The sequence below is a fragment of the Anopheles stephensi genome, chromosome 3 (genome assembly GCF_013141755.1).
Source record: "Anopheles stephensi strain Indian chromosome 3, UCI_ANSTEP_V1.0, whole genome shotgun sequence".
Lineage (NCBI taxonomy): Eukaryota > Metazoa > Arthropoda > Insecta > Diptera > Culicidae > Anopheles > Anopheles stephensi.
The window spans coordinates 41464275-41731566 of NC_050203.1; the positions used below are offsets into that span (position 1 = coordinate 41464275).

Consider the following 267292-nt stretch of genomic DNA (forward strand, 5'->3'; position numbering starts at 1 on the left):
TTCAAATGCAGCTGGGAATTCCGCGCTCACTCTCACTCTCTGTCTCACGTTCGTTCGCGTTTCACAAACGTTGCAGACTATTGCACAGGTATTGCTTCGTTCCAGCAGATCGTTGCGTCATGCAGCATGACTCCTTTTCAGCCGCTGGCTTTTTTTTTCTCGAATCGGGACAGAGCATTGATGGGTAGACCTAACACGATCATTTACAATGAATCACACACACACACACACACTTATCGTATGAGTGGAATCCTCTCAATACCTCATTGATGGCTATCGAATTTATCTTGTTCATCGTTACATGTTTTATTTGGATAAAAAATGCCTCAACTAGTGATGTTTAAACCTTTATTTGTTTCGTAATAAATCCCCGATATTGCTGCCTGTAATGGGGTATTTTTAAAATAGACAATCCCTGCAAACACGTGGCGATAGGTAGCCATCAGACATTCAAACACAAAACTCTCCCAAACGCCGCATGTTTGGCATAACCCACCACAAATGCGTCTACAAACAGCTGACGCACCAATACGCACAGCTACATCAGCTTGCTCCATACATCCGCTTCATCATCATCAAATAAACACACGGAATTCATTCGGTCGTGCCGGGTGCGCCTGTGTGTATGAGGCGTGCGTGAAAAGGAACCAACACCCTCCATTGTCCACGCTCCTGCGCTCCTCGCTCCGGCACACGCGATGGTATCGTCCGTACTGAGCGATGGGATGCTCGGTAGGAGAGCCGATACCAAAGGTCACCTTCAAAAACGCACCAACACGACGCACTGCTCGGGTTCGGATATCGGTTGGATCGCGTCGAGGTCAGTACAAATATTCCATCGCCAGCCGCTTTACGGTGCACACGCGACTCGTGACTCTCTGCGTCTTTTTCCCACGGCGGGACATTCCGGACAGTGACAAAAAGACCGTCAGTTTACACCTATCTTCCAAAGTGAGTGCAGTGACATCCCTGCTACCGTTTGCGGTAGTGTTCTAATCGTTTGAGCCAATTTTTGCTAACTACTGACAACCGTGTCCATCGTGTTCCGTTTCGCAGGCCAGACGTACATCAATTAAGTCGTCCAAAATGTCTGAAGTCAAAGCTAAGCTGCTTACCCAGATTGCCGAACCGATGACCTCGTCTGGCAACAAGGTCACCGTGGTCGGTATCGGCCAGGTCGGTATGGCCTGTGCCTTCAGCATTCTGACCCAGGTATGATTCCAGCCGCCGGTCGCCAGCTCCAGTGCTCGTTAGAAAAACTCGATCGTCTAATACATTCGCTTTCCGTTGCTTCCCGTTTTCGACAGAATGTGTCCAGTGAGGTGGCCCTCATTGACGTCAACGCGGACAAGCTGCAGGGTGAAATGTTGGATCTGCAGCACGGTTCTGCATTCATGAAGAATGCTCACATCAACGCAGGCACCGGTAAGTTGTATGTGCAAAGTGCGCCACGTTCGCTGTCCCAATATAGTGACTCGTGTTATAGCAATTGGATCATTCCAGACTGACCTGGCCGTCCGTCCGTCTGGTTGAATGACATTTCAAGAACACTTTTACTATCATTCGGGTCGTGCTATCTTCGCTCGGTCGGTCAATTGAAACGGCTGTGAGCGACCGTTAGATAAATTGAGCGGGAGAGAATTTTGGCAAACAAGGGTTGCAAGGGGCAAACAAGGGAGCGCTCCAAACGCCCTTACTGCCCTAATTTAATTTCTTGCTCCGGCGATGCTGATGAAATCGAAAGCTGCTTGTGAAAACTGTGGACAAACTCGACAAACCTATCGGCCAGCAAGGTACCGGCCAGCTAAATTTGACACACACTCTCTTTGTACAATAGTGCAAGAGATGAAAGTATCAAAGAAATTACACCATCCTAAAATAAAAGATGTTTGCTCCACGGATGTGTTCATCACTGGGGGGAAACACGCCACAGCGCATGCCCTAACGTTCGATACAAACATCGACTTCAGCTTGACCTCCCAATGAACTTTGTCTCGCCTTCGAGGTAGCAGGCGAGCTTCGCTTCATTATTCTTCAGTATAAGGGGAGTATCCACCACAACGGTGAGTCTCCTGAAAGTGGGTCGCGAGTACGGTTTGAAAAAATGCATAAGATGCAGTTTTGCAATGCAAGTGAAGAACTTCAGTGCATTGCCCTCCGGACAATGGAGCGATAAAGCTCTGCCTCATTCCATCGTAGATGGACAGAAGAAAGCGAAAAGGGGTCATTAATTTGATTTAAGCTTTTCAAATTCACCTTCCATGCAACTTTATTGCAAAGAAAGTTACTGAAACTAAGGTGTTTTAACTTGTGCATCGTCAGTGGATTTTAAATTTAGCAATTTTTTAAATAAACAAATCATCCTTATCATTACTCTTCAATAGACTGGTTCGTGATAACTTTGGCTAACACCCATGTACCGCTCATTGTCGAGATTAGTGAAGAAGCGACAAAAGAATAACGATCCACCACAGCCCTTTACTGTTATCACGCTTCAGAATGAGTCGTCTTTCCTCCATTCAGCTTAAAGTGTCCTTATCTCTGTGTCATAACTCTTTATTATTGCCTATTGCCGGATACTGCAAAACGGTTATGCCATTTTACGCACACAGCCCAACCCATTGTGTCTATCAGTTTCAACAACAAAACACATTGATTAAACACGTTAATGGACAATTTAGCTAGCTAGCTAATCCATCGCCCAGAATAGACAATGTTGAAGTCCATGTTGTATTAATCGTTAGCAGAACACATCATTAGGCCGATGATAATAGCGCCCAAACCTGTATGGTTAATAATCTTTTTGTTGATGTACATAATAATGTTGGGCCACACATTCCACAAGTGGTTGGATCGAATCTAGACGTGTAAAACATACGCATTCCTCATGGCGTAAATGACATGGCTTCGGTAAATAACGGTCAATTTTGAATTATAAATGTAAAAATATGGAAATAGTACTATATATATATCGAGTCCACGAATGTGAGCTAACCTATCTATAAATATTTATGCAGAAACGTTTGGGAAAATGGTGTTTCCTCATGTTTTTGTTACACCGGCGCCTTTAGCGCGCCAAAAATAATGCGTGAGATGACCCGGTGAGAGAGTGAGAAAGAGAGTGAAAATTTTGCTCACACTTCACCTCGCTACTCACCGTGCAGCTGTAGGTCACTCTTACTCTCACACCTAGATGGCGCTCTGCCGAACATTTCAAATTCAAACTCACGCCATTACCGTTCACCTTCCTGTAATCGCTTATCGACTCGGAAAGTAACAAAAACTCACACTTTTTCTACCCATTTCCATTTCAGATTTCTCAGTGTCGGCAGGCTCGCGGTTGATCGTCATTACGGCCGGTGTACGACAGAAGGAGGGTGAAAGCCGATTGGACCTTGTCCAGCGTAACACCGACATTCTGAAGGGCATCATCCCGAAGCTGGTTGCACAAAGCCCCGACTGCATCCTGCTGGTGGTTTCCAACCCGGTCGATATTCTCACCTACGTAGCGTGGAAGCTTAGCGGTCTGCCCAAGAACCGTGTCATCGGTTCCGGCACCAATCTCGACTCGTCCCGCTTCCGCTTCCTGATGTCGCAGAAGCTGGGCGTTGCCCCTACCTCCTGCCACGGTTGGATCATCGGTGAGCACGGTGACAGCAGCGTGCCCGTGTGGTCCGGTGTAAACGTAGCCGGTGTTCGGTTGGCCGAAATTAACCCCAGCATCGGTACGGAAGCGGACACGGAAAAGTGGGGCGATCTGCATCAGCAGGTTGTCAACAGCGCATACGAAGTCATTCGCCTGAAGGGCTACACCTCGTGGGCTATCGGGTTGAGTGTAGCCTCGCTGGCTTCGGCTATCCTGCGCAACACGTACAATGTCCATGCAGTTTCCACCCTGGTCAAGGTGAGTGTTACAAGAAAGCGGAAAGTAATATGACAATCACAACATGCTAATCGGTTTAATCAACTTCCAGGGCGAACATGGAGTGGATGATGAAGTCTATCTTTCGCTGCCTTGCGTGCTGGGTCGCAATGGCGTGAGCCACGTGGTGAAACAAATTCTTACTCCAGAGGAAACGAAGAAACTGCAGGCATCCGCCACTCTGATGGCGCAGGTGCAGTCTGGAATTAAATTCTAAGCACCTCTGCCAGCCATACCTAATCTTCACACGTTATTTATTATCAGAGCAAAATGTATGTTAAGCTAGCTAAGAACAAGCACCCAACAACCCGAACCGGGCGATACCTTAGAACCAACCCCAAACAACCTAACCCAACCTTTTGAAGGAATCTGCTGAAAGCTTAAAACAAGCACCCAAGAACCTTAGAGAGTAATTCGATCGCATGATTCGTAAATGTCCCTTAATGTCTGAAAAACGTATGCTTCACAGCAAATAAAATGATAGAGATATTATGCAGTGCATTCGATTTTCAATTGGAAGAAACGGCATCAGGATTAAGCTGATCGGGAAAGCAACAACTGATGATAGTAGCCCTCAAACATTGACTAGCTGAAGGATCGAACACTTGAAACTCACATTGCCCCACAGCAATGTTGCGGACATTGTGAATGCGTGCAGTAGAAAAGTAATGTTTAGGTAACCATTTAGCAAATGATGTAAACTAACGATGCAAGCGATTGCATGCAAAAATACAAAACACACACCACCCTACCTCGATTAGTGTTTAGGAGTCTCACAACAATATGGTAATTTCGGTTATACACATCAATTGGAAGCGAGCGAATTGGCCACACATTCGAACACTCCCCGATCGGACATTGCACTTCGTTGCGACCCGAGATTACGAAATTGTTGAGCTCATGCAATTCAAAAATTTGAAACTGATAAACCACAAATACAAAAAATATACTCTCGTACTAGACAAAACTTTTGGAATCGACATAAGAAACAAATTGACAAATTTACTACTCTAAACTACAATCTCTTTTGGAAAAAAAAAAACAAGTAAAAGTAACGTCATAATTCTACACTTGCCGTGCGCTTTGAGGAAAAGCCTTTAAACTAATCGAATACTCAATAAATTGCACCTTCCTACAGTAAATAGCTGCGATTCGGAGATTTATTAACCAGTCCGAAACGATGGTTTCAACGAGGATATTGGATGTTTTACCATTGATTCGCTTTTCTGGGCGGTAGCGGCGTAAGATCTAGATTTATCAAATTCTTTTCTATATAAATCTTTATAATAATATAATCTCATTTATCTATTATAGGTATTCTTTTTTGGAAAAGCAATGTTCCGAGACCAGAAGAGGGTCTCGTCGCTGAAATCGATCGAACTCACCGTTTGATTTAAAAATCTGCAGTACTTGAATCAATAGGGTATTGATTCGGTGCAGATCTTGTAGTTTATCTTCTTCTGAGTTCGTCCTACAACCTCGAAAGGTGTCGAACCTGTCACTGCTGGCTCTCTGTGACTTGATTATACCTGTGATTATAGATCTGATATATGAAGACCGACACCGCTACCGTTTTCGTTATCATGCCCCGAACCTACAACAGCAGTAAATCTAGCATAAAATCACAGCGTTGCTAAATAACACTAAATTTGCAGCCAGGGTGGCTCAGTAGTAGATGCGACAGGGGCGCGGGTCTTCACACGGTATGACCGGAATTCAAGTCCCACCCGGACCGTTCCCCCATAGCGACGACTGACTGTCCAACTATGCGGTATCTTTAAGTTTAGTACGCCAGAAACGGAAGGCATGAACTTAAGAAGTCGTTAGGCCAAGAGAGAAGCAAAAGAACACTAAATTTAATGTATAAAATGTCTTAAAGTCATAAGACATATTGACGATGGTGAAAAGTTCAATTGTTTTTTTTTTGTGATTTTTTTCAGGGGTTATTTTTTTGAGTTGGTCGTAAACGAAACCAAATTTCACTTCAACTAAAACGATGTTGTCATCTCAGCAGTCCACAGATGGACTACTATTTATTATTGTCAAAATAGCCAAACATTTCATCAAGCCTCTTATTGGCTTGCTATACCGACCGACACCACAATACACAGAAGAAGGATATTTAAAAATTGATGTTGATTCAAATCCCGAAAATTAACTAATTAAACCTTCAAAAACTGTATCAAATTATTTAGCCTTTAATTTCCGCATGTTCAATTTGTACTGCCAATCTACGGATTCTTTTTTTGCACAGAATTATTTAAAATTTTATGCATATGAATCACACTGTCCTTTGCAGACCCATAGTGCCAGCGCAAACACACACCAACACCAGCGCACGAGCCCGCGATCGCGCAGCTAGCACACAAAGAGATGAACGCCGAGCGAACCAGTCGAAAATTAGTTGCGCGAGCGTAGCCTGCAACCTGCGCACAAACTCTGTCCGTGCGTTCGAGTCACTGTGGTAGACACATTACGCGAACTCGTTGCCGCCGCTGCCATCGTCAGCACTGTGTAATTAGTTGCCTAAATGTTTTATAGATTGAAAAATGTATCAACAGTGCCTGTGCGTGTTGTGTGTGTGTGTGTGTGGGCTTGAGCCATTAGTAGAGTTTTGTGCATTAATTGATAAATCAGTGGAGCCCCCCGAAAAAAAACGGGGGGCCATAATTTGTGTTGTGAAATTTCATCGCACAGCCCGCGGAGTTTAAATATCGCCTGATCGAAGCCTTTTCACAATAGATGTTTGGTTGATTTTATTTGTATTCCACATGTGCCACCCTTTCTCTAACTCGGGCCACACACACGCGAACCCACCCCGCGTCACTCGGTATCTCGGTGACAGTTTTATCCGCCGTTCTCCACAGCCCAAATATCACTGTGGACGTGTGCAATCTCGCCAGTCCAGTCGCGCCTCGTTCCAGTGAAATCTTTCGCCGGACTGTGGGGAAGGTCCCCCATGGCACATTCGCGCAGCAGAACGATGGTAGTGGTGCACTTGAACGGCTGCCAGCCTGATACCTATGACAAGTACCATTTCCGGCTGACTCCACCGACCACTCCACGGTGTAGATCGCTAGAAGTATAACAACGCGAGCACAGGTTGAGAGAGCGCGTGTGCGCGCGTGACGGTATTCCGGCCATTTAAACTGTGTGGCTTTTATGCGTGTGTCGTGTGTGCAGTTGAGTGTGGTTGTGTGTGTGTGTGTGCGCGCGATCGTGCGATCTCATTGTAGAGTGTTCTGGCCTCCTGTGATAAGTCGCCTATCGAGTGCGATGTGATGTGATCGAACGATTGTAAGGAGATCGCCGACTACGGTGCAGCTATCATTGCCGAACAGTGAATGAGCTGACGGATAGCAGTTGTTTGGGAACGGATCGAACACATTAGCAGCAGCAGCAGCAGCAGCAGCATTTGAACAGAGTTCCGCTTTGATGCGATGAAGCACATCTTTTAACCTCGCAGCTGTGCCTTGTACAATACAACCCAGCCAATGCTATAATAGCAGCGAGGAGGTTGTCTCACCTATACAGCGCGAACGAACCGAACCAGCAGCAGTTTCGTGTCCGATGATGTAGGACGCAGGTTTCGATCCGCCAAGCCCGAAAGTGGCACAATCCGTGTGTCCAATGTGACTTCTACAATTGTCGGATCTTCAATTCTTTACTAGCTTATCAAACGGAAATGTGAACATAATTTTCGGTTGTCAACGTCGGTACTACAATGCGCGCTACAACAACTTTCTTGAGCACTTTCACCGTGCAGTACGATCGTACCGAAAATCGTTCAACTACCACAGCAAGGCTACAGCGCTAATGGGCACACCAAATGCAGCGCGCGGCCGGCCACCAACGTTTGCCACAATTTGCGGATCGGATTTGCAAATGGGCACGTGCGCATGCCTTTGCCGGTGTGTTGCGCCCATTCGTTTCGTTGCCCGTGTGTGCGTGTGTTTTCCGATCCCGATGCGATGCACTGACCAAACCCCGTGCCATTGTCATTCCATCCTGGCCTGTAATCGATGCGCTGTTCCTCGCAACAACAAAAAGTGCGCCATCGGTCTCCCATCGCTATCCTATCTTGTAAATCCGAGAGTTGGACATTTTTTGTTGCACCATAACAGTTTTGCTTTTGGAATTTGCATAAACTTTAATGAATGCACAATCTGCTCCGGCCGACGGATCGACCCGATCCATAAACTAGTCAACAAAAATCATGTGAACCTGTTTTGGTTTGGTTTGGCGGAAAACAGTCGGCGACTGCGAGAGCCGATTGCGAAATTCATGCTCCACTCGAAGGGGATTCAGATGAAGCGCGCGCGTATTGACATTGATGAACCAAGTGCCGTGTTCAGTGCTTTTGATCAGGGCATAACACTACCATGCGTACGGAAAACGGAAGGTCATCTATCAGAAGGCTCTTCAAGCCTTTACTAAACCATCGTGCAAGTGAATCGCCAAAAGCGGATCTTGAAAAGCCGTCCGTCTGTTCCGCCGTCGCTTCGGCTCGACATCAGCAAAACAAACAAACCGACTAACAAACAACCAAAACGGCCCTGGGTGAAGGAACGCTACCACGAACACACACTCACAGCCAGCACCGTGAACGTTGCAATTTTGGTGTAATCAAGCCACGGCTGGCGTGAGCGACGAAGAAATCGAAAGCGAATCGCCGCCGACCAAGAAGCGCCTGTTGCAACGTTGATGGTGAAGATTGCAATGCTACCTCAAGCGGGAAGCCCCCATCAATTTGGGGAAGTCCGCCATCATCGCTACCAGTGTAAAGGGGGGAGGGAGCGCAGGTGATGATGTTGGCAAATGCTGGTTAATCAGCCGTGCCAGCAACCCCTTCCATCCTTCATCATTTTTTTGTACTTACGCAAGAAAAGCCTTTTTTTGTTGGTGGCTTTTGCTTCCGGTGCGCTCCGGTCGCTAGCAAAGACACCAGAAGAATGAAACATTTCCCATTGGAGACTGACTGTAGCTTTTCACCTGACAGTCAGTGGAGCTGTTTTAGGCGATAGCCTAATGATGGACTATCGTTTTGTTTTTTTTTTTTTTTTTTGCGCAGGGCGCTTGAAGGCAATTCGCTTCGGAAGTTCGGAAATTGCGACTGATTGAACAAACCAAAAATGAGTGCTCTTACGTGTGTGGGGAAGGTTGGATGCCCCCGGGGCCAATATTCCTTTCACCTAAATCCCAACGAGAAACTGCTTTATCCAGCAAGACTCCCTCTCTCTGCTTAGGGGGCCGAGGATTAAGCCTCAAAAGACATAAAATATCTTCCTATGGCCCAACGCATCAGGAAGAACTCCAACCGTAGCATCTATGTGTATTAAATCACAAAGGAGATGGAATTCCGCTGGAAACATCTCAACCACCCATTATTGATGGCTATGTCTCGATTAGATGCTAATATTCTGGGGCTGTATGAATGTCCCTAATTCATTCCCGGTATGCTACATTACACTAAACGTATGCAAATTGTATGGTAATATGTTGACACCTGCCAGCACAACACCCGTAGCATGGCACAGAACTCACAACATCCAGCAAGTGACGTCCCGCACCAGGAGGGAGCGTCTCGAACGTTCACAATTTATTCTCCCTTTTTTGTCGTTGTTGGTCCACCTTACTTCCAACATTCCTTCTGCGTATTGACGTAACGACGTATCGTCGATAATCCTTCCGCACGAAAGAGCAACACGCAAAAAAACACTATTTCGGTGCGAAAGGTCAACACGATCGCGAACTGTGCCTTTGGTTGAGGCTTTGGTGAGCCCCGTTCAAAATCGCTCACTCACTCAAGTGTATAATAAAAATCCACCACGCCTCACGGTACACAACAGGGCTCGTTCAAGCGTGCAATCGATGATGAAGAACGAGTTGGGGGATTTTTCGTTCGACAAAACGAAGAATTCCCCAAAGCCTGGGATATTATACCCCTCGGGGCACAGGGGACGTTATCACGCCTCCCGCTTTTCTCTAACATCGAACGACCAGGCAGCATCTAGAAGACGAGACACAGGCCTCGATATCTCTTCCAAATGCTCCGGACTCTTGGTGCGCCTGACTCCACCTCCCGCCTGCCTGCGGGGCATTTTCTTTCCCTGCCCTTCTCTCGCGACCTCGGAAGGCCATTCTCGGCGCGGGCTGACCTCGCGCCCCAGCGATGATGCTGCCACATGCGATGTTAGTGAACCGTTTCAAGGTTCACAGCACAACGCCGAGCGCGCGCCGGAATGTGCTCCGCTCGGCTTCTAAATTGGTTGCCACTTTCGGAAGGTTGCCGGCAACCGGTTCAGGGTATAATTTTCGAATACAAATATACACTACCGCGCGAGCTTAATTTGGTCGTTGCTGGCGCATTCGTTTGGTCGGTTGTTGGCAAACAAGTCGTTTCCAAACGGCTCCGAGTGTAAAAGTCGAACCTGATCCTCCACCTGCTGACGTTTGCTCCGAAACTTCTGCGGCGCGGGGTCATGAACACTGAATGCCAAATGAATTTAAATAGATACACAACTTTTTGAGTTCTCTCCTTTAGAAGCATTCAGGACCAGGTAACTCATTTATTGTGCCACGCAGACACATCGGTTCAAGGTGTAACTGGAGCACAACACTTGTCACACAAAGCAATTCTTTCCCCGTGATGACTTCAAACGCATCCATCATGATGATTTAGACTGACTACCTTGTCACCACGGCCCCGTTTTCGCGAGTGGTGCCTTATGTCGCTTCGGAGAAAACGAAACACACCAAACAACCGCCACCCATTGCCAACTGTCTGGTGTCTCCCCCCGTCGTTTGTTTGCCCCCCGGCTTATATCAATAGTAACGCCAAACAGTTCCATAATTCATACCTTAAGATAGCTCACCTCACGCAGTTAGTTTGGGTAAGAGCTCGGAACACGGGTGAAGAAATGAAAATAGCTCCAAATGCAGGTCACGATCGAGGGGTGCCAGCAGGCGGACCTGGCGCTAGGCTGCATGTAACCGGCCGAGAAGTGTTAAGTGCTGATGGCACGCTTCAATACACACATTTTGGGCGTCATGCGTTATGATTCATCGATCATTCATTTTCCTCTAGTCCAATAGCCATATCGTCTGCGAACACGATACGATCGTCGGAACGGTCTAGAAAGATCGCTACGTTCTACCATCAGCTAACGCATCCGGCAGCTTTTGCAAACTATCTACGGGGTTCGAGAAAGTTTCACCAGTATAAACTGCATCCTACCGGCATAATGTACTCGCCGAAATAATGCAAGAAGCATCGACGTCGACGGTTCAGTGACATGCAACGTACACCGCCAGCATCCGGGCAACGTTTTGCAACGCTCCGATGGTTGTACGCGATATACAAATAGTTTATTTTATTGCGCATTTTTTTGTTTTGTTTTGTTTCCCTCACTGCGCGTTACGCACCAATGTGTGGGCTCTTCCGGCTTGCTGTCACACTGCTGATCGTCGTCGTTGATTCGTGCGCTGCTGGGTGCGATTGTGCGTGTATTTGCGGTAGTTGTGGTAGCTACACTTTTCCAACTCTAACGACGTTGAACGATCATTTCAATCGAAAGGAACGATTCGATCAGCTATCGGGCAGTGGTACAAAGTGACGGTTGCCTGACAGAGTTCACCCTTCACCCGTTTACAGCCATATTGGCAACTTGTTTGTGAACAGAACAGAAACACCTGTTCCAATCGACAGGCAGAATTGTAAGTGGAATGTGCGTTCCTATACTTCCTATGTGTTAACACTTGGAACCACGATAGGAAAGTAAGTTCAAATAAGACGTAACTTATTTTTGGCAGTAGTACGTTGGTCTGATTCTATCGATGGAGCGGACACAGAGCGGTCCGTTAATCAAACGCCGTCAACCGACCGTCCCTCGGTACATGGGACTAACTTATCCAGCTATGTGAGTAAATTGAGCCACAAAATGGTACGCCAGTAACTCTGGAGGTTATAGGGGCAAAAACGAAGATAAAGCTGTGTGCTCCAAAACGAGGGCCTCCACATTGCACCGCGCAGAAATCTTCAAGACGGTTTAGACGAAGAGGACCTTCTAGTGTAACCACGATTTAGCGACAACATGCTGTGAGTTTTGTATCAACCCGATCTCAAAAACCGGCAAATATTTAGCATTTGACAGCATTTGACGGAAACCCAACTTTAAGCTGTCGTCTAGGTCAGCTTTAAGAGGCCTTTATAGCTCTCTCAATCTTCTGGATTCTGCTTCTTCTTTCTTGGCTTAACGACCTCTAAGGTCATGCCTGCCATTTCTGGTTTAATAGACTTGTTGGTCAAGTATTGTTTTAGCCGGATTTGACATCTGTACATTATGCAAAAAACAGGTGGTCGCGCGCGGTGAAAATGGGGTACCACCGCACGTGCCGAAAGATATGAATCCGCCGAACTGCTCTAATGCCTGGTCAATCAAAATATGCTGAACGTTGTCCTAGGCGCTCTTTGCAAATTTGCAGAAGACTCTAAAAACGTGTTCAAGATCGCTGTGGGGCCAACTCTGTGTCAAGCCTGATGAAAAGCGTTAGGGACGAGCGTGCAGTCGTTGGCGTAGGATTGAAAGGATTAAACATTTTCATTGATAATAACAAAGAACACGATACAGAAACGAACAATTAAATACAGCTTCTACAAAAACCAAACTTGGTGCTTTTCGTCCTATTTTTTATACTTTCTGGTGCATCCCGTATACATACTTCTTGCTGGTTTTTCGCAGATTGCAAAAAACGTAGAGCGTATAAAGTTTAACTAAAACCTATAAACTGTTCCGGGCTGTCCACTCACACAAATCTTATTAGGATTTGAAACAATGAGATACGTACATAGACTCATTTATTGTTCATACATATTGCTCAAAGAAACGGGGATAGCAGAAACCCAAGGAACTGGCCATGCGAATGTTTTGACTTCTTTTTATTGTAAGCGCTCAGCTATGAAATCGGAGTTAGTCCAGCGGTCATTGCACAATAAAGTTTAAAAACCCCAAATCTAACAAATAAAATTGGTCTGTGCGAGAAACTCCAATACCGAAACGAGACCGACGCTGATCTTGTTGAAACGTTTCCTTAAAACAAATAAGTGTGCTGAAGTATGTACAGCATACGTACCAGAATTGCAAACCATTTCAAACAATTTCTGCCATCCACACCAAGCTGTGCAATTGTTGTTCTATCCACCGCAAACGTGAAAAAGAGAACGGCAGAAACTGCATTGTTCCGATGCGCCAAGACCGAGACCCCATTCACAGAGCTGACCCAACATCAGAGCGCCAGCATCCGATTCATTAAAATCGAAGCTGGCGAAACAAAGCAAAACAAGTGCATCCGACGACCCCGGACGCCTTTTTTTTCGCGTGCTCACATTTAACCCAAGACCACAAATCAATTGTGCGCACGCAACACAGTAACAGCCGTTGGTGTTTTTTTTCTGAGCTGCCCAATAATATACCTTTGCCCCAGCACAAACGATGACTCTACCTGCTGATTAATTCCATCTTTGATCGTGCCTGGTTTGTTTGAGCCCCGTTCTCCACTAGATCCGGTGCCGGGCCACCCTATCGTCCCGCTCCGGCGTAGCGATGAGCTTGACGTTTGACGTTTGAAACGTCGGGCCCTTCCTATCGCTAGCGGACGCAATACAATGGGCCCCCATTTTAATTTCAGCTCCTCCAGCATTGCTAATACCAATTCATTGTATGATCGATTGCACCCATACACACACACACACACACACACACTGATCAACAACAGATCGCAGCCAGTGAAACGTGAGATTAAATGTTTTCTTCACTTCACCCGCTTTGCTTGGCGAGTTGATTTGACATTCATCCGTGCCCGTCGTCGTCATCGTAGTCATCGTCGTCGTCGTCGTCGTACGCAACACGCTGCTGACAGGTGTGTGTTTCGGTGGTGTGCCCAGCTACATCATGGTGAAGCGTAAAACAAAATCAAGAACACACCGCTCGATAATAAGAAACCGATAGGCTAACACGAATAATGGGCTTTATTTGTTTCCTAATTAACCGGTTATTGGTCGGCCATTTTTAAGACGCTTTCGGTGGGACTGATATCGGACGGAGCGACGTCGTCACTCATCGTCCCGGGCAGGGGATGCTGCTGGTAATGGTGGTGGTGGTGTGAAATTCTTCACCCGGTTCTGGGTGCCAAGCTGTTTGCGTGTCGTGGCCCGTGCGTTCGGGAAGCTTCGAAGCTGGTTCGGTGGATCCGCAAGGTTGGGCTAGAACATTTTCACGCCCTCATCACAAACGAACCATCCATCGTGCCATTGCTGGCTCGTACGGTAGGCTAGAATGAGGTTTGGGCAAGATGCTTATCACAGCTAATTACTCACGTCTCACGACAGTGGCCCCACCGGATAGTCTGTGGCCGGTGGCCCTAGCTCCAGATGGAACAGACTCTGGCGATTGTATAATTGCGACAGGGTTATTAATGACCCAAACAGCACTCGCGGCTATAAAGCCTCGCTGTAAAGGCATTGCAATAGTGCTTGCTTTGTTTCTGTCTAATCCCCGGCAAATCACCTACAATACACGAGCCGTGAAATGATTTGTGGCGCTTGTGCAATCCGGCAACGGAAGTGCTGTAATGCATTCCCCGCATGCTGCGGTAACGGTGAGCAAATATGATAAGTTCAGTGTAAATTATATCGCACGTTTGTGACAATTATTTACTTACTTACTTGTGAGCTTATCAGGCGCAACGACCGCTGGTATTGATAGGTCCGGCCCGGTGGTTCGGTTCGCCCGTTCTCATGACATGACTCGGCTAAGAGCGACTTAGAGCTCGTCTCTCCAATTCTACGTGGACTCCTTTTCTCGTTGGAATTTCGCACACCTGGTTGACCTGTGTCCCACTAAATCGTCTCTTTCTACCGTACTCATCAGCATATCCTTTAAAACTATTGCCTCAACTCTGTCCAGTGTTTCCGTGTTCTCCCGCTCCGTGTTGCAACCACTTTGAAGGTGTTGTTTCTAGCGTTGGAAGATCAGGGACTCGAAAGAGTCGAAGGTCCAATCCCTTGGAAGATTTGAATCGAATTGAATTCTCTCCAACAGGAAAAATACTTTCTCACCGGGAGGGATTCGAATTCTGATTCTGAAGTTCGGATCCCAATATACATGGAGATTTGCAGATTCGAATCCTCACTGGGATTCATTTTTCCTATCACCAGGAACGTTTTATCGTTCCTATCACAAGGATCGCGCTTTCAGGAGTTTGTTGGGTCGTCGTAATCACCCGGTTCCCTTCTTACAAAGTTCAATGCCAGATGCTTGGTTTAAAAACCTTAGAAAGTAGATAGGGTCGTGTCCAGGTCCTATTGAGTGGAATTTAAAGCGTTCCTTACTTATGCCGCTTTCCGATGTCTTTGACTTCGTACTGTCCTTGCTGATTTTCCTAAACGCACTAATCATGGCACACAAATGACCCCTTTTCCTTCCCTGTCCCATGACCTGACAATTTCCTTTAATTCAAAGATACAGGTTTTTTATTGTTGTTTGCCATTTCTGTGGGTCCGGCCAACGGTCCGAATGGGATTTGAGCCCCGGTCCTGCCGTTTGAAGACCGGCGCCGTTATCGCTTCTACCACCGAGCCGCCGACAGAAATTGTGAGGGCTTGTATAATTCGCATTGGTGAGATCAGCATACAGCTCTTTGTCCTGGTCACTCATGCGACTCCTCCATTGACGTTCCACACATACAGCGCCAAATACAGGTGCCAAAAGATTAAACAAATGATTTAAATAAGAAAACAACATAACAATCAATTCAATTCAACGCCCGGTCGATTTTAATCCCACAACTTACACTTCACTTCACCCACTGCAAGACGCACCGATAGAACCGCCTTAGACAATCTGTCGCCTTGGCCGTTATGACCGTTACAGTCGTCTGGCCCTCCCACCAGACTCCAGTCCAGTTCAACGACCGTGCACAATCGAATTGTCACGAAAACGAAATCCACGTCTCCATCAGCTAGCTTCCCACACATCTTTTCACGCCACCATCCGCTGCTTGCCGAATAAGGAAATGGTTGGACTCGATCTTGTCCACCCGGGATTTGCGGTACATGCTTTATGTGTGTCTACCGTAACCCCATCCGGTGACATACCCGCTCATGTTTATCTCGCCCAAATGGCAACATTCTCTTTCCACCTTTCCATTAACATTCAGTCTCTGTCTTTCAGTCTTCTTCTCATGTCCATGTACGGAAACTAACATCTCACAGCACCCCGGAGTCGATTTTTGGCGGTAGTGCAAACTCAGAAAATCGGTGCAAAAATTATACAACCAACCGGATGAGTGCGGCCATAAGTGTTTCGCACGTACCGTACAAAGTAACACATTTTAAACGAAAACTCCGGGCTGCTAGTGAAACGACCGAAGGGGAAACAGTGAAATAATAGCCCAAATTATGAGTGCGAGTGAAACCATGGAATGAACAAAAGCGAAAGTTTGAGTAGTTTCCAACCGCTAACCCGACGCTAGAAGCAACTATGCTCGTTTGTGACACAGTGTTTGCACAGTATAAGTGATCATCCGTTTTTGGTCCGTTTTGCTCTATCATTCGGTGATCATCGCCGCACGTTACGATGCGTAATCCTGTGATCCTGTGACAACGTGACAGCTGACGGGTGAAATGTGCCGATTTGCGTAAGCCTCGACAAGTGCGTGAGCAGAGTTGAACAGAGCGCGGATAGATATTTGCCATTTCAAGTGTGATCGCTCACTCGATCAACCGATCAAGGTGCTGTGGGAGGTGCTGTGTAAAGTGTGAATGTGCCATCGCATCTGGGAGCCGCGGCGCGTCGAAGAATAACGCTCGTGCTAGTCAAACACGTGCAGGTGCCGCCCGAATGAATTAATAAAACCCTCGCCGACCCGAAACTGCTTCAGCCGTACAGTGGACGCGTGCCGTAAACAAACATGACTGTTTCGTATTCAGCGGAGGTGCCGAATGGAAGCAATTTTGGCGTATTTTGGCGCATCCTATGGAAGTAAGTATTGTACGGCGTGCATTTGGTTCCATCTTCGTCCATCCGTCCCGCTACTCACTGCTGCCTACGACTATTCAATTCCCTGACAGCTTTACCAGCGGAAAACGATATTTAAATATTAATCAATCGATTACATTCAATGGCACATGCATTCCTTCGGCCTTAGCTTCTGTGGTGCGTGTCTAAATTTTTGTCATTAGTTTGAAGTCGAAGAGTAGTGCGATCTCGAGTACGAGATCACCATGTAAATCAGTGTAGAAAGTAAATATTTGAAAATTGGGTAATTTGTCCACTGGTCAAGGTTGACTAATATGTATAAAAAGTGAATCTATCGTATAATCACCGCAAAATAATTTAAGGAGATCTTTAATATTTTGCTTATGAACGTTCAATGAAGCGATTCACGTATGTCAAATGAATAGTTGATCCTAATGTCATTTATGCACAGACAAATCAGTTATCGGTTGATATAAAGCCATTTTGACCAAAGCAGCCCAGGAACTGCAATAGAAGATTTGTTCGCATCATGAGTTGCTTTCCATTGGTGATGATCGAGAGGTGGTTCGGTGACCGAGGCGATAACGACGCCGATCTTCACACCAAAGGACCGAGGCCGCGAAATCACATCCAAGCCGCAGTTCCCCGTACGCAGAAATAACTATCCAATTATGGGCAAATCAAGTCACCAAAAACCAGAAATTGCAGATCGAGACCTCTCGAGCTTGTAGTGCCAAAGAAGAAGCGATGATCTTGGGAATAATGTTGTTTGCTCATGCTCTGACGATGAGTTGTAATTGCTTTGAGTTTTACGACATTTCATTTCATTTGCTGGAGAAAGGTGAAAACTGATTCTAGCCCTATTACAGTGTTGAGTGGTCCGAAGATCTATCAGCTAGTGGTTTAATCGCTGGAAAAATACATTGATCCAGTAGTCAGAGCAAGAAATAGGTTAGAAATACCCCGAACAAAAAGGGATGTCCCTTTTGCAGTAATCTAAGACTAAAAGCCGAAGTTTACATACGATTTACATAGTCGACATGGAAGACAATTATTCAGAATGAGTAAGCGCGTCGTCGATCGAAGAGAGGCATCAGCAGCGATCAATGGGCTTTGTTGAGCCTATCGGGGAACCTATAACCTCTCTCGGGGGAACTTATCCAACGATAACGAACCGTCAAGAACTCAGAAAGAGCTACAAAAAGCGAACTGCCATCTGCCAAAGGATCGGTTTTGAAGGGGCGGCAATATTTTTGTAGAATGCTTGGTTGATGAAGAAATCGAAATAATTTTGAGTGAAAACAATGATGCTTAACCCTAAGCAGGTGAAACACTCAATGCCCTAATCATAGTGCGAAGATGTTAAGTTTGGCCATCCTGCTCCTGTCCTGACGGTTCGAGCATCTCTTGGAAATACAAGTCTTGAAATATTCGTCCCGTTCACCAAGAACATCAAACAATTACCTTTACTTTAAGATTAATTTAAACTTCCAACCCACACAAAAACAAAGGAAACCCTAGCGTAAGTAGCGAATATCCCACATGCTGTTCGATCCCTTCGCGAATCGCATGATATCGAGATGCATTTGCATGGCTGCTGCATTCATCTTTGCAAAATGTCAAACACAATGGCATCGTTAAACGGTTTACAGTCATGCAAATTGTACGGGCTACAGGCAAAGATCGCAACACCCATCGACAGGCGCAACTGGGTAATGCTTCCCTTAACGATCGCTCCCAGACAACTCACGTTTTATTAATTTCATTTGGTTTTTTTTCTAACGATCATTTCATTTTTTTAGTGCTTTACCCTCCGTGTGCCCCCGCTCCCCCCTCTCAGTACGTTTTGATAATGTGTTTTTTCCCCAAGGTTAGGTGGGCGGGATAATCGATGCACCGGGCGCAAGATTTAACACCCAAACCTGCTAGTGTTCGATCGATAAGCTAAGACAGGGCTGAAACAGCCCTCTTTTGTCCCACTAGAAGAGCGCCCGCAGTTTGTCATTGTGTTTAATTCCGGCGATCGAGGCTTTCCGGAAGTGTTCCACAAACAGCACCCGTTCGCCCGGTTCGCGCACTAGCCAAGCGACGGGACCTGTTTCCTTCAACTGTGCCAACCCATCGATATCCTTGACTCTGCACGACGACGCACTTCCACGCTTTCGGAAGCCTCCCAAGCTCGATTGGCAGACTGACCGACCTGTCCATCAGTAGCCAGGGTAGCATTTCTTCAAGGTCACGCTGAAGAGCAAGCTCGTAGCTGCATGCGATGCAGCACATCGAGCAAACAGCCCCCGGTCGCCGTTTTTGTCGCCCATGAACGATCAGGTGATAATTACGAACGTTCACATGTGGCTCGGACGAGGGAAACGATCAGCCGCTGACAATATCAACCAACCGGTTATTTACCAACTGACTGTGCGATCGAGTGGAGTGGAGTGATCTTCACTGCGAACCATCGTCACCATCATAAATGGCTTTTGTTCGTGCGAATAGTTTATTTGCCTTAGCCGGACCAACAACAGCACAGCTTACACTTTTTAAATAAGCGTTTTTGAGGTCCTTTATGGGCCATGCGAGTTATTGTTTTTTTAAACCGTTTGAGAGGCAATTTTAAATAGTAAAGCAACTGTTGGCTAACTAACTTCAGCCCCTAACTAAAGTTCCGTTTAACTACTTCATGGGCAACATTGGCGAAACCCGATCCGACGCTCTAGCACTCAACCCTCCTGACCGATGAGGAAAATTATACCTATTTTAATGGCTCTGATTATTGCTAATTTTATGCTGAATTACACAATACCCCGTCACTAGATCAGCTCGGAAACCACCAACCAACTAACCCTGGCGCAACGAAACAATGTACTCGGTAGCTCCTTGATAGGTGGTGGTGAACCGGTTATTTTCGGATTATGTACATTCGAGTTAGCGATGCTCTCCTTTACCGACGGTCGTTCGGTTCTGTATCCGCTCTATGCTTACAGAACAAGCAATTAATTGTCGCCTTCGTTTCGAGGCTTGCGGGGGATTGTCTATCGATCAACATCGGTGGACAACACTTCCGCCCGAGTGCCCTGCTAACCTCCTCTTTTTATACGCAATTGATTGATGTTTGATGAAGACAGGTGTCTGAGAAATTTTGGAACTGAGTCCTGTTATATATATCAATAGCATTACTATTCCTTGGTTTAGCTGTATAATACTTCAACAATCGTGATAAGATTTCTTCCTGCTAGGTGAAACAATGTAGTCAAACAACTTGCCAGACTGATGTCACAGGACCTGCCCTGATCATTGTCTAACTTCCTTGGCAATTTTTTTTCAGCAATGGTAGTTTAATGACCTACTTGCTATAGAGAATTAAACGGTCGGTCCTCACTAAGGAGAATCCCTCCGAAAGGGATTTGAACCCCGGCCCTGTTGTGTAAAGATTGGTCCCGTTGTCACCTCTACCACAGCTCCACTCCAACTCGGAGCTACAAGCATTTACAGAGGGACATCCAGTCGTGGAACAGTTGTCCCGCTCTGGAAGTCTTCAATGTCTTCCAGTCGATTCCAGAAAATTAAGATAATGGTTTGAATTGAAAACCAACATTCGAGAGTTTCACAAACTGAAAGATTTCACAATACGATTCATAGGATTCTAATTCTAATTAAATAGGCATGAAACGTTTCGCTGCTCGACTCATCACAGGTGACGGAAGATATGCTTCGGCAAGTAAGGTCTAGCCAACAACACATTTGGCTGGGTCTTTTACAGAAACTGAAGTTGCCACTGCACCTGCAGGCGATCACTTTAAACGCATACCATAAAAAAATCTGCGATGACTCGAAAAAGTTTATGTTTGTGTATTGCTTCAAATAGGGTCCATTTTGAAGGCGTTCGTTCGATTATTGAACAACTATTTCCTTGTGTGACAGAATGTATATATGGTACAGTCAACGACTCAACGACAGAGACCTTAATACGTGCCGAAATTACACTCCTTATGAGGGAAGTAAGCTTCCGTACAGTTTAGTTTTAGTGCTTACAATTACAGTTGCAATTTTACTCGTAGTGCCACAGGTTAACCTGAATGGCTCTGTTTTCTGTTTTCTGTTGTGTTTACAAATTTATATCTGTACATTTGTTTCCTGCTGAGATTTCAGTACTACTTTAGATATGTGTGTTTAAAATTTTAGGATCATATATTCTAAAATTCTCTATACCATCGCTGATTGAATGTTTAATGCTTGTTGGATATGTCGGATAGAGAAATTCTTCTTTTTTCTTGGCCTAACGACCCCTTAAAGTCATATGCCTGCCTTACTAGACTTATTGATACCGCATTAGTTGGATAGTCAATCCTCACCATGGCGGAACGGCCCAGATGGTATTTGAACCGCGGACCTGCCGTGTGAAGTCCGGCGCCACTATCACATCTACCAGCGGACCGCCCCGGACTGTTTTTAGTTAATTAGCCAGCGCAAGTGTCAGCATAATTATTGACGACCCGCATCGCCTTTGCACTGTAAAGGATTTTATGGAAAAGAAGCACTTAAACACTAACCAGACAATGGTTTCTTGTTCCCCTGCATTTCTGATTCTCGCATTGTGATCTAGCTCAAATGCCCCTTCCCCGGCCTACACAAATTCTTCGGGATATTCGATTCATCCAAAATCCTTTCCAAGATTGCCCACAACCAACGGGTGACTGCCGTCCCCTTGTACTAAGACTCTTGATGAAAAGTCCATCAGTTTTCCCTACCTACGGTACGTGGTATGGGATGTTGCTCCAAGTCATGCTAGTCTAGTCTGATAAGTTGCTAGGCAAACAGAGTAAAGCTACGCGGTTAAACAGGCCATTAAATCAAGCAGTAGCAGGTGAGAAGTGATATCGTCGCTCGCAACCTACAATACACAATGACGGTAAAGCAAATGGACCTTCTCGCAATGCGTTAGTCATTAAATACATATTTTTAGTTTGCTTCTTTAACTAAAGCACTGCTCTAATGCACGAGGTTAGTAAACAAGAAGCACTGATTCATATAATTAATAGCTACTTGCTAATCCATCTTAGAGTAAATAAAAGAAGTTTAGGAAAACAATATTACAGGAACACATTACAATAAACAGCAAAATAATGAAAAAGGACAAGATAAAGATCATACCACACATTTTCCATACATAAAATAAATAGGAATGACGCTCCACGAGCAGTTTCGAAAGTACCAGCCAGCCAGCTTTAAAAACGCGAAGCTTCCAGTAAACATCTTCCTCTCGCGAGGATTTACAAACACCGCAGTTGATTATATTTAATTGCTTATTCGTGCTAATCCAACTGTATGCACACAGACATTCCATCGTGCATTGGGGTTTTTTTGTTGTGTTGCTGTAGCTGCAAGCCTCGCCGTGCTGCTCTACTTCAGTTGGTCAACCCACCGTCAACAATAACAATAGCCATTGCTTTGCTGGGCAAACGTTCTAAGCTAATTTCGTACAGCAAACTGTCAACTAAACTTCAACTAGGTAGCGTCACCGCTTAGCAAGCAATGCGGATCGCTCGTTGTACGGATGCTAATGAAGCGTGAAATTTGAAGCAGAAATAAGTCGGATGGATGGACCATGGATTTAAAATTATAATTGATAAAATATAAAATCTGATGTAATCTCAACACAATTCTCTCTTTGTCCACAGATGGCGTGGTAGTGTGTACAAAGCTGTTTGGCGAGAACTGTTAGCATATCTGCTAGTCTACTATACTCTTAACTTCACCTACCGTTACGGACTCAGCGAAGATGGTAAAAGGTAAGTCAACGCATCGACACTGCTATATACGATGGGAGGCATTTCATTTAATGCTCCTACTGCATGGTTTTACAGAGTCTTCGAAAGAATCCGTACGTACTTTGGCCAACAGAGGGAAACGGTGCCACTTTCGTTCGTGCTCGGCTTCTACGTTAGCTTGGTGGTGAAACGTTGGTGGGAACAGTACCGGATGCTGCCATGGCCCGACACTCTAGCACTGTTTGTAAGCGCCGCCATTCAGGGTAATGTAAGTGATCGAATGAGCTCTTTCAACCTAACAAATTGTGCCCGTTTAATCACCTCTACTCTGTCTCTCTCTCTCCCTCTCTCGCTCTCTATCTCACAGGACGAAACTGGACGACTGATGCGGCGAAACATAATGCGCTACATGGTGCTGTCGTACGTCATAACGCTGCAGAAGATTTCCCTCCGAGTGAAGCGTCGGTTCCCCGGCTGGCAGCATCTGGTCGATGCGGGCCTGATGTTGGAAAGTGAGCGCAAAATTTTCGAGATTATGGACGCCAAAAGCCCCATGTCCAAGTACTGGATGCCCCTGGTTTGGGCTACCAACATCATCAACCGGGCCCGCAAGGATCAGCTGATCCCGTCCGATCATATCGTGCAAACGCTGCTGATGGAGCTGTCCGATATCCGGCGCCGGCTCGGTGGCCTAATCGGGTACGATACGGTGTGTGTGCCGCTCGTGTACACGCAGGTGGTGACGCTTGTGCTGTACTCATACTTTACCGCAGCCATTATGGGTAGCCAGATGATCCCGACGTACGATGCGGCGACCGGCACGTACCAGGAGCTGGACGTGTTTTTCCCACTGTTTACCGTGCTCCAGTTTGTGTTCTACGTGGGCTGGCTGAAGGTGGCCGAGGTGCTGATCAACCCGTTCGGCGAGGACGACGACGACATCGAGCTGAACTGGCTGATCGATCGACACATCAAGGCGTCGTACATGATCGTGGACGAGATGCATGACGAGCATCCGGAGCTGCTGAAGGATCAATACTGGGAGGAGGTCGTACCGAAAGACCTGCCGTACACCGTCGCGTCCGAGCACTACCGGCGGGAGGAACCGAAGGGTTCGGCGGAACATTACAAGGTGAAGGAGGCGGACGCGGTCTACGCCAACATCGGTGCCGTCGGTGGCAAACGCATGATGAACGACGAGATGTACGCCGACTATGTACGTGTCATTTGGCCAACGTAACATACCGTTTATGGGTGCGTTTTCAACTCACAACTTGCTTCACGTTCTCCACAGGAAAGTGTGGACACTCCGATGGCGGAACGACGCAAAGGATGGCTTGGAAAGGTTAGCCGAATGGGATCAGGACGAAGCTCTTCCACCGCCTACTCGTCCGGCGGCCTTTTTGCGCGCAATCGGCACAACTCCGTGTACTCCAGCCCAGAGGCAGGCCTCGGACAACCGATCGTCACGGGGGCTCCGGCTCCCAAGGTGAGCCTGTACGATCGGTTCGTAAATCGAAAGTCGGGCCGGCATGCGAGGCAAATTATTAAGCAAAGTAAGTTCCATCTTGTCACTTGTTCGTGGAAAGCAATCACTCACATGCACAATTCGCATACACAGATTCGAAGCTCAGCCTCAACGGATCAGTCATATCGAACGTACCGCAAAAGGCACGCCCACGGATACCCACACCGGACGTGACGAAAGAAAGCCGTGTCCCACCGCTCGGTACAATGACGACCAGCACCGCAAACATTGCGTCCGGTGTTGCACTGATGGCAACGCAGGTAAGGAACGCTCCCGCTCCGCACCCTCCTCCATAAGACAGACTAACAGAACTCTGCTCCATTCTGCTTCTAGCTGGCAAACAATCCCTCCATTTATCCGGCATCCGCGGCCACGCTCAACAACAACGAAGTGCCGGTGGTCGGAACGCTGCTGCTGGCACCGATCAAAGAGCTCGATTCAAGCTCAACGACCAACACCCTACACTCTGGCCAGTCCGCTACGGCTTCGCTGGCTAAATCCATTCTGCCAACGGCACTGAAGAGCTCCGGTAGGTTTCCTTCGTTATGCTCGCCAAATGTCCAAACGTTACTAATAGCCTGCCTAACCCCTTACTCTAGAGCAAACGTTTACACGTTCTCGTCCCTACTTTGCAGTGTCCCCGTTCGGCAAGGATGGCACCAACCTGGAGCTCACGCTCACCAACTCGTCGTCCCTCGGTGGACCACCGAATCCGCTCGGTGCCAACACCGTCATCGTCCTACCGGCGACCACCACCACCGTGGCCGTATCCGCCAACGGTAGCGCCACCGTAACGGGAACGATCCCGATCACGGCCGGACCGGGACGATCGCTAGACACCACCGACACTTCCAACGGCATTCGAAGTTCGTCGCTGGCAGCGGGTGGAATGCTAGTGCCGAAAACGGACGCACTGCTGCCCATTTCACTCACCTCCCTGCCGCTGTCCTTCACCGTGACCCCGGTGACGAACACGAGCAGTAACAGCACCTCCACCAGCACCACTACCACCGGCGGCACGATCATCACCGAGCTGCCGTGTGACGATGGCGAGGTCAGCACCAGCGTAACGCTGAGCAATGAGAAAGGCCAGCGGGCAGCGACCGGCAGCAACGCGGACAGTTCTTCCTCAGCCGCATCGACGCTTAGCAAGCGTAAGCCAAAGCATGGCGAGGTTTACGTCTAGGTCTAGGGCGCCACAACCCTTTCGAAGGAGGCATTGTACGATAACACAAAGCATAGTAGCGTGTCATTGAACCACGCGAGATGAGACATGTTCAGCATAGCAGCGTAGCATAACCACACGTGAAGAGATGTGCCAATTACCCATTTTCCTATCTCCCAATCACTCTTACCGCGAACGACCGACCGAGCTGGACGGGAGGACAACCACAATTCCACGTAGCGCTGTGCATAAGTTCTAGTAATCATTGATACAAAGTATTGTTTGTTTTGTAAGAGAGGAAAAGCGAGAGTAGCGAGTGCAAAGCCGACGACGACCATGATAGTAATCCGTTTTTATTACTCGTTAATCGAGACACTTGTGAACCACGAGCACGAGCTCCGGCATGGAAGCGAACGGCATGCAAAGTTCACACAAACCTTTTCCGTCCATGTTTAATCTAGAGATCAATTTGCATTTCTTGTGAATTTTAAACGAAACCGTTATGCGTGCTGGACCATGAAACACGGTCCAACGGTGGTCAAGCCGATTTGTTTTTAGCTCAGTTTCAACGCTAGTTAATGTTTGCCGCGTTTTACTCCAACGTCCTTTTATCGAACATTCCTTGCCAAGGCGAAGGGAATGGGGAAGCTAGTTTCGATAGTGTGTAGCATTTTAAAACAAAAAACCGACCGAGTACCAACCGAAAACTCTGAATGGATATTGTGTAGGGATAAACAATTTTTAAATAAACGTGATCATGATATTTTAGCAGCTAGTTTCCATTTTGCTTCGCGCTACAGAACCCAACGGTGGCCCGATCCGACCTTTGAATGGTTTGTCGCCATGCGATTTAGTTCATAATGGATCAAGCACCTTGGAGGCTTTGGATGCCCACCGTTTGATTGCAGGCTGTGGGCCTTCACCTCAACGCCTTCACGTGGCTGAAAAAGGAATCGATGCAACTACCCTCATTACCAGAGGCAACACCGACCTGCAACAAATCACCAACCACCAGCTCTCTCCGATTATCCAATCCGGAAAAAGCGGCCAATTCGCCAATAGTTCCTTCACCTACCTGATCCGAACTAAATACCAGCACGATCACCACATCTACACTGACGGCTCCGTTAATCGGGTGTCAGCCGGCTGTGGGATCCATTTCAGCCTCGACAACAGCGCCAACAAGCTCCCTAATCACACATCTATCTTTTCAGCCAAAGCCATACTACTTGCCGTCGACGAAGGACTACGGACCGACATTCCGAACGTCAGCTTCACCGACAGTGCCAGTGTTCTGACCGACCTCGAACACGGCCTCTCTAAAGACCCTTGACGTACAGTTCCTAGACGGCATCCGCTCATCACCTCCAATAATCCGGGTAATGCTGGAATCGACGGAAACGAGAAGGCAGATCGACTGGCCAACGAAGGTCGTCTCCGGCCAGCTCCATTAACGCAATAGTCACCTCAACTCTGTAACACCACCTGGCCCAGTCCAGACCCTTCCACGAATCTCCGCTCCATCAAGTACAACCCTGGGACGATCGCGACTCCAGACACATCCAACGACGATGTGGCCACCATCCAACTCCCCTGGACAGTAACCAAGCGAATTTTGCAGGAAACCCTCAATTAAAGCTTCTTATTTAAGATTTTTTAAGGGTGTCTAACAAAAGAGCACAACAAATATGCTTGGTGATGAATTTGCTTCCAACCTTATACACTTGGTATCTATCAGCAAATTTTGTAGGTACGTTCAGGGTGGTTATCGAACATAACGATGTTCGATTAACCGAGTATCATCATTGCGAAACCCCTGCTTTCGAATGCGTTTCTGGAGCGATAAGTGCATTCATATCGCTTGTCAACTGCGTGAGCACATAGGAGAGAGTTTCCGGCGTGGATCCTCTCTCCGATCCTGCGATAGGATTTTTGTGAACGGCTGCGTGCGTACGATCGACGGATCGATCGCTCTCCTTATCATCAGCCTCCGAGACCAACGGACGTACATATACCCATACTACTTAGAAAAAACGCTTCATCTCTTCCGCAAGATAGGATCATTTTTAGACGCTGCATCTGAAAGAAGATTTCTACTTTAACGCTCCTTTACTTCGTGCCTTGTTCGCTTCGTGAAACTACGTGACGGCTGCGAGTCGACACACAGAGTATAAGTATATTAAGAGGATCTCTAAGAGGAACAATTTAAAAGTTGTTTACTTACTTTTCTGTCGCTTTTCACTTACTTTTTTCGCTTTCTTTTCAGTCCAGGCCAGGTTACTGAAGTCATCTAAACCGGTTGAGCACAGGCGTCTGCCAAAGCGTAATTCTGAAGGTGAGCCTTCCAAAGGATGAGTACTCTGCACATACATTTTTGAATCAGTGGAAGCTGCCAGGATCTTTCGCGAACTCCATTTTAAAGAATCTGGACAGCTAGAAATATTTTGTGTGGCTTCTTCGAGCAGTTGTATATCCTTACTGATCGAGCCCATCGTCGGCTGCATCTTGCTTCCCATTCTCCCTTTTCCGTTCCACTGTTTGGTGACTCCTTCCACTAATAACCATTCTGCAGTGAATCCAAATGCACCGCCTTTCTTTCACTCATCAATTCAACGCCGAAGTCTTGCTTTGCCACTTTGGTTTACGGAGGATTCACCCTTCCTATCGATACTCATGCTCAGTTCTATTTTCAGTAAGCTATGTAATCCTCTGGTTCAAAATAAAAACAAAAGCATAATTTTACATACTGCGATACTGGAACGTAGCAAACTTCATTGCAGGTGGTAAGAGAAGGTGTTATGGTTTGTATTCGTTTAGCTCGTACAACATCACCCCGTGGCCTTCTTCTCTCGCGCTCTCTCTCTCTCTCTCGCTCTCTGTCCGACGACGATCGGTTTAATACACAGTCCAAGTAAGCTGATTGTTAACCAAAGGATTAGATTGAATAAGGCAACATAGAATGCGCGCCATTCGCGGGCTTAGAACAGAACGAATCAGCACTTACGGTACGGCCAGTCACGTCTTCACCACTATCCCTGTGCCCTGTATGACTATAAATAAGAAGTGCGCTTGATTCTGCAGCGCCAAGTGCACCGCAATCAAGTGCAAAGAGTTCAGTACAGTCACCGCCAGCTCCTCCGCCCAGCGCGCAGTACAACACCGATAGCCGCTTTCGAACTAAACATACGCTACGCAACTGATTGCTGTTCAATAAAGGTTACATATACGTTCACCGTATCCCGCCGGCGATCTGTCCGCATGACACACCTTAGCACGAAATTACGGTTACACACACATCCTGTTACAAATGCTGCCTTGCTCCGTCCGGCGCGTTTCTAACACCGGACACTTTAACCTCATACAAAAAGCTCGACTCTTTGTCATATTGCGATTCGAATCAGCTCAGTCAGCTACTAACACACCTGGTTTTGCACAATACACATACATATATTCCTTCCAGTTCCACCTGCCATCATCGTACATCGTCGGGACAGGCTGATTAGATATTAGATGGTAGAACGTTAAACTAAAGCACGAACTGCGGAAGGTTTTCAAGGTGTTAAGTTTATAACGCTCATCGCGCCGCTTTTAAATAAGAAGTGTCATCAGCAAAAAAATACGGTTCGCTAATGCCAATCCTTACGACGCGCTCTCAAGGATGCCGATTATCGGCCGGTGTGTGCGTGTGTGTGTGTGTTGATACACCGATGAGAAGTGGGAAAGGAGTTGCTTAGTCAATCTTTACATTGGAATATATCTTTCGCACAAAGAGATTTGTACCGAAGTACCCTACTGTCCCGCAGATGATACCGAGCGCACCGGAAAACAGGGCCATATAGCCGAAATAGAACGCCGTCTGGAACAGACCGTACATCCTGGAAAGGGATACAGAAAAAAAAGCAGGGGTTAGCAATTTTAGCATCCGAACCCCGGAGGAAACATCTTCAAAAGGACACTTACTTCGTTTTGAAGAAAAAGTAGTAGAATGAATACATATACACATAGATGGACGTGGACGCCGCTGACATGAAGCTGGTCCACTGCCATCGATAATCTTCCGCGTTCAGCAGGAAGTAGGTGCACACAATCGTGACGCACACGGTCACGATGATGAGGATCAGGAATACCAGCAGCATGAAACCGTACACGTAGTAGATTTTGTACGCCCAAAAGGAGGTGAATATGAAGTACCTGCAAGGAGCAATGGCAGAATGGTTCACGTGGCAATGGGGAATGTGCAGGCGTTCACTTACATCTCGATAAATATCGACCCGAACGGTAACACTCCTCCCAGAAGAATAATCACAGCCGGCTCCATAAACCACTTCTTTTCGGGGATAGGGCGCGGAACCGCATTCACCCGACACGGATAGTCCGGTTGCCCGTCCAAGTTCCGGCCAACGATTGTTCCGATGAGTGTCAAGGGTAGAATGACGAATATACAGATGCATGTTACAGCAACCTGCAAGAATTGAAAACACACGCAGGATGGTGTTAAACTGGAAATTGTCTCTTAGACAGCAAAGGCTTTCCCCCCCCCCCCCCCCCCCCCCCCACATTACCATCGTTCCGAAGGGAATGGCTCGCGAGGCATGGTAGTAGATTGCAATGAAGTTGATAAAGAAAGCGGTGCCGCAGACAAGCGCTGGCACGATGAAGGCGGACATCAGCATTTGCTTTATCCATTGCTTGCCTCCCATTCGCGCGTACAGCGATCCTCCAAAGTATCCGTTTATGGGTGACGTTGCTGCGTACACAAAAATTGTCGTCGACAGCATCGATCCACGCCTGTTTGAAGAAGTATCGTCAAATAATTAGGGGGAAAACAGCCTCAAGCCTTGCTCCACACAATACTTACTCCGTGTAAAGTTCGCCCAAGATTGCGAATGTAATCACACACAGCACGACCGATGTTAGTTGATAGCCGGCACCGATTAAGGCAGAAAAGAGCATCACATTCGACGCTGGCCGGAACACGTCCCCGTGTATCTGTTTCCACCCGTACTCATCGCCAAGATCACGTTCCTGCGCATCGCAAAACACACAAAAAAAACACCACAATGAATAAGATTTATCGGGCGATAACCTCACCAGTTTTCGAAACTCACCATATCATCCGCTTCCTCGTCCTTGCTGTAGCGAGCGTAGTCCTTGCGCAGCGTACGCATCAGTATCATGGACACCAGCCCGACCAGGAATATCACCATCATGAAGCTGTTGAAGATGCTAAACCAATGGATGCGGTGCTGGAAAAAGTTTGGATCAAGATACTTGTCGAACCGATCCTCAAACTTGACCAAGCTCGGCTTCCAGTTCACCTCGTACGTGAACTTGATCTTTGCCCCAACCCGCAGCAGCTCCTTGCGCTCCGGCGTAAGCGTGACGTCCACGATCTGCTTGCCATTGTAGCTAATGTCAAACTTTTTGTGGGTGTAGATGTAGTACTTCTTGTCTTCCTCCTTTCCTACCACGCCCCAGATGGGCAGATCGTCGATGTACATCTGGTACCAGTACTGGTTCTTCACGGCGTATACAAACGCTTTGTGCTTCTCCTCGGACAGATCCACCATACAGATCTCCGTTGGGCTTATGTCATCTGGAGAAAAAACCCAACAGACGTTACATTTAAATTGTTAAAGTAATATTATAGGAGATAATTTGCACTGCACGTGCTAGGCTATTAAGAGACGATTTGAAGCACACGACCATGAATACATTAGAAGCGCGAGACAATTATTAGTATTCGTTCCCCCTAGCCTAATTGTTACCCCATTTCCAATTGGGCATCCGAGAAATGTCTTCAAAAGAGATTGACGGACTCAGAAAATGGGAAGTCTCTGTTAGGCCGCTCATCTATCTAGCTGCGGTTCGGTTCATTCCCAAAGCGATGGGTTCTTACTCAACAGCTGCCTTTGTGTTACAAGTTTTGCTAGCGCTGGTTCCAACCATCACAGCACTGGAGGAATGTACGTCCCCGGGAAAACTAGATAAAAAAAACCAAACTGAAACACCTCTTCCCTGTTCCAGCACACGCTTCATCAGGATCGCAGGCCACGAACGCTCCCGTCCAGTGTAACGTTTGCTGGAGCCTCGTAAGTGCTGCCCAGTGTCAAAACAGTTCGAAATCCGAACCATGCTCTCCCGAGCAGCTTGATTCGACCGTGAGCAAGCTGCGCATGATTCATCCGCAAACACCGGACGGAAGCTTACCGGCAGCGGGTCAAGTGCCGTACCGTTGCTTTACACTTTCCGCCACGGCGGGAAACGGTGAAGCGAAGCAAGTGTTCTACGCGAAAGGATGCACAACGACCACGGCAGACCTGTGTGCTGGGTGGGCAAAAGCAAAGAGTGAAAGAGCTGCCTGTACGCTTTGCACCGGGAACAACTGCAACACTGCGGCACCGATGGAGGTTAGTCATAGCGCCGCAATTAAATTAAACAACAAAAACTGTTCTTCCTCAAATAGCAACCGAGCTGGTGCAGTAGATGGTTCGTTCAACTGGATGGTAGCAATGACATTGCTGGGAAGTTTGTGCACTGCAATCTTTAAACAATGATCTAGAAGAGCAGCTATGTGAATCCCATAGCCTATTCACTAAAGAAAAAATGGTGAACGTTTTCGGGTGTATGTTTGTACTGAAACCCATTTGAAACTAAATTAGTCTATCTAGAAGAGATAGTTCTAGATCAACGTCTACTGTTACGTGCGTGTTATGATACATTTTTGGATGTTCACACTAGGGTGAGATGACATACGCCTCAACATACGGCCAAATTTGTGTAATCCTTCTGCTAAAGTTAAGGAATGCTGGAGAGTCAGAAATATTTGGACAAAATCTTCCTTGTCAGCAATAATGACGTGTGGCTGACGAGCGATCCTTGGGAAAGAAGTTGGTCCTCCAAAGTCCCATTAAACATTACGGAATCCATTTTAAGGCCAGCTTTCAAACTGCTGCACGCCAATCATCGTAAAATTTGGTTGAACCATGAGACATATTCAACTTTGTCTAGCAAAATGCAGCTATCTTTGTAGTTATTAAGATAGCATCCCATCAACACTTAACAGCGTTTTCTTAAAGAACAGTTTCATCTTTCGCTTTCCTTCCTTAACAAAGTACGTAAATTTAACCAATGAGTCAAGCATAGTTCCCTTAAACAAGTGATGTAAAACTCAAACTTTGATTTGCCTGGCTGGATTCAACGGAGAATAAAAATCGCATCCCGATTGGACAAATACAATTAAGTATAAAAGCCATATCAAACGGCATTAAGCACGAAAACGTTATTACGAATAAACGAGAGAATGATTTCGGTTGGTGGCGTCCGGTTGAGAGGCCAAACTTTTCATGTCTCATAAATCACATATTAATCGCACATAGATCGAGTTGTATCTCTATGGTGGACATGACCGACGAGGGGAGTGATAGACCACAAGATAGACAACCAAAACAAATGGCTTTCTGATGAGACCTAGCGTCTTGATCGTGCGGGGATCGATCTTGTGCATTCGGCAGTATTCTTCTTCTTCTTCTTCCTTGGCACTACAATCTCGAGAGGTCTCGGCCTGACATTTCTGGCTTTCTGTGGCTTGATTTTACCCGTATCAAAGTTGTCAGCCCTGCGCACGGGGAGGCGGTCTGGATGGGATTTGAACTCCGGTCCTGCCGTGTGAAGACCGGCGCCGTTATCGCATCGGCCACCGGACCGCAGTATTACTTTGCCAGTAAGAATTTTGCCATCCAGAATCCTCGGTCGCGCAAATTTGGAATCTGTTCCACCCATCTGGCGGACCATATCAGGTTCAGATAAGCTTCGCCAGGGACCCCGGTTATGCAAGACCTCTTGAGAGTGCAGAGTCAAAGAAGAAGAAGGAGAAACATTTGAAATAAAACGCGCAGTTTAATTTAATATGCCACTTGCAACCAACTGTAAAAATGGAGGTGTCTGAAATGTCTTCAGGTAAGCGGATTTGTAAAGTTCCCATATATTTACGGATTAACCTATATATTTTACCGATTAACCTGGAGTCGAGTTCGTCCCGTAGGTGCAACGATTTACGAGCGACCCATGGATTAGATCTAACTCGTAGAATTCACAGGGTCGATCCGAACTCGCTGCGCCCCCTGATCGACCCGGACTCTTTACACCCACGAGTCGACCGAACGATTCCGGATCGCTTACGGATGGCTCCGACCCGATAGGCCCATCACTATTACAACGCTTCCTGATAGAGCATGGCGGTAGGAAAGCGATCACCCTTCATACGGATCGATTTTTAAATGTTTGGCGCATCCGTGTTCTCAGGATCTTTTCTCCAGAGAGATTGTAGGTTACTTAAGACCAGATCCCAATACTGCGCACCCTGTATTACATAGAATCATGATTTAAAATTCAGGTTTGAAACCGAATTCATTGTCGTTTCAAACCATTTTCCAGCTGATTTAGCCAAAGGAATGCACTGTACATCCATCCGTAACATGCTGCACATACAACACACCTTACAACAAATGTTGCACATTTTATCTGCGCACTCTATCGACCACTTGAACTAGTTAAAAACAACACACGTGTGCTAATATACTTCAAACCGCACAATGTATATGATTCACGTGTCTTGGAAAGTTAATCGATTGAAAATGAGTTCCCCGGCCTGATCCGTCCATCAAATGATAGTGTTAAGCAGAAGAGACACATTTGTCAATGAAACGGTTGCGGAAGTAGTTGTGCTATGATTTTGAATAAATGTAACGGCTGCCACAGTATTTAAGAAAATGAGGATATGAGGCGTCATAAGCAACAGGACATAAGCGTCCGATGCATCGCTTCACACCCGTAGCACAGTTTAAACTGCATGAGTCACGGCGCAAATCTAACCTTCAACAGTATCCAAGAGTGTCGGCCAATTCAAACACGCTCCCTATCAAAGCCAGTCGGATCCTGTACCGCGGAGAGCTGCTGTATTAGCTCGTCTGATGATAAGCACCCGTACGATGGCAAAGATATAAATAGTGCCACGCTAGCGCCCAGCTCGGTGCAGTTGCATTTACAATTGCAAACGATCTGGTGGGTGTCCCATAAAGTTGAGTTCCAGACAGAAAATGGAGTCCTACACGGTGGTTGCGTTCATTTTCGTGCTAGTGGTGGGAAACGGTTAGTTGGACGCAGAATATGGTTTTTTGTGCACGATTTCTATGAGTGATCTTTAACGTCTCCCCATGTTTGGCTTCGTTCCAGGTGCGGCGCTAAAATGTCGAAACTGTTTCAGCTCGAAAAGCTTCGACGAGTGTGAAAAGATGGGTGAAATACAGGAGTGCAATGCTACTATCGTCAACGCAAACCATGAAGCGTTCAAGGGCGACAATCCGACCCTAACGCAGGGCAACGGGACGGAATTTAAGTGCTATCGGTTTGAAGCTGCACGGCTCAATCCGAACAATACGGACACGGGATTGCGCGGCTACGGTCGGGGATGCACCTTTCTCAACACCACCTTCTGCAGTGGTTGGGTCAGCAGCGTGAATCTTACCAGCTGCTCGACCTGCACAACCGACAATTGTGAGCAAAATCCGCCGGTTCCCAACACAACTACACAGCAACCGGGGCAGGTAACTTCCACCACCAAGAAACCTTCCAATGGAGCAGGTGCAGTGACGTTTAGCAGTTGCCTGAGCATCCTGTTTGCCTTAGCAGCGGCGGCGGCGGCGGCTCGATGAGCTCTGTTCTCTCAATCTCGATTGTTTAATAAAACTGTAAACAACTCATGTTTTCACAGATCGCACCGGTGCGATCAACTTTCTTTAAATAAATAAATTGTACGATAGCGAACATTGCTGGGGAACACGATTCAAGCATGTGTAGGGCCGATTCTTATCGCCAGTCAACACATTGTATCGGTATTTGCGAATGACAACTGTGACTGTTTGCATGTTTGTACCGAGATCTGTACCGGTGCCGGTTCAATGCCGGCTTGCGCCAAACACTTCTGCAAGAGTTGAATGTTCTTGTGAATAATAAGAGATTTAATGTTCTTTGCCAATTAAAATAGATAAACTGTGCTTATAGCTCGGCAAATAAGAGATTTCTGTAGGATTGGGCAAAATCCAAATTAATCGAACATAAATTGTAAATGAAAACCATTCAAACAATGCTTGCAAGTTTTGTAGCTTGCAACAACACAATTTATTCTACTATATAGCTCAAAAAAAATGAACCGAATTTCCTGTTTTCTTAAGATAAGAAGATCCATCGAGAATCGCTCACTCATGTTCAACAGTTCCTTCTTTCTTTGTAGATAGAGGAAAGCTTTGACTGCCTTTGAACTTTAACCCGAATTCAGGCAAAGGCAAAGGGCAAACCGGGTACCAAACTCGATAAAAAATTCTCTCAGAATTCTAGAATTGTGATTCGCCTTCTTTTTCTTCTGTCGAGGTATTTCACTTGTACATCGCAACCTCTAGTTTAGTGAGCCGAAAGCTGAGAGCCATATGTCGAATGTCAATCTGATTGTCTTGATTTCTCCTTTTTAGCAAACTGCCAGGATCTTTCATTGAAAAATATTTTCGATTTTTTCAATGAATTGGTTAAACCCTTCAAAACGATTGTTACCACAACAAACCACGGGAGAGAAACAAGTATTCAACAAGTATTCGTACTCAATTATACTGCTATGAGTATAAATCAATCAACAATTAGTCGAATCATCCAGGGAAATATGTTTTGTTGGCTCAACGACCTGAGTTTAGAAGGGATTTAATCCCCGGTCCGACCGTGTGGAAGAATGAACAGAAAGAGTTAGTTATCGGGCGCTACAACCGCTTCGCGATCTTGGCCTGCTGCAACAGTCATCGATATCGCTCACGGTCTAGCGGCGTCGTCTTCCAATTGATTATCCCGGCCGTTGTGGCAGCTCAATTTGGGTCTGCCATGCCTCCTCTATCTTAAGAGAGGACTTTACGGGCCGAGCTGTCCGGTGTCATTTTCATGACGTGATCAGCCCACCGGAGCCGGGTAAGTCTAATTCGCTGCACAATGGTGAGATCATCGTACACCTCGTAGAGCACGTCGTTGTAGCTACTCCTCCATTGTCCACACATACGGGGCCAAAAATTCCGTCTGAGCATTTTCTTTTCGAAAGCGGCTTTCGTCAGTTTTGGACTGAGTCTATGTCTCAGGGGCGTATATGAGTAAGAGGGTTATGAATGTTCTACACAGTCCCAGCTTCGTCCGTCGCGGCAGGTATTTTGAGTGGAGAAGTTTCCTTGGGCTGTAGCATGACCGGTTGGCACAGAACAGAATTAACCCAGTGGAATAATGAACATTCGATATTCTTAAATATCCTCGATATCACTCGACATGTCCATGTCCAAAAAATAAAATTTTGGTTAAAATGTGTGTCACACTTATCAATAAATAAATAAATAAATAAATGTGTGTCACACAACGTGAATATGTTTTACTTTTTCACTACTAATTTTAACCTAAGCATAAGATGTCGAAAAATGTGAGTCAACGCATAGCCAAGTAAAAGCAACGACAGCACACAGCATCTCTACGTCCTATGGCGGTGAATGTTATTCTAGAAATATTTTTCGCTTCATTCTTTCCGTTTCGTACAGGAATTTTTTTTTTTTTTTTCATTTTAGCCTCGTTGCGCATGAATTTATAACTCAGGACCGCATGACATTGAACCGGAGCGCAACACGATGGAATTTTAAGTGACCAATTACGAAATTAAAAAGAGACTGCGCACCAACATTACTAGCCTAGCAGTAGTGCTAAAGTTGTTCATTGAAATGGACAAAATGCAACCCCGAAACCATTTTGTCATCGGGTTACATTCCCTTACAAAGAGATCAGCTCAAGAGTTAGAATTCAAGTGTAATGGGCAGAAACCATCAATTGTTCCTTCAGTGTGATTGAACACTCGGGAGCTTAGAGGAGTTTGATTTCCATCTCTTAGAATGGCCGAATGAATTTAATTACTCCTTACCTTTAAAATCGATGTCATACCCACTAAATTCCAGCTCAACTCCCTGGAGAGCCTCACTCATGGTCTCGTGGTAATGATTGATCGATTGTTTGGCACCGACACAGAATGGGAGCGAGAAATAAGCGTACGTCTCCTGCCGGTTGTGGTACGGGCCGACAGTATTCATCCATAGCACAACTTCCTCATGGTCTTCGTACTAAAAACAAAAACATATGCGAATCGGAAAACGTATAACGCGGATGTCCTGCGACAACGAAAGGTCCAGGCCAGCATTCTTACCATATGATTATGCTCGTCTGCCGCGACGTAGGTGACAATAAGCGAGGCAACGACCGCTACGACATACCACCAACCACCACCGACCGCTCGATAGGACGACTTCATCTTTTAGCTTTTCTACGTACGATCTGCTGCTTACTGCCCCGAATGGCCAAAGCTGGGTTTCTGTGCTCTAACCAGTGATAGTGATGCACCGCCCGACATAGGCTAGCTATTGCCGCTGGAACCGGAACAACCACGACGGAAAGTTTTGTTTTGGTAGCATCAGTAGGCGGCCCAGCGCGACGAAGAACCCCAGATTGCTACTGACACATCGCATCCGTCCGAGTCGGCCAGCAAGCGATATGTGGGGTTCCGGCAATGTTTTCGGAAGGCTGTGAGATGACGATGGAATGCCGCTCGCACGGGCGCACCAACAGCTTAGCAGCACTATCCCTAATCGATGCAATACGCAGATACGCTCGGAAAGTGGCGGAAAACGTTTCTATTTACTTTGCTCGCTGAATAAAACCACTCGCAAACTTTTACTAGCCCGTCGCAAAACATCGGGGCGAAAAACACGTACACAGAAACCGATGTGTGAAACCAAGGTGTGTAGGGACGGATCGTCAAGCGATGACATTTTGATTTCTCCTTTTGACAGCTGCACCATCACCAAGGTGTGCACAGTGACGATTTGAATGTTGCGAAGGTATCCACACTATCGCTACCGTTTTTTTCGTATTTCCTTTTGATTTTATATTATTGATTCTTTTGAGAAATTCTGCTGCTATTTATATGCTTGTTCGACGCTCTTATTGTTTTGCAGTGCTATACCGTGCTAAACCGTAGACAGTTGCACATCACCGACTGCCAAACCGTTATCTTCGGTCTTACCATTCTTCTTCCTATCACTGCGCCTCTGTCCATGTAGACGGCCTGAACGAACTTTAATGCACTGGATTGTCCGTTTTCATGCATGGCCGGCCTACCGGCAATCATTACACTCGCTCGCTCATCATTGAGTTCACTTCTCAACTTCCGTTTCCTTCGGTATTTCAAGTCAGTTTTATTTTACACATTCAGACAAAAAAAAAATCATGGAGTAAACAAACGTTATAACAATTCACTTTTTCATTGCGCGTCACAATAGTAAATCTTCGATTTTCGAGAAGCATTGTAAAATCTAGCATAAAGAGGCGCGCTTAACATTTGAAAGAAAAATCTCATCCATTCACATTTCGAGAGTAGAGCAAAGTTTTAAAGATGGGCCACAATTACACACAATGATCCGGTCACAAAAAAGAAACAAAAATACAACACGTTAAAGCGTACGAATATGTTTTGAAAAACACTAAAAATCCATGCTCCTTGTGCTTTAGCCCGCAAATATTTGTCCCGTGTTATGGTGGTTGTCTAAAACTGAATTTTGTGAAACAAATTAACATTCCCCTGACACAATAATAATTTCACGCTCGGCACGAACTTTCTCCTTTTGTTTTTTGTTACCCGCAGGACTACTATTATATCACATGACGACGATCGACAGCAGTATTAACGATTCAAGACGGGAGAATGTTGGTGACGCATGCAGACATACTGGCAGTGTCCTCCCGAAATATCATACAATACGCCTGCGGTGCTGTGTTGGGGCAATGTGCACTAACCCCTGCCCAAAGGGGCAAGCACAGCATCTATGCCTGGGCTGAAAGCGTTCCTACAGCAGCACAAAGTCGCTAATATTTTTCTTCGGCTGACACAGTGATTCTGGCATCAGATCAACCAGCTTGTTAAACAGCAAGCATCGCCGTATCTTCATCTCAAACTGTTGATCTACGACTCGATTGCGTGTCGAGCCACTGCCGGCACCGCCAGTTGAGCGGGAGGTTGACGGTGTTGCTGCTGCGTTGGACAGCTCCCTGCTGTCGTTGCTGCCCGCTTTATGTGGCCCAGTGATGGCAGCCTCGGAAGACACTGCTTCTTCAGGTTTGTCCGCGGTGGCCGGTACCGTACCGGGTTGTCCTCCTACCTGCCCTGCGGGGGGCTGTGTTTGCGAGTTCGAACAATCGCTGCTGCTCATCGAACTAATGCTGGAAGTATCGGCTTCTTCGATGCTTTTCGGTGATTCAACGCGCATCACCTTTGCCATATTTTCCTCCTCCTTGTGGCCATCGTCGTCGGCCCGCTGCTGCTTGTGCTTGTTTCCACCGATCGGTGCGTTCGCGCCGGTCGCAGCACCAAGCGGACAGGTGAGCAAACTCGTCGGTTCGGTTTCGCCGTCGACCGTGTCGGACTTGAACAGCAGCGAGGCGAGCTTGTGGAATTCCTTCAGCTGCACCGGATCGCTATGGTCGATGATGTCGTACAGCTTCGTTTGCAGGTACAGAATAGCCGACAGGGGATCATTTTTCGTGATCTCCTCGTACTCTTGCTTTCGCAGCAGGTATTTACAGTAGCGCAGTATGTTGCCACGGTTCGGTTTCTCCAGCCGCAGCACCCAAAAATCGTCCAACCGAACGTTCGAGTTCGTGCCAGGGTTGCCACCGAACAGGAAATGCATCTGGTTAATGCTGTCGTACACGATCTGGTGTGCGTACCGGGGGCACGGCTCGTGGCAGGTGGTTTGGCTTTTCTGGTAGCAGTTTTCCCCGTTCGAGTGTTCGCTCTTGTACACGCAGTACCACTCTTTCCTCGTCAGCGAAAACAACCAGAACGAATTGATGTTCAGATCGCGCCGTTCCTTTTCCTTGCTCAGGCTCTGCAAATGGTAAACGGCGCGAGAGTTAAATTGGCAAACCACCATCCTTCCTTCCTTCCTTCCCATCTTACCGTTAACACATAAATCTCATCCTTGTCGCAATCAATCGTCGCCCGCTGCGTGAAACCCGACTGGGGAACATTCTTCGTGTCCGTATTGTTATTCTCCGGGGTCATGTTGGAAAGCTCGTTCGTGTTCAGATCGTAGATTAGAAAATCTGTCATATAGTCTTTTCCTCGCTGACCGCCGAAAATGTACAGTTTGCGATGTTTCTAGGAACGAGAAGAAAATAAAAGCAAATGCAAATAATTAAACACAGGACAGATTGAACACAGCACAACTCGCAATTTGTTGGTCCGGTCCCCGTTTTGTTTTTCGCGTGTCTTGACAAGCGGCCAAACATATTTATAGACACCAAATGGCCAAATCGATGCAGTCGATTTAGTCAAACATATTTTGGCAACATTTAGCTAGAGAGTTAAACGAACGAACGCAAGTGACGGCCACACTTACATGATGGAACAGCATGGAATGGGTAACCCGCGATCGAATGCTCTGCACGTAGGGGCTTGACGCGGTCGGATGCTCACAGTCGACGAGTATGTGCGTCCAGGTGTTGGTGCTGATGTGGTACGAAAACAGCCCCGAGTACCGGTACTGGCCCGTCGTTTCCTCCTCATTTCTAAACGACAAAGAAACTCTGTAACTTGTACGTGAAAGTACATGCAACACGAAACGCAAACGGAAGAGCGGAAAACAAAGTAAAAAACACAATTCAACGGCAAAATGGTGAACAGAACAAAAAGAAATTAATTAATGCACCGATACAGGACTTTCGAGGATGTAATTTTAAGGCTCCTTTAGATCCAAGCAACCGCCGGGGTGCTGTGAAAAGTCAAGGCAATACACGAACAGTTTCATGGCCGATGGATACTACGATAGAAAACGAGCGATGGAACAAATCATCCCGCTGCAATAGCCCATTATATCCTCGAAAACCCCTGTAAAAGCGAACGGCATGCATGCACGCACTAACTAAAACGGACATTCTCAACAGCATACCTCGGTTCCAGGATACGACCCCCAAATACGTAGATCGTCTGCTTGTCCACATCGATACACATTTGATGGTCGAACACTAACTGTGGCCCACTGACCTGGCTAGTGTCGTTACAGATCAGAAACCACGTCTTGCTGATGGTGTTGTACAGGTAAAAGTCGCTATTGATGTTCTCCTCCGTGCGTGAGGCACCGTCCAGATAGCGGCCGAGCATGAAAATTTGCGAATTTCGCGTATCGTACACCATTTTGTGGCAGGCGCGCGGTGTCGGTCCGTCCAGTAGCTCCGACCGCTCGTGGATTAACGTCCACCGGTTTGCCTTCACGTCGTACGACCACAAATCGCTCAGATCCTCGTTCCCGTCCCATCCACCGTACAGATAGATCGTGCTGGTCAAGGGATCAATGATCAGCTGATGGCCACCACGCCGCCCGGGCTTTGGTTCGTTCTCCGGCGTCAGCTGCAGATTCCACTGGGATTTGTATTCCTGCCGCTCGAGGTAGCTATCCATTAGGCCATCTGCCACAAAGAAGAGCGATTAGCAAGCGGTTCGCGAACGAAAACGCCACAAACAGGCCGCACCACGCAAACTTACTTTCAATGAACTCCATCAGCATTTCTTCAGTCTTCTTAAAATCCCCTCTATTTACAAGCATTTCGTGCAATTCCGTCATCCTTTCGTCCTCCAGCTTGACGCCCGTCTCCTCCTGCAGCGCGCTGAACGCATTCGCGTACCCCTGCTGGCGGCAATGCTTCAGGAAGAGCCGCACGATCTCCACCTCCCGCAGCATGTTGTACTTCCGCAAGTTCGACAGAATAAACATCGAATCCTCGATGCCCAACAGCTCCACGTACCAGATGCAGAAGTTAAAGCTTGGGCCCCACGACAGTAGCGGCACGATCTGTATGAACTTGATCGGCAACAGTTCGCCGGAGTTTGTGCGATGCTTTAGGTTGAATATTTCCGGCACCGAATCATTACGCAGCCCGCTGGAATGAAATCAATGCAGTGTGATAATGAATAGAGCACTGCTCCGGAATAGTGGTGAGAAGGAAGCGAATTTGAAAGTGAGAAGAAAGCGAAAGCGGCGCGTCACCTACCCCTCGAACAACAGTACCATGCGTTCCTCCTCCAGCCCGCCGAGTATTTTGAATTTGCGCAAATTGCAGACATGCGTTTTTTCGTACTTTCCAAACTTGATCTTCGTCACGATCGCTGGTCGTTCCAGTTTCAGAATCAAGAATTGTGGCGGCGTGTTCGTGTTCGACGACCAGCGCGAAGTTTGGTTCGAAGGGTTGTCCTCCCTGATATTTCTACGTAAAGAAGAAGAAGGTTTTTTTTTAGCTTGGGATTCTGTTGTTTACTTTCTGGCAGGTCAGTTAATATTGTGTCCCCCGCCAAACACAGATAGTACCAACCGTCGCTGTTGGTCGTGGGTTTTTTTTGGGGGGGCTTTGCGTGGATGTGTGGTGCCGCACGTACGCATCGTGATGCAGCAGCCCGCGGCGTTGGCCGGTATGAGACGGATGGCGATTGATAAATAAATATGCACAACAATGAGCACACCGCCGTTACGAAATTTACCAACCAACCAACCGGCCAACAACGGCAAAAACAACAACAACGATGGCAAAGAAGACAGCAGCACCACACTACATTCGTGCTATTTTTGTACCCTTCACCAATGAACCTGTCCGTTTTAATGCAAATTGTGCACCGTGCGGCGGTTCACCTTCAATCTTCCCCACACAACAAACCGAACAGAGCAACGCTGCCGTCCAAACACAACAAACCGCCGCAACGGTACACCAATACACCTGCCGCGGCATCGCCCAACCAAAATTGATGCGCCATCGCCCCGCAGAAACGCACACCAAACTTTAGCCGCGCGAATGGGGACTGTGATGATTCGAGAACCCAATTTTTTTGCGATAACGCAAGAATGACTTTTTGTCTGCGCGGTATTCGTCACCTCCACCCGCATTTCTCGCCCCTTGGCAGCCCATCACACACTCCGCCAGGATCTACCGGCGCCATTCGCTGCCATGCGGTGGCGGCGCATTCCTCCCTGTAGCCAGAATAGCTTGCGGCCGCCTGCAAATGAGCGCACTCGTTCGGCATACTTACTCCGGCAGATAGGACGACGAGTAGCTCGAATATTTGTAGATATCGTAGTCTAGCTTTTTTATGTCCGAGATTGTTCCAGCCATTTCTCTGCAGTGCTGGGGCTTTTCCGCTGCTGCTCCGGTTGGTACACGACGGGGTTTCGTTGCGGCTTTCGCTGACTACCGCGGCACCGCACGATTTCGACAACAAACGCACTGAATCCGGCGCGGCACAGATGTTTTGCTTGCGGGAGCGAACGCTCTTGGGCCGGTACGCAAATTGATGAAAAGATGGAATTTTTGCCAATCGCAAACTACACCTTCCGCTCTACGCGATTACCAACCACGGATAAATATATTGCACCAACACACACTCCCAGCACACACAGCTTTCCTATCGCACACGCTTTGACAGATCGTGCGCTCTAGTGCGCGTGTGTGTGAGTGACATCGAGCGGCTAGCTGTCATCATCTGTCACCCCTACCGGGAAACTCAATGTTTTGATCCTGCTCGGTTGCACAGGGCAGTTTTCGCCAAATCGTTGTTTTGCACTCCATCACTGCGCCCAGACAAGCATTATTCGCCATGAATGTTCTTCCGAAGGTGTGCCGTTCGCCTTGCTTTGCGGTCGTAAGTAGAGCCATCATGGCCTCCCCATGTGAAAGCAGGTCGAGCGCTATAATACGCTTTCCTTCCAGCGATCTGCTCCGATGTGTGCGGTGCTGCGTTGCTATAGCACTGCCGGCGGTGACACCAAACTACCCAAGAATGTGATCGAACATCTTAACACGGCACAGGAGCAGCAAACGAATGGCTTTGTATACGATAAAAAACCATTCCGGATGGAGCTGGAAGAAGGTACCGCGCGCCGATGATTACCTAACCCCCACACAACCCCATTCAAGCTTCAAGTTACACTATCGGGTTTTTATTTTCTTCTTCTGCCTCACAAAGGAAAGCGTTATTCCTGGTGCCTTTGCGGGCGCTCCAAAGGTCAACCGCTGTGCGATGGAACGCACAAGCTAGTGCAGTATAAAATCACGCAACGGTATGTAATGAGGGGGGGGGGGGGGGGGGCTCGTGATATTACCTCGTACTACAGTACATCATTAACCCGGTGTTTTGGGACACGTTTTCAGTCCCGTTCGATTTCAAGTGGAAAAGTCAGGGACATACTGGCTGTGCAACTGCAAACAGACGAAACACCGGCCCTTTTGCGATGGAACGCACAAATGCGAAGAGGTGCAGAAGACATCCGGCAAGTAGTGTTGCGGCACTACGCACTCGCAGCATCGAATTTCGCCCCGGATCGGAGGCTTGGTCTGTAGAATAAAAATTAGGACACACAATCATCACTGTTGCTTTTCTTACTGACCCAGTGCTCGCCGTGCGCTATCGCTGCCTCGACCAATCGACCAGCACCGCACGACGGTTCTGCGCGGAAATGTTAAATTTTGTCATCATGTGGCTAAACTCAGCTTCCACGGTCCTTGTAATTAGCAATTTTTTGTTTCTGTATTTTCAAGTAAAACAAAAGAAAGGATTGCCTTGAGAGCATATTATAAAGTGTTGTTACATTGTTTGAAACTGACTGAACTACTACCAGTCCTCCTTCGCATCCGAACGCAAGGATTTGTAAGGGAGGGATAAAGAGAAAGAGAGAGAGAAAAAAAGGATGAAAACACAATACACGAATGGTTGGATGAGTAATAATAGAAGGCAAATGCAATTGCTAACTTACATCTTGTCACATGAGAAGCGACTACATACAAGAAAAGTTGTGTACCTTTTGTTTTACAAATTGTAAATGCGTCTATATCGTTGTGACTATTATTGGTCTCTTTCGTATGTTGATAATTAGCCAAACATAAACCGACCTCAAATCAAGCCCCAGACACACCACCTGTCCCCTCAGTACACAAACTGAACACCTCCTCTCATTCAACTGCTGCTGGTGTACCGAGTGACTGGTGCGGTAGCTTTCTTTACTAATAACTTCCTCTTGTCTTGTATAATTTTGATCCAACGTTCTGTTCTGTTTCATCCATTCTCTTTGTTAGCTATGTAACAGGAGTCGCCTTTGAGCTATTATACCTATACAGTAGTAATCAATTTCTACACTCCATGTTCCACTCCGCTCGTTTGCTTCGTTTATATCTTTGCTTTGCGTTCCTTATCAAACCTTCTGCATCGGGGGCTTATGAGCTAGTGAAAAGGGTCATCCTTCCGCAACGCGACCGAAGATGCTTCAATAATCGGTTGGTGTATCATGTAGCATGATGTTTCCATCGGTGGATCGGACAAGAGCGACCCGACAAAATCAAGCATTTATTGTACCAACGTTCAACATAAAAACAGTTTGCACAAAAATAACAAATCCATCGTTCACCAAGTACCGACAGGGTCATGAATGGTGCGCGCAGTTTTACCATTTTCGCTACGCTAACGCAAGTTGTGGAAATCATTTACAGCGCGTGTCAGCGTTACATTTCAAACCGCAAAAAGAAGACAAAAGGTGGCATTTACCGCTTAAACAATAATATTCGATACACACAAATGCAATTGGCAATTCATGGGAACCCACAAACAAATGCTGAATTGTTTCATTGTCCTTCCAGTGTCTATAAGCCGCCATGTATCCGACTGCCTCCCAACATTTTTCTTACGTCAGCTTGAGTTAGTAATAGAGAGAGTAGAAAAATAAGTTCTTAATTCGAATATGCGCCAACATGATGAGTTACACAAAATGGGACAATTATGCCAGCAGTTTTTGGCCAACGAAAAAAAAGTCGACAAGAAATATGCGCGTGCACCACCATATGAGCAGTGAGTGAGCATGTGAGTCATGTCTTTTAAATCTCATTATTCTTCTCACGTCTTCGAAGTTCGAAGATCGACCGCGAAACACCAACATGCACCATGCAGCAGCATACTTACGCTTTCAGCGCGATTAAATATCTATTGCCTCTTCAACAAACGCGCGTGTATGTTTGAAGTAGTATAAATGATTAGGTTTAATAATTTACCATTACCAACTTTGTTTTTGTTTTTTTGTCGTTTACGTGAAGCCTGCTGCAGAAATCAAGTTCTCGTTTAACACAAAATCGCAACTACGCGGCTTACTTCCGTTGTCATCCTTCGTTTGCGCTTTGGGATGCACAGCACAGCACTACTGCATCTGCATGTTACGTTCATTCGTTTTTGTTCTGTTGTTGCTTATTTTTCTACGATCTTTCCGTGTCCGTGCACACTCCGCTCGTTTCAATCGAACGACCACTAAACGCGCAAATGAACTACACATTAGCGAAAGCGATCATCCCGCTCTTCTCGCCTGCGCTGGAGCACTGATTCGCAACGAGCGGCCCCCCATATCGGGCCGTTTAATATTCCTCTTCCTCCGGCGGTATTTCATCTGGTGGCGCAAAACCATCCTAAAAAAAAGAAACAGAAACGAAATATTAGACAGTGCATAGAAAGACACTCTTTGAAGCGTGTGTTTGGGTACCTCCGTCGCGTACAGAATCTCTAGAATTTTTTGCACGAAAGGACTCTGGATTTGCTCATCATCCTGACACCTGCAGACGAGGAAGCAAAACACATCTAAGTTAGCATCGGTCGGCATGCAGCAACCGGGCGTGTGGCGTAACTTACAGAATTTCGATATCCCGCAATTTGCTGAAATAGAAATCGCGCTCCTTTTCCAGACCCTCGAAGTTTAGTCTCATGTCGTTCATTTGTGCGGTAAGCTCCTCGATCTGCTGATTCGGTACACTGTTCTGGGAGGACGATTTGCTCGTATTTACATTGCCGCCACCTCCAATTCGCCCCGGCGGGCTCTGCACCATCTGTCGGGTGGGTGCAACTTTGGACACTGGATAACGTTAGATTTGTTTACGTGTTTTTTCAACGGTGTGTATGTGTGGTGTGATCAGTGTGGTTAGCGTCACGGTTGGGCCAAATATACGATGATTACGGGATAAGGGGGGAACACGGGTCGGTGTGCACGGGTTATTCGATAACATGCAGGATTCCATCGATAGTGAGCCACATTGTTAGGAAGTTCGGACGGATCACGGCAGGATGGACATTCATCACATCGTTGCCAGGCAACAGGGAACATTACAGGATTATGGTAAATGTGTGTAACATGTGATGGGTGTCCATATACGTCGTCAGTGGTGTTTTTGTGTTAGGGTGGGGGAATTGAACAACGTTCGAAAGATAAGAAGCAGAAATAAAATGAAAAAGAAGAAAAGAAAACATACAGTCAATAACATATTGCGCTACTGTTGAAATGGTGTTAAGGTGTTCCAGCTTTCCAAGAAAACTACTCTACTCCAATAGGCACGGTGAAACGAAGGAATCGAAGAGAGAATTGTAACATCTACAACACACGACGATTATGGCGATTGATTTCGTGTTTCCAGTTGTTACACAGTGCCACACACTTGTTGCTCATTGGCGCATGCTTTTATAGATGATTGTATACAATATGAATTAACCACGGGAAAGAAAGAGGATCGACTTTCAATTTATTGCCTTCGGGCATATTCTGTACACAGCTCGCAATAACCGAGAAAAACCACATTATGAAATGATGCATAATGTACTGACTCACGTATAAAACGATATTTACTAGGTTATTATAAGCGCAGCATGTTTCTAAAGCAAGCATATTATTTTTTGTTAGTCAAATAGGACCGCGAGGGCCGTATTACTAGCAAGCTGTTTTCTACGAGTTAGTTGCTCAAAAGGTGATTCTGTACAGCTCTATGTGGAATGTGACGATTGTTGCCCGATAAACAATAGTTACATTCAAATTGCAGGTGCCTGATCTGTGAGCATGTAGTCTGAGTGCTACAATCTTTATTCAATGCTCAATAATGTCCAGAAAAATAAGTTAGTGACTGTACACTATAGTTATCTTCAGATATTTACAAAGTACATATACATATACCCAGTTATCCCTGTTTTGTGTAGTTTTTCTCAAAAATTGTATGTTTTAAGTTTTATAAATTACACAAAGATGAAGTGAAATGCAATATGTTAAAACATAATCAACCAAAAGCTCGAGAACGCTTAAAAATACATAAATTTAGGGACAAAAGAAAGCATTCCTACACTTTCTAAACGTTTAGTTCCTGTTTTTTTGCATTTCTCAATTGGTAAGATAAAACATTTGAAATGGTGGATAAGCTGGTTCAAAAAGTTTGCTGAAACTTCTGCTTCTTCTTCCTCTTCCTTGGCACTACAAACTCGAGAGGTCTCGGGGCTGCCATTTCTGGCTTTCTGTGACTTAATTTTACCCGTAGCCAAGTAGTCAGCCCTGCGCGTACGGGGAGGCGGTCTGGAAGAGATTTTAACCCCGGTCCTGTCACTACGGCCACCGGACCGACCCCCTTTCTGAAACTATTTCTCCTCATTTGGAAGCATTCAATTCCCTCAATATGAAAGATTTGTTGAGTACGCATGCACTAAACATAAAGGATTACACATCAATCTTATACAAGTTGAATGCAAACATAAAATAAGCAAATTTTCACTTTGCAGCACAATCCCAAGCAGAGCAACAATATGTTTATAAAAATTTCAAATTTCCATTCACTTGTTTTGTTACTATTCGATTCTATCGATCATTCTTTTCGAAACCTCGTTTGTCTAAGAAGGAAGATTCAAGATATAGTCTCGAGTGGCTATGCTTCTCGCTGATAATTGCCAAAGCACAGGAAAGTACTACAAATTTACTAAAATGTCTATTCGATTTGATCCAACTATAATCCGGCACGATTATTGCTCGCAATGCACTCGATAGGACACAATGGATAATGCTGAGCAGCTTGATAACGCCTCCATAGCAGAGAGTGAAATAGGTGAGCGATCGAATGTGAGAGGGTTATTTTAAAATTTGTGAACATTGCATTAAGCGCCAACAATTAATGACTGAACCGACGACAGAATACGTTGCATACTGCATTAGTTATGATTAGCTTGGAAAAGGAAGGTGAGGAAATAGTAAGACGAGTTTGAGCGATGCTAGGACGTTAAGTTAGGTAGAGGAGTTATACTATGCCTGAATGTATATTATATGTACGTATAGTAGGGAAGGCAAAACATACTCGGTTTGATTCCAGCACGTGGTGCTGCCGTGGTGCCGATTGCCATTTTACGCGGCGGAGCAACGGCTGACACGCCATTACCTTTCGGTGCACCTGCACCGGAACCCAAACCCATCGGTAGGTTATCGCGCGCTAATAAAGCATCATACTCTCTACCGTCATAGTTTGCGTCGAAGAACTTTTTGAACCATTGCAAAAATTCAAAGTTATCTTGGAAGCGACCCTTAATTAGTTTATCGATTGGAATAATCTAAAAATGAAAAAAGAAAAAAATTAAATTAGAGGATGATGACAAATGAGGACGAATGTAATGCCGGGGGGGTGCGGGGGACCTGCCACCATTTGTTGAACGGAATAAGAAATGTGGTAATGATAACGTAACCGAAAAGCAATCAACAACGCGAAAACTTAATCTTTGTGCAAAATGGCTTCACATTTCCCCGCATAATATCACTAGCAGTTGACCCAATGTGCAGGCACTCTTAGCTCAGTGTAAAACAGCTTCCTTTTCTTTGATAATGGCACATAGTTTACACCACCTGGCCCTATGGATCGCTCTGTACGATCAAGCCTCAACAAATGCGTGCAATTTGCGCACACAAACCACTCTCATACCTGTGTGAACGATGATGCACGCACGACTTTGTTACACGTTGTTTGCAATGTACATTCAATTAAAGCTTGTTCCGATATGTTCTTATTGTAATCTCCTCTTTCCCTCTCGTGAAAATTGTGTACATCTGTATACACCTATATGTCGGTAGCAAACCATTAGTTGAACGAATATACAATTTTTCTACAAGTGGCCGGTAATTGTCTCAAGAAATACTTATATTCGCTCAATTGCCGGCTATTTACGCTTTTACTAACTGTTTGCACCAGCAGCGTCCTGTTTCCTTACCGATGCAAGCACCCTGGTTTCATCAGCAACGATCGCAACTGAATCAGAAACATAGGAAACATAACTGGCCACACAACTAATGATCGAACACGAATGAACAACATTTTGGAGCAGAGAAGTTTTTGAGTAAAAATTTAAGGAAATGGAAGGAATGGGGGGGTTTTGTTTTTTGTTTTCCTATGTTGCTGTTGAAATCATGTATTAGGGTTGTAGGCTACTGTACCGATCGTCCCGCGGTTGGCGGAAGCAGCTGGACGGCTGTGAATCCGGGTGGTCGGCAGTTCGCCAACACCCAGCTCGTTCTGTATCGCTCCCTGGCCGAGCATGATGCCACCGCGTGCCTCCAGCGCATCGTACTCCCGGCCGTCGTAGTTCGCATCGAAGAACTTTTTGAACCACTGTAAAAACTCGAAATTATCCTGAAAACGACCCTTGATCAGCTTGTCCACCGGGATGACCTAGGTTACAAGCACAGGGGAAAAGGGAAATGAGGAACGGATGGAATAGATGAGAGTAAGAGAAACGCTACTGCCCAAAGATTCATTCTGTCGCAAGATGTTGTTGTTCGATTGTCTTCGATGATTACGGAGTCAAAAAAAAAGAAACAAAAACTGACCAAACTAAATACCACGCTCATCAGCTTACAAACGGTTACGCATACACACACGCACACGACCTGCTGCCCTCTTACGATGGTTGTAGAGTCGCGCAGTCAGTTCCAACTACGGGATTCCTGAAGGGGTCTGCGCGAGCGTAATCCCACAGTTGCGAAATTGTAATCACAGCATATGCGATTACCAATTGTCACACTAAAGGTAAATCACACGTCATGGTGCTTTTAATCTTAAAACCCCCTATTTTTTATCTTCTCGAAATTGTTACACCGCCCTGCGCTGCTGAACGAGCTAACAATCACTGTTACACTTGAGAGTACCTTCAATACCAAATATACCGGTTGTGGTCGTCCGCTACGAAATACGGGTTCGAACTTGCACAAGATATACATACCTTATCGACGTTCATCTTCTTGAAAGCGGCCTGCAGGATTTTGAAGTTTTGGATGTATTCGTGCTCGAGGTTAGTGCGAAATTTCACACGCTTCATTGGTACGGAACCGGGAAATAGCATATCCATATACTGGCAGTAAGCTGCACCGGTGCACAGTTCCTCGATCTTGGTAAACTGGGATCGCAGACAATCGTTCACCCACGACAGCATATCATGCCGCGAGAGATTGTCTGTCGTGACGTTGGTCGAATAGACGTTGACGGCCATCGTTTAATCAGTTATCGTGTACGATTCGTTCTAAAATGAAACAAAAGAGCAAACATTAATATTGTTTATACTCTGTTTATAAGCATTATAAATCCCACATGTATGTTTTACGCCGCTATTTTACTTTTGCACGATCGATTAAAATACTCTCCGGGACAGACGACACGAGAGGTAGAGATTCGTTTGCTAACATTGCAATCAAATCACGAATCGAACCCAAACACAGTCAAGCAATGCCGATATCAAGCCTCTCTTTCTCACCTTCCGTACGATTTCAGTCTATGGTTAAGCACGATCGCGTAGATCGTCCCCTCTGTTACGGATGTAATCATCTATAACGAGCACTGAACCCACCATATCCCTGTAGTGTGCTGGTAGATAGAACCGAGCCAGCATTTATGTGTCTCGTGTCTCTTGTCTCGCATGAGCCGACCGAGGTAGAACGTTTGGAAGAATTTTCTACTTTTGCTCTTGACATTTTTAGTGCGACGCAATCCTAACGAAAGGAATGCAAAAATAAAGAACCTGCTGCATGCACAGCACGCCTTGGTCGTTCTCGGTGCTGAAGCATGCTGAAGGCGAACCACTCAACCAGAACTGCAGGGGCCGCATACATTTAGAGCAGCAAATTTAAAATAATTTTCAACGAAAGAAGCGCAAGAAGGCAATCATTACGGTACGGACAGCAACCGTTTGTAAATAATTTAGCTATGTATATATTAAATTTATAGTAAAGTAGCACAGCTAAAAACGTTTCACCTTGATTTTTCTCTATGCGATTACATATGCTTTCCGGCAACCGGTGCAAGCTATTAAATATGTGCTCCCTTATGCTGTGATCAACCGCACTTTTGCGTTAGTTTTGTTCCGTGCAGGCGGATATGAAGCTTCTGGAAATGTTAATTCAATCAATCTATCGCACCACATCTCTGATTTCGTTCTAACTCTCCCCATCTACATCTTCATTGCTTGCGTTTGTGTTCTTTAGTCGATGATAATCCGGTTTTCTTCAAGGAAAGGGAGATCTATATGGCCACCTGAACGTCCTCGGTGGGATACGCAGCGGCGCAAAGGGTAGCGAAGTGTCAGATACGGCATAAAATATTTGGAATAAATATTTACGACTGCGGCGGTTCTGTCTCGGATCCTCTCTATTGGCATTCACTAGCCTCTTTCGTTCTTCTTCTTTCGTGGGGAGGACATGTATGTCACACTGCTTGCTTTTACAATTATTTTGATTTCCTTTTGTAATCCTCGAGTAATAAATATTCAAAAGAGCAAATAATTTCTTCAAACATTTGAAACTGTTGAATCAACATTTCCATTCAATCAATTTTACAGTAGTGATGGAAAAAAACGTAAGTAAACGAAGTGGATCACATGCTTCATTGTCTCTCGTCTGTATCGGTACGATAGGGCGAATTGTTTTTTCGACTATTAGTCAATACCCTCGTAACACACCACTCTCTCAAGTACTCTATGGGTCGGTCAGCAATTCACTTTCATCTCTTGTTGTACATGTAGTAGGGCACTCCTATTCCTTTTTCGTCATCAATCCTCCTTTCATTTAACGATAATTCATTCACGACTGGTGTGGTGCACACCACTTCCTGAACACTTATATTGTTCCTGGTGTCATGACAACTTTCTACATTCCAGTTACGATTGTAAGCTCATAGCAATATGCGTAACAATTATTTGCCATGAAGTCATAAAGTGCTTACTTAGAATTCGTCCATATTGCGTTTTGATTCGTGAAACTTTACTTTCGAATAACACACAACGTGTTTGTTATTATTTTGCACTAAACACTAGCATCATTTTATCAATCAATGCAAGTATAGCTAGCGTTTATGCCATTTCTGCTCGATGATTCACGTGTCACTAGAACTATCTGTAATGAGCCGAAGCCGCACATTATGATTCCTTATATAGCCTGGGCATTCCAACAGGTACGCGGGCTGAGTGCAATCAACCAACTGTTCCATGACATTAATTTGTAAAGGCACATATTCTACAGTACAGGACGCTCCCACCTCGAAAAGCACCACATCACAACCAAAAACCGCTCCCATTTGTGCGAAACGTTTGCAATGCACAAACGAATCAATCAAAATGCTTTGTACGTTTTTGTTGCATTGGTTTTGTGCTATATAATCCTTAACAAAAAATGAGATAAAATAAAATCGAAAATAAAACACATTAACTTGCATATCTTTATGCAACAATGCGTAGGGTAGAGATTGGCGGCTGCAACACTCCTCCATCAGCCCTACCATTCCATATTGCTTCACAGGTACCCCACCACAGCACGCTGGTACGCCAAGCCCAACAGGAAATGGTACCGGTTTCAGTATTGAGTCACATGATTTCCACTGTAGGATGTATCCGCCCGCGAGTGCATCTCTCCTACGTGCGCATTAATGCAATACAGACACATGCATCTATTTTGGTGTATTTTGAATTCTTATCATAAAACTTAAAAAACAAGTTCTGTTGATAATATCACATCATCATGAAAAATTGTCGCAAAACAAAAGGGTTGTTACATTCACCTGTGCTAACGCCTCCGCCAATTTTTACACCCCTTTTTTAAGCTGTCTTATGTTCCGGTTGACCTACTCTAAATCGGAAAATCAACAAAAGGCACAATCGTTTCCGTCGCCAGTATTAGTGTGACGAGAGGTTTTGGTACAAAGGTAAAATTGCAAACAACAATCATCGGTGGCTGCCGTCTGCTGAGTTTAAACTTTTGCAAATGGAAAGCTTCTATCAACACAGTACCATTTGTGTCGGTGGTGGTTGTCTACAGGCCAAACACCCAAAGAATGTGTATAAAAAGAAAACATTATTAATTTGCCACTGCTAAAGGTAGTTTTTTTGCTGGTTCGTCGTCGATTCGTTAATTGTTATAAAATAATGTAATAAAACACAAACTTTCCATCCATAAAAAGACGCTTTTCCACCACCTCGCCTATAGTGGCTACTGCCGTAAGCGATTGACTCACGCAATGTATGTATCTGCCTTTTCATCTTCTTTACCCTTTTTCACTTTAATGCAGTTTCAATCGCTTGGAATGTTCGTATTTGATATCTCACTTGTCTTTTAATTAAAATATCGTTTCGCTTTATATACCTTTCTCTAACTCTACCACAAAGTTTGATAAAGTATGAGAAAGTCCCTTAAACTCTGCTGCTTCAAATAGTCAGAAAAATACTCTTAAATTAAACGAATATTAATTGCAGAAAGTACCAACACAGATTATGATTCATTTTTACACATAATCATCATCAGGTATGTATCCAAATCAAGTAAAACACACACCTTACATGAACGGACAAATTTTCACCGCATATGTACGCGCACGGTTCCTCCTCATGGACCGTGTATGTGAGAACGGTCGGTGGTGCCTGTCTGCCGGACGGCCGCAACAGTAGGTATGCTGCGCTGCTCACTTCCAACATCGATTGCCAAAATAGCGGGGCATTCGCATCCCGTTCTTTTGCAACTGTGTGGTGGAGGTGAAGGTGCTGGGGCTGGCTAGTGCTATTTGCTAACGGTGTGGTATACGATGTATATTGTCTATCATACCGAAGCCGAAACCAAATGCGGCACTCCAAGGGGCCGCGCGAGCCATAAGGAGGCCCCTCGCCGAAAGCGGTGAGGAGAAACGGGTTGGTGCTTGGGGTCCTGGCTTTTCAGGTCTAAATTTAAACTCAATCATTACTGCACCAGAAAGTCTTACCCCGATGGCTTTCTTACACCGATCTGGAAAAGCAGATATCCCGTTCTATTTAGATAATTAGGGAAACATGATGTGTGTGTGTGTGTTGTTGTGTTGCCAGCCATTCCACCGTTGCTCATTGGCGTTTTACAAATTTACTAAAATCTGGTTAGGGAATTGGGCTTATTTCTTGCCTCACAGAAATCAATCAAAAAACCTTCGCGGACGGTAGTGATTTTAGATTCTCCGTCTTTTCCAAAACAACACTGGAAAATAGCGATGCGAAGTGTCACAAATAATAGTGTGTCAGCCTGGCCAGTGGCTTTTCTTTGCCCGTTCATATAAGTACGACCAGTTGCCAGTTCTGGTCAATACTTCCGCTTCAAAGAGTAAGGGTTCGTTTCCTTAACGGCAGGCAACCAGTTTGGTTGACAAAATAGAATTCATTAGCCAAATCACAATCATCACCATTGGCCGCAACTATGCGACGCTCGATGGATTTCGTCCAAATTATGCATAACATACGTGCGTTAACCGTACGTTAGGTAAACAGTTATTCCGTCTTAAGATGGTAGTGAAAACTAAAAAAAAAAAACACGCGTGAAATTGTGCTTGATGAAATTACAAAAAAATCCCCAGCATAAGCAGCCAACGAACATATCAAGCTGTTTCAATCAAGGAAAGCAATTGCGTGTGTGTGCGAGTAAAATTAAACACCTATCTATTTGCTTCTGCTCGGACAAATTTAAATGATTCTACGTTTTTCATTCCATCACATACGGTAGTTTTTTTTTTTGCTTTTCCACAAATCAACAAAAACATCTAGGTGAAATGTATTTAAATAAATTCCTTTTTTTTTGCTTCTGTCCATTTCCCGAACCAAACACGCTCATTTCCCGTGCTGATGGAGCAAGTGCATACGTGGTGCACGTTTTTTATTCACAGACCGGAACTTCCGAAATATCGGCTCAGGTTCAGTGGCAGTTGATGAATCGTGTTACCTTGGGGAGTGAGCCTCGAAAAACGACACCTTGGGAGATTTGGATGGGGATGTTGATTGATACTCTCCAATAACATTTAATTCAATAGAAGCATTAAAAAAAGGTCAAGCATAGCAGTGTTTGCAAACTGTTCGCTTATCTGAGCAATTCTGCAATTCGAACGATAAGACGTTAGTTCCGGAAACGGTGTTAAGTAAATGAGTGAATCATGATGGGAGTGAAACATCGTGGGTTGCAATTGAAAATAGCAATACACAGAATAGAAAATAACAACGATGCATCAGTACAGGTTTCTCTGAAGTTTACGGTCAAGCATTTAGATTCAGATGATTTTTTTTTATAAATAAAAGAGTTCAAAATTATGTACAGTTTTTTGATATTTGTAAATATATGTATGTATATATGTATTAGTTTTTTGAGTTTTGTAAATTGAAACCCCGTAAATATGAGTTTACGATACCGTTTTTTAACGAATCAACTTAGTTTTTTGTGTAATTTAGTTGAAAACTCTAGAAAAACGATTCATTCATTAGATAGATTACGGATTCGAATCTGACTATTTTTTTGTCATTTTGATGAAAATATGGCTAACAGATATTATAAAAATTTTTGCCCTCTTTGTGCTATTTACTTTTAACACAGTTTAGCTTTAATATAGGAAGTTAAGATATTAAAGGTTTTGCTCTTAATTTTTAGGATGATTATAAAAGGAATCAATATCTAAAGCAGTAGCTAAAATCGGGTATTAAAATGGTCTTGTTGTATTGCTCACCATTTTATGATGGAATGGCAAAATATGTTGGCAAATGCTGGCATCAGTAGCTTGTTAGTAATCAACTTTTTTTTTATCTTGTTTTCTTACTTACTATTGTATGCGATACGATACAATACGATTGGCACAGTTTTAGTGTTTAGTGAAACGCATTCGTGCATAAAAAACTATGGGTTTAATGTAACCCGTTTCGTGTATTGGAGTTTGTTTCGATTGTAGAAAGGTTTATTAAAAAATGATAAGAAACTGCATGATGCATCTTGTTCATTTAATGGGGTTTCCGTTATAATGAATTGGGAATCTTTTATCCAATCACTTCTACCTGATCAAAATTAGACTCTTGACTATAGCGGACCTACATACGGGATAATGGGGAAAATGTATGAATGGATAAAGTAAAGACTAAATTCCCTAATATTTACATAAATTAATAAACCATCGAAGAAGTTCAACGTACTGGTATGTAATCAATCATAATAACACCAATGTTTACAAAGCTATAAGGAAACTTTCGTTTCAAAAGTAATTAAAAACCAAATTCGGTTAAAATTACGGTTGTATAGAAAATTAGAATGAAAATTTAGCACATTCCAATAACATGCGGTCGCCGGGAAAAAGGAAATTCATCCACGAAAAACGTTTCAATCGTGGAAACACATCAGCCAAGAGAGCGTTTACACATACGATGAGTAGCAGAAGCACTCGGTCGGCACGCATACAGTGAAGCGTGTACGCCTCTCAACCTCACTACCACACCTAGCTGTGCATGCGGAATATGCATCAACGCTTGCTATGGTTGTGTGGTGTGTTGCCATCTTACGCCCAATCCGACAAAATGCCGATGATGATGAATCATACCACAAACTTCACACTTTCCCAACCATAAAAGCGCACAACTGGCAGATTTTGCAACAAATTTGCTGTCTATAGTCTTGCAGCAGCGAAAGCCGGTTGTTTAGATGCTCCATAAAAACAAGAAAGTTAACAAAACTTTCTCTAAAAAATAGCAAACGTTCTTGCTGCAGCAGCAGCACGCCGCAAATACCGCATGTTTTTGTGCAGCTAAATTGCAACCCAACACCTGGGGCTGGTCGGATGATTGCCTGTTTGGTGGAAATTAAATTAATGTATGACAATATCACACGCGGAACCAACGTTAACCTGCTTTGAATATTAGTAGAAAGTAGATATCACACCGGAACTTTCTCTACATGTCTCTTTCTCTATGTAGTGTTTTTTTATCCTAACCAATACTATCACTATGGTAGTAAGCCACTGTAGTTCCGGGGTCCTCGAGACGTCTTACGTACGCAAATAGGCATGGACAGATTGCTGCAACAGTTTTCCACAAATATGTGAAACTTTGTTCGAATGCTTACGCTGATCTTTGACAGTATGTCTGATTAACTTCCGCTCAAGCTAAAAACAGTTTACCAAAATCCACCACCGTCACTTGCCCCGTTCGTGCAAAGGTAACAACAAGTTCATTAGGTTTGGTTCACCAATGATGCTGTTCATCTCGCGAAAAATACCTTTTTCCGTAACTTGTAAGGGCCACACTCTTCACAATTAAAATTTTAAAAACTTTTCGTTTTCGGGCGCAGAAGTACCTTTGCTTTCTTTGGACTAGCTTCTTTTCACACTGATCAGCCACTCACTCGCCCAACGCACACACGCACACATAGACACACTCTGCACTGTTTCTTTACACGCGTGGCGCTTACCCACACGCAGCTGCACAGCCTGCCTGCCAATGACCAAACCGAAGCTGGAAACACGCTAATAAAAAAAAAAACCGACCGCATTACTGCTGTGTAACCGTAACCCACTCACACACGACCATACATCGCAGAAACGGAACCACCTTTCTACGATGGTTAGGCAAGCTATCGTTAGAAAAGCTCTTTCCCAATCACGATGCCTGTGAAATGCACATGGAAGTAAAACCATCATCCGGAATCTACTTCATACGGCTCTGGAATGCACAGCAAGGCGCCATGTTCAACGAAATCCCATGCCCATTGCGCATTCCACTGGACATTTACAGCAGAGAATGCGGAATAAAGCGATACCATGAAATGAAACTAACCCGACGATGCTTCTCCACCGGCAACTTGCAACGCAGCAAACACTTTTAACACTCAACTAGCTCACTTGATTACCGTGCGAAAACTGTCGACTCGTGCAGCAAGGCGTGCTTGGGAAAACTGTGCCCGTGCACACGAAACACCGAAACAATTGATTAGAAAACTGTCTTCGTCACACTGTGGCACGCGCTGCTGCGCATTTGACAGCTATCAATATTTTCGCTCCGGAGCGCTGCACAGTGGGACGGCACTGGTCATTTCGCATTGGGTGCTGCTATACAACAGCACGCGACCACAGCTCGGAAGGTTTGGCAGCTTGGTAATAAACCTATATAATTTATATTTACCTATGTCTAATTTTACTTTGGGTAAAATGGAAGACTATGCAAACATTGCATTGCGGTGCGTAACAGTGAAACATCTAACGATCAAGATAACGCATCGTAACGCAATTTTTAAGTTCTACTCGTTTCGATAAATCCCGCGTGTAGACCGGAAAATGTGAAAAAGACGGAATAAAACATGAATACAATAGTACAATCATCATTTCATAAATAAATTCGAAAAGACGCAACAAGCTTTGCCGTATGTTTTTTTTTTCTTTTTTGTCGCAAAAGCATTATTTTAGTAAGTTTAGTTGCTTTCTTGATGTTTCGTTTCGGTTTGTTTTGCTGAGTTTGGCCATCGTTTGAGATGAGAGCTACCGGGGCTTTCGCTTGCTTACTGTAACGCTCACCGAAGTACAATGACCAGTTTAGATTCTCACTATCGTTGCTGGCCTTGAAATGGCGTGTGAAATATTTCAGTGCAAATAACCGTTGCAAATATATGAGCAAGGCGTTTTGTGAAAATCAATTGAATTTAATGAAATCACCAGGTATTAAATTGATGAATAAGTTAATCGATACAGGGGCGCTCCAATGGTACATGCCCCCACCGCTCCCCAAACGAGAGAAAAGGGTAAAAAATGTTGTGCGAACCGTCCCCCTTCACACCACTGGCTCTCTAGCTGCTGAGACTTCTCGAGATTGCAGACCGGGAAATCGAGAAATGGCCAGCCGAGACCTTTCGAGGTTGTAGTGCAAAGGAAGAAGAAGAAGAAGAAGTTATATGATCTTGTTTCTTATGAAAGCACTTTTAATTTGATTAGAATGTAATTAATAAAACCATTTCTCAGATATTATTTATCTCTATGTCTCTTGGTGTTAGCAGTCGATTACCTACTCCTCAACGCCATCTAGCGTTAGGAAGAAGAACATCCACGGATAACCGCGTCTGAACAGGTAACAACAGCATACTGCTGTCACATTAACCGCATTCGCATTCGTGTGAAACTGTACAATTGCGAGCTTCGGACAACTCATGTGCCGGAATATATTTGGGGTAATTTTGCAGTTTTTACCAGTCGCACCATCAAAGTGGAGTGATATTTTATCTCATAGACCTACTACTTACAAAAGAACATATAAAGTTCCTCCGTTCGTTTGTTTCGACCGAGTGAACCGCGTCAAGCCTTGAAGATACGTGTGTAGTGTACGCGCTGATGGCCAACGGATGGGAGGTCTTCCTTCACAATGTCCAGTCCGGTATGTAGTATGTTACCATTCTTGTTCATACGAGCATTATCCTTCTGCATTCGTTCCAGATACGCTGTCGGAAATACCCCCCGCTGTTTCCTTGAATTATTGCATAATTCCCGGTTTAGCAGCGAGCATCGATTGCTGGGGCTGAGCTGGCGGTAATCAGGCTTCGGAACATCGTACATGTAAGTGTCAATGAGGAAATGTGCCAAGGTAGTGTTGATTGTGTACCACACGATGTGTAGCAATGTTCTATTAGTAGATTGCGGAGCTATTTCATTGAATACACTAACTTACTTACTTACTTACTTATCAGGCGCTACAACCACTTGCGGTCTTGGCCTGCTGCAACAATCCTCGATACCGCTCACGGTTTAGCGCCGTCGTCTGCCAATCCGTTATATCGGCCGTTCTGACGGACGCATCAACGCCATCACTCCATCTCATTTTGGGCCTACCATGCCTCCTCTGTCCGTGTGGACGGCCTAAAAGGACTTTACGGGTTGGATCGTCCGTTTTCATTCTCATGACGCGACCAGCCCACCGGAGCCTGGCGAGTCTAATTTGCTGCACGATGATGAGATCATCGTATAACTCGTAGAGCTCGTCGTTGTAGCGGCTCCTCCATTGTCATTCCACACATACGGGGCCAAAAATCCTTTTGAGCATCTTCCTCTCGAACGCGGCTAAGAGGGCTTCGTCAGACCGGTTGGCAGCCAGCACCCTTGCGCGTAACTCAACATCAATGTTATTGTCGGTGCTTACTTTTGACCCCAGATAGGTGAAGTTTTGGACGACTTCGAAGGTGTGGTCACCTTTCTGTACATCACCCCTGTGTGAATCAGTGTTTGTTAGCAGGGTCGCTGGTGGTGCCACCATCATTTTGGTTTTCGCCTCGTTAATCTCCAATCCGAGGTTCTGTGACGCACGCTCGATCCTTTGATAAGCTTCTGCTACATAGAAGAGCCCCAAACCAATTATGTATGTCATCGGCGTATGCCGGGATTTGGATTGACTTCTAGAAGATGATCCCAGCAGTTTCCACCGATCATTCACGGATGGCTCTCTTTAGCGCTAGATTGAAAAGAAGACAGGCAAGCCCATCTCCCTGCCGAAGGCCTTTGGTGGTAGCAGAGGGCCCTGAGAGTTTTTTGCCGTTTTTTCTTGGTGAGATACATTATTTTCTCTACTCGTCTCCGCCGTGAATATTCCTCTGCGTATGCCTGCGTGTTACACCACTACTGCATTGCTCGATATTTACTCGGTTTTTACATTCGATCACTTGTCTACATTCTTCGTCAAAGATCTGGTATTACCCCGAGAGCCCGGCCACGGTGAGTTTTCTGAAAATGATATTTTTCATCTCAACAAGAAATCTATGCAAATGCTACGGATGACAGCTCAAATACCATCGAAGTTATGGTAAGAGCATGCATGAGTGACGTATAAAACAAAGGCGACATGTTTTTTTTTGTTTTTGCATCTCGTCTCGTAACTCGGTGTTTGAACGATACGAGCCGGGAGCGTAAATGACAGCACTGAACAATGAAAAATATGCATGCATCGTGTTGGATTGGCTATAGACGACGGAAGGGCGGATACCTTCTTCCTCTTCCTTGGCACTACAACCTGTAAAGGTCTCGGTCTGCCATATCTGGCTTTCTGTGACTTGATTTTAGCCGTAGCAAAGTAGTTAGCTCTGCGTACGGGGACGCGGGTCTCGATGGGATTTAAAACCGGTCCTGCCGTGTGAAGACCGGCATCGTTAACGCCTCGGCCACCGGACCGCCCGGTTGTGACGGATATCAGTGATGTACAAACTACAAGCTCATATAAACGCGCCTACGGATACATATTGACAGCTCGTTGAAACAATACAGCATTTTTTCATACTTGATTGTATTCTCAAATGCAACCAAGACCTTATATATCCTCCCAAATCACTGACAAAAAAGGGGTTTTGACAGGCACATGCAAGTTCTGTTAAAAACTTTCTTTTTTTTGGTGGTTTAGAAGATATATAAAGAGGTCTTTGCTTCCTTGGAATGATCATTGAACTGTCAATGTGCCTTCGTAGGCGCGTTTATATTTGCAATTTTGTACTTTATTTACGATGCCGTCATATCGCCAACAAGTGACGAAAAAAATCGAATGACTCTTTGAGTATAACTACCATATGTTGCTGTTGTGTTATGTGTCACACTGTTATCGTGTGTCCGAGACTGTAGCGGTGCCCGCCTCCACACGGAAGGGGACGGTATCGAATCCTGTACGAATCTTATGCAGGACTACTATCTAGCCACGCCCAAACTCATATCTCGAAAGTTAGAGATGGTATGTCGGGTCTTCACGGCGTTATAGTTCAAGAAGAATCCCTTGTCGTGTAGTCTGCGGCCACAGGGTTGTTATCCGCTGCATTTGTTTTGATTGTCGTTTGTTAACCAAGTTATTTTGAATAGAGTAACATGTTGTTTTAGTTGATAATAGGATAATTATTGGAAAAGTCAGTTACGCAAATTAAACATATTTTAGGGTGACCCATTAAGGTGTTTTTGAAATATCATGTGTAATTTTTGAAAAGTTTGCTTGTACAAAATGGTTGGGATAGCTTTTACTTCTGGAAGAGCTTTAAATCATGAGATTGATTTTTATCGACATAGGTAATTTTCCACATTGCATTTAAACGATCCACAAAACAATCCAACCGCCACGATTGGAGATTCTCATACGGTATTATTATTATTATTATTTATTTATTTTTAATCTGCAACGGGCCGTATGGTCAAATTTAGGTGTAACAATTCATTAAAAAAAAACATAACAAAACAAAATTTGCATCGCAATTCACTGCGGCCACGGCAAAAGCCGGAGACGTTCCTTGAAGCACTGAGTTGAGATGTCGAAGTCGAAGCAATCCGAAACAGTGTTGAAGACAGCCGACATGCGGAACATAAGGTCAGACCGACCAGCGCTGGAACGGGGTTGAGCGAGCCGTAGAGTTTCTCTAGCCCTAAGTGTTCGGGATGGTGCATAGATATCGACTCGATGCAACAAATGCAATGAGTCGATAGAGCCATTTAGCAATCCAGCGATAAAAGAGCACTGTGCATTACGTCTTCTAACCGAAAGATGTTCAAGGCCTAGAAGACGGCACCGCGCAGCATACGGAGGAAGATTATTGCTATCCTGCCAGGGAAGTAGGCGTAGGGCATATAGCGTGAGCTTACGTTGAATCACCTCAAATCGAGCTATTGAAGAAGCAGTAGTTGGGCTCCAGACTACGCACGAATATTCCAGAACCGAACGAACAATACAGTTGTAGACAGCTTTGATGCACATGGGGTTGCGGAGTTCATTAGTTGAAAAAGTTTAAAGTTCAAACTAGAGTCAAGCAGAACGACCAGGTCTTTGGTATGATTTTTTCGATTAACTGCAGTGCCGTCCATGAAGTAGGTACCAGTAACTGGGCTCCTGCATCGACTAAAAGACACACAGAAGCATTTCTCGATGCAGATAGTCAGTCCATTACGCTTGCACCACGAACAGAAGATTTCGATGCAGTCTTGCAGCAGGAATATACAATCACCTGTGTTGAAATTTTTTTGCATCGTCGGCAAACAGACTGACACTGTTGGGAGGTAAAGCGAGGGTAACATCGTTGATGAACAATATGAAGAGAAGCGGGCCAATATTGCTTCCTTGTGGCACACCCGAGCTGCTGACTATTTCTTTGGACATGTGCCTATCAATTTTCACGATGCATGTGCGATTAGTTAGGTAAGACTTAAGCCACTGTACGAGCAAGCAAGGAAATCCTTGCTTATCGAGTTTAGCGAGAAGAATTGCGTGCGCAAGAGAGTCGAATTTTGCTTTCAGATCTGTATAAATTGCATCGACTTGAGCTCCGGCATCAATTCAGCTAGTGCAATAGGTTTCAAATTCAACCAGGTTCGTGGTAGTCGACTTTTTTGGCACGAATCCATGTTGATACGGGCTTAAGTAGCTGCGGCATGCATATAGCAGATTTTTGTATATCACTAGTTCGAACACCTTGGCAATGGCACATAAAGATGTAATACTCCGGTAGTTGATGGCATCTGTCCTGTCGCTCTTTTTATAAATAGGAACCATCCAAGATTTCCTCCATGTTTTGGGGAAGTAGCCATTGGCTAGCGACGCATCGAACATTTTTGCCAGGATAGGTGCTACTGTCGTTTGACAGCGTTTCAGCACGGTAGAAGGAATTCCGTCGGGTCCAGGAGCGAAGGAAGGCTTTAGTTGCAAACGATCTCACTGTCGATGAAAGGAGTACTCATGTTAATTGCGCCAGCCGGAGTGTTGACGAGAGCAGCATCAATGGTATCGGTATCATTCATGGCCGGTGAAAAGCAATCTGCGAAGCGATCCGCGAAGAGATTGCACATTTCATTAGTGTTGGCACTTGTTGCTCCTTTGTACGTAATAGATTTCGGTGTATGCGTGGATTTTGTTTTGCTCTTGTAGAAGTGCCAAAACAAGTCAGGCCACCTGCAGAGGTTACGTTGAGTATTACTCAAATATGTGCCATATCGAAACCTGTTATAGCTGCAGTATAAAGAGTGCGTGTCAAAGTAGATCGAGCGAGATCAATTTGGCAGCGGCGCGTTTGGTAATGACGATAAGCAGCTCTTTTTACACGTTTGAGTCGTTTGAATGTGCGATCCGCCCAGGGGGGGGGGGTTAGGTTTAGGACGCTGAACTGGGACGCATACAATAAATGCTTGCAGCATAAAGGACGAGAATGAACATACTGCTTCGTCAAGTGAAACAAGGTTGGAACAATGAAAGCTATTGTTAAACATTGATATCATGTCGTTCAGTTTCGTATAGTCAGCTTTAGCAAAGTTACAACGGTAAAATGCGGTTGTCGTCGAGTTTTGTCGAGTCGTCGAATTGTGTCGGGTCAACGAGTTAATACGTATATTGAAGTCAAACGGCGGATGGTACGAGTCAAGAGGTACAAGCGGAACAACACTTGGAAAGACAGGCGAACACGATTTAGCTGCAGCATTATAGAGCGTAGAGCAGGTCAAGCATGCGTCCGTGCGAATTATTGATGTGAGTGTTGTTGGCCAGTGAGCGCGCAGTTGCTTCATAGTGCGTGAATGATGAGTATGCTGGCGAGGACGAAGGATCAGCTGTGGACCAGCTAATGCTAGGCTGATTGAAATCGCCAATAACAAACAGCAGATCCGAAGGCTTCAGTGTGAGAGTGAAGCCGCTGATACAATCATGTAGAGAGCGAAGAGTCGATATCTCGGAGCTAAGCTTTCACAGTTGGTATCACATATGCATCTAAACTGAACACAGTTGCGATGGCTATATGATCGCAGACCTGAGTACCGCTTCTTTAATAACCATAATCTTGGCAGAACGTTTTGTGTTTTTGCACTAATACTTATTTTTATTGACGTAAAACACAAATAATCTAACATTAAAAACAAACGTAAAATACGAGGCCGCGCGCGAGCCACGTCTATCCCGTAACCGTGATGAGCAGCGAATAAGTAAGGATCCGCATGATCCTTACTCGCGAAACTTCTACGCTCTTAAAGCACATCCCCGATCGTCGCTAGAGCGAGACAGTTCCCAGACGGCATAGAGCGCACGGTTAGGCTACGTTCTAATCAGGATGCAACAGAACGTATGTTGGTAGACTATGAACGTACGGCTTGCGCTGCATTTAAAACAGTTTGGAGTATGACTTGGACCCTACCGAAATTCGCTTCGTCCGACATCGCTCTTTATCTTCTGCGTTTTAATTGCGGCCGTTTTGAAAGTTTGTCATGCAGGACGTACTCTCAAGCACAAACAAAACTCAGTCTGTCCTTATTGCATAAAAAAGTGGCTTAGTGTTGAAAAGAAAGTTAGCTTTGCTTCAAGCGATGTGAAGCTATTCCTGCCGATCCGGGACCGGTCCGACCGACTCCGCTTGCAAACTACACTCTATTCATTCCAGTCCTGGTGTTCAGAGAATGGTCTTGAATTGTGCGTTGAGAAGTGTGTTGTCGTAACTTAATCGCTTACGTAACACTTTTAATCGCTGGATTGTTTTCTAAAGGTTCCCAGCTCAGCAGGGCAATAAACCCGTGTCCAAGAGCTCTTGGATCGAAATAGACCACTCCGAACAAGGGCACCAGTCAATAAAAGTACATTTGTTCTTCGAGCAGAACGGAACTATCAGTTATAGCTCGTAGAGAGTTATAGTAATCACGGTGCCGACAGAGCTTACCCCGTGTCTGTTTCTGGTATTAGTTCCTACCTGCCTATCTTGAACCTTTTCCGTATTTACTTTTATACGCTTAACCCACTTCCGAAAACCTGTTCCTTATGAAATGTCTAAATGTCTCTGTTTTCTAGGGCTAATACCTTTTCAAACAATTTTATGCGAGATATCAATTGAGTAAGGTATTCATTTATCCACCTCAACCAATATTGTTGAGCCGCAAGTCTGGATTTTTTCCAAATAGACCTCGAAGCCTCGGCTTGACAGATTTGAAAAGGAGATGGTTCAGCGACTCGATGCCCAAAAGCGCACAGCGAGCGTCGTAGTCCACTTGAACTCTCCAGAAACGCAAAGCGAACCGGGTGAATTTGCGCTGGATGGATTCCAAGTGGGCCAGGGGCCGAGCAGTAGACATGAACGCATCCAAGTCAGCAATTGGACGGGCGTACCCAACACCTCGAGCTTGGCGAGCAGACATAGGCTGACAAATTCAACCAAGTTTGTGGTGGTTGAGCGCTTGGGGACGAATCCGTGTTGAATAGTGGTGAGGTAGTTCGAGGCACCAGCGAGAAGAGCTTCGTACACAACAAGCTCGAAAACCTTAGCGCAGGCGTAAAGCAATGTGATGCCGCGGTAATTGCAGACATTGGATTTTTCTCCCTTTATGTGCACTGGAACTTAGCGCTAGGCTTTCCAGCTAGCAGGATAGGTATTCAGGCGAAACGAGGCACGACAAATCGAGACCAGGATTGGGGCAATGGTGGCACCACTTCGCTTCAAGATAGAGAGCGGAATCGCGTCCGGTCCCGGGGCAAACGATGGCTTCAATAGCTTTAAGAACTGAAGACACATCAAAGATCGGCTAGCGAGGAGTCATGACATCCAGTGGTGTGTGTGATAGTGCGTCAACAATTTGCCTCGTCTCATTCACTTAAGCAAGGAAGGTGGCGGCGACACGTGAGGCAAAGATATCACAGACTGCTAATGGTGTGTTGTCAGAATGTCCGTTGAAGCTGATGGAGCTAGGAAAGCCAGAGGATTTCCGCTTTCCGATTGACGAAGTTTCTAAGTGCACGGGAGTTACTGCGCAAGTGCGAACTTATGCGTCTTACGTAAGCTAAGTAACGGTTGTTATTATTGGTACAGAGAGTACGCCACATTGTAGTTGCTTCTGGAAGCGCGGCATCTACGCGCCTGATATTCACGGTAGGCAGCAGCCTTAGCCGTCTTAAGCCTTCGCAGCGTACCGTCGCTCCAGGGAGGACCTCGTTTAGGTCGCTAAAGCGGCGTACATTCGTTTAGCGCATGTGACATAAACCGCGTAAATTCGTTAACAGCGAGGTCAAGAGAACCGAAATTGGAACACTCGAAGTGAGCAGCAAAAGAGGAAATAATCGATAAAAGCCTGTTATAATCGGTCCGCGCGCAGTCGAGCTGAGGTGTTGGCGCGGGAGTAGTTGAATCCAAACAGGGTACCAGAAGATCCATCTCAAGCGCAGGATGATGTGTATTAATAGCTAGCAGCGGAGATCAATAGCTACAGCACATTATTGGCGATGAACTGGTTGAGGCAACGATCCCATTCGCAAATACCTAAATAATATAAGTCTAAAGGCCGGCCGTTGTTGTTGAGGAGCCCCCATTAAGCTGGAAAAGCCCGCAGCAATGCATCCCATCAGCAAACTAAGCGGAGAGAATGGAGCGCGTGTTAAACACTAGGGTATTTTGGTTGATTCGGAAGACGTCTGCTTTTATTTAACTGTCTGCTGTGAGGGTCTGGATTAGACTGACTATTGTTAATTATTTTGTTAGTTTACATAATTGCGGAGGTGGGGACGATGATATGGAATATGGAATGCTGAGGTGGTTGTTGTTCTTCTACTTAAAGTTGTTGGGACTACTTCTCACGGTCCATCGCGAGGAAGTAATGTTCGGCTTACTCGGCAGGTGTGTGGAATGTCTCAGTCGAAGGTGGCATCAGGTGACACCGTCGCTCAGAAGTCTGGCGGCGTCACGTTGACAAACATTCTGCATGTGCAGTAGGAATGTTGCAGAATGTTAACTCGCGCACGCGGCTCATAGAAAAGGAAAGGCTTTTTTGGGTCATGCCAAGCGGGACACCAATCGATTGGAGGCTGGTTGAAATCCTCTAGCAATAGGATACCGTCATCAAGGCGCATAATGAAACAAATAAGAAAAAAATGTTTTTCTACGAAGTTTAGCTTATCAAATTACTCAAAGTAGTCACCCTTGGCATCGATGAGCTCCTGTATCCGCAGGCTTTGCTTTCCGTAAGAAAACCGACCGCCCGGTATGATCCATCCGTTGTGCAACGTGCAACACCCTCAAAATCTCCGTTGAAGGATTCAACCTGCTTGCGAATAGCCCTCACCGTATTCAATGCACTTTGTCCGAATGTCTTTACCATTCTTTGCGGGTGGATTAAAATGCCAATCAATTCTTTCTGCAGCGCACCTTTCCATAATTTGTGCCATTTCTCTACATGTGCCTATGAAATTTGTGCCATTATCGCATTAAAAATGTGTAATTTTTCTTCTTATCGTAACTGTGAATGGCCCAAAGTAATCGACTCCTGTTTGCGTGAAGGCTTTAAAATAGACTTCTGTCCTGTTGGGAGGAAAAAGCGCTATTTGAGGCGGGTGCGGCTTAGCCTTTTCGTTTTTATATCGTTGGGAATTAGAGGATACCCTTTTTAGCACTGTCTTCAAATCTGTCACCCGATATCGCTGGCGAATTGCTGCAATCACTGTTTCGGTCTTCCTGTGCATGTATTTTTCGTGATAACGGCACACTACAAGAGAAGTTAATAGTTTCCTTTTGGTAGTAACATTGGCTGCTTGACATCCCTACTCATAACTTTTACTTTATTTAATCTTCCCTTTGCTCTTAATATTTTAATTTCATCCATATTTGGGCATAAGTTTCGTATACAGCTGTTTGTTGCAATTGGTAAACTCGTGCTGAACACTTCTCCTCAAACCCTTACCATTGTGCCTTTCTAATTAACGGATCCAGATCTGTTAATAATATTGCATATTACAATAATAATAGTGTTAATATTGGAGATATTTCCCTTCCTTTCGCCTTTAACCCAATCAAACCCAATATTTTTTTCCGACGTTTTACACATAAATCGGTTGCGTTGCTGCTGTTGTACCATCATTTTGCAAATTTTCCGTTTCAATGACTGGCTCGTTTCATAGCCGTCTCTGTTGACCACATCGATGGCTACAAAATAGGGTTGGTGGATTCATCCGCGGGATTGTCCTTTCAGTGCCCATTGACTAACGGATGATTTGTTTAAAATTTATCTGCTCTAGCGGCGACAAACTGGGTAGTTGGCTTCTCTTTATCTCAATGACCCATAAATGTTCGATTACAATTAGCAGACTAAGGAGGAGTTTCCTGGGCTATTGAACAGTCGCCCAACAGTAACATTCGTGCTACCCGCAAAATCGTTCTTGTTCTTCACATACTCATTTTAACAACCCATTTATCTTCTCCCAAAAATGTTCCTTTTAACCGATATATTTTTTTCTGAAATTCGAGTTTGTGGTTCTTTTTTAACATTAATGGCTTCTTTCGTGAGATTCGTGAACGAAGTTCATTACGAGATAGTATTTATGCACTGTTTGATAAGTTATGAATGGTGGACTCCAATATGTTGGTTATGGAATTTTATTCTCGTATACTTTTCCCACTTTTATGGTAACAAATATCAGAGCTTCGTCTGCCGTTGTTGTATGGCTCAACTTGATAATTGCACCTTCGTATGCTTCGTTCGTTTATGTTTACTATGCCCAGAACCAAAACTCACCCCTCAGTTACTGCATTCGAGCCAAATACGAATAAGTTCAGGGCGTCAGCCCGAGATTTGATTCGACGCCCAATTCAAAATGAGATCTTAGCCCTTAAAAATACCCCTTGCCTCGATGTAAAACCTATGGCAGAATGATGGATTATTCATTCTATCGGTAGTTTTGAATCGAGTAGGCGTAATTTAACCTTTGGAGTGCTAAGAGCGATCGAATCTCGGCGAATGAAGCCTGTGCTGAGGGCGAATGAATGGTATTTGATCCGTACCGCCTTTCATACGCAGGACTATCCTGCTAAGGGTTAAAAATCAAGTCAAGTCGCAATTCTCAGCAGTTATATACGTTGCGCGGCGTATGATTGCTTCTCCTAACTCGTCACTATTACTTGAGATGGATCTTTTTACATTATTCCACTTGTCAACTATATGTTCGGTAAGATTAAGAAGAGAAGAATACATCTCTCCTCTTTTACTGCCAGAATATCTCAAATAGCCAAATTATCTTAAGCAGCCAATTTCAGCACGATAAAGATCGCTGATCTAGTAAGTCTTTTGCAGTAGATAAGCAGTGTCATAGTTCGACGTACCTTTAACCGGGCCTTAAGCAGCTTTCGTGTTTCCAACCGTTAAAGAAAATTTTTATGCGCTTTTTATTTTCAAGCAAATCGTCTGTTTCGAGATAACCACAAAAATTAAAACAAGCAAAATGGTGTAAAATATGAATTTCTGTTGTGTGCTGTCGATGAGATGTTATCAGATATTTTTTATATCGTATGTCATTGTAGTTCTGTTAGTAGTTTGAGTGGGTGTATTATGGTATTGCATCTTTCATTAACGTCCCCTATAATTGAGAATTGAACATGGTATTTCCTGCGTGAAGAGTCATGCCTTTGTCGTTTGTACCAATAGTTCTGTCGTTGCTCATTATGCTCTACCGAGACAAAAAGGAGTTAAGCAGCAATCATCAAATATTCGAAGCGGTAAGGGTTTGTTCCATGTGTAATTGTTGTACACTTCTGCTTTTTCCTAACTTTTAACCCAAGCAAGAACCACGGTTAAATACTTCTCCTGGTTATCCAGGAAAAAAGGTTAATCGTCTGATCGAGCTACGGCATTCCCGTTGTCCACGCCGAGTTAGTGAAGTGAACTTCTCTTGGTTATCCAGGAAAAAAGGTTAGGCGCCTGATTCAAGCAACTCTGACAAGGCCTGGAATCTGCGCGGAGATCTCCGAACCGACCATTCCTTCGCGTGGTCGGTTCAACAACGGTTCGTTATCGAACTAACAAATGGTGGCTCCAGAGAGGAGTTGTTAATATCCGCGCGCGTTAAACTCTGCGCAACTCTGCTGATTTTTTTGAGCAGCAGCACGCAGAGGCCATAAAGTAAATGTTCCAAACATTAAATTTGACATTGTCTTTGATCTCGCCAAGCAAAATATTCTTTGACATCAATCACACAGGAGAAATTCAACTGGCAGTACAGCTCAAATTTTGTAACTGTACAGCATTTTATCCGGTTTCAACTCCAGTGAACGAGAGTGGTAACTACGATCTTTACGTATTGTCATCCAACGCTACTTTATACACTGAGAGTGGTGCATTCACTTCAGCTGAGTCAGTAGAAGACCTAGCTAGAAAGCTATCTGACCACTATAGCAGTGACTTTGAGAAAGTGTTACATAGCTTGATAGATACTTAAGAACGTCATCTAGATGGCATCGAACACTCCTATCACTGCAGAAGAGTTTCTGAAGGGGCATGACATCCCAGCTGAAGAGATAACTCAGCTAAATGCTACTGGCATTACTGTTGACCAGATTCGTGGTCATGAGAGTGGCCAGGAGTATTACATCTTAGGCATAACTGCTGAGGAAGTAGGAACCCGTCATGCAGGAGTCCAATTCGACTTCGAAGACCTTGAGGCAGAGTTCAAGAAAGTTGTGGTTGACTATGGAGACAAGGTCAATAGAACCACGAAAAGCTTTGCACTTGAGTTCGCTGTGAAGGTTATATACGAGGTCGGACCTGCTTTTCGGCAGGTGAAGAAGGGAACGACAGATAAGAAATGGAAGTTTCGGTTTGTCAAAGCAGAAGGGGGCAAGACTGTGTTCACCACGGTATACATAGCCTCATTCAAAAATGCGGCACCTCCACTAGCGAAGCCAATGGTCAATCAGAATCCCGATACCGGCTGACTGGTTTGACGACTGCTGGGACCGGGACGAGGTAGCACTAGACGAAGTGCAGGTAAATCCGCCGCCATCGTACAGGGAGATACACCTGGAGATCGTGGAACGCCACGAGGTAATCTTAGGAGATTACAGCCTAAGCCACGAAGAGGACCATGTGGACAGCCAAAGGTTCTCAAGTGACAACGAACCTGAGGAGGACTTCGCGGATGAGCTGGCGACAACCATAAGAGAGCTCTTACAAGTCGGCAGAACCATACCGGACACGTTGATAGACCAATTTTTGGATTCGGTAAGTATAGTTTGTGTACAGTGTTAATGGAGTTAGAACGCAAACTAATTGAAGAATAAAATTAAAATCGAAAAGTGAAGTCTGAACAATTTGGTGAATTAGTGAAAAATATCCGAAACAACTCTAAAGAAACTTTAAATGTTTAAGAAAGAAACACTCTTTAGTGAAGACGTCTAAGCTTGTGAAAGAAATCGTATTATAGCGTAAATGGTTAACAATCAGTACGTGGACAACCGCAGAACAATAAGTTAACCGAGTGAATGACGTTGCGATCGCATTAAAGTGCTCGAGTTTAAACAAATTGAGGACATAAAATTAGCAGTGCATAAAGGATGCTTATTAGCAATAAGCACGTGGGAACGAGTTCTCGTAAGGCGTATCTTAACGGAGTAAGTCAGTGACCATCAGCGCAGATGGTATTTTAGTACGACTCCGGAGTGAAGTATCAGCGAGATCGAGACCACATTAAACTACCGGGCCCTTCAAGGAAAGGTAACACCGAAAACGGTAAGTCAAACTTTCTTATTTTATAGCTCAGAGTAGGAATTTTAAAGATCCGCCGACATGCCTTATAAATTTACCACGAACACATCCGGCACTTAGTGCGAGTATACGCTAAAAGTGTAAGGTAAGATAAATCGCAGATATATTTGAAAACCTTCATTTTATTGATTTTTATAATTGATCTATATCTCGCAGACATTGCATTACAAAACTTAAAAGATGCCGTTCAATATCGAAGAAACAGTGGATAGCAGAGAGCATAAGGAGCTGTTAGCGGTTCCTGAACCTTGGGTACGAGCAAAGGAACGACGAATTTGTTGTGGCCGAATATACGACAAAATGATCGGTTGAATAAACTGATCATGTGTAGAGGAAATTCACGAAAACATTTACGACGTGTATAGAAGTGTCTTCAAAGAAAGGCCGGTAGAGTGTGTGGACAGTGAATGGATGGACGAACTGATTTGCATCATCTGGCTGGTGAATCTGCTATTATTGCTCGAAGGTTGATGCTTATGTTTGTTCCACAGATGTTTATTCCGGTATGCGATATAGATTTTAGTTTGGATTGTTCGTTGTTTCATTTTGCTCATCATCTTCCGAACTGAAACTGTCGGATATTTGTTAACCGCATGATCAAAGTTTGTTGATTCTAAAAGAAGAAATAGAATATAAAAACATAGTCTCATAAAGTAAATTACTACACTGACGAACCTGGATTACCGATTATTTCGCAGTCATCTCCGTTCTCAAACAGCTCACGCATAATTTTAGCACGCTTTCTATATAAGTTTTCCGATTGTTTTATATGGAATACATCTTTCCACACAATGTTTTTTTTTCTTCTGATGACGCTTAATGGCAGATAGCAATGTTCTATTGACATAATGCTGTGTACAAACAACTTGAAGGATTATCTTTCACTCTTAAATGGGCATAGAGTTACATGAAGTACCGTATGCTTCTTAACAAGCCGAATAGTACGGGTGAAGACTATTTGTCGTTTGTTAATAAGCCTCATAGTTCCATCGAGTTCCAACTGCAAGTAGAAAAGCTTCATAGTTCCATGAAGTTCCACCGTATGGGGGCATGAAGGATACTTCTTCTTCCTTGGCACTACAACCTCGAGAGGTCTCGGCATACCATTTCTGGCTTTCTGTGACTTGATTTTACCCGTAGCAAAGTAGTCAGCCCTGCGTACGAGGAGGCGGTCTTGATGGGATTCGAACCCCAGTCCTGTCGTGTCCGACCGACGCTGTTATCGCATCTGCCACCGGACCGCCTCCGCATGAAGGGTACAGGTGTTTGATAATCGCCAATGGAAGCGGCATATGAAGCAGGTGTATAAAACATATGAAAATTTGTGCAATGCTTTGATTATACACGCATAAATTGATACCATTACTGAACTAAAATATTCTCAACCCTACTCGCATATGAGTACAAATAGGAACGGTACACAAATACATACACACTCGCACATTGAAACCATTGATGAGGCAAATTTGATTTCGTCGTCTTACATATGAGTGCAAGCAGGGACGCTATATGGGTGAAAGCGAAATGTTTGATAAAGGAATGCACAGCCTATGGATCTTTGCAAACTTTTATTTATGTCACACTCCGTACCATGCGACAAACACAAAGATGATCGGAATAAAATAACTTTACGATATTGATGATGGTCATAGATTTTGGTATTTTCGATCAACTGTTTTTTTTCCTTTTGTTTTGTTTTATAAGGAGAGAGGATCTTCAAAAAAGGCACCCAATCCCCTGGGTAGTGTGGAATTTTTACCCACTAAAAACTCTCCTTCATGATTTAGAAATAAGCACCTCTCGATACCGTCGTTAGACAATACAATACTATTGCATTCAAGATAGCTTGAAAACAAGTATGTTTTCGACTCGCTAGAGTAAGGCAGTGGTAAGCGCTCATGCGTCATGCGCTGCGTTTTCTGAAAATGCATGGATTTTGACAGACGCAGTCATCAAATTTTGAAGTCTGCGTCTGTCAAAATCTATACATTTTCAGAAAATGCAACGCATGACGCATGAGCGCTTACCACTGCCTACATCATACTTGAAAAACTATATTACTATGTTGTTTATGGTGACCGACTCATAATTTTCGATACCATCGTTGGAATCACGCTGCAAAAGTGGAGATATACGTTGGCAAAGGAAGCTCCCTTTCCCAGAACCTTTTACTTTTTCTTCCTGGCACTACAAGCTACACTACACTACACTAACTCGTACCAGGTACCAAGCAGCTTTTTAGAGTTATATGTATGATTCGTGTGTGGTTCGCCATTAAATAATCGTATCCTCTAACCCGCCTAAGCAATTTTGTTGTGTTTTATGAACACTATTTTGTTCAATTTGCTGGGCTTCAATCTATATCTCTTACCAGTTTCGATATCTCCTGCCTTAGAAAAACTCGTTCGCAAGGAACTTATGAAGCAGGGAATACACAAATCGCGCAGCGTCCCTTGATAAATCATTGGATATTTGTTTTTGTGCAACTTCCACCATTCCAATAGGTCATCATTACGGTGGCACAAAGGCTTGGCAATGTAATTATCAAGCTCTATTTGACTCGAACTCTGCGAATAGAACATGATTTGCGGATGACCTAGATCAGTATCAAATTCGGCCTAAACATCCGTGTCATCCGTGGTTACTGTTTCTGTTCCAATATTATTATTATTATTATTTATTTAATCGTCCGCCGTTTCACGGCTTAACGATGCAGAATCTTAGTTACAATAATGAAACATTGATTTGCTTTAGTTCTAAGTGGTCAGACGCGTAACAAATTTTTGAACGTGGACACGGACATATTAAAATAGAACAGGTGCGAGTGCGTGTTAAAGCGGCGTGACATAGCAGTATGTGGAGCATTGAAACCGTACTCAGTGCGCGAACGTGGAATATGTCTAGCCGATAGTCTAGGTGTCACAAATTTCAGTTCACCTAACAAATACGGATCGTCAATGGTGCCTAAAAGGAGTCCTGCTAAAAATGTGGCCTGGCTTATATAGCGCCGATGTTCCAGTGACTCGAGGCCTAGCAGTTCACAACGTTCTGTGTAGCTTGGGAGCTAAGGTACTATCGGCCCAACCTAGCTTGCGGATGAGGTAGCGCGTAAACTTTCTTTGAATGGCCTCAAGCCCATCGATCCATTCGTTTCATTCAAACATCGGGCGTCGTCAAAATCACGAGTCAGCTTGAATAATAATCCTAGAGTTCTATTGGCGCGGTTAATAATGTTGTCACAATGGAGTCCAAGCGTCAATTTTTGGTCAAGTAGAACACCTAGGTCGCGCATTTGTGTGGTTCTTGAGACGTTTACACCATTGATGTTATAGTCATATATTATCACAGATCTCGCACGCGCAAACACTTTTCGGTACATATAGACAAACAGTTTAGGACGCACCAGTTGTTGAACACTGAAACAGCTTGCTGTAGTTTACCACAGTCAATAGACGTTTTTACAGGCATAAATAGTTTTACATCATCAGCATACAGCAAGTAGCAGTTGTGAGGCAGAAGAGAGCATACGTCGTTTATGTATAGAATAAACAGCAATGGTCCCAGATTGCTGCCCTGGGGTACTCCAGAGGTACCAATAAAAGGACGAGAGGTATGATCCCGAAATTTTACGCGATACTTTCGGTTGCGAAGATAGGAGTTGAGCCAAGCGACGATTGGGTGTGAGAGTCCAAACCTTGGGATTTTTTGCAATAGTATATCGTGCGATATGCTATCGAAGGCGGCTCTCCAATCGGTGTATATGCAATCGACTTGTAAGCCCTGGTCCGTGCGGTTCACACACTCAGAGACAAATCGAACCAAATTTGTTGAGGTGGAACGTTTGGGCATAAAACCGTGCTGCTCCTTCCTTATGTAACCTAGAGACGCTCTAAGGATACTTTCTTTGACAATTATCTCCAATGTTTTCACGCAAACGCATAATGATGTGATGCATAATATGGAATTGCAATGCGTGAGAGAATCAGTCCACGTAATAAGCGGCTGATTAAAGTCCTCGAGTAAAATCAGCTTGTCGGTAGGCTTCATGTGTTGCGCTATTTTTTCGATCGTTGACAAAACGCAAGATAGTGTTTGTGAGTCAGTGCTTTTGTCTGGCGGTATGTAGAAATTGGCAAGGAATAGCGTCCCTTCGGTCAGGATAATTGTCAATTCATCTTTGAGGAGACGGCAATTAAAACGACACCACCACGAGAATGTGTGTTGTTAAGTGAGCTGCGGTCAGTAAAATATACAGTATAGCTTTTTTTAAAAAACAGTCCAGATAGTATGGATGGTTCCAGCCAGGTTTCAGAAAGTGCAATTACGTCGTAGGTGAAGAGCGATGATGCAAGAAATAAGTCGGAGGTTTTTGTGCGTAAACCACGGACGTTTTGATAGTAAACAGTGAGTGGCTGAGTAGACAGCGAGTGATTGTGTGAATGTGTTGACTGCCCAGAAGGTATGCGGATAGTGCAGACGTGTGCGCGTGAGTTCGTTGGATTAGCGGTGTGTTGATCATTTGAGAAAAAAGCGATCGATAGTCTGTTGATTTCTTTTTGGCGGTGCTGTCTGTTTGGAAGCAGAGGTAAGGTCGGGCAGTGGTGTGTTTGTTCCGTTTGATGGTGCATGTGGAGTGTTGCGATGATTTGTGATTGTGGACGGGCACGGAATGATGCTGTTTGTAGTGGGTGAAGCAGCATTTGCGTTACGGTCTAGGATAAAATCTCGCACACTAATACCAACAGGCCAGGTGTCGGAGTTAAGTGCCTTTTCTCTGAGTGCGGGAGGTATTCTTATTTTGAAAGTTAATGAGTGCATAGCGTCTGGATCTGTACCTCGTCTGAGCAGGCTGAAGGCTGAACAGAGAAGCTACCGACGACGCTACGTATTCAGGGGTAACGCTTTTGTCCAACCCGGACAAGTGCGGCCATGTGCGTTTTGTTGAGGATGTTTGTTTGGCAACTATTAGCAGCGGGACTGATGAGCAGGTGTTGGTGCCAGCTACGGGCTTTGGAAATGAAGTTGCTAAGGCAGTAGTAGTGTTGATCGTGGTGAACGGTTCAGAGATGATGACGTCATTGTTGTTAACATTGTTTGGCGTGAGGTTATCTTCGATCTGCGATGTGCGTGATATTTCTGCATAAGTTCTGCGCCGTTTCCGTGAAGGAAAGTTTTCGCCTTCACATTTATCATAGGGCTGAGCAGAGCCGTGGGATGATGTTGGGAATGTTCCCCTGGTTGTGAAACTGTGATGAAGCTTAGTGAAGAGTGATCCAATCAATATATTGGGAGGATACATTCTGGTCGTTTGGTCCATTGTCATTTCTCTCAATACTGCAATACAACACTCCTTAAACTAATCCTCATCAGCAAATCCTTTTTGTTTAAAACGAGGATCAACAACAGCTGCTCGGGAAACAGTATTTGTGTATGCATATTTGAATCTATTGCTTAAACCCTCAACTAAAAGTTGTACCATCTTCGGAACTTTTTGAGAAAAATATTTATTTTTTAACAACTCTCTTTCATTACTACCCATACGGTTTCCATCAATCCGGAAGCAAATCTTAGAACAGCAAGTGTAGAAATGATAGGTTCCTTATTCGAATGCAACCGCTCTAGCATGTAGTAAGTGGAATTCCACCGTGTGTCCACGTCTAAGATAAGCGTCAGTGGTGTAAATTTCATATTCTTTTGCATTTCATTTAATTTCGTAAGGGCAACTGAGCTTTTTTTTTAAATATGTCACAACTTTACGGATTTTCAAAAGGATATCTGGAATAGTTTTAATAACTGAATCTTTTACTACCAAATTTAGGTTGTGTACAAAATAAGGAATGTGTGAGATTTCTAAACCACTTACCGCACTCTTCATGTTAGCTGCATTGTCTGTCACAATACGACAAACTTTATCGGAAATGTTGAAGGTGTCCATAACATTCTTCAACCATTCACTTATATTTTGCGCGGTGTGTCGTTCTGGAAACTCATTAGCAAATACGATTTTTACATACTATTTTGTTCATCAATAAAATGGGCTGTGGCTGCCATAAAGCTAGTATTATTGATATCGGTCCAGCCATCCGATGTTAAAACTCACTGCTTTAGAATTATTCAAACTATGTTGCACTATTTCATGAGGCTGCTGGTACTCTTTGTCAAGCATGGAATTGCTGAATGTTTTCCGGTTTGGTAGGCTATAGCTCGGACCAACGGTGTGAAAAAGTTGTTTTTTTACAGTCATCAGCTTCTAGAAGATAAAACGGCAAAGTATGACTACAAAAAACGTTCAGTAGTTGTTTATCTATGTTGGTTTTCGTTGCCGCGCTCACAGGCTTGAAAACATCGATATATTCACTTACTGAAGCCTGAACTCGTTTGCCTAAAGTTATATTTTGCCGCTGCTGTTGGACTGAGCTAGAAGAAGCAGAACTTTGCGTAGGTTCAAAATCGATGGTTGGATGTTTTCTTACAAAATGACGCTTCAACGTGTATGATAAATTTTCACTAACTGTTAAAACGTCCTTACAAATACTACATACTACTGTGTTCGAAAAATAAAGTGACTTTGCGTTTATTTCTTAAATGGATTTTTCATTAGGTCAAATGAAGGTCGTCACCTTCGAAGTAATCCCCTTCCGATGCAATGGACCTCTTCCACCTCTTCTCCCACTCCTCGAAGCAGGTAGAAAACGCGAATGCTGGGATGTCCTTTAATTCCGCCGTCGCTGCGGCTTCTATCTCCTCGATAGTATCAAAACAATGTCCCCGAAGCAGCAGTTTTAGCTTGTTGAACAGCCAGAAGTCGGCTGGTGCCAAATCTGGCGAATACGGTGGATGCGGAACAATATGGGTGCCAGTTTTTGCGAAAAACTCCCTCAAAATGATGGCCGTATGGGAGGGGCGCATTATCGTGGTGCAAAAACCAGCTGTTGTTTTTCCACAAATCCGGCCGCTTTCGCCGGATGGAGGTCCGCGACCGCCGCATTACGCTTAGACAGTATTCTTTGTTAACCGTTTGGCCCTTTGGAAGAAATTCCTTGTGAACCATCACACGGTACTCGAAGAATACCGTTAGCATCACCTTGATTTTCGACCGGCTTTGGTGCGACTTCTTGGGACTCGGCTCGTTCGGGGAACGGTACTCGCTGGACTGGTTCGTTGTTTCCGGGTCGTATGCGTAAATCCAAGTTTCGTCGCCAGTTATAACCGATTTCAGCTTTCCAGCGTAGTCTGTCAGCATCGTTTTGCAGACTTCGATGCGACTCCGCTTTTCGAACAGGTTCAGGCATTTCGGTACCAGGCGAGACTTCACCCGCTTCAACCCTAAAACATCTTTTAGGATGGTGTTGACCGATGCTTTTGAAATCCCAACACTTTCTGAAAGATCTCGTATCGTTAACCGACGATTGTTGACAACCAAATCCTTAATTTGGATGACGTGGGCGTCGTCGGTCGAGGTGGATGGCCTCCCCGGACGGTCCTCGTCTTCGACCTTCTCACGGCCATTTTTAAAATCACTGTCCCATTTGTATACATTTTTCTTTGACATAGAGTCTTCCCCGAATGCTTTTTGTAACATCCGCAATGTTGCCGCATCCGCAACATCCGCAGCGTTTATTTCATTGCGCAAACAAAATTTGATACATGCGCGCTGCTCCACAAACTTGGACATGGTCAATATGGACGAAAACACTTGGCGCAGCTCCGAAAACAATTTGTCACACGTATCCGGGTTGGTGTTGTGACTTGAAACGTGGCAGATCGGTCAAAAACATACATATTGACAAACGAAAAATAAAAACAAGGGGCTACTTTTGGCGCGCGAAATTTGGCATCCAATGTCACCTTACTTTTCGGACACAGTAGTATATACTTATTTAGCGCTGTAGTATAGCGCTCGAAAAACTTCCAATCACCGATATGCTTGTTGGATACTTCCATTTTTGCTTCAAATACACTACACTTCACTAACAAAATCTTTACAGCCAATATTGAGTTGCAGTTTATTTGTTTCACTAAATGAATACTGACAACCGAGGTAAGGTCCTATCGCGTGGACTACTGATCGCAGAATGATTCTGTTTTGCATTCGTATGGCACACGAACATGTGTACCAAAACGCTGCACTAATTTTCTCCGAATTCCTATAATGCGCATTGCCTTCAGCTCAACTACTAGCGCTGAGCCCTTGTCGTTCGGGCGATAGAATTCACGGATTTGCTTGTTGTTTCTGTGTCCTGGTCTGGTTTGTATTTCCGGGGAAGTTCTGATTGTCAATCCGTGCCACAAATTGTTCACACATTTGCGCGACCACTCCTACTACTACTACAGCCAAAACCGTCACACCTAAGGACGATCTTCCACGAACGCCACACATCACCCACACACGATCCACACAAACAAGACAAACACCTTAGATCAGCTGTAGAAGCAGTTGCGAGCAACGAACAACGTGTAAAGAGAAGAGAAAAGAAGCAAAGCAATTTTTTTCATTGTTTCGCGAAATTAAAGGTAAAGGACCTTGGTGTGTGGCTCGATGACAAACTGTCTTTTGAGCCACATATCAACTCAGTCCTCGAGCGAGCCAACAAATTATTGGGCCTCATCACTCGAATGGCGTCTGAGGTCTGTGATCAGTTGTGCTTGAGGGCGCTGTATTGTCGTCCTATCTTGGACTACGCCAGCGTCGCTTGGTCCGCAGCGGGTGTCACCTCTATGGAAAGGTTGGAGAGGGTACAACGGAAGTTTTCCGAAATCGCCGTAAGGCGGTTCCTAACCGACCTCAGTGCTGCTTCTCCTCCATGCTCGGTGAGGTGTCAGTTGCTGGGACTGGTTGGCTTAAATGATCGTCATTGTCAGGCGCGCAGGCTATTTATTGCCAACAACCTTCTTGCCAACATTGACTCCCCTACCCTCCTGGCAGCCATTCCTATCTATGTCCCATCCTACCGCTTGCGCGTTCGCCCTCCATTTCTCAACCCATTGCGACGCTCGCGGATTGCTCAAAATGACCCCTGGATGCGCGCATTATCTGACTTCAATTCAGTAGGTGATTTGTTTGACCATAGCATGTCTTTTGCTTCATTCCGTTCCCTTGTATTGTCTTCCTTGTCCTAATGTGTTTCGTTCCGTGCATGACGTTTTAGTTATACGTTTATTTTTTATTTTATTGTATCAGACGCTACTGAAAAGCCCTCGAGGCAACCAGTTGAAAATAAATAAATAATAATAATAATAATAATTGAGTACGATCGATGCGCTTATGATGAGCATTCATGATTGATCTAATGGGCTGGGGCCGAAAATGAACCGATTGTGAACGAGTCCCTACGTTAATAGGAAACAAGTGCGTGAAGATGAAGGACCCGAATGCTCACGGCCTCCAGAAATCCACAATTATTTACAATCCTATTTCTTCCTACTTTTTACTAATCCTAGTTCTACGTTTAGATGTAAATGGCCAGGCTGAAGCAAGCATAAACGCGCTACACGCATTGCATTAAGTTTTATTATAATTTATTAATATTTGGTCATCTTTGTTGAGCGACAATCATCAGCAGCAAATAGCAAATTTGGAACAAATTTATTTAGCAACACAGTCTCGATGTTCACATGGCAATGACAATCTTGCCCTGCTCGATTAGACGCTGTGGTACGAACCATAAGCTGTCGGCCATGCCTAAGAGCACGTTGGTGAGCTGACAACACTGGGCCGCCATTTGTGTTTGCGCTCCCATATCGTCCTTGTCTGGTGGATGCACAAATCTGCAAAACAAAGCATGGGAGTTGTAATTTGAATCCGTGAATCGGATGAAGATGGCAGACTGTCGGCGCTTACGTTGGTGGGAAGAACGAGGGCGCAATGATCGTTGCCACGTTCTGTTGGGACATTCGGTTCAGGTGTTGCTGCTCCACTACTCGACGGAAGAAATGCAACAGCGCGCGCAGTGTGTTGCGATTCTCGTGCGGCAGCAGTTGGCAAAGCACCGTCAGCGCTTTACACTGATCCTGTGGAGGTAAAACTAAAGGGAAAGTAATAGAAAACTCGTCAGTCAGCACACTCGTTAAGCTTTCCCTGCTACTAAAATCCGCCCGCAACTTACCGTTCGTTTGAAAGAAGAGGTGCACCAGATCGTTGGTCAAGAGCGGCTGCGACAAGTCCCTTAGCCAACGCTTCAATAGCGAGCCGAGATCATGCACACCCGCCTCCTTGATCAGCGGATCGATCTTTTCCGGTTTGCGGTAGAAATTGTGCTCGATCTCATTGTACAGGGCGTCGATCTGGATGGAAAGGGAGTCGAACAATGGAATGAGACTGATCTCCGTAGCGCCACCATCACACCAGCACGACCAAACCTACCTTCTGTTTGTTTCCCGATACTCGCAAAATGCCTTCCTCCCTAGCACCGCGCACTGCCAGCTCGGACAGTATAACCTGCAGCACTAGCGGTACCATGGTCACGGCCATATCCTTACCGGCGAATACCTGCTGGTCGCGGTGAATAAGTGTATACAGCGACACACCAAAGACACCGTTGCCTTTCTCCTTGCGCGTTGGCTTAAACGGTTTCTGTCTGACCGGGGATACACAATGCTTGTCGAAGAGGGATTCCAGCTCGAGCCACAGAAGCGGTTGCAGCCGCTTCTGTTCATCCTCCGATAACAGGCCAATGTCGATTTGGCAAGGTACGCGGGCCGTTTCTACGGGTTTCGCGGGACGGTCTACTGCGGTCAAAACCGTCTCATCGGTCGTGCTGTCGAACCTGACTCCAAATACGTCCCGTACATCCCGTTTGTTTGTCGGTCGGTTGCGCGTGCAGTAGAGCGCCACGCGCTCTATTCGTGATCTTTTTCTGGCCTGTCGCGGAGCTAGGTTTGTCGCTGACTGCTCGCGACCCTGTCGTATGGAAAGGGAACGATACAGAAATCGAGTAAGAGATACAGAAAACTTCATCGGAGATCTGGTCAAAAAGGTAACCTTAAGCATCTTTCGCAAATATGTGAGGCTTGCATCCGTGATGGGTGAATAGCTCACACAACACCCATCATCGTCCGCTTTGTATTCTTTCAAAGAGTAAGACTATAAAAAAAAATAGAATTAATCCGATATGTTGAACGAACGAAAACGACTCACAGCAATGGTGAATCGTTTGAGGGATGTTTACCCTTTTCGGTTGTCTTCCTAGCAAGCACAAAAGAGCTTTTATCGCCATCGTGCCGTCAAACGTCTGTACTGGATCACGATTGACACATGATTAATCTCGTAGCCATCGCTTACATTAACATCAATGACTACTTGAACGAATATCCCAGAAATGTGCATTTCTCAGTGGGTACTATGATACGCTCAGTGACTACTAAGATTCGCGACATCAACAATCAGGGTTTTCAATTTGCTTGTGTTGTTAGGTCTGTGGAGGGAAATGATAGATTCGGAATTTGTAATTCGTTTTAGAGTAGTTTAGTTCGATTTCAGTTTTGGAAATAGTTTAAGCTAAGAGATAACTTTTGCCTACTTACAGTGAATTTAAATCGGCCATCAGCTTTTGAAAATGATTACCTCACCAGCAGTACCAAAGTGATCGAATTTGGAATTTACGACTGTCAGCGGCTCGATTGTGCGTGATTCGAGTAGAAATCTAGCGGAATCGAGCAAATTCGGCGTCTGACGGGGAGCTTCCTAGTTTCCTAGTCCGCCTAGGCTCGCTAGTGTACAAATTTGTTTTGGATTCGCTTTCTTTTGTATATCTCTCTACCCTTCAGCAAAGATATACATGTACTTTTCTATAGCAATACGAGCATCAGCATAGTTTTAAAACATAATACATTCGATTGTTCAATGTAATTACAGCCGGTTTTCCATCAGCGTTGTTTAGGCTTTGTTCACGTGCAGATACAGTTTAGTTGCGAGTTACAAAATTGCATAGTGATTTCGTTGGATAAAGTGTTTTGAAAATGAGTGTCAAAAAGCTATCTTTATCGGTTTTCAATGACTTGCGTGGCGAAAATCCACAATTGAAAGCCCTGCGAAAATCTGGGCTTCTTTATCGAAAAGCACAGCGTCTATGGCCGAAACCCGAAAAGGCGGAAAGGAGCCCATGTGACGCACAGCTAAGAGATCTGGATGGTATGTATTCCAAATATATTGTGCCATTTACTGTAAAGTGAAGACCCGGGAACTATATTTGTTTCGATTTATCCTAGTGCCAACTGCGTCGGAACCATCAACCTTTTTGGATGTGGAATTTTTAAACGAAACAACACCTTCCTATACCGAGGAGACGCTATTCTTAGAGACACAGGATTACGAGCTTCATTTGAGTGAATTGGAAGAAGAAGCAGACGAAGAAGAAAATGCCGATGAAAGACAATGATGGAGAGGATCTGGACGATAAAGACGATCCCGACATTGATCAGATGAACGGTGTAGAATGTATACGGTACTGGGCACTTGCTGAGCACATGAGTCATAAATCAATACGGCGGCTGTTAAGAATCCTAAATGCGAAAACGGATCTCAATTTGCCCAAAGATCCCACAACTTTATTGGGCACCCTTCGTAACCGTGCAACGATGTCCAATATGTTGGTACCACGGAATTAGTCATTCTTTAACGAAGGAGCTACAGTAAGTAAATTAATGCATGACGCGATAAACTGTTCATTTGTACGTTGTAAGCAAATCATAACCATTTTTTCTTACAGAAAATATACAAACGTACCACATCATCTTCATTACGACATTAATATAGACGGCCTCCCTCTGCATAAAAGGTCAAAAACGCAGTTTTGGCCTATATTGGAGAGCCATTTTTGCCTGTATTAATCGTCGGAATCTATTGCGGTGAATCGAAGCCGTAAAGCAATGAGCCGTTCCGACGTCCGTTCGTTGCGGAGATAAATTCTTTACAAACAACGGGTCTGCAGTTGAATGATGCCACAGTAAAGGTATCTTTACGTGCGATAAGAGCGGACACACCATAACGAGAATGTGCACAATTGAGTGCACCTCTATGAAGAAGCAGTACGTTTTGGAACTCTGGACAACTTTTGTACATATGCTTTTGAACGCAAATTAGGATACATAAAATCCGGTCTGATCAGATCCAACTATCGGTAGAACAAGCAATTTGAAGAATTTTGGAAATTGAAAGTTGCCTCGATCTTCACGCAACTCGCCTTCGCTTGCTGCAGCGGATCCGCTCATCATAAGCCAATATGATCGCAGAGACACGCCTAGCCTCTCCCGCACATTGCTGCACGGTAACACACTCTCACCGTCGTCCACAGGCTCTGATCTTGATACTACCATCATTAGCAACAGTAATTCGCCGCGCTCATCCTTGACTCCCGCTGTCCGGCCAAGCAAGCGTCAAAGGGTACAGACTCGGAGCCCGCATCAACAAACTCTGGATCAGTTCTTTCGATCGTAATACCACATCGAAGATCGCGAATGCGTACTACCAAAACGTCCGTGGTCTCCGTACGAAGCTCGATCATTTCCGTCATACTATTACGGAGGCTGATTACAGCATATACGTTTTGACCGAAACCTGGCTGGACGAGTCTATTCCCTCTTCACTGCTTGTGAGAATTACTGCTAGTTTAGATTACGAAATATTACATGAATTTAAATGTTCGGACTAAGACCACAGAACACACAGAGATACTGTAAACACACACTGCTTGACGCTACACGACTTGACAACCAGGAAAATAAGGATGAATTTCGAATGAATTATGTATGTCAAATGAACTAGGACGAATGAATAAACAGTTACAAACGGAACGGCGCCAAGACTGCACGGGTTTCACTTTACAACGAGTTTTACCGCGATAATACCACCAGTTTCGAAAATATTTCTCACACCCTGATTGTTGATGTCGCGAATCTTAGTAGTCACTGAGAGTATCATAGTATCTACTGAGAAATGCACATTTCTGGGATATTGGTTCGAGTAGTCATTGATGTTAATGCATGCGATGGTTACGAGTTTAATCATTTGTCAATCGTGATCCAGTACAGAAGTTTTACGGCACGATGGCGATAAAAGCTCTTTTGTGCTTGCTAGGAAGAAGACCGAAAAGGGTAAACATCCCTTAAACGATTCACCATTGTTGTGAGTCGTTGTCGTTCGTTCAACATATCGGATTAATTCTATTTTTTTGATAGTCTTACTCTTTGAAAGAATACAAAGCGGACGATGATGGGTGTTGTGTGAGCTATTCACCCATCACGCATGCAAGCCTCACATATTTGCGAAAGATGCTTAAGGTTACCTTGTTGACAAGACCTCCGATGAAGTTTTCTGTATCTCTTACTCGATTTCTGTATCGTTCCCTTTCCATACGACAGGGTCGCGAGCAGTCAGCGACAAACCTAGCTCCGCGACAGGCCAGAAAAAGATCACGAATAGAGCGCGTGGCGCTCTACTGCACGCGCAACCGACCGACAAACAAACGGGATGTACGGGACGTATTTGGAGTCAGGTTCGACAGCACGACCGATGAGACGGTTTTGACCGCAGTAGACCGTCCCGCGAAACCCGTAGAAACTGCCCGCGTACCTTGCCAAATCGACATTGACCTGTTATCGGAGGATGAACAGAAGCGGCTGCAACCGCTTCTGTGGCTCGAGCTGGAATCCCTCTTCGACAAGCATCGTGTATCCCCGGTCAGACAGAAACCGTTTAAGCCAACGCGCAAGGAGAAAGGCAACGGTGTCTTTGGTGTGTCGCTGAATACACTTATTCACCGCGACCAGCAGGTATTCGCCGGTAAGGATACGACCGTGACCATGGTACCGCTAGTGCTGCAGGTCATACTGTCCGAGCTGGCAGTGCGCGGTGCTAGGGAGGAAGGCATTTTGCGATTATCGGGAAACAAACAGAAGGAAGGTTTGGTCGTGCTGGTGTGATGGTGGCGCTACGGAGATCAGTCTCATTCCATTGCTCGACTTCCTTTCCATCCAGATCGACGCCCTGTACAATGAGATCGAGCACAATTTCTACCGCAAACCGGAAAAGATCGATCCGCTGATCAAGGAGGCGGGTGTGCATGATCTCGGCTCGCTATTGAAGCGTTGGCTAAGGGACTTGTCGCAGCCGCTCTTGACCAACGATCTGGTGCACCTCTTCTTTCGAACGAACGGTAAGTTGCGGGCGGATTTTAGTAGCAGGGAAAGCTTAACGAGTGAGCTGACTGACGAGTTTTCTATTACTTTCCCTTTAGTTTTACCTCCACAGGATCAGTGTAAAGCGCTGACGGTGCTTTGCCAACTACTGCCGCACGAGAATCGCAACACACTGCGCGCGCTGTTGCATTTCTTCCGTCGAGTAGTGGAGCAGCAACACCTGAACCGAATGTCCCAACAGAACGTGGCAACGATCATTGCGCCCTCGTTCTTTCCACCAACGTAAGCGCCGACAGGCTGCCATCTTCATCCGATTCACGGATTCAAATTATAACTTCCATGCTTTGTTTTGCAGATGTGTGCATCCACCAGACAAGGACGATATGGGAGCGCAAACACAGATGGCTGCCCAGTGTTGTCAGCTCACCAACGTGCTCTTAGGCATGGCCGACAGCTTATGGTTCGTACCACAGCGTCTAATCGAGCAGGGCAAGATTGTCATTGCCATGTGAACGGGCCGTTTGAAGTAACTGTGTGCTACCATTTTGACTGACCATTTTGATCGAGACTGTGTTGCTAATAAAATTTGTTCGAAATTTGATATTTGCTGCTGATGATTGTCGCTCAACAAAGATGACCAAATATTAATAAATTATAATAAAACTTATTGTAATGCGTGTAGCGCGTTTATGCTTGATTCAGCCTGGCCATTTACATCTAAACGTAGAACTAGGATTAGTAAAAAGTAGGAAGAAATAGGATTTTAAATTTTGTGTTTGTGCACTGGTACTTATTTTTATTTCACTTAAAACACAATTAAAACGAACATTAAAACAAACGTAAAATACGAGGCCGCGCGCGAGCCACGTCGGTCCCGGAACCGTGATGAGCAGAGAGTCTCCCAGGATCCGCATGATCCTTACTGACGAACTTCTATGCTCTTAAAGCGCATCCCCGATCGTTGCTAGAGCGAGACAGCCATATCCGCTACACATCGGATGCTGTCAGTTCCCAGACGGTATAGAGCGCACGGTTAGGCTACGTTCTAATCAGGATGCAACATACATGTACTTTTCTATAGCAATACGAGCATCAGCATAGTTTTAAAACATAATACATTCGATTGTTCAATGGAATTAATGTCGGGTTTCCATCAGCGTTGTTTAAGCTTTGTTCACGTGCAGATACAGTTTAGTTGCGAGTTACAAAATTGCATAGTGATTTCGTTGGATAAAGTGTTTTGAAAATGAGTGTCAAAAAGCTATCTTTATCGGTTATCAATGACTTGCGTGGCGAAAATCCACGATTGAAAGCCCTGCGAAAATCTGGGGTTCTTTATCGAAAATGCACAGCGTCTATGGCCGAAACCCGAAAAGGCGGAAAGTATCCCATGTGAAGCACAGCTAAAAGATCTGGATGGTATGTATTCCAAATAGGTAAAAAGGTATTTGGTGGGACACAACTGGCGTCAGTTTCGGCTGCACATTTCATTGATTGATGGTGAGAGCGTTGATGTAAATTAGGAACAGCATGAGCCTCTATTGTAACTCGGATTCCAAATCAGGACTGAGGGACATATGTACCATAGGTGTTGTTAAAAAAGATCGGTAGGTGTGGCCCAATACATACTTGATGTGTTCACTGCAGGAGATAAAATTACATCCAGGAGACAAACGTATGAGCGCCAAATTTCTGCATTTTCTTAGAGCATTTTTGTGAAATAATCGATAGAAGTCTAGTAACAGCAATATCGAAATAATTAAAATTGTATTCATTTACTTATCTATTTAAAGAAATTGTAGCTGTAAAATGAAAAATAAACTTAAATAATTAATCGATGCTTCATTATGAAACCATGTGTTGCGAGTGAAGTATTGTTAATTTTATTCTTACTAAATATGATTAACGTTTTGTAGCAATACGGCCAGACCGTTCTACATGAATTTAAAAAAAAACCAGTTTTGTTACTTAAATAACTCACAATTTATTTTACATAACGGGTGCTGTTCTTGACACTATGCACAACAGTTGGCATATATATGTATTACATCCAAGCATTGTAATGAAGTAAGCTCGAGAGGTTTTTGTGCGATAAAACAAAATGATTTAACATAGCTCCGCAATTTAATAAAGGCCGGCACGTGTAGAAAAAAGGATGGAATGAAATTAAAAGGAGTCTGATGTATAAAGACAGGCTGTCCGTCTTATTCAACTATGAGCTACTTTTCAGCAAGCACAAGGTCCACTGTTAAGTGCTAGTTGTTGAGCCAGTAAGCTAGCCAGTTCGTTTAATTAACGTACGAACTGCTCAACGGTTCGAAATATGGTTTACACAAAAACGAAGAAGAAATTATTTAATCACAAATGTGAATCCTATGAAATACTTACCCAACTTTAAATATCAGTATAGCACTCAATTGCGTTATGCACACATTAGGCCTAAGTCTAAATACGAGAAACGGTTTCGGATGTGTCACACTAAAAGATGTTGAAAACACGATCGCCTTAGGTGTATGATCAAATCTTTTATTACTGATTAATCACACATAGTTTATCACGGGATTTATAAACACATATTTTGTCTGCATGCAAAAACACAATCATACAATGGTGCACATGCCGGCTGCACATCGATTCCTTTTAATAAAGAACAAGGGCTCTTCTCCGGTGTAGTCAAAGGTTAGAAACATCCAAGAGCTAACATTTTGAGTAGTAGTAGGTTTATGGGGTAAAACATCATTTAGCTTTGGAAGCGCGACTGGAACACCCCGAAATTCACGATTGTTCTGTTTTCACACGAATGCGAATGCGGTGACACCGGTTTGCTGTGTTCAACTGATCAGACGCGATTATCCGTGGAAATTCATCTTTCTATCACTAGGTGGCGCTAGAGAGCTTAGTTGTCATCTGATCAAATGCGATAATCCGTGGAAGTTTTTTTTCCTAGCACTAGATGGCGCTGTGGAACGTAGTTATTACGAGAGCCGAGATAGATATAAGTAATTCTTGATTACGGTTGTCGAGAGTTTTTTAAAAACTCTTCCAACCTGGATATCGATATTATGATTTCCCGTTTGCTAATCCCTTAGAGATCGGTTACAGCCTTCCCGCACTTGCTTACGAGTTGTGCGATTCGCGTACGGGGCATTTTCTACCAAATTCCACCTGAAACGTTTAAATTCCGCACGGCCATATCGAATGCGACAAAGCTATGACTCCGGCTTCATTGAGGAAAACTGGTAGTTGACGCTCTCTACTAGAATAGGGTTTTGATGGAGAATAGAAAATTCAGTCTTCTGCATCCGCACGAGAAACTTACCTCTGTCTTTCTACTTTACTGTACTGCCGAAAAGGACCACATACTGTAGGAAAAATTAAAAAAAACGAGCTTGCGAGCTGATACGAGAACAGTAGACGAGCACAGCTCAAGCGGGACTTTTCCTTTCCCTTCACTGTTTTATCCTTTCCATACCTAGACACGTTGATACAACTTGCCTTTCGGTTCGATCGGTTCGTCCCAAATAGCCAAAAATAATGAAATCGAACTATCGTGCTGCTTGAGGGCTGCTTAAAGAAAAAAACGTACCACAGCCGAACTTTGAGGCAAGTTAAAAAGAGCGTGCAACTTAATGGAACTATGAAACTCTTCCACATGCACTTGGAACTTGATGGAACTATGAGGATTATTTATAAAACATACATAGTTTTCATTCGAACTATGCGGCTTATTAAGAAGCATGCGGTATTTCATGGAACTTTATGCCCATTTAAGAGTGAAAGATGGAAAGATGGATTTAAGTTGTTTGTGTTCAGGATTATGTCAATAGGACATTGCTCTCTGCCATGCGTCGTCAGAAAAACATTGTGTGGAAAGATGTGTTGAAAGTGTGTAAAAAAAATCGAGAAAATTTTGTATAAAGCGTGCTTAAATTATGCGTGAAATATTTGAGAACGAAGACGACTGCCAGATAATCGATATTCTAATCGATATATCCGACAATTCTAGTTCGGAAGATGATCAGCAGAATGAAATCCCGAAACAGATGCCTTGCATGAAAATAAATAGCACATAAAAACATTCTTTAACAGCTCGATATACGAAAGTTGCTTAAGGCCCGGTTAAGAGCCTACTCTTAACCTCTTAATGACGCTACTTATCTACCGCAAAAGACGTATTAGATCAGCGTTCTTTAGCGTGCTGAAATTGGCTGCTTAAGATAATTTGGCTATTTGGGGTTCGTGTGCGCGACACAAAGATAACAATGAAACTTAAAATACAACCCAGAAAGAACGATAAGAAATATAAACCATGAAGAATTTCGAAGATCCCCCGTAAAAACAGGGGACAACGTAAGGTCCAAAGTTTTTCATGCTAACGTTCTTGTTCCCGTTTACAGCAATACCCGCATTTTTTAGTATTTCAAACGGTTATTTGAATCGTTCAAACATTGAAATATTTCACTCCTTTTCAATGCGATTCGCTCACCAAGCGTTACGGTGAGCGAGAGATAGAAGCGTTAGCTCTCATCTCACTTTGTTTTTTTTTTTCTTTTTCATTTGGTCAAGTGTTCATGCGTGTAGCTTTTACGATTTATGTCCAAATAATGAACCAATGTGCCACAACGCTTCTCACATGTATTGCTGTGTCAATATCGACCATTGAGGGCGAATTTAAAAATAATCGACGAGAAAGTATTTTATCGGAGGAGCCGTGACCAACATACCAATCGGTATTATTGAACCATTTAGTATTAGAACAGTAAAATTTTAAACTTGCCAAATTTTTAATACCATCCCATGGCCAAATCATGATGGGATAGTCCTGTTTTGACCAAAGTGAACATCAACAAATTTTACACAGATGATAGAAGATCCAAGTCCATCACATAATAAATGTTATTGAACTTTTTTGAAGCAAGCGTTAGGCGCTAATTTGCGTAAACAGTATCATAACAAAACCCAAGAATCACAGTCTAATTTGGCGAAAAATATAAAAGTTCAACCAAAATGACACAACTTTCAAACGGCATATGAAGACACCCTGAGCCCCGATTGTTTGAAACACAAAAGTATCAATACACGTGCCACTTGTTTGATTGAACTATGTTGACTAATTTCACCATTATCAACGAGACAAATAGCTTGATAGAATAAGGATCAGCGTCAATAACCGGTACACAAGATTTACCGGTTTCCGCGATTTGTTTTATGAGCCCCGGACGGAAACACACCACTGCTGCTCACAACTGTTGTCATCATGCCACTCATAAGTAGCAGTGTTACGGAAACACGGAAACATTTTCCTTCACGAACCGTATGGGGTTATGTGGTTTACGTTGGTTTTTTCCTGTATTCGGGCGTAGTTTTCATGCACACACACACTATCTCCACGTCGCGGTACGGGAAAGTACCAACCAATCTTACACGATACAGGCTCAACACACTTTGGCGCGATGATCTCAGTTGCGTCGATTGCTGTATCCTGGAGCGGTCGGGTTGGTCAGCTGTACGACGATGTTGTTGAAGTCCAGATGCTTCAACATCTCCTTCGTCTCCGGATCCACCTCAATGATGTCCTGCTCCAGTGCAGACACATCCGGCACGTAGTTGTCGCGACGTTCACGCTCTTCCTCCTGGAGCTTGATGGAAATACCACGCACTTGCGAGTGACGCAGACGCTTCATCAAATGGGTCACGAAACTGAAATTGAAGCGAATGAAACCGGTCAATAAATAATTTGAATAATGCACAGTCCCGACCGAGGCATGCCGAACAACCACCACCAACACGCCAACTCCGTCACCACACTGTCGAACGATTTTACTTACCCAGCAATCTTGTTGCGCAGTGGTTTCGTCGGAATGATGGCCACTTCCTCGACAATACGCTTGTTGGTGTCGAAATCCATGGTCAATCGAGTGTAGTACTTCTCGATGATGACCTTAGAGGCCTTCTTGATCGTCTTGGTACGTACACGACCCTACGGAACATTTTTTTTTTTTTGGTAAACATTAGACATTCTCACGCTGGAACGAATCCACAGGACGGCCGATTGTAGATGGCTCGGGTAGGAAAACATTCACACTCATCCATGGCAAGTTGGGGCACGCGCCGGGTTAACATAACCTTACGCATCATTTTCGGAACCGTGCAATTCACACCAAGGGAGGCAGGCACAACCACGGTTCGGTTCAGCTGTCAAACATGGTGGTAGTCGGTGTCGGCTGGTATGGGTAGCGTTGCTATCTGGCTCGGAGAAATTACTTCTCGTTTTCGTACGGAATTATCCACACTGCAGTGCCATTTTCATCACCACCGACTGCCATTAACGTGCGCGAATGTTTTCCGGCGAGCAATAAACAGGCCGAACGCCTGTTTTACAGATATTTTCACATATTTACCATTCTGTGCTTAGATTCACGGCTGTCGGTTCCTACGAAAACGTGTGGAAAAGACTCGTATGACGTCACGTCCTTCCGATGCCAGTTTTGGCAGCTGTCAAACCGCAAGGCTACCAACGCAAGAACGCGAAATCGCCTCGAAATTGCCTGGTGAGTGGTGTGCACCGTGGTGATATTGGTCAAAGAATGTGTTCAAAATTGTGAATAATGCGTGTAAAAATAAATTTATCGTTTTTTTCCTATATGTCTTCCACCAACAATATCAAAATGCATTTACAGGAAAAATAAATATTAATCAGTACAAATTAAAACACTTTAATTGATTATTTCATACTTTCTGACTACACCACACCAATTCGGCGAACGTTGCCGTGGCCGTTGTCAACGGCAACGGAAAGTAAATAAAATTTTCATTTCATTTCCAAATTTCGGAGTATTCAGTACATTGAAGCTGGATTCGCTTCATCCCTTTATTAGGATATTTATTATTAAAATTTGTTCTTTTTTGCAATTGTTTTGGAACGCGAAACAAAAAACTATACCATAATGGCATCGGAATCCACTGCACCAGAGTCGGCGGAGTCAATTTCCATGCACGATTTTCTCGAGTTCCTGAACGTAACCTGCCAAGTCAACGATTCCTTCAACAGCGGCAAGAAAAATCCTCCCACCTTCGACTACAACCAGCTGGCTCGCAATGAGCTGGTTAACAGCATTCAACAAAACTCCCGGTCTTCGTCGTCCGGTGGTGGAAAATCGACCGAAACTCCGTCGGCAATCTCACCCGCAAGAAACGCAGCCACCACTGCGACTGCGGCGACCGGTGGAAAAAGGGACACGACGAAGCCAGATGATGTGTCGTCCTCGTCGTTAGGTGTGAGCTCCACACGCACGCTCCCAGCAGATAAGAAAATGCCCGCGAAAAAGCGAACCGTGTCGCAAAAATCGCAAAAGAGTAAACCGGAAACGGTCGAGGTGCCCAAAAACCGACTCGAAACCATTTTGAACGGAAAGCTTGACGAGGTGCTGAACGAGGGCATACTGGATTCGGTGCTGCCGTTCATTTGCCCATCGAATGGGTCAGGCTACCATCACAAAGGCGGAGCCGGGCAGAAGCTAGGCGTAAGCAACCCACTCGGCGGAGTGCAATCGATCAACGGATCAACCTCGATCGGTGTGGGCTGTTCTGGTGGCGGTGGAAAATCGGCCGCCAGTGGCGCTTCGTCACCCGACACCCAGAGCGGAAGCAGTGGCAAAAAGTCTACCCTCTCGGCCGTGGGAGACGTTTCGCAAAATTTTCTTATCGCCAGCAGCTCGACCAAAACTGGCCTGCGAAGAAAATCGTCCATCGCACAGATCGCCATTCCCGACAGCCGTGCCGAGTAAGTATTCCTAACAGTTCCACCCCCCATTTAGTGGCGATTTTACTTTGCCTCTGGACATCTACCCCTCTCCTACAAAGGCCCGAGGTGATCATTCACGTGTGCGACGAGGTAAAGGGTTCGTCGAGGGATTTCTCCTGTCCGCAGAAACTGCTCATCACCAAGATGGGCTACTTTGCCGACGTGACCGCTGGCCAGCGGCTGGAAGATATGGACATTTCGGTTCATTGCGATCTGCAAATTTTCGAATGGCTCATGAAGTGGGTGAAGAAGGAATCGGTGGCCCAAGACGAATGGCCCGCACTGGACCCGACGAACGTGATACCGATACTGGTGTCGGCCAGCTTCCTGCAGATGGAGCCGCTGCTGCTCGATTGCCTTTCGTTCTGCCACGCTCGACTTAACGAAGTCGTGAAGGCTTCCGCAAATCTGGCCTGTCTGAACGACAGCATCATCACGCGGCTGGCCGCCATGTTCACGAACCTCGAGCTGGAGGTGGTGAAGGACAAGAAGGACCGTATTGCACCACGTCTCTGGACCAAGCTCATTGCCAGTCTGTGTGACATCGAACCGCAGGCACTGCGCGGCCATTACGCGACGCTGGCCGGCATGTTTCGTTGCTTAAAGTGCGGTAAGTTCCTGACGCAAACGGTCAGCACGTACATCCACTGTTTGCCGCAAAACTTGCGCCTCAATCGCTGGGGCCAGCTGATCAGTGCGCACGTGAAGGACCCGTCGTGGAACATTAACAATTACGTTTCGAGCCTGCACAAAGAGTTGCGCTCCTGGCGCAAGGTTTATTGGCGTCTGTGGGGCCACTGCCACTTCCTGTACTGTTCGATATGTGACACACACTTCCCGGTGAGTCAGATGATGTGGTGCCAGTACCATCCGGAGCAACCACAGTTTCTAGGCCCCGCGGCAGAGGGTCGCGTGGCGGGACCTGCCGGACGATATCCTTGCTGTGGCAAGCAAGCCTACCGGTATGAAGCACTGCCCGGGCCTTCGGTAAGCGAATGTACATCCGCCCACAAGGGCATATATTTGGATGAGCTGCGTGCTGATTCGATCCTTCCATTGCAGGGTTGCCTTTTTCGCGAACATACGGTCCAGGTGGAAGCGGATCGCGATCGGGCAGTGTTACAGCTGGCGCTGCACGCTTCCGAGGGCGGCTGTCTGTACGAGCAGCCGCCCTTCAAACCACCCAACACATCCGCCGATCCTTGGTGGAGTGGTATCGGCATAGTACCCCACCGTTCCCGCCAAGGCCTTTTGCCGACGTTCCACGTGGACGGCGATGCGATGGTCAACCATCACCACCATCACCATCACCGTTCGAGTCGCCAAATGTCGCAGTCCGCGATGGACACGGAAACCGATACGGACTCGGATGAGTACGACAAATCCGGCACCAACCAGAGCCGCAGTACGAGCAGCAGTTCGGACGGGGAGGAATCGGAGTACAGCAGTCCGGCTTCGTTCCAACATCAGCAGCATCAGCAGCAGCAGCAGCAGCAGCAACAGCAGCAAACGCAACAGCAGCACGCAAAGGACATGAAGCGTAAGCCGAAACTTTCGTACGGGCGGCACTGGGCAGGGGACATGTCCGCGCGCAGCAACCAGGACAACCAGCGCGAGTTTGAGGAACGTGCCATGAAACAGATCATTACGATGGTCGGGAAACGTACCGGCGGTGAGCAGAATTTGCAGTACCAAACGTACCAACAGGGCGGCACGTACATCAAGCTCGAATTGGATTGGCGGGAATCGATTAAGCAGAAGAATTTGGCCACCCTTAAGATGAAGACGAACGGCACGAAATGATTGCTGTTAATCGATTTACGTGACAGCAGATCGCTAGAAAAATCGTTCTAACACTGTAAACCGGTAAAGAATACATTCGCGATTCCCCCCCTGTAAACTTACCGTTTCCTGGCGGTAACGGCGATTGGTAAGTACACGCTGGCTGCCAATTTGATGTCTAATATGGACGTACTCCGCGAGAGAGGAAGAGCCTGGGAAGGGTGTTCGTTTTTTGGGGTCGCTAATGCACTTACGCCACGTTCTGTAGCCACATCCCTCACAATTCACTCACTAAATTGCTAATTGATAAGAACAAAATCCTAAACTTGAATGACCATTTTCTGAAGCGGAAAACTTTTTCAAAATTAGCCTAATTAAATTGGAATCCGTTGAAACTGTAATACATCAGATCCAAAACTATTAGGAAAGTATCAAAATAATGATATTTATTTCTTTATAATCAAGTAGAGCTCACCGTATTGCTATCAAACTAAACGATATTTATGACTAAACAATTAGAATAATGAAGAATTTGTCGCAAATAAGAAAAACTTATATTAGTCCCCTTTTGTTACGAATTTGTATTCTATTAGGAAAAAAAAATGTTGGGCTCATTTGGCCGTACTTTAGATCGGTATAAAATCGGTGCAGATTTGATGTTGAAATGTTGAAAAATGTGGTCCTTAGCATGGACCGATGGTCGTAGTCTTAGCGTACTATCCGATGGGCCGGTCATGGCGGAATGTAACAAAACGACCCTCTTTCGAAGCGTTTATTATTTCGGACCTTCAAAGGACAGGAGTGACGGATCAACCAAGGAACGTAAAGAGCGACCGCTCGGGGCCTCGTCGACGAGGAAAATCCTGCTGGTCTTACTCACGAACATGAGTAACTGCCATTCCGCTCGGGGCCTCCAAAGACCTTCCCTGAGCGCCACTGAGGTTTGGTAGGTGTCACTCTTCTTCCAAATTGGGGAAGAAATGATGGCAATCATGCATCTGTGGACAAGCAGTTGGTATACGGAAGGGCAACCGCAAAATCGATTATCTTCTTTCGCGCGCTCTGGGGACACTGGTTTACACAGCAACGACCAGTAGATACAAACTGGGACGTATGAATGCATCAAACACAAACCGGCGCATTGTGAGTTTGTTCATTTAAATTTATTTCTTTTTTGCTTTGCCAAACTCGGTGCACTAGAGGTTTCTGTACAGTCCAACAAAGGATTACAGTGAAAGAATGTTGCTTGCTTTGCTGGTGGCATTCGAACTGCTCTTCCTTGTGTTCTCATCTGAAAGGGTTCAGTAGCCCCCTCGTTCTTCGTTCCCTGTTCCCCCCCCCCCCCCCCCCCCCACTGCGAAGATTGTTTGTTCACCATTCACCGTCGTTTATCTACGGAATAATATATTTACGCTTGTTTGCCTGTCTTTTGCACGTGCGAAGCCATGTATTGCTGCTCTCATTTCCCTTCATTCGACTCGATTTGGTACATGATGACGGGTGGTGCCTGCCCTCGGAAGAAAGTTCCCGCCGTTTCCATCCTCAAACGTGGGCAGTAGTGTTGCTCTGTATACCATTTCACATAATTGCGTTGGCAGCACGTCCAACGCGGGAGAGGATGAACGTGGACAAATGAATGCTAAATAGTCGTTTTTAGGCGGGTTTCCGGTATGTATCACTCGTTTGAAAGTTGCTGAAGTTGCGCTTGCTGGACGACGGTGCTTTGCATACCCATCTTTTCTATTATGCTTTTACTTTACATAGTTTGAATCTACAGTAGCTACAGCCCGCATCCGAACCCTCCCTCCCTCCCTTCCTCGCTCTCTCTTTCACTCTCTCTCTATCTCTCTGTTTCAGACCAAACACTGATGCTTACGAGAAATGACGACGGCCCTGTTGAGACACCCGAACAAAAGTCACAAAACACACACACGAATGGCTGGCGAGGTGGGCCCCGCAAGAGGGACTAACTGAACAGCTGCTCCGAGGCACGCTCCAGATGCCAGTTGTGGCGCGAAAGGGCGGCTCGTGCGTCGTACTCGGGGATGCCCATATCACGCAACCGCTGCACCTTCTGGTCGAAATCCGTGTTCGCAAACGGACCGCCGGCATACACGTTCGTCCAGTGTTTCGCCGTCAGGATGAACATTTCGTGGTTGTCTTTGTACTGCGTGGCAACGACTGCATCCTGCGGATCGTCTGGTTCGGCCGCGGCCAGCAGTGCCTGCAGGGATAGTAGCACCGTTCGCAGCGTCATTGCCGCTGCCCAGTTGTCTTTCAGTATGTCCAGGCAGATCGCACCGGTTACGGAGGAAATGTTGGGGTGCCAGATTTTAGTCATAAATTTCACCTGCAAATGTAAGTAGAGTGATAATGTAGAAAAAGGTATCCGCTGCGTTGCGTTTAGCCTGCTCTTGCTTTTCTTACCTTGGGCGGATTGAACGGGTATGTTTCTGGGACCGTTATTTCTAACACAAACTTTCCTCCTTCGTACGGTGTGTCTGGCGGGCCAGCAATTTCTCCCCTTAGCTCTGTAAAGTTGTCATTGACCATTTCTAGCTTGATCGAGCATTGTGTGATCTATACGCCAGTAGGAGGATGCATACATTAGTGATACACACGGGTTAGTAATTGCGGGAATGAAAGTAGAAAGCAGAAGGAAAGTTGGCTAGAGCGCTCATCGTTCGAGGTAGTGTCGCTGCAAGCTTTGAAAGTAATTGTTGTTTACAAAAATTGATAACACTTCCACAGGGTTGAGAAGATTGAATAGCAGCCTACACATATTTAATGTGGCAAATACAGCAGCATTTTACAAGACCGACTGCCACAACCAGTTAAAACAACCTGTGCATGACGTCGATCGTACCCCCGCCGCGTTAATATTATCAGGAGTAATCAGATGTGTAGCAGAGGATCGGTTGATTCAGTGCGATTGGAACAAAGTTTCAAGTCACAAAGTTCAAGGCAGAACCGATATGGTCCTTCATGCTTTAGCCCTCCCATTTACCACTGCCGCGAGAATCGTTCTGTCACAACACGCGAACTCTCGAGCACAATCTGTCAGGGCAGTAACGAATCAAGTAACTAACAAGTTGTCGAGAACTGTTCTACTATTAGTGGTGAAATTGTAGAAGTACTCCTGCTAAACCGATCTCGAAAGATGGGCCGAAGAGGCAGTAAGCAAACGAAAGCCCAACCAGATCCAGATCCGGAAGGTAGGAAAAGAATAACACAACAACCATTAAAGGTTCTACCGTGGGTTCCTAAGGCCCCGAATTTTGGCGCTGGTGGTTGGCAGGTTCCTTGCAAGAGTGTCTGATTAGCATAAACAGTGTTATGCAATCTTTGTTGTTATCACCATACACACATTCATTTTTGCAGAGATCCTTTGAGCGGCGGCCATTTGTTGCGTAGCGCATAGCGAATTACCTCTTCACTTTTAAGCACTTCTTTAAACTCTCGTTTAATGCGGGATACGGCCATGTTCGCCATGTTTGCCAACGTGTTTTTCTTGTCCTAGCGAGCTTATCGATCAGACGGCGGCAAGAGTCCCAGGGAACGAGGGATGTAACGTTGCACCTTTGCTACGCCGTACACCACCGGCGATGAGATGTTGTTGTTAAACGACCTAAAATTAAGAAGAAATACCACAGGATAACGTTTGCATTCATCAAGATGGTATAACCGAGGCTCGGTTGAAGTCGCATAAGTAAGGGCAAGGAGCACAGTCAGTAGTAAACACACAATAGTAACACTGTGCTCGCCAATTTTGCCTTCTGGTTAGTTCGTTGTGATTGCCGTTCTGTCGGTTCGGTTTTTGGGGAGGTTCCATCGAAACGTTGCTTAGCTAGTACTGAAAGGAGGCCCACAGTATAAACTCTGCCTCACTGTTGTTTCACTTTTCTCTGACGATGACCGATCGAACGAACATGTTTGCAAAATCATCCCCACCGCATCCATGACGTCAGTTGTTGGTTAGTTGGTGCGGTGCATTAATTTTAATCGCCCCTACGAATGGGGTTTATCTCTCCGAGAAACGTAGCTTTACCTACCCGTCGGTTGCTATGGTCCGAGGAGTGAGTCTGTTGATGATAATAGCGGCCTACTACTTGCGTCGCGATGAATTAGCAACGCAGGATGCGAAATTGATCCAACAACATTATCATCCGGAAAGCAGGCAGGTTTCTTTTGAGCTCCTTTATGCCCTTGCTTGTTTGCGTGCGTGTGTGTGCGTGCGTGTTGGAAGGAGAAATGACGTTCATTTGACGGCCGTTTCTATTGCAGAGGTTCGAAATTGTTAAAACATGTAAAATCGCGTGGAGGACTAAGTTGTTCAACCACTAATATGATTTATTTGAGCATAAAGTCAGATATATACATATGTTATTTAGCAAACTGCACTTGTATTAATAAGTTATACAACAATTATACACACATCCAGCTAATAAAAAATGAGAGATGGGAAGGAAACACATTTTCCTCACCAACGCCGCGCTTGAACGTCGCTTGATTTTGCGAGATTTAACCTCTTTGCAATATTGAAATTGCTTAATACAGGGGAGCAATAAAATGCATGGAACAACAGAAAAAAATATAACAAACTTAAAAAATAATACATTTCACGAAATGTCATTGCGCGGTAGGCCGCGATGTCCGATCGATCAGCCAGCGTGCACTGTGGGTCTCGCTGGAAAGGGAAATGACGGATTCTCTTTTCACTTGATTGATATTTAATTCATCACCGTGATGCCAGTGCGATCATCTCACCCGATTCGCGCCAGAACGCTTGTCCGCAGCAACTTGGAGAAGGCATCCGTTATCAGCAACAGCATCGGCAGCAGCCAGGTCTGCGGCAACAATCTCGTGCATAGTTTGTCATCGGCAGCAGACAGCACCAGAAGCAGCAGCAGCAGCAGCAGCAACACCAACGACAGCGGCAGTGATAGCAAGCAGCCTACCGATAGCATCGTCGTTCCTAGTGTCGATCCTCACCAAATCCTACAGTCGAGAATGCCAAACATTAAGGTGTTTTCCGGTTCATCCCATCCGGATCTTGCTTCCCGCATCGTCGACCGGCTCGGTATCGATCTTGGGAAGGTAGTGACGAAAAAGTTTAGCAACTTGGAGACCTGGTAAGTGTGTGTGCTCGCGTGTGTGTGTGTGTGTGTTTGTGAATGTGAATTTGTGTACGAACATCTAAGCAACCGTAGAGCAGTATGTACATAGATGCAGACGTGTGTGAGCAGCAGCAGCAGCAAACCATTTGGAAGCCAAGCATACCAATTTATGCGAATAATGTGACGATTGCGGTGGCTAGAGAGTTCAATGCTTCTTTACCGACTTGCCAAAATAATGTAGGATCGTTTTTGCAACAAAATGGCAGTGAGGGAAGAATGGCACATAGTACACATATTATTTAAAGTGATCTCTCCCTGATAGTATACTTCCGCTTTGCGTTTTGTGTTTGTGGGATGTGCAGCGGCAAATTGGGCTGACGACGGCACCCGAGGCACCGAAAGGAACTAGTTAAAAATAAATTGATTCTCCCTTCGCAATAATTCCCTGGCCGCCGCTGTTCAGGCGGCAGGTTTTCGTAACCTTGAGGTGTGTGGTGGTGCACCGCTGTATTGTGGGGATGAATGCGGGAAGGAGTCCATTGCATGTATTCTACGGTATTTTTCACATTTACTGTGAGCTTCCTGACAGATTAAATAGCTTTCCTTGTACGTTGTCCATAGCTAGAGGGACTAATTAAGCTCCTACGGCGCTGAAGGATTTGATCAAGTGTAAAATGTACCGGGAAACCGGTTTTTCCCAACTTTTGCGCTGATGCGTGCCTTAACATTTAGTTGCTTTCTATGATTTGTAATGGATGTAACGATAAAAAAGGTTTTTTTTCTCTAAACTTTGAAACTGAGCTTATGATGTAATGGCGTTGATAGATTTCCCTGTTGTTTTTTTTTGCTACATTTGGCAGTGAAAACCAAAATCACTAAAAGAAAAAGTGAGGCACCACGTGTATGCACTCTCGAACGCTCGCTGAGACGTACCGGCAAAATGTGCCTTGTACGCATACACAACACTCACACAGCTTCATAACTAAACAAGCTGTGTGATGGAGTCCGGTTTTCTGTGTGTTTTTTTTCTTCTTTTGGTTCGGCATTAGAACACGATTTACGTGTTCACATTGTCGAGCAAAAGGCGTTCCAGTCATCCAGCCCAGAGGTGTGTTGGATGCCGATGATGTGGGGATTGATTGAGCTCAATTTATGTGAACTCAATCTTGAATTTGTGGCTTCTCCGATTCGTCACGCGGTTGCCATGCCTACTGCTGCGCCATGGTCCCGTTTCGTTTACAATCGATCAAGCAAGCTGTTTTTGGCAAGCGACATAGAAAACGGAATAAGCATTCTGTCCCACTCATGGACCTTTGTCCTGTTTACATGCTGCTCGTTGAAACATATTTCACAGCTCATCATCATACGCCAGTAAACAGCTGATCGTTATCAGTGTTCGGAGATTTTTTTTGGTTCCCTGCCCATGATAAGCGGAAGACACGACCGAACGTGTTTAATGAAGTTTTCGTTTGAGAATCGTACGTTTCTTAGTGCAAGCGAAAATCCGATCGCGTTAATTTTTATTAATTCGAACGATTAGAATAAAGCGTATCGGCGAAAGAGTATGGATGATGGGAGCGTTGAGTTATCTTCACCTCAAACCACGTCCTATATTAGACAGAAGGGCTGCTTATCTCCAGTTCATGCATGCGCACGCTATATGAAACACAAATGTTTGTGCCTCTTTTCTTACGCATCGTTTGCACCACCAATACATACTTAAGCACGGGGCAGAATATTGTTTGGTTTGCTTGCTGCTGTCGGCGAGTGTCGACACAAAGCGTTTTGTGTGTTGGTGCGTCCGGTATGCCGTGTGGGCGAGGAATAGGAGGCAGCGAGCAGGTGGTTTAAACTGTCCGTTCGGAAGCACGTGTTAGCGGCGGTGTCAGCAACATTGTTTGAAGTGGATCGGATCGCTTCCTAAACGTGCGATTTTACTAGCGATTGGCATGTATTGTAAGCTGACACATAAATTCACACTTCCATGCACATTAATGTGTTAGTGGATAGATGCCTACCTCATCCTCATAATCAACAGGTTAGCCACGGTCTGTGGGAGTAATTTGGCGATGTTGGTCTTTTTCGCACCGGCCAGTACCGGTATCAAATCCCATCCAGATTGTGTTGTCACAGCAGAAAAAACGTGGTGTAAATAAATCTAATAGGCTGTATTATACGTGCAGCATGATCGTGCTGAGCGTTTAAAGCTTTAACAGTTTTAACTTTTTGGAGCTTATTGTTATGTTTTATCAATATTATGGTGAATTAAACCAAACCTGTAAATTCTTTTAAAAATCTTATCTTTCGTTTTGGCTTAAGAATCTCAAATTCTGTAGACCAAGTAGGCTACTAGAAAAAGTAAAACCAAAGCAGCCATTGGTTCGATCGTCTGAAATTGGTTAAAAAAATAGAGTAATAGAAAGTTAGTTTGTAGTAAATCACTTGCCACAAAAAGTTATTATCGTAATTAATAAAGTTTTCTAAGTTGTGACTTAAGATGCAATGATGGCGTTGATGCGTCTGCCAGAATGGCAGCGATAAAGCAAACAACGGCATGATATTGTGAGCGGTATCCAGGATTTTTGCAGCAATCCAAGATCTACTTCGGTGTCGTAGTGCCTGATAAGAAATGCGTGAAATGCTTGCTGTTCATGGCTGACTGATCAACCGATCCTCCATCAACTTGTGCGCTAAAGCCTCCAGGACATCGGGGTTTTTACGATCTACTTTTGATGCATTTCAAGTTCAGGTTGGTTGGAACCTGATACATAGATCGATTAAACAGAATATTCACTGTTTAAGCTAAAACCTAAATATAAGTAGTATGATAGTAAATTTATATATGTCCTAGGAGAGATATTGCAAAAGGAGGAAAACATATTTACCTGATTGTTCAATCGAATAAGATTAGTTATATCATTTGTCGCATTATACATACTATTGTTTATTGTCGGAGAACACGTGCCTTAGCTGCAGGGCCATAAAATCATTGAAAATGTAAACGCTTTTGCCTACATTGCTAACCTCACCATGCTGTTTACCTTACTTTTAGTGTCGAAATCGGAGAATCCGTTCGTGGCGAAGATGTGTACATCGTCCAATCGGGTTCGGGAGAAATCAACGATAACCTGATGGAGCTGCTGATTATGATCAATGCATGCAAGATAGCATCGGCCTCCCGTGTGACTGCGGTCATACCATGCTTTCCGTATGCACGACAGGATAAGAAAGATAAGGTATGTATGTAGTCCCTTGTGAAGCTTGAAGTCAATCTTGTCCGATAACGGTGATGGTGCGTGATGCGGTAGCAGCAAATTTCCCTCTACATTTTATCCATCGTTTTGTTGTACGTTGATGCTCTCTGCAATTTTGAAATGATTTTGATAAACTCACAACAGTGATCGCCTTTTTTGATGAACCATTAGCTATCACTATTAGCTGCTGTGCTATTTGGTTAGTTATTTATTCGTGCAGAAATGCGCGCAAAATAGAAGATAAGGAGATGCATATGATGCATTTGATTTTTGTTCCATATTTTTTGTTTTATGAAAAAAAAAATAGTTGTTGGGTTTTTTTTTTATCGCTGTTCGAATACTCGTTACCCAAAAAAACTATTACGCTTGGGAAGGATAATGTGGAAATATGTATATAGATGGTGTTTGCTTACAGTAACAGTGTCCTTTCATCAACCGATGCTGCGATAACGTGCTGCTCCAATGATCCGACGACGCCGTATGAGGCTTCTTCTCGATCGCTTGTTTCTAGGCATCGCTCATGGCAAAACGGGCAGGGAAAGAAAGCAAAAAAGAAATCGAATCGATTGTTTTGCCTACAGCGTGGCGCGAAAGAGGAAACGCGCATGAAACGCGGGTCCGTTTCGATGGGAGATAGAGTGGGGCTAGTAATGTTTTTCAAAATAACTGCTGTTGATAGATTGTGAGTTTGCCTGAGAGCAACTACGAACTGTGCTTTTTTCTGTTCTTTCCAAAGGTTATCAGCTCAAGGCGGGGAACGGTTTGAACTGATTTCGACGATCAACTCACTTTCCTTTCCTAGTTGCGAGTTGCTGTGCTATGCGTTTTTGTTTCAACGAAAATAAAGGAAAGAGTTGTTGTGATCCCTCTGGTATTACGTCATAAGTACGTAGCATAAGTTTGTAAGAGGAGCGCGAGTTAAAAATTTGTTTTCAAACATGTGTTTTCAACACTTATAGGACGAGTTTTTCCCTAGTACAAGCCCTCCGCTAGAACTCGTCTGCCTCGTCCATTATCGTTTGTAGCAAGGCCAGTCTACAGTTGTAAATGAAACAGATTCTATATGTTTCCATCGATAAGTATTCCGATCCTGGAGACAGCACTTATACTATGCACTCGGTCTCATAGTCGTGTGCAGTACGTGTTATTAATCACCATTTACGAAACCAATGTTTTAAATAATATTTTTTCTCTCCTCTCCTTGCTCTATAAATTGATGTATTGGGTGGCCCCCCCTGATTATGGCCTTGTCCCCCCAACCTACTACCACTACACTGCTACACCACACAGACAGGCGACGATAAGCTGGCAGAGCTCATGAAAACCAATGAGTGGAAGTTCCGGGTAGGGTTGAAGAGCGGTTCCTATTGTTTCTTTTTTGTTACTCTTAGCTTTTATTCTTCATCGTATTAAGATTATGTATTTTCTTTGTCATCTGTTTTGAGTCCTGGTCCCATTATAACTGTGTTTCGTTGGTGGTACATCTCATTTTTCCCGTTGTAAACATAGGTTAGGAAAATCATGTTTCCGATTGGATGAAGGAACTTTTAACGAGTTTGTGTTCGTGGACTGGGGGGCTGGAATGGTAGAGCTGTTTAATCATTCGATTTGTGTACGTGTGGAATACACGTCGCAGAACCAGGGAAAGGCAAAAAAACCCAAAACTTTAACCTTATGGCAACACGATACGCCTAACACACATTTATACGGTTTGAATTCTGACAAATAGATGCTCGAGATTGTTACATTTTAAATCATTGTGCTGTCCTTTTGATATAACTATCAGCCTAAAATAAAACCGGATTGGAACACTCATTCGTCGTCGTGCATCGTGTGTACAAAATACACCTGAATTTTGTTTCCATTCTTTGTACGAATGTATTTTATTTTGAATCGTGACGCGATGCTATAGGCACAACAGAATGCAAATGCAACCGAATTATTATTTCCACATTGGCGTAAATAGGGCAAATAAATTGCTGTATCAAAAAGAAAAGAAAAAAACCCATCAAAACTAAATATTTATCCGTCCGATGGTCCGTGATCACCCATCGGAGTAAAGTATATCGGTTATATACGGAAGTTTATGCATTCAAAATCTACAAACGATTGCTTCTAAATTGTCTTGATTGTTTTCTGTATGGTTTTCATTTTGCAGTTATGTGTTAGTAAGGGAATAATTCCTTTATTAGTCCTTTATTGTGTTAATACTAGCATCAAAAGAATGTTACGCGGACGTGGTTTAACAAAATGTTGGGTGAATGATGGGTTCATGTTTATATATTTACGTTTATTTGTTCGTTGGTGTTGTGTATTGTAAAGCATTGCGTGAAACACGCCACAAGGGAGAGACACTGAGCGACCGTTTTTGTTTTTGTAATTTTCTCGTCCATGTAAAATATGATTCAAATGTATATTCTTCATTACTTTCATATACTGTATTTCCTTTTTTTCCTCTGTGTAAAAACAGCATAAACGACACCAATTAACGCATGAGGAAACAATGCCCCATTCTTTCAAATTTTCTGTTTTGTTTTTTGCTGTTGAAGGAATTTTGTTTGAATAAAGTCATACTTTTACAAGGATTCTTGGTAGCGCTACAAAATACAGGTCAATTCTTAGTAGTTTGCAGTAAGCTTATGCCGAAAGATTATTTTACGTTTTCTCTTTCTCTTTTTTTTCCACACATTTTCCCTTTTGTATCACTGTGAATTAATCATTTCTCACACCCATCTTAGGATTATCTGCCAGAAGCCTATCTAGTGAGTAGCGAAATAAAGAAATGCAATGAACTGGTAGCAAAACACACATTGTGCGAGTGTCCCTTCCTACGGCATCTTGATGCTTAATTTAAAACAAACAAACAAAAAGTGCAGTAAAACTCACGACCCAAAACAAGTGGCGGACAGGGATCGTTTACTCTTTTGCAAACTTTCTAAGCAACTATGTGTGTGTTTTTGTGTGTGTGTGTTTTGTGTCGTGTCGTATGTCCTGGAAGTGGCCATGTAAATATGTAGCGAATTTGCTGTGTCGTGTTCCGATTGTCCTGATGAAACCATTTGTTAATTCCCTCTGTATATATATAGAAACACGAATGATTGAGCAGCTTTGCACCATTCACTGTACCCGTCCCTGCGTTTTCTCTGTTTCCTTCTAAAGAACTCAACTGTACTTGTTTTGGGTTGTGCGATTAGTATTATCAAAAAACCAAAATAGAACAGGAATTAAACAGTCCCTAAAACTGCTAAGAACATCTAGAGATTGATTACAAAATATTATAATAAGTTGTAAAAAATTATTTCAAACACCTTTTTGATATTTTTTGCTGTTTATTTTTACACATCTATTTCAATTTTTCGCTATTCACACACAGACGAGATTTTTTTTTCGATAAAATATTTCCTTTTCAAATGTCTTTTTCGAAAATTAAACTATCTTTGTTAGAGTAACTACATGTTTGAATCAACCGTCAGCGTCTAGATATGTGTTTGTTGTCTTAATATTAGTATATTTTAAACACAATTTTCTGTTGGTCGATTGTTTTGATACGGATATTGGTCTATTTGCTCTCTATATTGCAAACACATTCCCTGATTTGGAATGCACTGAACATTAAGCATTTGCAGATAAAAAAAATGGAGCACGATAGGCAAAAATAGAAAAAAATCTTTTATTAATGGCCGTTAAAACAACTCAACTTCCCGCGCAACGGTGCCGCAATATTTTCATATTGTGCGTAACCTTGTAAATTAAAAGAAAAATGTTAAAAATGTTCATTTGTAATGTATATTCAAAGGTGTACTTTATAACTATTTGCAAATTACTAGACTGTTCCTCTATCTCTTTAAAATCCTCTTTTCTTTAAAATCTTTAAAATTCTCTTTTTTTAAACGTTTGTTCTTATTGTTGTATTAGGGACTGTACTAAAAATTGTAGGGTCATTTATTCATTGTTATTCTCTCTGGTTTTGAAAAGATATCAGTCTAATGATGCACTTGTTATACATCCGATATATTTGAACGTTTCTTTACATTCTTTGTTCGCACAGATGCTGTTTTAGTTTGAGTGTAAATATTTATGTAAAATATTGACGGACATCAACGGGTTGTTTCTTATTAAATTTTTCCTTGTGCTTTATAAAAATCACCAAAAAAGCGAGAACAATAAATAATTTGTTGGTCCCCTGTGTCACATAATTTTCAAATCTCATCCTAATACAGTACTGGATGCATGATCGCAATTACAAAGCGTGAATGGGGACGGGGGTTTAGCTGATGCGCGATGATCGATCGAATGTGATTGTTGTCTACTAACCAACGGGAAATTAACAAAACTGCATTTGAATTATTAAAAAAAAATGCAAGGGCGCCCACCACACACATAAGTTTCGTGTTTTTGTTTGGGATTGTTACTAGAACTGTGCTGGTGGACGTGGTGGTTTGGATGATCATCGGTCGGTAATGTTATCGTGTTGTCTTTCTTTTCTCCTTACCGTACAGAGCCGTGCACCGATTTCGGCCAAACTGGTAGCAAACATGCTTTCAGTCGCTGGAGCAGATCATATCATCACAATGGATTTGCACGCTTCACAAATTCAGGTATGGTGTAATGGTTAAGCTTTTTGTCAGTCAAGTGAAAACTTTACTCATTTTAACCCGACTGTTTCACTTTTCGCTTTTCTAGGGTTTCTTCGATATACCGGTGGATAATTTGTACGCCGAGCCGGCAGTACTGAAGTGGATCCGGGAGAATATTGCCGAGTGGCGGAACTCGATCATCGTGTCGCCGGACGCCGGCGGTGCCAAGCGCGTTACCTCGATCGCCGATCGGTTAAATGTGGAGTTTGCCCTGATCCACAAGGAGCGCAAGAAGGCGAACGAGGTTGCCTCGATGGTGCTGGTCGGTGATGTGAAGGACCGGGTGGCAATCCTGGTGGACGATATGGCGGACACGTGCGGCACCATTTGCCACGCGGCCGACAAGCTGGTAGAGGCTGGTGCAACGAAAGTTTACGCCATACTAACGCACGGCATCTTCAGTGGGCCGGCCATTTCAAGGATAAACAATGCCTGTTTCGAGGCAGTCGTCGTGACAAACACTATTCCGCAGGACGGTCACATGAAGGATTGTCCCAAAATTCAGGTATGTGGTGGTGGTGGTGGTTGGCTTTTAATGTGCCCCGGTGGTATGTAACACTTTCTATCTCTTTTTCGCACGGTTCGCGCCCGTTCCCTTCGTACAGTGTATCGACGTTTCGATGATGTTTGCCGAGGCTGTCCGCCGGACGCATAACGGTGAAAGTGTGTCATATCTGTTTTCCAATGTTCCTTACTAAGCCGCCGCTCTTACGCCAGCATGACGGGGGGGCTCCATGTGCGGCTCCGTTCTGCTAAAGCTATGACAAACCTAACCTTACGCCCTAAACCTTGTCCTCCAATAAGATTGGAGACGCACGGTAGCATCAAACATTAGGAGACACGCAACTTCACACGCCAAGAGATGTACGAGAACGGTGAAGCAGAGACAAAAAAAAAAATCTTCCCCATAGCAGATCAGTGTAAATGAAAGGAAAGGCCATAAAGATATATTCTGGAGGTGACCAAGGAGTGTGTTTGTGTGGAGCAAGAACACATTTACTTGCGTGGCCCGATATACAACAAATTAGAATGGAGCATAAGTTTGCAGGAACTAGAGAAAGAGAAAGAGAAGGAGAGAGAGAGGGAGAGAGAGGTTAGCATCAGCATCATGCTTGTGTTACGTTCAAACAGGGAAAACGGGGACGTTTGCCTGTCCTCATTGTCATCATCGTCATCGGGCATGAAATGCTTTTTGTTTTTGAGTCTTATTGAGAAAACGAGAGGAACATTTCACACAAAGTTTACTTTTGACACGGTCCAAAAGGTCAATAAAAAGACATGGTGCGATTCGCATTTTTGTATTTTGCTAGCAATAGTACCTGTACCTGTCCATTGATTAATGTCCGCGAAATGCAAGATTTCGTGTATTGGTATTGTTTTGTACTGCTACCGCTATATATGATCCTTGTATGCCCCCCCCCCCCAATACATCCATGCAAAGAAATATTTAATTTTGAGAAAACGGAAAGAAGGACGTATAGCAAGAAGGAAGTATTGACTTCAGCTTGAATTTTTCACAGATGATACAATAATAATCGTATGTATAAATGCAGACTAGGGTAACACACACACACTCATAGTCACCCTATCGCCCTTTTTGATTGGCGCTGATAACGCTCTCACAGAACGCAATAGCAAAATGTTCAAACGTTAGATTTATTATCGCTGTGTTAAACAGAAGAATTGATCCCTTTGGTACGTCCTATCATATTTCGGTCCCATTTTGCTGCCGATGTCTCTTTCTGGATATGGATGTTAACAGCACACGACATTTTATTTTATGGTACAATTTATGTTTAGTTTATTGTAATTCGATATATAAAAAAGGGAACTATGTTAGCTAGTGCCGATAATAGCTACCAAATAGTGGCGTGCAGTTATAAGTGCTTCGGATCTGTTTGCAAGAAAAAAGCAAGCGGGAAGTAATTTTATAATAAATAGCACAATTGAACACAAACAGAGTCGCAGCGAGTTTTAATTAAACGAACGACGCTTTAGCTAAACAGATGTGTATGATCAACGGCCCTTATTCATAATAAGCCCTCGGGTATTTGTGAAACAGATCGCTATTTCGAATCTCAAGAAAGATTAACTTTGAAAGAAAATCTACCACATTACACAACGGAAAAAGAGTTTGAGCAATAATTGTTTCTACTGTTTCATATAACCCTAGCTTCACACCGTATAAATAAGGAACATATAAGTAAGGTATTTCACAGTCTACAAATTCTAGTCTTAACGTGACGTCTATGTGTTTCCGCTTAAGCGTTTTAGGGATGACTAATTGCTGCTTGTTTCATTGTGCTGTTTGTTGTAAGGTTGTTCGCCTCTACGATCTCTGCGTCTTGCCATTCGAAGGCCCCTTTGCGTACCTCCTTCTGCAGATGTATATGTTGTAGATTATAGCAAAAATCTCGTCCGCCAACTGGGAGATACAGGTGGTGAAGCAAAACAACTTCGATGTACAATAATACCTTTGTTTCTTTTCTTCTAGGTGAACCTTTGGTTCTTTGAGTTGAGTTGTGTGATCATTACTAGCCACCGACGTTTAAAGACGCTAGATGTCTGTTGCCCGTTACAGACACTCATCGAGCTGCTTGCTGGAACAAAACTACGAGTAAGGTGTAACCTAGTGGGCTGTTAAGTGCATGTCATGGTATGGCACGGCGGACCGCTTTTAACACGGGAAACCTTCGTCAAGCCCGTACTTAGTCCTCTTTGGTTCGACCTTTCGGAAGGGCCACATCGAACACGATCGGCTGATTGTTGGGCAGGTAGTTAATGTCGCACGTTGAAGCATTCACGAAGATTATCCTTCCATCGGAAGTGATGCCGTAGCCTTCGTGCACGTGCCCGAACACGTGGTACTTTGGTTTGACGCGCTGCTGCACCGTGGCCAGCAGCTCCACACATCCTGCCCGCACTCCCGAACAGCAGAGGTCGCCGTGCCCGACGGGCGGTGTGTGCGTCACCAGTATATCCACGCACTCCGGTATCTGTTCCCACTTTTCCAGGCACGCCTGGCCGCGCTTGACGTTGAACGCCCACTTGCAGAACTCGGGCTGCCAGGGCGTGCCGTAAATCTTCAACCCGTACAGTTCGACGCACTCATCCTGCAGGTAGGTACAGTTGCTCAAGTACTGTCGAATGTTTTCCGTCTTGACGGCTTCCGCCAAGCTTTCCTTCGAGTTGCCTAGCGTGGGTATTTCGTCTAGCAGCGTGGAACCCGTCTTCTTGCAACAGGCACTTGCATTTTGGAACGGATGGGTGAAGGTATGGTCGAAGCTGAGCTCATGATTTCCGGCAATCACCAGCTTGTGCTTGTGCGGTAGTTTCTCTGCGAACGAGGAAAAGGTCACATTGAAACACCAATAAGACCGTGTGAAAGAAACGGGAAAAAACACCAAACATACTTAGCCACTCGTTAAAGTCGACCACCTCATCCAGTTTGCCACAGCGGGTAAAGTCTCCCGCGTGGATGAAAATATCGCCGTCGGGAATGTCGAACTTGATGTGATGCGTCAGCGAATGGGTATCGGACATGCAGACGACGCGCACCTTGTTCGCGGGCACGTCTGTAGTCGGCGGCTTTGTGTTGATTTTTATCACGCGCTGTGATTTCGATATTTCCTTCCATGCGGACGTCGGATCGTTCGTGAGCGGGTGAATATCAATCTTCATAGCCAAGGCAGCTATCGTTTGTAGATCGAGCTGTTGCTGTGGGTTGCACTTGCGAAATGTTTGCACCTAGGTGACGTTTCTGTTGGTTTGTTCGGAAGGCGAAACACTTGCCGCCACGACCCACCATGGAAGGTTGACAATGGTGCTGTCAGGCAAACAGTGCGCAAATTGGTATTGGATTGGATCCTGCTTAAAGAAGAGCTCTGCATGTTCTGCTAAAGTTCTGAGCAAAATTATGAGGCGCATAGTTCTGGTGAATCCAAAGGCGGATCGGTCTCTGGAGACCGCACAAAGGCCTCGCTTCCTATCAACAGAATCGAAGTGATAATAGGGTCCCATAAATTCCATTTCGCTAAGGGCCAACAAGGGGAATAATCCGCCATTGGTGGAATCGGTTCTGTTATGGGCTTTGCAAAGCCACCCTGGTATGTGATATATCTCATACTGATACGCCTGCTATCCCTGTACAGAAACGAATTATGGACAATCAGTGACGGCTTAAGCCCCTTGGAGGACCTAAGCAGAACGAAAGTTGGAAATCCCTAACACGTCAGATTTGTTGACTAGGCCAGAGTCAGAGGCCAAATAGAGATATTATGCGAGGCCTCTTATGGAGCTAGGGGCTCTCTAAATGATGGAAACTAAAAGGCCCTCACAACAGGAACAGGAAGATACCCTTTGAAAGCTCTTTCCGGTGACAGAATCATCATCCTTTCTCGCTTTGGTAGGTTTACTTGTTACCATGGCAGGACCTGAAGCATCTGCCAAGTATGTTTATATCATGATCCGCCGCTGTGTATAATAAACATTTGAAGTCCTTTCTATAGTTGTGCAAAACGATCCGAAATCAAACGCAAAGCACCATCAAACGCGTTGCCTAGCCGTGGCTAATTGACCTCAATTAAATCTCACCAATTTTTCGTTGATTGTCAGCAAGCGCTTGTGTCAAAATATGCGCACTGGGTGTGGCGAGCGTAGATTGTTTACATCAACAGCTGATCCGCTCGGAAGCCGGTCGAAGCACGAAGAGGGTGAAAATGGACTCTGCACAGGTGTGGAACACGTAAAATCCTTGTTAAAAAATACATATCTTTCCATGCTGTGCAATTTGAGGCAGAAAATGATGTAAAACAGCTTTGTAACGGGAAGTAAACAACAATCAGCTGTTGCATGCGCTGTCAGCCGAACGGAATGCGCGAATGTTGATGGGAGGGAAACTGTCATCGGAAATGTTTTTTTGTTCTGGTCTGGCGCTGTCAACGAAATGACAGATGAGAAAAAAATAGCCAGAGCATCAAGAAGAGGAAAAAGTTCCAATATTAACACAACATATCCAACCCGAGCGATTCGATCAATAGTGAAAGGTGAAAAGCGTGCATTAGTTATTTACCAAAGCGCAGTTATTGTGTGTGATTCACCTAGCTGCGATTTGCATGCAAACCGGCCACCGTTTCGACGGTCGCCGACCAACCCGCAATCGCACAATGCAGCGCGAAAATACCGACGATGGGATGGATACGGCCGACAATGGCGAAGACATTCCGTCCGCAAGCAGCACAAATTTAGCATCCAGTAGTACAGGTAAGGGGCTGCCGAACGTGGCTGGATGTATTCTGGTATATATTCTGGCCGGGATAAAACCAAATTTAATGCCGGGTGTAGGCGATGGTCGGGAAATCATGTGCAACAGTATCTACGAGACTGGGAGTGCGCCTACTGCGATTCGTTTGGTATTTTATCGATGTGTAGTAACTTACAGCCACTAGGCAGATGCATCCAAGCAGGATGGGGAATTTCGGTCCGGAGAATGGTGAAATTGACGTAACTTGGCGCACCATTGTTTCCGCATGAGGAAAGTGTTTCCGATTGCACTTGATTCGCTTGGAAATGTTCTTCGGAATCGCAATGACGTAAAATTGGGGAACTACCACCACTCGCGCCACCACTGTTTACATACACTTGGTACGCTTTGTTTGGCTGATGCATGTCGTTTGGTGCGAAGGTTAGCATCATAATATCACGCCCCTTTGACCGCAATGCTTCCTGGTGCGATGAACATAGAACGGTTTAGTTTCACTGATTGGCTTTCCACAATGAGCTCATTTCCGTAGCTCTAAATACGTGTAAATGACGTAACGTAACTTAATCAAGCTAGTTGCGTAGCTTGCGACCTGGATGCTTGGGAGACAACCCCCTTTTTTGGGGGACCATTGCTTGATGCTGTGCATCATAACTGCGTTTCCATAATTTGTACAACTTCCAATTTATTGCGACAGAAAATCACCGCGATTCGGCAGATTTGAACACCTTACAAAATATGGAATGAGAGATTCAATGAGATTGGACCGTGTCCCAGCGTTCGATTGAATTGTCCACCGAATTTCTGACTATGCACAGGAAAATCAATTTCGGCAATATTCTGGTCTGGTTGCACTATCAATGCCATTCCTGAATGAATGAATTGAAGATGAATTGAAGTCACTTGCTGATCGGAGATTTATCGCTGATCGGAGATTTTAATATCGAATGGAGGTCAGGTTCTAGCCATCCTTTTGCGTGGCAGTAAACGATGCAAGATTACTCTGCATGATGAAGATCTTTTAGATAAGCTACACCTATTCCTTGTAACGATTCATAGGAGCCAGTGGAATATGGATATAGCAGAAACTGTGAAAAAGTGGTCCATCATTAGGTACATCAGTGAGACCAAACTAAACATATCAAACATAATATGTTGCAAACGAATTGCAACACGGTTGCATATACGGGTTCATGCGCATCCGACAGAGAAACAACTTGTTTGTTTCAATCACTGATTATGAACAGCTTTTTGAATACTTTCACTAACATACATTTAAACACAGTCAAACTGAACGTAAATTATCACTTTCGAGTGTCATGTTTGTTTGCGTTCGCTCTAGTTTGTTGCCAGTTCTTTATCGGAGCCCGGTTAAAACAAAAACCTGCTCTCTGTTGTGAGCAAAAATCCACTTTTGCTATCTACTAACGCTTTAAAGCACGATCGAAGGATCGTCGGTTCTGTTCTTGGGTTGAACCGAATCGAACAAGCAATACACTAACTTAAGGTATCCAGCGGCAACTACCAATTGAACGGTGTCGTAACACTTGATCATTGTGAAGTTATTCTGAGATCGTAATGATTTTACGTTTCACACGAAAGTAGGGATTTTAAATAATTTAAAATTGATTGATGCAATTGTATCGTACAACATCCGCTCTATTGAGTTCTACAGTGAGCGAAATTTACGGTCGCCAGAACAGTCGACACATCGTCTATAAAGAGACCTTGACACTGGTATCTTAGAATCAAGGACGAAAGAATGTTTGTCGTGATCTGAAATACGAGAACTCACGAATCGATATGCTCTTAGGGGATTCTTTGTCTGTCTGTTCTTTGTGAATTCTGTGGAGAATGTACATTGAAAAATATTAGATTCTAATTAATTTTTTTTTTACGTTTCAATCAAAAGTTTATATAAATATCAACCAATTTAATTCTTCTACAAAATATGTACGTTTTGCTTGATCGCTATCCCTTGTCCTCTCTTATCACCACAAGTTAAACTTGGAATGGGGGAATGTAGCAATTAATAGCTAAAATTTTACGAGCTTTTCACGTCTAATGTCATTTAGCACTAAACCACATATTTCTTTGTCGTATTTAACGTGCTGGATTTCGCAAATTGTACTTATAGATTGTTCTAACGACAACATCCTATAAGCTGTTGACTGGGTTAAAATCCGATACTAGAATCGGCCAGCAAATCGTTACTTTACCAATGCAAAGCAAGTGAAAAAGTTCTGGCCTCATGTGCACCGTCATTACTTTCAATTATGTCGCATTTTGGTTCGTTACTTGATAGCACTTGAGTCCACAATCAACGATGCGTAAGACATTGTAAAATCGAGTTCAGTTTTTCGATCTTTTCCCAGTAAAATTATGGACCTTTTTCTTGATGATCATACAAAACTGTTGTTCGATACTGTACAAAAATCTTCTTCTTCTTCCTTGGCACTATAACCTCGAGAGGTCTCGGCCTGCCATTTCTGGCTTTTCTGTGACTTAATTTTACCCGTAGTAAAGTAGTCAGCCTTTCGTACGGGGAGGCGGTCTGGATGGGATATTAACCCCGGCCGTTCCGTGTGAAGACCGGCGCCGCTGTCGCCTCGGCCACCGGACCGCCCAACAACAAAAAATTGTACAGAAATATAAAAAAATGTTGTACAAATATACAACAGTATAAAAGTGTCAGTGATCGGCAACTTACTGTGACCACCTCTTCCTGTTTTAAATTTTTTTCGTTTATTTGACTTTAATCGTAACATGTTTTGTAACTAGTTGTATTAAACAATAAAACAGATTTTTTAAGTACAAAAAGTTAAATTAAAAAAAAAAAACACTATGTCAAAAATAAGTGTCCCCACGTGGAAAGTCATTCGTTCGTATCGATTTGAGTATCATGAATATTTGTGTAAATTTAAAACAAATTCCTTGGGAAACGTTGTCCAGAACTCACATCGCGGAGCATCGTTAGAAAATCGTTAGCAAAATCTTTCTTAGACAATTAATGTTCGGATTAATAGTGCATCATCTAGAAGATCATGGTAGAAGAATATTACATACAAAATCATCATCTCAAATGAAGCTTATACATGTATGAAAAAATGTAGGAGTTATTGAAAAACTAAAAAATGGGCACTTTATTTTGCCGGTTACTGTATCTATACAGTCTTTAACACAACTATACGAACATCTATTTTTTTTAGGAATAAAAGAAGAACTAGAAGAGATAGCTTAAATTGATGTTCTAAATAGCTGTAGAGAACAATAAAAAACACAATTTAAAGAAAAAATTATAATTTTACACCCAATTTAACACTTTTGTTGTATACTGCAAAATTCTTCCATATAACATAACTGAACGAACACCTACGGAAAACATTTTTCCCTGCTATTGCAATCAATTTACTAAACAACTTTTGTTAATGTAAATATATTTTTGAATAAATTTTGTTATAAGTTTTTGTCTCCTCGCTATGCAGATTTCGGGGAAAAGATACTGCTGTTTCATATTTAAATTTTTAGCATTGTTAACAACGCATGTATTCATTCCATTTTTTATGAATTAAGGAATTTTTGATAGCCTATCGTACGATGTATTTGTATTGAAGAAGCAATACCTATCTACAAGCAGTGCTATAAATTTGCGAAGCAATGCCAAAAATTGTCAAATATCGGCTGCTTTACATGAGGGCAGAAACTCGGAAACATGAGATAAAAATAAGGTAGTATATTTTTTAGACAGGTCAAAATGTGTGTTTTGTTGTTCTCTACAACTTACTAGAACATCAATTTAAGCTAACACTTCTAGTTCTTCTTTTATTGTAAACAAAAAAAAACAGGTATTTGTATAGATGTGTTCAGGACTGTAGTTATGAGGCTGCCAAGTGCAATATTCGTTAAGTAATTCGATTGTATTAAGGTCCTGTTTGCGGGATAATATTTGTTATGGTAAATCTAAAATTTAATTTTATTATTATGCAATATCTATCAGTTTTTGTGTCACATTTCCTATAAGGTTTACTAATACCACTAGGTGAGCATGCCCGCAAAGCTTCAGCTAACGGCGTCTCCTTATGCGAGATGTGCTGTAGAAATATGAAATTGCTTTTTAAAAAAAGTGTAATCACACATTAGGCTGGTGGTATATTGTAAACCTTGTTGAATTGTATATGTGCGTATCACAGTGTTTGTCACGGTGTCCGCGGTGGCGCGGTACCTTCGTCTCTATCTCTTGGACCATCATCACCGCAGCTGCTTTCGCTGTCGATGGTTCGGTGTAAACGATAGATAACAACATTATACCGTGACGCGCACGCCGATGTTGTGATGTTCGTAGGCGCAAAACGCTTGCCCCATGGGATGACTGCACACAGTCATGTGTGTTTTCTCAGACGACGATGTTTGACGGCCTGCGAGTCTTTTTTTTTCTCTTTTTAGTTAGCGTTCGAGAGACGTAAGGGTTCGGGAGACTATTTTTCTTCCGGTCAGTAAGAACACCTCGGCAGTAAGCGCGGACCGTTGGCAAATTCATACGTTCCTTCGCGAAAAGTGACAAATTTGCATGTTAAAGGGACATTCGCTTGTCGAGCATTCGATGGTGGAAATGGAAACAAAGAATGTTAGCAAGATTAAGTAATCAGTTGGTTTCCGTCGGTTGCGTTCATCAAGATGTGGTGTGTAATCTGTGTTTGGCGGTGCATTATCTTTTATCGATAGTCAAGTAGCAGCAGGTGTGCAGTCAGCACTTTTAAGAAACAAACGCGTTTGTGAAGTGCGGGAGTGTGAGCGCTAATTACAGCTACTGTCGTTTGCTTTCGCGCACTGTATTCAGCTGATGACCATCGTTAGGCACAGACTGGATTATTTGGATCCCAGCCTTGTGAATTGGCCAACATTTGCATCACCTTCTACATCATCGGCGGCAGACTTGGAACGTTGCTTGTGTAAATATGGCAACGAATGGGATAGTATCGGTGGGTCGCGTCGCATTACTTGAATTGTTGACGTTAAATTTGATATGCGATTTTCCCGCCCAATACGCGTCTGTAGATGCGATCGAAAGCAGAAGCAATGTGCGAAACGGTTTCCGACCGATCTGAGCTCTTTGACGAACGATGTTTTACCCTCTCGTCCACCACCAATGTCTCTAGTTTGGTGTTTAGGGGAATTATTCCTGTGCGGTGGAACATAGTGAACTAGTTGCGTGTGTGTATTTTTTTAACCGAAAAAAATAGAAACATCCCAACAGTTCATCATCAGCGAGGAGGAACGGCTGCCGTTTGGGTTTGGGTGCTAAAAATGGCACCTTACACGGGACACATAACTGGCTGCGGTTCCTTCTTCTTGTTTTCGGATCTTGTCCGTCTGATAGGAAGGGAAAAGGGTGGTATTTGGTTCCGTTTTGGCCGTTTTCCTTGCGGCGGCGGCCGCTCACAGTTCTTCAGAGTGGTGGTTTTGCGCCTTGTTGTATGGTATGGTGGTTGTGCAGTACGCAACACTCACTTTTACATTAGCATCTTGGTCAGCAAACGATCCACCGGGAGAGTCTCAGTCGAGTAACCGTAGTGCACAGGTGATCGGTTACAACGCTGATCGGGCCCGTTAACAGTTCCGATTCTAGGGCGGTGGTGCCACCAAAGTGTAGGACAACGAGTGGTTTATGTTTGAACGCGGCAGCTTGTCTGGAAAATTGCTTAGAATAGTGGCTCGTTTTGGGCACGCACTTGCACTACTGTCCCCTGCACGTGAGTATCCACATTTAAGTCAATTTAGGGTAATTGAAAATTTGCTCAGAACTCCGCTTAATTACGCTTTTAAAGGTGTGTTTGGTTGGTTGTGCATAGCGCCTAGCTGTTTTTCCGCATTACCAATATCGAATGAGCGCTGTAATACGTAAACAGGGAGAATAAAATAAAAAAAGGACAGCAACGAACAGTGCTGGATTGGACCCAGACCCGAACATACCGCAAACTATGTCCTACGTAATTGTGCGATGGGTTGTTGGCGGGATGGCTATTTTTGAACTAGCGCACGTGCTGTACATGTTTCGGTAATGAATGTTTATTTGTTTTGTTCGCATTTTGCAAAAAGGCGGTTCACGCTGATGATGGAAAAAAAAAAAAAAAAAAAAATGGGAAGAAAGGAAATGTTGTTTGTTGTTGATGATTTCTTAATTTTTCCTTCTCGGCTTGTGCCAGTACACCCAAGCGAAAAGATCAAAGACCGTTTACCGACGTTTCCTCATAGACCATCATTCGGAAAATAAGGTATTTTTAGGTCCGTAGTGTAGTTGTGTTTTGGATAAATGCTATCAACTTAGTATCGTAGCGTGAAACTGCACTTTGCCTCACAGCCAGCTCAAGAACTAAATCATGCCGCGACACAGAGATAGTAGACGCTACAACTATTTATCGATTACGGTCCATGTTGCTGGCTGTTTATTTGCTACCTGTCTGCGGGGGGTTTTGGAATTAGCAAGAGAGTCACGTGGCAAGGTGGAACGCGATTCAATTACTTCCGTTTACTACTACCGTGCTGACACACCGTGGGGGTGGTTCGTTATCGATTGGTTTTTGGCACCCGAGGTTCGTTCCCTCTCTGGTGCTCTGGGGTAGCAGAATCGCATCTGTTTCAGTCATAAAACAACTTTCGTAAAGCAAGGTACAATACAAACTTTGTTGGATTGGGTTTTAAAATAAACGAAAAACCAGTTGACCGTTTGTTTTGCAAACGAATAACCATTAATTTATTGCTGAGTGAGCTACCCCGTACGTTACCAATCGGAATTAGTGGTGCAAGACATTAAACCAGTTTGTGAGTAAGTTAAAAAATAATATTTTTGTGAAAATATTTTTAATGAAAAATTTGTCTGTGACGGACCGTAATCATAATGCGCACAATGAACAGCAGTTGGCTTAAAACAGAAAAAAATTAATTGAATATTGATAGCTCTTTATAATGGTCGTGAATGAGAGAGCTCTGAGGACACTTGTGAATGTGAACCATCATCATTGGAAAAAAGATTGTTAATTATACCGAGTTTTTCAATTTTTGCAACATGTTGTGAGTGAATTCCTGGAAATAAAAAGAAATGCATTTCCGTGTTTGTATTTCATTCTTGGAACAGTTTATTTAAATGCGTCACAGAAGAATGTGAGTGATAAATTAAACGATCAAATTATGAGGAAACAGTCAGAAAGCACAAGACAAAATTAAAATTAATAAATTGATGTTGAATTGACGATTGATTGGGGCTGAAAATTGAAGACTTGGTTGGCTGGCTTGGTTTTATTTTCACTAAATTATAACTTTTAATTGCAACTTAATCTCTCCATTTTCTTTCTCTTTTAGAATCTCAACATACTAGTGAACCTACGAATGGGGGACTAAATCAGCAACAGAATTCCACGACCCATCATGAATCTACTGGCTCCAGCAGCGTCGGTGCTGGGGGTCCTACATCCGACAGCGTACGCAGCACCCCGAAGCTTAGCAACGAACGCGCCTCAAAGAATGGATCGCAAATGCAACTCGCCCAATTGGCACCAGCCAGCGCCAGCGGTGCAGCAGGTCTTTCCGGAGCAAACAGTTCAGCAGTAGACGACGGGGATACCATTACCGTGATCGAACGTCCGGTTAATATTGAAACTTCCGACGCATCGAAATCCCCCCTAAGCGCATCCACGACCGCCACCTCGGTGCGGCTTAGTTTGCTGCCCTGGAATAGCCACAACCGTTCAGCCATTCTGTCCGGTGCGGGCGGTGCCGGCGGAATGGCGACCACAATCGATATGATGGCCGCATCGGACGGTACGCTACGGCCGGGCGAAATCGTGATGCGTACCCTGTTCACGGACTTTACCGTGCAGGCGGAGAAGAAAATTGAGAGCGTGCTGCTGGACGGTTCGGACAAAAATTTGCCAAAGCTACTGCAGCGCGGTGAAGACTATCAGTTTGATCAGCTTCTGCAGGCGCTCGGTTCGGTAGCGGAGCACTGTCTGCCGTCGCTGCTGAAGGCACTGCTCGCCTGGCACAAGCATCAAATATGCGACAAGAACATAAAGCGAGACCTGCAGACGGGGGCAAGCTCCACCACCCACCATCCGGCGAACAAATCGGGTCTGGACTTGGACTATCAACTGTTGCGCCGTGAGGCAGCGGTAGAGTTCATCTTTTGTCTCGCCCTCATCGAGATTCTGCGCCAATTTCCGTTCCACCCGGGGCACGACGACATTACGAAGCAGATCGAAAATCTTGCCTTTCGCCAGTTCAAGTACAAGGAAGGTGCGCAGACGGCACCGAACGCCAACGACTGCTACCGCATTGCCGATCTGTACGCGGAGGTGGTCGGTGTGCTTGCCCAGAGTCGATTTTCTTCCGTGCGGAAAAGATTCATGACCGAGCTGAAGGAGCTGCGCAGCAAGGAACCGAGCCCGTTCACGACGCACAGCATTATCAGCTTGCTGATGGGCATGAAGTTCTTCCGCGTGAAGATGGCCCCCATCGAGGAGTTCGAGGCATCGTTCCAGTTCATGCACGAATGCGCACAATACTTTCTAGAGGTAAAGGATAAGGACATAAAGCACGCGATGGCCGGTCTGTTTGTGGAGATTCTAGTCCCCGTAGCGGCCACGGTGAAGAACGAGGTGAACGTACCGTGCGTGAAAAACTTCATCGATCTGCTGTACTCGCAAACGCTGGACGCCTGCACCAAGTCCAAGCACAAGCTAGCGCTATTCCCGTTGGTGACCTGTTTGCTGTGCGTTTCGCAGAAATCGTTCTTTCTCAGCAACTGGCATTGCTTTCTGGCCATGTGCCTGAGCAATCTGAAAAACAAAGATCCCAAAATGAGTCGCGTTGCGCTCGAATCGTTGTACCGGTTGCTGTGGGTGTACATTATCCGCATAAAGTGTGAATCGAATTCGGCCACGCACTCGCGCCTGCAAAGCATCGTAAACTCGCTGTTTCCTCGCGGCTCTAAGGCGGTGGTGCCGCGAGACACACCGCTGAATATATTTGTGAAAATCATCCAATTTATCGCACAGGAACGGCTCGACTTTGCGATGCGCGAGATAGTGTTCGAGCTGCTGTGCGTGGGTCGTCCGATCAAGATCATTATGACGCCGGAGCGCATGAGCATCGGGCTGCGCGCGTTCATGGTAGTGGCGGACTCGCTGCAGCAGAAGGACGGTGAGCCGCCAATGCCCCGCACGGTTGGTGTGCTACCGTCCGGCAATACGCTACGCGTGAAGAAGACCTATCTGAACAAAATGCTTACCGAAGACACGGCGCGAAGCATCGGCATGTCCAACTACTTTCCGCACGTGCGGCGCGTGTTCGTTGACATCTTGCGAGCGCTCGACATCCATTGCGGGCGGCCACTGATGATGACGGTGATCCAGAATCAGAACAAGGAGTTTGACGAAATGCTGACCGGCGAACGGAAGCCTCGCATCGATCTGTTCCGCACGTGCATTGCGGCTGTGCCACGCCTTACGCCCGACAACATGACCGGTCACGAGCTGGTCGATATGCTGTCCCGTTTAACGATCCACATGGACGAGGAGCTACGCGGCTTGGCCCACCAGTCACTGCAAACGTTGGTGTGCGATTTTCCCGAGTGGCGCCAAGATGTGATCCAGGGATTTAGTCAGTTTTTGGCACGCGATGTAGTGGATACGTTTCCGCAGCTGTTGGACAACGGGTTGCGTATGCTGTACGCATTTTTAACCGTTTGGCGCAATTTGCTAGGCCCTGGCAGCAACAGTAACAGCAACAACAATACGCTCAACACGAAAGGAACCGGTGGAGCTGCTGTAGCTGCTTCGGGACAACCGGTGGGCGGTTTGGCCGGGGTGGGACGTGCAACGAATCAGCAAGATTTGGGACTGTTAAAACCAAACCTCCCACAAACAGGCGTGAACGCATCGCTCAACGCGGCTACCATAAATTCCAACTCCAGCGGTAGCTCGGGCATTTCTTCCATCACCCAAACGACGACCATTACAGCGGGAGCCATCGGGGGAGTTGGTACGAGTAGTAGCAGTGGTATGGGTGGTACTGCTGGCACTGGAGGCACGTCTGAATCGGCGACAGCCAGCAGCAGCCATGTACCCGGTGGAAAGAAGGGCCACGAGCTCCCGCTAGCGACGACTATGCACATGGTGGAAGGGCTAGCATTGGTGATGCTGTGCAACTGTCGTTCGCAACCACGCAAGTTTGCGGTCAGCATATTGAAGGAGGTAAGTGATGTATTGACCTGCCAACGGTTGTAAGGTTAGGTTCCGGTTAGATTGTTTGCTGAATTTTGAAAGATGCTGTATTTTTGCGATAACTTTCGGATGTAATATTTATTTGCTTGCTGCGATGTTGTTTGCTTGCAGGTGAAAGTATTGAAGAAACTGTTGGGCATTCCAGAAACAGAACCGGCCTTGATTGATGTCATCGATAAGTGCTGTCCCCAGGTAAATGTTTGTTTGATAAATGTTATGCTTCCTTTGTCATAAAGTATCATATTTATTCTATCGTTTGCTTTCGTACTCGCAGGTTCTTGAGAAATGTTTGCACATGCTACCTCAGACTGATCGAACGGCAATGCTGAACGCAAACGTGATCGACCTGCAATGGATAGTGGACCGCAACAGTGGCGTGTGGACAACCGGACATGTTGAGGAATCGACCAAGGCGTCCACCTTGACCCTTTGCCTATCCCAGTCCGCCCTCGGCCAAGCGTACGATCCGTGGAGCGTGTGTTTGTTCGGCTTCATGGAGCGGACGCGCGTTTTACAGCACTGCCCATCGGTAGTGGCGCAAGCCTGGCCTATATGCTATCAGCGAGTAACGAGCTTGTTCAACGTGATAGATCCAACGTATGTAGTAACCAAAAGGGGGAAACATTTGCTAAGAAAAACTTTCCTAAAACAGTACAAGCACTAGAGTAGTTTGTACGGTGCTGTATATTGGCCATCCTGTTTTAATGTGTTCGTTTATTCCGTTTCGTTTCATCTAATCGCAGCCCAGTAAGTGACAATCGTGCCTCGTTACTGCGTAGCTCTGCTCCCACGAAGAAACCTCCCTCCGAGGCACAACGAGACTCGCTGGCACATCTGTGGAAGAATCAGGTAGCATTGGCAATGCGGCTTATTCCACAGATGCCTAGCGTTGCCGTGCGATGCGCTTCACCCGATCTCAGCCTAAGGTGAGTGATTTAGGTCCGATTTGCCGTGTGGCGACCACTCCGCGCACGAGGAATCTGTGTAGGTTTTGATACTTGTTACTGCATTCAACACTATTGTCTCGTACAAACAACTTTCCGCCGTCGATTGTTAAAATTTACGTACATTTCTTCTTCTTTCCACCTTATGTGTCGTGATGGGTGTCGATTGTATGTTTAATAATGATCGTCTCGTAATCGATAGTGTCAACCAATTGGGTGCCTTTTGCTCAAGGCTACAGCATTTTATAATTTTCGGGTTTCATGTGGCGATTTAGCTAGATGTAACTACCGCCTATTAGGTTACTGTTTACACCTTTTTCTAGTCGTTTTTAGCGTGTGTGCGTGTGTGTGTGTGTTTATGGTTTGGAAAAATGTAATGAATATGCGTTAGAAACTAATTGTTCACTATCATAACACTCTCGTAACTGTCCTCGTTTGGTGTGCACAATTGGACTCTAATGGTTGTTGATAAACTCGAAAGATAGGAACAATGTTTGGGAAAGAAATGGATATAGGTTTAGTTGCGAATGGTAATTCTAATGATTGGAATTATAGAATTAACAATGTATAGACGCTTTCTTTGTTGGTTGTGTGATTGTTTTGAATTATCTGTATATTAAGTTGATTATTTAACCAGCTACACAATTGACACGACCAATTGTTACCTCAGTCACTGTTACTTCTTAAGACATTCGGTTGTGTTTCACTAATTTAAGTTTTGTTTTTCGTACTTCCTTTTACTGATTTGTTACTCATCCTGTCTGTCACTACTTAACATAAGTACACACGACGTGCAGTGCAAACCATCGGCAATGCACTCCGTTCCACTGTGTATAACGATGCTGTATATAGCAAAATGCGATCGTCGTGTTGCTTCCTGCTCTGCACTTCGATACATGTGACATAGTGCACTACACCCAAACTTTACAAACTTTACAGGGTTTCTCAGGCAAGTTCAACGTTGTAAAACTATCTGTCAGCAGCATAAAACGCTAATCCGCCATCGTACATGCAATTCAAGCTCGTTAGGCGAAAGTCTGAATAAATACCCCCACTCATGAGCACTCACATTTTGCTAATGAGTTTTCAGACATAATATAATATTTATTTATTTCTTTATTTTTATCATAATTTTTTATACAATTTTTTGTCACATTTTAGCCTAACCTATACCGAGCTATCTCAGTTATCCGTTTAGGTATCTCAGTTGCAAAGAGTGAGTGCTGGTGAGTGGGGGATCTTTAATCAGACCACCTCAACTGATTACAATCAATGGGCATGATATGGGAATAGTAGTGCGAAATCAAGTAGTATGTACCGCAGATGACTTTCTTCTTCCATGGCACTACAATCTTGAAAGGTCTCGCTCGGGGCTTGCCATTTCTGGCTTTCTGTGACTTGATTTTACCCGCAGCAAAGTAGTCAGCCCTGCGTACGGGGAGGCGGTCTAGATGGGATTTGAACCCCGGTCCTGCCGTGTGTAGACCGACGCAGCTGTCGCATTTGCCACCGGACCGCCCCGTTGAAAAAGGTTAACAAGGTTGAATTGCATTCCTCTCCCTCTCTTCTTGGCCTAACGACCTCTTAGGTTATGCCTGCCATTTCTCGCCTATTAGACTTAATGTGATACCACATAGTTGGATAGTAAGTCCTGATAGCGCTTGGATAGGATGTGAACCCCGGTCCTGCCGTATAAAAACCGGCGCCATTGTCACCTCATCACCGGGTCGTTAAATTGTTGAATTGCATGTGCGATGGCGGAACAGCGTTTTATGCAGTTAACATGTAGTGTTACAATGTTGAACTGGCCTGAGAAACCCTGGAAGTTCTCATGTTTGATTAACAAACGTGTGACCAGCGTTGGAAGCAAACCATTTTTTCCCAAATGTCCCGTAACGGGCGAAAACATAAGATATATTGGATTCGGCTGTATAGGTCATTGTGTGTGTTTTAGTGTTGGTGTGTGGTTCATCTAGGGCGTTCAGAGGCTACAGTCCAATTTGTGTTGTAATCTTTAGTTGTGAAACACTTGTCACATAGAGAAGGCACAACAATTATCATGAGCGTTCGAACGCTTAATCGCACTAGTACGGGTACGGGGCCGACAACCGCACAGTTGGCGTGCTCGATTTTTGTTTATATACTTTTCAGGAAACCACAATTTTTTTTGCAGAAAGCATTAAAATGACGATGATTTGACTGGTAACACTTAAAGTATATTTTTCTTTCATGTTTCTTCTTTCTCTCGCCGACGCGTCATATCCTGTCAATCGAACAACAAATTTCACCGTTTATCGACTTCTACTACTGAAACACCACTTCTCAACTATTTCAACATAACTTCTTTATGACCTCTACATGAACAACAAAAATAACGTCAAATAATGCTTTCCACTTTAACCTCTAATATGGTTTACCGTTCCTGTGTTACTGAATATTTAACTTTTTTTCTAAAATTTCTAACCTTCCTAAACACTTAACCATTTCTCTATCGGGTTTTGTTCTGCTAACAAACAAAAAACAAAATGGTCAAATCATTGATCCTGTTGCTTTGGCGGTGCTTCCAAAATATAAATGTAAACAAAAAACGGATTTAATGATAAAAATCGCTCCAATGTAAATGTGCTCAACCGTAATGCTAATGTCGTGGCCGACAATCTTCCGCAACACACGTGCTTTAAATCGGAACATATGTTCACCGTTCGTACTTAAACACATTCCTACTTCGCAACTCTCTCAGTCTGCATGATCAGTCGGATTCCCGCTCGTTGTCCGACTCGTTGGACAATATACCGTCATCCGTGTTTGGACCAGAAGGAATCGTGACACGCTTCACCCTACCTCTATCCTATGGTCGCAAAGATGCCAGACATAAGAGACAAGGGTAACGTTTATTTTCTTTTTTCTTTTTTCCGGCATAGTTTTACAAACTTTTAACTCTCTTCTTTTGTTTCGTCTTTCGTTCGTTTGTTCATTCATTATGTTTTTTTTTTATAATCGTTTTCACTTGTGTTTCACACACGATCATACTTTAAGTTTTAATCTGCTCACTTACATGAGTTGGCAGATTCTATTGCTCTTTGCTCTCACATCTGGACCGTTTTAAGCTCTAGTTTCATTCATTTACTGTTTAGTTTCAGGTGAACGAATATGTTTAAACCAAAGCGTTGTTTTGGTTTTCTTGTTCGTGTTTGTCGTTGCGTTGATAGCTGTAGTATTATATCAGCGAAATTAGTTGCTTGCTCTTCGCCGACCCATACACACGCACAACATTACAAGCATAAGCGAAAAAGTACTATTTGAACCATATATACGTATATAAATTGTCGTCAATATGACTAAAGATCTTAATCCTACACATTAACTCCACAACTGATGGCTAACTTTAATATGGTCCTTTCAAAAACATTTAAATTGTACTGTGTTTTTTCAATTGATAATGTAAAAGCGTCGATCTTTTTTGTAGGCTCCTTTGATGAAATGGCAAACAAAGCTAGTTGGCATGGGAAAGGCTTCAGATGACAGGCGAATCAATTAGCTTTTATTGTAAAGTTACCAGATGATATTGTTATCGAAACCTATGATATTGTTCACAGCCTATCAGCCCTCGTGTAGCAGACTCGTTTTTCTGCTAAGATTCCTCTAGTTTACGCACTTACCCGAGTGTTGACAGGCCGTGTACAATATCATCTGGTAACGCCACAATAAAAGGACATTGATTCCACTGGCAATTGAAGCCGTTCCCATGTTAGTTAGTGTTGTTTACCATTTCATCTGAGGAGTCTACAAAAAAGATCAATGTTTTTACATTATCAATTGAAAAACACTGTTAGCATTACTTCCGAAATTATTGCTAACATAAATTTAGCATAAATGCCATCTACTGCAGCAGGAATGGAAATGGAATTTAAAATTAAAAAAGTTTAATGATGTGAATTATCATGATTGATGATTAATTACGGCAGGGCAGTTTTTGCTGCCTTTGCAATTTGCTTGTAAAATTGAAGTCAAAGTTTTGTATTATTTTCGTGGTGGATACATTGGATGATTTTTCTAATAATATTTATATTGTGAAGAGTCGTTTGTGTACCTCGAGGGCAAATATTACTTCTTAGTAAAAGCTCTCAATATACCCACAGTTGGAAGTAGAACTGCGATCCAGTACCGTATAACTTGTTTATCTTTAGCTGTTGTTCGTATTATACTCACTATTATCGATGTTTCGGATCGGTATATAACCTTTCCACTAGACACTGCGCATTTATGATGGCAGCGGGTCGTAACGAGGTTACCGTAGAATCCACAGTGCAGTATTGCAGCTCATCGCCATCATTCCATTACTATTACCATTGTTACTACATTCACTCTATAGTGCGTTATACTTTGTTCGGTTTTTACCTTAGCTGCTTGTAGCATGGTAATGGTTGTACATAGCATTGAACGTGTTGTGTGGGCCGTCGTTTTCATCGTGCGTTCATTTTTTATTTTCTCTTCCCTTCTGGCGTGCTCCACGATATCATGGCCAATGGATGTTCTTGCAGCTCCTCTCCGGACTCGCTGTCGGCGGATCGTAGCGACAAGTCCAGCGGGACAACTGCCTCACCCGTGGCACTTTACAAGCTAGTGATACCGTTGCTACGCTGTGAAGTCGTCGATATACGAGATGCGGCCGTTAATGCACTGGGGATGATAAACCATGACGCGCTCAAGTAAGTAAAACGTATACGTAAAAATGTTTGTTGCCGTTGATACGTTTTCCCTTGGCACCTTGGCTGGTGCTGGTGTTATCAGGTGTAAAAGAAAAACCGTTGTCCAAGTGTGAAGAAGGGACCTATGGTTTGGCATTAATTATTTATTTAAAGATATTTTCATTTGTACTAATTTAGTTTTATATGAGTATAAAAACATTTTAAAAAATTCCATTTTTTACTCAACAAAATCGGATATTTACCCCTATATGAATCTATGGATTCCCATTCTACGTTCTGTTAGAAGATGGCTGTTCGAATCCAATGTGTGTGGTTCGATTTGATTATTCATTTGATTTTTTTTCGCACTTTGATTAATATTTCTCGTTTCATTCTCATTTTCATTTCCCCCATCGTGTATTTCGCTCGTCATTACAACAGGGACCTGATGGAAGAACTAGTCGTATACATCCGTGAAGCCATCGATCGCAAGCAAGAGAATATGAGGCGCCGCCGACGCCGCGATGCATTGCGGTTGCAACTGGTGCGCGTGCTTGAGAAGATTGCGGAGAATGGCACGTTCGGCATTAGCCAATTTGTGCTGGAACGCGAAACGATGTCACTGCATCCGACTTTTGTCGAGTACATCGACGGTGCCCGGCTGTACCTGGAGACGGAAACGGATGGCAAGGATAGCAGCAGCATGCGTGAGGTGAAGACGCACTTCTGCGACTTTATACGCAAGATGATAAAAAACTTTTCGCTCGAATCGTGCGGCACGCTGCTGTCCCGCGAGCTCAAACGGAACCTTGTCAATCTATTTGTCGGGTGGAGCGGTACTGCATATGCGCTTCCATTTGCCCATGGACATCATGGTTCTTCGCACCATCACGGCAGCCATCATGGTGTTGGCGGTGGCGGTAGCGGAGGTGGCAGCATTGGCGGAATCGGCAGTGGAGTTAGTGGCATCGGAAGTGGCACTATCGGTGCGAGTGTGTGGGGCAGTTCGTCCACCACAAGCGGTATCGGTTCGGCGGGCAATACGTCCGCCGGCACTATTGCAGCGGAAGAGGAAAAATTGCAATTTAGCGCATTACAGGTGAGTAATTTCAAGCAATAAACATTAAAATAAATATATATACATTGAACACGTTTTTGGAAGAGATAAACCAACGATCAAAGAATAATACCTGTGAGGTTATTAGAGTACTGCTTGGTTAGGTATTTTTTATGCTTTTTTTCCATGAGTCCTGAGTTGTTTTACCAGAAAAAGGGTCAGGTTTATGTTCAATGTTCATAATTGAAATGTGGAATTTATCGTTATTTAGAATATGAATTCATTGTAATCTATAATCCGATTTTTGTGCAATCCTTTTCCACGAGAAGTATATTCAAAACCACGCAAAATTCTGCGAACGGGAATGCATATGTATGAGCGTGCGTGTTATCGGAAAACTACAGCTGGCTAATTCAGCTCGCTTCGCGTAAGCCGAACGCAGAATGAATAAATTTAAATAAAATGAAAAACGATACGTGAAGCAAACATCATTTTCGTGGCTATTTTTACACTGCCAGCTAGTCTAGTGGTGGTCTGTGCAGAATTGAAATGGAAATTGCATTTCCATTAAAAGTTGGTGTACATGTGGTAGCGGTTGGAAGAGCCTCGATGTAATCATACGGTGTTTATTGGTTACCCTTGTACTATGATATCTCTCTCTCTCTCTCTCTCTCTCTTCTCGTTACAGGCAATGTCAGCTGTTCTATGCTGTGGTCCGTGTTTCGATCCTGGTCATTTGGCGGAAGATGGTGCAATTTACAGTTGGTTGGACATGCTAATGACTTCCAAAGACGAAAAGGTAAGCACGTACACGCTATGATAGCAACAGGTGGAAAGGTTAATGTGTAACAGTACCCGTTGGTGTTGTGGGTAAATGATTCACTGACAATCATGTATTCTCCCTGTTGTACCAGTTTTACGGTGGTGATAATTGACTATAGACTTGACATTTAATTGTCTTTCAAATAAACAATAAAACCTGTACCATATAGGAACAAGCGTGGGGGAAATACATTTTGTGATGTGTTTTGTGTGATGGATTGTTTATGTAATTTTTAAAATTAACAAATGATATTAAGTCAAATCCTTTAGATTGTCAATTGATTAAATCCTGCGTATTGTTATTTGATTTCTGTTTCAGATTTATGAGTTGGCCAAGGAGACGGTCGTATTACTGCTTGAATCCAATCCCGATATAGGACAGCTTCTCGAATGGGTCATCGATCGCTGCTATACGGCTTCTCCGCGTGAAGCAGATGCTTGTTTCTTGGCATTGGCTGTTATCTTCAGTGCAAGGTACGGATTTCGCTTATTTTAGAGATATATTTAAATTTCTTAAAATCTTTAAAGTTTAAAGTTGTCCTCAAAAAGTTTTTACATGTAAATTCTATAGAATGCCAGTAAGGACATTCAAATTTGTTCTACATCCATTTGTGTTCCGTTAATTTATTTTAAAGAAATAAGTTTTCTTGTGCACCTCGGCCTAATCCATTCCTGGTACGAATTTATCGCTGTGTGCTTCGCTTAAAAACACAGTCAGTTCTTTAATTATTGTAAAAGCCTTGCTCGCCTTGTCATCATTCCTCGATTGAATGCTTTCCATCCAAATGTTGACACCAGTAAACACTCGCGCAAAGTGACCACTGAGAGGAAATTATTTGCTAATGAGTTTGCCATAGATCACTTTATTTCTGCTGCCGTGGCATACTGTCAATTAGAGCTAGGGACAACCGTAGCGCGTTAGCCTAGCCTTTTTACAGCAGCTGGCAGAAGATGGACGATATAAAACGTCCAACGGCCAATTTAATGTTTACGGCCATCGTAAAGCTTTTGCCACGCCGTCCGTTGCCATTTCGAGCGCTGTAACTGCGATATTTTTGCTCTTGGTGTCACTAGAGCGATGCTCTTTTCAATTATCGTTGAGATTGTGTTAAGTTTAGTGTTCGATTTAGTACGATGATCAACAAGTTAAACCGACAATTGGGAATTCAACATTGGGAAGCAAGCATGCTGGTTTATGAAAAAAATCTCTTTTTTTATTGGTGTCTTGAATTTGCATCCTTAATCATGTCGGCAGTCTTTTTTATATTCTTTAGGAATAGTCTGCTATTTCGACAGTTCTTGGACCAACGTTTCTTAACTCCCTCTGTTTGGTTCTACTCTTAGCTGGACATTTAGTCCTTCGAGCAGACTGACGGTTTGTTCGAGATTTCATACTTGATTCTACCTTACGAAAGACACCGTGGCCATTACAATTATTAATTGATAAAAAAACGACGTACCTTGCACATGCCAGTCTGTACATTTATGGGAAAATCAAATCCCAGTCGCTAGAGAGGATAGACCAAGAGTGATAAGGGAAAACATGTTTGTGTCTATTCCTTAATTGACTTTGATTTATCCGACACTGCAGGCGATTGCGTCACAGACGCCGATATTCGCGACGCGCTTTTATGGATAAAAAAGAAACGTGTGCGTTGTCCCGTAAGCCGTAAGGATGGACCGAATGATGCACCAATTCGTAAATGGTGCTGCCTTTACAAAAGGGCGACCCTACAATATTGGGGCAGTATATTGAGCAACAACGGAAGCGGAATCACTTGCTACACATAACAGCTTGCGGCGTCGCAACCCGGAGCATTTTATGCGCTCTCAAGTTCCTTATCAATTTCCGGTTTTTATGACCGTCGTGAGTTTGCAAAATTCGTGCAGATGGGCAGACGAACCTATTTCGCTTTACGACCCATCAACCATTTCCGTTGGCTTCCGTTGGCGGGCGGGGTTAGTTGAGGAAGGACCTGCCAGTGGGACCACATCCCACCCGGTGGGTAGCGTTGATGTGAGAAGAATACATGGAGGAATACGGTTCGCTTGTATTCTGCACGTTCGATAGAATTCTTTGTCAATGGGGAAAAACTGAAATGCTCACAATTTTCCGAAAAGGTATCCCATTGAAGGCAATATAACACATTTGAGGCACCCGCAAAAATGCATGCACACAATCAGCATATTGGTGGCATACTACACCCGAGATGAGTGTGGCCTAAAGTTTATGATAATTCTAGGAATCGAGCGACAAGTTGATGGGTTTTCTATGCTGTATACTTATCCTTAGTCTTGAGAATGAATCTACAAATAGATACAGCATGTTTGTAAACTGAAGTATATTGTGTGTCAATGGTTAACTTAGGAGAGCTTCCCGCTGGTAGAGGCAACAATGGCGCTAGTCTTCAGTACGGTAGGACCGAGGTTCAAATCCCATCCGGACCGTTCCCCGTAGTGAAGACTGACTATCCAACAATGTGGTTTCGTTAAGCCTAGTAAGCCAGAAATTGCAGGCATGAAATGGTTTCCAATTTAACAATACAGGTCCTGTACCTGTAAAGTATAACTCTTAAAATTAGTTGAATTCAATCGAAAACAAAACTTTAAATTTTAAATCATAAATTAAACCAGTAAACAAACATTGATTATTACAGAGAATATCCCTGCGACCACTACACATCTGTGATCAACGTAACGCTGCTGATGACCGGCTGTCCTAGAGTGGAGGTACACTCGACGGCTCTGCAGCTATTGCAGATATTGGATAAACGTTTCTTCGGTAATGTTGGACCCTTACACAACGAGAGTGACCGAGGTAAGTGATGCTCATTTTTCCAGAAAATTATAACCCAAAAGATGCTACATTGTTTAACAATGCGATTCGGTATTTTGTCGATCAAACGTACAGGAAACAGAAAATGTATGAATTGGATGGAAATATTCTTGAACTTCCCAAAACTTTTCAGTGTGTAGTTGGGGCCACAGGTCACCGATTGCACCTGCAGTGTAAATGCCGGTGATTTATTATTGATTCCCGGTTTGATTTCTCCCTGAGCGCCGAAACCTTAGGAATATGAAATGCTCAAATTAATTTCATAAGCAAGCGAGCATTGTAGTGATTCATGTTGTCGAAGCCTTTATGAACGGCCAAAAGCTTTGATTAATGTACGGACCACATTGAAATCGAAGGTACGATTAGGGAATTTATACCTTTAGAATTATGCTGTTGATGGTTGATTAATGGTTCAAGAAACAAGCAAAATAACAAGGTTTGATTACTTGGGAATTAGAGCTGTGTGTGATTTCGTTCAGATATATAGTATTTCACTTACTAAAATTTTTGTATAACATTAGCATTTATGTTATACATTTCTATAATTATAGTTCTTGCTATGAGCTTCATCACTGCAATAATTTACGCATTTCAAGTTGGTTTCGAGAAGCAGATTTAGGTGTTTTGCTTAATCTTGAATTTAAATTTGGAAGAAGGGTTTTATGTGCTTTTAAATTCATGCTATGGAATGAAGTAGATCTTGTTCTTCTAATTTGTTTTGGTATTCATCTGCCTCTATGGTATTACAACCACCGATAAACCTTATCAGCATGTCATTTCTAGGGTTGTATAGAAAATTCTGTATTCGGCAAAGTGGTTTGGAAAGGATTTAATGCCAATACATATATCAATACCAATATTTCACCAAATAGTGGTGTGCGCGTAGTACTTTCGTTACACTAGCAGCTACAGTATCAGCTTGAAATTGGAAATAAAGGCTATAGAAAGCGTGGGTTTTTAACAAACAATTATAACAAGGAAAACTGTTATCAATTTCTAAGAATCAGATAACATCATCCTTCCAATCGATGACCGTCGAGTATGGTTCATGAACGCTGCACAAACAAGGGTACTGTTTGCTGTGGTGTGACTGGCACATGGCTGCTGCCTTTTTCCCCGCGGTATATGTCGCTCGGTTCTTCAGATTGATAAAGGAGTAATTGCAGACGAAGTAATACGCTCGGCATTCCTCACCAGTTTCGGTATAGTAGTCCTTCAAACGAACGCCGTAGGAAATCATCGCACAACCGACGAAATAAACGTTATCGTTTACCAGCAGCGTGAAGTGGCCGATTGGTTTGCTTTGTTTTTGAAGACACAACACAAGAACATTAAGACGGTCGTATAAACATAACATTAAGACAGGGACGGTTGCAATCGTTCAGGCGTTCGGTACTGCATACACCTACCTGAGGGTGTAATTAGGATATTTGGCCAACATGTCGCTCTTTGTGTCCCAGTACTCGTTGAACCAAGCGTACATCGAACTGTTGACTACCTCGGTAACCGAAAGCGTCCGTCCGCAGACCGTGCGTTTGGCGATATTTTGACCGGCGTAGTGATAGTGTTCCGTGCTACGGCATTGGTCGTGTCCGTAGGTGCAATTTTTTACATTACACTCTGCCAATGTTTGCAAATCTTTATCCATACGCTGCAAAGAGATGAGTATTTGTGCATGTAGAAATGAGAGAGACTAATAAAATGGTAAAGTTCTTTTCGGGGCGGTCCGGAGACCTAGGCAGCAATCACACGGCAGGACCGGAGTTCAAATCCCATCCTGACCGCCTCCCCGTACGCAGGGCTGACTACTTTGCTACGGATAAGAATCATGTCACAGAAAGCCCGAAATGGCAGGCCGAGACCTCTCGAGGTTGTAGTGCCAAGGAAGAAGAAGAAGGTTCCGTTAAGAATTAAATGGCGTATTTCACAAGAGTAAAAAAAATCAATAAACTGTAACAAAAAGTTCCTGTAACGTTATTGATAACGAATTGTCTCGAATGTGAGGAAAGCTTTTATCTCGTAAATCATTGCGTCTACTGTCTCTGGTAGTTCCATGGAATCCAATTCACAGAATCCTCTTGAACGAAATCGGTAAAATAAAACCCCTCAAAGGTTAAATTAATGTTAAATTGATTCTATAGTTCTGATGGATGCAATTCGTAATGGCTGTAATGGTTTGAGTCTTTGATTCAATGAAACACAACACGCAACCAGCCTTTCCCCTTTCAGCCACAGGATATATCTTACCAACTGAACCATTCGAACGGCCGGGACAAAGAAGTTTATAAAGCCGCAAGCAAACAAATGTCGCAGATGGTTGTGTATGTGCAGTATAAACTGTGCATCCTTCTTGGAGAACTTGTGCAGCGTGGCACTTTTGCCACTGCAGCCGGGCCCGTACGATTCGTTGAATCTGCATCCACAGCCAATATTGCGTTTTCCCGTGGGACAATAATTTTTGTCGCAATAGTCGTAGGGCGAATGGTTTAGTGCTGTCACACCGAAATGGCATACAATCGCAAAGAATGACACCAAAGCTAACCACCGCATGCTTCCAGTTACCGCAGGAATAGCCTAGTATTACACTTTTATGTTTTGCCAAACATTCGCCAAACAGCGCGTACTTTGAAACGCTTCAATTCGCGGGAAACTGTACCGCTCACTGGAACAGCTTCGTACTGAATGTGTTGTCCAGTTTTTCAAAGCGCTACACTTAATGTGTATGGGGAATTGCGGCGTCCGATGCGTTTTATTTTCGATTCGTGAGAAGCAGAAGAAAAGAACCTTTCCTAGTTGTCGCCCAGTTCATGCAAGGGTTTCATATTTATCCCATTGCTCGTTTCGTCTTCGAATGGGATTTTCATTGCCAAATCGTTGTCGACAGACAGTTGGCAGGGAGAAACACGTGGGGAATCGTAAATCTATCTGTTGCTCCCCTTTTACGACCGTACTGTTGGTTGGTACGCGTGACCGTTGGAGATGTCGGAGAGTTTAGAGTAAGGTTTTCGACCGATCGGTATCGTACCGGTTGAGGCTCAAATCCCTGATGTAGTTAAGTTATTTGTCTAGCAGCGCACGGTATGCACGGTTCATAAATATGTATGGTGTATTATTGTTTAGTTTACCGATTACTTGCAGTGGATAGTTTATTGATGAGAACGGACTGGAAATAGCATACCTTCCGTGTTATCTACGCTGTACCGTATGATGGTGTGGTCGTTATGGTCAGAATATTTTTCAATATTAAGAACATAGTGGTTGAATAAGGGCATCTGACATGAATCTCTATCATCAGCATACACGATAAAGAAGCGCTCTTAACGATTGTATTGAACCAATGAATATTGCATTACATTAAGCACATGTGCATTTGCTTTTAATTCGCTGCATCTCACCATCATAGGGCGGTAGCGTTCTAAGAATTTTCATCCAATCCATCCAATAAAAGTGGCACCTGATGTGGTACCGGGACAGTGGTTGCAAATTCGAGCTTAATGAATGCATAAATTAATTGGGTTTTGCAGGCAAAACACATTTTCAATAAAATAAAATGTACGATCAATTAAATACCGCAATTGTTGTATAATCGGTTTTAATTATATATGCTTTGAGCAGATGCTACAAAAAAAAAACAAAATGGCTTACACTGCCATTGCGTATGACACATCCAATAAATCGAGAGAGCTAATATGTGTCAAACGTACACGAGTATGTGTGACAATACTCGGAGTACGAGTTATTATTACTTTGCGAATTATGATGAAGAGTTATTCAGTTCAGCTAGCGTAGTATAACACGTCATCTATCAGGACGCGTCTATTGGATGAATAATGTATGTAGCGTAGCAACGCTGTGCGTGTCATCCTTCTTTTTTGTACGCGACGGAGCAAACGTGGCTTTAAATGGGTCGCATCGGATCGGGTTTAAATCCAGCATTAGCTTTAAATAATGTAGTACCGAGCATTATGCTGACAGTATCTTTTCAAATCGTCAATGTCAGTCGTTTTGGACTTTATGTGTCAGGCGTATTTCTGTAGCTTGTCACGTGTAATGTCTGTGCATAGTCTGCAGTAACTGAGTGCAATTATGATGGTAATGGTGTATGACGTTTTGTGTTGTTGCTTAACCTTATCTTCGCAATGAAAAAGAAACCTTTGAATAAACCTTTGTTTGTTTCGACACAAGAATTGAAGCTGTATGGATTGGTTTCACTATAACACTTTATTTGCTGGTGTGGCGCGTAACCCGATAGATATGGTTAGCAACTGATCTTCTCGATGGTTAGAACACAACTTTGGCACAACTCTAATGTAAGAACGAGAACGACAACTGGCTAATTAGGGTTGCAGTCCCTTTTATACTGTTGCGTCCAGCAAAAAGCGCTCCTCAGTTAGTACGCGTTTCGGATTTTCTACAGGTTTTAGTAATTCGAATGCGTGGTAATATGTTAGTACAATATTTACTGGCTCGAATTTAAAATCAGCGGCGTTCATTCGCTGCGTGTAGAAAGAGGCTCATCTCGGCGCGCGCCGAGTTTTTATCCATCATCCAGCCTCCGTTCAATCACCCTTCACTCCCGCTGCTGATGATAGTTCATTTTTGAGACTGTCTCTCCTGGAGCGAATTCGCCTTGTTTCGCCTGTGTTGTGTCCGCAGCTTAAGGATGGATTCGCTCCGCTCCGGTGTCAACACGACGTGGACCGTTTCGTACGCGACATGTATCCCTTTTGGAATAGCGAAATTGTTCAAGGAGTGCAATAGAGACCGTAATGCAAAGAAGGGCCAGCATGACTAGTTACGCACCCTGACCTATGCGTACACAGCCCAATTCTCGCGAATTGTTTACGATCGGTCCGGGTAATCTTTTGTTCTTCCTTGCATCCGGCCTTCCTATATGTATGTGGTAAGGGTAAGGATATTTGCAGATCGGATGTTATGATAGAGTGAGTGGAACCGAGGAAATCGAGAAGAAGGACTATATGGAACTTTCCAGGCGGTTGGTTGGATTAAGGGTGTAAAAGGAGAATGGGAGTGAAAAGAGAAACCTATGCAGTTAAAGATATACATAAACCTTAACAGTTTAGTTTGATATTACTATTAAAAAAATCTTAATTCATCGCTTTGTAAACTTTTGACATTAAATAAAAGAATCTTTTGTTAACTTTCGCTTTCAGAACCAGATAAAATTGGAACATTGGATGCGGTACTGAGCGGAGCGTACTGTCGTTCCCAGATGTATCTGTCCCGTCAGATAGCGCGCCTCCGTCCCGAACTAACCATGTCGATGTTTTCTGGTCAGTAATCAATTTAACAGAAATCAAACTAGTGTTCTTGTCAGTAATGGTTTTGTGTCAAATCGGCTGATTTTTTTTATACAATTTCAGAGATAACGTATCGATTTCAAACAGCAAGAGCTGAGGCACGAGCATTACTATTACAGTGCTTGTTACCATGGTTGGAAAATGTGGAACTTGTGGCATCAAGCGTTCCGCCAGCAACTCCACTATCCTACATTATGGTAAATATGTTTGTGAAGTTTTATACTTGTGCATGTGTCTTGCCTCAATTAAGTGGAATTTGAATAAAATGTAGAGCATATTTTTCCATAATAGTATTTTATAGTAAACTTTGCTGTGTCCTTTTCTTTCTACAGTACTATCCCGATTCCGGTACTAGGGGTCGCCGTGAAGGGTCTGGCTCGACTGAGGCAACAGAAATGATTCTGAACAACCTCTTTTACATTACAGCTAAGGTAAGTGAAACTAAGAACTGATTTTCATCGTTTGTCTGCCGTGAGTTTAAAAAAAAATGTTTTATGTTGATTGAAAGAACATTTAGTTTTATTCAAATATCAATGTGCAATATTCGAAACATGTTTGATAGCAGATTGATTCGATTGATAACCACATCACGATCTGCTTATTAATTGTGTGCTATTTGCAATTTATTTCATTCATCTATTAAAAACAAAAGTTTGCTGATTCACATCCGTACATCGAAGAGCTATGGGGTACTTTGTGTCAATTTTGGCCCAACAACCTTAAGGTCATACTGCGCTACTTGCTCATCATATCTGGAATGGCGCCAAACGAGCTGCTGGCCAATGTAAGTATATTCTTTTTCCTATTCTGGGGTTTCTTATTTCCATTTTCCCGCTTTAAGAACGCTTTTTTCTTAAGACTTGATGAGGGTTGACAATGTGTGCCGATTAATGGAGGCGCCTGGTTCTTTACATTGCTAACGAAGTAATGTTTGTAAAGGACGGAGTAGCGCGCACAATTAATTTGCTTTCTCTTTTTCTTTGTTTTTTTTCGTTCTCTCTCTCTCTCTCTCTCTGTTTCACTCTAAACTCCCATCGTGTTTTTTTTTTCATTCAGGCGAAACGGGTTGCATTATATTTGGCGCGTTCATGCACCAACAGGCTGCTGGACGAGCTGATGAGCGAACTGCAAACGGTGGAAACCCTGAACTGTTTAATTGAGCGCACGGAAACGCCTCCGTTTTACCGCTTAACGAGCATGAGAAAAGCATCCAGCCACTCAGATGGTAAGTCCTGAACGGTACTTAATTAGAAGAAGCTGGTGCATTGCCGTAAAATGTCGATGTGATTGACGGTCAGTCCGCTGGTCCGCTAGCACCGTCTCAGAAGAAGAAATGAGAAAAGACCTTTGATTAAAAAAAATCTGGAACTGCTTCAATTGGTGAACCTTGTGCTGAAAAAAGAACAAACATTTCCATTATTCTGTCCTGCAGGTCCTGCATCCGGCAACAATGATCCGAAGGTGCAGGATGTGGACGTGGAAAAGGGAACTATCCACACGAAGCGTCACAGCGGAGAAGATCCAATAAAATCAGGGTAAGTTATTCTTTGGCATTAGCCATCGAACAACATTTACAATAATATACTTTAATATTGTGGTTGGAGTATATGCTGGCAGTTTTAGCTGGACCTCTACTAGAACATGTGGAATTTCTGGGTCACGCATACATTTTAAAACGGCATGGAAAATTGAATGCGTTTGAAAATAGAAATGGAGTAATTGCATTTGTTTTTATTTTTTCTTGGATAAACAACCCTCAACGAATTCCACTTCGGGTTGAAATTTTGGAAACAATTCTTGTTAAATACTCAAAACGAAGGTTGAGATTATTTTTTTTTCACACAAAAGAAATAACCTTGAACAGTCATCATAATGGCTTGGCTTGATGATCACAATTACAGGCACATAGTTTATGAGGAAGCATATCGATACACTGAGCGACACGCCGCATAAGGGGTTGAACAGGGCTGTGGGTTTCTAATTAAAATCCATTCATTTTGAATCGTTTACTGAATCGTTGAACTGCTGCCAGTGATAGCCACCAACGTACAGAGCAGCAGCAAGGAATCTCAATTAACTGTACGTATTGTTTACTTATTGCTGTGTCGTTATATGTATGGTCATCTGCATGTTCGCGGCTCGCGGCACGCTCCGTAGCACGTGCAAATCGGACAGTGCACTGCGGACGTTCGCCAACGCTTACCGTCCGCCCCGTGGCAGCGATAAGATACGCACTGCATCCGGACCGTGCGTGCTGCCCCGGCACGAGGACGTAATGATGATGATGAACGAACCGGAAATGAACCAGGAGGATAATTTCGTGCAAATACGCACCGAACAACCGACCGCGCCCCATCCGCTTCCGATGCCCGAGTACGGCGGATACTTTGCCCCGCTTACCGAGTTTTTGCCGGACACGAACATTCCCATCAGCGGTTTCCATCGATGCAATGTGGCGGTCATGCTGTTGACGGATATCGTTGTCGACGGCATTCCCGGCCTGGACTGGACGCTGCACGTTCCGCTGATGCTGCACATTCTGTTTCTCGGGCTGGATCATACGCGCCGAATCGTGCGGGATCATTGCAAGAAACTGTTGTTGAACTTGCTGGTAAGTAACGTAATGTTAATATTAATTGTGCATAAACCGGTCTTTAAAATGCATCGTTGCTGTTATGCTTTAACAAACGTTTTATTTGCTTTGCGTCGTCGGACATGTGTGTGTGCGTGTATGGGTGTGCAGATTGTGCTGGCAGAGCATAACGACCATCTGACGGTGGCAAAGATACTGTTGAACAGTGATACATCCAAGCTGCGGTTGGGTATCGTTGTACCGTCGCTTCCTGTAATCGATCACAACTTCACCGAACCCGACCAAGAGTTTGACAGCTATTTGTTCGGATTAAATGGTGGAACTGGGCAGCAGTCGATTCTATCGCCCGCCTCCAACCAACCAAACGAGGAAACGCCCGCTGTGCCGATGATCGTGACGGAGGAGAATGCGCCACCCCAGCCGGGACCCACCATGCCCACGGCGCACGTCATCAAGAGTTTGATCAAGTTCCTGTCGAATGAGAGCAGCCAACAGCAGCCGCTGTGGAACTACGAGGACATAACGGCGAAAGTTTGGAGCATAAAGTCGGCGGATCAGTTGCAGTGCTTCCTGCGACATATCGTGAAGGCGTTCACGGACAGCTATCCCCACGCCCGAATCCCGGAGCGCTGGGCACAGACCGCACTGCAGCTTGGGCTTAGCTGCTCGTCGCGCCACTATGCTGGGCGCAGTCTGCAAGTGTTCCGCTCGCTTAATGTACCAATCAATTCGCGCATGCTGTCTGACATTCTGTCGCGGTTGATCGAAACCGTAGCCGAGCAGGGTGAAGACATGCAGGGCTACGTAACGGAGCTGCTGCTAACGCTGGAAGCTGCCGTTGACAGCCTCGATTCCGACTTCCGGCCATTGGATGTGATGAAGGACATCTTCAAAAGCACACCGAATCTGAACAATAAGGAAGGCGTGATATCGGGCATGTACAGTGGCAGCAAGCGCTCTGGTGACGGTGGCATCGCTGGTGGATCACCTGGACAAAGTTTGCACAATGCGACGAGTGGCGGCCACACGCGCAGCACCAGCTACTCCATCTCGTACTGTTCGCGAAAGGCAGCGAACTCTCCGATCGACAAGCAGATTGAGTTGCGGAATAGAAATGCAGCGCTCGAAATTGAACGGAACGCGGCCAAGTTCGGAGCTGGACAAGCGTCCCTGTCGCGGTCGCGCAGTGCTCAAAGTCTTAAGCTGCTGGGCGATACGGCCACGCAGGATGATAAGATGACGATATTGGCCCAGCTGTTTTGGTTGGCCGTGTCGCTGCTGGAGAGTGATTATGAGCACGAATTTCTGCTAGCGCTACGGTTGCTGACGCGCGTTCTGCATCGGTTGCCACTGGATAGACCCGACGCCCGGGACAAGGTTGAAAAGCTTCAGCAGCAACTGAAGTGGTCGACGTATCCGGGGGTGCACGCACTACTGCTGAAAGGCTGCACACATTCCGGTACGTACGAGGCCTCGATAGCGCTGCTTTCGCAGCTGACGCCCCTGCTAAATCTGCCCGTGTGTGACCCGACGCAAAGCTGTGCCTTCCCAATGAACGTGATTGCGCTGCTGCCGTACATGCTGCTACACTACGAAGATGCTAACGAGATTTGCATCCGGAGCGCGGAAAACATTGCCCAGGTCGCGTCCGAAATGGGGCTAAAGCTGGAGAATCTGGGCACCGTCATGACGCTGTACAGCAGAAAGACGTTCAGCAAGGAGTCGTTCCAGTGGACCAAGTGTGTGGTGAAGTATCTGTACGATACGTACGCCCACATGGGTCTGCACATGCTGGCGTTCCTAACGGAGGTGCTGGAGAAGGGTTGGGTGCAGGTGCAGCTGCAGGTGCTGAGTGTGATTCACTGCATGCTGCACTATGTGGATCTGTCCGCCGTCACTGTGCAACCGATCGCTGGCGATATGCTGAGGATTATATCAAAGTATTTGGATGTGAGTACATTTCGCAATGGATTGTTTAGACCAAACCATTGTTCTAATTGCCTGACAGTCGTAAAGCTGTTTCGCCCATTACAAATCAACTATTTGCATTTTTATTTTTGTGTCGTATTATTGTTGCGTTTCGTATTCGTGTGCAGAGCCCCAATTGGAAGGAAGCGCTGAAGATACTGAAGTTCGTGGTGACGCGCAGCTCAAGCCTGCAAGTTGTTCCGCAATCGTCCGAAGGTGGTGGTGGTGGTGGTGGTGGTGGTTCATCGTTTGCAAATCTGCACGGCAGTTTTAGCGATTCGGAGGTATTCTGTAAGAAGGAGCTGGCCGGGCGCACAATGGAATTTTCGTTCGATGTGTCGCAAACACCTCTGATAGGGCGTAAGTTGCTGCTCAAATCCGATAACGAAACAGGCGCTGCTATTGGCGGTGGTGCCCAGATGGGTGGTAAAGCTTTCAATGGCTCGAGCAATGTGACCGGATCTGGTGCGCACTATGGGCATGCTGGAACACCGAACTCGCCACGCCGAAGTGCCAGTCTATCGCCGGCAGATACTGCACCACTAAGCGGCTGGAAACGGCCATGGATGTCACAGGTAAGTGCAGCTTGTTGCAACCTAGAATAAGCTTCATTGTTTCGAGTTCGAAGTTTCATACAAGCTAGTTTTAATGTATTTTTATCTTACCGCTATTGATTATAGGGACGTGTACGCGAGGGTTTGGTAAATCTGCTGACAACTTGCGGCCAGCGCGTCGGTCTGCCCAAGAGTCCTTCGGTGAGTGAATTTGTTTGGATTATACATTTTGTTTACTAAACTGATTCAATTTAGGTGAAAATATGTAAGACTCTGTGTGAGTGTTTTTTTGTGCCTTTAGCTAAATGGAAGGCGAAATATTCGGATAAGAATGAACTATATCATGCCTGGACGGACGTGTGATTTAATATTATTATTTTCTTTTCCATTCATGTCACATTGTCTATCCGTGTAAAATTGATATCGTAAAGGATGATATCATAAGCTCATTGTACTCCAAGGTAAAGAACCGTTCATGTTGTCCCACTATTCGACGTAATTGCTTCACCGCGTTTCGCAAAACTCGCTTCAGCTCAACTTTACTCCAAAGCTCATGTTGTTTATTGTACACGTGTTACTATTACTATTATTATGTTCTTTTTGTTTTACCATTGTGTTTTTGTTTTAGTGAGTTGTGTCCCATGTGATCCATGAAATGGGAAGATTGGTATAGATATGGGTTTGTGATTAAGTTTATGTTTTTTTATTTTTATTTGAGAGCTAAACATTTTGATTTTTCACCCGTAAAGAAAAGGTACACGAGAGCTTCTGTATCGCATTCACATGTGTAAATGTAATCGCAATTGAAGTAAAGGACGGACGAGTTGTCTGTGAAGTTTGCTAGTATTTATTAGCCAAATTTATCACCCAAAAAGCGCCTGTCATATCGGTTGTGTGTAGTGATGCTGTGGTGGTACGGGATAATTGTCTCAATTTCATCGCTGAATATCATCTGTGAAGTAATTACCTTCCCCTATCGCCGAACTGCGTCAAATGAACCGTAGCAAATGAGCTTGTGCGAAGGACACATTTATCAAACGTGCAATGGTAGTATCGCAAACAAGCGTTTCGTGTACGCCCGCTCGCCCTGTATATATGTTCTGCCGCTTTAAACGTGGCGCGTGTGCTGTCCGTTGGTTCCGAGTACAGTTCAAAACGGAGACCGTATCCAAAAATGGAAAGTTCAAAAAAGCATAGCAAATGTTGCTTGCAGGTAATTGTGTGTTCACTCGTCGCGTGTGTGAAATTGAGCCGCTCAAAGACAGTGGTGTGTTTTTTTTGTTCGTCGGCGAGGGCTTAGTTCGCCTCGCAACGGTTTTTTTTTTCTTCTTCGGAAGGCAAGCGGCGCGTTGGACGAAAACTGGTGCTTGACACAATCGGATTTTCCAGTGTTCTGAATTCCAGTCCTGTTGAATCCTATGGTGATGAATGAAACGCGAACACATTTCTTTACGCTCAAGTGAAAGTGTGTGTTTTTTTTGCGGCACGGCAGACACGCGGCTCCACTCGACATGTGGCGACACGATATTTTTCGTCTGGCTGTTGGTAGGCGATGCGCGTCCAGTCCAAGGCACGTGGTTTGCTGTACCGTTGGGGGTGTGCTGTGCAAACATTTATACGATCCAACGATGGACTCTTACTCTAATATGCCGCAACAAAAAAAAAAACGATGCTCGATATTAGTATAAGCTGGGAAAAATTGGCCGACTACATTTCCACGAAACTGCCAGTACGCGCCGAAAGGTACCGGAACAAAGGTGCAGATTCTATGCTCCGTTGACGGATGGAGCAAAGACAGATGAGTGATGAAGTCGTTTTACAAAACGGATCTTCTAGGGGTGAAAAACGGGAGAGAAAATTGTGTGCCAGAATTGCCTTTGCAATCAGCGGAGGCGGTTCTTGCAACGGCTGGCTGATGCAATAGAGTTCGTAAATCATGTGTCACCACCATGAAGCTTACAATTCATTGCGGTATAAGAACTTTGAGGATATTAAGTTTGTTGCAATGCTTTTTTTCCTAAAGTAAACCAGGCCACCAAAGCAGAATTCATACCAATACGAACGGCTAAAGATTCAATATATTTGAACCATTATTTCGTTCCGGTTTCAGCTGAATGATGAAATAATACCGCAAGAGCAGTCTGTGTGATGTGTGGTACAAAGGTTGGAAAGGGCAGCCATTAAATATGTCACGTTAAATATGACGTGGCGGTCATTAGTAGCTGTTTGTCTTACTCTTTTTGCATGCTCTCCTTTAGTAACCTAACCTAAAACCCCTGGCGTGTGTGTGTGTGTTTTGACGCCTTCATAATCTCCGACAGCGCTTTTGTTCGAGCCACATTGACAAAAGGCTGCAACCGTCAAATGAATTCTTTTGTTCGCACTAGTTTATTGATTGCTCAAGGTGCTGACACTCTCCTCACAGGAGCGCACAACAACATCTGTTTTTGGCGGCAGGCAGCTAGCTCAACAGCTAACCACATTGGTAGCACTGTTGTGCGGGTAGGACGAGTGAGCCGTGTTTGACGGTATGCCTGAGTGCGCCTTATATTTGCGAAATATTTGCTATTAATATACATAGCTCGATTTGATGCTGAAAATATGATCATTATTTTGTCCATCGCTCCCTTTTCTTTTGCCGTAAACAGCAAACAGCGCAGTAGTATTTTTATGTTTCTGACGCCACCATGCCGGTAAGCTGATTTGCACTGTTGAAACAGCTGTAAGCGCTTTTGCCCGCACCAAACCGAGATCGCCCTCCAGTCAGAATCTGTTGCAATGGTTGTGTGATTTCAAAGCAATCAAATTTGGCGAAACGGAACCAAACACCAATCCAGCATGATGCGAGCAGTGTTCCGGAAACCACAATAATCTGCCACTAAGTTCTAAACTGATCGAATGAATTGTGTACGCGTGGCGTCGTCCATCAATTTGGGATGCGGCTCTTACGCTTCAAAGGGCGCTCGTTGTGCATTAATTGAGTGCTGCTGCCGAGTACATGGGGTTCGGTTTCCCGCCGCACACGGCAGCGCAAGATTGAGCCGGAGGATAACAAATGGTTGGTGGCGTAAAACGTTCCGCATGGCGTTGAAAGTCAATCGAAAGTAGAAGCAGGATGGTGTGGCTAGCAAGATGAGAAGGAAAACGAGCAAGGATATTAGAGAGAGAGAGGGAGCGAAAATATCCTACCGATGTTTGGGAAAGATTGATTGGCCACTGGATTGCGCGCTGTTCAAATCCAATGGCCGGCATCCGGCTGTTCCAATAATGGGAGATTTATGATCGTGAACTCAATCGACACATTTTATTCCACGTGACGATGTGTGCCACTGACGATGTCCGGTTTCGAAAATGGCATCATTCCGTTTCGCACCGTTTTGCAAAGTGTTAGCCAGGTAAGGTGGGACGGTCCAAGAAGCTGTTGGCTTTGCATTTTGCGCTCTACCTCTATCTAGTTTTTTCTTATTCAGCTTAAACAGATTCCCTTGTAAGTTCTTCACACTAGATTAGTTTGTTAGTTTTTTGTGTGTTTAAGATACTGTGAGAGAGAGCGCGAAAAAAGGCCGGGAAAAAGAATGGGACAGTTCCGGTTCAGTGGGTGGAAAATGTTGAAACAGGTTTTACAATGAAAAGGGACAAGAGCAAAAGTACAATGAGAATGAAGCATAAATTCGTATGCCTCTGCTGGTGGCTGCTGTGAGTGTAAAGAGGACGATTTGTTTTTTTTGTCTGTTTTTTTGGGAACTTTGTTTGTTCCCTCACAATCCCCAATAAATCGTCATTCGGCTTAACAGCAAAGAATGGGTTTACTGACAACTTGCAAAAATGTCGCTAATGTTGTGGAAATGTGCAAATGGAAATGGCAGCGTGGATGAAGCTCTGCCTTTTATTGCCACTTTGTCTTTGATTGTGCATTGAGCCACTTTTTTTCCTTGGTCGTTTTATTTGTAGGCCAGGGACGGAAGTCAAAAGTTGGAGCAGCAGCAGAAAACTTTGTCTGATTTGGCAAAACTTGCGTGCGGTTGTCAACAGCGATCGGGGGGAAGGACAGGGAGTTCTTGTTTTTACGAGGAATAAACAAGATTATTAAAGTGCTACGGATAAGAATGCTTTGAAGATATTCTTTAACAGACGACGGCTTTGCTAGCTAGCAGTCCGATATGCCGGACGGAAAATTTGTTGTTGCCGTTGCAGAGTCACGGAGAAATATTTTAAATTATAAAAAAGTTGTTTTATGTATACCACATCACATCTTGTGACAACAGCGAGACGAGCCGCTATACTTACTTATTTAAAAGGCGCTAGAAGCCTCGTCAGAGGAGGTTTGGTCTGAGAGCGAAGTCGTCTGCTAATCTCATATTCCTTGCTGCCAGAACCTTTCTGCTGCTGGACGCCAATTCGGAACTACGCTTCCTCTGTCCATGTAGTCTGAAATTACTCCGAAAACTTCCTTCTGAGAATCTTCCTATCGTATGCGGACAATAGTAGCTCGTCAATCGAATTTCTTGGGGTTCGAGTACTGTTCGAGACCTAGCATCATCGTTCATCGAGACAGGCAATTTGAGTGGAGCAGCACCCTTGCTCCCCGTGTCGACTTTCGATCAGAGATTTGCAAATTTTTGATGACCCTGAAGGTGCGTCCATCATCCCTCAGTCAAGTGACGAGCCGTAATGCTTGCTTATAAAACATTTGCTAGGATTTGCATTTGCTGTTTAAATATTGTTTTAACCGTGCTGCGTTCGACAGAACCATCTCTCATGAACGGCATTGTGGTGGCTCACACGCAAAACGCACACGGGTACGGTTACTTGCTACAGGTCATTTGTGTTTCAATTGAGCCAAGTATGTTATAAAGCTATTTTCGTAGTCTCTTGTTGCTGCACATCCGCACAATACTCTATCAACGGTTAGACCAATTAGACACTCGATGTTTCACCATCACTGTTTCTGCGTAGTGCGTTCGAAATGATCGTCCCATTAATCGTATTAATGCGTCGTTCCGCAGGTTATTTTCAGTCAATCGTCCGATCTGCTCGAACGCCAATCGTCCGCTGCATCCAGTACGGACGAAACGTCGGGCGCCCAGCAGGACTTGAGCGGTGGTTCGAAACGCGACGACGGTGCACCGGACTTTGGTGTGTTCAAGGACTTTGACTTCCTGGAGTACGAGAGCGAAAGCATCGAAGGCGAATCGACGGACAACTTCAACTGGGGCGTGCGTCGTCGTCCACTGTCCGAGGGTGAAAACGAGCCCCATTCACTGTCCGCCGGCGGTGCACGGACATCGCACTCGTCGAACATTGACGAGAGCCTGAGCGAGAAAACGCCCATATTTAACCGCAGAAAGCGGCCCAATGCGGACGACTCGTCGGACGAGGAGGTGGAATCGGAATCACCGCTGGACGAAGAACCACGGCCAATCTTCTCCAAAGCCGCCTACCTGAGCGGACCGCCGACGAGCTTGAGCTTGCGAGAAAGACGCCACCGGCGAGATTCAGTGTCACGTAGCGACACGAGTGGATCTAGCGCCGGTGATCTCGGCGACATCACACCGTGCAATGCGTCTCCCCATCTGCCCGGAATGCATCCATTCCGCACCGGTCCGATACGGGATGAGAGTGTCGATGTGTGGCGACGCAACCTGGTGGCACTCCTCGTAAACCAACCGTCGTCGCATGCACCCGACTTGCTTAATCAAATGTTCCGACTGATGAAGGAACTGACGGTGCGTTCTATCGCGATTTCGAAGGAGTGTATGCGATACTTCACTGGCTGTGGAGTACAGCTAGGGCATCGTATTTCGGTACTGTCGGACCTGCTGGTCACGCGCGGCGATCCACCGAAAATCTGGTACCATCAAAGCCTGGCGACGACACCCCGGCTCTTTGAGAACCTGCGGTACGGTGTGCTGGAGGTACAGGAGCATCTCGAGACGTTTTTCGATCGAAAGGAAACCGTGCTGGATAGTCTGGACGAGGTGAAAGCGTCCTGCAAGTTGGCGCTCTTCACGTCGGACATCGATTCAGCAAACGAAGGGACCGGAGGCTCGAGCGCAGTCGTGTCCCTTTCCACCTCAACGGATCCTGCTACGGCCGAGCTGCTGCTGGACCTGGGACGTGGGCTGTACAAGCTGATGTTTCAGTTGCTGCTGCTAATTGAGTCTGACCATAAAATAGCCATTAGCGTAGTGCAGAATCTGCGACAGAACGAACAAATGCAAGACCTTTCCAACCTGTACATGTCCGTCCGGGGCGCCCTGCTGCGCTGCATTGACGATGCGGAGATGGAATCGTTGGACACGTCGACGTCAACCGAAGGCGAAAACACACCGACCCCATCGCCGGGCCTACCGATGAACAACAGCGAGTTCGAGAACATACTGGTCGAGCTGATCGACAACCAGCGGTAAGTTTTTTCTGCTGTTCTACCTTTGATAATTTCCATTTAATTTTTCTCCGTTGTCAACTCGGCTAACAGCCAGCCGAGCCAGCGACGATATTAGTTATTAGGTATAGGGTATTGGTTGGGCAATAGTGTGTGAACTGCGATATTTATAGCTCGGAGGTATATTTTTGATTCGCGCATCGTTACGTATTTTTTTTGCTTCCCATTCGCAGGTGGTCGGCGGCAATAAATCACGTTAAACAGCACAAACAAATGTCTAACCACTCTGCATCGAATTACAATCTTCCCGGTGTTACGACGGGCAGTGGTGGTGGCGTCGGCGGCGGCGGTGGCAGTGGCGGTATCGTGTTCACCTCGGGCGGCAATAGCAATACCGCCGGCGTGTCTGCCTGCGGTGGAGGTGACGGCCTGTTCAGCAATCTTGGCACGGAATTTAAAACCATCGATGATTTATCGCTCATATTGAACGTTTACGCCCACCGGCTCACGAAGGATAGAAACGGTAAGCTTTAAATGGACGTTTTGATTATCTGCAAAATGTAGACAATCTAATCCATGGGTCTGAGCCGTGGGTGCGGTGCGGATTATGCTCTTTAAGTATCGCTGCGCGTTTTTGTTTCCTTTTTATTGTCGACTCAATAATTTTTCATAAACCATTTTCAATTTTAATCGTTGCTTTTTTGCATTGAAAGGTTGTGTGGCGCTTTAAAGTCCATGTGCTCCTGCCGTGTCGAGTCAATACTGTTCATTAATGCCATTTGACGTGTGTCATTCTACCAAAGCGTTTCCCCCATTTGGGGCACACTTTGAAACAACGTCCAGCACTATCAGCAGTCCGCCTACGTACCTAGCATAGACTCAGGTGAAATCCAATAAACTGCACCGGCTTGAACAGGAAATAAAATGTAACGTAATAGATTTACGTTTCCCCCGCTCTAACAGGGTCACCTGCGCTGTACGCTGTTTTTGGGGCTTTTTTTTTTGCACCGTTTTGCTGACCGTGCAAAAGCTGTAATAAAACCCAAAACAACCATTCTTTGAGAATGAGATGGTTTCTCTGCTCTGTTTTCCACGAATGCAGTTGTACGGTTTTAGCCGTAAAAACGGGATCTGTTGGAAAAAAGGACATTTAATAATGGTCACAAATAGCAAAAGCTAACGTTTTCCAACAATGATTTATACGAACGAACAGGAACGGTCCGGATGTAATCTCTCTAATGCTGTTGCTAATGTTCCAACTATGACACGGTGTTCTAACACTAGGTCCGGTGGTAGAGGTAACAGCGGTGCTGGGCTTTACACGGTAGGACCGAGGTTCAAATCCCATACAGGGTTCAAATTCGTTCTCTCGTAGTGAGGACTAACTATCCAACTCCTACAACTAGTTAGCCAGAAATTGGCAGGCATGACCTAAGAGGTCGTTAGGCTAAAGAAGAAGATGAATCATGACCGTCAAGGTAGATTTAAAAATAAAAAATAAAAAGAATAACAAAGTAGGTAGATTCGATGGTTTAATGTCGAACGTTTCAAGCGGTTAAGTTAGTTTCCAACATGATTTTAACTATTTTTTATACCTTTTCTGGCTCGCGCCCTGGAGTCATCGTGCGGCAGTATTGCCACTAATCTACCAGGCGATAAGGAGCCCATTTTTATTTTGCTACGACTTATAAAATTGAGCGAGCGAGCGAATCATTAGGGACAGTTTTCATGGAAAGCCCCTGCAACAATAATAAGACAGCCGTATAAGACAGATTGAGGCATCTTCATGCATAAAATGTTGGATCTTGTTACTGCTGGAGGCAGTGACTTATTGCGCACTGCGTGAGACTCTGAAGAAGGCGGAAGGGTTATCGTCGCATGTGTCATAATATGTGGGAGCCGGTAAATCAAGCTGTGGTTGTGCGTTTTCCCTCTCTGCTCCGAGCATCATCCTCCACTCTGTGCCGTTTACGGTCTGTTGCACATTTGCATGTGCGAGGACGCGGTTAATGTATGCAATTTGAGTTTCTGTTCATACTCGGAACTAGCAGTGTAAAGTAGAGTAATAAATGTTATCAATCAATGCCTTTGCACGTTGCAGTTAAACACTGCATTGCTTTAACAGCACCGTTTTTTTGTTGTTGTTGCACCGCTTGATCACGAAACCAAAAACGGTATCAGTTGGAAGGTAGCAGGAAATCATGCGTGAACATTTAATTATACAGCTACACGAAGGGGGGAAAAAGGGTTAACAGAATGGAATTGCATAATCTGATAATGTGAGCACTTGTATGTACATATTTCCAATCCGTATCCCCTCAACAGATGTGTTCATCGTGTCGCGTTCGGAGTTTGAGCTGAGCGAAATCTATCAAATTCTCATGGAAAACCTGCTGCACGTTTCGTCTGCCCTGTCCAACATGGAAATCAGCATGAAAGCCAACACAAGCTCCAGCTCCTCCACGGTGACAACGATGACGACAATCCCCGCCGTAATCGGCACCGGTGGCGGCAGCGGTGGATCAGGGTCCAGCATCCAGCCGGGAATGCCGGGCGTGCCCGGCAATGGGCACCCGACATCTCAGGGCAACTCAGGTACGGGGTCGTTGATCAGCTCGACGCAAGGCGCAAGCCTACCTCCGCCACCGCCCGTACTGGCCCCAACAAACCCATTCAAAGATACCGTTGACATCATCACGACACTGTAAGCTGACCAACCGACGACGACGACGACGACCTACGACGACGGCGCCACATCGAGAGCACTGTTCAGTTGACTTATTTTTGGTAAATGTCGGTAAATTCAGATCCACAAAGCACAACGCTAGTGGATGCAAATTTGATTCCCTTTCCCGCCCAGCAACAGCAGCACTCAAGAACGGAATCTTTCTGATTATTCGCCATAACTCCGACCATGTCTCGTCCTTTACTCGTCAACTCGTCAGTGCCATTTCGGCAAACGGGCAAAGAAGTATCAATTGATTTCATACCGTGCTACCGTGTGTCCTCGTCGTGGTGGTGCTTTTTTTTTTTGAACGGGATATTTAACGAGAATTGCGAGTCCCGCCGCCATCAGCATCCATTCGCGCGTGTAATGTGATTTTAAGTGAGGATTAGCCCGGAACTGGAAAAGGCAAGTATCAGCCTCTAAGCTGGCAACGCGGTTGTCAAAAAAGGTGATGCGTCTTGATGGGGACCAGTCACAATGGCACAATGTGCAGGCCTCGAGATTCAGAATTCCATTTTAATAATTTAACTCCATTCATCCTTCCATCCATCCATCCATCCATCTATCAAGCCAGTACATAACCCTCGGAGGTGCTGTTGTGCTGTCTCTGTGTTTTAGTATTATTTATTAATTGTGACAATTGGCGCCTTAATGCCGACGCAACAGGAGGGCGGTAGGGAGACACCAACAAACGATAAACTTCTAATCGTTGTACTACGTAACGCGAGATCAAACAGCAGAAACTTAAATGGAATGGAGCATGAACAAAAGAGTGAGACAAAAACGGCACACGACGAGCACGGCGTGTACCTCGTTTACGCTGCATGAAGAATCTTTTGTTGTATTAATAAAATTTACAAAAATGATCCAATGTTCGCCGATGGATTGAGTAAAAGTTAACGTAAAAGTGTTACAACCGAAAGTTTAGATTAACTAGCAGCGGGTTTTACTAGCATAGTTAGCTATTTATTCATCCACCGCGCATCAGTATTTCGTTGCCAGTGTAAAAATCTAGTTAAAAGCAACATTAAAGTAAACTCCGAACTGACGCTACCATTCACTGGCCATTCGTGCTTCACTGGTGCGGCACGTCTGAGGATATGACTGCGATAGCTACGGCTAGCTTCCTTCGTGTACAAGAATCGGTTTACTTTCGCCATACTGCTCGTTTGATAAAGAGGGGAAAAACACAGGTTCATTACTTCTCCTGTGGAAAGCCACCCTGATGTAGCAATTCATTCCAGAACAAGTCCTTTCAACCCCTCTGGGATGGTAGTTCGATTTTCGTATCCTATTTTCCCCGTGGCAAATGTTCTCCAGTTTTTCGAACATGTTCATCAGCTTTACCGTGAGGGGCGGCAATCGTTAGGGGAACGACTGACACCGACAAAATGAACAACCGACGCCTCTCCAGTCACCGACGCCTCGCAGATTCATCCGACTCATTCCTGAGTTTCTCCTGACGCAGGGGAAACACCGCCCGTTCACGATTGAATGCTATCGAATAGGGGGCTTTGCCACAAGTTCAATGGCGACAAATGAAGCGGTTCTATTTGACGATTGTCCACACGGGGTACGTACGTTGCGGTTGACTTCATCCGTGTGTAGTATCATCAACATCAACAAGTGATGGATATTTTGCTCTTGTTTTTCAGCACGCTGCTCGAGTTCGGCCGCCGTATTGGTAGCGGGCCGTGTAAACCTAAACTACACAATGATCGATTGTGTTTTCTTCTCCCCGTGCCGCGGCGGACACACGCGCCCAAAAAGATATAGTTTTGTTCTTTCTTTTTTGTGTATGCCTTCACTCAATCGACGCTGGGGAGCACGGTGGCACATTGTCAGTAATACTTATCGGAAAATAATTTCAAGGCACAAAAAGAATGAAAAGGAAGGTTAACGCTAACACGGGGCAAATTCTAAGCACATTGCTAACACGTCTTCACGCTTCTCCACGGGGAGACGGGCGAGGGAAACATTAATGCAGGCTGTTCATGATTTCGTGACAGTTGGCATTCCCCGGTGAGATGCTCGAAGTTAATTTTGCTAGCGCCAACACGTCGCCAGAATTCTACCGTTCTACCCCCGAAACGTAATATTCCCAGGTGACGTGGTTCTTAATGTAATCTGCCAGTTACAGAGATTGTGCTCGGGTGTCTCCTACGAGTCATGTGCCGTGCCAGGGCCTAAAGGCACGCAAAACTTTTCTTATTATAGGTGGTGCATTTGATTAGTGCGAATTGATGCATTCGTTATTTTGATCGGGAATTTAAATTTACAAAGCGTTTTTTTATTATTCCCTTCTCCTTGATCAGGCACATTATCCTAACGAGATTAAACGCATATGTAAACGCCGAACAGACTCGACAGTTCCCATGATTATGAGTGACTTTTAATTAGCCGAGATTGGATCACTTTCGATATGGAGCAGTGGATGGACAGGTCTTTCGAGCGGTTGTTTTATGTACGGAATGTGCCAGTGAAAGCTGCAGTACAAAAATGCATTCAATTTAATAAGCAAACCAACTGCATCCGCTTCTGCTGTAATCCGTTCCGCATTATACCCCTTGCAACTTGTGACTGCTGCAAAGGTTTGTAGCGTCGTTTATCCTTCTCTTTCCTTTTGTTCGTTCTACCGGCAAAAGGGGCAGGATGAATGATTAAGAAAGATTTGGATCACTCGCTTCCTTACCGGGGGAAAAAAAGAGCTTACCTTATCTACACGTAGCGCCACACTCATTGCCGTTGCTGATGAAAGCATGCGGATGGTACGCGAGTGAAAATGAAGCGGAAAATAATCCTTATCGTTAGGGCGCCCGGTGTAACAGTTTGTGTTGCGTGTGTTTTGGTTGCGAGGCAAGTGTAGCATTTCTGTAGATAATTAATGATAAGTTGAATGTAATGTTTTATTTTTCTTAGTACATTTTCACGAGAGGCAGTTTCTTACAGCGTTGCAAACCACAGGCCTCAAGGTATGGATTTGAGATGTGCCAAAATAATCAAACTCACGCTGAAGCAGACAATAAGCTGTTTTGTTGTTGTTGTTGGGAGATTATAAAAACACATAACGTAAAAAGCTGCACCGTTTGGTGGGGGCTTATGATTAAGCCTGAAAATTGTTAGCCGAGTGCCTGGTCGGGTGCTTGACTTTAAGCTCGCAGTGCCGATGGGCCTCACCGTAATCCCATTAAATCTGTAAGCGAGGAAAATAAATGTAGCGCACTATTATAAATGTGACCGCGAGGATTGGGTGATGAAAATCCGATTTATCGAACGGCGTTTTTTTTTCTCGAATCAGCACCGAGGGAATCCGCGTTCTGCGATGTGAGCAGCTGGATGGGTATGGTGACAGATTAGTGCTACCGTAAAGCTATCACATTAGAGAGATCGAATTGTATTTGAAACGCGATTAAATTACTCAAATTTAACGTCAGTTGGACTGCACTGTGTTCTGTGCGATGAGGGATTGGGATCAATAGAGCTAATGTTGTAAATCGAATCCAAATCCTATTTGGGATTCAAATCTTTAAATCTGAATCTGGATCCAGCTACTGTTGCTCTACCTGCCAAGAATAACGGCTGTCCGAAGATGTTGTAGCGTACTTTACTATTACCTTACCAACTAACAGACACAGAAGAGTCCAAGATTCAGTTTCTAGAAAGATGCGAGTCGGAAAGGATTCTAAAAGAAGAATTCGAATCCGGTTCGGTTTTGAAAGGGATTCGAATCCGATTGGGATCCGATTAAGGATCCATATAGGTTTTCATTGGAATTTCATAGGGATTCGATAGAGATGCGATTAGAAATCGAACGAGATTCGATTGGAATTCGCTTAGGATTAGCTGATGTTTTGATCGAAATTCGATTTGATTTCATTGGGATTAGATCGCGCAGAGTGACTGTCATAACGAAAGGGAATTCTCGAATTCTCAGATTCGGATCCCTCTATTAGGTGGATTGGGTTTCAAAGATTCGAATCCCCACTGGGAAGCATTTTTCCAAACACTAGTTTCAACACATTCATTGTCGAGTCCTAATCGAATTCCCAAATCGTAGCGTCAATAACATCGAGACCCATTTGGATCCATCGAATTTCGCGCTCAACATCTGCCAGCACTTGTTGAGCCGTGTGAGTGTAGAAATTCAGGGTTTGACTCTAAAGGCCGTTTGGTTCACATCCAAACAATTCTAACTCACTAATGTTCAATGTGATGTTGGACGAAGTTTAAAAGAGATTGCATTTGCTTATTAAAACCCGTGTCAATAAGAACTTTTATCATGGACTGATTTAAATCTAATCAGTTGGGCATCAGTGTAATCAGTTGATAACAACATTCGTTTAATCTTTTGAATGCTTTCCTAAAATTAGATTGCATCATTGATTACAGCATTGAATCTTATTTTTTATAACTTACTTCTTCTGTTCTCTGTTTAAATGTAAATTCATTTAATAAATTAACGAATACCTATGTTATGAAATTGAATAGAATAATTTGTAACTCTTTTTATGCATTTTTTTCGTCTATATTGTTCAACTGTTTACTTCACTTAACTATGTAATACAAGCTTAAGCTGGCGCTAATACATTGCCTGATTGCTTCCTGGTTCTTAATACTTCACCCTTTAGCAAGCGGTACTAATAGCCATTCAGTAGTAACGCTGCCATTATCGAATTAACCAAGCTTAATTGGCCGTCATTAAGAGAACGCAGCATGAAACTGACGGTCATTGATGCAAAAACAGCACCGTTCAACCTGACCATGGCCTTCAATAAAATAGGACAGTTGGGAAAGGGTGTGAAAAGAAAACAGTATCCCTTACCTGCGGCGTGGTTCTTCTCGAGGTGGACAAAAAGTTGATCATTGCGTAGACCAAAACAGGGACGGCTTTCATTATAAGGGAGGCACAACGCTGGCCGATAAACATAATTTCCAATTATTATTCATGCTTGTTCATACGCTCACCTACAATTTGGTGGGTTTGGTAAGCGTGACATGTTGTTGCATTGTTTTTCTTTTTTCGGTATTCTTCTTGGCATTTTCGCATTTCGGTTTAATACTGGTGGGTTTTTGAGTCAGTGGAGTCCGACATCGGCCAGATGTACGCTAAAATGCTCATGGACCAGGGGAAATTTCTCGTTAAGGAAGGATTATCGCTTGAGGAAAGTTATAAAAAATGGCCTGATGAAATTATTTCTGAGAAATATCATACTTTCGGCGATTATTTTATAGAACTATGATATAAAAATATTTATTGGCTTTACTTGTGCACTTTCTCAAAGTTGCTTTAGATCTAGATCTATGGTCTTAGGGTTGGGCTGGTTTTCTACCCAGTCCAAGTTGCTGAACATTTTTTCTTCCTAAGACCTTATTGATCCTGATGGATTCTTGAACTTCAGTATCTAATTATAAATCCTTCCTCATACTTATAGAATTGTTCAAGGGAGAATGCTTGGAGATTTCAAGCAAAATGGTTATTTGAAGTTTAAGTTTTATTAAAAATTTAGGGAAAAAAATAATTTTCATGTTAAAAATTCATTATTATATGAAGAATCTAGGGGAAAAAATATTTCTCGAAAAGAGCTGCCCGCACAATGCCACAAAACAAGTAATGTTTTGGTGGAGACGCCTGGTACCTAGTGAAGCAAGTATTGACCAAGCGAACTGGGGAGATTTCAGATTTGGAAAAACTTAACAAAGTATTATGTATGGACAAATTTGCTAATTTTTTTTCGTAATTTGTCCGTATATCTATTAAACTACCGGGTGATGCATAACAGGCGATGCTATTCGACGTCCCTCCTATAATTTAAAAGTTTAAAAGTTAAAAAAATAGTTTTTCATTTGGTACAACAAATTCCATTTCAATTAAACTGAAACCATTATAAACAAAGTGTATCGAACAAATAGGACGATTAGCTGTATGTCATAATCTTTCTAAAGTATGTACAATTATCATATTCTATCGAAAACGTTAGAGTTATTTAAAGCATGTCAAAAAAAAATTATGTCTGGCATCCAAAACAAAGTTCTTTATAGAATAAACAGTAACGTGATTCAAATATTGCAACCAAAACTATTACAGCAATTCACGAAATATAAAAACGCAATAAATCACCCTTTCCTTGCTCTTGACACATATTAATATCATACTGGGAAAAGAAAATTACAAATTTTCCTACTGAAATGAATGAGGGCGGGTTCTGTGCAGTAAACTCTCGTACAAGATTAACAGACGCTATACGAGCAATTGTAAAGCATTTTCATACATAGTAGTACGCTGCTCACTCTCAGCAAAATAGCATCCCAAACCATCCCCCATGCGAAGTGTAATCCGCTGGCAGCTTACGTTCTTGAGATGGGGCTTAAAGACACCAATCCATGACCGCGCTTGGACCCAAAGATCGCTCGGAGGTAAGCATCGCTTGGCAGGCTACCTTATCGACGATAAATCTTGTGTAGTAACATTGGAAAAACGGCATCTTTGCAGCCATTGGGCAAAATTGTGCCAAAAATGTGGAAGATTAGCCGAAAACACCAAGCGCTAAAGATTGAAGCAGGCCATAAGAAAACTGGTTGATCATATGCATATAGTAAAAAATCGTTCGCTGGGGGGTGTGAGTGTGTGCTTTGAAGCTTTTACATTCAATTAAGCCTTTAAAGCGCCGCTAAGAAAGCTTGTTGCTGTGCGATTAGCAAGCGTTGGAGCGTGTTTTTGTTTTCTTTCCTTTCCTTTGGTGTTATTCTTATGGATGCAGTGTTATGTTTTCCTTCCCTTTTTCCTTTTCCATTTTGCCTTTTTGATTTAATTTTAACGGCTTTCAAGAATTGTTTGTTTTGTTCCATGAATGAATGAACAATCCTGTGTTAAACAGCTACAAAGCTCAAAATTGAATAGTATAACCAGTAAAGGGAAGCACCAATTAGCAAGCATGCAATTTCTAGCATTTTGATTCGAAAAACTGTTCCACAAGAACTGTTCAACAATAACGGAGCAAGAAAAAGACAAACTTGTCCCCCCCCCCCCCCCCACCCCCATCCCTCATACCAATTACCAAGAAAATTTTCTGCCAAAATGGTTTTGAATGGCATGTTTTCCCCAGAACACCGATCCCAATCTCAAAAACCTATCATCGGTTATTTGGGCGGTCAGTTGTTTTTTTTTTTTTTTGATTGACATGTGTCCGCCATGTGGCCAAAGCTGCAAAATATGTCAAGGTGTAAATATAATGATAAAAGCCAGCACAGTTAACTGTGTGTGCTGAAAACACATACGGACAAAACTTGTCATCGATTGTTGTGCCAGCAGCTAGTCCTCGGAACCGGTTTTGATTGATGGAGCTGAAAATGATTCCGGTTGTAACAGGTTCCGGTGAGCAATGCCCTGTGCCTCGTCCCATTCCCATAAGGCATCCTCCGGAACAAAGGAAACCGTGGAAGACACTGGAGCTGAAGAAGTACATTATTCCGGGAATTACAGCCAGCACAAAAGGCGTCCGATCTCGGAGGTTTGACGAAGGATAATGATTTGTTTTTGAACTGTGGATTTTTGTCGATGGTTGATGTGGCATTCGGTGGTAGGTTGGATATTGTAGCACATTTGAAACACATAGTTGAAAAGTTGAATGCAAAAAAGGGTAAATGTACAGTTTAAAAATCCTATCTAATAACTTACACAACAAACACACACACACAAACACATTCAGTGTAACGTGGCTGACGCATTCTGCTAGCAAAATATGAAGCTCCAGCAATTTCGTGTAAGCGTGTAAGATTGATAGTTTGCCAACGCTTCCCATACTGGCCGGAGAGCTTGAGTTGTTTACCATTAATCTTTGTTGGAGAGGATTATTGATCGATTTACGATTCATAAGCATAGGAGAGAGAAAAAAAAAGTATCACAGAGAAGAAAAGTGAAGAAAACTTCAAAAATTTGAACTGAACTTTGCATGCTACACTTTGCTTTCTACCGTTACTGATACTACACTTTAAGCTGTAGAGCGTCCTCGGTGCTTAGCACGGTCCACGTGGGTCTTCAGAGTTTGGGCTCTAATGATGCTGAAGGCAAGATTCACTTTAAGCATTAGAACATTGAAAATCTATCTGCTGCGAAATCTGTTTGCCCCGAAATGCAAACAGATACAGTTTTCCGGTCCGGGATGCAAAGCGCTTCCACGGAGCTCGCTCGAAACGATATGCCTTCCCGGAGCCCGGAGCCCTGAGCTGGCCAATCGAGATTCCGGGAGAGCGGAGCGGAAACACAAATTACACAGCGACCGTGCCGCTAGTTCCGGTTGGCAGGAAAAACGTTTGGGTACTCTTGGCCCCGGCGGCGCTGATGATTGATGGATCCATGTTCCAGTGACAAGGTTAAACGGCTCGCTTATAGCTCGGTAGCGCTCGGATGCTCGGAATCACCCGGTTTGCTGCTTTGTTCCCTCCGTAGCTGGCACTACTTTACTATCAGCACGCAAAAACTTTCAAAGGCTTTCGAAAGTTCCGTGCAAATGAATGCGAAATGCCGTCGTTCGGTTGATTAAGTTTGGTGACCTGCTTTCGGCAAGTTTCATTAGATCATTATTAACAGGAGAGCGCTTCTATCGCTAGGAATTCAATTATGGAAGTTTATGCGAATCGTCGGCCATTAACGGGGACGAGATGCACTCGTCCTAGAACATGGCCATCAATCAATGGGACTTTTACGCTTGAGCCATGGTTGAGCAGCACACTCATGCATGCATTCTTTCCCCGTTTTGATTTGGTTTTTGAACTTGTACTACTTTTGCAACCCCAAGCAAAACTGCTGTTTGCTAAGCTTGTTTTGTGTCTTTTGTTCTCAGGACACAAACGGTACCATGATTGACTTGGGCGGTAAAAACATACAGAAATTTCATCAAAATCGGTACAAAACTGAAGTAACAATGGCGCTTCTGTCACGGCCTTTGTTCCCCGTTTGTCCCGGTACAAACATCAATCATATTTCCGATGCCATTTGAAACCCGTTTCGTTTCGTTGTCCACGTAAAGTACTACTTTTTTACCCTTCTCGGTGCATGTTTTGTTGTATTTTGCATGGTTTTCAAGCTACTTACTTCTACGCGGATTAACGACCTCTGGCATACTGACATTATTTGTATCGCTTGCTAACCGGAGAAACGGTTCAGATCGATGCCGGAATCCCGTGCTGGGTATGTATGATTTGTGATTCACTCATAGGCAAATAACCAATCTCGCATACGAGCAGTACGGTTCAGTAGAGGTTTAAACTCTGCAAAGCAGTGGGCCGATTGTTGGTGTCATCCCTTTGACAGGTTCAGCTCAGAACGAATGTTACGGTTCACTTAACCGCCACCGTAGGTTAAGTGGTAGCGGCGCCGGTCTTTCACACGTGCTCTGGGATGCTATTAGTTACCATGATGGTATATAGAGTAAGCCGTTACATAGTCGCTCAACTAGGAGCGTCCAACTTAACAATAAAGTGAGTCGTAAAAGGAGATGTTCCGCAACAAATATTCTTTATTTAAGAAATACAACTGTTGAAGTAATGCGGTGCGAATGTCGAGATTCGCTAGACATCAATTGACCGCTGCTGAGGGCATCGAATTAAAAATGCTTAAAATTGGCCTTTATTTGTAATTCGTCTTCATCTTCACCACGTGGCATGGTGAAGTACCAGGCGTCTCCATCATATGCATCATCATACCGGCAGAAAAGTGTCAAACAACCAAACTTGAAAGCAAGCAAGAATCACACTACTACACACCACATTGCATGTTACCGAAATTGTTGTTGCTCTTTTCTCCATGGTTTATTTTACTTTAATGGCCTAAGGCAACTCATAGTCAAAACGGATGCGAAAAGCAGGTGATATTCGGAAGCTCTCTCATCTAACTTTTGTCGACGACCGTCCCACTCAAGTTGGCACACCGCCGATGAACATTTCATAGTGCCACAACCGACCACAACAGGGCATAGCAAACCTGAAGAGACATTCTCTGACCAGGTGGGATTTGAAGCATGAGAATTATGGAGATTTTTGTCAGCCTAAGAAGAGTTTTATGCTTACAAATGTACAGCATTCTTAAGCGCTTTAAAAACCTAAGCGGTACCTATGGAGATAATGCCGAAAGGGAAATTAGAAAAGCTCTTATACTTTTGAGTGGGAAAGTGTTGATTTTAATTGAAATTGTAAGAAAGTCTTCATTTTTAAAGCAAAATACTTAAAGAGCAGGCTTTAAGAAGCTGTGAAAAAGCAGGACCAGACTGTAGGAAGTTGTGTAACAAGTGAACCGGATACCGTCAGGCTACCAAGTGGACAGTTTGGAAAGTTATTTATGGCTTTCAGCGGCAAGTAAACGGCCTTTGCTGCGGTGGCTCTTTGGCGTTTATTTACTTATTTGCCAACAGAACAAATACATATTAGAAATCCATACACCGAAATCATCGGTAAGCTTCGGCACAAAGCACAAGGAATGAATGGACGAATCGAAGCGAAGCTTCCTGAACTCTCTTTCTATCGGTAGCTGGTGCCGATTGTACTGGTTCGCAATATGAACTGTCCGGCGAGACGTAACTTCCGTTCTGCGTATAAGCCTCTATGACGTATGCCACTAGCAGCACAGAGCAAACACCTTACGCCACGTTTGAAAGCTCGAGAAAGATGTTTAGTGCGCGCGAAGAAGCCGAGAAGGACGGAATCGATTTGTTCAAGTTCTTTGCTAAACCTGAAACTAAAACCAGCGAATGAACTCATCGCTGTGCAAACAGTCTATTCAACTCCCGCAGATTGTCCTCCGCTACGATTGTTTTGAAGAGCTTTGGCAGTACAGTTACAGATCGATTACAGTTGCTTTTGTTGTCTTACTTTAAATCTATTTTCCGCCCATTATCCATCCATGACCGTGTCTTATTCATAAAAGTTTTCGATTGAACATTTCGCTTCCATTGTTGGTTCATTATTTCGGGCCCCATTGCCATCGGAACCATTCGCAGAACGTTCGACTGCAGCCCAGGGTGGTCTAGCAATGGTCATAATTGACGGTTGATGTTTACAGCATAACTCATGGACACCGAGCGCAACGGCCTCTTTCCATTCGCGATCGACCACATTCGTCGTCACCAAAATCCCTTAAATCACTTCTGATGCCTTTCCGATCTGTGTGCCGCATATTAATGTGTATGTATGTGTGTGTGTGTGTGGTTGGAGTGTCGCTGCTGGTGTACGAATTGCTGCTACCAGCCAAGCGAAACATATTTTAATGGGTCATTCATCACAATCAACTTTCCTTCCGCACCGTCGACTTGAATTCCACCGGACGGTATGAACGATGGCCGATGGTTGGGATGAAAGCGATGTTGCTGCATGCAAACGCTTGGTGCGATAGTTTATGAGAGTGACCGTTCGTCGTTTTTTTTGCCGGTTCGGTCGGTAAGATCGGGTCGGGTTGTTAACATCAGCAGTAGTACTTCTGTAACGTCAATAGAGATTTGGTTATGTTGCATAGTTCTGGGCGGGCATGATTTACGATGCAAACCGTCCAGACACCGTTGGTTGGCTCGTAAGACAATAATTAAACACATGTTCCGTGCATGTCCGATAGCCCTAGGAGTGTAGTTTATGTCCTTAAATTACGCTAAATTTACTTGCGTCTTGGTTCTCTACAGATTACATTCGCAGACAGGCTTAGAGATTTTTACAGGCTTACATCTGTTACAGCTCAAGGCACGGAAAGAAAAAAGAAACAGTTTTCCTTGAAGCGTGCTTCATTAGCCATTCCGAAAAGAAGATCTAGCCTAAAAAATCCAGTTTTGCCCGCTTGAGATTGAGGCACTACGCTCTAGCAAGAGTTTCTGAGAGGGTCCAGAATTTTATAGACTAATAACGTTGTTCGAAATTCATAGTAAGTATTTTGATTTAAATATTACAGGGTTTTTCATTTGATATGGCAATAGCATCCATTATTTTTTGTAGGCTCCTTAGATGAAACAAACCTAGTTGATATGGAAACGGCTTCAGATGACAAGGGAATCAATTATCTTTATTGTATAGTCTTAAGGTGATATTGTCATAGAAACCGATGACACAGGGTGCTATTGACATATCAACTGAAAACCCCTCTATAGTTTTCCTCTTGCTTCAGTAACCACGTCATCGAGACATGGTTAGATCGCCAATGCTTTTCAAGGAAACTCATCCATCGCTCCCTTCCTAGAACCACGGTTGCATTCGATCTCCAACAAGTCCAGTCCAGTCGATCTAGTCAATCAGCTTCCGTACACAGCACAGACTTCGTTCGCCAAGGTTCGATCGCTCCTAGCGCTTCGAAAATAACACCTGCTCGATTTAAAACCAACGATACAATGAATATCCAATCATTCTGGCAAAAGTTTTAAATCGAAGCAGGCGTGATTTTTAAGGGGCAAAGATCTCATTTTGTGGTGAGCGTTGAATCGCATCTCGGTGACAGAAGTCCGTGGTCCTACTCGGTTTTTATCTATTGCTTTACTGGTTCATCTTTGGAACCACATTGGAAAAGACGCTGCGATTTAAGATTGTACTACATTTATTGGACGTTGAAACAGAGACTTAGTCTGAGGACAGCAGCTCTGGTCCCAAGCCTAAGGTGAAAAATTATGAAGTCCTTCGATTTGTAACTTGCAGTGCCTCCTTATTCTAAGCTAATGGCTCATTGTATGAGAATTTCTTACATTCTGTCTCACTTTCGTGTTGCATATATTATATAGTGCATAAAAGCAAACGTAGTATAGCAACTGATAAAATTGATTAAATGTTTAACACTAACACCCTTACTTCGACTCTTCCGAAAGATGTCCTAGATGCAAATGGAGTGCTTCCAATTTCCTGTGTGTGCCCTGTGGTGCGGGCAAATGACCATCACAAATGGGTCCAATGGTTTTTCTTGCCCTACAGTCGTGTACACATTTATTACAGGAGAATTTGAAACGGAAAATAGCGTATCGAAAGCATATGGCCCGACAGACAGAAGCGGAAGTAAGGCCTTTCCTGCGAGCCTTAATTAAAAATGCGTCAAGACAAAAACCAAAAAACCAGGACCCGGAAAGGGAAAATGCCCTGCCCTACCAGATGGAGTTGGCCGTTTAATTACTTCGGTCAGCTTGGGGGAACAAAAACCTCAATGGCTGCAGGTACGCAATAATCAATCGTAACAGTAATGCGCGTCCTGCCAACTTGCGTTTGGGCACCAAAATCGAACAGCAAAAGTAATATTCAATTTGTCGCTCTTGCGTTAATAACGATCGATAGTGGTCGAACCCGGACCACCGTCGTTCTGGGGTTTTGTATCGCTATTGACTGTTCTTATTTTGAATTTTGGGGTTTTCAGTAGTTCAATCACTCCTTTAGCCGTGTAATTAGCTGCATATGAGTCAAAACTGCCACCTGTACGGTCGAATACCGCATCGCATGAGCTTAATAACCAACTTTTCGAAAAAGGAAACACTAAAAGCGTTTGGTTGCACATTAATAGCTTAATCTTGTGGCGAGAGCTTCAGCCTTTTGTGACCCAACCGAACAGTGCATTATTTAATTAAATTTCCACAGATTATCTCTTACCATGCGGAAATGGGCTTTGTTAGCGCGCAAAAAAGAAAAACGCGTTTCTATTTATGTAACATGAAACATGTTGCCGTTGAAAATTGAAGTAAACAGTGCTCATCGAATAACTAACCAATAATTGCACGCGGTGTCACAGCAAAGGGGGCCCACCATTGCCATCTTTGTTGGGCTTCTGAGAATTTCCAATCAGCGATAATGCTATAAATGCCATCTCGACGCGGGTCAAAACCTGGCGGGAGCGCGTGCAGCCCTCCGAGTACACCGGACTGGAATTATAGACGGATTGCATACGCATGCATCCGTGTCCAAACGTGTACTATGTGCGATACGATCACGGCATGATAAATCCTCCATACTAATACAGTTGCGAGATGATTCCTTTACTGCCGACCGTTTTTTCTCCGACCGTATTGTGAACTGTTTAATTATGAGTAGTGAGTTGATGCTGGCACTGGAAGCGGGGAATCGCGAATTAAACCGACGCTAGTATCCACATGAGTGTCCACCGTATTTTTTTTTTCTACATTATTGAGGTTGCCTTATAATGCCCTGATAGGAGCACCCGGTTGGCACTATGGTAGCTGCTAACTGACCCGCGTCTCTTGGCACGCAGGATCCGCTCCGATCCGGCTCCGATAGCTGATGGGTTAAATAAAGGCAAGGAAGCCAGAAAACTAGGGAATCGAAGCATCATCTAACCATTCTTTGACGTCTTTATGTATACTGGAACGCCACTCGGAATGCGGCCAGCCCCAGCGATGCAAGCTTCGTGCACGCCTTGGTTCTTTGCCTCTTGCTACTATATGCCAGTGCCGGCGGTGGATTTGAATTAAAAAATAGATTGTTTTATGCGTTCGTATGCAATGCAAAAGTGCGGCGCCGGGTGCGTCCGGTTAATGGCGGATGCTAATATAGTTGTATTCACGGCACATGCGAAGAAAGGGGGAATCGTGGGCGCCTCTGATCGGGTACGGCGATCCTCTACAGGATCGAACAACGACCTCGGGCGAAGCGGCCTAGATGGGCCGTATTTGTTGGAGAGTCGAACCGGCAGTCCAAAAGTCCTGCTACAAATAACCTCTGGTACCGTTGCAATTACGATGGACCAGCGACACTTGAAGCCTCCAGAAGGCCAAATCAGCACCGATCGAACCAAGGGAGCAGCAGAGCATCTTGTTGGAAACCGAGCAAACCCGGCAGCTGGTTGCCCTTGGTGACAACGTGTTCAAACTGTTCGTTGAAGGACGACTTCCACTTTCCTGACGTATCTTTCGACGTGACAATGGAAAACCCATTTAATATCTCCCTAAATCGGCGAGTGTTCTCATCTAGGCTGGACAGAGATGAAGAGCACTGTTACAGACAATAATTTGTCTTCCTTTTTACAGTGCCAACAAGGACAGCACAACAAAAAAGGAATGAATTGGATGGATAATGAGCATGTGGAATCGAAGGACGATACCGTTGTCTCTGGCGAATCGGAAGATACGCCTCATGTAAGCGAGGTATCTTGTTGCCAACACTTGCTTAATTTATGTACACTACCGATGCTCTCGAAGGTCGGATCCACACCGTGAAATCCGTCACCGCATTGCCACGCACCTTCGGCTGAGCCAGAGTTATACGCCAGAGTTAAAGGAATCGTCCGAGTTCGCGCGCCTTCCAAATGCTCTGTCAGCGAGATAGGCAGGAGAAGTTGTTGTGGAAAAGGAAGGAACTCTTGGGCCTATACATATAACCTCTCGAAAGGTCCCAGCCTGCTATTTCTGCCTTTTTATGACTCGATTTTATCCGCAGCAAAGTAGTCAGTAGTCCCTGCGTACGGGGAGGCGGTCTGGATCGGATTTGAACCCCGGTCTTGTCGTGTGAACGGTGGCGCCGTTATCACCTCAGCCCGGACCCCCCCCCCGTTAGCCCGAGCTTGGACGGCCATAAAAGGCGCCATGTTCGACCAGCGAGTCTGCCTCCACAGTTAGAGAAGAACTCAAATTAGCGAAATCCTGAACGCTTTGTCAAACATTGAGCCAAGCAATTGAATGATTTTAACGGTTAGGAAATCATGACCCTTTACAGCCTTTGGGGGATCTTATTGCTTCTGTGTTGTCCTCTTGAGTAAACGCGTACATTCGTAATGAGTTTTTGGTCGGATGAATAATCTCCTAAACGGGAAAAACATTCGCTTCAAACAGTCGTTCTCGATGCAATGCACACTAATCATACTTCAACAAATTTGCAACGTTGGTTGGTTGGTTGGTTGCAGGCGCAAGATTGATCCGCCGCTGGAGTGATATCGATCAACCACTGGGGTGTGGGTCAAAATACTTGCCTTCCATGCGAGGCAAACAGTAAACGCCTTCCACGCGTAGTTGCTCAAGCTGGCTGCGGAACTGCTGATTCAACCCAATAATATTCAATGATGCTTGACGCTGGTGGCCTCGTTGACGCGTTGCAAGTTTTAATATGCAAAAAAGAGGGGGCATGCACTTGAAAATGCCGGCCAAGTACCGATTGAATGAAGCCCATCCCCTCCTCCCAGTTCATCAAGCCGTGCGAAGGTCAGGCTTTACAAAATTAATTTTACGATAAATTAAGTGAGTACCCGATGAATGTAAAAACTAGTGATAAAGTACTGTATGTTTTGGACTTAACCATTGACTTGAGATTCCTGTTGCTCAATCTTCCATCATTTCGTTTCAAGCTGGCACAACAACGGCTAATCGCCAACGCTTGATGATGGGGACGAATGCGATGTAACGCAGGCAATTAAGTTAAACGTTCGCAGAATTAGCATTTCTTGCGGGCTAATCTATTTGTGCTTCATGCTGCTGCTGCTGCTGCTGCTGCTGCAGCACTACATTTCGACACAGATTTTCCAAAGCAATTTTCCCAGCTTTCACAGGACGGATGGACTGCCATGCGAACGGAAATCCGTGCCACTAGCCGGGCTTGCTCGAATGGAGGTGTTGATTAGAAAACTTTACACCACCGTCAGCATATGCCCCTCCCAAACCCCCTTGCTCCCCGTGCTCCGTGTCCCGTGCTTCACATATGTGGCAAATTAATGGCGTTCTTACGCAGCAGCACTATCTGCGATTGCGTCACCGCTAGAGCTTTGGATACTTTGGATTTGGTGTGGCAGCAGTCCAAAAGCCGACCCGACGAAACCCTTGCTAATGCGATCGCATTGAATGGCCACGGTCGGCGGTGCCAGCCAGGGTGTGTGGAGTTTTGTTGATGATCCGAACGGATTATTTCCACGACGACGCACACACGATTTTACGACCTCTTTTCTTTTGCAAAGACCCATTTCGAACGGCATTGATTGGAAAAGGGGTGAGTTTTGCTTCTGCGAGCAAAATGTTTTGTTGAAAATGTTGTTGTAAGGGACGGACAAATGAGAGACAATTATTGGACGGCGGAATAACAAGCGGCTTGTTGAGCAGCTCCAAGCGGGACCACGCACGGAGGCCCGCATGACCCGTATCCTTCTGCCCGTGACAACCGTCAGGATGCCTGCATCGCCAAACAGTACCTAATCTGTTTCTTTCCCCTTCTCCACAAGCCGCCCTGCTCCACCGCCAAAGATAGTCCGTAGCACCCGCCGCGCGATCCTCAATTCAATCTGTTGTGACCCAGCCTGCCGTTTCCTGGATTACTGCAGTCACTCACCGCTGACAATTTTGCCAGCGTGTTGATGTGTTTGTGAGAGTGGTAGGCCTGGGTGACGTTGCCAGGGGCAATGAACGGGAGCCTGGCGTGCAACAAGGATTCTGTTCTCTAACGGTCCTCGGGACAAGCGGTCCGCGTTTTCACTTTGTAATTTCGTAGTAGAATATATTGTATCCCAACCAATGTTTTAATTGTAGCGTGTTAGTACCAGTTCCGTTTTTTATGTTATATCACGACTATGTCCTACCGGAAACCAAAGACACAAAACAATCGACGCGTGTACGCCTCGCACACCGCCGCAGATATCCGTCCGATGATGCCAATGTCATCCACGAAGCCAAGGAATTGGAGATCCGTGCTTTGAACCATTCCGACAGCATGTTCGACACTTCCTCACCCAGCTTCGCAGGGAAATCGTACTGCCGCATGATGTTCCATCGCTCGGTCCAATGTATGTGGTGTAGTAGGCCATGCCTTGAAGTCGATGAACAGGTGATGCGTGGGAGTCTCCTGGGTCTGCTGTAGAGCGAAGATTTGCTCGGTCGTGGATTTCCGTCCAACAAATCCAGCTTGGTAGCCTCCGACCAAATCTATAGCAAGAGGCGCTAGCTTGCAGAAGAGTACGGGAGGCAGGATCTTACAGGCAGCATTCAGGACTGTGATAAGACTGGACTGTGTGATAAGAGTAAGCAAAGTCCAGCCTGACGCCCTTTTTGTACACTGAATGTGAATGACACCCAGCTTCCACACGTCCGGTAGTTCTTCGTTGGTTGGGACCAATATCCTAACAATCAGCCGATGGTCGATGTTGTAGTGCTTTTCTCGGATAGTGCTCGCCTGCACTCATCATCAAACCATTCCTTCCTCTAGTTGCTTACCACGTGGCCAATCGTTTGCTCTTCTGTGGTGCTGATGACTTGTTTCACCGTACTCCAGTGGTCATTAAGGGACAAAGCCTCGGTAGTGGTGTCGCGAAGTCCCTCGACACATCAGCTTGCCTCAGTCGATCCGTGTTGAGCCATAAGCCACCGATGACAACGTGGTCAATCTGGGAATATTTCTGCTGTAGTGATCTCCGAGGTGTAGCTGAACCGAGCTGCATGCTAGAAGCAGGTGCTGCGAATGGATTGCATATGATTGAAGGAGGCAAAGCTTATTAGGCGGAACCCATCGTCGTTCGTCACTTCCTATGGTGGGTTTGTATGCTTCCTCCCGTCCGACCTGAGCGTTAAAATCACCGATGACTGTTTTCACATCATGTTTTGGGCAGGGGTCAAACTCCCTCTCCAACTGCGTATAGAAGATCTTCTACTCGTCATCGGAGCTTCCAAGGTGGCGACTGTGTACATTGATAAGGTACAAAAGGTACAAGGGGATCCTCATGATCAGGAACGCCATTTTCACCGTAATTCCTTTCCAGCGCTCCTCTTGAAGTGATACTACTATTCCGAAGCCGCGGGATTCCCTCACCTCGTCCGTAAGAATGCGATTGCACTAACGCGCTAATTGAAGAGAGAGATCTTTAGTTACAACCGCTTCGAGATCGAGGCGAAACGGGGTTTCTACGGTCCCACCAGCTTCGTCGGTCGGTATAACCGTTCCGTACCAAAGGTGCATCAGGAGGCTTGCAAAGAAAGCTAACTTGGTCACAACTGTTAGAGCCTTTACTACAACTGACTTTTTGGTACAAATTGCTTTTTTGAAAGCATCGTTGATAATTCTGCTGGGCGATGATAACAAGCGTTTTACACATTGTGGAGCGAGCGTCAATTGTTTCGTTGCGTTTATTGTAGTCGTAATCAAAAACTGTTAAATTATTTCTATCTAAATGCCATGACTTCGTGCCGCAGGAGAGTGCAAAACTGAATTTTCTCTGCCAACGAAACAAGTGTGTATAAATATGAAATCAAAAACGACAATAATGGTTCGTATAGAGCGTAGCAGAACGGGGGCTGACATAGCTGAAACTTAAATGCAAATCGCACTGGCCACATGGAAAAATGCATCTTTCAATGTCCGTAATGTATCAGCACGGGAATGCTGATCTTTTCGTTCTCGATGTACACCACTACAAAGATGGACGGTTGCTGCTGATTGGTGCCGCTGATGGGCACGATCGGCTGTAGATGCTGCAGCGAAACATTCACCACCACCTCCTGCCCCGGCCGGATGTGGCCCTCGCACGGCGACAGTCGGAACAGCTGGCGATAGTTGGAGTTTAGCTCAAAGTACTGTGCCGTGTAGAAGTTGCTCTTTATCACAAACTGCTTCGTACGCTCGGTGGACGGGTAAAACTCGAGCACCGTCGGTCGGACGGACCACGATTCGCCACTGTCGCGCTTATGCATTCCCACCGTCGCGCTGGTGGTGCTGCCGGTGCTGGTGCTGCTGCTGCTGCTAGTTACCACCGGCAGCCCCGTTCCATGCAACTGCTGGCCCGGCTGTGCCGACACGGCTGGCGTTATCATGTCGTCGCCCGGGAGTCGGGGCGAGGATCCTACCTCCGAGCAGGCGTACATTGTCTTGAAGAGCGTCGTGTTACCGTCCGCCATCGAGAGATCGAGCATCGTATCGTCCAGGGCGCGGTCCACCGTCAGCACCAGTTCGTACTCTCGGAAGGTGAGAAACAGTTCGTGGATGGTATCGAACACATGCTCGCAGAACGCGTCCAGCCCATCGAGTTCCTCTTCCTCGGTGAACGGATTGCAGATCGACTCCAGCGCACCCATCTTCGGATCGACCAGCTTGTTCTGCTTCGCCAGGGCAATGTTCTTGCGGATGCGGTGGCGCGTCGGTTCGTCGCCCCAGAGGATGTGCAAATTGGTGATCGACAGTACTTCGACCTGCTTTTGCAAGATTTTGGCAATTTCCTGTCGGCGTGGTTTGAACACAACCTTAACGTGTGCGTAACTGTTCGGCGGAATGATGGTGCGCTGCGGTTGGACGTAGACGGCCGTTGCTAGCAGTGCCTGATCGAGCCCCTTCTTGTCGATGCCGATGCGTGCGAACGCCGGCAGGCTGCCCTTGTTGTACAGCGAGAAGCTTTTCTCCAGCGGACGGCCCAGATTGCGCGCACTGCCCAGCTCCAAGAACGGACCACTGGGACCCTTCTGTATGCCCTCGATTTTGATCGACGCCTCGCCACCGTACCCATACAGGCTGACCACCCGCTGGACGTACAGATCGTTCGGCGGGTGGAACGAGAGCGCTCCGATGGCCGGCCCAATAACGGTGGGGCAAAAATCGATCGTAATCGTGCGACATTCCTGGCTCGCGAGTGTCAGCAGCCCGCTCTGTTCCGTGCCGCACAGCTGAAATCCCGGACCGACGATGACCGCCTTCACCAGCAGCTTCCGGCTGGAGGTGTTTTTAATCTGCATCGTTTTCTTCTCGGCCTTGCGCAACCTTGTGCTGCCCCAGGACAGCTCGCTGTGCGTGGCCTTCAGCGGGAGTGTTCCTTCCGTCCGATGGATCCACTCGGTGCTGCCCGAGCACTGTGAAGCCGAGCGGGAGGATGCCAGCGCTCCGGGCACTCGCAGACTGTACTTGTCCGCTACCTCGTCGTACCCTTCGGCCGATCGTCCCAGGTCTCCCTTCGGCGATGAGTACGGCGAACGGCTAGCTGCGCGCGGCTCGGGCGAAAGGTACGATTTGCGCGAGGTGTCGCGCGGAACGAATGCCACCTCCGACGGGACCGGTTTTCGTAGGTGCGAAATTTTGGGCGTCGTTCGGTAGGAAACATTCGATCCGCATTTCTTGTCCCGAAGCACCTGTTGCTCATGGGAGGTGGCGCTAACGGCTTTTAGCTCGGCCCGGTTTGAAGGCGACTTTGAGCGTAAGCTCGCGGAAGGGACCGCCAGCTCTTCTCGCTTACCACCCACCAGCTCCTGGCGGTCGCTGGTCGAGTTCGAACGGCGCTTGCGGTTCGGTTTCGCGATTGGACGATCGCCAGCAAATATATTCTTCTGACAGGCTGGCGGTGTCTCTTGAATGCGTGGTAGCGACGGAAGATCCATGTACTCCTCCGATAGTTTGGTGGCCGTCGACACGCGGAACGTATCGGCGGCGGCGGCGGTGGCGGCGACCAGCGCTTTCTTCTTCGCGTCCTGCAACGGAGTCATCGGTTCGGTTTCGTCCTTTTGCCACGACCGTTCGCTGGATTCGCTTTCCGTTGCCTTCGGGCTGGATGTTTTGGAATGTGGCAACGCGGGCATTGTGGCGGACGAATCGTCAAACATCGATTCGGAGAAACTGAGCGTATCGGACTGCTGGTAATTCGGTGCCAGTCGGGAGCGCTGTTGGAATGAATCGGCCGGATGAACCGACGAACATCTCGGTTGCTTTGGCCGGGTGGGCTGCGACGCTTGAGTGCCCGCAGATAGGTCACTGCTAGCTTTGGGCAGGGCAGCGAACATTTTCTGCTCCTCGCGGCCAGTGGAAGCGCCGAGATGGTCGGATTTTGTGCGCTGCACTTGCTTCAGCTTCTGAATAAAGTTGTGCGGAGAGTCCTCTAGATCTATGGATGCTGCAAGGAGTAATAAACGGGCATTAATGGACTGTAGCAGACACTGGCCGACGTGACGTTCGATAGTTACTTATAGCCTTAGCGATACACGAGACACTCAATGAATTCTCCTTGTTTTGCCTGCCAGCGCTCTGTCCCCCTTTCGATCCACCATATGCCTTCGTAGGACTTCTAGGGCTCTCTGAAATGCATTAGAAAATGTTGAAGCTCTATTGAATGCACGACAGATTAGGGTGAACGTACCTGTTGTATCGTTAGTAACGTCTATCAAGGGCAAGGGCCTTCGCTGCGGGGGACTCTTCTCTCCCCCAACCATATCGTTCAGATCGTCGGACATTTTGTTAAAGTAATGGCCCACGGAGCAAACGCTGCCTTCGTTGTGCATCGCACTATCGTTGTAGGCGCGCGATAGGTCATCCTCCTGAGCTAGGTAGCCGGAAAAGCAGGAAAAGTCGACGTGATCCTTCAGCTGTGGCTTACGGCAACCCTTGACCGGGCTAATCTGTCGTCGTTTAGCGTTCATTTCCGGAATGTCCGCATTCTCCTGCTCCCAGGCCATCTCATCCTCGAGCAATCTGGAGGCCATATGGTCCCCGGACCGAAAGCTGGCCTCTTCCATCTGACTTAGCTCATTAATTTTGTCCTTCATCCAGCTGCTTTCGAACGCAGGTTGCGACATTTCCCACGGGTCTTTACCCGGCTGTTCTCCATTGCCCGCTCCACGCTCCTTACCGCCCATACCCGATCGTACTCCAGACGGCAGGGAGGACAGTGAATCACACGACAGCTTGCTCATGTCCGCGGTACGAGGCAGGCTCAAATTCGCCAACTGCCCGTCAACTTCGAAATCTGCATGCACGCTAGCGGCCGTTTCGCGCAGCGACAGGCCCATGCATCTTATGTTATCAGCAAAGCTGGAGGCTAGTATTTCCTCAATGCCAGCGGATAGGAATTTGCTCGGATTTGTTTTTCCCATGGTTGCGGTCGCTGACGGCTGTTGCTGCTGCTGCTGCTGCTGCTGGCTCATGGTGGAGCGGGCCGTAATTTCTTTCGGCTCAAATGTGAACTTTCGTGGCGTGGTAGCCATATGGATCGTATTCTCCTCTTCCAGCTCAGTTATGTTGAGAGACTTTTGCTGCGGCGATGAGGTTTTGTCGCTCGCCGTCGGTGAAGCGTACAGTGTGGCACCGGTAGCCTGCGCTGCGGGAGAACAATGCTCACGGATCTGGCGCACCGTTTGTGGGCTAATGTCGTTAGCTTTGCGTATAGCCTGGGCGGCTAGCAAGCGTTGTCGCTGGAACAAGGAAAGCGTACGGAAGTAGTTAAAATTAACGAAACCGCAACACCATTTCACAATTCATCCATTTTTATGTCGTTACACACGTACGTACCTTCAGCGCATCGGAAACTGTTGTTGCACGATCCATCGTTTTGATTGATCAAAAAAAGCTTCTCTTTTCTCAATTACATTTATGTTTACTCGCAGCAGAGATGATTGAGTTTTGCACAGTCGAATGTGGAAGAAAAGTCTGTTGCAGCGAGCAAATCGAGAGCAAACACAAATGCTGGAAAAACAAGCCTCACCAAACAACGATGGCGACCGTTGCTGGTGGAATCATTCAAAAGAAACTGTCAGTTTGCGCGCTCCCACAACGCAATGTCAAATGAGGAAAACAGTCGAGCGCAATACGGATTGCCTGCTTTGTGCCGTCGCGTGGATGACAAATCGTGGCAGCTGAGTTTAAGTTTTCTTGGTTGATGAATTTGGAATGCTATCGCTTGTGGTGAAGGTCTTTGGCTTACACCCAGTTCTATTATGGACTGAGCTTTTCACAATTCGTGAGGGCAAAAAAAACTAGGGAGTAATTGAGAAAAAAAGCTAAAATAAACAACGAATTGATGATGAATATTCAGTACGATTACTACGAGAACAAAAGCATTTGCAATTTCCTTTTCCTTATGTGTAGCTACCTCCTGAGAATAGTAATATCGATAGAATAAGTGAGTTTTGTAACGTTTTTTGTGTGATTGCATTTAATTGGTAAACATCCTGAGCGGGACATTTGTGTGGACTGGTGATCAAGGTGTATGTATTTAGAAGGTGGATTTTTATCGATTTGACAGGGCGACATTTTAGTCGAGTTATGTCAGAGTTTGTTTACAAAAACATATGGTATGGGGCTACCAACATGAACAAACAGCCTCGTTTCTCAGTCCTTTGAGCAATTTCGCTAATTTATGGGTCATCTTCGCATATTAAGTGTTGTCCCACAGACGATTGACGATATTTGGTTGCATTTTTCGTCAAAAAATGTCAAAATTTTCGCATCCTCCGACGCTGCCGTCACTCTTCTCAATACCCTTCCCCTTGATCACCACGGAACTGTTATGTCAGGTCGAGAAATGTCAATTTGCTCTAAACAACTCTACCTTCTATATCTACATACCTTGCTGGTGATGCGCAATGTGGCGATCGGTGCACCAACCTTCCGTTGCGTATTTTGACAGCAAAAGAATGTCATCGAATTAGTGACAGCAAAAGTTCCGAGCGTCGTGGGTTGCTGAATCTTTGTTGATAGCGATTTCCGTTCTTATACAATACGATTTTACCTTTCCACACTATTTTACACATTCGGAACGCAACGCATTTGCGTTATTTTCCTATCGTGGTGCTTAATCGTCGAAAATTGTTCGTTCATCGCCGAATCGAGTGAAAGGCATTGGTTGAGCCGGTGCCGACCAACGTGTCACATTGCGTGCAGAAGGAGTTTGGCGGATAACGTACGTGTCGCCTTTATCCCGGTCGTGGTAAATTGGTGGGGTGATCGGTATCGTGGAATTTTGGTTCTCCGCTTGCTGAAGGGTTCGTGCCTAGCATTGGATTGCTAAAATAAGAAAGTAGCACTGCTGAACGCGTGTGTGAACTTGTGTGAACGATGGGAAAGGCTAAGAAGGGCAAGAAGGATGCGGCCGGTGCAGGTGTCGAAGAAAAGTAAGTAACTTCATAGAAAACTGGTTACACTTGAGCGGTCGTGATGCTCCGGGGGAAACCAGAGCTATCGTTTGTACGTTTTAACCTTTTGCTGTGTTATCCGTTTCAGTGTCAGTGATAACGATGTTCCGCAGACGGACATCACGGAAGTGGAGGAGGAAAACAGGAAAAATGATAAAAAATCGAAAAAGGAAAAACGAGCCAAGAAAGTAGCTGCGGATAGCGATGAAGGTGAAGAAGATGATGTTACCAAGGTAACGGAGTCGGTTAAAAAGATGGCTGTGACGAAAAAGAAGGACAAGCAGCCATCTACTGAAACGGAACCAACTGCCGGCCACGGTTCCGATGAAGAGAAGCAAGACGAGAAAGGTGGCAAGAATAAGGATGCGAAGAAGAAAAAATCGGCCAAATCTGGGCCAGTCGGATTTTCTTTACTGATGATGGATGACGATGACGATGATGATGAGCAGCCGGAGGAGCAGGATGAAGATCGCGAAGAATTGTCCCGCAAAAGTTCCATAGAGGCGGATGCTGCTCCAAAGGAAGGTGGCAAAGGAAAAAAGGCAACGCAGATCAAAAAGGATGCCGAACCGAAGGTGGAAGAAGAAGACGGTGGTTCAAAGGGTGGCAAAAAGAGCAAGAAGAAGAAAAAGAAGGAAGAAGATGATGATGACGAGATCGATCGAATGCTTGCGGAACTAGGAATGGAATACTCTGGCCAAAAACCACCTCCGTCTGCCGACGATGCAGCCACCGTGCAAGATTCGCAGCCATCCGAGAAGCAAAGCAAGAAGAAAGATAAGAAGAAGAAAAAGGATGAAGAGCCTGTCGCTAGCCAGCCGGAAGTGCCGGTTGTGGAAGTAAAAACTGCACCAGAGAAGAAAAAGGGTAAGCAGAATGCCCCCGCCAAGGAGGAATCAGTCGCAGAACCGGCAGAACCTGCCGCAAACGAAGAGCCGAAGAAGAAGGGTAAAAACAAGGGCAAAAAGAACGATACTTCTACGACGATACCGGCCGAGGAAGGGACGGCAGCTGCGCCCAAAAAGGGCGACGCATCCGGTAAGGGCGAACCAGCGAAGAAGGCCGAAACCACGGACGCTCCCAGCGCAGAAGCTTCAGCCGATACGAAGAAAAAGAAACCCAACAAGGCCGCACTGGCCATTATGCAGGAACGCCTGAAAGCGATCCGCGAGGAGGAGGAACGTTTGCGGAAGGAGGAAGAAGAGAAACAAAAGCTGGAGGAGCAAGCGGAACAGTTCCGGCTGGAGCAGTTACGACTAGAGCAGGAGAAGAAGGAAAAGAAGAAGCAGAAGGAGAAGGAACGTAAGGAGCGGTTAAAGGCGGAGGGCAAGCTGCTTACTGCCAAGCAAAAGCAGAATCGGGCCCGTGCCCAAGCGATGTTGGAAGCACTCAAGGCACAGGGTGTGGGTATCCCCGAGACGACCGGCGAGCGTCGAGCAAAGCCCGGTTCTCGCATCCGTTCGAAGAAAAATCAAGACACCAACAAGGAGGTGACCGAGTCGAAGGAATCCACACCTACAGCGGACGAAGTGAAAGCGCAAGAAGAAAAGAAGGCGAAGGAAAAGCAGGTGAAGGAGTCCTGGGACGCGACAGATAGCGAAGAGGAGGAAGAGGAGGAGGCAGCTAAGCCTGGTACCGAGTTGTCGCAACAGCAATCGGTTGAATCAAAAGACAGTCGTGGATCGGACGACGAGGAGGATGGTGATGATGAGGATGAGGAAGACGACGACGGTGATGACGATGACGATGAGGATGGTTCGGATGACGACGATAGTTCCGGCTCGGAAGCGGGCGATCATCGGAAAGAGGCAGAAAAAATGCGCCAGCGCGCGTTGGACCGAATCGCGAATCGTACACAAGAGGCCGAAAAGAAGAGGACGCTCGAAAACCTGCGAGCCGCCGTAGTCTGTGTGCTGGGACACGTAGACACGGGCAAAACGAAAATTCTGGACAAGCTGCGGCGTACCAATGTACAGGACGGTGAAGCGGGCGGTATCACGCAGCAGATTGGTGCCACGAACGTGCCGGCCGAAAACATAAAGGAACAGACGAGGTTCGTGAAGGGCTTTCAGGAGCTTGAGTTCAAGTTGCCCGGTTTGCTGATTATCGACACACCCGGGCACGAATCGTTCAGCAATTTGCGATCTCGCGGCTCATCGTTATGCGATATCGCCATCCTGGTGGTGGATATTATGCACGGGCTGGAACCGCAAACGATAGAGTCAATCAACTTGCTCAAATCAAAGCGCACCCCGTTTGTTGTCGCGTTAAACAAGATCGATCGATTGTATGACTGGAGCACGATGCCACGTAAGGATGTGCGCGACATTCTGAAGGCACAGGCGTCCAACACGCAGCTCGAATTCAACCAGCGCACGAAGGAAATCATCGTGCAGTTCGCGGAGCAGGGCTTGAACGCGGCCCTGTTCTACGAAAATCCGGACCCGAAAACATACGTTTCGCTCGTGCCGACGAGCGCCATCACGGGCGAGGGTATGGGCAATCTGCTGTTTTTGATAGTGCAATTCTGCCAGAAGCAGCTTGCCAAACGACTGATGTACAGCGAGGATCTGCAGGCGACCGTGCTGGAGGTGAAGGCCATTCCCGGGCTCGGCACGACGATCGATGCTATTTTGATCAACGGCAAGTTGCGCGAGGGCGATACGATGATCTTGGCCGGTACGGAAGGCCCGATCGTCACTCAAATTAAAGCATTGCTTATGCCTCAGCCGATGAAGGAACTGCGCGTGAAGAACGCATACGTGGAGCACAAAGAAATTTTGGCTGCGCAGGGTGTGAAGATTGCGGCGAAAGAGCTCGAGAAAGCGATCGCCGGATTGAATTTGCAGATAGCCCATAAACCCGACGAGGTGGAAATTTTTAAGTAAGTTTTAGCACTAAATTGTGCGGAAAGCTGAACCTAACGCTTCGACTGTTTGGCTTTTTTAGGGATATAGTGGCTCGTGACTTAAAATCGGCTTTAAACAGCATCAAACTGAGTGACCGTGGTGTGTACGTGCAGGCCTCCACTCTGGGATCGCTAGAAGCATTGCTAGAGTTTTTGAGAACTTCGAAAATCCCGGTAAGTAAGAATGAACACATTTTTATATCGTATTGTAATGCAACTAGAGATGGAACTAGAGACGAATGAATGCGTGAAAATCAGAATCTAATCAACCGTATGGGGCGGACCGGTGGCAGAGGCGATAAGCGGCACCGGTTTTCACAAGGTATGATCGGGGATAAAATCCCATCCAGATTGCCACCCCGTATGCTGGACTATCCAGCTACTACGGATAAAATCAAGTCAGAAAACCTTAAATGACAGGCCAAGACAACTCGAGGTTGTAGTGCCAAAGAAGAAACATTAACCGTATGCGTTCCCAGTCTCTACTTGATATTGATGTCCGCATCACATACATTTAGGCGCAGTATAATTGGGGATTGCTTGATAGCAACTGTTTAAAAATCTCTTTGAATTGAAATATTCTGTATTTCAGTTTTGTTTGAAGATTTGTTTTATAATTTATCTAAAACATGATGAACAATTATGGATTATTAATATTGTTCAACTAAATTCTGCAAATGTTGCATAGTACAAAGCGCAGTTTTACTGAGTAAATTTCAAAAAGTTATTCAAAATTGTATAATTTTATAGTCTGAAACCTTTTTTCTTTGGCTGGCATCATAACACTATAACAGCCCCCTTCGTTCGAACACGAGCCGAGAAACGCAAGAAAGTTTCAGCTCGGCTGTATTCCCCAGCACCGAGTTGATCTACTGATGTCTTCTTGATCGCCATCGGTTATCTTCTACGAGAATATATTCCTAGTAAGAAGCTTCTTTGAATGAAATTTATAAACTTTCGCGATAATATTCGTTTGGGCTCATTACCTCTACGTCACTCAAAACACTTTATTGCACGACTACTGCACATCACATTATTTATCGACATATATGAATGGCTCTTACTTTTTTTATTGTCTTTTTATTGTGTTTCTAAATCAATTTAACAGTCTGAAATTGTAGCCAGAGTAGGTTTGAGCCAGATTGTTGAGTCGTTGAAGATACGGAAAAGATATTAGATTAGATTGGTCTTTATAGATTGGTCTGGTCTTGATTGGATCTTTAGATTGGTTTATCTCTTTTTAAGAGCGATTGTATCGTTTCGTGACGTTGATTTTGGAACACTGCAAATCGTAGATAAAGCTCAAGTTTGAATATAATTGGTGATTCTTACCAAAACATTTTTCTTTCTAAGTCCCCCAGGACAAATTGGGCTTTTTATTATGTGTATTCTTCTTCTTATCTACCTATTCTACCTATCTATTCTTCTTATGTTACTAATATTTTTCCTTTAAATCAGCTTTATGTCAAAAATATTTGTTCCTTGTCGAGTTCGGTCAGTTTCGACTTAGGCTGTTTTGCCGGAACGAAATGATGAAATTTTGATAAATGCTATCACATTTCCATTCGCGAAGCTTATTCATCCGTATTTTTGAGATTTAGTTTTTGGAACGTAGGTATACAACAGCTCCATAGCCGTATACAATTCTATCGTGATCTGAATAAATACAGCTAGCATAAGGCGTATTTTACCCGTCTATTTGGTATGTGTTCAGCTTGCCCGGCTTCGGGTGGGGAGATACATTTGTGTTGTATCTAGTGTTGGCGTAATTGTTGACCCACGCGATGCTCGCGTGCCATGGAAGACGATGAAGGACAGCTTCTCTAATCCGATAGTCGAATTTGCTTGGAGCTTGTTTCTCCATCGTTGTGTCACATTCCTATCCAGGTGGGCGAACCCGTATTGAAAACGCTTGCCTGGAGGGTTTGCAAATGAGAAGTATGAAGCTGCGGTGTGATGCACGACTAAAAGAAGTGAACAAAATTATTCTTATGGACACCATCACGCCATACGCTTGATTGGGGTGCGATTGTGCTGTACAGAAGTTATAGACCAAAAATAATTATTTACTTTAAGTTAAACAACTTACGAAGAAGCTTAGCATCGTAGACCAACAAAATTGAGCTTTGTTTTAGATTTCATTTTAAAAATTTGTATATGGGTTTACTTTCATAATCTCATCATTTGCAAAAGTTGTGAATGAAAGTCGAGCATCTGTCTAAACTTGTTTAACCTCATGGATCGCTTGTAGTGACGAACGGGGAAACTGGGTGACTGACATACGGTGTTGAATGAAATGCAAACGTAGTGCGACCTGTTTGGTTACATAAAATCATTCCGTAGTGACAGGATTGGAAAAAGAGTTGCGTGAAATGGGCACAGCAACCGGCAAAGAACCAGTTGTAATATTTTAATGACGACAGCATATTTTCTTACACGATAAAGTAACGAAGCTGCAGGAACGGTCTGGATTAGCGAATGCAAAAAAGTAACTGAATGTAAAGATATTAACTAGAATAGTTTTCAATCATTGGGCGGGCGATAAGCGTTGCTAGCTTTGACTGGCATGTACATTTCCGTTCAGTTATGAGTTGAGCGATTCTTGAGGCAGAAGGCATTTGTGCAGTAAAATGCTAGACTTTTGCTTTTGAAATGGCTTGAAGAACATTGCAGTTACTGCCGGTTGTGCGACTTGTTGTTTTTTAAACATGCATTACCATTTAAATTTTTCACGTACCGTCCTTGAGATTATCAATACATTATATCAACGTTCCTAAGCTTGTGGAATCATTTGAAGGGCCCCTGTTAAATTTTTTCTCTGTAATATGCACAGTCTTGCTCTTGCGTTATGCTTCAACGTGCAATCGTTGCTGCTGTCAGCAACATGTGAAATTACTTCCTATCATTATGACATGGTAAGAGAATGTTGCTAAAAGTGTGATAGCATTCTGAAATGTATGTATAGCACCTTATCAATGGACAGTTTCCGAACTGGGACCTCCGCTCGTTTAATGAAGCAAAATCATTCATCTTTGGAAAGAAGCACGGTGCTGGTGTACAGGAGCACCTGCTATTGTTGTGATACCTGCTTCATCAGCTACGTATTCTCGCGTTGACCGCATATCATGCGCATAGATATCGAACTATCGAGGCAAGGTTTTTTGCGGTCGGGTGACCAGATGGTGTTGATTTCCGTCAATGTTGTTTCGCAGTGGTAAAAATATAAGAACTTTGAAAGTAGTTCATCCGTACGGCGGGAGGGGAAATCACCTGTCACCGACTCGCGGCTCGGTTGGAGATCGTGATCGTAACTCGAGACATATCAATCACACCCAGCCGATCCTACCGTTACGTTCGTGGTTGCTCATTTACACAGCCGTGGCGGATCGACGTATCGGTTGCTTACTGCAACTTGGCGCAGCACACGCAACAGCCCGAGTGGGAGTTGAAGGTGTTACCCCACGGAATAAAGGCAAGTGGTGTGCGCTACCTCCTCCACAGCGACTAGCGACGGAGTGACATTCACCACTGTGAAGTCAATTGTATTAGAGGCTGTTCTGAACATGATTTCCAGATGCAGGCAGGTTGGTTTCCGTCGGACGAGTTGTGTGTCTTGCATGGGCGGCAGAGGTGACAGATCACGATGCACACACCTTCAGAGAATACCAATTTCCACCTTGTTCTCGAGAAATCGCGAAGGTGGCCATCATCGTTGTTGTCATTTACGGTAGATTTCTCAAAAGCGGTTGCGCGTGGGAGCTTCTGCGGGCCGGAGATAAATGCGGCGATCTATGATCTATGACGGTACGCTTCCATGAAAGTGGCGGGTAGATTACTTTTTGATTGGTTGTTGCTTTTAAAATTCGACGATGCAATACTCAGTATTGCATGCTGGGCGGGGAGCCATTAATTATTAGCTTTGAGATTTGAATTCCAGCCGCAGCTCATTTATGGTTGCGCATGCGTTCAGGGAAGATGAGACGATTTAATAGTTTCGTTGCCGTTGTTAGCAGGAGTGGAATTGAGATAGTTTATATGCTTCTTACCATTATATGCTTGTCATATTTCAATTGTCATTGTACCGCTGCACAAAATCGTGCTGCACGTTCGGAAAGACCTGTTGTGTTCAACCGGACGCGTTACGTAACTCTGATTCCAATCTGAATTCGGCCATCATTATTACAGGTTTTGCGATTTTCGTCCGAGGCAATTTGGTTTCACTGTGCAGGCTAGTTGAAAAGAGGCATGCCGTCGACGTATACCGTACCTGGTGGTTGCATGATCGCCGCCTCAGCCACCACAGTCCGCTAGTGTGTCCGTCCGTGGGATGCCAGGAACGCTATTGAAAGAAATATGAATGAAAGTAATTGGATACAGCCTCACACACGCGTACCATGACTACCGTGCCTTTTTTTGCCGGTTGGCCCCTTAAAGACCGTATCGCATGGTTTGACGAGCTCAGCATGGGCAAAAGTACGTGGGGTAGCAGCTCTGGTGCTATTGACACTGTGCTGTGCAAGCGAGAGATTGTGAATGGATCGATGGCTTTTGCATCTGTGTGCTGCGGTGCGCTATCTAATGAATGGGCGAGGGAAATAGAAAGGGCGCATACGACGACGACCACCACCACCACCACCACCACCAACACACCGTATGTATGGTTGTGGTGCTCCGGATTCATGAATGAAATTGTCTCGCGAAGACTGAAGCCAACGGTGTCGGGGAACGTCAAGGTGGGCGAAGAAGGCAGTGCAGAGAAGCTTCATTGGGTTTTTTCGCCAACGGCTGCCGGTTCAGTTCGAAGCTAAAAGCTTCTATATTCACCCACTACCGGCCGATTATTTAAGCTCACCCACACAAATATACTCCCCCGTTCGCCGTTGTCCCATCTTTATTTTATTTCTGTTTTTTTGGTTTGCATTGTCTTGCTACACCCAGCTCCCGGTGTGGGACGAGGGTTGATAAAATTCAAGCTGATTTAACACACCCTTACCTACTGAATGAAATTCAGCCGACTTTGTAGTCTGACAGTGTTGTCTGCTTAATGTTTGTTTATTACAAAATATCCTTTAAAGAGTCATTTTATTTAGTACTACTATCTTTGTATGTTTCGATGACTGGTTATGTTATATATCTGTGACTTCTCTGAATTGCCAACAGTCTTGCTAGACAGTCTAGCTTGTGGGGGCATGGTCCATTTTGCGATAAAAAAAAACCAGACCTGGCATGCTGTTAAGGCGTGCGTTACCGGTACGAGGTGGATGGCTGAAGTATACCTACGTCTCAGTTGAAAGTCATTCGCGTGGAGTTGTTTACCACGTAATCTAATATCCGGAGGTGGTGAGCACCCATACCAAGACTAGACTTTCATTCACGTATACATAACAATATTAGTATCAGTTACGAAACTGTTCCAAAAGTTTTGCTTTATATGTAGTTGTCCCTGGAGCTGTATCTACTGAATCTGTATGTACTGTCTTGAAGTTAGACTGAGTAAGACTAGCATTACAACTCAACAGTTGTTGAACGTTAACAGATACAGCTTAAATAGTGTTCAAAACTGGAGCATGACCTCCTTCAAAATCACCTTTTTTAATAATAAAATCGTCAAACTTGTTGTTCCATACCGGTCAATATTTATATTTGAAAAACTTTACTACCAGTAAACCAAGTCTTTGCTTCTCGTACTTTGATGGGTTTGTTATAAGTGTTTGCCCGCTGTGCACTGGATCGACAGTAGTAGGGTACAGAAGCGCTTCAAGCCTGGGAAACAACGCGCACTGTATTGCGTGTCTGCGCAGTGTAGCGTAACCCATGTCTTGTAATCTGTTCGCCTGTCGTGCACCCTGCATCCTCCACCGTGTGTGTGTGTGTGTGTGTGTGTGTTGAGCACCGTCGCATAGACTGGTCGTTTCCTTGAGCAGCTAGTTATGAATGAGCTCGAAAACCCACCATTTCAATGAATGGAGGACCGGAGTCGGTTGATGAATGGGAAGGTTGTTTCCAGTGTATGCACGAGTGAGCGTGCGTATGAGAAAAAAGGGAATCCCTCTTGTTTTAATGACGATAACTCACTTTTTCCCCTGGTGCAATCACTACCCCGGCTTGCCCTCGTCCAACTCGCCAACCAGTATTGAATGGTGACCGGCAAAATAAACTTCTCATTCATGTGAGTAGTTGGTAAATTATGAATAAAAAAAAACTCCTACTTGGCCTGGTCCCACAAAAACGCAGAGCCAAGGCAATGCAAAGTAAACCCACCGCTTGGTGTGGAGGGGTAAGTTTGCGAAACAAGAAAGTAACCGTTCGAGAAGAGACCGCCTTGCGGGGAATGTTCATACGGTTGCTGCATGTAATGAAAGTAAAGAGAGGAGGAGATATAACAAAAAAAAAACGGCCTATCTTCCATGTACACATTCAGCGATTTCGATCATTTTACGCCTATGCTTTTTCACTTTATGCATCCGTGCACTGGGACGTGGCGGTTCGCTTGAATTTAAAGTATTTTCCTTTTCGACGTCCACATTTTCTTTGTTCGAGTGCGGCTCCTTGTTTGATTACTATTTTCAGGCCGGGCAAAGGGTTTATTTATTCATTTAAATTTCATTTTGTTTGATGCGTTACGAAGACTTCCTCCGTTTGTTACTTCTCCGTCCCTAGCGCATTCTAGTGAATGGGATAAGCGAAAGGAAGAAAATCAACAAATACACACACACACACACTATGGTTACGGTCCGATAGCAGCACTTGGTGAAGAAGGCGAAGCACTTTTGGGCAGTGGCTAAGTAGGATTTCCACGTGATCGTGATCTTCCGTCATGAGCACGTTCTAGCGTGTATCCGGTTTTGTCATTGTGTGAATTTTATGAGACCTGTAGGAATAAATTTCTAGACGCTCCTTTGCATGACGTGGACGGTCTGTGTTTGGTAGCGTTTCGGCTTGAAGAGTGCTAATTTGTAGTACGGAACAGTACAACGCAAATAATGATTTTGGTTTTATACCAAAGTTATACTTACGCATGATTATTGTGATAGGATGTCGTTGGCATGTACTTGTTTGTCCTGTAAGTTCGAATATCAATTACAGCTTACAGTATTAGAAAATCATCCAAATTTAATCTTAATTGTACTCCTTTTGTCTCAAAGATACCAAGTTGCACTAATAGCTTAAAATGAAATGTTCCATCTCGGTACCTGTCGGTGTTCATCGATGCCTACGGAATGCTCGGAAGTAGCTCTGCTAGCATTAAAAGAATGTATTGTGATTACAGATTGAAGTACTTTACATACAATACAGAATTGACAGTTATTCCAAACTTATAGTGGCAGAATTTAGCCACCAGACCGATTTAAAATCTTGTCCCGACTTTTTCTGAATGTATTACACTATTAAACTTCATGGTTTACATAATTGTAATACAACAATTGCTGAGCGAAAGATAATGGCAAATAAGAGTTTTGAAAGTAATTTGTTTGATATTTATGAGTAGTATAGAATATATGTATAATTTATAGTGTGATAACTTAACAACAATGTGTTTTCTCAGCACTGTAAACTGCTGACTAAACAGCGATGAGCTTAAATAATACCGTAAAAAAGTGAACAAATTCTTATCATTGTGGAATGTGAAAAATGAGACCCAAGCTTAGAAAAAGTGAATACAAACTTGCGCTCTGCTTTGAATGAGTATTGTGTGAACGTGTTGTCGGCGTGAGCTCCTTTCACTTGTAGCTTGATGCATATTGATACACATCCCATTACCATTTCTGATAACGTTTCCGTAGTTAGCGGCCGACAGTGGCGGCTGGTTCAAACTTGTTTGTAAAAGTCTGCAGCGTCGTCTCATAAGACAATGGTCGTAAACACAGGCTGGATGTTTGTGGCCATATCGTCGTCCCACGGTAGTTGCGTTGTGTCCGTAAAACGATCGCCGCCCCAGCTTTAAACCGGGCAAAGTGGATTCCGCGCGCCGGTTGACCATAATAAATGTGCTCATTCTTCAACCAACACTGGTTGGCAACAGCAAACAGCGAGAAGCGAGGGCTTTTGCTACGTTATATTGGACCTGCTGCCGGTCGTTGTCGCAAACTGTGATCGTGTGCAGTAAAGCTGTCTAAACTAGCATGTTCAAAGTCGTTTGAGACGTATGACCGACAAAAATCTATGCTGCATCGGAGAACACAGGAGAAAAAATGTGCTGCAGAGAAGGAGTATTATGCATGTGTGTTCGTAGTGGTTCAGATTGATTTTTTTTAATTCAAGTAAAGAATAAACGAAAAGTGAAATATAATTAACATTTTTTGGGATGGTATTATGTATATCAAAATAGCTGCTCGAAACTATGATTCAAAAGTTGATTAGAACACAATGTGAAACGATCACATCTGATTTCGTATGTGGTGGCTTTAACTTATCCCTCGCGATAGTGCACTGTGTAAGTAGAATAAAATCTATTTCTCAGAATGATCGTACACGGGAAAGCTAAACATTGTGCAAGTTGTAATCTACGAGCGTAAAGAACGGAAAGATAAACGTGCCTAAAGAAATAAATGCATACATTATGCACGTATAAATAAAATACTGAAACCGAGCGGATGTTGCTAATAGAAGCAACTGCGTGGCGGATATGAATAAATATGAAGGAAGTGTTGAATTTATCCTCCGCACATTAGATTATGGAGTACTCGTCACACACAGGCTTTACTTTCGATAACTGACAGCAAAGCCAATCTTTTTTCGTTGGTCTGCTCGTATGTGAATATCGGAAAAGTAAAAAGTAAATATAAAATGAAGGAGGAGGCATATCGTTTACCGCCAGCGTAATTTTATGTTGTACGTTACAAACACGTAATTTCTAACTTCCAGTCAGCTAGTTTTCGTGTAAAACTACAGCATAGAAAACTAAATGTTCAGATTTTCATGTATATTTGGTTTTCAATCGAAAATACTCGCCTATACAGAAGCTGAAGTTTGTATTTACAAAAGCGCTTAAAAAATACAGGGTTTCTCAGGCTGAACACTGATTAGTACAAAATAAATCACTTGGGATTTTACGGAGTTGAATGTGTGTTTTCCCGTGTTTAGAAGGGTTAACGAGGTTGAATTGCATACACGTTGTTGGATTTACGGTTTATGCTGTTGACGTATAGCGTTACAATGTTCAACTGGCCTGAGAAACCCTGTAATTGCTTTTGGTTGTCACAGATTCGTTAGGAGTCGCTTAAATTGTCATAAATAATGGATACTTTTGTCTTTAATTGCGGAAACTTTGGTCAAATTAAAATACATTTTTTATAAAAACTTCTTAACTCCACCACCTGCAATAGTAATGAACCGTTTCTTATCTTTTAAAATATCATAAGTTATTACTGTGCTTCGATCGTTGCGGCTACCTGTATACAGAACACTATTTCAATGATTCAATGATTTGTCTGCCAGCTAGGTAAAAGTGTCAATTGGAGGATGAGTGGAAATGGAATCTAGGGTAACCCAAACCCATACGCACAGTAGCACAACCAACACCACCATCCCCTGTATACCATCAACCTAAAAGCATTAGTTCGCGAAAGCACGCGAACACGGAGACGCATACTCACTCTTTGGCCATGGAAATGCGATTGTTGTTGCGTATGGATGGTTACGTGGTTGAACCTAAATCGACAAAACGACAGGAAACGTAAAACAATAGGTATTCATTCGACTGCTCGTTTTAACTGTGTTGTTTCTTATCGTGGAAATGGGAACAGTGTTGGCTTCACTGGCAAATGTCATGAAGCGCATTGTGAGGATTGGAACTTTCACGAAAAATATGGATATACTCACTCATTACAGGTTTTGTGATATGTATGTTGCTGCAATTCACAAAATGTATGTAAATGGAATGCTATAGCAAAGTTTATGGACTTTGAGATTTGCAATTTACGTTACCAAGAACATTGAATAGGGTAAAATGTGTTTAAACTTTCGTATAACTGTACTGCGGTTCGAAACGAACGAAACTTTACATCGAGAAAAATAGTTTAAATAACACTATTCTTCTATCATTTCTTTTCAGTACTCCGGTATTCGAATTGGTCCAGTTGTTAAGCGTGATGTTATGAAAGCATCTACAATGTTGGAGCATGAAAATCAGTAAGTATTTTGTTTTATTCAAGCAAGAAGAAAAACGAGTCTATTTTAGTGATGCTTGTGTGTTCAAATGTGTTCAAAATGTCCTAATAACTGAAAATAAAACTCTCCTCAGGTATGCTACCATCTTAGCTTTCGACGTGAAAGTAGAGCGCGATGCTCAGGACCTGGCGGACCACCTGGGTGTGAAAATTTTCCAGGCAGATATCATTTACCATCTGTTTGATAAGTTCATGGCGTATCGGGACGAAATCAAGCAACGGAAGCGAGACGAATTTAAATCGATTGCCGTTTTTCCGTGCAAGCTAAAAGTAAGTGTAGCAATTACTTAATTTGATCTTAGACTGTATTACAATCAGGAGCACGTTTGGATGGATGTATTGCGTCGAATAATAATTTGTGTAACCATCTTATCGCTTTACAGATTTTACCACAGTTTGTGTTTAATTCACGTGACCCAATCGTGATGGGAGTGATTGTGGAGGCCGGTATTGTGAAGGAGGGTACACCAATTACAGTGCCTAGCAAAGAGGTATGTCAGTTTTTGTTTTCTTTAATATTTTATCACCAAATTCAGTTATACCGTGTACATAGATTGTTGCAATCAATAATGGGGGATCAATCAATACAATCGGTCTGAACCAATACCGATGTCGCCTGTAGAGGAATTGTTTTACCATGTGCAAGCCGTATGCTAATAATAATTCAAATTCGGGGAAGCAAAAATATGATGAGTCATTATTATTCTGTGTGCGCTGCTGGCCACGATAGCAATTATGTAAGAGACGCACGATTGTCTCCTTGTCTACTTTGCGATTATACGCTTGGTGGAAGAAGGTTTGAAAATATTGACTGGTATGATACCATCTCTTAGCCGGTGGTCTGAGGCATATTTATATTGCTTTTATACGTTGTGTGTAAAGAAATTGCCATGCTGCGTTTCTTAAAAAAAAACTGTTTGAATGAAATACCTGACCATTCTCTGAGGGCAAGGCAACCTTCCACACTACCATACAAATGCGCATGCGCAAATGAATATCCAATGAATGAATGAATGTCAGATACACACAAAACAGCATTTACAAATGTAAAAAAAAATGGTGTGCCGCAATCAATCTTATATGGGCGGTTGTATAAAAACATAAATCCATAAAACAAAATGCTTTTTTATAGCTGTTTTTTTTTCTACCAACATGCATATCTTAGTCTAGCTACATCTGTACATAAAGCAAGCACATCGGTTCGGATTCTATGCGTAAATAAAAGTAACAACAACACCGGCCGACCGACCGGAAGGAAGTGGCGAGCATAGAGCAGGAAGGGTAAATAACGAGATCCGGGGCAAACATATGCTTCGCAATCTGTATCGTGCGCTGGGGCACAGCAGCTGATCGTAAATTCTTCATTTCCTCTGACGCCGCACGAGTCAGACGGATCGGTCGACTGCAAGAGAAAGGAAGCCCCTGTAGTTAAGCGTACCGGGGGATTAAATCGGAAGCAAACCAACAAACGAACAGCAAAGAACGGACAAGAAGGAATGAGCCAAACATAATTTCCGGATGTTATTCTTCCGGTCTTTCATTTAAGAAAGCGACGCACCACGGAAGATGGTAGGGAGGTTTTGATCGTTGTTCCGCTTTGGACCGGAACTGTTCCGCCGTACTGATGAGGCAGGTTTTGTTTTTCCATTCTCGTTCTATGGCTTTTGTGCGTGCTTCTTCTTTGGTTCGGTTCGTCGGTGGTACGCTTATTATTCTGTTTTACTTCCGGCCCATGTCAATGGTACGGGAGGATATAGTGGTGGTAACTAATGGAATGGAATTTCGGAAAAGTAGATTTTCGTGTTATATTTTACCCCGGCTTCCACGCCGCTGTCTCGCTTGCACTTCCATCCGGCATCTATAATTGTTCTACTTGTCTCAACTTCTAACTGACCTTCTGTACTTCCGGTTCTTCCGGTCGTGAGTACTCGCGGGACATCTGTTTCTCCTTCTCGCTTCTTGCTGTAATGGTACGTTTTGCGCCTTGCGTGCCTGGTGTGAGAACGGATCGGTTCGAATTTGAGAACCAGGCACGCCACAAAAGCATGAATGAATGAATTCACGCCCTTCTCCTCTCTCCTTCTGCCGGTATGTTTTTCCCCGTGTTGACGACAACGTTGTGTTTCGGTTTCGAGGGTTTCGAGAACGATACGCGCAGTACGAAATTATGAATGAAATATCTGAAACCCAACAATAAGAACACACGGCGTAACAGATGATGGCTTCAAAATGTGTTGTTTTGTGTGTTCACAAACGTAGTGATTGTTTGACTGTGCTTGCGAATGAGAGGCCAGTGCAAATATAGGATTGAAGTAAAAACAAAAAAACGGTGAATGAAGCCGATTTATGTAATTATGCGTCGCGTTTTAATTTCTTACGCCAGGTGCAAAGCATCAAACAAAACAGCGTAAGAAACGTAATTCAAATTTTGGATATCAGTTTGGTTTTGTTTTTTTTTTTTTATGAGGGAGCTAGTGGTAGTATTGTTGAAGAAGGCTTGGTAATAATCAACAAATACTCTGTTTAATTGTAATGGAGATAAGTCAAGTAAATTTGTCTTTCCAGCATGACATTTCCTTAGCTCTACCATCATCGTTAGAATCGTCGGACAAATACCACACTCGTATCTACTTGGTGTATAATTAATACCTTTCCAAAGTTTGTTTCTTTGACCACGCCTCGGGTAACCAAGGGTGAAACATCTACAGGAAGGGATTAATTGCTGAACATGGACCGATGGCGGTAGCGTCATTCAATTTAATAGTACAATATTAAGCATTGGAGATCATAATAACATTTTTTTAAATATTGTATGACTAAAGATATCAGCAAAGTTTAGTTGTTGCTTTTACATCAGATTTTCGCTATTCAAATAAGAATAGCTGAATCATACATAGATATTAATTGACGCGTTTTGTGATAGATATTTTTAAAAAAGGTTTGAAATCAAATTTTATTTATCGAAAACGTTGGAACCGCAAGACCGAATTTAGAGCAGCGAGGACACAAACAGGGATTTTAAATTCCAGAGCAAATTTCCAGACACTGACACCCTATTCTGCCTTAACTTTGTAACCGCTTCGACGCACACACCTCTGTTAGTTCTAACGTCTCCTGTTTTGAAAAACAAAGCAACAACAACAAAAAAACAAAAAACCAAACTAACGAGTTTCGAGAGGCCTTTTCCGGTGTAAAAACGACAAGATCTTAACCATGGCTCTCTATCTTGTCTTGCTGCTACGCTCGTTTCTGCTGGTCTTTAGCTTCGTCCGGCTCAACTCTGTGCTGCTACCTTCATCCAGTGTGTGTGTCCGCCGATTGTGGAGTCAAGTTACGTATCCAAAACCTGTTGGTGGATGCACCGTGTAAGACATGGCGGGATAGTAGCAGCACAATTATGATACGTTCTCGTGTTTCCTCTAATTTGGAGCGTTTGCTGTTCATTCATGGATATTTAGATCGTTGCCCGATACTCCTGCTCTCATTTTCTTTCTATCCGCTTTTGCTGTAACGTTCGCTGCGTCGCTTGTGTTAGCGGACAGGTTTTGGTAAGTGTTTTTCGGAACCTAAAAGATGTCCACGAAAGTGTCTTTGATCGCCGAAAGTGCTTTCTGTCATTTGGTGCAGCGTTTTGTCTGATTTATGGAAGGTGGTCGATAGTTTCATGCTTATCACATATTGCTTCCCTTGTTCTTAAGGCACGGTTCGGGCGGATATTTGAAGTAAAGGAAGTTAATAGAAATATAACACGACCCAAGATTAGCGACAGCACAACGTAAGAGTACACGGTGGAGGCTCCCCAAAGAAGGTGGAGGAGGAGAGGCGCACAGCGTTAGGTAAGGCGTGTTGCAGTATAAATTAACAGCAGGGGATAAAAGGGAAAAGTAAAAAATTAAACCACCGATCAACGATTCAGGGCTTCCTGTTTTGATTTTATTTTTTCTCGCCCTACGGGAGCCTGCGCAACAGGTCGCTGATTGAATGTGGCGCGCTTGGGATGGGATGGAATGGGATGGGATGGGGCCCTCCTTGGGCAGGCTGCCGATACCTGGTTTAAAGCACTACTGAACCATCTCGGACAGTTACCTACCGGATGTTGGCTGCCGGCCGGGGATGTAGCATTTTCTCTTATTTATGATGCTGATAAGCCCGCTGCTGTAAGTCCAAAGGTTTTCTTCGCTTTGTTTTTACATTCGATCTTCTTGATTTCGTTCGTCGTTTTGATCTTTAACAAATTATATCTTGTATTTGCCGCTGGCCATCCGTTTGCTGTTCCACATCACACAATTTACGTTGCGTTCTATGCAGAAATGTGCGCTGCTGATGTGATTGTGCAAATGACGTATAATTTTTTTCAAATAAGGTTTTTGTTCTGTATTTAAAAAAAAAAACAGCGAAGTATTTCCGAACAAGAGACAATACCGCTTCAAGCTGTCATAATTTGACAAGTAAATCAATACGCTTTAAATAGAAATTGTGCATTAATTTACTAAATTGGAATATATTAGGATTCGTAAGCACAACACATATTGAAATTAAGGATAAACTTTCATATCCATATTGAAATCAGCAGATGTGATTTCCATTTGACTTTAGTGCGTTAGATACCGATTGAAATTTCTCAAAATTTACAATCAAGAACATATTAAAAGTTTTTGAATTTTGTTTGAAAGATTTAATAGATTTATACAAAGCATTTAAAAACGTTGTCACTTTCAGACGATCGTTGAAGTTAACAGGAAATCGACACGGAACTGGCATATTTGATGCTTTGGCCGTCCTACAAATAATAACTCCTCTCCCTCTCGCTCTGCATCGTTGTCCGCTTTATGGATAGCAAATCATACACAGGGTACTGTGTCAGTTTTGTTGCGCGGTGCTATTTATCAGTGTTGATCAATTTGTCAACAGTAGAACGAACGAAGCCAGCATGATACAACAAAGAAGAAGGAAAAGAATGGAGAAAAGCAATGCACACAATCCGCATGGCGCGTTGATCAACTAGAGCCAGTTATGTTACATTGCTTAACTTATGCGATTGATGGTATACAGCGGCGAAAGCGGGAAAGTAAGGTTCGCTTATCAAGTTTGCGATGCAACCGGCAGTTTACCGAGCCCCTAATACGCTTGCTCTAGTAAGTTTGCATACTTGATAAAATAAATCAGCTTCAAACCAGACATCGTAGCGCCGAGCTCTGCTCTCTGCCTCGTTACCAATATGCGCGCACATGCCTTTCACAGCTAATCGCGAAACGCATTTCGCTGAGCGTGTGAACCTCGGGGAAGGTCGATTCTCTTGGGGCGCTAGTAATAGTGCAAACCGAAACTGAGGTAATTCCCAACTCCCAGATACACTCTCGAATACTCTGGCCGTCATATGTCTCCTAGACGTATTCTCGAGTCCACACGCTTCATGTGTTGTGTTTCTATGCGGTATGTTAACCATACGAAATTTCGCAGCTCGCGGATGGCTATGCAAAGACGAAGGTGGGGGATGGATGGATGGTTGGTTGGTTGCTGATTTGATATTCACCACAGTCATGCACATGTGTGTTACGCAATTCAAAACGATCTTTATGTGTGTCCGACAATGGACATACACACACACAGCACACAATACGGATGATGCCGTGCCGGTCATGTCGGGTTCTCGGCACGCCAGCATAATAAGCGTAGGCTATAATGGGAGGGAAAAACAAAACATATCGTCACATTTTACACCGACCCCACACCGGGTCTATCCGTTCCCAGGAATAGGGCGCGCGAGTTGAACGGCAAGTAGTGATGATGCGCATGGCCAAATGTACTTTGCCATGTCAAATTAGCAGCGTAGTGGCGTTGCTCGCTAGAAGCACTGATGGATGTGATGTGCGTAGGAATGAGCTGTAAGGCATGGAAAGCCTCGCCACCAAACAATATGTCTTGAAAATCAGTTTCCAAAGGGTGTGGCAACCGACGTCACTGTAATATACGGATACACATAATTCTCGATCACGCATCATCTCTTGTGCCTTGTTTACTGCTCGATCGTTTTAATGGCTCGATTTCCCACAAGAACTTTAAGCATTCGCGGCGTGGCTCGCTAACTTATGAATCGCTGCCATTTATTATAAATCATTAATGTTTGCTTCTGGTGTTGATATAGCAGAGCTTCATTCAGCTTTTTGTAGAGGTTGTAGAGGTGGTAAATAAATAGCGATTCAATGTTGTAAAGCGGTAAATAAGGAGGGATGTTTTTGAAGATTTGGTAATAGTTTTCTACAGTTCCAAATGCAACAACGAATTAGTCGTGACTGTTTAGTATAGCGCTACATTCTCTTGTTGTACATTTGTTGTGTCGAAACACGTTGAAAGTCGAATAGTGCCATCTGGTCATTGCCACGTGTCGATTTTTTTCATATAAAGTCAATAAATGGTAAAATAAGACGCAAAATACTCATGGCCATGTGCATGGTAGCGTAAATATAATGGATGTATTTGCTCAATGATAAACTAGAGCTAGAGTGATTAGCTGATATTTCGTGACGGTAATGGTGTGCTTCGGTGTCGACGCCTCACTGTCTGGCGGTTAGGGAAATGTCTGGGAGTATTAGTTGCATTTTATTATTTTACTTATCTGTTAGATTCATGTATGAACTTCTTTGTCACAAAGTGTTTTCACTATTGAGAAACGTAGGCGTTTCCAGTATTAGCCTATTTTTTCATACAAGCCTGGATTCCGGGCATATTAAGGAAATATGTTTTAATCTGTTTCAAATGAAGCGTTTTCATCACTAAGATTTCTCTTGATACCATCGTCTAACTTCCATATAAAACCAGATCGTGTCACATTTCTCAAACATGCGTTGGTAACGCATCAATTCAAATGTCCTCCTTAGCCGAAAAACAAAATTACAACCTCCTCGGAGACGAGACTGGTGGTGAACTAAAATAAACATAATTTCGGCAGCGTCTAACGTTGTTTGACACAGCAGGAGATTTATTTTCCATTCTGATGCTATCCTAAAATAACTCTCCCTTTACCCTCTCCAAACGGAGTGGCCAACGTGAACAACGCCATTAAATGGCACGATTTGATTTCAAAACTGTTTTGTTACTCTCGATTGTTTTCCTTCGCTTCTTCACGTTTCGTGTTTCCCTACTACGGCGCTTTGCTGTGCTGTTTCGAAGAGACCTGCTCACACCAACAAGGTGACATCGAAGGACATTGTGCGGCTGTGCACGCATACTATCGTTATGACTTTCCTTGGATATGCTGCTTTGTGAATGAAAATGGCCCCCGGCTAGACTCGAGAGCGGTTTTCCCTTAGCTTCGTATTATGAATGGGGTTGAGCACACCGCTGCTGCTGCTGCTGCTACTGCAGGTTGGTGTTTAGCTTTGGTTCATTGGAGTTTGTGGCAGTGTGTGCGTTTGTTGCTGCTCCTTAGCACAGTGTGTTTATTTTCAATGGATTTCATTCAGAAATTAGATATGGTGAAAGTCTCTCCGTCAAGGGAGCCGCAAAAATGTTGGAGAGAAAAATTGAAACTTCCTCTACGTGGAAAAGTTTCCTCTACTTTTTCCGATTTCCAATTTTCTCTCCGCAGATTTCATTTCTCTCTCTCTTTCTCTCTCTCCTTCTCTTTGGTTTCTTTGTTCACGATGTTTCTGTTTGATAAAACCACTCATACAATTGCAAACAGCCTCTCCTTTTCGGAGAACTAGAGGCCAACCAAACCTTCCCCTTTACGGGGGTGTACTTGATGTTTAAGGACAAACGGTTTCGGTACAACAGTGAGCGAATGCCGGGCACTGTGAACTTCATTCATAAAATATTGAAGCAGTCTTCTGCTAGGAACTTACCCTTATTTTCAGCGACCTATTGGTGCATAGTGCTGCAGTCCATTTCATTCATAAAAGTTATTCTATTGCTTGTTGCATTCGCAATGGCTTTCAACAAACTCTTGTATTATTTTCAATTTTGGATAGAAAAAACTCGTTCTTAAAATGATAATATAAAATGGAATTACTTTTTGTGTTAGACATTGATATGGCTCGTCACAAACTAAATTCACTTAATAGCGATAACCGATAAGGAGATTGCTCCAGCTTCTAGAGCATTCTCCAGTATAAACTATGACTCTTGGAAGAATCAAATTTGCACCTAGATATTGACATTTTTGGAGCATTTCTGTCCAGAAAGTTTACGTGTTATTGCATCCCACAACAATGATTCCGAACGCTATTTAGTGGACTTAGAACTGTGTTACAAAATCGGCCGTTTCTTGCGGCAACTGATATGAAGTTATGACACGCGGGTTCATCTCAACTCGACTCCCTAAAAGACATTCAAGTTCAACAGGTATTCCTGAAGCTGTGCTATTAGCAAATAAACATAATACCACCAAGAAACAACCTCGGAAAGACAACCAGCAATAGATGATCAGAGTACTTACATACCAGGGGAAGAGCTTTATCAATAATAAGGATGTGGATCTAGTCAGTTAACATCCAGAGGTCCTCGATAAGAGTTCATGTAAAGATAGCAGATCGCGCCTTTACAGTTGTCCGAATTTCACCTACTGAATCAATTAAACTAAAGAAAAACTTAACTTCATGCTCTGTGTCTCTTCTGAGCGGAATTCTATTTGTTCAGTACATCGGCAAGTAAAGCACAAGTGTTGAACAGAGGGCGGTTTGTTAATCGTAGCCATTTAGAAAAATTGCTGAACTCATTCGAATGCTTTGATCGACGTTTCCTACGTGTGAATCGAAACTGCGCATTGCGCAAAACCTATCGGTATGCGTATGTTATATTGATGTGGTGTCCGTGTTACATCCTGCGTCGATTACTAACACATATGTGCGTTCTTGTAGGGCGTGGGTAACCTTGATTCTAAATGTTACACTGCAGTTAAAGATGAGACATGCACAATGACATGATATTGTTAAGAAACCATCCAAAATTACAGATTTAAAGTTGAAGTCATCAAGTAAAGAGATTTACTTCGAAACCTCTTAGTCGACAAAAAGGGGTTCCATGCAAGTTCTCCGACCCGGGGCTTTAGTTGTGCTGTATCCCCTTTTTATAAAACTGCTGAGACTAATACAAACGCCGTTTTGCCGCACAGCTGCAATGATGATCAAAGCTGTCAGCGTTTCCATCCGTCCACCATTCCAGGGCGCCGCCGCCCGTCTGTCTATTCTTGCTGATCGATTTCGCGCACGTCCGGCCGACGATTATAAACTGCAACGGAAACGGACAGGGCACAAGTTTGCGTCGCGTGGCGCAAAGTGAGGAGGTGTAAAACTGATCCACGGAATCGTATCACGATGGTTGATGTTCGTCATACGCGATCACTCAACCGAGCAACAAACAGGAAGCAACGAATGAATGAGTTTAAATTATGAATGAATGATGCAGTCACGATTCTGGTTGTTTGTTGTAACATTCAATACAGCGTAGATTGCCGTTTGGTAGAGAATGGAAGCAAAAGCGTACGCTTGTACGCGTACGCGGAAAGGGCACAGGGCTAGAGAATATTTAAAGCAAACGATTTGATTTACCTCTAAATCGTTCGTCTCCAGATGTTGAGCACTGGATTGTTGTGGATTAATTACTAAAACCTTTACAAGCAATTTATGAGGTAAAATATCCACTGCAAAGGTACTCTAATTTTCAAAACTTGTAATGGCAGTATGGATTGATTTAAAGATGCATACAATCCAGCTCAATGTACAATCCAGTGAAATGTTGTGTGAAATGGTTTGTTCATCATTGTGAGAATTGTATTGGAGTATGAATTATTTTATTTAACGCCTTAATGCCATATCTGGGGGGAAAAAGACATTTCCAGACACGCACCGCTAATACTGAGCTGCCAACGAGCTGCCGTAAGGGACAAATTAGTTAGATGACATAAAGATGAATTAAAAATCGCAAATCGCAAAAAACTCTCTACTACCTGTAGACATTACATTTATTTTACTCCCTTTTTCCCAATTTTCGTTTCAGTTTACTGATCTTGGCGTGGTAACGTCCATCGAAGCTAACCATAAGCAAATTGAAAGTGCTCGAAAAGGACAGGAAGTATGCATAAAAATTGAGCCAATCCCGGGCGAAACACCGAAAATGTTTGGTCGTCACTTTGATGAAACCGACATGTTAGTTAGTAAGGTAAGTCATAATCATGCTTGTTGGAAGTGTGCTTTTGAAATGTATTTTTCAGCTGTTCTTCCCGTACAGTGCTCTGTTGTTAAGTTTTTTTTGTGGTGGTTTGTTCTAATAATGTGTTTCTGTTGGGTCTATTTTTGTGAACCACGATTTCTAATGCACTTTGCGGCTGCGTGTTGTTTATTTTAAGCCCGAGTGGCAATAGCATCATCCGCCTGCTTTTTGCTAACGTTACCTGTCCGTATAGTTTTACTCGCTGGCCGGTCGTACCAACCGCATCAACAATAATACCATCCCCATGTTTTCGGTAGCATTCGGTAGCATGGGGTGGTTTAATATTTGAAAAAGGGCAGCCTCATTAATGCGATGGCGAGTGTTAAAAATAACATACCTATTTTTCAAACCCCTCCTTTCTCGATATTAAAATAACTTTTTGGTGGCCAAAAATATGGATATGGTAGTAAAAATACGTCTCGCCACGAGACAACGAGAGGAATTGCTGTTGATGGCTGAGGTAAATGATCGTGGTTATATTTACATGTTACAAATTTTGGTGGTTTACTTTTAAAAAGTGATATTGATTTCTTCGAAACTAGTGTCTCGTACGCCTGGTGGTACCCATTTGAAGAAAAAACTAAGAAGTTTAAAAGGAAATTAATAACCTAATTGATGCTGCTTCAATAACAATTTGGTATGCATTGATGGAAAACTGATTGCGTGTGCAATAGTAGGTCAACCGGTAGGGATGAACTTTTAGATGACGTAAAATGCGTTGCACCATTTACTGACGTCATCGGTGTATTGCGTTGCTTGTGCTAGGATGCCAGATCAGGCTGCTCACCGACGTCATCAGGGTGGCTAACCAAATTAGGTCATCGACGCCTTTGCTGAGGCCGGCCCTTGATACCTTCAACTACTTGTTTATTTAATCTGTTTTTTTGTTCGTTGTTAAATGCTAATTAATTAATCACATTTGCCGAAGTTTCAATTTACTGAACTAAAAATCTCGACTTGTACCTATCGCCATCTAAAACTATAGCTCTATTATATGGCATTTTAAACCACGATGTCAAATAACTTAAAGTTTGGCATTGAAAACGCTTGTACGTTGTGCAATCCATCCTTCATCAGTTTTAAGGATTCTTCATACCTAAACGCCTGTAAACTATGTAATTGGAAGTTTACATCATACGGATGATGAAATACGTTGACAGCAACAGTAGTGAGAGTTTGGATAAGAAACTTTATTTTTAAGGTTGACTTTTAAACGACATTAATGTGTGAATCCGTATTCTGGCAGCATGTCTATCGAGTATCGAGTAGATATTTATCGATACAAAGCGTTCCAATTTATAACAAACGCATTTGAATCATCCATATAAAAATATATGATTAGTAATAACGTACGTCCGTCCTTCATGAATAAAAGAAGTATATCTGATTGGTTATATTATGTACAAATTCAATAAAGATTACTTCATTGTATTAATAAGGTTTAAAATTCAAACCAAATTTAATGTATTAAAGCAAAACAAAAACCAGGAATGGTAATAATCATTAAAGTTAAACAGATCTGTTTCAATATTCAGGCCTTATGGAATGTCTCAATTGCATGTCCAAATGATAAATAAAACCATTTTTTCCGTCCACAAGTACGTGACCGAAGCATACGCCTTTGCGATTATCGATTGAAACCAATGACGTCATCAGTTGCGTTCACTGGCATTCTGGTTGCTCCCATAAAGGTATTTTGATGGTTCTTTGTTCTTTCATTTGGGTAAGACGGTAGAACAACCGAGTCGACCGAACAAAGTATAATAAACTGCCTGATGAAAAAAAAACAATGTTTAGTGGTTAAAACATCATATATTGTTGTTAAGCTAAATGGAAATGCCATAGCATACAGCCAATTTATTTTAAGGTACACTTATATTTAGGGCAATGTATTTATATTCTTATCGAAACGAAAGAACTTAACTAAACAACTATCCTTGCGACGTTACATTCACGCAAGCTTTAAAGCATATCAAAAACAAATCAATACTTTTGAGGGAGGAAATGGGATGGCAGTTTTTTGCAACACAACCTTACCTTTCAACTATGACGTCAATCGCAAGCCAAACAACTGAAACGCCATGGGTACATTGCTCTCTGCGAACAGCTGCCATGCGCAGTGTCCTAGTGAGGAAGGACGTTGAACAGGGGCTTGGCAGTTCGTCCGTAGAGCGAACCTTTTTGTTACTGCTTCATGCAAAGTGATGCGATACTTTGACGAATATCAAAAGCAAATATTCGTTAAATAGTGTTTGAAATGGGCATATATTTTTTATTATTACTTTTAATAGATGTTTCACCTGTACGTGTATTAAATCCGCGCCATGACTAATTGAGCTTACTTTAACAATGTAGGAGCAAACAACTCAACTTTTTTCCTTCGATCAGAGCTCATTGGATGTGTTGAGAACTTTCATAAAATTCAAATATATTAGAATATATGAAACTAACAACTATATAGAAGTAGAAAAATAATTTAAATTTGAATATAGAACACACACACTGTGTCACATTCATTTTTGTTTGCGGGATGAGTTGGGACTCTCTAAATAAACATCATTTGAAATAAAAGCTTCTACTTCTCGTCTTGCAAATATTGTTTCATCCCATAATTAAATTTGCTTTCAACCGTCAATTTTTTACCTATTCCTGCCTGATCGTTGTCCCCATTGGTTTTTGCTATAGTATTTGCTATAATACTAATATAGTCCAATATTTAATATTGATATATTATAAGTCAACAACAATCGTTCGAAAGAGAAAAAAACTCTCAATGATTCAAATATCTACCATTCAGATCATTTGACGCGTAGTGTGGCATTTCAAATATAACAACTCTTTAAGAATCTGTTTTGCTTTGTATATGGCCTTGTTACATAGTGACGGCTTAAAGTGAAAACTTTTTTGTGCGATTATGTAGCCTGAAATCAACGAATCAATTTAATTTTATTGCTGTTAAGCTTAGTTGAAAATTTTGGAAAAACGAGGATATCATTGTATCAATAAGGAGGAACTCGTTTTTGAATCGTGGTTTATCATACTTTTAAAAACAAAACAAAAAAATATCATGCGCAGATTTTGTTTATATAATTGAATAATATTTGCGTTCACTGATAAGGTCATTCAGAGAATTAAGATTAAGTCCTCCTGTTTTTACCAACTTATTTTTATAATTAATATAGGTATCGAAAGTAGTATTTAAAAAAATGATTTGAAAATGGTTTTATTCTATTGCCCAACGTCACAGTATTTGTTGGATTTCTCTTGATTTAATAGTTTGTCCGCCGTATGGTGATTGCCGTCCTTGCGAGTGATTTCAAGCAAACCCCAGTACACGATAGTATTGCAATGGTTCGTTCAACAATTTTTTAGTTACTGGCTTTAGACAAATTTATTTATTCGTAATTAGTGTGAATAGAGCTTCTAAAACAAAAGCAAAAACAAAATGAACTCCTGCATTGAAAACGTACTGGAACTTTAAGGCGAAGGCTTTAGTAGTAGCTTGCATACTAATTCATTCAGCTTGACTTTAATGGAATTTCATGGTCTTGCTTCAATTACAATTGTGCAATGCATGCTTTACTAGTGATGGTAGCTGAATATCAAAATAAAGTATAACATCCAACAATTAATTAAATTCAGTGAATATTTAGTTGAAAGCGACTGTAATGTCATGACCGTAGGTGATTTGCCCACACATCAAAAGAGGAAGTGTTGTAAGGGAAACCTTACCGACAATCTGACATATTCGTATTGTATAAGGATATGCAGGTGTCCAAGCTGTGCTTTACAGTTTACGGAAAACAACAGATACAGTGCACTGTTAAGTCTGTATAATCTAAATGAATTTAAAACTGACCTCAGAAGGATGCATTATTAAATTGTCCAAAAAACCATCGAAAGAAGGCAAATTGGTCTAATTGGTGCTACTGGAATGATAGTTTACCAAAGTTTTAGAATATTTATCATTGCAGTCTTATTTTCCTGTGGATAGAATTATTTTTGAAAGTGCCTCTCGGAAAGCATTATGAAAAGTATACGTTGATGTGTGTATGCTAAAAGCCCAAACGCCCTTTCCATTCAAACATATCCTAGTTTGTTCCATTGACGTCATTGTTGACCTAATTTCGGGAATTGAAGGTTGGGGTTCGGTTCCGGGATGAGAATTTATCCTGTGGGCCAGTATATCTCCCCCAGCTACGCCACTTTCAAGGCCGTATCCTGAAGGCTCACCGCACTTCGGACCACGGTGGGCATTGAACACATAGGGAACATTGAGCACACCACCGAAGAATGGCTGGCTTACCGATCCAGGGAAGCCCGCATTTTTCGACGGGAACGATGCATTAGGGAGGCTCGTTTGACATAGCAGGCTTGGCATCGGGGGCCGGGCTGGTTGGCTCAGAGCTAAAAATATCCGCCATGGCTCCGCTGTGTCTTATTTATATTCGTTCAACCTCTCCCCCGATCCTTGTTGTTTTGCGTTTCCAAGGTAAGTTTGCTCTGGTAGGCAGAAACGATTTGAAACTGGACCCACCCCAAGTGCCTCGTTATAACGGGATATATCTCTTATCCAGGACCAGTTTCATCGGTTGTCTTCCCCCTCACCACACAGCTCAGGGTTGTGGCTTTGGTGCTAAAAATAGCTCGACCTGTTGTACATTACCATCACCACTCCGGGGTCCTGGTCGTTATATTTCCCCCACATAAAACTGTGTACGCTAAAGCACCACAGGATACAGCGAAAGCATATACTTCTGCAGAACACCGAATGAAGTTGGAATTCTCGTTCATTCACCGTTAAGCGAATGTCATATACCAGTGGAATCGGTGCAAATAAATACCTTGCTTTTAATATGTATTTTTCTTGAGAGCAAAAGATTTTCATTAGAAGCTGCGTGCTTTCTAGTACGTTTATCGCTTATCACTTCTTTAATAGACGTGTTGTGGTTGTGCATTTATCAAAAAATGTTTGAAAAACTCGTATTGAATGGGAATGTCCCGTTGGTAACGGGTAAATTCATTCATACAGCATAAAATCAGGCGTTAAAGAAATGTGCAGCCGTCGTATCCCAGTGACCTACTTTCACGGGCACGTTACCCAGGACTTTATCGATTTTTCGAACAACGAGCGAGTTCGCATCACAAATCTTCCTTCTCCGACCCCATCAGCGCACCGTACGGTCGGGATAGCAGTTTCGGGAGCCTTCTTCCCTTCCGAACGCAGTACATAATCCCAGAGCCATGGGACTGAGTGTATGTACCACTCCACGACTGTCCTGCCGAGTGGCTCTCTTTCGCACACCATTCATTGAACCGCGTCGTGCCTTCCATCACGCTATGCAGAGAGATCCCGCTTTCTCCAACATTCGCGCCTAACTCCGGCTGCTAACGAACCAGCACCAGGTTCAGTTCCGAGCTGGTAGAAATGGCTTGCCGTTGTGTGGTTTGCCGTTTCCCTACCACAAATATTAAGCTCAGCTAGCAAGAACGCAGCAACATGCAGGAGGTAGCCTGCTTTCTGGTGGGCTTGGTTCGCTATGTTCTGCTCCGCAAGCACTACATAACACCAGCGCAACACCAGCCACTATGTACTACCAGCTGAAGGAGCCCATTTACACCGAGCTGCTGTTATATGCAGCGAGTACCGACCTTTTTCCAGCTCCGTTAGATACATAGCGCTGGGTTGGGTCTGGGTTCCGCCAGGGTGCTACGGAATGGAAACACGTGTCGCGGGCTTGTTGGAATGTTGTGGATCACAAGTTGTGACGTCGAGCTAAACGATTCCGGTAGCGAATGGTGGTGGTTGGCGTTGTGGTATGATGCAATCGCGACGACGGAGGCTGGTACGGTGGTAGGGTTGGGAAATTTTGGAAAAGCTTCCACCAGGGCTATCGCACAAAAAGCAGCGGCTTGTGATATGACGTCAATCGTTACCAGCTTTTCGACCCAATTTATATCGTTGGCCCCTCCAAACCTTCCCAGTTAGAAGGATATGCTGCTGCTTTTGTACTCATGAAAAGTTAAATTGGATAGAGGAAATAGAAAAAATGGGCTCTGTGTTTTATTGTCTTTTTTTGTTTTTGTTTAGCAATTGTATTAAAATAAGATTTGCTATCAGCCTTTTTGCTGTAGATAAAGGCGTAGTAATAATTATAGTTGGCATCCGTCGGTTTCCTTCTGGATGTTATCATTATACTTTTGAGTATTTTTTATAACAATCAATCAGGCATATGGATCGATATTTTGCATTGCAAATCTAGTTCAAACAGATTACCCCAAAATTTACGTGTTGAAAACATATTTTCGATGAATTATTCACATAGAGGTAGAACGGGTGGCGACATCGGCGCCGAGGTTCAAATCCCATCCGGCCCGTTCCCCCGTAGTTAGGCCTTACTATCCAACTACGTGCTATCATTAAGTCTAATAAGCCATGGAATAGCAGCAGAGGTCGTTAGACCAAGAAGACAAAGAGAGACTTGATGAAGATGATGAAGAAAATATTTTTATACTTCACACAAAATGTATAGAAAAGAGCCCTTTAAAGATAAAATATCAACCGCGAAGTCAAACAACAGTAACTATCATGCTCCTCCACTCCATTGAAAAGCATCCTTTCAGTTCAAGGACTGCGCACATGCGGATGCGAAAGGTCAATCAATAAAATTTAGTCAATGAATAACGCTGTTGTGCAACCCTTTGTTCGCGCTCTTTGACATCAGCAAGGGTTGAGCATGCTTTAATATCAGACCAAACCTTTTATCTGCCACAGTGTAAAATTTTCATACTTTCCTTCTTTTTCTTAATATTTCATTTCAGATTTCCCGTCAAAGTATCGATGCGTGCAAGGATTACTTCCGGGATGATCTTTTGAAATCCGACTGGACGCTAATGGTGGAACTGAAGAAAACCTTCCAGATTTTGTAGAGAGAGGGTGTTTTGATGTCTGTTTTTCATGGTTTTATTTCGTGCGTCAATTTTTTGTTTGTTTGAACACGTATTTGAATATTTGCTTCGAGATTTGGTACCTTTTTTAATCCTTTATCCGGTACGAGCACACCCGAACAGATATTCGTGAAAATTCTAACCGTTATGTTGTATTTAAATTGTGATTTACAACAACAGAAACAGTCACAGTCATGCATTGTTGCTAGTCTCTTTGGTGTGTGGCGTGCGAGCGTCTGTCTGTCGAATGCAATTGAAAGGTTTGATTTTTAACGTTAATTTTTGTTCGGTATTGAATTCAGCAGAACGTCATTTTCATTCTCCATATTTATTGGTTTCCCATATTTCCACAAACAAACTTTTTTTTACATATTTATGCCAATCCCATCAACAGGTATATCAATAATTGCAATAATCAATCATCAGTTCTATTTAAAATGATGCAATAATATTGCAAAGTGTTTAAACGGTCCACATAACAACAGTTGAAGTAACGTGGCATGCCAAAAGAAATGCTTATTTTCAAACAAACGAACCCAAACAAATGACAGCAAAATATTCTCATTGAAAAGGAAGCATCAAAATTCCTCCAAAAGCCCTCGTTTACGCTGGAACAAGTACTACCATAACACAGTCTGCCTGTTTGCAAAACGTATAAAAATGAAGATGCAAATTGAAACACAGCGCCGCCGACATTTGATTTAGAAAATGGAGAAAATGTATCTAATTGAAGAACGGACAAGGTAAGTGGTACATAGCATTGCTTGTTCAATTATCTTTACCGCAACGTACACAAATATCACAACTAAATCAGTGTTCAAGTAGTACATTTCTGAGTGTAGTAATATTATCTCGCCTCCGCTTATTTGTGGCTTTGAATTATGAAACCATCAACCCTTGAAATGCTACTGCACCGTTCTTCGTCTTCGGCTCGTGTTGGTTCTCAAGTTTGGTAAGGGCTGGGCTTGACGGCAATCAATTTTGGTTGGTACGTAGGCTGGTTTCGAACAGATCGATTTGGCAAAACTGTTGACGTGGCGGCGTGGTATCGTATGGCGTGAAGGGTAAGTGGTGTGCAAATGGCTGCCGAGGCTGTCGGTTATTTTAAGATTTCTAAGAATGAATGAACTTCCAGCGTGAAGGCTTATACAAACACACCGTTAATCCATGGAGATTCATTTTTGTTTTTAGCCATAAGAGGCACTACCACCTACGAATTGTTACACACACACACACATGCTTTGAAATCGCTGAATCCCTGCGCCGAATGTTTGTTTGCCTAGCCTTAGTTTACGTGGGAGGTTAAATTTGGTCAAATTTAATGATAGGAAAAACCGTCCATTATTCAATTTCCTGCTCACTCTACAGCAACGTACGTAAGCACGCGGTAGAATTTCCTACCACGAGGTTGTTCCTGGTAAAGTAATGTATTTTTTGTGAATAAAATGTTGCAAGCTTTAATGGCGATGTTATATCAGGCAAAACTGAACAGGACGTTTCGTCTGCTAACTTCGGATGAGGATTCGGCTGGCAAAAAGTACTTTGAATTGAATCGGATTTAACTAGTAAAATAGAAGAGTTGGACGAACGAACCGACGATGACTCGTCTATTGCACAGGGCCCCCGCTACTCATAATCCAAATCTTAGATAGTCAACAAGCCGGCCAAAACTCAAAGTTAAATATAGGTCCTTCTAAGCAAATAAACAATATGCATTTAGTCAACCGCGCTAGACAAAGATTGTTCCACCGTTCGTGGAAAACAGAATTGTCTCGTTACAGTTGCGTGTAAATGATAAGCAATACCCAATTATCAAACGCTTGGCAATACTTGGCGCGAGTGAAAACAACGCTCGCTGGGTGTATGATATGCTAAAGCCGTTCGCCACTAGGCCAGCGCAGCAAATCCCACAAAGCGACCCGGTCAGCAACAGACGACCCGACCAATCGCCAATGATCGGCTTGCGCAAAGCTCGGGTGCGCATACCGAAGCGTACTTGTCGCGTTTCCGGTTGGGGTGTTAAATTCCAACCCCACACGGTTCGAAATTCTAGCAACCACAGCAACAATTGAATGCGAAAGAGCATCCGGTATTGATTTTTGCTTCCTACCGGTGGCGATGATGCGTGTTTCCGTCGTATCGATCCGGGGTGTTGGTCAGCAAAGTTTCCGTCGATCATAAAGCCCAGGTTCGACAGTTTTGGTTGTTGCTGCTGCTGATGTCACCCAACAAGCACAAACCCTACTGTGTCTGCGTGTCTGCGGGTGACACTTTGAACCGGCTGGGGACACGTGGCTATTGGTGTAGCTAGAAGCTGTTACAATTTTGTTAAAAATCGGTCCAAAATCCAGGCGTCCCAGAGTCCAGACGAAATGTGCGTAGCTAGGGTAGGATGAAATTTGCAAGTGGACTTTTGGTACAATGTTACTTTTATTGTCTTAAATTGCTCGCTGCTCATGTTTGAGCGTATGGCTGGTTCGCGTTTCCATACCTGACTGACGTCGGAACCTTCTGGTGTGATGTAGTCTACCGTTCTCGTCTGGAAACTGCGTTGGCGGAGTGGTGGTGTTCCTACGCATTCGCTCCAGATGTAACAAGACAGGCGAAGTGAAAGTCTCCGCCATCGGACTACTATTTGTGTAGGTGCTCTTAGTTACCAGAAATGCAACGCAAGAGCTTCCTCCTTGCAATGTTAATCGGTCGCAAAGCCCACGTTGAAAGCTTCACTCGACTAAAGAGTTGAAGAAAAAAATGTTCCGTAACGTGAGCCGTATGCATCAATAAAAATCACGATAAGGATAAAAGCCTTCAAAACATAAACCTTCCCTTGTTGCTATTTAAAAAATATACCATATGTTCAGAAGCAATGTTTTTTCTCCAAAAAACAGGGTTTAACAGACGATCTTTCATTTTTGCGCCCAACCGCGCTGCTTCATTCATCGCTTGTAGATCACGATGAAACCGTTCGCTCCATACTGTCTAGCGTCAAAAACAATTAATAATTATTTTTTTGGCTTTTGGTGGCACAATAAATATTTACGCCACCCGTCCATTGTTTTCGCATCCGTGTCGCGGTCCTTACCGGTCAACATATTAGCCGCCGTCGCACAAATGGACAGCAAAACCGTCACGATTGAAATGGGCGAACGGTGATGGTGTTGCATCCGGTCGGTCCGGCGGCTTTCGGCTACCTTTGTAAAAAGAAGGTGACGCGTTTCCCGTGCACGGAATGTTTAATTGTTGCCCACAATGCAGCGAGATGCGCGCGCGTGCACTGTTGGTTGCGCCCTTGCTCGCCGTGTTACTGCTGTATTGCTGTGTTGATTCATACAACGCTTGTCAGTGGTCGAATGTTCTATAATAATGTGTAAGTTTTGTTTTTCGTTGGTAGACAATACTTTGAACATACGATGATTTTGGGATTTTGGTTTATTAAAATTATTAGTGAGTTTTGGGAGAAAATTTAAAAATGCTAAGCTATTGAAATCTTGGCAGCATCTATCCGATATGCAAGACTGGAGGAAGGCTAGAGAGCAGTAACTACAGCGGTGTTACGGTGTTGAATACCAGCTACAAGATTTTCTCTCTGATATTGCAAGATCGAGTTGTCCGGTCGACGAAGAAATAGTTGGAAGCAAGCAGAATGCATTTTGAAACAGAAAATCAATCACTGCTCAGATCTGCACCATGTGGGAAATCTTGGAGAAGATGGTAGATGGCCAACGGGATAGCCGGCAGGATGTGCTCATTTGGAATCCCCAACAAAATTTACCAAGAATGGAAAGCTTGGAAAGCTCATGGAAAGCTTTAGGGGCCTGCGCCAGGGAGGAGATAGGCTTGCCTATATCCTCTTCGGGGATCATCATCTATCAATCTAGAATCTCGTATACTTCGATAACATAAACATCGTTGGCTTTAGGCTCTCCAATGTAGCAAAAGCCTACCGAAGGCTCAATCCTTCAGCAACAGCAAACCTCGGGTTAGCAATTACCTTCAAAGTCATCCAAAAGTTCATACTCCGGTTATACGTTGGTTTTTAACCGGTCATACTATAGTCTCAGTACTCACATAAGCCTCAGAAACATGGACTGTGTCCTAAACTGACGGAAGCCTCTTAATGTTTGGGAGGAACATGCTCAGAACGGGTTTTGACCCTGGATGGTGGGGAAGGACAATGAAAGAATCGTTCTACGAGCTGTTCGAAGATGCGTCCACCAAAAATACCAGAAGCCCGAGATAGATCCGAAATGTTAGATACTCCGACCAGATTCTCGCGAACGGACGAAATTGTAGGATCGTTGTAGTGTTGAAGATTGATGCATTATCACCATATTGTCAACTTGAAAGACAAAGCATCTCCAACGACTAAGTCGGTTAATCTAAAGTCGCAAAAAGTGATTCAATTAATCACACTCTAACCTCCTCCGGAATACATAGATTCCTTCGGCCAACCTTATCCGGTACAATATGCCTCTCACTCTGTCAAACACCAACACACTTTGGCATGCATTTGATCACACGTGGGTTTTCGTGCGTCTCCACATTTTGGTGTCGTATATCTGCCCCGCGTACACCGGGGCATGCCTTTAAAGAGACATTTTATCCCGCGCGCATACTCTTCATCCTCCAGATGCGATGCTTTTGTGATCATTAATGCTACCGCTGGATTGGATTGCCGTAAGCCGTCCCCGTTAGCGTTGGAAAAACGAAGCTTCCAAGCGGACGAAACAAAAAAAAAACACATCCCAAATAATACGCATAAACGCAATCAAAAACGCAATGAAGGGCACAAACGTGATGGGAAAGAAGCGGCAGCAGTGCAGCATTGCAGAGGAGCCACAGCACGGTGCAAGAATCGAAATCGGGAGCAGTCGGAGAAACATGAGATATCAAAACATTCGTTGGCCGCGGAGAGGATGTTTGGAATCTCATTTGCATGCAACATTGTTGCGATGATTTACAAGCCTTCGCGCCACACAGAGTATATACAGCTTATTGGCGTATTTTGCGCGGGCATGCGCATCATTTTAATCTCCACTCGCTTGCGCAAGGCGACGCGCCAACCACGCACCGACGCTGTCAACGATGAACTCTCAACGCGTTCTTCTTATGCAGAATGTGTTGTTGCAGGGGTTGCACACACACACACACACACGTACAGTGCCGACACAGGGCCCACTCTCTTATCCTACATGTCCCTTATGTAGTTTTACACCTGTATGGAGGGCGACAGGAAGTGTATGGATCAGACAGGAAGAGAACGACGCTTGTATGCGTGTCAGTGAATTTGGAGACTTGGTTTTGGTTGGGCCTGGTTGATAAAACCCGTTGTTTTGCAAGTAAGGAAGTTACCAGAAGTTAATACACAAGTCAGTAATGCTTAAACTATCTTACAGTTACAGGAAGTAATTATCTAATTGTGTGGCCTATGCGATACTAAGCACTGAAAACTAAGCCGAACACATAACAAGGGGCATGAGTCCCATTATCAATTCATTACGAGGTCGTAGGGCCTGGTTGGGAGCATATAAATCCTTCTTTAATAGAGGCTCGGCTTGCAGCTTTTTTACCTTTCATCTCTATATCCACGATCTGCAGACCCAGTAAAAACTATCTGATTTCATATGTCGGAGACTGATCCATATAACACCGTAGTATTGAAATAGCTAATCTGATTACCTTTTTTAATACGCTCCATGCGTGCGGTCCAGTTGTAAGTATGTGGTGCCTATGTTACCCCATGCTACTGAGTATAGGACTATGGCAACGATTGCTTGTTTCAAACAGATTGGCTCATTAAAATGAGAAATCAATTGATCAATAAAATCAAGTTACCGATAAGTTTGGCGAATGGAAAGAAAGTAAGGAATTTATTCAGAAACCCCTCGAATGTCCTACCCATGATCTTGAAATCAAATCTTACTACCAGTACTTCTGACCAGGCCGCAGTCGAACACAATCGCCCATAGTTGATGCGTTATCTAAAGTGATAGAAATTACAAGATGTGAAACGCAGTCAAGCGCGTGTATTCACAGGCAGTTTATAAAGAAAAATATACAGTCGCATTCCGTTTGAATAAATGGTCTCCTTAGGCGAGCTTGTTTTTGCTTGTATGTAAAAATGTGTCAACAACTGCTCCCGATTTTGTTCATATCCTCGTAGATCACGTCCAACTAATAAAGGATTTCGACCACTTTGACAGTCCCCATAACACATTAGAGACAGTGAAAAGAAATTTAGAGATAAATCAACGATAATAGTTCAGACCAAGCGTAGTGGAGATAGGCGATTAAGGGTGGATTAGGAAAAAAAAGATCCACGAATGGCTAGAGATTACACACCCCAACAACCGAAACCTATCCCCACATCAAGGAAATGCTGATACGACCTAGCTTTAAGGATCTTGCAATTGGTAAATCTGATAAAAGAACTCTAGAATAAATCAATTCTTGGATTCTCGGTGGATTACTTCAACACCAATCTGACGATTGGCCACAACAAAGTCTTTTAGAAGATACCTGATAAAACCTAAAACCCTGCTCTCCAGAGCGCGGGGCCTTCATTAAACTGTACACCCATGTCCTTGATTCCGGAGATTCGTCTAACAGAGACCTAGTTGGTGAAACATTTAGTGGTGAGCGCACTACTTTTCGATGTGAACAAAATATTGAAAAAAGAATATCTAGGAACTGCTAGATAATATAAAGAATGATGTCAATGTCTTTAGTCAATTAGTTCTTTTTGTGTAGAGTAATTTGTTGATTTTTTTAGCGATCTTGGTTCCAAAGAGTATTCTTTCAAGTTGAAGGTACTAGCTACTGATAATCCTGCCATTTATTATGACCATTTATAGATTATCATAAACGGCATCACTTTATCGTAGCTTGAGCGTGCAATGTGTCTTCTGGTCGTAGAGACCGTCTGAAACACATCAAAGGCGAGATCCTTCGTGTGTCCTTCTAATGACGGTTCTCCCAAGACCTTATTAAAGCCATTTCTTTGTTAAATAGCAAGAGATATTCGCTGAACTCTATAATCCCCCCAATTTTGTAGCATATGCCATCCGAAATCCTAAGTGTTGCTCTTGGCTTGGACATCACCGCTTAGACTGGGCATCCTTAGATCCATCTCTTCCCCCTAGGTTCCTTTCGGTAGTTGAAAATGAGAAAGTTGGTAGAAAAATATTAGAGTTTCATTTTCCCACGATTACACACTCCAAAATTATAATATTTGCACACTTTGTTCAATTCCTCCACCTTTATCGTCAACGTAAACAAGCTAGAAAGGCTGGATTTGAGAGGAAGTCCATTGGGTGCTGGTGGTGGGGTCGGGACAGAAAACCCGATTTTCCGATGAGAAAAATTTGCACTTGCGGCCACGGCTTGGCAGAGCATCACGACGCCATACGCGTGTGTAGAGGGCGAACGCCGAAACTTATTTTTGTTTATGAAGTAATGAGGAGTAAAAATAGATGCCACTTTTTCTCAATCAAAGTCTCTCCCCCGTGTGTGTGTGTGTGTGTGTGTGTGTGTGTGTGTGCTGTGTGGCACGGACGCTTTTCTCCGACGAGCAAACGACGACGGTCTCCCTCGCACAGGGTAGCGTCGTGGTTTGGGGGCCAAATGAGGGAAAACAACACCGTCCGGCGGTTGCCAAGAAGCTAAACAGAACACCGAGCAAGCGACCCAACCCCAACAAGAAGCGGAGAAGCCATTAACCGTGTGAAGGTAAGTAAGACTCTTCACACATGCACGCACGCCGCTACTGGCATGTACGTCAACGGTTGCATTTCTTGCTCGGCGACTATTGACGTTGCCATTGAAAACTGGGATTGTTTTGAAGAACGAGCCCCCGTCGTAAGATTGGCCGCGTGTCTTTGGGCCTGCCAGACTAATGCGTGTGGGCCTCCTTGGAAGTTGGGAATCTGCTATCTAAATTATTAACCCGAAAAAGGGTATTCCGGACGTAATCGTACGAGCGAACGAATTTGCTTTGCTGATAAACTGATAGTGCGTTAGATAGATGGTGTTGCTTCCTGCCCAGTGCGCCGAGCGCGCGAACCTGCGTATGCGTACCGATGTTTGCTCATCTTGAATCACGTACGAATGAATTGCCTCCTCCAAGATAAGGGCGGCCGGCAGCAGCTGTAGGCTGAACTTAATTAAAAGACTGCATTTCCTTTCCAACACCGTCGTCGACAACCGATTTCCGGCCGGCAACACTCCCCACTCCCATCTCTGCCCTTTCCCCCGCACCGGCCCGCATACCTGCTTGTTTTTCTTTCCTTATCGCGCATTATTATCACTGCCGATGACGAGGTTGACAAAAGGGTCCAGACGGCGGGGTTGGGGGGGGGGGATGGGGGCGTGCTGTTGGGTTGGTGTGGATCGGTTTGTTGTTCTTTTAAGTACACCTTCCCGATGGACTCAATTAAACTTACGACCAATCACCTTGTGATAAATGAAATAGCTTGTGTGTGTGTGTGTCGTTGGGTTGTGTGCGCCTACTCTCCGTGCTTGACTCAAGCTCAAGCCGTCAAGCTGCTCTGGTCAATGAGTTATTCAACATGAAATTGGTTCATTAACATGTTTTTGATAAGCGTTGTGTAATACAGGGCACACGCACGCAATGAAATCTGCTAAGCCAAGGGAAATAGGCTTGATAGGTTGTACTGAGGCTGTAGCATGTGACTTTTTAAAACTGTTCTTACTGCATTTATATTTTTTGAAAATGTCCAGCGCTTTTAAATTCGTTTATCTGCCTGCTTAACGTTACATTCCTGCAGCACTGCTAAGAACACGATACAGAGCTGAAGAGATAGCCCGCGTGTGGAGGAACATATCAGTCACGCTGAGCAACGGTTTGCATTTGCGAGATTATAGTCGCGGTAGAGCCGAAACCGAAACCGCTGGCAGCCATATACCACACGCGTAAACGAAGTACATCCTCATTATGCTTCGTTGTGACAATGACGTGATGACGTCCTCGTTTCTTCACATTTGCAGAGCGCGCGCGGTGTGCTCGACGATGAAAGCTGTGCCTTTTATGATTGAACGATCACCGGCGATCCCCAACGAACGAACTTGTCAACTGTCAACTCGTTGCTGCGCCGAGTTTCGATCGAGCTAACGTAGAGTGATGTAGCAGTGGTAGAGTTTCCCTCAATGCAAAGTATATTGGTCCTCATTTTAAAAGCAAGAGCAATTAATAATCTTTCATCATGTTGTTTGTTAAAAAGCACACCCATCTAAAAATGTTAGCAAAAATCAAACGACGTCCATTGCCACGATATCGGCGGCTATTGTAAATCGTTTTAACTCGTGCTACTAACATCGAACGGATGTGCGTCATACGGCGCAAGCTACGTGAAGGAATCTGCATTGTTAACCGCGCACTGTGCACCCTTTAAAGTGCATGGAAATCGATCGTCCAAAACTTGATTTCCAAAATGTAGGCCAATTGTCAATAATTGCAGTGCAGCCATAGATTTGCAGTCGTACGTGCCTGGCAGGTGCTTTTGCGAATTGAGCAACACATTTAAATTGTTTTCATTACGGCAAGTGACTTTAAACCTGCAGCTGAGAATTGGAGTGTTTTGTTGGCCCAAAAGGGTTTTCAGGAACCATTAGGCGTTCGAATCGATGAGGGGTGTAGTACATTTACGCGGTTGATTTCTAACTCCAAAAAAAAATCGCTAAACTATGGATGATATAAAAAATTGGGGAAGCTGGAAAAGGTACCTTAAGACCTCTCGAAGTAGAAATACGAGAAAGAACTTAGCAGTACCACCAGAGATATCTCCACCACATCGTAAACTATGGGTTAAACCTTAACGGTTCAACTGAAATAGAAAATTCTCTTTCGCTTCGACAAACGTCCTATCAAGCTAAGTTCTACGGTACAGCATTTAAAAAAATCGTTCTAAAACAACTGTTCAGCAGGTGCTGTTTGTGAAGGATCTTGATGTGTGACTAGACAAATCAATGAGCAGAATAGTGATGGTATGGGCAAAGCAGCAAAACTCTTGGCTTCGTGTATTGTTTTATATGATTTACGTTAAGAACTGTTTGAATATTTTGCAAATAACGCCTTCACTCTGAGTTTGCTCAGTTCATTCTCTACCCATCAAAGATCGGCAAGACCGTTCGTTACCTACATCCCAATGCAACACAGCCAAAACACAATGAAATCTTATCTTCATTACAAAACAGGGGGAATCGCTTGTCCATAACTGAAACATGACACAGGTTCATCAAATCAAAAGGATGCGAAAGCATCCTGTGCGGCAGTTAGAGAGTTTATTTCTGGTAGAGTAGCAAATGATGCTACCAAATCATACAGGACATCATCAAGAAATCTGATCTTGATTTATCCTCTTTGGATCTTTCATGTTTCCAATATACCCTAACAATATCTGAAGTTGATACTGTTGCTACATTCTTTAAAACAAGTGTACTTCATACTCCTACTTGGCCTTAACACCCTCGAAAGGTCTCGGCCAGGAATTGTTGGATTTTTGTGACTTGATTTATAACCCTAAGCTGAAGAGCCAGGTCTGCGTACGGGGAGAAGGTCTGGGTGGGATTTGATCCCAGGTCATGCCGTGTGAAGACCGGCGCCGCTGTCGCCTCAACCAAATTTCTACTTTGACTACATTTGAAATTAGTTACAGGACACAGACAAAATAGCCGGCTTAAGTTGAGACAGAATTGCTGCTGGACAATCCGGAGGCAGGGTAATCTCTGGACAAACCGAACTTGCGAACACAGAGCTGAGCATCGAATCCCACCCAGACCAACTTGTCTGGCTACTTGGTATCAATAGCACTAGCGGGCCAGGGAAAAGTTATCAAACAGTCCGTAAACCATCGATTGTGCAAACCAATATGTTTGTCACACCAGAGCCCCCGAGGTACACATGTACGTTGGCGCTCCAGACAAACTTTCACGCACGCTCATCCCCGTTCTGGGGCACCGAATTTATTCCAGTTTCCGAACCAGCGTACTTCCTTCCTTCCTACTAATCGCCATACGGCAGCGATACGGCAGGCGCAGATACATTTCTGTTTCACTTTCCACCCCGGTTCGCACTCGGGGCTCCGTCCGTTTATTTGAAGGACTTTAAATTTGACATGCCACAGCAAGACAGCCGACAGCGGCTCATCGTGTGATTCCTGGAGTCGGCTCTGCGCGAGTCAAGTTCTATTTTAGCGGGGTTCTTTTTTCCAGATCCGGATGCCCAACTGCGTGCATCGTTCCTACGCGTATGTTTGGGTGTGCGTGTATGTATGTGAGAATGTTGCTGTTTGCGCGTTTCCGCTTATCCCTTTGCCTCTAGGGTCCACGCCAAACGACCGAAGCAACTCCGCTCCGCTCAAGCTCAAGCTGGGACACGACACGACGACACAGTGGAATTCTCTAACGGCCCTGCGCAAACCGATGAACCGCCATTTGCCCCTCGGGGAAACCGACCCGGCTCGGGGACGGCTCTCGAACATAACAGCAAAAAAAAAAAAATGCCGGCCAACATCTGGGGCGCACATGCCGCAACAGAGGGCTCGCACTGCTCCGGCAGCTCCGGGATTTTGATTCAGCGATCCGTGACGGACGTGGCAGGCAAGGCAAGCAGTGTGTGTGTGTGTGCGCCTTTTTGAGACGAGCCGTAGACAAGCGGCGACAACGCGACATCGCCAAACCCAGAGCTCTAGCGCGTAGTTAGAGTCGTACATTCGTTTGCCGCTGCTTCCGACACGCCAGTGCAGCGATGTCGTTCAAACGGCAGCCCCAGCAGCCCTGGCCTAATCGCTTGCTGCTTGGCGTGAGTGAGCAGCGAAACCCGTCTTGAGTGTTATGGTGTGCTTCGGATCTGTAATCGTCGCCTAAACTGCTGCTTTTCGGCGGAAGCAAATGGTCGAACGCGCCCTGCCTGTTTCACAAATGTGGTTCACGGCCCTGCTGCGCGGACGGCATCAGCCCACCAAAATGTGTGTCTTTTTTGGCAAAACCGACAAAGAAATAACATAATAACAAACATCCGAAAAGCCTTGGTGCGAAGCTGATGTTTAAGACGCTTGAGTCACACACACACCGAATGACGTCGCAAATTTACAGATTATTAAAGTCAGTGGGTCGCTCGATCGATGGTGAGGACGAACGAAGCAAGACTGATCAGCTAAAAGCAAACTACCAATATTATGATGCAATTAATACAACGGACCAAGGCCAGAGCATTAGTTGTGCTGGACGAGAACCCCATTTATGAGCAAGTTTAAATGACTTCCCATCGTTTTTTTTTCCTCTCCATTACACGGTTTTATCTCGGCACCGGACGAGCACAGTGCAACCCGCTGGGAAGCAGAACTTAACATCATTTATGAATGAGACCTCATGATTAGACTTTCCCTTGTAGGGCGAAACGTGTTCTCCGGTCCGGATGGTGGTGCGTCCACCAAGTTACGCCTCCCGCGATCTGACCTCTACCTCCTTTTCTCCCCACCCCCGATCAGCAGCAGATCAGCAGATCGATGCCGAGCACCGAGCAAACAGGTTTGATGTCGAGCGGAAATGCAACACGCACTCCTTGCCGTCCACCCGTGCGTGCCCGTTTCCGTCCGTCCCATCTTTTCACTTCTGGCCCCATTTTCTCCTTCCTTTCGCCCAACGGCAATAAAGCTGACATCAGAAACTGTGTGCATCTGCTCCGATTTGAACGCGCGATCGGCGAACCGTTTGCATTACGTTCATTCAAGGAATACACTCACACGCACACACGCACACACTCACACACAACTAGAGGCGTAACCAAGCCCCGAAAGGGCCGAACGATGGAAGGAAGGAAACCAGAAGCCTGGAAACCTGACGGTGAGACGCAGGATTAATGTCCAGATTCATCTCTTCCCTGCCCTGGTCAAGCGTCCGGTGCTGCGGCTCGAGCCAAAATGGCAACAGCATAGAGAGGGAAGAAAAAAGGAGAGTATCGAGTCACTTGCTGCATCCGGTGCACGATCTTTAACCGTGGACGGAGCGCTCCGGGTGCTGGCAGGGCAAGCGACCGATCCTCCAAGACGATGTCTATCCTCGAAATGACAGGTAGCAATTCTGGGCATTCTTCTTACTCTCGGGGTTTGAATGGAGGACACCTCTCGAGGGGTCTCCGGGATAGTTGCCTCGGCCGGAAAGCGAGCGACTGGTGTATTGAGAGGTGTTAGTTTGTGTTGCGTACATAAATTATCCCGGTGCGAGCAATTTTCTTTTCCTGTCTTGCGTAGTGTTTTTTTTTTCTGTCGAGATCATTCATTCCCGGGCCTACTGCTGATGGACCCTGCCTGCCGATCGGCATGGGGATCATCGTCCAGGGTCCACTGCAGGAAACGAACCTTTTGAAGCTCATTTGGTGTAGATTATGATTTAGACGGGATGCTGCTGCATCGCGCACTGCCCGGTTGCGTTCGATTTCGTAAGGGTGATCTGGTTCGTTAATTGATCGTTAAGAATTCCCCTTTGGAATAGGTGTGTCTTCCCATGGTGCCGCCGATGCATTTAGCCGGCGGTACAACAGGCTTCGTACAAGTCGTATCGTACTTTGCAAAAACCCCAACTTTGTATCAGCAACAACCTAAAGTCTGAGTTCTGTGTAACGAAGCGCGGTTCGGATCCTGCTTCCATTTACCGGGTACATTCGGGCTGCTTAGGCAAAAACTTCCTGTATCGGTCAAATCAGTTCAGTCTCTCAAATTCACAAAACCGCACACACGCACGTAACACTGCGAACTCCGAGGCCACGAGCAGGCGCAGTGCGGTAATTTTCCAATTTAAAATCATCATTTCTCGCGACACTCGGTGCCCTGTGCTCCATAAGCACAGCACGGTGTTATGGGGTTGGGGCTGAGAATGCATTAAGGTCTGGAGCCCTATGCTAACTCTTCACGTAATTTCACTCTTTCAGCAAACGTCAAACGTTGACATTCATCTGATTTGCTAGTTTTTTTTCGCCTGTTCTTATGCCAGTCTTATAGCAAAAGAATGGAATGTGGAGCTAATCGGAAAAAGACTTTTAAATCTTGGAAGCTTTTTTTCAAGGTGACTAAAGGGTATTCCAAATTTTAAATCAATGCTGAGGAATCCTAAACCAATACTACAATACTAGTATGTTCTGAAGGTACATGTGAATAGTAATTTTTCTGTTGTGCGAGCCAAGGTCGCAAACTTCTCTTTATGGTTGCGAAACATAAGCTCTACGTTGTGTTTTCGGTTGCTTTATATTGTACAGTATTAAAGTTTTTCTCTTAAAACAAGAGTCACCATGTTTTAAACAATGTTCAGTCAGTTCAGCTCAATATTAAAAGTTCGCTGTGGAACTTTGCAGGCCTACAATGGAAATTTTCAAATAGTTAGAGGAAATTTAGAATGCGTTTAGGGAATTTTGCAGTTAGCCAGTTCGAATGTGATTCACAAAATATCCAATGAACAAATCTCCCCTAACTGAATGCAAAATTCCACCACACGAGCATAAAACCCCTGTAAGCAGGTTCGCAGGTGAGAAGGTTGTTCGAGCACCCAAATCAAATGCATTCTGTAATAGGCTAGTGTTTTTTTAAATTTCTTTTTTACTTTAAAGAAGCAAATGTTGCAATTTTTAGCTAGTTAGGACTGATTTTATATTTTTATTAAAAAAAACGTGGCAGTTCCGTTCGATTCCGCTGTGTGGAGTGGCGGTATTTTTGTCGATCGTCACGCGCTTCCGCTCTGAACATTTATTGCTCTATCTCTCTCTCTCTTTCTATCTAAGCTCCTGCTCTGCTCTATCTAAATATTCTGCTCTCCCATGCTTACTTTCTCTCACTCTCTTTATCGCACTCACTCTCTCTCTCTCGCTCTCTCCAAATATCTATGAATGCTAGTTGGTTTCGATAGTTTTATACCATCTCGTGCAGCCGCCACGAGAACGAGCGGCTGCTGCACAGTGAGCTAGCTTAGTTTGAAATGTTGGTCATAATTATTTCTCTAAAGAAAATTCCTCTTCCATACATTTAATAGTGGGTTTGGATGGAATTTTAAAACAGAATTCTTCTTTATCTTATATTGGAAAATATACAAGTGAGAAGGCCTGGCCGGTGTTCTTTAATACGAAAAAACGAAAAGAAATAATATTGGAAAAAAAAATGTCTGTTGATTATTGGTGCTTCTCGATATTGCTAGCCTAAAGTTAGTTCAACATTTCTATTTCATAACGCAATATCCAACGTCCTGAAGGGTGAGGGCAAGGTAATGGGTTGGACTGGTGTAGATGACATGGTGCCGTGCGTTGCCTACCATCATCCTTCTTACCGAGCCACACCATCACCCCCTTGTCCACGAACAGCCTGTTGACTGGGTGAAGTGGGCGGAAGGGTACTGTTGTATGGACGATTCCAGTCACGTTGCTCCGCCGTTCCTCTGCGACCAGCCTCTTTCCGTTTCTACGACTCCACGGGCCCGCGACACTACGGCTTTCAATTGAATCGAAGAGACCTGGTTTGAGGCGTTTTGATCGAGGAAAAGATTATACTTGCTCACGCTGGAAATGCATACGACGTCCGACGTTGTACGGGCACACGACGACCGGTGGTGGGTGAACGACGGGATCCAAAAACGGGAAACGAACAGCCGAGCAAGAAGGGACTTGCGACGGAAGGTTTTCTGTTTTCTTTTGGTGTGTGTTGTGTTTTCGCTTCTTTTTTCCCCTCTCACCCTCTCCCCCGCCCCATCACCCGCTTCGTTCCTCTTGCTTTTATTCCGTGCACAACAAGGATGACGGCTGCGGGGTAACAGCCACGGTCAAGGGGAAAGGGAAAAGTAAGAGGAAGGCGAACAGACGGGCAGGTGACGGGCCGTAGCCCAGTGCGGGGCCTACACGTCGGTACGGGGTACGGCAAGACACAGGTAGAAGGGATGAAGGTTAGCCTCTCTCGTGTGCTTCGCGAACAGTTTTCGTTTCATTCCATTCATCCGCCGTGTATAGAGCAAACGGCAGTTTCATTCATAAAAACGTCCCCACTCGCTATCCTGCTCTGCGCAGTAAGCGATCATTCGTGGTCTCGTTTTGCGGGCGCCCGTTTGCACGACTGAAAGCACACGCTACAGTGCTCTCCTGTGTTTGTGTGCCGCGCAGTGTGAACTGTTTGAACTGGCGAACGCACACCACCACCACCACCACTACTACTACTACTGCCTTGGCTAGGGGCGATCGGTTTCAGCAAGCCCCAAGCAGCAGGCTATGCCCGTTGCTTTTTGCACCATCGCCGTCGCAGAAACGACGGTGTACGGTGTTATTATTCTGCCAACTAAGCAGAAACCCGTCCTGATGATTTGAATTTCAAACATTCTGCAGGCACGACGTCGTCAACGGGGTGTATTATTTCCGCAGCGCAGTGTAGGCTAGTGTTAGTCAAACCCTGAAGTGTGTGTGCGTGTGTGTGTGTATATACGGGTGCACGGGCGAGAGCGAGACGGAACAAGCAGCTTCCGTGTTACGCGTTGCGATGGTGTGTGTGTGTGTGTGGCGTGTACGACAAGCATGAACGAGATGACAGCTCGGTAGATGCGAAGCGCTTGCCGTCCTTGTTCGTCTACCAGGCGAAGCGTTTCACCACTACACGCGTTTCGCTCACGTGAAGCGTTTCGCACACGCACACATCGACCGTTCCTCCAGTTCGTGAAGCGTTTCTTCACTCACACATCCCACGCGCCGTCGTTCGCCTGTGTGCGGATGGTTTTGTGAATGAGCGCAAACGGCATAGCAGCATACCGTCAGCCTCTCCATTCATACACGGATTTGAGGCGCTGTCGGTCGTGCTGTGCGTGCGGTCCGTGAGGTTTTGTTGCGCTAGCAGAAGCAGAAATCGTGGTATCCGAGCGCTGCGCTACAGCAGCTCATCAAGCGCACCCGTTTTGTTTTGTGTGCAAATAATTCGTGCCAGTGAGTGCAGTTGTGACGACGACGCCTAACAACGAAATCAAGTCGTTGGTGTTTTTTTTTAATTTTTAATAAGTGAAGCGTAACTGTGCAACTGCAGATTTTTGAACTGGAGAGCGCGATCCACCTTCAGCTTCGCCTGTGTGCTTTTTATTCGGTCTTGTTCTACTGTGCCGTTCCATCTCTCCAGTTCTTGTTATAAGCGCCCCCGTGTGCAATCTACCTACCACACCCGTATGTGTGCGTTGGCGCGGTCGCATTCCGCCAAAGAAGCAAAGAAAGCAACAACAACAACAACAACAACAAAATCACGTCCCTCGCGTATCGACTAAGCTGTGCACGCGGCGAGAGTGGCTACACACACGTACATCCACATACACACATACACCGCGTGGTGGGCAGCTTACGAGTGTTAGGCAGTGAGTGTTGTTCGCCACATACCACAAGAAAAGGCTAAATAGTGCAATTGCCGAACGAAAAGAAAAGATCGAACGAAAAGCAAAAGGCGCCGCCCCATTCATTGTCACCAGGCGGTTGTGTGCAAGTGTGCAGTGTGCAGTTGAAGGTTGTTAGCAATCCCCCCGCATCCCGAGCACAGTAATCCTCTGTGCAGTGTTTCTGGTGGGTAGATCAACACAAGCACACGTTCATACACACACACACACACGCGCGCGGTAAAACACGCTCGAGGCGTGTTGCGTTTGTTTGTTTGCTGCAGCAACCCATGCAACCGGGTGCAGCGGCAGCAACAGCAGTAGTGCAATGCAGTGCAGTGCGGTGGAGATGATGATGATGATGATGTTGCACGAGCGGAGAGTGTTCCGCTGCCGTTCCGCAGCCCACGCGACACCTTGTTGAGCCCGCAACACACACAACACACACAATCCGCCACCAGAGTAGGCTGCGACTTTACCTGCTTGATCACACACTCTTGCGCGTCCGTCAAGATTTGTGTGCCGCCGTCTGTTTGTACCCTGGATTTCGTGGGTCGTGCTGGCTGTTACCGGAAGTGGCCATCGAGTTGGCTGGTGTGAGTGTGTGTGCCCGCGCTCCGGAAATTGTCCATGCTTGAACACCACGCCAGACCGGGTGGACTCATTTACCACAAGAGCACAAGAGCAGAGCAATATACCAAGTATTCCTTCCATTCTCCACCGAATGTGTGCGTCCGTGCGTGCGTGCGTCCGTGCAGATCTGTATGTGTTGGCACACTAAGTGGTGTGCTGGTGCAACAACGATCGTGCTGCTGTTGGGGTGTACAATAGTGGCTTTGCAGCAGTTTTCCCGTGTGAAGTTCTCGAAACGAAAGTTGTGCGAAAGTTTAGCAAGCCAACAGGGCTACTACCATATCTGAGTATTCTGTACGAAAAAGCTCCCAGTGTTGTTGGTGTGCAAGGGAAAGGAGGATGTGTGTGAGCGTTACACGTCCAGCAAGAATCACAACGTTGTTTTGAGTGTGAGAGAAAGTGCAAGTGTATGCAAGGGAAATGAAACCGTGAATATTCGAAGCAGCAGCAACAGCAGTGGAAAGATCCGAAGTTATGACGAAAAGCGGGGCCACAGATTTGCCCGCCATCAACGACGAATACGACGACGAGAATTAGCCAACTCGCTCCAGAATCCTCAACGAGTGTACGATCTCCTCTGTGGTGTGTTTGGTGATAATGTGGTGTTGACACGATAGTGTTAGTGGTTAAGCAAGAAGAATTAGTGTGTCGATAAGCAAGAGTGGTTCGCTGTTCGAAAGATATATCCAAGATATCCCCATTCGAAAGTCGACCCTGGCGAGTGTTTTTGGGGCTAGCAGTTTGTGCAAGTTTAAGTGCATTTCCAGAGGAAGTCCGTAGCTAGCGGTTTAATTCGCAACCAAAGAGTGTTGCGTATATCTACTACTGCATCTGTTCTGTGCTTGTGTATATGCTGTTTGTGCATGTGTAGCTGGCAGGTGTCACTTTTGGTCAACCAGCGTACAAACACCCCACAGTGTCCGAAGAGTTCAAATCTGAATCAGAAGGGTGTGTTCTACGAGTGTGTTGCGAATAGCGCGAGAAGAAAGTTGTTGTGCGTGTGTGCGAGAGTCTAGCAGCAGTAGCAACAGTCTCAACAAAAAAGCTATCAACGAAAAAGGGTGAAATCCGGCAGAGAAACACCCCACGATCGAGCCAGCAAAAGAAAGCACGGAATCCACACCACCCACCGCTTACAGCCCTGAACGCAGAGCTACTGAACACGGTGCGGCGTCCGTTTGCGGCTTGCGACGGATCAAGCCTCAAAACGCCGAGATTCACCGTCTTTAATTGCTTAGTCATTATGTAAGTGCAAAAGCGTTACTGTAGAAAACTTTCGGGACTCTCTTACCCTTTGTATTGGAGCCAAACGTGCTCGAAGCATATCACGATTCATTGGAAAAGAATTCTCTAACAAACAGGCATTGCAAGGGCGAAGCCTTCTACTAGTGAATGCTTCTTGAGGTCCACTCTGTTTGCCTGTATGCGTGAGTTACTTGGTCCGGGTATGTTACTACTATGTTACCGTATACAGCTCTTGCACGTGTTTTCTTATCGCACCCAACACAAACGGGTAAACAGCCGTTTTCTTCGACCGTTCTCTCTTTTCTTGACAGAGCACCGTCGGCAAACAGCGTTCCTTTTTTTTCGTTTCTTACCGACATTGACGACGCATCACATGCGTCGTGAAGCAAAGGAAAACGAGTCTTTTTCCTTCCTTTCTTTCGCCGGTAATTTGTGGGGCTGGACGATGTGTAGTTGATAAGGCCGAAAAAAAGTCTTCGAAGAGCTATGTTATTTAAAAATGGGTTCTTGGCGGGTTTTTTGTGGAAGAAAAGAAAATTTACGGAAAAGAGTTAGTTTCAAACTTATAGAACAAATCTCACACACAAATTCTTTACCAACGTTTACGTTTGAATATAAAGCATAACCTATTAAAGCTTCAATAACTAGCGATCGGCTGACAAAACGAACCTCAGCAACCGCTGATCAATTCATGATCCGATTATTGGAATGCAATGCAAAAAAAAACGATACTCACTCATACTACAATCCGTCGTCTCAAGACGTTCCTAAACTCGCACACGCACACATACAAAGAAGCGTGTGCGCGCTACACCGTCGTCCCACGCCTTGCGATAGCTCTTGAACTAAACACAAGAAAAAAACACACACACACACACATACATTGCGCACAAGGTAAAAACCATTCGCTTGTGGAAAGGGAAACACACGGGCCACGCGGCCACGCGGCCACGCGGAATTAAAATTCTTTTATGAATGAAAAATGTCATCCACTACACCACCACCACAGCAAGCCGGAGATGGATGGTTCGTACTAAAGTAGCCCTGCCTGCCTGCCTGCCTGGCTGGCCGTCTTAGTATCGTGCCATACTCGCGCCCAGCTTCTCCTTCTTTCTGTGTTTTCTCTTTCCTTCATGTTGCGGTTGCTTAGAGACGACGACGACCGTTGTTGATAGAGGGAACACAATTGTTAGAAGGTCTGCACTCCACTCGAACGCCGCGCGATCTTCCCACATGCGACGGTTGCTTAGATAGAATGACAAAAAAGGCACAGAAACCGGGAACGTCGTTGCACAGCAACGATCTGCACGTAACGTGTGTGTCGATGGTGCAGGAATGTGTGTGAGAGGTGCGGCCGCGAGACGTTTGGATCGTCCAGAAGGATTGGTGGAGGAGTGTGGGGGGGGGGGGGGGGGGTGGGTGGGACGGAGGAGCGGTGGGGAAGAGGAAGCTAGTTGATTAGAATGGCCTCGAATCCGCAGGCGAACGGATGACGGCAGCTGGTTGGAAGCTAGTTGGTCGGTCGGTCGGTCGGTCGGCCGGCCGGTTGGTTGGGCTGGTGACGAGCGAGAAACTTAGAGGAAGTATCTCATTTGTGTCGCGTTGATTGCGCACATTAGGAATCGGCGGTGACGGATGGTGGTTGCAAAATGTGTAAAGGGTTTTTTGTTTGTGGGTGAGTGTGTACTGTTTAAAGGAAGCATCTGCTATGTTTAACCCAACTGTTCAGCACACATCAGTGCTCTATTTTATTCTCATACTTCATGTCTGCTCCATAAAATTGTTTTCCAATAAAAATCTAAGGCCGCCAGCAGGCAGAACCATCCAAGCACACACACACACACACAAACAAAGCGGGCCCGGAGATCTTAAAGTTGAAGACGCACTGTTGAACGCGATATCAGGTTGTCTCTTTGTGTGTTGCTTCGCGCTTCAACTTGACTCGAGATCGCTTGCGAACGATCGTTTAGCTCTCGATCACGCACGTTACTGCAGTGGCTACTGGGATTACGCAGCAGTAGCAGCGAACGGAAAGGCAAAACTGGACGAAGAAGCTGATCAAAGCATAATCATCCGCGAGTGCGGTCAGCGAAATCTGCATCAGAAATGCCTTGTTTTGATGATGTGAAAAAAACTGACCATCGTTTGGGCTGTAATTAAGCAATTTTGGCTTTAAAGATTAAACCTAGCGATGGAACTGCCTGTGCCGAACCCACAAGGATTGTTTCGTTTCTTCCATGAAACCATATGCATCGTGGTATCCTGGTTAAACCTGGTGCACTCTTACTTCTATTGCACCTTCTCAAAGTTGCATCATATTGGATCTTCAATGGGCGAAGAATAATCATCTTAAATACCCCCATATTAAACGTCCTCCCGCTCAGATCATGTATCAACGGACATTGGCTAACACCAGACTGATATAGACGGAACGATAAAATAGATTATTGTCTTCAGCATAGACTCAGCACGATGGTATGCTCATCAAGCGTTCAAGTTTTGCAGAATAGTTTAGAGAGTTGGAGAATAGGAGTTTTGATAGATTGAAACGTCTTGGTCCTGTCTGTTCCTTGGGCATCTTGGACAAACACACCGGTGTGAATCCGTACATTAACACCGACACTTGACTCTCTAGAACGGTCGAAACCCCGAACCCCGAAATCTCAAATCAATCTCATTATTCATGACCTTGTTTATGTAATATTCATCTTTTGTTCGAAACATTATGCAGGACTTTAATTTAAAAAAAAACTCTGCAATTCCCTGACGTAAAGACTTCATAATCACTATGAATGAATTATACTGGTAAAGAATCTCTCAAAATCCGATAAGAAAGATTTATTGCTCAACTTCCCGTTGAACTAAGTACAACGAACCGTCTAGATTCGCTCCATTCCTTTCTGAATTGAATCAGGCTGGGTTCCATTTCCTTTAGAAGAAATTTTCTCATCACTAATTAATTCCCGGAGTGGCCCGGTGGTAGAGGCGACAACGGCGTCGGTCTTTACCGGGGTTCAAATCCTACCAATAAGTCTAGTAAGCCAGAAATGGCAAGCATGACCTGCCCTCATAGGTTAGGCCAATAAGCGCGAGAGAGAGAAAAAGACTTAATTCAAATGTCCTTTCTACAGCTTTGTGCCATTCTATCCCCTTAAATGTCTTTTGATCTCTACACGAAATTGTTTGTTATTCCTCTCAGCAATCAGCTCGGCAAGAGTATAGTTCCCTTTAGCAGTACAACCCCTCAATCTCAAAGGAACGCTACCGCATCGTTTCCTTTTTGCATCACACCGATCACCCTCGAATCTTTCCAACAGTATACAAGCCACACAGGAAACAGGTAGATGCACATATGCACCACAACGCCTCTTACACTGGAACTCTGTGTGTGTATGTGTGTGTGTGTGTTTGCTAGCCTGTTACCCACGATCGCAAGCCATCATTTCGAGCTACCACGATCGCTGCTGGTTGCAATCACGCCAACCATTTGTTCAGCATAAATTTAAAGTGTCGCCGAGGATTGCGCTGCCATTCTTCCACGCCGACCGACTCGACCGGCCGACCGACCGTGTATTGCAAAACGACGGTCAGCAAGTGTGGACGAGCGCGACAAAAACAACGACTTTGATTCATGATTATCAATCGGCGGCGGAAGCGAACGATTGCCGTGTTCGAATGATGGTGATTACATGCTACTGATACAAAAGCCTTTTCCCATCCGCCGCCCGTCATTCCGCCCTGTCTCGAGCCGCCGATCTGCTGGGTACTGGCAGCTTCTTGGAGCGGTCAAGTAATCCAGCGGCGCGCGGCGACGATGGCGGATGAACGGCGCAACTTCCTCAAGGGCTACCAGTTTTTTTCGCTTCTCTTGGTCTCTCTCTCTCTCTCTCTTCTCTCTCTATCCGCCTCTCTGCCGCCTCTGTTTTATTTATCTCGCGCGTGTGTGTGTGAGTAATGTTCTTTTTTTCGCGTTTTGTTCTGCTGGCCGCGGACTCCTTATGTGCGCGCGTGAGCTCTTTGTTGAATGGAGACTGATTGTTGGACCGACCGTCCACCGATTCGAGACGATCGTTGCGGAGCTGTAGAGCATTCTGCTACTCACTAAACCGCCTCGCCACCTTTAACCCATTCCCGCTCTCTGTGGGCAGCTCCAGTAAAGTGGTAAGTCGTGAGCGCGAGCTCTTCCATCTTCATATGGCATTAATTACGCGCCGTTTGGAGTTTCCTGCCAGCCTGTTCTTCTGCTTCTTCACCTCGTGTGAGGAGTACCTAAGGTTCTCGGGGCAGTGCTTCCACAGCCACGGGATGTTGCCCGCCGTTTCCATCTTGTCACCCATTTGTTACCCGGTCATGGACGTTGTGTTGTGATGGTTTGGATTGCACTCGACGGAGGCATCTCACACTGGGAAAAAGTAGAATGGCGAGGCCAACAAGAATTCATTTCGTTCCTCCTCCGTCGTCCGCCATGCAAGGGCCTCCGTTCGATGTGGGTTCTATCGGCTAAGGTCATGGATGATTCTCGCGCCCGACCATCTTTGACGATCACGAGTGTAGAGTGTTATGGAAAATCCACAAACACGTCCCCCTCGAATGCTCGATTAGACGTTAGTGTCTTTGGACCTTGATCACTCGATAACCGATTGTGAAGAACTGCTTCAAAACCCTTTCGGTTGCGTTCGATCGCATGTGGTGTCTGCTCAAGGCGATCATTCTCACTCTGTCACGTTTACAACTCACACACTCGTCCACGCCGCGTCATTCAATCTGCCGTTGTTACACCACAATGAACGAGTTGAACGAACCGGGTTGGGGGGGGGGAGGGGGGGGGAAATGGGGACCTCCATGTAGCAACACGACCCGTCGGCTGACTGCACCTGTGTGTGCAGGATCCTCGAACATATTCGCCAGGTGGGGCAAAACAGGCACCGAGTACCGGGTTCGAGGTTTCGAAATTCCTCCTGCTCAGCGATTCGGGAACTGGGCAATGTTGCACGCGGATTCGCGAATTCATTGTTTGCATTTTCTTGGTCAACACCGGGTTCTTCACCCACAAATGAGCGGACAATCGGAATTGGAAGAGGAAGCAGGGGGTGGTGGAGAAGGGCAGAAGGAGGATTTCTTTGGTCAATTGCTGATTGTGGCCCTTTTCACCGTTGTTGTGCCTGCCAGATAAACACACTATGCAACTACGAAAAGGTATGGTGTGCGTGCGTGTGTGTGTGTGTTCGGGAGGGCTTGCAGCGACAGACAAGCATAAAATGCAAGCATATACACGGCCAAAGCAATTGGCGTACAACACGGGCGAGGGTCAGTTAAAAATAACGTTGCACTTCTTCGCGTTCGTTCGCTCGCATCGAGACGCGAGTCGTGGCAAAATCGTAAAGGTTTTTTTGGTTTACCGCTTCACTATTATTTGATGGTGTCTTTTCTCATGAGGGGATGGTGGGGGCGGTAGGTTGGGAGGTTTTGTTTACTTTTCATCCTTCCTTCATTTTTCGATTTCCGTTTGCTTTGCTTTGGTTGATTCATCATCGGTCTCGGCCGTGGTGAGATTAAGCCAAAAACAAATACCACAGGAATTTGTTTCTGTCCGAATGATTATCCCCAATAGCTGGAACCTCTCAGGAGCTGGCGATATTTAATTAAAGCGAACGCACCTATTAAAGTGCGCTTTTCCGCAGTTCCACAAATGCATTCATCAGCACGCATCATCGCATCCTGGAAGAAAAGCTGAGCATTTTCGACTCGGCTCGAATTTAGCGATTCGAATTCCGTGGAAAAAAGCATTTTCCACGGCGCAAAAAGGCGTATGCACAATGTCCGATGCGTGTAGGCGGCTAGGTGGTGGAATTTGCCTGCAAAGTGAGCCGTGCAAAGAGTAGATGAGTGAGCTGAGCGAATACCGCTGGTGGTGAGCACTACTGAGTCTTGATGGTGAGAAAAGTTCGGAAAACACCCATCGCTCTTTGCTTCCTTCTCGCTCTCGCACCCATCCCGGTAGGCGTTTTTTGGTGAGTGCAGGATGTGGGCAGCAGTCCAGTGCGCAGGTGCACAGAAAAATGATTGATGAAAATCCATGCAAAACCGACGGGATTCCTGCTCTCCTCGGTGTAACTATAACAACACCCGTGCGTATGTGATGGAATATGTTCCAAGATTCCAATAAATGCATTTAGTGTCGAACGAAATTGAAACGCAGTGACGCATTTCACCAAATGATATGATACTCATGATGCCAGCAGCCACTTCTCATGGGTGAGATGAGCTGACGGTTGTTAGGGAAACATGGCCACTGGAAAAATGCAACACCCACCGGACGCTGTGCAATGAGGGAGTGGTAAATGAATGCGGAAGTTGATCAATTTTTTTTTCTTTCCTCTAAAGCTTCATCACGCTCAATAAATCGATCAGTTAACGAAAATGAGGTCCAATAGTCGGCAAACTGGCTCGATTTTACAGTGCTGTGTCGTTCACCCAAACTGGAACCATATTTGTGCGGTATTTTCGCTGGTCCTAAATGAACTCCTCCGTTCGTAGGCGTACGTGCCGTGCGTATGAGTGTGTGTGTGTGTGTGCTTGTGTTTGCTGGCCACGCACATGCGGTCGGCTCTTTCACGCGCAGCACCGGAACACGCTGCTGGTCTCGGTGCTCGGTAGGCGGCCAACCCATAGGCGTCACCAAAAATGCGGCCAGTTGCGTCATTCTCTCCGGGTTAGGAATGTATCGTACCGGAAGCTGGAAAGAGAGTGGAATTGTGCACCGATTACACCGAGCCCCCTAGAAATCACGCCTAAAAATGTGAGCTGCGTGCAAAATGAGTCTTCGTCTATCTCTCTTTTTTATTCAGCTTCAACTGCACCACCCAAGAGGATGATGAAGGGTTTTGGTCGCATCAAAAGATTCTAATTCCGGTAACGGGAAGAAACCCTGGATGCGAGTTTGGCATGGAGTTTTTTTGTAGTTCCATTATTTTTTTCCCGATCTCGGTTCTCATTGCACTATATTCATTGCAAGCGTGGGAGCATTTTTTGTTGTGTGTTTCCATCTGGGTTTTTTAGTTTTCCTGTGCCTGCTTTTTCATTCCATTCATTTCCTTTTGCTTTCCTTTCTTCCTTTTTGTTGAAGTGTGTCCTTTTGCGCCGAAACAGGAAACGAAACATAGGGCAAAAAAGAATATGAACTCTCGAAACACATGACACGATCTTGGGTTTTTTTTTGTATATTACGTCTCGGGCCCAACAGCAGACCCAAACGGTCTAAACTTTCTCCCGTGGGAACTAGTGGCAGTGCGAACCGGATCCATACTACCGGAAGCGTGCTGATTAACCGACATGGATGCACATCTGATGCACTCGCGCGACTCTGCTGGTGCTTCCAAGAAGGCGCGTTCTTGTTTAATTGTTCATTGCTTCCTATTTAGCTCGATTGCCACCATCTTCTCAAGTGGTGGTTTTTGTTGTTTTTTTTTTTTGCTTTGCTTTCGTTTCGTTTTTGCCATTTTTCCCATGACGCTATTACAGTCGTTCTCAGGACATAAATGCCATGTTATGTCAAAATCGCTTATTGTGCTTTGGACTGAAATGCGCTGTAAGTGACGAAATGTCACTTCCGTTAGTTTGCCTGACCTGAGTTGAGCTTAAGCTTAAGTTGTGCAATAGAGAGGACGCCATTTTCGCCATCTTTCGACGCAACGGACAAGCAACGACCAAGGCGAAAATCCTTTAAAGTTGAGTGTTGTTTTTCAGACCTCGCGAATGTGTGTCCAGTCTGATTTCTTCACGACTGAATTCCCCCTTTATTCTTTAGGGCAAAAACTTACATAAAACAACACTCAGAAAAACAACACCATCAGAGGTTTGCTGAGACTCTTGCGAGCGCGTGCGAAAGCAATCGGTGGTGGTGATCCGTCCCTAGTGTTGCCTTCTGCGGACACTGCTTCCCTCAGGTTGTAAACAGAACGTGCTCCCGATGGATGGATCCCCCCAGAACCACGAAACCAAAACAAAAATGGTGCTCGTAGGAGAGAAGAAGGAGAGAGAGAAAGAGAGAGAGAGAGAGAGAGAGGTCGATAACCTTGTGTGAATGCTGCTTGCATTCGAATCATCCGGATGGTCCGATGGGTTGGTGGAGAGGTTGGACGGCGGGGGTGACTTCGGGGGTGAATTCGGGTTCGGCGACCTGGATGAAGCACAAAAGGCGGGGACCGACGGGTCAGTCAGCCTGCAGCTAGCCCACCAGACCCAGCTCAAAACCGTACGGGTGATGGGTTAGAGATATCGTGCCTGTTGCGCTTTGCGCTGCTGCTGGCTGAGATGGAGGGACTACTGGAGCATCTCATGAATGGTGCGACATGTGAGGCACCTGGCACAGAATACCGGGGAATCTTCTTCAACAAGAATGGTGGATAACAACAGCAAGCTTCTTATTGCTGCATCACGGTAAGCATCTCCATAAGAGAGGCCTGTTCTGCCGAATTTTGGACGGCAATTGAACGCACCTTTTGACAGTGGCAACATTCATTCATCAAGCACAGATAAGAGTTTCATAATGTATGCCAGCACGATCGGATTAGTTTTACCATTTCCGTTCGTATTGGACTCGACTCGTCACTTAAAAACGCAAGTCCGCTGGCATCTCTGTGCGGGATATCATCACGGGCTGGTAAACGCATGCAGCAGTACCTATGTGTATGTGTGCCAGTTCTAGTTCCAGTGCCTCCCACCTCTCTCCCTTGACCGACTCGTGCCCGGACGCTCTTCTGACTCTTCGACATCGAAAACCGGGCAGCAGTGGTCGTCTATTTTTCAGCTGATGCAGCTTCTGCTGTTACACGTTCACCTTAATTCCTCGTTTCCGCGTGCGCCTTCCGCCCACTCCTCCACCTTCTCCCCCCTCCCCTACTGCTTCACCTCCCCCTTCCTCTCCTCGTCCAGTTGGGCTCGCCCAACAGTCGCCAAACCGTCACCACCGCGTCCGTCAGCAGCAGCAGCAGCAGCGTCTTCGTTGTCGTGGTCGCCCCGTGTAAAGAAGCTGGCAAATCCGGTTCCAAACCCGATTCCACCCGGCGGCGGTGGTGGTAGTGGGCCCAACTACGGGTGTTCAATTACTCTTTCTCCCCAACAGAGTCCCCCGGACAGGGTTGATTTCTCGCTCTCTCTCTCTCTCTCGCTCAAACACCTTGTCTTGGGGAGATGTTCAGGAGAAACTCCATCAATCGTCGATCGACGGGATCGAGTTGGGTGTGCGATAGAAAGAGAGAAAAGCTACCCACACGGTAAACAACACAATAACCAGCGAAAAGGGAAGCAACAACAACAACAACAAAAACACCACAACCGTGATAAAAGCGGGATAAAGAAGAAAAGCAAAAACCAGCAGCAGCAGCAGCCCCAGCGAGACGCGAGTCACTGGTTCCCCGGAGGTTCTCCGGCGGTGATCGACAATCCCGGGGACATAATTACAAACGATGATGATCGAAATGAGGATTTGTTTCTCCCGTCGTACAGCCGTGCAGACACGTACACTCGCGTCATCGGCAACAGACCCTCTGGTCCTTCGGCCCAGTGGGCCCGCTTTCTCCAACTGGAATGGGGAATAGTAGTGCGGGCAAAACAGAAAACAGAAGAAAAAAAACACACATCCCCCAGCAACACCAGAGGCGGCCGCTGTGGTAGAGCCAGAGACAGAGAGAAACAAATTAAGGCTCTGTTGCTCACTTGCGGCGTCTGTGTGGCGTGGCGCGGCTGACTATGGCTACTACACGTTCCAAGGAGACCTAAGTCGCCTTGATGTCGCACCCAACAACCGAGTTGTCGCCAGCCGAATACGCCTAGACACCTTGCCTTGGGCGACTGGAAGAGAGGGACAGGCTCCAAGTGTCCAACCCTGGAAGGAGGGAGCGGGGGGGGGGACACGCACGCACTTTTTCGCTTTTCACTGCCCTTTTTTCCCGGCTCACCAGCTCACTCCATCCATCCATCCATCCTGTGGTTAGCTGGCGGGCTGGTGGAATCTGGCGATCTAATTTAATTTGATGATCGGACAGGTTTCTCTACTAGCCGCCCGGCTGGTGCTGTTCGACACACCAGCCAGCACCAGGCTCAACAGATATTGCGTCGGGGTTTTTGTGTCGTGGTGATGGTGGTGGATGATCCCCTTCTTTGCGTTATTCGTCTAGAGTTTGAGCTTTTGTTGGAGACAGAGGCCCTTTCTACCATCTGATATATTCTGCACCAAGCATCACCGAGTATCACCATGGTCAAAGAACCAACCAGGCAGGGCAGTGATATGGCTTCTTCTGCACGGCTGTTCTGCACACTCGTCACAACCTTTTGGGATTAGCCGGGATCCCTTCTTTTACACCTTGCATTCGTTATGGCCATAAACAGGGAAAAAAAAACTCTGCTCAGAGTCTACCCCGGACACCCCGTTCTTTGATGACCTGTCTCATATGATGAGCGCTCTCATACACCTTTCCATAACGCTTACCCGGCATAGCATAGACACACACACACACACACGCACAGGGCGGTTGGGATCATCAGGATCGGGCTAGCAAAACGAGATTTTCTTCCCACTTTTTGAGTTTCGAGTAGCCGGTTGGGCGAGTTCCCAAACGATGCTGGATGCTGTAGAGCATGCTTAATGAAGATCATATAAAAACAATGCTGACAGTGCTTACCCGGCCCACGCCGACAATGGGCCTCTTGAAGGCGCACCGGGATGCACTTGAGAGTGGACCGCGTTGCAAAAAGGTATGATTCACATTTTATGGTACCTCGATGGGCGGAATGGGAAGGACCCTGCTCTTGGTACTTTCGGTAAGGACTGCCACGAGGTCACACACATGCTGAGACAGTGCTGATATGCGAGCAGAAGTTGGAATTGGTTCCTGGGAGATCATATTAAAAGGTACTATTTAACTGTAGAAACTCGCGCACTATGTTCGATGGTCCCTGCACGATCAATCGATCTATTTAAATAGCTTGGAGAGATGTGCGAAAGAAGCTTCATTGAGTTCTTCACACATTCTACGGTATCTTGCAATCGTCCTCTCGATTTGGCAACCTGCCCTAAAACAAGCAAACAGGTACCGTACAGGACCTACCTTTCTGCTGCGATACCTGTGCACAAAAGCCGGAATGGCCAAATGGCACAAAAATGTGCGTGTTCATGTGGCGTTCTCTTCGGGCCGAGAACCTCTTGAGATGACTGCCGTGTACCAAACGGAGGGTGTCCTTTATGATGGCTCCGAGCAGTCTCGTGTAACACTCCTGAAGCGGTCGGTGGCATAGGCAAGCCTCATTATGGCACATTGCTTGCAAGCAGTTTCTTGCCTATTGACCTAAAGGTATTTTACGATGCGGATCGTTGAATCGTTGAAACCCGTAGCAGTCCTGTAGCACACCAATCAATGGATTCAGACTGAGCAGCGTTGTAAATGGGCTAAAAACGCAAGAAAAAGCTGCCATTTCATTCAATGCTTTTAGTGTAATGCAGAAATTGGACGAGGATCGCTTCCCTTTTGGATGGTGTAAATATGATATGATCAATGCTAATATAGAATGCTTTATTATATTAGTTTGACGCAAAGCCACAATCGATTCACGTTCATCTCACACAGGATATTTAGATGTTCCTCTATCTGGTAAGAGAGTTGCCATGGTTTCAACAAGAGCAACCGCAGGACAACAAGCATCCATCGGGTTCGGGCATCGAAAGCCGTGTCCCGTACGGCGGGGAGGGATTGGAATGTTGAGTCGCACGCAAAAAGCAAGTCTTCGGAGCGCTCGTGCGCGCGCGTCACTTTCCCCCCACCTTTCCCGGGGTATGGTGGGGATCGAGAGAGATGTTAATGCTGGCGCCAGTTGGACGTTCATTCATTCATACGTTAAAAATGGAAATCTCACGCACGAACACGCATTACATGTTGAATTCCAGTTCCACTTTTCGGAATCCAGTTTGTTGCCACAGACGTTCGTTCGTTCGTTCGTTCGTTTGGTGGATATTCGTTCATCTATTTGGTTTCTTCCTCCTGCTCCTGGCCACAATCCATTTAGTCCATTTAGCCTCGGCAGGCAGAGACAGCAGTCAGGGCAGGCGGGCGGGCCTGTGCCTGTGACCTTCTATCCGCGAGGTGTCTGAGAGCCGCTTCGCGAACTCACGAAGCGGATGGTGAAACTATGCAAATTAAGATTAGCTTGTTTGTTTGTTTATTTTTTCCCCCCTTTTTTTTCGCCCGTTTGATAGCAGCTAATATCGACGGCCGGGAGGTTTTCTGGACGGTGCGCGGAATTTCAATACCTTTGGCTCGCAAGCAAGAGCGTGGTCACCAAACAACAGGCAGAGATTTGGAGCCAAACTGAGCTTGTTGAGGGGTCTGCGTGAACTGTGGCTTGTTTTATTGAATCAGTTTAATTACCTTTTTTGCATTCGCGGTACCCAATGTGTGTGTGTGTGTGTGTGTGAAAGGTGGTTGAGGATGGGTCCACGACTCGCAATGCAGCTATTGCTGCCTCGCTTAATCATAGAGCTGCGTCGTTCTTGGCTGTGCGCAGAATTAAGCGGCCCAAAAATTGCCGATTGAGCAGCTCCTGAGTCTGCGTGTGTGTGTGTTTACCACGCTAGAACCAGAACGCATTGGTGCGAAAAAATGCGAAGAATGCAAACAAACTTGTGCACGGGCAACAACAACACAACAACACAAAAAAATGCTGCCCATCACGTACACATTGGAACGCATCACATGCCAAACACACACACACACACACGCAAACTCCAATGCTTGTGAAAGATAGGAGCAGATGGTGCAGAGAGAGAGAGAGAGCCGTTAAATAACAACCCAATAACAATTTCGTTGTATTATTTGGTGGTTGCCTGCTTGGATCGTCAAAACGGCAGAAAGAACGGCTCTCGCGCGGTGGTGAAGATGTGACTGGGTGACTGCGCCTGTTCCTCGGAATGCTGACTGATACCCGCGGATAATGATTAATGGTGCTTAAGAGAATCTTGGCACTGGCACTGCACTTTTGCCATTCAATGCATGTGTTTTATCTTGCGTTGTTACACATGTCTGTATGTGTGTGGCTGCTCTCATTCACGCGGTGTTTTGTGAGCAAATTGTTTATTTTGTATGATCATCGTCGTTGGACCTCTGTGTCGAACAGCGACGATTCATCTGCTCAACGCGTCGCTCGATTCGTTTCGCTTTATATGGTTATCAATTGCAGCGGATGGATGTCGGAGCGTCCTGAGGCAGCTGAAGTTACTTGTACTTGAATGCTGATCATTGTGGGTGAGGTTACCATTTTGCCTGGTTCCTACGGATTGCGAATTTCCTTGCAAATGCTAGTTTCAGGGGACGTATTTTGATAATTAAAGCTGAACACTTTAACGCACTCTCATGCGTGAAGAAATTTGAAGCTCTTCTAATTAGTCCCTTTCAAAGTATAATGTCATTCGATCGTGTGTATGTGTGTGTGTTAGATAAACAAGTCTAATTGTTTGTTTTTGTTTTGGTTTTCTTTTCATACTGCTTTCCATCATCTGCCGTCAACTGATCGACAACGCACGCTTGTTGGGCGTTCGGTTCCAGAAGGCGATTAACAAAACGATGACGACGGATTTTGGTGACCTTCGGCTGATGAAGACGAAGCAGAAGCAGACGACCAAACGAAAACTTAACCGCCACGTGGAGGCGTTTCACCGTGTGCAGCATTACTCCTACTACTACTACTATTGCCACCAAAGCAACGGCAACGGCGCAACGAAGCAACACGACGCACTATTGATCAGCAGACGAAGAACGAAACCATCAGCGACGAGCAGAGCGAGGAGAGCTAGTCCATTACGAACGCGCGGCGACAACATTGCGACACAGCGGTTCCGGTCCCAGCAACCCGGAGCGAACCCATCGTAAAGTGCGAGGCAAATCGAAAACTCGACAACCCTTTACACAACCCCCCAATAAAGGCTTAGAAGCTACAAGCGCAGCATCCTACAGCCTTCCACCTCGACGACGCCGGATCGCGATCGATCGCGGGTGGGTGTCTTCATGGATCGGCGCAATGGCGGCACTAGTTTGGCGCCCCCAAGGCCCCCGAAATCGTTGCCCCGTGTCCATCGGCCACGGGCCCCAGACCCAAACGCTTCACCGCCAGCGTCGGCCATCCTGTCGGCCAGCATGCCAGCCGGTCCGAACCATCCGTCGGCGATGATTGGCATGATGGTGGCCGGCAGCACCAACGGGGCAGCGCCAACCGGCAACAATAATGGGGGTGGTTGCCATCCCACCACGACAACAGCAGCTTCAGCGACACCATCGCCACCGCAACTGTCGCCCAAGCCGAGACATCTGATCGGTGGCGGCGTCAGTGTCGGCAGCACCAGCGTCCTAGGTAGTAGTAATTTAAGCGCAAGCGGAAACGACAACAGCAGCAGCAGCAGCAGCAGCAACCTAGCGAGTAATATCAGCAGCAACAGCAACAATAATATTAGTAATAACAATAACAATAATAATAATAATAATAATAACACTATTTTTATGAATAACAATCCTCATAATCAGGCGAGCGCGGCGGCCGCCGGTGCCAGCGGCGGAAGTAATTTTAACAGTGCTAGCCTAATAAGTAGCAGAAGTAATAGTAGTACTAGTGGCACTAGTAATAGCACCAGCAGTAGCAGCCCTAGCAGTAGGAGTAATAGTAATCTAAACAATAATAGCAGCAGTGGCAGCAGCAGCAGCAGAAGCGTTAATAGTCAACATCATCAGCATCATCAGCCCCATCAGCCCCATCACCACCATCAAACAGCTTCTTCGCCTCCTCCTCCTCCTGCTCCATCGCATCATCATCATCATCATCATCAGCATAATCATCCACACCAGCAGAGCAATCGAAGCATCGGCAGCAACTCGTCCACGTTGTCGTCGGTATCGTCCAGCTCGTCGACGGTGGCGCTGCTGAGGCCGCAGATTGCACCGCTCGTGCCACTGCACTCCCGGTCGGCGACACCACCTCCCTTACCGCCCCACCACCAACGGCCGACGTCACCGGTCGGTAGCACCTTCGCCCGCCGTCGGCTCAGTCCAGCCACGACGAGTCCGCATCATCATCCGCATCTCTCAAGTATTCCGCTCGGCGCAGCCGCAACAGCCGCCGCCCCAACGACCGCTTCCACCACCACCACCACCGGAGCGCTACCGCCGGTTCTGCTGCTGCCCGTCGATCAACCGATCGTGGGGGCGCCCAACTCACCCTCCAACCCGACGACGCCGGTCACGCTGGCCGCGCCCCGACCGGAAAACGAGCGGCTTGCGAACGAGTACGTCGATACGCCGTTCGGGCGTGGCAATGGGCCCGCCGGCAACATTCCATCGACGGGACCCTCGGCCGGGTTGCTGCTGCAGCAGGGAACGCCGCAACACCACCAGCAGCAGCACCGCAATCTATCCCTGCTCGCGGGTGAAGCCATACTTCCGGTGCCGGTGATTACGGGCCAGCCGCGACCAACGCTCGATCGATCGAGGTCTCCCATGGGCGGCAACAGTGACGCTATCCGCGTAGTTAAGAACACCGAAGGACGTCACGGACTCACGACGACGACGACGACGACGACGACGACGACGACGATCGTGCCCAGCAACGGTCAATCGCACACGGGCGGTATTGCGCGCGGGTCAAGCATCATCACCAAACAGCCGACGAAGAAGAAGGACGGTTCGGATCGGCACGAGTTGCTGGAGTTGGAGCTGCAAGGGCATCACCACCATCACCACCATCACCACCGGCACCATGGACGTTCGGCGGTGGCCACGGTAGGTGGTGCAAGTCCAGGAGCACTCGGACCGGCCGGTGTGGCTGGTTCCGATGGGTTGATCGGCATCGGATCTATTACGTGTCCCCGGTGTAGACGGTGCAGGTGTGAGGAATGCCAAAAGCCGCGACCACTCCCATCGCACTGGCTCTGCGACAAGAGCTGCCTGTGCAGTGCGGAGACAATCATCGACTACGCGTCCTGTCTGTGCTGCGTGAAGGCGCTCTACTACCACTGCTCGAAGGAGCACGAGTTCGAGCGGGAGGTGATGGGCCCGGACGGGACCATCGAGACGGAAACGGTGTCCTGTGCGGACGATCCCTGTTCCTGCGTGCCGCACAAGCGCACGACCCGCTGGGGCTGTCTGGGCGCACTGTCGGTCGTGCTGCCCTGCCTCTGGTGCTACTGGCCGATGCGTGGCTGCGTGGCCATCTGTGCCCGCTGTTACGCCAAACATTCCCGCCACGGTTGCCGCTGCACGCAGCATCCGGCAGCTCCGTCGGCCAGCTTCCCGCCGGGAAGCGCACTGAGCGGAGCCGGTGGCATCCTCAACGTCGGTTCCATGTTTGGGGCCGATCTGCTCGGCACCACTAACGGAACGCTGCCGACCAGCGGTGTTCACGAGATGCGGACAAAGGGTGACCCGGCCGATAGCGACTCACCGCTGCAGCATCTTCACCACCATCTGCGGCACCATCTGCAACAGCAGCAGCAACAGCATCATCGGTCGGGTGCGTCTACCAACCTGACCGATCTTACCACGCCCGAGAAGCGGCTGCTCGATTCCAGCAACGATGGCTACTGACGATGGTGGCACTGTTGGTCGGAGGACACCGACCACAACCCGACGGACGACGACACGGACGCGGAGGAGGAGGGTGTGGAGGATCGGGACGCGATCACCTACGATCACGAGGTCGATGCGGAGGACGATGATGATTCCACGATGATTATGATGATGTTGCATCTGTAGACACCATTCTTAATCCCCAATTCGTTTCGTGTCCACCGTACCAGCTCTTTGCACCCTGTGCACTGTTGTGTACGGCCTCCCCGTAAGTGTGTTGTAAGGTTCCATGTGTGTTTGCAAGGATTAAGCGAGAACTGTCCTATAAACCTTGTTGCCTTCCTATCCCATGTTTCCTAGTAACCATCCGAGAGCATCTTGCCAAGTGGATTCTGCCGCTAATGATACTGCAAGAAGGTTTCCGCTTTGTTGCGTGTAGCCATTTTCATTCAGCTCTTGCTGCTGTTGCTGACACCGACAGCTGGTCGGATCGATTGCCGCCGACTCATGAAGCAGGAAGTGAAGATCGTCTTTGGAGATCATGCATTGTTCCTGGGACATTCCGTTATCTCTCTCTCTCTGCAACCGTTGTCTGGCCGTGTGTCTAGCGTCCACTTGCGTCGCTTTCCAGCTGGTGTTGGTGTCTCGATTTCTGGCACGATGGAATGGAATGTGAACCTTTTTTCCAACATTTTTTTTTGTCAATCTTCTCGATCATCAATGGCTAAGGATATTGATTCCAATGGCTCGCGTGCTCTTTCTCTCTCCCTCTCTCTCTCCGATGTGAGGATTCGGTTTTCAGATACCTGAATCGGATCGAAACCCGGTAGGATCTCTTCCGTCGAACGACGCCGCAAAGCAAACTCCGATCCCGAATTCCGATCAGATGCGCCTCTCGGGGATGCGTATTACCATCTGTTGTTGCCAACAGGAGCAGCAGTCGTGATGCAGGTCGTTGCAGCATCACACATTCTTGCCAGGGAGAGAGAAGCATGTATGTGTGTTGAGAAGAGTTGGGATTCTTTTACCAGTGATGGAATGAAGCGTTGCTGGTTGCATATTTTGGACCGTAAGAACCCTCTTGGCATTACTGTTGGTGTTGGTGTTTGTGTGTGTGCGAGTGTTCTCTTCCAGTGCTTTTTGGCCACTTTTCACAACCTTCTCAACCTTCCGAAGCTCATATTTCCTGGAAATTGCATTGTCCCTTTTCGTTTCGTTTCGTTCGTCCGTCCGTCTGTCCGTCCTGCCTGGCAGGAAACGCACATGGACGCAACAAGCATGCCGTGGAAGATTATCCCCATGGTTGCCATGGTTTTGGCTGGCAACACCGCATTTTTGACGTTTCATTCCCGCCAAATTGAAAACATTTTTGCTTGTGTTTGTTTTTGTTTTTGACTTTTGCACTTCAAAAAGCCAAGCCGACAACAACAACACGGGCTATACGTATCGCGTTTAATTTTGCGAAACACTGACAGTCACATGCCATAGACCCACCCTGGTCAGTGCAGCGAAACATTGAGGCACTACTCATCAAAACCCACGTGCGTCATCACCCAGTAGTGTAGTAAGGTGTTAGTATAGCGACGGCAGGATCCGACGTCCGACAAAATGGCTTTAAATCCGCTTGTGTGTGTGTGCGTGTGTCTGTTTGTTTGTTTCGTTTCGGACAACCAACCAACCAATCTGGCCAGAAAAATGATCTCGATCTTCCACGCGTTTTGTTTTTTTGTTTTCAAAATAGAAATTTTGGCACATTTTTCACTGGCCTGCCTCTTTTCACTGCCCCGCCCGCAATGTGGGTCGCGCGCTACGTGCGCAAATGCGCGCGATGTGAAATGTTGCGCGAAAAGGGCAGTTTGAACATTTAAAAATAAATTTCATTCATAAAGTTTCCTGGTTCTCCGTGTGTGCGGCGGACAAGCGCGCGTGTGCTCGAGTTTCAAGCATGTTTAAAAGTATATTCAAACATTTTCGGGTCCTTTCAGGCATCCATTTTTTTTTGTGTTTGTGTTACTGCAGCTTTGGCTGTCGAGTAAAATATTTCCATCCAACCGGTCGAATGCTCTCGATTGCCCGATTTGGATTCCGTTTTTCATCTTGCAATGAAGAACAGGATACATCTAAACCAAATCATATTGTATCATTTGCCGTACTTTCACCTCCCATTGTTAGTATATTAGTTTTCTGTCTTTTTTAAATAACAAAATGGTTTACATTCATCATTCCACCCCACTAGCCTGCCACGCTTTTCCCATCTTTCCTCCAACTCTCACTCTACGCCTCAGACAAATGGGGGGTCTCACAGCACACGAACGTAAAAGCGAACAACAGGAGCAAAGAGCAAGTCCGTGCAAAAAGAAAACAATGAAAACAGGAAAGGAAAACAAAGGAAAAACTGAAGCAAAAAACGTATAAAACAAAGCAAACGAACTCAAGATTTCGAGTAGGATTTAATTTCCAGTATTATCTAGTCGTGCATTAAAATAGTTTTGTAAAAAGAAAGTGTTGAAGCGGGGAAGAAGATGAAGAAGAAGAAGAAGAAGAAGAAGGAAAGCATTAAAACAAAAACAGAACTAACTTGCGGTGGAAAATAACAACAACAACAAACAAACAAAAAACAAGCGCTGCAAGAGATAGATGGAATGTTAAAAAAAATCAGAAGAAAAGCGGGAGCAAAAGGAAAAGAAAAGTTACAGTCGAATAATGTCGAAATCGAAAATGTAAGAATGAAAACGCTAGCGTTAAGAAGCAGTTTGGGAGCGTAAACTCCCACAGGCCGGCAGCAGAGATGTGCTGCATCGCGTGCCTTTTTTGTGCGACCGCGTTTGTGTTGTATGTATGTTTCGTTTTTAGCTATTTTTATTATTATTATTATTATTATTATCTATTATTATCTATTATTATTATTATTATTATTTTACCTTTTACAAAACTCAACACAACCAAGAAGGGCGCGGGGCCGTAATTGATCAATGAATGTGGGGAGGAGGGGGATGAGGTTATATGGGTAGGGGTTGTTTTTGGAGGTCGTTATTTTATTTGCCCTTTTTTGTACTTTTCTTCCATGTGGTATTTCCTCACACACACACAAACACGGACACAAACATAAAACCAACAAAATCAAGGAACAAAATTATGGATGCTATAAAGAAAGCACAGACAGACAGTGTGTGTGTGTGTGTGTGTGTGTGTGTGGGCCCATTTTGGGGCACGAATGAACGACTGCTGGGGCAGTAGGGGGTTGTATAGAGGGTATGGGTGTACGCGAAGGGGAATCGGTGGGGCAAAGTCTATTTTTGTTTTTTGGCACGAAAATTGGAAGCGGAGGTAAAAATTATTATTTTATTGATAAGTTGTAAGCTAGCTTTGCTTTTGTTTTTCTGTCTCCTGTCGACCTACGAAAGCGTGAAAGGAAAGAAGGCAAACAAGGATGTATATGTATGTTTTGTATGTATGTAGCAGTAGCTAGGTTGGTAGGTAGGTAGGTAGGTAGGTAGGTAGGTAGGTAGGTAGGTAGGAAGGAAGTAAAGAAGAAGATGGAAAGGCGTCGAAACATAGTGTCGGAGGTGTAAGAGACGGAAGAAAATCCCATGACGCTTTAAACAAACAAACACAAACAAAACCCACATTAGGTGGAAAGCGAGGTAGTAAAAACAAGCAGCCAACCCATCTTGAAGAAATGCATTCAGAAAGAGGAAAAGAAAAGGTGGCAAACGTGTAACGCGGCTGCGTGTAACATGGGAAAACAAAATGCAAAAAAACACAACAAAACATTTGCAAATGTAATATATACTAAGGAAAACCGGAACAGAGAAACGAGAAAATAAATTATTTAGCTAACAAATCGAATCATAACAATGGAGAAAAACAAAACACACAACAAACCAAATATGGACGATTTCATTCTGGTAGTGTACAGCCCACCGGAGGAGGTGATCGATCTTCCCCCGGTGTTGGGTTTTCGGTGTGGAAAGAAAAAGGGAAGCATTTAAGAAAAAGGGGAGAACCGGAAGTAGCGACAGCAGCAGCAGTTCCTTAAATCTTATTGGTGTGCACATGTGGTCGTGTGGAGCAGAATTTGGTTTAAAGTTTTCTACTTTTGAGTTGTTGACTTTCCATTTTCGTTTCGTTTCGTTCCCGACTTTTCATTCACCGCTTGGCCAAAATCCACTGCTCTGATTGCTGACCACAGTTCTTCTGCTACTGCACTGGTTCTTCGTTGGAGACTAAAACAAAACAAAACAAAGAAAAAAAAAACAAAACAAAACATTGTGGGCCTTCATTGAAACGAATTGTGACGAAGCAATTAGATGAGTATATTATGTACCGTAACCACCATTTAGTAGTAGTAAGAGATGTATGTGGTGAGCAACATCCCACCCATCATTATCCTTTCCACCCACCTCCCCTCCTTCTTCCTCTTTAGCCCCAAACATTCTAACAAGGCAATCCGCTACCACCATACGATACCTGACTAAAGAGAGGGCGACAGAGAGAGAGAGAGAGAGAGTGAGGGAGAGAGAATGTGATGATGAACTAAAGCAAACAAATGAAAAATGGCCCGTGCCAAGGTAAGGAAAAGTGTGCTGGAAAATGGCACCAGCACCAAAAACCACAAACAATGAAAGAAAATCGCCAACAGCGTGGATTTTCCACCACCATTTTGCTAAACAAACACAACAAAACACTGACTGAGACTGCATACAAATTCAAGATGGCGCCGGCTGAACTGACAAACCGGCTTGTTCGGCTTGTTGGTAGTAGACGTTCTTATGGTTACTATGGTTACAAAACTGTGACACACGCTGGTAAGATGATTACTATTATTAATATTATTACTATTATTCCTATCTCTATTAGTAGTATGAACTTGGAACGGTAGGAGGATGTATAGTAGCGCGCAATACATATTTTTTTAAAAACATGCAGAAAGCAGTAACTTTAAAAAAATAGGAAAACGATTCATTGCAAATCAAACTGGTAACGAAGAAGACTTTTACTATGAAGAGGAAACAATATTTAGCACTTTTAGCAGAGAGAGAGAGAGAGAGAGAGAAGATGATGTAGAACTTCCTCGGGCTATGTACTGTTGGTGAAGTTTGTAAGTGAACGATACTTTAACGATACTAAATAATATTGTATGAACAATTATGAACCCCTAAATGTATGTGTGTGTGAGAGTGAGGAAGAGATAAAGAAAGAAAGAAAAAGTGAGCGAGTGAGAAATATGTACAGTATGATATGAAAACAGTGAATGATGCTAGGGATATGATCTAAGGAAGATAGGAAGCACACAAGCGTATTGGTATTGATACCATATATTCTAAAACCGGGATTGGGAAGTCAAATAAAATAGAAAAACAAACACACACAACCACACTCAAAAACTACAAACACCTACAGGCCAAAACCAAAACTGTGCAGATGACTGTATTTTGAGACTCTATCATGGAGCATGGACAAGCATAACGAGCAAGGATAGATAATTACTAGTGCTACTGCTACCATTACTACTACTACTACTACTACTACTACCGCAACTACTACTCCCGTGTAACTGTGTCATTTGCCTAAACATTGCGATGTAATAACTACATGCATACACATACCTGAGAGCCGAAGTGAAGAAACAAAACGTGGATGACAAGCAAACCACACTAAAAAGCTGTTTTATTAGCGACCTGATCGAGTAGGGGATCGGGAAGTTTGGGGGTTCTATTTTGAGGAGGCCCCATTTGGGCCCTGTTTGTGTTTGTAAGTGCGCGTGGGTTTGTCGTGTGTATGTGTCAAAGCAAGTCCCTTTTTACCTGTGCAAGCCTGGCAACATGTTAAAATGTTCTCATCCATCAGACAACACCAATGAACTAAGATTACTACTATCGATATATTCCTAGTACGGAGTACGGATGCGCCTAGGAAAAAAGGGAGGATTAAGATGCCAGAGTTCTATATACATATTAATATACATAAAACATATATATATATATATACGCTATCAAACCACTCTTATACACTTTGTATTAACTGTAACATTCTGTGTTACCTGTGCAAAAAGATGGCGTACGAGAGGAGCCAAGATTACGCTAATGGCCAATGCGAGCCAACCTATAAAAGAAGAAAGAACTGGAAAAAAGAAATGTGAAAACACAGACTTGTACATCTACTAACTGATTGTCTAGCTAGATGTACTAGATAAGCAGACAACTGTTTAACAATATCACAGGAACACATTGCAAAATAGACAGAAACTACTAGATCTATATTTTTGAGGGCGCAAGCCGAAACCCTACAAAACCTAAACGTCATGTGTCATGTGTCAAATAAATGTCATGTGTATTAGCAAATTCAAACAGCAACAGAAACCCGTTAACAGGAGACTTAAAAATCAGAACAACAAAACTATATTCACCGTTCCATGTAATAAATGTTTTACCTGCAACATACACACAACATAAATTAGCTAAAATAGGCAACTAAGCCTTTGTCGACAGTGCTGTACTCCTCAAAATACCTTTGCCGGTGACTTTACTAAACTAGAGCAGATGAAACTGCTGTAAGCTAATATCTACTGATGCACCCTTTACGTTAGAGCACAACAATTCAGCTGCACCGAAGCCAAGACACGTATAGTATGGATGTGGAACGGTATCACAATGAAGCGTTCCTGTTTGCGTTCTCTTTTTGTACATTGTTTGTATATACTCCTCCCTGTATGTATCTGTGCTATGATTGTACACTATTTGTTTGATTATTATTTTTCGGACAAAAAAAAATGATCAAAAACTGTAATTATTACCTACCTGTTTATAACAATAATAATAATAATAATAATAATAATAATAATGACATAATGACCAATTTAAAACTCGGTGTACGTGAGTGTGTTTTATTGTATTTGTCGCTATGAATGAAAAACTGAGAAAAGAAATTGTTGCACCGCACGCCATTTGCCATTCGCCTCACAAATACCAGGCGGCCCCATCGTTTAATGCCGTTGAACCACGTGCTTCACTTCAAATCGGAGTCAGAGGTAGGCGTGTAAAGCAAAACATATCCCATTTTGTTTTTCGCTTTGTTTAGAAAATAAGAAGCAAAAAAATACGCCAAAAAAATCATATCTTTAACCCGAGGACAGCACGGAGAAGGTGCCCAACGTTTGGTGACATAAATACGCGAAAAACTGTTGAATTGGCCACCACCGACGTCACCGCGCGCGAACGTGATCTTTTGCATCGTAGCCGTCGTCGTCGTCGTATTTTTAGTGATGCCGTTGGATCTAATAGTACGCAGCAAAACGGATAAGTACGTCCGTACTCGGGCAGCAGATGGGAAGGGACCTACCACGCTAACCGGAGGCAAAGTAAAGCAAATGTGTTGCTCAATTTAAAAGAACTTTCCACTGTACGCCGTATGCATTTAATTTCATTGACTTTTAAACGAAAGTGGCGTGTACACGTTGTGTGACACAAACTATTTATAATTAATTGCATAGCAGGAACGCAGATCTTGCTTTTGGGTCGCTTTGGACGTCCCACCGTGGAAGTTCGGATGGGATGGTTGGTAACCGACAGCATCCCTTCATTGTGCACCTTCGATAGTGGATGGACATATCGTACAGGTTAATGGCCTAGGCAAAAACCTACCCTCTACCTGCCCGGAAATGGATAGCATTGTCTTGTAGCCATACACTTTATATTTAGCCCTTCCAACTCAGAAGATGCTACGGTAGAAACCGTGTGTTTAGCTTGATCACCACGATCACTTCCGGTTGTACATGGATAAAGTGTCGTATGTGGCCACCGTGCACGCGAAGCGTAACGCGCAATGCGCTAGAGTGCAATTTTGTAAATGTTGCAAAACCGCTACATCCGCCATCGCGCATGTCGTATGTCTGGCACCAGATTTAGCTCGACCATACACGGCGTCTGGCACCAACGCTCCATCGTGCAACTTTTCTGATGATGATTTGCACAACCGCACATTAATTTATCCTGGTCATTCTTGAAGTATATCTGGGCGCTAGATGTTCCAATCTAGTTACCCAATCTTAGAAACATGTGCAATATGGAGCACAGTATGCTAGGATATTTTTGGTATAAAAGACATGGATCCCCGTCTTGGAGCATCAGTCAGTAAGAGAGCTTATTTAAAATAATCAAACACTCTATAGGCAAAAAAATCACAAAAATCTCGTCGTACAAAGATCTCATACAAAAATATTCATTTTGCGTGAACTAAGCTCACTCAACTCAGTTTCGCTGGTGATCGGTTGAATTAAAGAGGTTAACATGGATAGTCCAATATTCGACTGAATTCTCATCCCGTTCACACTGGGAGTTGCTCTTCACCATCGACGATGTGATGAACTGTGCAAGGGCTAATACACAACAAGAACTAACTTCATGGCGCCAGCACCAGCACCAGCAGCAGCATCAGCATCATCGTCCATCCGATCAACGTTCTCAAGGTAGGTTTGGATGCATCTCGATGGTTCACGCATTGCGCTCTACGGGAGCATAATTGATGATAGATATGGCACCCGGTACAGGGATGGCCGAAAGAACCGAACGCTTCTCGCTGTCCACCGAACCCACAACAACGTCATCCCGGGGACTAATGAGTCAGTAATAAAATGCCATCCTGTGCGCATCACTGTGCAACCACGCCACTACGCGTACCGGCATCATCAGGTGAAGACAAACAATCATCGGCGCGCATCCGCGTGAGTTGAATGAAAGACGCCGCTGTGAAGCCGTGTGTCCTTGTAATGTTAGCCAGCGGGTTTTCAATCGGCTAGATGCTCCTTGGACGGATTGCGGCCGCCTGTAAAGGAAAACGAGTGTGTCAACCATTTTTCACAGCATGGTTGCTTATTGTGGACGTCAGCGGCAGCAGCAGCAGCAGCAGCAGCAGCAATGGCCAGAGCAACAACAACAACAACCCTAGCTAATAAACCAAACATTACATCTATTCGGCGGCTGTGTGCAGTGGAAAACAGTCCATCCGGCAGAAAGAAGCGCACGATAGTGGTTTGTATATTTAGCCCGCGCGCGCGCGTGTGTGTGTGTGTTTGTGTGCCGGGGTGGCCAAGCCAGGCCAGGCCAATCTAGGTATCGGGAAAGGGGACGAGTTTGGGAGTTGGCCTATAAATAGAAATTACTCAATTTCATTAACATTTTTTTCTCAACAAACAAACGCACACACACACATACACACACGGATGTGTGTACACACACTCTAGTACACACCTTTACATTCATGTCCCAGGGCCGCCATCGACGCCACCGCCATTACCCGATCCGATTCATTTTTCCTCCTAGTTCTTTTGCTGGGGACGAGGATCAAGAGGAGGAGATGGAGCGGAAAGGTAGTGCAGTACTCCGTTCGCTGGCATTCGAGCAAGCGCGCCACCGTCTGTAAACATCGTACCGTGTTCTGCCCGAGAGGCAACTATTTTTCAACCGCTTCGCTTCCAAACTGCGACGCAAAGTTGGTGCCAGGGGTTTTCGCAAGCGTTTGATAAGATTTTTTGACCGAGCAGAACGCGCGATGTTGAGATGGCTCACTGATCACTGATCCGATTATCGGTCTTCCAAAAGCTCCCAGAGCAGTACAGACTGGATAGGCACTGCGACTAGGGGAAAATACACAACTGCACAAGTTGTCGATCGGGGCTGTTGCCTAAGCAACAACCTCAAGGCCTGCTGGATGGCGTATGTCATCCTGCTGCTATGAGCATTCAAACAAACCGACAAAACACGGAAAACAGGCAGGAAAAACAATATCGAAGTGGATTCTATTTTTGGTTACTCCTCGGTGCCCAAATTCAAGAGTTCGCGCACCCGGTGTCGATTGTTGGTGTGGTTCGGCAAATTGAGCGTCGGAACGCCGTTTCGAATTCGATTAGCGATCAAGAGGCGCTCCGAGAGGTTATTTGTGACTATGGTGACATCCAACCCTAGCGATTCCTAGCGCTCGTTCGAATGGGCCAGCCAGCGCGGCACTCGCGCCGCAGGTCAATATGCCGATTCTGACAGCTCATTGATAACCGAGCTGATCGGATCGAGACATATACATCTCCGCATGTAGGATCCTCGCAGGGGACAATGGGGGGGGGGGAATCCCGGAGCGTGGATGGAGGCACAGTAAACTCCGAACAGGGCGATAAGCATCCCGAGGGAGCCTCTCGTGTGTGTCCCGTATTACGTAAAACAGGTCCGGCTCTCCGGAACGGACGGACGGACGGGCGGGCCATGCGAGAGTGACCGGAAGCGCGGTGAAACGTGGTCCACGGCAATTAGCGTGGACAGGCAAAACCCCGGCAAAACTTATCGCTCGGAAGTTTGGCCTGGAAACGTCACCTACACGTTACACAACGCCACGCAACGCCGCGGATGAGTTGGCAGAGCGGAAGCGACTGGTGCGCTGTGCAGAGCCGACCATCATTCGACGTAGGCATCGAGAATTTCTATAAATATGCCGTATGGGGCTACAAGCTGTTTGTTTTTTTGTATTTCTCCCAACTCCCTCTTTTTTCGCTGCAAAGTGAGCGAGCAAATATCAATGCACACACACACACACACAGACACACGTGCGCATGGAGCGAGTAAGTCTGTTTAGTTCTATCAGATCTTTCTTGGTCTAAAGGTGGTCCGCGAAAGATGTTGGTGCATGCAGAGGTTTTTTTTCTCATAATCGGTTCCAGCATCTCGCGATCGCGATCGATCAATCTTACTAACCCACATCGCTCGGTAGTACATGTGCCGTAGTACTGTGTGCGGCTAATGGACAACATCACCACCACCACCACTAGGGCGCTCCGGAAGAAGTCGCAGAGCTGGCGGAGTTTGTCCGAAGAAAAATTCGTTGAATCGATCGCGCTTCGCTCGCCACTCTTCGCAGAGCGCTTGTTATCAGCGATTCCGCTGCGGACTGTATGTTCGGGGTCGTTCGGCTTTCCTATCTGCACATGGCTTGTCCGCCAGGCCCGTCCTGTCCGGTCGTCCGAATGGCTGCCCGCCGGAGACCTGACGGGACTCACTGAATAATCATTTCATTGATTCCGTTCGCTACGATGTTCGAACGTTCGAACGTGTCAACAAGCGCTGCTGCTGCTGCTGCTGCTGGTGCTGTCGGAGGTCTTTCTACTATAACTAGGCTGCCGAGTTTACTGAGCTTAGAGCCAGTGAGTCGGCCGGCTGGTTTCGAACGGACCTGAATCAAACGAAGAACCGGTGGGATCCTCCTGAAGAGGGGCATGAAACTGTTTGCTTTCTTTCAGAATTTTTTTCTTTTTGTTGCTTTCGTTCGAATTTCGTTGCCGTCGTAATGTTGTTTATTTATTTATTTCCATTCTACTTCTTTTTTTGCGTGCGAGCGAGCGAGCGCGCGCGCGTGTACCATTTGTCACACACAGCCGTCGTGGGCCATGCGGGCCGTGTAGGAAAAAGGCAACCCATTCACAGCATTCCGGCGTCGTACAGGCAAAATTGTTTGCCATGAGTAAACGCGGTAAACACCGGGGTCCAGCGTCGCTCAGCAGCGACAGCAGCAGCCCGTCCTCGTCCAAGGAGGAACCAACGAGTCGTCGTCGCGCATTTGGCGACGCTCTAGGCTCGCTTGTGCGCTAAGCAAATTGAGGATTGGCAGGTAGGGCTAGGTAACTGTATGGTTTGTATTGTATTTGTTCGTTTTTTTATCGAAGCATCGACGAGTCGGTCTGCTTTTTTGTGTGCGCCCGCGAATTCTTTAATAATTCGTCGAGGTGTACGTCTCGTTCTTAGAAAATCACAAACGTTACAGTTGTCTCGATGTATAGACTAACAATCCAGGCCAGCCAGTTCACTATTGCTCTGTGTGTTGTGGTTCAGAAGTACAGACATATACATCATTTGGAAGGTTCTTATCTTTTGGTGGTTGGTCAGTTGAAAAGTCAAAGTCTCTTCCTAGCAGAAGCAAATTTTCCTATACGAGAGATGGGCGGTACCAGGACCCTGGATTCCTTCCTGGATTTCCTCAGAGACTTTTTCAATATTTGTGCTGCCTAACGTACGATTGAAGGGCCAGATCTTGCTCAAGGAATGATCGGTAGCAAAAGACCATCCCTACTTACACAAATGATTTGGGTGACAGATTCGTTTACTTTGGAGCACAGTAATGCTTTTTAGCAACTTAGATAAGCTGAAGCTTGCTCTGCATGTTTATAATCACTAAAGTTGCAGTTGCATTCCATAAGAGGTTATTTCCAACAATGACAAATCTCCTATATGGTCTACTATTACTGTTCTTAAAATTTGCCTATATCTTCACGATCCTCAAAAAAACCAAATGGTGAATAAGCTTAATGCTCGCTTCTGTTTTACAATAACAAGTGTGGTGCTCTTCTGATGGCTTCTATCCTCCAGGTCCAGTGTGGAGAGATTTGGTTTTTTCAAGATCGGAAGACGCGAAAACGTTTTCCAATGTTCTGAATGTAAACGACCGTTACAAAATTAGCAAACAATTGTTGTTTCATTCATTACTCATTGCCTGTAACATAATCAAGCAGCAAAACAGTCCCTGAGTGAGCCTGCCCAGTAGCCGCAACAACAACAAAAAACGAGCCACAGAACGCTACACATCCGCACGCTGGGTTAAGTTGGTGCCATTCCTGCTTCCTGTTCGGATCTCTTTTTGCTTGTTTTTCTGTAAAACATCGTCTTTAATCTGGCTACTAATGGAGGCCTTCCGCTAAAAACTGGATTAACGGGTTGATCAGTTTTAGTTCGCTGCCCAGGAGAAGGTTATCAGCACCAAATGTACTCTCTCATCAACGCACTTTGATGGGTGACTTCGGAAGGCCTCCCATTTCCCCCTTTGCCAAGCTGTGCGTTAATCATCGTCTCTGATCGGACCCCAAATATGTTGGACTATTTTCGTTGGGCTAGAGAGAAAGAGAGAGAAAGAGACCGTCGTTTACTACCAGCAATCGTAAACATACTATAAGATTGGCGAAAACCTCCAATCCATTTGCTCGCGGGATGAAGACCTTCGCGCGGGATGAAGTTGGGAAGGTGTTGCGACGGGGACGCCGTTTTTAAAGTCACTTTTTACAAGATTCTCTACCGTACTGTGATAAGAAAAGTCGTCGGTCCCATAATTATATTCTTGATAATCGTTTTCGTCGTCGGTTTTGGGTGTTTTTTTCCTGGTTATTTGATTGGTAGGATGAATGAACTGAAGATGAAGATGGATCGAACTGAAAAGGGAGTATAATTGATTGGTGATCTCCTAGGTCTAAGCTTCCGTTCAATTTACTAGGGTACTAATACGAGCTACTCTGCCGATCGCTATTAAAATTGCACACAGTGCAAATCACAGGAAGCTCAAGCGTTTTCGAGCTGACGGCAACCCGCGATATTCCTACAGTTGTTGCCCCGTGCAGACACTTCCTTTTTGTGCCGTTCCAGCAAACGCAAGTCACGCATTCACACCAACACCGCGCTAAAATCTCTCCATACATACACACGGGCCCAAACATGACACAGCTCCACAGGGAGCTGGCACCTGCCATTTTCTCGAAAGTTTAAAATTAAACTGTGCGTACGTTGTCCCTTTGCTCATCACTTCTGGCCGGAGTGTGGAGGTAAGATATGTAGAGAAAAACTACGCTTGACGCCGTAGTACTAGCTATGCTGCTGTTGGGTTGTTTGTAGGAACGGAACGGAGAACGGCTGTACGGAAGTAATGCGAATGAAAGTGCGAAGTGCATTTTGCTGCCCATGGCTGGCTGAAGGGATGTTAGTGACTGCTGATTAACAGCTCTAGTAGGGGGCCAACTCTTGGAATGGTAGAACATGGAGATCATGGTGGGGTTAAGTTAGCAAAAAAATGCGACCTCCATACAAAGTTCATCATGAAGTTCATGCTGGTCTCAGAGCTGGTTTACTAGTCTCAAGATAAGTCTCCACAAATTCGCTCTACTCTATCAAATATCTCCGTTAACTTTGGACGCAGTTCGTCAGTAAAGAACAGCAACATCCAATGCTTTCCCCAATATATGATCGCACCAAAACACGAATTTCATTTCCTGGCGAGAGTATTTGCTGCGCTGATAAAACAACATCCAGTATTACCGTTTTAGAATAGGCACACACAGGCGACAACACCCGTCTTCGGGTTTGATAAAAAACCCTTTCACGCGATCAATCATTCATCGACCGGTGTTGGTGGGACACCCGGCCGTAATCAATGACATGAAAACGTGTCATTCCCCGGGCAATGGGTTGATTAACCAATTTTGGTATCCGCTGCCACCAAACATAACTCGTGTGCCCTACTCTGCCGGACCAGTGTCGTCCCGGATACAATCAGATTCTGTTGCTCCATTTCGGTCACCTTTGCAATAGAACAGAATCGTCGATTGTGCTTGGAAAAAGTCAACAATCGATGCTGGCTAATGGCGATCGCGACGCGGACGAACGCGGGCACGCGAGGCACGGTGCAACTGACACGTCTACAGCCTACGGCAGCGGGCATATACGTGGCGTGGTGTGGAGTGTAGTGCCCACTTCAAGAAGGGCAACGAAAGAATTAGTTCGAAACGGCGAGAGAAAGGGCGAGCGAATGGGAGACTGAGAGAGAGAGAGAGAGAGAACGCACGGGACAAGTTTTCGACCCTGCAGGGCGCAGCACGTTTCCACTTCCGACCGGCAAGCTAGGCACTGGCAGGCTCTCGTTTGCCGTTGGTAAATGGGAATGGCCGCAAAGAAGCGGAGAAGCGTGCTGCTTTGGAATGGAAGATCCATGCGTAGTGACAGCGCATTGGTAGCGACTCCTGGAGGTGTTGCGGCCCGGGTCACCACAGTAGCTACCGGGCTTCAAAAAACCCGATTCCCACTCGGCCCCGACCGACGCGACGCGCTGGTTCGGCGATCGACTGCGATTGCGCCGAACGCGCGCGTTGCGCCAGCCAACCTCCTTTCTCGGCGCACCGTACCCTGCTGGCACGATGGAGCAACGATGGGCACAAAATTATGATGGCCGATGGATGTGTGGTGCTCTGGCTGTTTTCGTCTCTGCTGCTGCCGCTGATCGTTGTTGGCAAACGGTTTGCTGGCCGTCAGAGCGCGCCAATAATCTCGGAACGGCGGCGTGTCGTTCGGTGCTTCTCTCTCTCACACACTCTCGCGCTCTCTCTCTCTCTCGCTTTGCCGTTCGATCGTGTGCGTGCTTCGTCGAGAGTGGCTGCGTTGATAATCTTTATATTTCTCTCTTCTCGTGCGATCGGACGCGCCTGTCAGATACACGAGGGAGTGATCTGCTTAGCGCAAGGGTGTGTTCTACTTCTGCGGTTGCAGTGATTTAGCTGAGCCAAAAAAGGTTTCTGCTAACATGCTACCAGAGTTTTATGTAATGTTATTGATTTTAAAAACAATCTTGATTAAAGCTTACTTATTGCGCTCTATATCTTCCAACATTTATCTAAGAAAATAATATAAAACACACCCTGTTTTTTTTTCGCTCTTCGGGACATAATCCCTCGCCGTAATGCGTAAAGAATAAGAAAATGAAAGCAAAAAAAAAACAATCCTCACGTTGATTTTCATCCATCCCGATGTGTGTGCAGCACACACAGCAACCACCATTCCAGCCAGGCAAACACCTTCAACAAAACAAAATCGTCGCCCCGTCCAGCCCCGGCCAGAAACCGATGAGGCAAGGCTTCTTCATGGCCTTATGTTAAACAACCGCCCGTACGTGTCTGTGCGTATCTGTGTGTGCGCGTCTTCTTCGCCGTGCTGCTTTCGATCGTGCTGCCTCGTTGAGTATTTTGGTATTCATTGCTGCTCCACACATTCAGCACACAGCGCAACACCTTCCCGTCCCTGGCTGCGATGCTCCAGCAGCATCCCGCGAACCACCACCCGGGCACGATCGCCTGCATCCACAGACAGGGTTTCCTCGTTCCGATTCTGTGTACGGTACGTCCAAACACGACCTCACCGCTCGTAAGCCGTGCTGCTGCAAGAAACTTATGGAGCGACCGAAACGGTTCGAACCTCCTCCTCTTGATTCTCCTAAACCATCCTAATCCTTCCTCGACCGACAATCGGCGCTGCTGCTGCTGTTGCTGCTGCTGCTTGCTGGCCAGCGATCGGTCGCGATCGCGTCCATTCACCGGCTCGAACGACGGCCGGTCCAGTGCCGGTTTTCTGTACCACAGCGCGCAAAACAAAACGCGTAACACCGGTAGCCTATGTATTTGATGTTTTCTCAAAGCCATGAGAGCCAGCGCGCTGTCTTGCTGTTCGGACCAACGGATGCGCGCCGCACGCTGAATTCCGTACCGTTCGTCTCACCATCGCCCTTCTTACGGTCGTCCATCAAGCCGTACTCCAAGCGCTATAGTGCTCACATTGGCCTGAGCTGCGACTGTGGACGACACAAGTGGAGTGATGGAGTGATGGAGCAGTGTGCCGCAGCGCAACGCCGTTAGCTAAAGCGCGACAGGGACATACGATCGATTGCCCATTGGGATGAAAAGGGACGCGAAACGAACTTCGTCCCAAAGCAAATGGGGAACAAAAAAAAAAACAAGCAAGACATTCGCTGCCAGAACACGCAGCAGCCAAAAACCCCGGCCAATCAGCCAGCGGATCGGGAATGGTGACGACTCGCACATACACACAAACGCACACACACACACACACGGGGGTGACGACATGCAGAGATTTTGGAGTTTTTGGGCTTCTTTCCAAGCGGCATTCTGTCGAGCAGTCGTCCGGATGATCATATATCAGACGCAAAGATTCTGTAGTGATGTTTCTGCTGCTGATGATAATGACGTTCACTTCATTTTTTATCCCAAAAGAGAGAACAGTTCCAACCGTCAACCGAGCATCAAATCGGGGGCGAATCTTCCGTCCTAGCTCCCAAAAAGCCAGATCTAAATGTGTCCCGTTGAATGGGAACGGACCGAGCGACACCTTACCGTCACCGTACCGGATCGTCCCGCCGACCGCGTTTGGGGGAAACGATCGTCACCGAAGTCAGCGAAAACCATGCCAAGAGAAGGTCGTCTGACGGCTTGGTACACACAATGAAGGCGCACACGGGTGACGTGGGCAAACCCGTACGGACAGGCGAGTTGCAAGAGCTAACCACACGAATGGACGCCAACGTTGTGGCATTGGGTCACCGCGTACGGCGTACGGGCGAATGAAACTGGTCCCGAGATGTGTTGTGCCCAACAAGCGGTGGTCGAGTTTCCGTTACAAACCCTACCCGCGCCCCTTGCTTCCTGCCTATAATCTGCTCGATCGGCCATATTTCAGTACCATCGTGCTACCACCCTCCCGGGCTGTTCCTGACCCACGCACCACCCAGCCGCCTCGGACGGGGTTTGTGGTTTTGTGAGCTCTGCACCTCACATAGCTTTCTCTGAGCGTCCCTTGGCGGACCTGTGGCGGACCTCGGTGCTTGGCGAATGTTTTAAAGTTTATCTCGCCACCCGCTGGAGCTTCGGTGGCTGCCGGTGATACAGTGATACAATGTGTCTTTCTGCCCACTCGCGCACGCATTCAACTCCGTGTCTAGAGTGCCAGGTGCGTCTCTACATAGCCACGCCAGCATTCTCGTGATAGCCTACCACACCACATTCACCGTTAGGCCATCGGTGGTTGGATCGTTTGCTAGTGCCTCGTGCCTTCATGCCTTCTGCAGCGTCCATGTTCCTTTGTTTAAACGCGCTCTCTCGCGCTAGAAACGCTGGCGAGCGGACGTGCTGCAGGCAGTGTACAGCAGAACACCTTCAGGAAGATGATCACCACGCAAAACGTTCGATTGATCGATCTACATGTACGGCGGTCGGGTCCGCAATACGCATCTTTGCATACGCTATTTGCTATTAACCAATTTCGTAGCGCAAGAGGCAGAGAGATCTTCTAGGGTGTGCCTTCGGTTTCGGTGAGATCTCGGTGAGGCTACGCAACAAACTCAACACCTGCGTACGACCTGCGAAGCGGACGCGGCAGTGACTGAGCGAGAACGGGGCGGGGTATATCCGGGAAAAGTTAATGATCAAACTGGCAGTAATTGCCAAAAATCTTTCCATTTTCTCCGTCCATCCGCCCATCCGAACGAACGCTTGCAATCTCCGTGGGCGCAAATATTACTCGTCAGCGAACGATCGAGAGAGCGAGAGGGGGAATACACCACGATAACCTGGGGCGTTTAGTGCCTGGGCTTACTCCACACTCCGGATACCGGACCCCAGTGCTGCCCCGGTTCGAGAACCTTCACCCAGTGAGTAGGGGAGCGTCCGGCCGGTCCGGACCGAATGGATGTGGGGCCTTGGGTACGGTAGGCTCACGGCGAAGAAGGCGCGATCGTTCCAGGCATCGTAGTCGGATGTGCTTGGCGTCGAAACTTTAGGCTCTTCTTGACTCTGCATGATTCATCGCTTTGGAATGCAACGAATTCGACATAAATTACTAAAGCAAGACTTTCCTGGCCATCACGCCATGATCTTCCTCACGTTTGCTGAGAGAATTCCAGCCCCGGAGGGAGGGCACTCCGTTCTGAATAGTGGAGTGGAGTGGATGGATGGAGAAACAGGAGAAGACGAAACCTGCCACTTCCAGGCATCAGAAACCGAGGAGGGGGCCCGAACTATCCCGGAGCCCGATCAGAATGGACCACGGCTGTTGCTGCTGCTGTTGGATGCGAAATAAATTCCTCAAAATTTGTGTGTGTGTGTACCTTTTGCGTCGCGGACGAATGCAGAGGCCCCATGCATGATTGGATGGATGGCGGTGTCTTGTTTTTAAGCTCATTGCGTATGCCTCCTTTTTTTGGCTGGCCTCTTCCTTTTTAACGTCGTGATGCTACTGCCGCTGAAGGCAAGAACAGTTTTTATCGATTCTACTGCGCTCCAATCTTTCCAGGTCGAGGTCTAGGCGTAGTGGCGTTCAAGGCTTTTTGGCGAGTTACTCTCGTCGTCTCGTCGTGATTGCTGACGTAGAAAAAAGAATAATAACGCATGTTTGCATCCTGCTTTGTAGCTTTCATTTT

At 45.0% G+C, this 267292-nt stretch overlaps 21 protein-coding genes and 2 long non-coding RNA genes across 52 annotated transcripts; 12 read left to right on the top strand and 11 right to left on the bottom strand.

Moving 5' to 3' along the window:
• The first annotated feature begins 767 nt into the window (after positions 1 to 767).
• Positions 768 to 5064, top strand: LOC118512268 (L-lactate dehydrogenase). Its single transcript, XM_036056456.1, has 5 exons — positions 768 to 951; positions 1057 to 1212; positions 1308 to 1425; positions 3315 to 3904; positions 3975 to 5064. The coding sequence occupies exons 2-5, from the start codon at positions 1087 to 1089 to the stop codon at positions 4137 to 4139; spliced, it is 999 nt and encodes a 332-aa protein (XP_035912349.1). The 5' UTR covers positions 768 to 951; positions 1057 to 1086; the 3' UTR covers positions 4140 to 5064.
• A 1236-nt stretch (positions 5065 to 6300) lies between these two features.
• Positions 6301 to 26188, top strand: LOC118512261 (bestrophin-2). 5 transcript variants are annotated; one of them, XM_036056428.1, is made up of 9 exons: positions 6301 to 6436; positions 16153 to 16962; positions 22638 to 22748; positions 22824 to 22995; positions 23095 to 23943; positions 24022 to 24283; positions 24349 to 24515; positions 24589 to 24784; positions 24855 to 26188. In XM_036056428.1, the coding sequence occupies exons 2-9, from the start codon at positions 16892 to 16894 to the stop codon at positions 25439 to 25441; spliced, it is 2415 nt and encodes an 804-aa protein (XP_035912321.1). In that variant the 5' UTR covers positions 6301 to 6436; positions 16153 to 16891; the 3' UTR covers positions 25442 to 26188. The 5 variants fall into 5 exon arrangements, with proteins under 5 accessions (XP_035912321.1, XP_035912324.1, XP_035912322.1 ...); XM_036056431.1 differs by having other exon boundaries at positions 24891 to 26188; XM_036056429.1 differs by having other exon boundaries at positions 6308 to 6436; positions 16139 to 16962.
• A 1867-nt stretch (positions 26189 to 28055) lies between these two features.
• On the bottom strand, positions 28056 to 38284 carry LOC118512266 (transmembrane 9 superfamily member 3). The gene is made up of 8 exons (XM_036056446.1): positions 37689 to 38284; positions 37410 to 37605; positions 30529 to 31016; positions 30279 to 30445; positions 29983 to 30208; positions 29674 to 29882; positions 29381 to 29611; positions 28056 to 29295 (listed from the first exon to the last, which is right to left on the bottom strand). The coding sequence occupies exons 1-8, from the start codon at positions 37791 to 37793 to the stop codon at positions 29151 to 29153; spliced, it is 1767 nt and encodes a 588-aa protein (XP_035912339.1). The 5' UTR covers positions 37794 to 38284; the 3' UTR covers positions 28056 to 29150.
• LOC118512282 lies at positions 31206 to 33917 on the top strand. Of its 3 annotated transcripts, none has more exons than XM_036056504.1 (3): positions 31206 to 31386; positions 31448 to 31830; positions 33857 to 33917. In XM_036056504.1, exons 1-3 carry the CDS (start codon positions 31215 to 31217, stop codon positions 33863 to 33865), a joined length of 564 nt encoding a protein of 187 aa, XP_035912397.1. In that variant the 5' UTR covers positions 31206 to 31214; the 3' UTR covers positions 33866 to 33917. The 3 variants fall into 3 exon arrangements, with proteins under 3 accessions (XP_035912397.1, XP_035912396.1, XP_035912395.1); XM_036056503.1 differs by lacking the exon at positions 33857 to 33917 and adding an exon at positions 31887 to 32781; XM_036056502.1 differs by lacking the exon at positions 33857 to 33917 and having other exon boundaries at positions 31448 to 32794.
• On the top strand, positions 34059 to 35386 carry LOC118512284. Its single transcript, XM_036056507.1, has 2 exons — positions 34059 to 34570; positions 34655 to 35386. Exons 1-2 carry the CDS (start codon positions 34519 to 34521, stop codon positions 35131 to 35133), a joined length of 531 nt encoding a protein of 176 aa, XP_035912400.1. The 5' UTR covers positions 34059 to 34518; the 3' UTR covers positions 35134 to 35386.
• Positions 38285 to 38706: 422 nt separating the features above from the next.
• On the bottom strand, positions 38707 to 43964 carry LOC118512260 (muskelin). 3 transcript variants are annotated; one of them, XM_036056426.1, is made up of 7 exons: positions 43614 to 43964; positions 42587 to 42799; positions 42081 to 42475; positions 41488 to 42004; positions 40939 to 41125; positions 40497 to 40697; positions 38707 to 40425 (listed from the first exon to the last, which is right to left on the bottom strand). In XM_036056426.1, exons 1-7 carry the CDS (start codon positions 43694 to 43696, stop codon positions 39385 to 39387), a joined length of 2637 nt encoding a protein of 878 aa, XP_035912319.1. In that variant the 5' UTR covers positions 43697 to 43964; the 3' UTR covers positions 38707 to 39384. The 3 variants fall into 3 exon arrangements, with proteins under 3 accessions (XP_035912319.1, XP_035912318.1, XP_035912320.1); XM_036056425.1 differs by having other exon boundaries at positions 40939 to 41131; XM_036056427.1 differs by having other exon boundaries at positions 40939 to 41107; positions 43614 to 43963.
• Positions 43965 to 44028: 64 nt separating this feature from the next.
• On the top strand, positions 44029 to 45444 carry LOC118512287 (CDGSH iron-sulfur domain-containing protein 3, mitochondrial). Its single transcript, XM_036056510.1, has 4 exons — positions 44029 to 44222; positions 44291 to 44450; positions 44547 to 44640; positions 44732 to 45444. Exons 1-4 carry the CDS (start codon positions 44178 to 44180, stop codon positions 44856 to 44858), a joined length of 426 nt encoding a protein of 141 aa, XP_035912403.1. The 5' UTR covers positions 44029 to 44177; the 3' UTR covers positions 44859 to 45444.
• Positions 45086 to 59679, bottom strand: LOC118512278 (microtubule-associated protein RP/EB family member 1). 14 transcript variants are annotated; one of them, XM_036056481.1, is made up of 8 exons: positions 59472 to 59653; positions 59228 to 59303; positions 59107 to 59161; positions 51618 to 51914; positions 49709 to 49958; positions 47244 to 47463; positions 47098 to 47167; positions 45296 to 47023 (listed from the first exon to the last, which is right to left on the bottom strand). In XM_036056481.1, the coding sequence occupies exons 4-8, from the start codon at positions 51882 to 51884 to the stop codon at positions 46973 to 46975; spliced, it is 858 nt and encodes a 285-aa protein (XP_035912374.1). In that variant the 5' UTR covers positions 51885 to 51914; positions 59107 to 59161; positions 59228 to 59303; positions 59472 to 59653; the 3' UTR covers positions 45296 to 46972. The 14 variants fall into 14 exon arrangements, with proteins under 14 accessions (XP_035912368.1, XP_035912374.1, XP_035912371.1 ...); XM_036056478.1 differs by having other exon boundaries at positions 58993 to 59161; XM_036056488.1 differs by having other exon boundaries at positions 46567 to 47023; positions 47244 to 47454; positions 59472 to 59596.
• A 1505-nt stretch (positions 59680 to 61184) lies between these two features.
• LOC118512285 (rho GTPase-activating protein conundrum-like) lies at positions 61185 to 89877 on the top strand. Its single transcript, XM_036056508.1, has 5 exons — positions 61185 to 61234; positions 88532 to 89068; positions 89148 to 89325; positions 89407 to 89590; positions 89664 to 89877. The coding sequence occupies exons 2-5, from the start codon at positions 88973 to 88975 to the stop codon at positions 89818 to 89820; spliced, it is 615 nt and encodes a 204-aa protein (XP_035912401.1). The 5' UTR covers positions 61185 to 61234; positions 88532 to 88972; the 3' UTR covers positions 89821 to 89877.
• On the bottom strand, positions 83445 to 85145 carry LOC118512274 (rho GTPase-activating protein conundrum-like). Its single transcript, XM_036056463.1, has 4 exons — positions 84537 to 85145; positions 84280 to 84457; positions 84015 to 84198; positions 83445 to 83941 (listed from the first exon to the last, which is right to left on the bottom strand). The coding sequence occupies exons 1-4, from the start codon at positions 85128 to 85130 to the stop codon at positions 83785 to 83787; spliced, it is 1113 nt and encodes a 370-aa protein (XP_035912356.1). The 5' UTR covers positions 85131 to 85145; the 3' UTR covers positions 83445 to 83784.
• Positions 85174 to 86812, top strand: LOC118512289. The gene is made up of 2 exons (XM_036056512.1): positions 85174 to 86303; positions 86381 to 86812. The coding sequence occupies exons 1-2, from the start codon at positions 86132 to 86134 to the stop codon at positions 86548 to 86550; spliced, it is 342 nt and encodes a 113-aa protein (XP_035912405.1). The 5' UTR covers positions 85174 to 86131; the 3' UTR covers positions 86551 to 86812.
• Positions 89878 to 94606: 4729 nt separating the features above from the next.
• On the bottom strand, positions 94607 to 95838 carry LOC118512298 (40S ribosomal protein S17). Its single transcript, XM_036056529.1, has 3 exons — positions 95710 to 95838; positions 95137 to 95288; positions 94607 to 95008 (listed from the first exon to the last, which is right to left on the bottom strand). The coding sequence occupies exons 1-3, from the start codon at positions 95710 to 95712 to the stop codon at positions 94768 to 94770; spliced, it is 396 nt and encodes a 131-aa protein (XP_035912422.1). The 5' UTR covers positions 95713 to 95838; the 3' UTR covers positions 94607 to 94767.
• Positions 95752 to 99523, top strand: LOC118512293 (uncharacterized protein KIAA1841 homolog). The gene is made up of 4 exons (XM_036056520.1): positions 95752 to 95859; positions 96281 to 97091; positions 97172 to 98099; positions 98175 to 99523. Exons 1-4 carry the CDS (start codon positions 95769 to 95771, stop codon positions 98913 to 98915), a joined length of 2571 nt encoding a protein of 856 aa, XP_035912413.1. The 5' UTR covers positions 95752 to 95768; the 3' UTR covers positions 98916 to 99523.
• A 512-nt stretch (positions 99524 to 100035) lies between these two features.
• Positions 100036 to 103123, bottom strand: LOC118512297 (ubiquitin-conjugating enzyme E2-22 kDa). 2 transcript variants are annotated; one of them, XM_036056527.1, is made up of 4 exons: positions 102947 to 103123; positions 102324 to 102522; positions 101322 to 101474; positions 100036 to 101244 (listed from the first exon to the last, which is right to left on the bottom strand). In XM_036056527.1, exons 2-4 carry the CDS (start codon positions 102384 to 102386, stop codon positions 100861 to 100863), a joined length of 600 nt encoding a protein of 199 aa, XP_035912420.1. In that variant the 5' UTR covers positions 102387 to 102522; positions 102947 to 103123; the 3' UTR covers positions 100036 to 100860. The 2 variants fall into 2 exon arrangements, with proteins under 2 accessions (XP_035912420.1, XP_035912421.1); XM_036056528.1 differs by lacking the exon at positions 102947 to 103123 and adding an exon at positions 102639 to 102862.
• Positions 101820 to 113859, top strand: LOC118512294 (ribose-phosphate pyrophosphokinase 1). 3 transcript variants are annotated; one of them, XM_036056521.1, is made up of 7 exons: positions 101820 to 102109; positions 103648 to 104026; positions 107064 to 107247; positions 108556 to 108609; positions 111765 to 111863; positions 111949 to 112407; positions 112508 to 113859. In XM_036056521.1, exons 1-7 carry the CDS (start codon positions 102055 to 102057, stop codon positions 112598 to 112600), a joined length of 1323 nt encoding a protein of 440 aa, XP_035912414.1. In that variant the 5' UTR covers positions 101820 to 102054; the 3' UTR covers positions 112601 to 113859. The 3 variants fall into 3 exon arrangements, with proteins under 3 accessions (XP_035912414.1, XP_035912415.1, XP_035912416.1); XM_036056522.1 differs by lacking the exon at positions 108556 to 108609 and having other exon boundaries at positions 101957 to 102109; positions 112508 to 113467; XM_036056523.1 differs by lacking the exons at positions 101820 to 102109; positions 108556 to 108609 and having other exon boundaries at positions 103509 to 104026; positions 112508 to 113467.
• LOC118512295 (UPF0046 protein C25E10.12) lies at positions 113829 to 115844 on the bottom strand. The gene is made up of 2 exons (XM_036056524.1): positions 115316 to 115844; positions 113829 to 115239 (listed from the first exon to the last, which is right to left on the bottom strand). The coding sequence occupies exons 1-2, from the start codon at positions 115581 to 115583 to the stop codon at positions 114611 to 114613; spliced, it is 897 nt and encodes a 298-aa protein (XP_035912417.1). The 5' UTR covers positions 115584 to 115844; the 3' UTR covers positions 113829 to 114610.
• Positions 115845 to 116847: 1003 nt separating this feature from the next.
• Positions 116848 to 158210, top strand: LOC118512292 (protein furry). Of its 5 annotated transcripts, none has more exons than XM_036056514.1 (25): positions 116848 to 117164; positions 124519 to 127409; positions 127551 to 127631; positions 127714 to 128036; positions 128183 to 128365; positions 131124 to 131267; positions 132925 to 133092; positions 133513 to 134170; positions 134817 to 134927; positions 135270 to 135424; positions 137608 to 137768; positions 142961 to 143080; positions 143171 to 143304; positions 143440 to 143538; positions 143760 to 143891; positions 144164 to 144332; positions 144540 to 144642; positions 145265 to 145718; positions 145851 to 147650; positions 147797 to 148243; positions 148349 to 148423; positions 148654 to 148683; positions 153229 to 154628; positions 154841 to 155130; positions 156933 to 158210. In XM_036056514.1, the coding sequence occupies exons 1-25, from the start codon at positions 117017 to 117019 to the stop codon at positions 157313 to 157315; spliced, it is 10659 nt and encodes a 3552-aa protein (XP_035912407.1). In that variant the 5' UTR covers positions 116848 to 117016; the 3' UTR covers positions 157316 to 158210. The 5 variants fall into 5 exon arrangements, with proteins under 5 accessions (XP_035912407.1, XP_035912408.1, XP_035912411.1 ...); XM_036056516.1 differs by lacking the exon at positions 116848 to 117164 and adding an exon at positions 122685 to 122912; XM_036056515.1 differs by lacking the exon at positions 148654 to 148683.
• On the bottom strand, positions 137881 to 141339 carry LOC118512296 (antigen 5 like allergen Cul n 1-like). Its single transcript, XM_036056525.1, has 3 exons — positions 140034 to 141339; positions 139196 to 139437; positions 137881 to 139087 (listed from the first exon to the last, which is right to left on the bottom strand). Exons 1-3 carry the CDS (start codon positions 140334 to 140336, stop codon positions 138790 to 138792), a joined length of 843 nt encoding a protein of 280 aa, XP_035912418.1. The 5' UTR covers positions 140337 to 141339; the 3' UTR covers positions 137881 to 138789.
• Positions 158211 to 176355: 18145 nt separating the features above from the next.
• On the bottom strand, positions 176356 to 180740 carry LOC118512299. The gene is made up of 4 exons (XM_036056530.1): positions 180517 to 180740; positions 179369 to 180419; positions 179196 to 179306; positions 176356 to 179125 (listed from the first exon to the last, which is right to left on the bottom strand). The coding sequence occupies exons 1-4, from the start codon at positions 180550 to 180552 to the stop codon at positions 176610 to 176612; spliced, it is 3714 nt and encodes a 1237-aa protein (XP_035912423.1). The 5' UTR covers positions 180553 to 180740; the 3' UTR covers positions 176356 to 176609.
• Positions 180741 to 181653: 913 nt separating this feature from the next.
• Positions 181654 to 213055, top strand: LOC118512300 (eukaryotic translation initiation factor 5B). Its single transcript, XM_036056531.1, has 8 exons — positions 181654 to 182117; positions 182227 to 185022; positions 185088 to 185220; positions 195101 to 195177; positions 195290 to 195485; positions 195599 to 195706; positions 205212 to 205373; positions 212247 to 213055. The coding sequence occupies exons 1-8, from the start codon at positions 182062 to 182064 to the stop codon at positions 212352 to 212354; spliced, it is 3636 nt and encodes a 1211-aa protein (XP_035912424.1). The 5' UTR covers positions 181654 to 182061; the 3' UTR covers positions 212355 to 213055.
• Positions 188972 to 190828, bottom strand: LOC118512301. Its single transcript, XR_004906281.1, has 2 exons — positions 189440 to 190828; positions 188972 to 189385 (listed from the first exon to the last, which is right to left on the bottom strand). It is a non-coding gene; the product is annotated as an uncharacterized LOC118512301 (long non-coding RNA).
• A 14132-nt stretch (positions 213056 to 227187) lies between the features above and the next one.
• LOC118512303 lies at positions 227188 to 229174 on the bottom strand. Its single transcript, XR_004906282.1, has 2 exons — positions 227928 to 229174; positions 227188 to 227860 (listed from the first exon to the last, which is right to left on the bottom strand). It is a non-coding gene; the product is annotated as an uncharacterized LOC118512303 (long non-coding RNA).
• A 2-nt stretch (positions 229175 to 229176) lies between these two features.
• LOC118512302 (protein sprouty) lies at positions 229177 to 252496 on the top strand. Of its 2 annotated transcripts, none has more exons than XM_036056532.1 (2): positions 229177 to 231638; positions 245234 to 252496. In XM_036056532.1, exon 2 carries the CDS (start codon positions 245693 to 245695, stop codon positions 248255 to 248257), a length of 2565 nt encoding a protein of 854 aa, XP_035912425.1. In that variant the 5' UTR covers positions 229177 to 231638; positions 245234 to 245692; the 3' UTR covers positions 248258 to 252496. The 2 variants fall into 2 exon arrangements, with proteins under 2 accessions (XP_035912425.1, XP_035912426.1); XM_036056533.1 differs by having other exon boundaries at positions 245237 to 252496.
• Positions 252497 to 267292: the final 14796 nt, after the last annotated feature.

Bases quoted from the DNA above. Each gene is read 5' to 3' on its own strand.
- LOC118512268 (XM_036056456.1), top strand. From the start codon at position 1,087: ATGTCTGAAGTCAAAGCTAAGCTGCTTACCCAGATTGCCGAACCGATG. The intron at 1,213-1,307 runs GTATGATTCCAG...CGTTTTCGACAG, and splicing joins CCTTCAGCATTCTGACCCAG to AATGTGTCCAGTGAGGTGGC. The intron at 1,426-3,314 runs GTAAGTTGTATG...TTTCCATTTCAG, and splicing joins TCACATCAACGCAGGCACCG to ATTTCTCAGTGTCGGCAGGC.
- LOC118512261 (XM_036056428.1), top strand. From the start codon at position 16,892: ATGACTGTTTCGTATTCAGCGGAGGTGCCGAATGGAAGCAATTTTGGC. The intron at 22,749-22,823 runs GTAAGTCAACGC...ATGGTTTTACAG, and splicing joins CTCAGCGAAGATGGTAAAAG to AGTCTTCGAAAGAATCCGTA. The intron at 24,516-24,588 runs GTAAGGAACGCT...TTCTGCTTCTAG, and splicing joins TTGCACTGATGGCAACGCAG to CTGGCAAACAATCCCTCCAT.
- LOC118512282 (XM_036056502.1), top strand. From the start codon at position 31,215: ATGTCTTCAAAAGAGATTGACGGACTCAGAAAATGGGAAGTCTCTGTT. The intron at 31,387-31,447 runs GTACGTCCCCGG...TCCCTGTTCCAG, and splicing joins CATCACAGCACTGGAGGAAT to CACACGCTTCATCAGGATCG.
- LOC118512284 (XM_036056507.1), top strand. From the start codon at position 34,519: ATGGAGTCCTACACGGTGGTTGCGTTCATTTTCGTGCTAGTGGTGGGA. The intron at 34,571-34,654 runs GTTAGTTGGACG...GCTTCGTTCCAG, and splicing joins CGTGCTAGTGGTGGGAAACG to GTGCGGCGCTAAAATGTCGA.
- LOC118512266 (XM_036056446.1), bottom strand. From the start codon at position 37,793: ATGAAGTCGTCCTATCGAGCGGTCGGTGGTGGTTGGTGGTATGTCGTA. The intron at 37,606-37,688 runs GTAAGAATGCTG...TTTTGTTTTTAG, and splicing joins CAGACGAGCATAATCATATG to TACGAAGACCATGAGGAAGT. The intron at 29,612-29,673 runs GTAAGTGAACGC...TGCTCCTTGCAG, and splicing joins GGGTCGATATTTATCGAGAT to GTACTTCATATTCACCTCCT.
- LOC118512260 (XM_036056425.1), bottom strand. From the start codon at position 43,696: ATGGCTGGAACAATCTCGGACATAAAAAAGCTAGACTACGATATCTAC. The intron at 42,476-42,586 runs GTAGGTGACGCG...ATTTCATTCCAG, and splicing joins ATGGTACTGTTGTTCGAGGG to CGGGCTGCGTAATGATTCGG. The intron at 41,132-41,487 runs GTATGCTGTTGA...TTCACGTACAAG, and splicing joins GGTCGTATCCTGGAACCGAG to TTACAGAGTTTCTTTGTCGT.
- LOC118512287 (XM_036056510.1), top strand. From the start codon at position 44,178: ATGAATGTTCTTCCGAAGGTGTGCCGTTCGCCTTGCTTTGCGGTC. The intron at 44,223-44,290 runs GTAAGTAGAGCC...CTTTCCTTCCAG, and splicing joins GTTCGCCTTGCTTTGCGGTC to CGATCTGCTCCGATGTGTGC. The intron at 44,641-44,731 runs GTATGTAATGAG...ACACGTTTTCAG, and splicing joins CAGTATAAAATCACGCAACG to TCCCGTTCGATTTCAAGTGG.
- LOC118512278 (XM_036056475.1), bottom strand. From the start codon at position 51,884: ATGGCCGTCAACGTCTATTCGACCAACGTCACGACAGACAATCTCTCG. The intron at 47,464-49,708 runs GTATGTTTTGCC...AACGTTATCCAG, and splicing joins ACGTGCTGGAATCAAACCGA to TGTCCAAAGTTGCACCCACC. The intron at 47,168-47,243 runs GTAAGTTACGCC...CCTCGTCTGCAG, and splicing joins TTGCGGGATATCGAAATTCT to GTGTCAGGATGATGAGCAAA.
- LOC118512274 (XM_036056463.1), bottom strand. From the start codon at position 85,130: ATGAAGTTTTCTGTATCTCTTACTCGATTTCTGTATCGTTCCCTTTCC. The intron at 84,458-84,536 runs GTAGGTTTGGTC...CTTTCCATCCAG, and splicing joins TATCGGGAAACAAACAGAAG to ATCGACGCCCTGTACAATGA. The intron at 83,942-84,014 runs GTAAGCGCCGAC...TTTGTTTTGCAG, and splicing joins CCCTCGTTCTTCCCACCAAC to ATTTGTGCATCCACCAGACA.
- LOC118512289 (XM_036056512.1), top strand. From the start codon at position 86,132: ATGAGTGTCAAAAAGCTATCTTTATCGGTTTTCAATGACTTGCGTGGC. The intron at 86,304-86,380 runs GTATGTATTCCA...GATTTATCCTAG, and splicing joins ACAGCTAAGAGATCTGGATG to TGCCAACTGCGTCGGAACCA.
- LOC118512285 (XM_036056508.1), top strand. From the start codon at position 88,973: ATGGTACCGCTAGTGCTGCAGGTCATACTGTCCGAGCTGGCAGTGCGC. The intron at 89,326-89,406 runs GTAAGTTGCGGG...CTTTCCCTTTAG, and splicing joins CCTCTTCTTTCGAACGAACG to TTTTACCTCCACAGGATCAG. The intron at 89,591-89,663 runs GTAAGCGCCGAC...TTTGTTTTGCAG, and splicing joins CCCTCGTTCTTTCCACCAAC to ATGTGTGCATCCACCAGACA.
- LOC118512298 (XM_036056529.1), bottom strand. The intron at 95,009-95,136 runs GTAAGTAAAATC...CTTCAATTTCAG, and splicing joins CTGCGCAACAAGATTGCTGG to TTTCGTGACCCATTTGATGA.
- LOC118512293 (XM_036056520.1), top strand. From the start codon at position 95,769: ATGACGTCACGTCCTTCCGATGCCAGTTTTGGCAGCTGTCAAACCGCA. The intron at 97,092-97,171 runs GTAAGTATTCCT...TCTCCTACAAAG, and splicing joins ATTCCCGACAGCCGTGCCGA to GCCCGAGGTGATCATTCACG. The intron at 98,100-98,174 runs GTAAGCGAATGT...CTTCCATTGCAG, and splicing joins AAGCACTGCCCGGGCCTTCG to GGTTGCCTTTTTCGCGAACA.
- LOC118512294 (XM_036056521.1), top strand. From the start codon at position 102,055: ATGGGCCGAAGAGGCAGTAAGCAAACGAAAGCCCAACCAGATCCAGAT. The intron at 102,110-103,647 runs GTAGGAAAAGAA...CCGTGATGCCAG, and splicing joins ACCAGATCCAGATCCGGAAG to TGCGATCATCTCACCCGATT. The intron at 104,027-107,063 runs GTAAGTGTGTGT...CCTTACTTTTAG, and splicing joins TTTAGCAACTTGGAGACCTG to TGTCGAAATCGGAGAATCCG.
- LOC118512297 (XM_036056527.1), bottom strand. From the start codon at position 102,386: ATGGCGAACATGGCCGTATCCCGCATTAAACGAGAGTTTAAAGAAGTG. The intron at 101,475-102,323 runs GTAATTCGCTAT...ACTGGCGTATAG, and splicing joins AAGTGCTTAAAAGTGAAGAG to ATCACACAATGCTCGATCAA. The intron at 101,245-101,321 runs GTAAGAAAAGCA...TTACATTTGCAG, and splicing joins ACCCGTTCAATCCGCCCAAG to GTGAAATTTATGACTAAAAT.
- LOC118512295 (XM_036056524.1), bottom strand. From the start codon at position 115,583: ATGAAGATTGATATTCACCCGCTCACGAACGATCCGACGTCCGCATGG. The intron at 115,240-115,315 runs GTATGTTTGGTG...CCTCGTTCGCAG, and splicing joins CGACTTTAACGAGTGGCTAA to AGAAACTACCGCACAAGCAC.
- LOC118512292 (XM_036056514.1), top strand. From the start codon at position 117,017: ATGCAAACCGGCCACCGTTTCGACGGTCGCCGACCAACCCGCAATCGC. The intron at 144,643-145,264 runs GTAAGTTATTCT...CACGCTCCGTAG, and splicing joins GAAGATCCAATAAAATCAGG to CACGTGCAAATCGGACAGTG. The intron at 148,424-148,653 runs GTGAGTGAATTT...GATATCGTAAAG, and splicing joins GTCTGCCCAAGAGTCCTTCG to GATGATATCATAAGCTCATT.
- LOC118512296 (XM_036056525.1), bottom strand. From the start codon at position 140,336: ATGCGGTGGTTAGCTTTGGTGTCATTCTTTGCGATTGTATGCCATTTC. The intron at 139,438-140,033 runs GTAAGATATATC...ATCTCTTTGCAG, and splicing joins CCGTTCGAATGGTTCAGTTG to CGTATGGATAAAGATTTGCA. The intron at 139,088-139,195 runs GTAGGTGTATGC...TCAAAAACAAAG, and splicing joins TATCCTAATTACACCCTCAG to CAAACCAATCGGCCACTTCA.
- LOC118512299 (XM_036056530.1), bottom strand. From the start codon at position 180,552: ATGGATCGTGCAACAACAGTTTCCGATGCGCTGAAG. The intron at 180,420-180,516 runs GTACGTACGTGT...TCCTTGTTCCAG, and splicing joins CAGTTTCCGATGCGCTGAAG to CGACAACGCTTGCTAGCCGC. The intron at 179,307-179,368 runs GTACGTTCACCC...AATGCATTTCAG, and splicing joins CGTTACTAACGATACAACAG to AGAGCCCTAGAAGTCCTACG.
- LOC118512300 (XM_036056531.1), top strand. From the start codon at position 182,062: ATGGGAAAGGCTAAGAAGGGCAAGAAGGATGCGGCCGGTGCAGGTGTC. The intron at 185,023-185,087 runs GTAAGTTTTAGC...TGGCTTTTTTAG, and splicing joins GACGAGGTGGAAATTTTTAA to GGATATAGTGGCTCGTGACT. The intron at 185,221-195,100 runs GTAAGTAAGAAT...ATTTCTTTTCAG, and splicing joins TGAGAACTTCGAAAATCCCG to TACTCCGGTATTCGAATTGG.
- LOC118512302 (XM_036056532.1), top strand. From the start codon at position 245,693: ATGGATCGGCGCAATGGCGGCACTAGTTTGGCGCCCCCAAGGCCCCCG.